General features: G+C 33.8%; 1 protein-coding gene across 3 annotated transcripts; it reads left to right on the forward strand.

Annotated features, from left to right (window-relative positions):
- Positions 1-15180: 15180 nt before the first annotated feature.
- Positions 15181-232328, forward strand: TUSC3 (tumor suppressor candidate 3). 3 transcript variants are annotated; one of them, XM_081269285.1, is made up of 11 exons: positions 15181-15493; positions 86275-86444; positions 113505-113622; positions 124683-124823; positions 127104-127244; positions 141040-141129; positions 189938-190001; positions 204547-204621; positions 208248-208338; positions 223845-223907; positions 230089-232328. In XM_081269285.1, exons 1-10 carry the CDS (start codon positions 15356-15358, stop codon positions 223861-223863), a joined length of 1047 nt encoding a protein of 348 aa, XP_081125411.1. In that variant the 5' UTR covers positions 15181-15355; the 3' UTR covers positions 223864-223907; positions 230089-232328. The 3 variants fall into 3 exon arrangements, with proteins under 3 accessions (XP_081125411.1, XP_081125412.1, XP_081125410.1); XM_081269286.1 differs by lacking the exon at positions 141040-141129; XM_081269284.1 differs by lacking the exon at positions 223845-223907 and having other exon boundaries at positions 15300-15493.
- The last annotated feature ends 56030 nt before the right edge of the window (positions 232329-288358 follow it).

The raw sequence follows: 288358 nt of genomic DNA on the forward strand, positions 1-288358 counted from the left end.
TTAATTTTATAGGTGACAAGCAAAGCAGGAAGTTGATTTGCGCAACATCATGAAAAGTTATTTCCATAGCTAAAATGAGAACTCAAGTTGTGTATGTAGTGCTACAGTTTCTGTACCTCATCAAGCTGAGTTCTACCTCAGTCTGCACTATTCTATTCACAATTTCATATGTGCACATGTATAAAGTCAGATATGAACATATGTATGTATGCATACCTATTAGGGAGAAAATGACAATAATTGTAAATCTAAATGACCTTGAGAGCTTTCTCATATTTAGTATGAGATAAAACTACCACAACTAGTACCTTCAAGGGTTGACAACTGTTGGGTGATTGTAGTTTCTGGAAAAATAACAACATTCAACAATGTATACCTCCAAATGAGATGTTTTTTTATATTTCAGTAAATACTACACACTAAATAATTGCTAAACATCAACTGTATCATAAATTTCATCTTTGATTAGATATTTCACATTTTGTGCTTGTTTGACTTCCTTTCCCTGGGAAATTGACAGATTTCTACCAATATTGGCATACATAGTCATCCTCAAATAAAAGAGTAAATGATAGAATTTTAGATTTTTATTGAAATATAATTCACATGATATAAAATGTATACTTTGAAGTATGCAATCCTGTAGTTTTTGCTATATTCATAAAGATTTGCTGCTATAACCCTTATATAATTCCAAAACACTTTCAAACCTGCCCCCAAAAGAAAATCCATACCCATCAGTATTCACTCCACACTCCCTGATCCCAGCCTCTGGTGACCTCTGTTCCACTTGTGTCTATATTTACCTACTTTGTGTCCTTTGCATCTGGATTCTTTCACTTACACTAGAGTTTATACTCCTCTCTTAAAATCTCCTTCCAGCTTTATAGTTTGCTTAGTATTTATATTATTTTTACCTTTTATCTTTTAAAAGAAAGTGTCTGTCAATCACAATAAAGTGTGTTTTTAATTTGCTAGATCGGCAATTTACTATAACCTCAAATTACATTATAGTTTATTCTTATAGAAAGTGATGTTAAGAAAACAGAAGTAGAATATTAGATAGAGACTTCAAAAATAGAAAAAAAAAACGCAGAAAAGTTGCCAAGGCTTTTTTTCAAATCTGTGTTTTGTTGTCTTTAATGGGAGAAATATATATATATATATATATATATATATATATATATACATACATATATATATTTTAATCACTTGGAAATTTTCATTTAATTTATTTACTTAGTCACGGTCTTGCTATTTAGCTCAGGCTGGACTTGAACTCCTGCACTCATCCTTCTAAGTAGCCAGGACTATAGGTGTATACTACTAGATGGGCTTTGGACATTTACATCTTTTTTTAATATTTATTTTTTTAGTTGTAGTTGGACACAATACTTTTATTCCATTTATTTATTTTTATGTGGTGTTGAGGATCAAACCCAGAGCCCCACACACACCAGGCAAGCACTCCACGGCTGAGCTACAATCCCAGCCCCCATTTACATCTTAACTAATTAGACTACATAAAGAAATCACCAAATAATGTCTTACAAAACAATGCTCTACTTCCACAAAGTGTATGTTCTTCTCTTTCTTTCATAGAAGTATAAAGAGTCATAAATTAGTACACATTTGTAGGGATGATAACTAGTCTGAGCAGCAAAATAGAACTTTTGAGAAAAAACTATAGGGTTAAAGCAATTTTATGTCACTTAAAGATTTATGCAGAAGGACTTGTGGTATATACCTAAAGGAATATTAAAAGTTAGGAATGCTAACAATCCCTTATTTTTTCATAAAATTAAACATAAATTTTATGCTCAAATTTGCATATGAATGTGGATATATCTCCATTAAACATGGAATCAATCTAAATTATACTATTCTCTCTTCTCTATTTGAAAATGTTTATTAAAATAGGCCCATGACATTATAAGTCCATCCTAAAATGGAATCAATAAATGAAATCTCAGTATGCAAATAAGTCACAAAATAGCACTTGCTTATACAACAAAAACGTTATTATAACGATGTTGTGTGGTACTGATTTTGGCTCATTGATTTGGCTCACTGCTCACTCTGATATACACATCTGCTGACATAAGATTTATCACCCATCTTTTAATTAAATTGTTGAAGCATGATGTAGAAGTCATGATCGAGGGAATAATGATTGCATTTTATTCTCTTATTTGGCTAATTTTAGGATATTTTAAATATTTTTGAAGATAAAATTTTAATTGAAAGTTATTAAAGATTGTAAATATTAATACCAGAAGTATATTTTATACAATTAGCATTGTCATAGTTTTTTCTTCATTATATCTATGTAGGCTTTCAACTAGCTGTTTATACATAAATTATAGAAACCTGAAGTTTTAATGAATTAAGTGATTATTTAAGTTGTAGAAAGGTAGATATCTGCCTTTAAAGGCAAGCAGACTTCTGTTTTATTTTCACATGGGCATGAAAATTCTCCAGTTTTTCAACTGGCCTATTTGATATCAAGTGCTATTGTTGAAATATCCTCTTTCTTCAAGGAATTATGGAAATACCGAGGAAGACAAAAGAGAGAGAGAGAGAGAGAGAAGGAGGCATAATTTTTTGACAATAAGGATTTCTTATTTTGTAAATATATAGACATATTTGAGTATCTTTTAAAATCACAAAAAAACAGATTAATGCTACATTAAGATTAGATTTTCCTTCTAGTTGTACCACTTAACATTTTGACCTTGAATAAGACATTATATATACCTCCAAATGAGATAATTTATGCAAACCACTTAGTCTAGTGCTTGATACAGTTCTAACAAATTATTGGCCATTGTTACCTAATGTTATTTAAATGGTATCAATCTGTATTTCTATGACTGAAATATGGAATGAAACATTGCCACTTCTGTATTGTATTAAGCCTCTGCATTGCGCGATAACAAAATTTTTATTGTATTTACCTTGGAAAATAGATGAAACTTAGAGGTTCAACTCCTCCAAAATTGTCTTAAGCCATACAAATTTCTCCCTACCTATCAAATTCAAGCCTGTAGCCTACATTGTCTGTACTCAAATGAAATTTCCTAGAAATGCTATGGATTATTAAACAAAAGTAGAATAAGTGTTTCCTTTGTCCTAGTTCTAGGAAATCTAGAAATAAATAACTCTAAGTTCTTGTTAATATAGACTTATTGGCAGAAAGAAAGAAAGAAAGAAAGAAAGAAAGAAAGAAAGAAAGCAAGCAAGCTTGCTAACACTTTCAATGAAGGGGCAAAACTGGACAGTGGAAAACCAGAACCAGACTATATGCATGTATTTTTATTGGAAGTGATCATACGGAAGAAATGAAGGGCAGTGGAAGTGAAATATAGAAGAGATAAGTCTTAAAAGGATGAATTATCTAGTTTGTACCAACTATTGGTATATCATCCCATTGTACTGAGATACTGTATGAAAAGTTTCAAAACTGATACTTTGTGTTGGCATTGACTCCTTTTTTCTCACTGGTCCCCTTCCCCATTGGTCAAGTATAGCCTGTCACTGGAAAAGTTCCTGGAGAGGGGAAATCTCTACTCAGGACAAGTGGGGTTCTTGAATAATATGATAGGAAAGAATTTCAGCCACATGCTGGACAAAGACATAGATTTATTTAGGAAAGCAATTACAGGTTCAAGGGAGAATGCAGGCTATCCTGAAAGAGAGAGAGAGGAGGGAGAGAGAGTGGGGGGAGATAAAGGGACAGAAAGGGAGAGACAGAGAGAGAGATCTTTGCGGGTAAAGTAAGAAAGACAGTCCCCCAAAACTAAAGGCCAAATGTTTTCTCTGATGTGCAGATGTTAATTCACAATAAGGGGAGGGGTGTTAGGGAAGAATAGAAGTACTTTGGATTATACAAAGGGGAATGAAGGAAAGAGAGGGAAAATGGGAATAGGAATGAAAGATAGTAGAATGAACTGGACATTACTATCCTATGTGCATATGATTACATGACCAATGTAATTCTACATCATGCACAACAGGAAAAATGAGAAATTGTACTACATATATGTATAATATGTTAAAATACATTCTACTATCATGTTTAGAACAAATTTTTTAAAAAAGAAATATACATTCAAGGGAGAATGCCAGCCATCTTGAGGGCAAGAGATTTTTAGGATAAAGCAAGCAATACAGGTCAACTCCAAAGGGAGAGACAGCAACCCATTGTTCTACAATGTCTATATTTATAGAAGAAAGGTAACTAGGGGCTGAGCCGCAGGTGGAGTCAGGGTGGAGTTACACAAGTTCTCACCAGTTTTTCTAGCACTTGAGTATTAACATCATTTACTTTTTGCAGGAAAAGGAATGAACTCAGGCTGGGTTGCTCAGGAATGCCTCTTTTGCATTCCAACTGGCCATATGGGAATTTACTTCTCATTTTAGACTCAATATTTCTTTTTCTGTATCCTTAGATTCCTATCTCAGTCCCATGGCTTTAATTCCCTTGCATTGTTGACTGGTACTTAGTTGAGTGACTAGCTGATCTTGCCAGTAACTCAAGCCACAGGGGTAGGAAATGTGAAGTATGTTCCAACATTCCAACTTTCCAATACTCCAGTCCCTTCCTTAATATTATGTAAAAGCATTTATGGAATCTTCACCTCAATTACTGTAGATTTTTGTGGCCCAGATTCAAAGAACTATCAATTTGTACCAGACCCAGGTAGCTTTTCCAAGACATTGACCTCAAGTCATGAGTAAGGCTTCCAAGTCAATAAATACTCCATTTCCTCCTCCCCCTCCCCCTCTTCCCCCTCCCCCTCCTCCCCTCCCCTCCCCTCTCCCCCTCCCCCCTCCCCTCCCCCTCCCCTCCCCCTCCCTCTCCTCCTCCTCCTCCTCCCTTTTTCCCTAGTCATGCAGGGCCAATGCATTCTCACGTTTCACTGATTTCTGCCTAGTTACTATCCAGATTGTGAAATAAATTTCCTGTGTAAACTATTTTCTTCCAAAGGGAGGGCTATTTCCTAATCCATTTGTACAAAGTTCTGATTCAAGATACAGGACTGTAAAATAGTAATGAGAAACAAATCATTTTGTGCGACTCTGGTTTCGCCTTTTTATTGATATCTCTAGGCAAGAGGAAGCTTCTTTCCTCCAGCAAGGGGATTTTCTCTATCAACCTCAAGCATTTCAGTGACTTAAGATTTTCAAGCTTGTACACATAATGCCCAGTTTCAGGGATGAAATGCAGGTGGTTTAAATGAGAAGAAAAGAGGGGCAATGATAAAAAATGGAAATAGCAATTCAAAGATATACAATCACCAAAGGAGACTGATGCAATATGACATTTTGAGAAGTTTTGTGAAAGGCTTAGAAATATCTGACAGTGCAAAGACATTGGGAAGCATCTATCCACCAGCTCTCATATCCCAGTGGTCAGGAGATGCTCCACAGTGTGAGTTCTTCAATACTTATGGGTGTCCCTGAGGTAGGAGGTAAAAAGGATGTGAGACAGTCTTAGTTGAAGTACTGCCCCTTGCATCTTTGTAAAGCCTGGACAAAGCGGTGATCTTCAGCATGGTTTAGATAAGAAATTGGTGGGGAAGGGGACAGCAAGAGAAGATTTGAAAAAGGCACACAGAGAATTTTAAGGATGCTATACTAGATGTAGTACAGTTTACACTATATATTTTTTCTTTATCCTTTACAGCTTATATACTCTTCAAGAGTACTTTTTCCCCCAAAACATGTCAGCTCTTTGAAGACCACATGTATTTATTATTTAATAATTACATATTTTTATTTGTGCATTATAAATATATGTAATAGTAGCATTCTTTGCTATATACTTGTTCATGTATACATTATAATTTTGTCAATATTGTTTCCCCATATTTCCCCTTTTTCTTCCTTCCTCCCTCTCTCAATCCCTTATCTCTATTCAACTGGTCTCTTTTGAGTACCACATCTATTTATATTACTTATTTCTAAAATATTTTTTCAGTTGTAGATGGATACAATACTTTTGTTTTATTTGTTTATTTTTATGTGGTGGTGGGGATTGAACCCAGTGCATCACACATGCTAAGCAACTGCTCTACCACTGAGCTACAACCCCATCCCCTATATTACTTATTTTAAATTCTAAGATGATCCATCAATGTGTGGTGTTCCATGATAATAGCATGTTAAATGATTGATTAAATAATAAATTTATTTTCAGCTTCCCAAATATCTGACTTTCTAAATAACTGGCTTAAATAAAATAATAAGTATATTTACTAATAGAGGAGATAAGATAAAGTCAAAATAGTGATGAGAGTTTATTTTACATTTTATTAAGGTACATATATTTTAAATTTTAAACTAGCCTGTAATCCTAATGTTTTAATGGAATATACTTTTCTTTCCTTACATTAACTGCTATGATTACATTATATGTTTAATTTTGTATTCCTTGAAGTAGAGATATTAAAAAGGAGTTAATTAGCACTTTTAAAAAATAGTAAGCCCATGTAGTCAAATAGTATCCTTCAATAATTCTACCGTCATCAAGACATAAAAATACGGAACAAAAAACTTGGGATAATTAACAGACTTAATTCTCAGTTATCACATCTAAAGAGAAGAAGTTGTGACCTAAATAATCTTAAGACTATTTACCTTTGAGTTTAGAATTGTAGGGATTTATAACAATAGTAATTTCTTTGAGTTTAGAATTGTATGAATTTATAACAATAGTAATTTCACCTAAAAACCAGGGCTTTGCTTGAAGTGATATTAAGGCCTACATATTTTGTTCTTAGGATAGACTAAGTGGAAATGATACCCAATATTAGTATTGGGAAGGAGTTACTTAGGTTTAAAATCTTAAATAAGGTAATCTATACTTGAATATTTGTGAACCCATGTGATTTCCTTGTTCCTTCTATATTTTGCAAGTAGACAGAGGAGTAGAGTACTGATAGACTAATTTTTAAATATTCAAACGTGTCTCTCACAAGGGTATATTGTGGAGGATATATTGTGATGTATACTTAAATAGGAGAATTCAGCTGTCTTTTATTAAGTTAGAAATTAAGAAGATTGGTAAAAAAAAATTGCAACAATCAGACCATTCTGATTTTTTGATAAAAATATGCTATTTATGTCAACAAGGAATAGGCTTACTATTATTTTTAAATAGTTTATTTTTGTTTTATTTTATAATATGGCAAATAGCAACAACTATAGGCAACAAAAATTAAAGTCCTTGGATCCTCAATATTTTTCGGGAGTGTAAAGAGGTCTCCTTATATTGAGATTCGCTGCAATATATCACTAATTGTCCAGTGACAGGACTAGGCAAAGAATTCAGAAATAGAGCCAATGGTGACTGGAAGATTCTGTGAAGACTTCTTGGAGAAATAGAAACTTTAATGGGGTCTTAAGTGACAAGCGGGATTTAAGTATTGTAGAATGGAAAGGATTTCTATGCAATGAAGCTGGTGAGGGCAAAAACACAGGTACAAAACACTGAATGTAGGGGTAGGGAGACCGGATCAGTTTGGCTGCAATGGGAAATAAAGTATTAGCAAAACACATAGAAAACAAATGAATGGTGGCAAAGACAAAGGCTGGAACACAGGACTAGGGATTTAAATTTGATCATATTAGCTATTGGAAACCATTGAACATTTTCAAGGTGTTGGGGGGAGTGACATGAATATAAGTGGATTCAACTTTATAGAGAGGGAAACTAGTAGAAATCTTATCACATTAGTACATATGTAAATCGATAAGAACCAATGTTGAGGGTTTATGGTTTGAAGTATGAATGATGTGGGAGAATAGAACATGAAGGGAAACAGTACTCAGTAGGGATTTGAAGAAAGGATAAACTATTTACAATAATGCTAAATCACTATTTGGTGTTAAAGATGCTCCTGAGTCATAAATGCAAAATGATATTTGATATAACTTAAGTATTTTTTATTTTTATATTATTAGGATTTTAAATTATGTGAATATATAAACAAAGTATATGAAAGATTTAAAAATTAATTTGAATAACTGGTTAATTAGAATTCCTTATATTTTTAACCATGCCAGGTTTACTGTAATTTGCACATGGAAACACATTATCGAACTCTCATTTATTATGAATAAAGTATAGTTCTTGTTGATTTAAAATAGTCACTTCATATATAATTAACCCCTTTCAATGTGAAGCTTGAATGCTTCTGAAACTTACTTTATTCTCAGTTGGAAAAGCACTATATGCAAGAACTAAACCACTACTGAAAAACAGTTTCTAAGACTTTGGAATAAATAAATTCCTTGCTTAAAATAATGTGGTTGGTTGGTTGGCTTGTTGCACTCCAACATTGTGCACACATTCTCCTTTTCTGTCCTACACACACACACACACACACACACACACACACACACACACACATCCATTAAAAAATGAACAAATTATTTTTTGGAATACAGCCAATGTAGATTAAGCCCATTAACTAATAAATTGGTACCCTTAAAATTAGAGCTTCCTGGTCAGTCCTGGTTTTAGTACAAAGAAATATATTTAACATATTTCTTCATAACCAATCTAGCCCCTGAAACAGATGATGATGAAATCTTGCAGGAAACCAAAAGGATTTGTCATAATATTCTACCAATAAAACTTAATGACTGGTTATAATTTCAATTAAATATTTCATTTTGTTAATATGAAAAAAACCTCATCCACAGCTCAGCATTTGTGGTGTTAAGGAAAAAACCTATTCATCATTTCTTTTCTTGAAAATGACAAGGTTAAAATGAACATTTATTCGGTGAAATAAAATTATTGGCATGTAAGTTATTACCTTATTTGATGAATGTAGGAAATAAATTGAGAAGAAAGCCATGAACTTGGAGATTCAGCATATGGTTTACTCATTAATTTTAAAAGTTCAATTCAAACTTTTATATATCATTCAAAAGAAAGGGATAATTGAAAGGAAGTCAGAATATGTTGAATTGGTCATTTGTACACAAACAAATTACAGCATTTTAAATCCAGGAGAACCACAAATCAAAATACGCTGTTAAGTATTCTGTAGCAAACTCACATCTATCCGAGCCCAGACAATTTGTTTGGCATAATAAGGATAGCAAAATTATCTCTGTTGCTCACCTGGCTTCATAGTTTCCTTTCCAATGTTTCCCTGGCTCTGTAGAACCCTTTTTCAATTATTTCCAGAATCTTAGAGATACTCTCTAAATACTCCTGTGACCCTCTTGGATTCTTTTCTCTTTTTAAAAAATTGCTACAGATGGCTTAAATTAAAGAGCTTCAGTCATTTGTCCATATTCCTACCCTCTCTCTGTATAATTTCATTAAGATAAAGTGAATCTTCCTAGTGAGTCTTGGAAAGCTCTGAATGCACAAAAAAGTAGCCACCATTGGACTTTGACCTCAGAATATCTGATATACCAGAATTTAAGAAAATAATTCCTTCCCTTTTTTCCCCTTATTATTCTTCCCTCCTTCGAGTTACTAACCAATTTACAGTTCTTTGGAATTATATTTCTTGGCCCTTATGTATACTCTACAGGCCTCTTTAGATACATGGAACAGGCTTGAACAAATAAGTGAGATACTATTTGAGATAACCAAATGCTCAACATAACTATACTGCATGCTGGGGGTTGTTTCTTAAAACATGTCAACCACAAATACTGGTTAAAATCCAATTGCACAGGTGCTTGCTCTTTGTATGATCATCTCAGTTAGAAAATACTTTATTGGACTATTCCTTAATACAATGTTTTAAAGATAAATTTATATTGGCCTTGGCAGAAATCCTAAGGCAGAAATCAAACTATATAAAAAAAATCAAAGCATTTTATAAATGTTACTATTATATAAAAATGAGAATATTTTAATTTAATAGTATGGAACGTGGCATTAGGTTGAAAATAATTTAATTGCTGTTTATTGTATGAACATATTACTTTGAAATTTCAGTTACACAGTTTAAAAATAATTGAATGAATTCATTATAATATACAAAATCACTTTTATGTTAGAATATTTGTAGAAAAAATGTATGGAAACTTAATCAACTGTTTGAAAACTACTATTATTACTAACCTATTATTATGTTTAGGGAAATGAAAAAAGGCAGGTAAGTTTAAATATGAATGATTGATATTTCCAATTGTTGGTTTTTAAGCTATATTTTTTTGGAGTTAAGAGGTTTTTCCTTTAAAAATGCATTCGTATGTACATGTTGACATCTGTGTAATAGTTCTGGAGACAAAAAGGTTTCTTCTCTGCTATGGTGTCACAGACAGTATCAGGAACTTGGAGCTGAATTCTGCTTCCATCTTTGTTCCTGGTATTTGATTGTTTACCCATCAGTTAAAGAGACACTTTGACATCACTGTTCTGCTTGTTTCTCTAATGGGAACATGCTGAAATTTCTGTGTATGCTTTTCAGAGATGGACATTTCGTTTTTGCCCCTTCTCTTGTATTCACCCAGTATCTCACATAATGGAGGAATTATTGTCTGGAATTCAGTCAAATATTTACTGAGTACCTACTACCATAATGGAAATTAATACATAGCATTTACCAGGTTTTAGATGCTGTTCTAAATACTTTGCATGTATAGACTGATTCCGTCTTCATGGTACATTATTATCGTCATTTTACAAGAAAATAAATGATACAGAGATGGGAAGAAACCTGTCTAAAGTCATACAACTAGAAAGAGTTAGAACATGGACTTTAGCAAACATTCTACTGTGATTGGCACGGGGAGAACAAAGATGAACACAACACAGTCCCTGTTCTCAAAGTATTTACTATTCAGCAAGAGGGAAACTAACATACTTTTAATGTAACTGTAAATCTAGTAATAATAACACTAGCAAATACTTATGAATTTTATATCTGTTCTGAACCCTGTAATCATCCTATTTTTGGTATTGTTTCACTCTCACAAGAATCTTATGATTTTCTTTTTTTAGGAAATAAAGATAATTTTGCACCATGTGAGAAAGAACAAACCACTCTTTGATTGTCAGTTTGAAGCTGGTCTGGCTCTGAAAACAGTCCCCTGAAAACCAGAACACTGAAGAGTTCTTTTGGATATCAAATATCTCACAGAATGTTACTTTCATGGTGACTGTGACAGAGCAAGATAAAATTGAGTACTCTCCACCATCTTGTCAGAGCATAGATAAAAACACCAACACTGACCAAACAACAAAAATGACCCATCATCCACCTTTCTTGGATAATGTAATGTGACTGCTCCCCTTTGATCAATTGTAGCTTTAGATCTACTTTGTTCTTTCCATTTTCTAGACAAGAATCAGTAATATACCCTACATAAAATCTTTCATTTCTGCCAGATTCGAATCAAACAAAATCACACTCCTTGAATCCTCTTGAAAGCATACAAAGAAAGTCTATATGAAGCCCCATCTAACATCCTCTTTTGGGACTTCTCACAGTTCCTGTAGGGTTGCCTTCCTTGCTGCAATGAACCAATAAATCCAAATCCAACTTGGTTTGATCCCAAGTGTGTTCCTATGGTCTTTTGCTTGAGGGTATTAACAGAAATGAAGGTATTTCAGCAAGGATGTGCTGTTGGAGCAAGACCCTAGACATAGTTTACAATGTGTGTATTGGAGGCCCCTGGAGAGCTTCTCATGTTCAGGTATTCCAGTTGACTCTGGCATATGTTCTCATGGGACTTTTCTGGCTTTAGGATCAGAATTTTATTGTTTCTCATTGAGATTGTTCTCTGGCCTTGAAGTTCAACTTCTATGGTCTACTGTCTAGTGTTTTGTCTACATAAGGAAACACCATAAGGAGAAAATGGATATAGACCTGCATTGTCTATTTTTGAGACAATGCCAGGGAAGGAGGAGTTAAGAAAATATCATTAGATTGGTGTTCTTCAGATAAAAGTTGCCAGGGTCACCATTTTAGAATCTTAAAAGGACTTTTCTCTTAGTTTTATGAGAAATGACTTATTTAATTTCATTTCTCCAGAGTCCAGGTTTTTTTTTATCATATCTCTGATCACTATAAATTAGCTTTTGCCCAAATTCCAGATACACATAATTACACCATTATCAACCTTATGGACCCCTTGAGTTCCCATGTGGTCCTCTTAATCTAAAATTGCACCTTTTAAACCAAACACTTGTTTCTTCTCTGTTTTCTGAATATAAGCAATACTTAGGCTCTGACTGGTAAAATTTCCCAGAGCAATTCAGAATTGTAGTGACAACTGGGGGAACTCTGACATCAGCAAAACATAAAGTATTTACAGAGTGTGCATAAAATATCCCTGTCTCATGGCATTTGATACTAAAGTAACGTGTTAGGCTAGAAACAAAATGAATATAAATGGTATGATGTCAAGCAGTGAAAGGCCAGTACTATAAAAAGTTTGGGTGTGTGTAAAGAGAAAGGTGTTTATTTTTTAGATACGGTCATTTGAGGGTCTATAGAGAGATATAATTTTAAGAGAGGTAGACCTTGGCCTGAATAAAGTGATGAAGTACACCAGATGAACATCTATCTAGGTGAAAAGGGTTACAACAAAGAGAAAAGCAGTGCAAAACATAGAATAGAGTGTGCATGACAATTTTTTTTAGGGAAAACAAAACAGCTGGTCTGGCTGGAATACTTTGAAAAAGCAGAAGAAAGAAGATGAATTTGGAAAGGTAGCTGGGAACAAGGTAATGTGAGATTCTGAGGGCATGGCAGATTTTGTTATTTCTAGTGTAGACAGAGAAGATACTTTGCACTGATTTATGTATTGAAGGAGTCACCCTGGTTGCTCTACTAACAATAGAAATCAGGAAGACAGCATTAAGGACTCTTGGATTATGCTGGTCGAGGATGTAGTTAAGATTGTAAGAAACGGAGGATCAACAAATAAAGCTGTCTGGTGTGGTTCTAAAGAATGCTAGAGTTACAAAATGGGAAAAGGAAGGTAAATTCCTAAGACATTGTAGAGGTAGGGTAAATTGGAAAGTGAATGTGGATGGCAGCAAGATTAGAGGGAATAAATAAAAGGAACGCAGATGTGAGGCTCTGAAAATCCACAATTGGGACAGTGGTACCAATAATTACACAAAGGGATTCAAAACAAGTTTGGGAAAAGGGGAGATAATGGATTTTATGTTCACTATATTTAGAAGTAGGGGTAGAATTGATAAAATCTTAAGTTCATTCAAATACCAAAAGTTGAGGCTAGTTTCACAGGTCTCAAGGAAAAAACAAGGGGCTATACTTTGGGAGTGTTTTAGCAAAATAGGCAGGAGGCAATAGCCAGGAGTTGTTTCTATACCAGAACTCTAATGTAAGCATATTCTGAGTTGCCTTGAAAACATTTCTTGTAACCAATTAGGGAAACAACTACTATAAACGAAACCTCAGCCAATCACAAGCACCCAACTAGATGACTGGATACAATCACCCACCCCCAAAACATATCTACCTAGGGGGAATGCCTAGCTGTGGATAATCAGGCAGTTTCCTCACTTTGCTATTATAATAAGCCTTGCAAGTTGTCTGCTAATATTGCTGGAGCTGAGCTCTCTGAACCTCTTCTGGTTTTGCGTGCTGCCAGATTTATGAATTGTTCTTTGTTCAAATAAACTGTTCAGTTTAACTTTTTCTTTTAACAGAGTGATAGCTAATACAAGCAAAATGTTCACATTATAATGGGAAATGAAAAGCCTGGGAAATAGGAAAGAGGGATTTATTTGTAAACGCCTTTTAAAAATGTGATGTAGCATAAACATGACTGTAGAGCTAGACTGCCAAAGTTCAAATTTCTGCATCAACCTTTTCTAGCTGTACTACATAACCTTGGATAAGATCATCTGGGCCTTAGTTTTTGCATTTGAAAATTATTATACTAGAACTTCCCTGATAAAAGTGTTGTGGTGCAAAAATTCTTCATCTGGAGGCCTTGAAATTTCATAACATCTGTAAACATTGTAATGGAAAAAATTATGATCCTATTTCTATTAACCATTCACAAAATTTGATTCCTTCCTTTACAAAAACCCAATATAGTGTTAGTATCTATGACTTTGTTTCCTATAGAAAGTATAGATATTTTCATATTGCAATACAGTGGTTGCGGACATCATGAAATATTGTGATCACTGTTACTTCAAAATTACCAAATTTATTGCAACTGGCTGTTAGATCGCATGTGATGACTGAACTTATCTATATCCTCATAACATTTAGTTGGCAAAATCTCCTGTAATTTTATGCCTCTTGGTCAAACACAATCATTTTGGGTTGCCTGAATGTTTATAGAGTCACACATCTATATTGCTGTCCAATATCCACAAAATACAAATATTTGTTCATCAATATGAGGAAGGAAGAGAATAGTTTTAATTTGATATTTCCATTGTGATGGATTCTTTGGAAATGTTATATATTTAATTTCATACATTTAAAATATTATTTTCAGATTAGGTCCATAGGGTTAATCCCATTATCAGACATGTTCATGGTACAAGAAATCTTGAGGTAGAAGGATAAAATGAGTACTCATGACAACACCTGGCCCTTATCAAAAGTTCAATAAAATGTCTGCTACTATTGTTCTTAAAATTTTAGAGAACAGAAATTGAGTTAAGTTCTATTCATTCTTGCATTCAAATCAGCTAGAACACTGCTGTGTCCATTGGCAGTCAATAAACACTGAATGAATGAAGCCAAGTCTATGTTGACTTCTCGGGATCTTCAGTTGGGGTTGAAAAACAGGTGTCAAGTTGTGGGGCCACTTCTTATGCATCCAGAAAACTCCAGAGTATGTTAGAGCGCTTGAGAGTTTAGACAGAGACACATATGTGTCCCTAAACTTATCCCAATAAGAATATGAATACCAGTAGCTTAGAGGGGCCAGATCCTTAATTCTTCAAAGCTCTCCATCACCCAAGAAGGCAACCAGGTAAAGTATTGGACTGAGAGGTCCCTTGCTTATTTCTGGGACCTAGTTTCAAAAGGACAGTTTCTGATTGAGCAAGATAGACAACAGCCTCTCTTCCCTATGTGGGGCTCAGGGTACAGTCGTGGTGAGAACTCCGCGCCGCGCGCACCGAGCCCCCTCTTCCTCGCCACGCCCACTTCCTGCCCCATCCAGCGCCTTTCCAGGTCTCTCTCCCGGTGAACCGGATGCGCTGTCAGTCTCCTCCTCCGTGTGTCCTCGGCCTCCACCCAGCTCCTTCCCTGAGCCGTTGCCACCCCGAGGCCCCAGCCAGGAGGCTCCTGGCGGCTGGCCTGGCAGGTGTGGGGCGCAGTAGGAGCTGGGCGCTCACGGTTACCGCGCGTGGAGGAGACACTGCCCTGCGGCGATGGGTGCCCGGGCCTCTCCTTCACGCCGGAGACAGGCGGGGCGGCGGCTGCGGTACCTGCCCACCGGGAGCTTTCCCTTTCTCCTCCTGCTGCTGCTTCTCTGCATCCAGCTCGGGGGAGGACAGAAGAAAAAAGAGGTAGAATGAATCCTGTTGGCTTTCTCGAGTGGGCCTGGGCGGGCTGGGGCGGGACACGTTGCCAGGAAGCCCCGCATCGTTGCTAGGCAGCAGGGCCGCGGGGCGTGGGCGGTGGCGGCCGCGTGGGTGGAGGCCTAGGGGCGGGTGCTTTGCGGTCCGCAACCTTTTAGCCCAGTACTGTCCCCTGAAGGGGAAAGGACGCGTCCGCTTGGCTGCCCTGGGCTGCTCCTGGGAATGTCACTTAGGACCACTGAGAGTCCCTCTGTGTGCAGGCCGAGCTTTGGGCGCTGGTGTCGCTGAAAGGGGTGTGGTGGATGAGAAAATACCCTTGAGAAGTATTTATAAAGCTCCAGGAACTATTTAACTCTTTATTTTTCTCCTTTTCTGGATTAAACAGAATATTGAGAGTGTTTTAAGTTTTTCTCTATTCTGAATTATACCTTCTAAAATTGTGTAATTGTGAAATAACCTCACATTATTTACGTTATGCACATTTTTGGGTGAAGTTCAGATCACCGGATTTTAATCTTAGTCTTTAATTTTGGCCAGAGTGAGATTTGAAACGACTGTGTTTAAAGTAATTGCAGAGTTATTTGTGAATTCGGTTATGCATCATTACTATGGATGATTGATCTAGAAGTTTCAGAAGAAAAATTCAGTGTTTCTAATTGTGGATCATTTTGGTTAATATACTGTTTATATAATCCAAGATGGTTTTTCTTTGGTGGAATTACACAACTACACATGTCTCATAATTTGAATCAAGGTATTGCCAGAAATTTCTTAATAGCTGGATAGAGAGTGAAAAAATAGATAACTTTCGAAGTAATCGTTTTGTCTTTTCTCATTAATCATTGCAGAAAAAACTGTGGTCAATATTAACTGTTTTTTTTTTTTCTTTTTTCCTTTTGGGTCCTGGGGATTAAACTCAGTGGCACTTAACCACTGAGCCACATCCTCAGCCCTATTTTGTATTTTATTTAGGGACAGAGGCTCACACTGAGTTGCTTAGGGCTGCTTTTGCTGAGGCTGGCTTTGAACTTGAGATCCTCCTGCTTCAGCCTCCTGAGCCACTGGAAATACAAGCGTGCACCACCATACCTGGCAATATTAATGACTGTTAGTTTTTTGTTTTTAATTTTAGCATGAAATTAGGCCATACAAAATTCCTTGTGGAGTTTTGACAACAACATTTAGAGAATCACTAGTTTTGTTACAGTTGTATTTAGAAATATAAATTGAAGATATATTTTTAATACTTGGTATTTATATGCTATATTTCGAGAGTTTTAGGTTTTATAGTTGTTGATGAGAAAAGTAGAAGATTGAGTAGTAGACTTTTTTTCTTTTTCTTTTTTTGTGAGTTACCAGAGCAGAGAGCAATAAAATATGATGAGGAATTCCATGGAAATTCTATGTTTTATCTCCTGGGAATGTCACTTAGGACTACTCTTTAAACTGCAGAGGGAAAAAATGCAAAAAGGGTACAGGTTCATGGCATCTTAGTGTCTCCATTTGTAATATTACTTGAATATGTAAAGATGATACCAGTGTAATTAACTAAATCTAAAAGTCAGTAGTATATTTCCATTAAGATATATTTTATAGAAGGTATTTTTAAAATGAAAAACTGGGGAGAACAATGCTGAAGATTGAAAATGAGCATCTTCCAAAATTATTCTTTTTCTCATAAAAAGGAGAAGCTAATACTGATATATGGTGGTGTTACAGTAACCATGTATTTTTCTTTATGGAAAAAAAGGCATATTAAAAACATTTGAAGTTTTGATACTTAGGTCTCTGAAGTATTATAGGCCAGTTCTGTATATGGTACTCTGTTAGCAAACTGTGATATCTTCCATTATTGGAATAAAAACATTATACATTGGAAATAATGAGAAATGATTGTTCATTAGTATGATGCTTTTTCAGGGGTATCTCTTTTTTTTTTCTGTGTGTGGTTTCTTTCTTTGCTGACATTAGAATCTGATGCCCAGAGTAAGATTTGCCATTGAACCAGAAAGTATAGCAGCTGAAATGTAGTTTACTGCAATGAATATGACTACCATTATATATCAGAATAGTTGACATGGCATGAAGAGCTTTTCTTTCTTGGGAATCCAGATTGAACTCTAAAATTGAGTCTGGAGTCAAGAATGTGTATTATTTGCTTTTAAGGAAGTAATAATTGTGGTGGTAATATTTACAACATGTTTTCTTGAGTCAGACAAATGATATAGTTATAACTCAGTCCTTGATTGTATGACACCAGGCAAACCATTTAATGTTGCTGAATTCTGGTTCCTTTTTTTTAAAAAATACAGATATAATACCTATATCTTGGGATCATTGTTGGGATTAAATAAGTTTATGTAGTAACTAGTGTGATGACTAGAACATAACTGATGATCAATAAGTGGTAAGTAGCTATTATGTGTTTCTTATTTAAATAAACATGCTAGTATGGTGAAATTCTAAAATGTAAGATTTTTAAAAAATTATTTTTAAGCTTTATGATGATAATAAATTATATGGCTTCTAAAATAGATTATCTATTACTTATGATGAAACACTGAAAATTCTAGACTTTTATGTTGAGAATTTTGCACATAGAGATTTTGCATCAGAATTAGTGGTACTCCATGCATTTGTGTATATGTATGTGCATGTACACGTATATGTATTATGTATATGTTTATATACACGTTTCTTCATGATGATATTTTTATTCCTTAAAAATAATTAGTTTTGTTATGTATTCTGTTTAAGAATATATGTAGGAATAGTTAAGTGGATAGACAAAGAAAAGTGAGGATTCTTAAGCCACATCTCTTAATTATATTAAATACAGTCATTAAAAAGTAATGTTTAATTCTCAAATTAAAATGATGTGATGTGAGTGTGGAAGACTTTGGCCTTTTAGTAGTTTTCATTTGTATATTAATGCATTTTGCTTTTCTTTTGATAGTTTTTCTATTTCATAGATTATTATATCAGTTAATCAGCTTCCTTTGGAATTGTTGTAATTTATAATGACCTCTTCTGATTATGTAAACAGAGCTCAAATTGTATAATGAATTACAGTAGAAGTATTGATTTGTTAGTCATCAAAAACAGCCGTTATAATAATTTATTATATTTGCAAGGAATGTAATTAGTTAATAGGCTAGGATATGTAGGTATAATGAATATGCAATATGAAAAATTGATTTACTCATAAATGCTTTCTGGGAGATTAGTAAAATATTTGCTTAAAATTGTTCAGCTGCCTTTGACATAATTCTGTATGCAATTAATGTTTTTAAACATGTTTTACACTGGATGAATGATATCTAATTTCTAGTGTCCCAACTGTGAAATAGAAATTTTACTTAGAAAATGATAACAAGGGAGAAGATGGAGGTAAGCAATAGAAGTTTCCTTTAAGCAAAGAACTTAAGTGGAAGAAGTATGCAAACAGTACAACTTTTAGAAATGCATAACAATTTTACATTGATCTGCATACATATAAAAGACAGATGATGCTGATGTCAGGCAGTTGTTTCATTTAGGTTAGATTATGTGTGTGATAATCTTTGAAGAATGATTGAAAATGACAGTCTTACTCAGAATAGCCAAATGTGCCTGTCCAAGAGCTCCAGTTTCTTGGATGATGGCAGAAGGTATGGTATTCCTGTATCACGGCATTCCATGAGGAATGTGTCACAGAATTCCATGACTTTTAGGTACATGAATATATTACAACACTAAAGTTGCCAGAGTATCAACATATGCATTGGTTCCTTGAGCTTTAATTGGTTCAGGGCAGTGTAAGAGGGCCAGGTGATCCTCAGGTATGTAGTAGTTGAATTACAGGAGAGCAACCTTGACTGTAGGGAACCCACATATTTTAAAATGCACACGCTTTTTAATTTTTTTCTTTTTTTGGTACCAGTGATTGAACCCAGGGGCGCTTTACCCCTGCATCACATCCCCACCCCTTTTTATTTTTTCTTTTGAGAGAAGGTCTTGCTAAGTTGCTTAGTGCCTTGCTAAATTGCAGAGGCTGGCTTTGAACTTGTGATCCTCTGAACTTGCCTCTGCCTCCTTAGCCACTAGGATTACAGATGTGCACTACCGAGCCCACTTTTTTTTTTTTTTTTAAATAGAGAACTCTGTCTTGACTAAGACAGTTATATATAATTTTGACATGATGGCTTTATGCTACACAACATCCTTAAAAAGATAATCCAAAACCAAGTTAAGTCTGTAGCTCCACTCACAAGTTGTGTAGAAACCCACGAATAATTATCTCTTTGAGAAATTTCATCAAAAGGGAACATTTTTAGGGTATTTTCTTAGAGGTAAATATACCACTGGCAAGTATGTAACAAAGCAGACAATATTAACACTTAACCTTTTGTTACATTTACTTTTTCATTCTTTCTCTTTTGCCCTAAATATTTAGTAATTTGAATGCCAGTGCAGTCTGTTATGCCCGTGACTGATGTTGGTTTCTTCACTGTATTAGACTATCGTGATTAGCTTATCTGCATAAGAATTCCTCTTGGAGCATCATGGTAATTCTACCAAAATAGAAAATTTATCTTTGGTTAAGTGTAGGAGTAATGTGTTCCCTGCTAGAAAATGGGTAGATGAAAAAAATGACTATTTGTTGCATAACAGTAGTGTGTGTGTGTGTGTGTGTGTGTGTGTGTGTGTGTGTGTAAGTGTGTAACAAATGGATAATACTTCTGCTGATCTCTATGTAGTTTTTATTTCTGTTGTTAGGACAAGATTTCTGCAGTTCCTCAAATTGAGCATATCTATTGAGCGTATCATCCTTTCCTCTCTCCATCTGGTCCGTCTGATTTCTCATTGCTATTAACAGTGTTGTTTTATGGTAAACAAACTTTTAATGTTGAAGAGCTTCATTTTTTTTAATCTAACCACCTGCCAGTATAATGCATCTTTGCAGTTTTTTTTAACATTTATTTAGTTGTAGATGGATACAATACCTTTATTTATTTATTTATCTATCTATCTATTTATTTATTTATTTAATGTGGTGCTGAGGCTTAAACTCAGTGCCTCACATGTGCTAGGTGAGCACTCTACCACTGAGCCACAACCTCAGCTCTCTTTGTAGTTCTTAAATTGTATTTTGCAGATAGTATGTAGAGTCTGTGATTACATGATTTCTTGTGGAATTATACATGGATTTAAGGAGAGAATTTTAAAAATTGGGTTCCTGTTATTATACATAAATATGTAAACATTCAAGTATTTAGGCTGAATATTAAAGCTTCAACATTGTTATCTAGAAGAATAGATAATACTTTTTTCATAGTAATTAGTTTCTCTCTGCCTATCTATATTTCTCTTTAACTCTGGAAAAAAAAAGATCATGAGCTAGCTTATTGAGTGTTTTGGAATCTGTAACTTAATAAACATTTTAGTACAGATAGCATCCTGAAGAAATTCATGAGCTGAAGACAGTTTTGAATAAAAGTAAGTCCTTATTGACATATTTATTAAAGTTTTTGTTGATCATCAAAAATACCTATTGAGTTTTATACTTGAAGATGTCAGAAATTTTCTTTTTCCTTCATGTTACCTTGAGAAATCAAGTAACTGTGATGGAAAGGGGCAGTTCAGTATGTTAAATAAATGTGGTATTGATTGTATTTAATGCAAATATTTTATAAGTATATCTTTTAGAGATGGTTTATTTAGATGTTAATATTATGTGACTTACGTTTTGGAAATATTTTGATATTTTTGGCTCTGCTTACAGACACAGAAAGCTATTGGCAAGTTAGTTCACATAAGTGGTAAAACTTATTTTTTGTAATTATTTATAAATTGTGTAATCTGTTTAAATTTTAAATAGAGTGTAATACCTTAGTATAAATTCCTGAATTTGGTAAATTGGGAGTTGAAAATAAGTCTTAAATTGTATCAGGAAAAGATAAAGAAAGTAGCAATACAGTAGACAGGATGCTAGGCCTTTCACTTAATTAGATTATTGAAATGCATTGCATGTTTGTGCCCTTCCAAAATTTATAATTTGAATTCCTAACCCTAATGTGATGGTATTAGAGGTATTGTGATGGTATTGGAGAGCCTTTGGGAAGTGATTAGATCCTGTGGGTAGAATTCTTATAAAAGGCACCTGATCGTTCTTGTTTTTCCGCTTTGTGAAGATATAGTGACAAGTCAGCATTCTGAAGAGGGCCCTTATCAGAACCTGACCATGCTGGCACCCTGATGTTGAACTTTCAGACTCTAGAAAGGTGGAAATAAATCTGTTTTTTAAGCTCCCCAGTCTAAGGTAATTTGTTGTAGCAGCCTAAATTGACTAAGACAGTTATATATAATTTTCACATGATGATCGTGGCAGATAGTCTTGTTTGCCTGACTTTTGGTTTGGTTTAGCTGGGACTATTGCAAGCTCCAAGTAGTAATTTTTATTAGTCAAAGATCATCATGATTTTTCCAGCATCTTTCAAATTGTTGTTTTAAAAGTGAGCAGATGATACAATTTTGGGCAAGTTTCTTTGTTCTTAAAGGATGCAAGAAGGTAAATTTTCTCTTTCTGTCTTTGAGTATGTGTATGACAGTGGGATGCTTGAGTTGCTGATCTCAACTTGTAATTATGATGGTACAAGCTTGAAGCAAAACCTGTGGAGGAAAATGATAAGAATGTGAGGTCTTGATTATGTAACTTAGCTAACCTTGTTATTGTTCTAACTCTGGACTCTTGTGTTCTGAAGTTAATAAGTGTTTTAGTCAGCTTTTCTCGCTGCTGTGACTGAAAGCACCCAACCAGAGGGGAGGAAAAGTTTATTAGAGGGCTCACAGTTTCAAGATCTTAGTCCATAGAAGGCTGGTTCTATTCCTTGGGGCTCTAGGTAAGGCAGAATATCAAGGTGGAAGAGTGGCTGAGAGAACCAGCTCACATGATGATCAGGAAGCACAGAGAGAGGTCTCCACTTGTCAGATACAACTGTATACCCCAAAGCCACACCCCCAATTCCCACCTCCTCCAGCCACCCGGACCACTTCAGTTACCACTCAGTTATCAGGGGATTAATTCACTGATTGGGTTAAGACTCTTACAACCCAATTATTTCTCCTCTAAACCTTCTTGCATTGTCTCACATGTGAGCTTTTTGGGGACACCACATTTAAACTATAACAATAACCTTCCTTATTGTTTAGGAAATTTCAAATTGGATTTATAGTTGTATCATAAAGCATTCTGCTAAAGAAGAAATTACTGAAGTTTTTTTTTTTTTTTTTTTTTGTATCAGTGATTAAGCCTAGGTGCTTTACCTCACCCTTTTTATTTTAAGACAGGGTCTCACTCAGCTGCTTAGGGCCTTGCTAAATTATTGAGGCTGGCTTTGAACTTGTGATCCTCAGCCTCCCAAGCTGCTGGGATTACAGGTGTGTACTACTGTACCCAGACAAATAGAGGGTTTTGACCCTGTTTTTACAATTTGTACACTTACCGTTTTACTCCAAAGTTCTCCTTCTACTCTATGTTTTAATAACTAGCTTCATAACCCTATTTATGAATTAGTAGAGGATTATTTAAATATTAGTAGATGATTATGCAAGTGTGCATAACCCTTTCTGATCCTTGAATCTCAGTTTCTGATCCTTGAATCTCATTTGTGCAGAAGTGAATTTTTCCATGTGTTTCTTCTATTGATAGAATTTTGTTTCATTGTATGTTTGAAATTCTATTTAAATATTGTATGAACCAAAAGCTTTTAATAAAAATACTGTAAGCTTAATATGTGTCTTAAAAGCTGCCAGCCCAAGAAAAGAGTGGAAGAGTAATATATGCCTCAGATATATTTTCTGTATATGATTCATTTTACATGTGAATGCTTTTAAAAATATTTTGTGTGTATAATAGATGAGCAGGTGGTTTCATTTTAAAGGCACACTAAATAAAATACAGGGAAATACCTTTATTTTGAAAAAAGAAATCATATTTTAGTAACATTCTTTTGATTAACATTTGAGTTAATATTAGGCAAAACTAAAACGGATTTCTTAAGAAGGTATGCTGATTGGGCCATGTTTTTTTAAGAGCTGGAGTTTTCAAGGGGAATAAAGGGACTTTTCATCCTGATGAAGCAGGAGTGATTGTGCTCTGTCTTGCCATTGTTTCCAATACATTTTTTTTTTTTTTGGAGTCTTTATGGGAAGGAAGGGTGGCTGAATCAACGTTTAGCACTGTCATAATGGCATTCTAATTCAACTTTGCTTCCAACTGACAGCCACAGGAGTTGCATGCTTTCATCCTGGAGCACAGTGCACATCAAAATAGTAACTATAGAATTTTTTTAATACTACATTATACAATGTAGTGAATGGGAAATGTCAGATTTTGGGCTAAATAAGGAAGCTGGGACTAGAAATAAGGTTTGCTGACACCAGAGTTTTTGTTTCTATATTTCTATGATCTGTTTTAAGAGAATTTATGCTGTCATGGTATTTCCTCCTTTAACATTTTCATATTATTTTATAACTGTCATTATTCCTTCTTTTATCTTTACATAGTTTATCATTTATGGAATTCCTGTTCTAGGGAACTTGTTTAAATGTTTTTTTTAATTCCAATTTAATTTGTTTCAAATGGATCTGTATATGAGTTGGATATCACATAGGATGCCTTGTGATGATTCAAAATATGTATACATTGTGTAATGTTTGAATCAGATTAGATATTTCCCTGAACATTTTTTATTTATAGTAAAAGCATTCAACATTCTTCTAGCTTTTTAAAATACACAATACATTGTTGTCATCTACAGTCACCTTACTGTGCAGTAGCACACCAGTACTCCTAGCTAATGTAACTTAGTGTACCCATTGATCAACCATTCCCCATGCTCCCTTCTGCCTCCTTTCCCCAGCCGCTAGCCACCAGAATCAATGTTTTAAAATTATATTCTGCATATGAATGAGATCATGTAGTACTTATCTTTCTGTGTCTGACTTAATAGTTCCATCCTCATTGTCAAAAATGACAGGATTTCATTCTTTTTTTTATGGCTGGATAGTATTGCATTGTGTATATGTACTTCATTTTCAGTATTCATTTAGCAGTTGATAAACACTTGTGTTGTTTCCATTTCTTATCTACTGTGAATACCCGTGCAATAAACAAGAGAGTACAGAAGTCTCTTTGACATATTGATTGAACTTCCTTTGTGTATATAAACCCAGTAGTAGGATTGATGGATCACATGGTTTTTGAGGAACATCTCTTCAGTTTTCCATAATGGCTATATTAATTTATATTCCCACAAATGTATACAAGATTTCCCTTTTTGCCACATACTCATCATCACTTGTTATCTTTTTGAGAATGATCATTCTTATTAGGATGAGGTGATATTTCGTTGTGTTTTTTAAAAAATTTTTTTTTAATGATTAGTGACACTGAGCAACTTTTCATATACTTGTTGCCAGGTTGTATGTGTCCTGAGAGATGGCTATGTAGTTCTGTTGCTCATTTTTAAATTGGGTTACTTTTATACTGTTGAAATTTGGAGTGCTTTATATATTCTGAATATTAACCCCTTGTGAAATGTATAGTTTGCAACTATTTTCTCTCATTCTCTAGGTTGTCTCTTTGTTCTGGTGGTTATTTCCTTTGCTTTTTAAATGCATTTTAGTTTTGTGTTATCTCATTTGTCTCTTTATGGTTTTGTCTCCTGTACTTTTGGGATCTTACTGAAAACATCCTTGCCCATTCCAGTGTTTGAAAGTGTTTTCTTCTAACAGTTTCAGGTCTTACATTTAACTCTATCCATTTTTGAATTGATTTTTGTACCGTGTTAGAGATAGGTTTCTAGTTTCATTCTTGTACATTTTATTTTGAACCCACAGAGTGACTAAAGATGTGGCAGACAAGTCTTTTAAAACTGCTGAAACTTAACCACTGTAAGAGTATAATTTATAAAATTAGACCATTTGTTTCTTTGTGAAGTTATTTAAATAAATGAAGTTAGACTCAGGTAACCTTAGATCACACCTAACATCTAAAGGATTTAATCTATACGGTTAATAATGTATGAGGGGTAAGGTTCTGTTCTGACTTTCTTGCCCAAACTGTTATAATTCTATCACAGATAAAACACTCTCACACATCTATTTGCCAAATGCAGATATCTGGACACATTTCTCTGAACCTCAAACTTTTTTTAAATCGCCTCTGTCCCACCTCAGCCAAAGATATCTGCTGGGACTTCTCAGGAGAATTCAATCTTTGAGGAGTGCAGTTTAAATACCAGTGGCCTTGTAGGATACAATCTAAGATTCTTTGCATGTTCCTTAGTGCTTTTTCCTGAATGAGCATTGGTCTACCTTTCTGTTCTGTACCTCACCACTCTTAAATGCTTCCTACCAGTATTAATTTAGGTGAGTGACCCTTCTTCTCCGTTTTGGATGAAGTGCTTTTTGATGCTTGCCTAGGTGAATCTCTGTTTTGTTATAACCTCATGTGCAGTGTTGTCTGTTGTCATTCTATTTATTAGATATACCCTTTGAGGAGAAATTGTTTTTCCCCCATAGCATATTCAATCATAATGCCTTATGTTTGGTAAATGATTAGTAAAGTTGTTTTGGTCAAATTATTTTATCTAAGCCTCAATTTCCTTATCTGTGAAGTGGAGATAGTCTGATGGATCCTACTATAGAGTTGTGAGTCATAAATGAGATGATAGTGTAAGTAGTAAAATCTGGTGCATAGTGAGTGCTTAATGCATGTTAGCTTTGGTGCTGAGATTGGTGAATGAATTCTGGGTGTGTAGTATGGATTTTTGTCATACTGTTGATTTAATCATTGTGTTTTTTGTTTTCATTTTTGTTTTTATGGGTACCAGCGATTGAACTGAGGGGGCACTTGGCCACTGAGCCACATCCCCATCCCTACTTTGTATTTTATTTACTCACAGGGTCTCACTGAGTTTCTTAGGGCCTTGCTTTTGCTGAGGCAGGCTTTGAATTTACAATCCTCCTGTCTCAGCCTACTGAGCCACTGGGATTATAGGTGTGTGCAATGGCACCCAACCTAATTATTGTTTACTTGGGCATCCAGGTCAGACCTGTGATACTTTATATAACTTGCTTTGGTGTTTCTCCCTTTCTCTGTTAGGTTCGTTCGTTCGTTCTTTCCTTTCTTTTCTTTTTTTTCTTTCTTTTTCTTTCTTTTCTTTCTTTCCTTTCTTTCCTTTCTTTCCTTTCTTTCCTTCCTTCCTTCCTTTCCTTCCTTTCCTTCCTTTCCTTCCTTTCCTTCCTTTCCTTTCCTTCCTTTCCTTTCCTTCCTTTCCTTTCCTTCCTTTCCTTTCCTTCCCTTCCCTTCCTTCCCTTCCCTTCCTTCCCTTCCCTTCCTTCCCTTCCCTTCCTTCCCTTCCCTTCCCTTCCCTTCCCTTCCCTTCCCTTCCCTTCCCTCCCCTTCCCTTCCCTCCCCTTCCCTTCCCTCCCCTTCCCTTCCTCCCCTTCCCTTCCTCCCCTTCCCTTCCTCCCTTCCCTTCCTTCCTCCCTTCCCTTCCTTCCTCCCTTCCCTTCCTTCCTCCCTTCCCTTCCTTCCTCCCTTCCCTTCCTTCCTCCCTTCCCTTCCTTCCTCCCTTCCCTTCCTTCCCCCCTTCCCTTCCTTCCCCCCTTCCCTTCCTTCCCCCCTTCCCTTCCTTCCCCCCTTCCCTTCCTTCCTTCCTTCCCCCCTTCCCTCCCTCCCTCCCTCCCTCCCTCCCTCCCTCCCTCCCTTCCTTCCTTCCTTCCTTCCTTCCTTCCTTCCTTCCTTCCTTCCTTCCTTTTTCTTGGCACTGGGGATTGAACCCAGGGTGCTTAACCACTGAGTCACATTCCTAGCCCCCCTCCCTGCTTTAATTTTGAGAGAGGATCTCATTAAATTGCTTAGGGCCTTGCTAAATTGCTGAGACTGGCCTTAAACTTGTGATACTCCTACTTTAACCTCCCAGGTCTCTGAGATTACAGGTTTGCCCCCACCATGCTGGCTTTGTTTGGCATTGTTATGGATGGAATTAAAGTGAGAAAAGCAGATAATGTGAAGTCTAGCCCTATTGCTTATCTTTGCAAATTATTAGTTTAGATTATAGTTTCTTTTTTTAGAAAAGAAAAAGAAAACCTGGTTGTTTTGAAGATGATCATGATGGAGATTGTGCATCTTTAATTATTTTAATTACTGATGTTTGGAGCTGTTAGTGCATGCATTATAACCTAAACTATTTTGATTGTTTCTTAGATTCTTGACATCCTTCACTTTTTAATACAGTTTTAAAATATTATTGTGAGACAATGTAATTTGACTCATAAAATAATGAAGTATTATTAAGTTATTGGAGGGACTACTCAAATTTGGAGTTCTAGAGAAGAGATTTGAAATATACACATTAGTTGTGATTTTGACAATTTTCAGTAGGATTTTTCCCTTGGTTAGGTGACTGTAAGTATTTCTTAAAAGAGAAATTGTTGGTCTGGGGTTGTGGCTCAGTGGTAGAGTGCTTGCCTAGCATGTGTGAGGTATTGGGTTCAATTCTCAGCACCATAAATGAATAAATAAATAAATATCCATCAACAGCTAATAAAAATATTTTTAAAAAGAAATGTTGTTAGGCAATATTAACAGTAACCTCCATTCTTTTGTATCTTCCAAGGTCTCAAACCAGTTTCCTAATGATAGAACAGTTTCATGAATCAGATAGACCTTTTAATATTTGTATTATTTCCTAGCTGTATGAAATATTACTTCTGTTTAAATGATCTTGTAGAAATAGACAACATTTGATCATTTACTCTAAGCAAGTGTTTGTATAGAAGTATTAGTTTTAGCTAAATTTGTTATAGATTGACCCTTTTAGTTGTGGGCCCTTTTATGAGATGTATGACAATATGAATTCATAATAGTTTATAGTTTCATGATAAAAATATACCAGTAATGTATGATTTTTGAATGTAGGTTATCAAAACTATTAACAAGTAGAGAATATAATTCATTTTAAGTAAACTTTCAGGCCTTAGATAAAAAGTGGAAATACAGCAACATTGATACCAATTATACAGGAGTCTGGCTTCATGGATTTTTGAGATTAAAAACTTCTCAGTATTGTTTTATAAATGGGATATCACTGTACAAATACTGCATGAGGGTAAGTACAGCAGTGATTTACTGACTACTATTATCTCATGGTTTTCTTCTGAGATGTTATCATTTGTGGATTGTACATAAAATGCCCTGTTCTAAAATAATCTTATCTCTTAGAAGATGTGGTATAACTAAATAAAACAGCTTTGCAGTATTTCTTTCTATGACTCTCATATTCCCCTCTTAAGCTGAATAATCTATGAACATTAAGAAATAGGACATGAGTACATGGGTGGTTTGTGAGTATGTTAATTTAAAACAAACATATAATAAATTGCAACAAATGGCTTAAAGTTACACCCAGGTCTTGTCTTATAGTTTCTCTATAAGTCTGGGTATAGCATAGTTAAGTTCTCTGTTCAGGGTGTTAGGAGGCTGAAATTCAGTGTTGTTTGGTTCTAATTCTATTCTAGATCTCCAGGTCTTTTTTTTTTTTTTTTCTCATTCAAGTTATTGACAGAAGTCGGTTCCTTATTTGTTGGACTAAGTTTCATGTTTTCTTGCTGTCTGTGCTCTCTGTTCTTTGCAGCCAGCCTCAGATTTTCTCTCTCTTTATATGCAATTCACAATATGGCTTTTCACTTTTTTTCTGGGCCATTAGGATGACTCTTCTGATACTACCTTTTAGGATGCTCATCTGATTAGGTCAGGCCCACCCAGGACAATCTCCCTTTTAAATAACTGATCATTGACTGAACTTTGTATCTGGAAATATTTACTGTAAAGATCAACAAAATTTCAGAAATGATATTCCATTGCATCTCAGATTTTGTCTGTATTCTAGGGGAGAAAATTATGTAAGAATATGGGTCATTAGGGATTATTTTAGAACTCTTTCTACCAAAAGTGAACAAATTAGCTCTTTTAAATATTTATGTACTTTTAAATGGTGGCATAAATATGGGTATTAGTGTATAGCATGGGAGTATTTAATATGAGACATTTATTAATGACTGTAAAATAAACATATTAAAAAATATGTGCATCAATCAGGGTTCAGTCAAAGACACACAAGGCCACAAAGAGTTGAATATATGTATCTATCTATCTGGATTTGTTCCAATGTCTTTACCTTTCACAAAAGTGGGAACTGGTTCAGGAGTCTCTTCAAGGCTCTTGTGTGCATGTTGGTGCTGGAGCTTGTGGTCCTTGACCAGGTAACTGGGAAGGGCACATAACTGTAAGGTGGGGAAGAATAACAAGCTGGAACCTATGAGGATGGACCAAATTATCCTTAGAATTATTTCAAAGCTCAGAGTACTGAGAAAATAGTTTTTCACAAAAATAGTTGTAAATGATAGTTATTAATTTAAACAGCTCATTTATCTTGCCGTCTCAGCATACCCATTAAACTAATCCAAAAGTTTGAAAGAATGATAGACATTTTTTCCCCCGTAGGAGAGTGAAAAATTAAAACTCACAATTAAGATGAACACTGTTTCAGTGTGTAAAGCAATTATTTGGTGGAATATGATTTTAAAGTGTATTTTCTTACATTAAAAACTTTATCCTCATTATAGGATAAACAGTTATATTTCTAGGAGATATTTATTTGAAGCTTTACAAGTAGAAATAAGTGTATTTATTTTGAATATCAGGTGTAGTTTTTTTATTTCTATGACATTTTATATATCTATGTAAGCCTAATAAAATAAATGCTGTTTTCAAATTGAGCTTATTAATAATATTATAGACAATATTAGATACCTAAGATGGACTACTCATTGCTTTTGAGTTAACAATCAGCTAAAATAAAAAATAAATGATCTCATATCTTATTTGACGTATTTGTATACATGTCTTACCTTCACTGAGCTGCCAACACACTGATATTATTAAAAAAATTATGGTATTTTTTCTCATTACTAAGCCTGAATAGTATAGAATTGAAAGCTAATACTTGGATAGAATTAACAGTTTATATGTATGCTCTACCGTTTTGAAAGTTACATATATCTTTTTAATAATCAGGTTTCTTTGTGCATATCAGTGACTATTTGTAATATTTGTTAGCAGCTTTGAGAGAACTACTTCTCATGTTGTTTTCCTGCTGTGCTTTCATACTTTAACCAGATTGAATTATATATTTTTTTTCTAAAGTGTTTTGCTGGTTTACCAGAGATATGTAACATTATCAGTTTTCTCTTCTTTAAGTGTAAGCTGGATGGCATTTCCTCATGTCCCATGTTTAAATAGGGTCACCTGACAAAGATCTGTGTCATCTCTAATGTGACCTGTGGAGATTCCTGGGTGCTTGGACTGGATTGTCCATTATCACCCTGTTTTAAAGCTCCTCCATTTGGAGTTACAAGTGTCTCTTTGAGGTTCTGAGATAGTGTGCCACTGAGACATAGAAGATATAAGGCAAGGAGAGAGGCTCTTGTTCTTCACAAATAATTGAGACAGACTCATGGCCAGATATAAGTTTTTTCCCCCAGTATTGTTCAGGAAGGCCAGGATGACCATTGTATTAGTTTCCTATTGTTGCTGTAACAAATGAAAAATTTTGTGACTTAAAACCACAAGATTAATTATATTAGTGGTCTGAAAGTACAGTGTTGTCTCACTGGGCTAGCATCTAGGTGTCTGTAGGGCTAGCTGCCTCAGGAAGCACTTAAGGGAAAAATCTGTTTTCTTACTAAGAGAGATGGTTTACTGAAAATTAAATATTAAAACAATCGGATCTTTTTCTGTATTTTAAAACATTTAATTTAGAGTAGTACATTTTCCTTACATTTGCATTTGTGAATGTATTGTATAAGGAAATTGTGTCCATCATGTATTAAAGAATTATTCTCTCAGCCTTCAGTCTAATGTAGAGATGTGCATTTGTAGCATCTTTTCTGGACTGTGGTATTAGAACATGGTATTGCTTGAACTGTGGAATCAGAATATGGTATTGTTTACATATTTAGAGTAATGGCCTCATACAATATACTTTTTGCAATGTTCAGACTACAGCAAGAAATTCAGTACCTATTCTTTAATAGTATTCTACTCTTTCTGAGGTCCAGCAGTTTTATTGTCAGTATATTTTCCCCAAAACATTTAAAATGTTTCTGGAGTTCAGAAGTAAATTTCAATGACTAGTGTTTGGGGTAACACAGCTTTTAGCATCATCTTATTTATTCCTCATGGCTTTTTTTTTTCTTTTTTGGAATAGGTGGTATTGTTACTATTTTAAGATGAGGGAGCCTAACTCAGTTCAAAGATTTTTATCCCAAGGTAACATAGTTGATAAGGGAAAGAGCAGGGTCTCAAACAGATGTAAGTTGTTGATCATCTACCTCTAAAGTCACTACTTTTTTCTTGATATATGTACTTCAGAGTGGGCTTGTATACCTTGCTTCACAGAAGATGTGTACTCTTAGCATGAATCATATTTTAACCTTTTAATTGATGTTGTATATGTTGAATATATTCTTGGCTAAGAAAATGTTGCAGCAAACTGGGAATCTGCAACAAAGGTTTTAGTCAGATAGTCTTTAAATTATCAGCTTTGGATCTTCATTAAGCCACCATATTTTTCTGGGTCTCAGTAAAACTAGAGATGAACCACATGTCTTTGATTTCCCATATGTTACCATTTCTTTTAATGAAAGAACTGAAATATACTTCAGGGAAGTAGAGAAAGTTTTATTTTAAATACTTTAAAATTTATTTTATTTTCAAGGGAGCACTGAAATTGATATTATTTTTCAGTTAAATACGTATGTCTCCTAGCAGTGTTTCTTTACTTAGCTACCAAGTATTAATCATTCTCTCAGTGCTCTCATAGTACTCTGAGTCATGGTCTTTGTCAAATGTTATTAGTTTAAGGTTCTTTATGTTGTTTATCTTCTAATCTTCTAAATAACCTGGCCCATTATCATGCTCAGAGTTTGTTCCTTGCTTAAGTATTTGTTTAGTATTTAAAGCACTAGCAATTATTTCTCCAAACAAGATTCACCTTTAATTAAATAGTACTTGGGAGGAGTCCAGTTTATGAAATAAACTTTAAGTGATGTGTAATATTTCAAAATAGTGAAAAAGGATTTGGAGTTCTTTCTTTAAAATTAAACCAAACTTATGAAAAAAAATTAAATGTGATAGATTCTGGTGTGATTTTTGTTAATAAATTATATGATAATTTAAATTATCATAAATTATATGATAGTATAGGACATTTTCAGTTAATGTTTAACTTTTTTTAGCATGATTCTAGAGGTCCTTTCTGTGGAAATATTTTTGGTTTTAGTAATTTTCTCAGGTGCTGCTTTGAATTCTTTGACATTCATGTCATTCTTTATTGAAGTATGTAATATGGTTATTTTTGTTGACTTTCTTTTTTCACGTTATAATTTTTTTTTCTTTTTTGAACCTGGGGGGTTTGAACCCAGCCCTTTCTGCATGTGAGACAGGTGCTTTACCTGGGAGCTACATCTCAGCTCACACCTTATAATTTTGACAGGTCTTGTCTTTACTTTGCATATAATTTGAGCAATTCTCTTGTATCAGTATGTAAAAATCAACTTGATGAAATTCTTTGCATTTATAATGTTGTAGTCAAGTATGGGAGTGACCAAAATAGTAGTATGGTATGACGAACTGGGATAGAAGCTGCAGGGGAAATTTGGATGAATGTCTGTGATTGGTCCATTTGAACTAATAATACAATTATCTTTTTATTGTCTATATAGCTTTGTGTGTGTATGTGTGTGTGAATGTATTGAATTAACTGTGGCATATGCAAGACTAAAAACCACTGTATGTTGAGATGAACGATTTATTTATGTTGCTGGTAATGAAGGACACGTTAATGTTTGATATCTATGTTTTTATCCTCTGTAGACCTCCCTTTTCCTTCTTTTTTTTCATCATAAGAAGCTGCTCCTTTATGGCCACATATTATTAGGCCAGGCTCAGATCTTTGTCAACTCTCTTGTGTCTTGCACAGGATTGGCATAAGATTGGGCTAGTGGCTAGAGCACTCCCTGGAGCTTTTCTAAATGGAATTGGCAGGAAGATTGCCTTGCTGGTTGGTTTATGAAGTTGGAAGAATGTGCTTTTTTAGATTATCACTTTTGGCACAGAAAACACTCATGTTTAGTAGTTAAGCTGAAACAAAGAGGGGATATTTATTCAATAAATATTTAAGTACTAACTGTGCCAGTTTCTATGCCACTAATATAGAAATAAAGCATACAAAAAATTTGTTGCCGTCACTGAGCTTTTATAACTAGAGGGAGTATTGACACCATCAAATTCTTGGGTTTAGTCCTTCCTAAAACCAGATTTTTCTCTATTTTTTTGTCATATGATGTTATCAAGTCTTTTTTTCTAAACTGAATTAAATTAGGCTTACGTCATTGTTAATTCCAGGATTTTTGAAAAATATAAAAGAATACTTTATTTTTTTCCTATTTGTATTAAGAATGTAACCTAGAATTTATGTGAATTCTGACTGATGAATTTGGGTAAAATCCTAATATTTTCACATTTCTTTCAGTTTTTGGTATGTGGATATTATCCTATTTTTTTTCTCTCATTTTCATTTCAAGCTTTACCACATTGTTTTCTTTTTTAGTCATTCAGGAAAATATATTTGTTTAGTAAGCTTTTAAGTGAATGTACATTATCTAATACTTTTTTATTGATTGGTAAAATATAGCAATCTTAATTGAAAATTTATCTGTATTCAAGTAGAATAGAGAAAAAAAGATTTATAAATAATAAATTTTGGGTTGTATATACAAAGCATTGCTTTTAATGTTTGTTCAGAAAGAGACTACAGATTTCAAAAAGTTACTCATATTATCACTACTTATGTGTTGTTTATAGCTTTTCCATAACATTGTAAATTCTTGGTTACTTCTTAGTATAGTTGAAATGATGTGTACATCATGTCTTCTCTGAATAGTAATTTTTTTCACAGAACACCTTAGCACATATTTTAGTCTTTTTCTGGTGTTAAAACAATATTTTATAACGTGTTCTATGTGTGCTCATATAAAAACATATGTAATTGAATGTTGACTGATTTTCTTAATTATACTTGATGGAAATTTGTTGAAAGATTGTATTATTATTTAGTTTGAGTATGCTGCAATTATATTTATAGCATCTGAAATTGTGTATATTCAAATAGGAACCTATGTTTCCCCCCATCCCCTTTGTTTATCTAAAGAGCTTAGGAGAGGAAATTTGGAAATGATTTTTAAAATCATGTAATTGTTTGGATGTAATTAAAGCAGACACTAATATTATATATTATTTTTATTTCTTAATTAAGTTGAACTAGTGATAATTACCATTTATTACATGCCTATAATGTAACGTATTCTAAGTATTTTGTATGTACCCTATTATTTAATCACAACCTTAGTATGATTTTAATTTATAAATGAGGTTAAGAGATGAAAATGTTTTATAAATTAGGATAATTTGCTCTGAATCATACAACTAGCAACTCTGCCAATATTCACGTATGGATTTGATTTCAAAGTTGTTCTGAATCAACTCCTTTTCTTTCTTTGCTTCTCATACTGAAGGGAGAAGAGAGTGAATGTGTACCTTTCGGGATCTTGAGGTGTAGCACGAAAGCCATCTGATTGTTTAGAATATCATTATGATATTATATTTTATATTGAAACTGTTTTGCAAACATTGCTTTGTATTTCACTGTCAGTTTAGTCCTTTTTTTTTTTTTTGGTACTGGGGATTGAATTCAGGGGCACTCGATCACTGAGGTACATCCCAGCCCTGTTTTGTATTTTATTTAGAGACAAGGTCTCACTGAGTTGCTTAGTGCCTCACTTTTGCTGAGGCTGGTTTGAACTGGAGATCCTTCTGTCTCACCCTCCTAAGCTGCTGGGATTACAGGCATGCACCATTGCATCCAGCTACTACTAGTTAAAAAAAAAAAAAAAACTTTTAAAATAATATTCTCAGTTGAATATAAGGATGGCATCAGGATGGTGTACTACATTTTTCTTGGCATACTATCAAGTCATACTCTAGGGACAATTCCGCAAAGCCATATGGTCATATCTGGTCATATCTACCTCTGGAGTAATTACCAGCTTCAACCATAAAGGAGTTGTGTATGTCAGTTAACGTCTCCTAAACAAGTGTGATGGGATCTGCTAGGTTGGCTTGCTGTACTTCCAATACATTCTGCTGCTCAGGAGCCCAGTGGATTTAGGTAGTGTGTTTGTTATTCAGGGCACAGCAGACGTCTGAAACAGAGCCTGACATTGAATCAGTGGGTTTGTATCATAGCTGAGAAAACCCGGAGTTTAGGGACCCTAAGATATTAAAGGAGCTGCTTTAAATCTCTCCAATTTTTGCCTTGCAGAAGATATAGCTTTATTATTCTGGTCTAGGAAACAAATTCTGTCCTCTGCCTCAGAGGGAAACTATGCTTCCATGCCATTTATTGCTCAGATGTTCTTGAGAGAGATTTTGGAAGAAAAGCTGCTGAGACATGCAGAAAGGTCATGGAGTATTATTTTCCCAGGACATGTTATCATGAAACTTCCCTGATTGTTCCAAAATGTAAGGGGGGAAAAGCACTTATATTCATATTAGCAGAAGGTAGAGAATGAAGAAGGTGGGTAAGCCATTTCTTTTTATAGGTAACTTTAGGTGCATCCTTGCCATTTTGAGGTCATCATTTGTTCCTGGAAATTATTTCAGACGTTTTTGTTTGAAATTTTATCTATCTTATGTGAACTTAGGGCAATTTAAGAGACATTAACAATTGATGTGTATTCAATTGTTAACCTGCTTAAGTCACCTGTTAGTTTTTTGTCCATTAATGTACAATAAATCCCTCCTCCTCCCTCTTTTACTGCCCAGAGATTTGACCTATTACATTGTTCATTACTGTCTCAAAGTGTGCAATTATAGATATAAATAAATGAGTAATAGAAAAATTGAATAGTTTGTAGTATTGTTAGGAGGCATCATTCTTTAGTGCTCGACTTTTTATCTTTGTTTTATTGTCATCCTGCTCTCAATTATTCATTCATCAGACTCTCTGTCTTGCATAGGCTCTTTCCTATAAATGAAATGTTATTTTTTACTGTAAGACATTAGGTTATGGTGGGTCTGGATAATATATATGATATAGTAAAGCATTCACCCACTTTTAACTCCATCAGAGTGATTTTTTAAAATTGGTAATTCTGGTTACACTGCCTCACCAAGCTTATTTTTAGGGTTTTGACCCATGGCTCTTTCTATAAGAGTTAGTTCTCATTTTGTAGCTGGCATTGTCTTATTCCATTTGAGAATTTGAGTCAGTTTATACTATATTAGAAAAATAGATCAAACATTTTAGGTTACATTTACACTTTGTGTCCAAATGGGTTTTTATATGGGTGCAAATCACTTGGAAAACATTTAGAAAAATTAGCCAATTAGAACCTAATAAACATGTTCAGCTTTATGCTTTCAATTATAAGGAATGTCTCCTGATGTTAGACTGCTCTCTTTTTATTATATTTTAAGGTTATTTTGAAGGAGAAATATATATACTAACTTTGGGATGGTTATTTTCCTGCAGAGTTTTCACTTTTATTTAATTTTTTTCTTGAAGTCATTGTTTGGAAAATTTTTAAATTTTATTGTAAGGTTACTCATCAAAAACTAATTTTTAAAATACAATGCACTGTAATTTAAAGGGAACATTTAGTGGGACATATTCAGTTAAATAAATTTCTGTGTATATATGGCATGTAAATATTTTTATATTTGGAATTAACAGGAATTTTGTGAAATGCAAGGGGCTGGCGTCGTAGCTCAGTAGTAGTGTGCTCGCCTAGCAAGCACGAGGCCCTGGGTTCGATCCTCAGCACCACATAAAAACAAATAAAGGTATTTTGTCCAACTACAACTAAAAAATAAATATTAAAAAAATTTTGTGAAGTGAAAAAGTACATTTCATGTCTTCTATTATGTTTTTTGAGGTTAGGGATTAAACACAGGGTCTCATGCATACAGGCAAGTGCTCTACTGCTGAACTACATCCCCAGCCATGTGTTCTCATCTTAAGAATTTGTGGTTTTAGGAAAGACTAAGTCTGCCTTATAAAGTTACCAATGTTGTATTGAAAGATTTCTAAACTGGAATTATTTGAATTTATTTTGCAGTGATTATCCAAATTTGTTATTTTTCAAGTCAAATGGAATATTTTCACAGCAGCTAGTTTAAATATTAAAGAAGCTAAATATCTAATCTGTGTGTTTATATAGTTTCATTGTAAGAGAATAATTCATTTTTTATTTCAAACATTCTTTTGAGGTGTATAGTAGTTCCCGCTTAGTTTTGTTATCATTTTCCATGGTTTCAGTTACTTCTGGTCAATCATACTCCAAAACCAGTAAGTGCAATATTTCAGAAATAAATAATTCATGTTTTAAGTTAAAAATTTGAATGATGGGTCTCACTAAATTTTATATTTTGAGACGGGGTCTCACTACCTTTAAATAATTCATAAGTTTTATGCATTCTGCTGGGCACCATGATGAAATCTTGCAACATCCCACTTCTTCCCTTCTACAATGTGAATTATCCATCATATCCATGGTGAATATGTCATTGAGCAATTAGTCATGTAATAACCCTCTTGGTTTCAGGTAAGAGAGAGAGAGAGGGACAGGGACAGGAACAGGGAGGGAGGGAAGAAGGAAGGGGGGAGAGTGAGAGGGAAGGAGGGAAGAACAGACCTCTGGGGGTCTTAAAACCTAACCCCAGTAGATTAGGGAGGATTACTGTTATTTCTTTTCTAAATATATAGTGCATATCATTTTTTGGTAGTATTATATGTTTAGACTTTTAAGAGATACATTTATGTCCAATATTGAAATTAATTTTGAATTGAAAGGGTTATAAAAGTGAATCAGACACTTATAATTTATATAACATAAATAAATTTTATAAATGTGTATTAATAGCACATTGATATAATAGCAATTGAATAAGATACTGATTTCAGATTTTGAGACTGATGTTAGTTTTTTAAAAAAATATAAATGATGCCAGATATGGCTGTGTACGCCTCCAAACTACTCAGAAGGCTGAGGCAGAAGGATTGCAAGTTTGAGAACAGCCTCAGCAACTTAGTGAGATCTGTCTCAATATAGAAAGTAAAAACATGTGGGGATGTAGCTCAGTTGTGAAGCACCCCTGGTTCAACCCCAGTACCATAATTAATTAATTAATTAAAATATGATTAACTGGTTTATTTGAACCTCTTATCACTAAAGTTTCCATTTAACTTTTTCTAAATATTTTTTTCTAAATAAATTAAAGCAACAAACCAGAAGTTTTGAATGATTTCTGAAGAATTCTTTCTCACTTAGATGTTGGAGTCTGTCTTATAAATTTCTTAGCTGATGGTCTATCTTGCTTAGCTAGCTAATTAGGCATCTAATGCTTTTTATGTAGGTATGAAATTTGGGCAAAGTTAAATACGTTGTTTTTTGTGAGGAATGAGACAAACCTGTTTTAATAAATTCTTTTTTTGTTCCAATACCTTTTTATTTTGAGATGGGGTCTCACTACATTGCTCATGCTGACCCTGAACTCCTGGTTTTAAGTTATCCTCTTGCCTCAGCCTCCTGAATAGCTGGGATTGCACCATACTATTTGGGAGTTAATGCTTTTTTACTTCTTGTTTGGAAATGGATTGAGGATGCTTTAATGCTGTAATGAAGAACATTTTGACTACTTTAAATATGAGCAACTGCATCTTAAGTTTCTGAAAATGTGTGTTAACATTGTAAATGACAATTAAAGAGACAAAAAATTAAAAATGCTATAAATAACATATAGCTGGATGACTATATAATTGATAAGCAAAACTGAAGCACATTTGGGAAGGAAGGGAGATGCTAGTAATAATTACTCCATAGCAATAAGAATAAACTAGAAATATTCGAAGCAAATCTAATACAGTGTAAAGACAAAAGTTAATAATATATTTTGTTGTGGATATATTTTAAAAGCACACTTGTGTTTTACACAGAACATCCTAGCATTAAAAATTCAAATCATACTTTGTTTTAATATAGTCATGTCAGGGCAGTTTCATTCTTTTTAGAATTTTTGAGGTAGAAAGCACTTTTAAATTAAAGTTTGTGCTTTTTATTTGGTTATTGTCTTATTCCATTTTCTGCTGTTACAACAGAATACCACAGACTGGAGCAATGTGTAAATGATATTAGTTTATTTAGATCACGGTTCTGGAGTATGGGAAATCCAAAGAGCATGGTGCCAGCTTTTGATGAGAGCCTTTCTACTGTGACACTACATCTTAGAAGGACAGGCAAGTATATGTAAAACAGAGTCATATGGAACTCATTGTTTTTATCAGGAACCCACTCCCGTTATAACTAATCTACTTCCACAGTAATTACATTAATTCATTTATGAGGACAGAGCCCTCATGGTCTAATAACTTTTTAATATTACCAGCTCTTTTTTTGGTACTGAGGATTGAACACAGGGATTCTCAAACACTAAGCCACATCCCTAGCCCCTTTTTTTATATTTTGTTTTGAGACAGGGTCTTGATAAATTGCTTAGGACCTCTTTAAGGCTTTGAACTCTCCATCCTCCTGAGCTGCTGGGATTATAGGTATGCATCACCATGCCTGGCTAGCATTACCATCTCTTAATACTTTTTTAATGACAACTAAATTACAACATGAGTTTTAGAGATAACATTCAAACCATAACATTTATGTTTTATAATTTTCTGTTTATCTGTATTCTGTATTTGATGAGTCATTGCTATTATACTTTAATTTTTCAAGAAACTTTTGTTTTTCAAGAACAGTTTCCTTTAGTTCTTTGAATATAATAGCTAATTTGAAGTTTTTCTGTTGCTTATATTTTTTCCTTTAACCTATATCTGCTTAAGATTTTTCAATTTGTGTACTTATTTTAGTTATTTTTATGCATGCTGTTTTGAAAACTGGACATTTTAGATCAGAAATTTTTGTAACTGTAGATTCTTATTAATCCCCTTTCCCTCTGGAATACTGTTTATTTTACTTTTTATGTTTATTTGGATTACGCATAGTTCTGGATGAATTTTTGTGGAGTTTGGCTGCAGTATATAACTTCTGATTTTAATGGTCAGCTTCCCACACCCACTTGTTTTTATTTTTAAGCCTTGCTTCCTAGAAGTTGCCAATGACTGGTCAGAAGTGTGTACCCTAGAGGCAGTAAGTTTTCCATCTTTTGCCAGTTTCTTGGTGTGTGGTTTGAGGAATGCTTTGAAAGTTCAGGGACTTTTAGCCAAGCTTACCAACTGTCAATTATCTTTTCCAGCGGTTACTGAGCAGGTTCATTCTGTGGCCTTCCAGACTAGTAGGCATAAATGCAGTCTTAGAAGGATTCCTTTTGGCTATGTTTTTCCCTAAATGTTTTTTGTTATATTTATGACTGATATGCTGTTGTTTTCACTGTTATGAGTATCTAATTGTTGCTGTAATTGCTTAATACTTTAATCTTTGTTTTTTTGGGGATAATTGCAGAAGCAGTACTATGGATGCTTTTCCTGGAGATCCTCTCTTGTTTTTTTCCTGGAGCTGAGGAGGAGAAAATGGTAACCCTTTCATCCAGCAGGAGGAGTTAGAACAGGATGGTAGCCCATGGTCTTCTTAGCTTGCCCCTCTTGGGAAAAACTAGATCTAGTAGATGGATATGACATAGGTGGATATATATACTCAATATAAGGAAGAATTTTGAAATGTCATTGTTTTGAAATGGAGTTGGCTGCTTAAGTGAGAGAGCAAGCTAAGTTTTACCAGAAGTATTCATCTTTGCTGATCAACCTGCATGATGAGGAACGTAAAATTTTTCCCCTCAACACAGATGAGAGAGAGAGAGGGGGTGGGGTGGGGAGGGAGGGAGGGAGGGGGAGGGAGGGAGATAGAGATACACACACTTCCTGCCAAGGAAATAAGTATACAAATGAATGTATGACTATTATTATAGTAAGTGCTCTGAAGAAAAAGCATTCCCTAATAACAACCTATTCTTTCTCTTCAGAATACTTACTATAAACAATAATATTTAATAATAATAATAGTAATAATAATAATAATAGAGAAAACATAGGAGTTTACATTTCAGTGGAGACCTGAAGTTAAAAGTAAAAAATCTTCCAGTTAGCAAAAGATCTGTCTAGAGGAGAAACATTTTAGTCGCATAGTGAGCTAAGGGGAGAGCACTTATAATGATATTGGAGTTGTAGACAGAGATCAGAACAAAGAAGTACTTCCTGGGTCATGTTAAAAGGTAGGCACCAAGACTAGATGATAAAGTATTTAAATCAAAGGGGTGACATGATCTCTTTTAATGTTTCAAATTATCACCCTTGGAATAATTTGGAGAAAGAATTGGTGAAAACAAGAGCAATGCTGGAGCAAACTTCTAGGAGGCAGCTTTAATAGTTTAGGTAATAGAGATTAATGGTTGATTAGGCAGTTAATAGCAACCAGGGAAGTCAAATCAAAACTACCCTAACATTTTAGCTCCAGTTAGAATGGCAATCATGAAGAATACAAAGAACAGTAATTGCTAGCAAGGATGTGTGTGTATGTGGGGGAGTACATTTATACATTTCTGTTGGGAATGCAAGTTAGTGCAGCCACTTTGAAAAGCAATATGGAGATTTCTCAAAAGCCTAGTAGTGGAACCACCATATGACCCAACTGTCCCACTGTTTGTCCAAAAGACTTAAAATCAGCATACTATAGTGATACATGCATACCAACGTTTATAGCAGTGCAGTTCATAATAGGCAAGTAGTGGAACCAGCCTATGTGTCCCATCAGATGAATTGATAAAGAAAATGTGGTAAATATATGCAATGGAGTTTTTTTTCCTTTTTTTAAAAAAATTAATTCTAATTAGGTATATATGACAGCAGAAAGCATTTTGACTCATTGTACACAATTGCGGCACAACTTTTCATTTCTCTAGTGGTATGTGATATAGCATTGCACCATGTATGCAGTAATACACATACCTAGGGTAATAATGTCCATCTCATTCCACCATATTTCCTGCTGCTAGGTCCTCTCCCCTCCCTTCCTCTTTACCTAATCATAGTTTCTCCATTTTCAACGCCCCCCCCCCCCCCAAATATTGGATCAGTATCTACTTATCAAAGAGAACATTCGGCCTTTGGTTTTTTTTGAGATTGGCTTACTTCGCTTAGCGTGATTTTCTCCAACTCCATCCGTATACCTGCAAATGCCATAATTTTATTCTTTTTTATTGCTGAGTGATATTCTATTGTGTATATATACCAGTTTCTTTATCAGTTCAGCTATTGAAGGGCATCTAGGTTGGTTCCACAGTTTAGCTATTGTGAACTGAGCTGCTGTAAAAATTGATGTGGCTGCGTTACCCTAGTATGCTGATTTTAAGTCCTTTGGTTATAGAAGCAGGAGTGGGATAGCTGGGTCAAATGGTGGTTCTATTCCTAGTTTTCCAGGGAATCTCCATACTGCTTTCCAGATTGTTTGCACCAATTTACAGTCCCACCAGCATTGTATGAGTGTGCCTTTCCCCCCATATCCTTGCCAACGCTTATGCTTATTGTTGTTTGTTTTCTTGATAACTGCTTTTCTGACTGGTGTAAGATGAAATCTCAGAGTAGTTTTGATTTGCATTTCTCTAATTACTAGAGATGTTGAACATTTTTTCCTGTATTTGCTGGTCAGTTGTATATCTTCTTCTGAGAACTATCTGTTCAGCTCCTTAGCCCATTTATTGATTGGGTTGTTTGTTTTTTTTGTTAAGTTTTTTTGAGTTTGTTATATATCCTGGAGATTAGTGCTCTCTCTGCTGTGCGTGTGGCAAAAGTTTGCTCCCAAAATGTAGACTCTTTTTTCACCTATTGATAGTTTTTTTTTTTTTTTTTTTTTTTTTTTTTTTTTTTTTTTTTTTTTGCTGAGAAGAAGCTTTTTAGCTTCCCATTTATTGTTTTCTTGATTTTATTTCTTGTGCTTTAGGGATCTTGTTAAGAAAATCAGGGCCTAATCTGGTGTGATGAAGATTTGGACCTAGTTTTTTGCAGTGTAGGTTTAACTTGGACATAATGAAGAATGAAATTTTGTCATTTGCTAGTAAATTGTTGTAACTGGAGAACATCATGCCATATGAAGTAGACCAGAAAGTCAGGGTCAAATGTTTTATATCATATACAGAAGCTAGAGGGGGCTGGGGAAGGAATATATTTTAAAAAGGGAGGGGGGAATTCTCACCAAAATAGAAGACCAATAGAGTAGAGATAGGGAGGAAGGAGGCATAAAGAAGTAATAGGAAATGAAATCTACCAAAATGTGTTATGTGAGTATATAACACAATGAATCTACACACACACACACACACACACACACGTGTGTGTATCACATATATAGTTATAATGCACTAATTAAAATAACAAGGTTTAAGAGGGTAAAGGAGGATAGAGAAAGGGAAGGTATTAGGGAATGAGACTGATTAAATTATATGCATATATGAAGATGCCATAATGAATAATACACTATTATGTATAATTATAATGTACTAATAAAAATTTTAAAAAGTTGGAGATGGAAAGAAGTGGAGAAAAGTAGAATTCATTCAACATGATGATGTGGGAAATGAGGAAGGGAGGTACTGATAAATGTTTCTTAAATTTCTGACTTGGTACAGGAAAAAGTTTTGAAAAAAAATCAGAATTTATTTTGAATCTGGTAGTTTTTATTTTCATGTCTTTATTATATAATCACATGTCGTTTAATGATAGATGATCTGAGATAAGTATCAGATGACTTGGTCATGGTCTGAACATCATAGAATTTACTTATTGAAACCTACAGGTATAGCCATTTATACATTTAAAGTGTATGGGTTGTGTGTGAATGTTTGTATAGAGTGGGGGATACTGGTGTGGAGAGAGAGAATAATCTGCTGCTCTTGGAGTGGTAATGATCAAGCACAAGAGGAAATGATGCAATAAGGAGATGTAATAAACACAGGATATTTGATGCTGCTGCCATGTAACAGGGCATACTGTTTTATAGTAAACTTTAAAAAAAAAACAGAAATAAAAAACTTGAAAGTAGTGATAATAATTTTTCAGCTCCATTATGGGGATCACCATTGTATGAGATCTGTTTTTGACCAAAATATCCTTATGCAGCACAGTTTACACAACCATCAGTTTAATATTATAGTTGTGGTGATAACTAGGAGTACAGAATCCTAGGATTAATCACAAGCTATTCACTGGGTAGGTAGAGTCTTTATGGTAAAAGCCTCACGTGTACTGCAACTAAGGGACTTTAGAAAGCAGTGGCCTTGGATTTTATAACTCAGGCCAATGTGATTGTGTGTCAAAGCAATAAAGGAAAAATCCTTTTTCTAGGGGGGACTACAGCGAGCTTAGATTGTTCTGACCAGTTCTTCTCTATCTGCAGGACCTCACACTCCTGAACTGTTGTAGTTATTCTTGGAACTATAATTGAGAAAGAGGGGAGATCTGGGTCATCTGGGGACACTTGGAGAATTGTCCTGTAGTTCTCATATACTGTAGGATAGATCTCTTTCCTGGCTTCAGGTAATTTCCTTACAGGATATGATCATCCAGATCTCTAGATTTTCAGTTTTCTCTCTGCATAATTATTTCATCTCTAGCACTTTGCCCTGTGATTCTAGCTGTGTTGGTTACCTTGCCTCTACATGTGTTCACCTCTTCTATCCCTCATCCTTGAATGTTTATCAAGGCAGTGGAGTGGAGTAGTCATAGGGCTCACCTTACTTGTTTCTTGTCTCTTAAACACGTGTGCCTTTTATTTCCTGATGGCCAGTGTCCTGAAAATTATTTCTTTATGTTTGTTTGTTTCTGTTAGGTGGGTAAATCCAGTCCCTGTTGCTGCTCTGTCTTTGCCCAAAATGGAAGATATATATATATTTTTAAGCAGTATGATATTGACAAGAAAAATTCTTGAGGGATAAATGTAGTGATCAGGTTACCCTTATATTTCTATGAAGTTGTCTCAAAAATTAAGTAAAGTTTTTTAGTATATGTGTGGAAGCCAAAATGGACTTAACCATTTTTTTTCCTAGTCTTAGAAAATGCACTTCATCTCTCTTTGTTGTTGAAATTAAAATGAAGGTTTTTGTAAATCCAGTGTATACTATAAGGAGTTAATGGTTTTAATGGATGACAAATTTGACCAATTGAATAATAAAGGTCCCATGAATATCTTTAACATACTCTAAAATTAAGGTTATGCATAAAATAGCTCCATGATGAGAGCTAGCATTTCCCAGGTGTAGTTTGAAAATTTTCTAACTTTTACCTAATATTTGTTTTCTCAAAATGTTTAGAAGAAATATAGAAAACTAAGTACTCTTTCCTACTTTAAAGTCACATATTCTAATTGAATACATTATTTGTAATAATGAAATGAAATATCTAAATTGGATGTCTTTTTAAAAGGTTGATTTTATTTGTATAATCTCCCACAGAAAGAATGAAATGTTTTAGTTGCGTTTTGATAAAAAATATTTGGAACTTGAATTAATACATTGTATACTAGTACTAATGATAATTATAGGTCATTGTAACCTTAATTTTTCACACTGTTATTATGCTTTTGCCATCATTTATCAATTGTAGTCTTATTTCCCCCATAAAATCCCAAATTTAACTGGATTACAAATAGGTGTTCAAAGTATGATACTTGGTTTAAGTATTTGGAGATTTTACATTGCTTAAGTGAGTGGATATAGTGTTTTTAGAGGATTGACTGTAGTTTTAGTTATAATTCTTTTTACCCTTTCCCTGATTGTTTCAGAAATGAAATGTTCTGATTCTACTCAATTATCATGTCAAGTATGAGAAGGTCTTTAGTAATTTAATTGTAAACTGGTCTGTGGGTTGTGATAGAGACTACATGATAAGTAATAGGATTCACAGTCCAAAGTAAAGCTTGGTCAGTAGCGGCAGTTTAAAGAAAATAATTAGTGTGGAAGGCCAGGAGAAATTGGGTGAGTTCAGAAGAAATAGTAAGACTTCTGAGAATATCATAAACTAGTGCATTGTAGGTTAGAGATATCAGAGATAAGCAAAATATGCAAATGAGAGAGTACTTGGACAAGATCAGGACTGGAACAGTGGGAAGGGGCTAACTTTAATAATAGAGATTTGCTACAAATTTTTATGGAGGTAATTTAAATCTCTTATAGATCAACCCAAGAAATGTCTACAGCCCTTGGCCCTTTGAGCCAAAGGGCTCTGAACCAGTATCATTTGGCTTATTATATAAATTTTGGAAACTGCTGCTTTGAAGGTAAATTTTGTATTCTTCTTAGGCCAATTGGGTGCTTGTTTATGAAGTATTACTTTCTAGTTTCAGTTTGTCTCTTATACTTAGGTAATTTATTGAGTAATGAATGCTTCTTTTTCTCCTTTGTTCTCCTTTAGTCCCTTTGGAATGGTGAACTTTGTGTTAAATAAATTTTTTTGAAAATCATTTTTACATGGTCAGATCTATAGCATTTTATTAACCTAACCTCCCAGAATATTGGTTGCATAAGCCTAGAACATAGGATATGTGTAATATGCTAAATATACATCAAAATCAGATTTATGCTGTTTAGAAAAACTTTCATGAATTTGGTTTTAGAAAATGACCATATATGTAACATTGGAATTAAGGACATGTACTAAAAGCATATGGCCGAGTCTTAGCATCTTGAGCTCTAACTAGTTCATACTTTGTCATTTGTCAAAAATAAATATAGCCTAGATTTTTAAGTCAATTGGAATTCTAAATTGGTAATTAGGGATAAAAAAACTACAGTTAATACTATGCATTGTTTTTATGTATTAACATGTAGTCTGTGTTTATCTCTCAGCATTTATATATTTGTATGTATTTGCACATACTTTCCGTGGTCTGGCATTGATACTTTCAAGGTATCTTGAAACTAACTTTTCACATAAGTTGTTTTTTTCTAGCTTCAATATAAATAACATCAGATTACCTGTAAATTTCAAGAGCTTCTGGTTAAATAAATCTGACTGAAAGTAGAATTTGGAGGGTATTATGTAATTGGTATTTTATGTGATTATCTAGAACTTCATCTCTTCCTCATCTTCCTACTCCAATCAAATGTTTATTAATTGATATGTTAAAAGTCTTTTCTCTAGGATTTTATTTTTCTGTACATGCTTTGGTTTCACAGTAATATCTTATTTAAAAATACTTCATTTTGGGGGGAGCATATTTAGATTCATAGCCAAATCAGGGGAAGGTACAGATATTTTACCTATATCTCCTGTCCCAAACATTTATATCCTCTTCATTATCAAAATCCCTACCAGAGGGTACATTTGTTATAATTGATGAACCTAGAATGACATAATAATCACATAAAGTCTAGTTGGCTTTAGTGTTCACTCATGGTGGTGTACTTCTATAAGTTTGGACAAATGTCTAATGTGTCCATCATTTACATAGAATAGTTTGTCCATCATTTATATAGAATAGTTTCACTGCCCTCAAAATCCTGTTTTCTTCATATTCATCTCTCCCTCTCTCCCTATCCTGGAAACCATTTGTCTTTTTACTGTCTTCATAGTTTTGCCTTTTCTAGAATGTTGAATAGTTGGACTTGTACAATATATAAGCTTTTCAGATTGACTTCTTTTACTTAGTAATATGCACTTAAATTTCCTCCATGTTTTTTCTTGGTTTGAATAGATCATTTCTTAGCACTGAAAGATACTGCATTGTCTAGAAATATCATAATTTATCCAGTCACCTGTTGAAGGGCATTTTGCTTGATTGTGAGGTTTGGCAATGAAGCTTCTAAAATAAATTTGTACAGTTTAAAAAAAATTTATTATTTTTTGATTGTGTGTGTGTGTGTGTGTGTGTGTGTGTGTGTGTTTGTAGACACAAGTTTTCACCTTCCTTGGATTTATACCAAGGAAAGAGATTGCCAAATCTTGCCTTTAAGAGTATGTTAATTTATAAGTAACTGTCCGATTGTCTTTCAAAGTGACTGTGCCATTTTATATTTCTGTCAGCAGTAAATGAGTGTTCTTGTTGCTCCTAATCCTACTTAGCAGTTGATATTATGAGTGTGCTAGATTTGCCCATCTGGTACATGTGTAGTGCTATTCCATTATTTTCATTTGCATTTCTCTGTTGATACATGGTGTATATCACCTTTTTATTTACTTAATTGTCATTCATATATCTCCTTTAATATTTATTTTTCAGTTGTAGGTTAACCCAGTATCTTTATTTCATTTTTATGTGGTGCTGAAGATTGAACCCCATGCCTCACGTGTGCTAGGCTAGCACTCTACCACTGAGCCACACCCCAGCCCCTGATGTATCTTCTTGATGGGAGCTTTGATAAGATCTTTGGCCCTTTAAATAAAAAATCAAGTTGTTTGCTTTCTTGTTAATGAATTTTATGGAGTTTTTTTTTTTTATATCGTGGATAACAATCCTTCATCAGATACATCCCAGTTGCTTGCTTGTCTTCCCATTTCTGTGACATTAATGATGTCCAGCTTATCAATCATTTCTTTTATGAATCCTGTCTTTGGTGTATGTAAAAAGTCATCACCATGCACAAGGTCATCTGGATTTCTTCTTCTGTTATCTTCTTTTAGGAGTTTTATATTTTACATTTAGATCTGTCACACATTTTGAATCATATTTGTGAAGCATATAAGGTTGTATCTAGATTCATTTTACTTGCATGGAAAAGTTCAAGTGTTCCTGTATCAATATGAAAAGAATGTATTTGCCCCACTGTATTTCCTTTGCTCTTTTGCCACAGATCATTTGACTATGTTTATGTTAATCTATTTCTTGACTCTGTATTCTGTTCCATTGAATCTGTTCTTTTGCTAATACCATGCTGTCTTGATTGTTGTAACTATGGTAAATCTTGAGGTTGAAGGTTGGGTAGTGTTCCCCAATTTTGTTTTTTACCTTGAAAGTTATACTGGCTGTTCTGGATCTTTTATCTCTCCAAATAAACTTTAGAATAAGTTTGTCCAGATCCATAAAATAATTTGCTGCGATTTGGTTTGATATTACATTGAATCAGTAGATCAAATTGTGAAGAACTGCCATCTTGACAGTGTTATATCTTACTGTTCATGAATATGAAGTAACTCTCCCTTTATTTAGTTCCTTCTTTCATCAGAGTTTTATAGTTGGCTTCATACAAATTTTGTGAATATATTGTTAGATATTTTTCTAAATATCTCATTTTTTGATTTTGCTCATGTAAGTATTGTGTTTTTTAATTTCAAATTCCACTTGTTCATTGTGATATTTGGGAAAACATTTGAGGTTTGTCCTTTACCCTGTGTCCTTCCTTTTACTATTATGACTTATTAGTTTGAGGAGTTTTAATTGCTCTTATTGATTCATTTAGATTTTCTATATAAATGATCCATGTGATCTGAGAGCAAAGACAGTTTTATTTACTTTTTCCAGCATACTTTTAATTTCTTTTTCTTATTGCATTAGCTTGGGCTTGAGAGTGAATGGTCAGAGGGGACATCTTTGCTTTTTATTTAGTGGGAAAGTATTTATTTCCTCATCATTAGATATGATGCTAGCTTTTGGTTTTGTTTGTTTTTTGATGTTCTTTATCAAAAGTTGTAAAAGGTCCCCCATTTTCCTAGTTTCCTGAGAGTTTTCTGTTTATCATAAATAGGTTTTGAATTTTGTCAAATGCTTTTACTGCATCTATTGATATGATTATTTGCTTTTTAATCTGAGCCAGTTTTTATGATGGGTTACATTAATTACATTAATTGATTTTCAAATGTTGAATCAGGTTTCCATACCTGGAATAAATATCACTTGGTTGTGTTGTGTTATTCTTTTTTTACATTGTTGAGTTGGGGTTTCTAACATTTTGTTGAGGATATTTGAATCATGTTTATTAGAGATAATATAGTCTGTAGTGTTCTTGTAATGTATGTTATGACTTGGATATGAGGTATCCCCCCCAAAGCTCCTGTATTAATGTGGAAATGTTTGTAGGTGAAATAATGAGGTTATAAGAGCTGTACTAATTAGTCTATCCTAGTTTGAGTGAATTGAGTGTTAACTATGGGCAGGTGGGGCATGGCCGGAGGAGATGGTCACTGAGGCTATGTCCTAGAAGTGTGCATCTGTCCTGCGGCCCCTTCCCCTGCTCTTTTTCTCAATATCACTCTTTCCTGTTTCTGCCATGAGCTGATAGATTTCCTCTGCTGGGTTCCTCTCTCAAGAAGTGCTGCTACCTGATGCCTTAGCCATCTATGGACTTAGACCTCTAAAACTGTGAGCTCCAAATAATTTTCCCTCCTCTATGTTGTTCTTACTAGGTATTTTGATCACAGCAATGCCAAAGCTGACTAAAACAATGTCTTCATCTGGTTTTGGTATTAGGGCAGTGTTGGTGGCATCAAGTGAGTTTTGAAGTGTTCCCTTTGTCCTTTGAAAGAAAATACAGAATTGGTATAATTCCTTCCATAAATGTTGGTAGAATTCCTCTCTGAGCCTATTTGGGCCCAATGCTTTCTCTTTTGGAAGTCTATTAATTATTGATTTAATTTCTATCATCAATGTAGGCCTTTTTAGATTGAGGATATTTGCCTATCTGTTCATAAGAAATATTAGTCTGCAGTTTTCTTGTACTCTCTACTACGGTTTAGATATGAGGCGTCTCCCCCAAATCTCTCTTTGGGTGTGTTTTTGCAGATTGTGTTTTCCAAGGGGTTGGTCCATTTTGATGTAGTTTATTAAATTTGCAACCATACAGTTATTTTTAGTACTACTTTTAATCCTTTTACTGTCCTTGGAATTTTTAGTGTTATCATCTTTTTTTTTTAATTTCAGTTCCACTTTTTCCTTCTTTGATAATCTCCCTTTCTTTGTATAGAGTGAGTTTAGAACTTATATTACTTTCTTTCTCTCTAAAGAACTTCTTTTAGCATTTCTTGGAAGACAGATTTATTGGCAACGGATTTTCCTAACTTCTTTGGCAGGTAAAGTCTTTATTTCTCCTTCTCCTTTGAAGCATGTATTTTCGGGCATGCAATTCTGGAGGTTTTTTTCTTCTTTCAGCACTTTGTTTCACTCCCTTGCCATCTTTTTTTGTATGGTGAGAAATCAGATATAGTTCTATCATATCTTTGTTCCTCTAATAGGTAAATAGGAAGGAAGGCAGAAAGGTTGGCAGACAGGGGAGGGAGGAGAATGTGAGAGATAGTGAGGGCAGGTTGTTATTCAGTACTTTATCTTTGATTTTTCTATAGTTTGAAAATAATATTCCTGGCGATTTTTTTATTGTTGTTTTTTAATGGCACTTATCCCTTGGTGTTTTTAGAGCTTTTAAGTGTATTGTTTTTTCTCTGACATTAATTTAGGGAAATTCTCAGTTATTCTGGTTTCAGAGATTTCTTCTACTTTCCCTCCTCTTAATCTTTGCCTTTTGGTTTTCTGATTAATATATGTTAATTTTTTGTAATTGTCAATAGTACTTGTATTTTCTGTTCTGTTTTTTAATTTATTTTAGTCTTTGTTCTCTTTGCCCTTCATTTTAGAGGTTTCTTTTGATAGCTCCACAGGTTAGAGATTTTTTCCTCAGCTGTGTTCTCTCCACTGATAAACCCATCAAAAGCATTTTTCCTTTTTGTTACAGTGCTTTTGATCTCTATCATTTGGTTTTGGTTCTTAGGATGTCCGTCTCTCTTTTTACATTGCATATCTGTTCTTGCATGCTGTCTACTTTATCCATTGGCGCCCTTGGCATATTTATTGTAGTTGTTTTAAATGCCTAGTCTCAGTTCCAACATCCCCTGTTATGTGTTTCTTATGCTTGTTTTAGCTCCTTAAACTGTGTTTTTCTTCTTTTAATTATGTCTTTTAATTTTTTTTCTTTTGAAATCCAGAAATCATGTACCAGGTTAAAGGAACTTTAGTAAATAGGCTTTAAATAATGTGGTGGCAATGCATTCTGTCCTCCTTTAATTAGGTTTCAGTCTTTTCAGTGAGCCTGTGTTCCTGGACTATGGACTGTTTAAGTAAGTGTTCTTCAGGTTTTTCTTCTCCTTTTAAAGGTGGGGCAGAATATGTAAAGTTGAGGTACAATTGGGAATTTTCTTTTTCTCCTGGATCAGTTAGCCTCTGATAAAACCCCTATATGTTAAACTCTGGATAACTAGTTTGTTCTGAGAATAGGTCTTGTGTCAGAACATAGTGCTCTGACATATTTCAAAATGGCTCCTTTTCTTTTCCTTTGCTATTTATGGTGAAAAACTGGTGAGTTCCTACAGACAGAACTCAAAAATGTGTGAGTCTGCCCCCATGACTGAGGCCTCATAAAGTTTTGAACTCTGGGTTGTGCAGTTTGGATCTCTAGCAGTTTGTTAATTACAGCTCAGGTTTTCCTGTCCCTGCAGTGGTTCCCACTGCAATTTCTACTGTTGAGACTGCACTAATGAGCTGACTCCCTTTGCTCACTTGTTGTTCCAGTCTTGAAGGCAGTGACTTTTTGTATGGATCCAAGAAGTGTTGATTTTTTAGTCTGTTTACTTATCTTTAGGATGTAATGGCTACTTAGAATTTTCTCATGTGTGGAACTGGAAACTAGAAATATGCTATGCCTTTTTATTGAAATTTTTCATTTGCTTAAGTGACCTTTTAAATTTGTTTCAATCGAGACATACAGTATTTTGTTACAAGATTTTCCTACTTTGGAATTAATCGAAACCAATATGTTATGTTTTGTTCCATTGCACATTGGACCATAAGAATGGATGTTAAAGTACATTTCATCAGGTTAAATTTCTATGCTTTAGATTGGTTGGTAGTGGGTTTTTCAAAGTCAGTTCATTTACAATAAGATGCCTTTTTTGACACACATACATATATATATATATATATATATATATATATATATATTTGAAAATTTTACTGTGGTTGTATGATTTAGAAAAACTTCTTGATGGGATAGTCTTTTACATCTTAAATATTAATATCTTCTTAAAGATTTATAGTTTGGTATGGTAGAATAAAATTTATATAATTTATAAAATTTATATGATTTTATATAAATGTTACAGTGCTTTTGTTTCAAGATTATTTTGTAAAGCATTTGTGTGACCTCACTTGTTGTCTTAATACATTTTTTTATTAAATTGTCATTAATTCATGAGAGACCATCAAATTGACAGTAGGGAGAAAAATGATCTTTTTAATGAAAGAAAAAGTAAATATTATTGGTGGGAATAAGATTAATTAAGAAAGATGTTGATTCAGCAAATATCACCAAAGATATAGCCAGGAAGAGATTATGCATACTTTTGCAGTCACACTGAGTGCTTTGAATTGCTTGTGTGCTATTTTATTGTCATTTCACTTGTCAAACTTTGCAAAGAGAGAAATTAAGTATTAGTTTCTTTCTCTTAAGTAAATTGCTTATATTAACTTTAAAGTACCTTCACATAATTGCTTTATTTTGATCTTTGATTCCAAATCCTCAGGCTTCATGTGCCTTATTTGCAAAATAATGATAATTGTGTTATTATTTTATAATAAAAATATTATCATTGTTATAAAAAAGTAAGATGTTGAATTATTGAATTAGAATAAAATCAGAAATGCATTTATTGAAGGATAGATGGGTTAGAATAGGATGTTGGTAGGCTTAGGAAATATGAAAAGAATGTTAATTCACTGGAAAGATGAAAGATGAGTAGTGATTCTTACAGTTTATTGTATAAATTTCTTTGGTAAAAGCTTAGCATTATTGTGACCAATAAATTTGTTAGAGCTATAAAATGTTTTATTATTTTTTGTTTTTTCTTTATGGATTACAGGTTAACATAAACTGGATGAGAGATGGGGAGGTGGGATAAACATATATAATAAACATTGTAGGAGGTGATTCAATATAGTGACTCTAAGGGTATGAGGTATGAGAAGATGTTATTTTGCCATGTAGTTCAGAACTGAAATCACTCTCTTTCTGTACCCTCTGAACAAATAGTTCAGTTCAGTTACCCACTATGAACTTTTTTGGTGTTATTATCACTATTGATCATGCTTATAAAGAAAATGATCATGGTAGATGGGTTTAATGGAATATTAGTGTCAATAGAAATAACTGTTCTGAATTACTTAATAATTATACATGTTGAAAGATAATGAATACATGTTGAGAGGTACTGTATTGAAATGCTTTTTGTTTAATAGTTTAATAGAAAGAATTCCCCCCCCCCCAAGGACATTGAATTCAGGCTCACTGGATTTAAAAGAAGTAATTCAAAGTGCAAATCCATAACACTATAGAACTTTAAGCTATGAGTTTATTTTATAAAAAGTGGATTTATTCTCACAGTATCCATGGTTTTCAAGCCCAACTAGGTCTGTTAACTAAATGCTTCTTAAGAGATGAGATCTGAACTTCCAAAGGATGACCGTTATTTTAATTAGCAGTGTTTATATTCATTTGTTATGAGGCTGTCTATATTTGTTTTTGGCAGTATATAAAATTCATTCCTTGTTCCCCCTCAACAGAAATGTTTCCCAAAACTATTCTGTGACCAGTGCACCTGAGGAGGGATGAAAGGACAAAGGTTTATGGTTTGTGAGGATCTCAGGAGAGATCCTAACCCAGTGAAAATGAGAGTAGTGTCGAAATTACCACCTAGAGTCAGATACTGGCAGCGGAAACATAGTAAGACTGAGGTCCCATTCTATGGAGAATTTTTTGTTTGTGTAAAAAAATAAGTTACAGGCCATATAACTGTTGAGGAGTAGGTCCTGGGTTAATATCATAATTATTTAGATTTATAGTTGATATTTTAGATTATTATCCATTTATAAAACCTATGGTCTCTGGCAATAGAGGATTTTTTTTTAATATTAGATGCAAGCTAAATCTTAGACTTATGAATAAAGTAGAGAAATGTACAGTGGTATATTGAAGTGGTATAAATATGAATGCTGAATCTAAAAGAGAGACACAGAAAGAGTGAAAGCAAGCAATTGATTAATAAGAGATTTCCTGAGTTTCTAAGGAATGATGGGATTTCAGATCTTGAGAATGATGATTTTTCTAGCTTTGAGAATAAAGACATAGTATAATAAATGTTTTATATTTCTGCTATTTGTATAGTTATACCAGTCACTAAAATAGAATTTCTAATAGAATTACTTTATCTTTCCAAGTGTATCATATAGAAAGTGAAATAATTGCTTCTACTACATGTGTGTACATAATGCTGGAATACCTTTATTATATTGCTATATGCATGGAGCCATTTTTCCCTCTGAAATATTTGTTTTTTTTCATGTGTGTGAATATTACTCAGATGTAATATATTAATTGCTACATATTTATTGCATTTTACAACTTGTTTTGTGCCAGTTCTTATGGATATATTTGCATTGTCTATACTGTATAAAAACTTATTCATGAAATTGATAGTTTTTTTTAATATCATAGTTTTTCAGTTTCCACAATTAGCTACAATGGAGAACCAGCATTCACTTTTACATTACAATTTGTAAAGTATATAGGATTTCATTTACTAGTAAGTTTATCGTGTTTTATTTCCTGCTGTTCATTTGGAATTATTTATATTTGTGGCATACACAATAAATGATTATAATATGGTTTGTCTGGGTTATACCTACATTAAATGAGTTTTAATATACATGATGAAAAATATAGGTTTTATTTCCACATAATTTATCAAGTGGACTATAGTTTTTACATCTTACTTATAAACAGTATTTTGAGCTTATTTACAGATGATTTCTCCTGGCGATAGAAAAAAGAAACTCAGTGGTTTGAGATACGTAGTATAGTGTTAGCAGTTGGACAGGTACAAGTAACTATCTTTGTGACCTTGTGCAAATAGCCTAATCTTTATAAAGGTGCTTGTGATAGTTGCTGTTTTACTGGATTATTGTGAAGATTATTTTTTTATATGTGAACATATATATATTATGTGTGTATCCTTATCATTTATTATTTACTATATTTGTTTTATTTGAATAAAAACAGGCACTAGAAATTGCCCATGGAAAAATAGGATTAGCATAAATTAAAAAGACAAAAATAAAAATAAGGGTAAATGAAACTTTAAAATTATTAGAGTGGGAGACTATCCTATGATGTCATGGTAGAGAAGTGCTTTTTTAAAAAAAATTTATTAAGTACTGGGGATTGCATGCAGGAGCACTCAACCATTGAGCGACATCCCCAGTCCTTTTTATATTTTATTTAGAGACAGGGTCTTGCTAGTTGCTGAGGCTAGCTTTGAACTTGCAACCCCCTTGCCTCAGCCTCCCCAGGCACGGGGATTAATGGCGTGCACCACCATGCCCAATAAGAAGGGCCTTTAAAATAAAACCCAAAGAGATTATGAATTGTAGAGGAACATATTTAACTTGACTGTATTAAATAACAAAATTTGTGGGGTAGAGTATATCGTAAATGGATTTATATATCAAGTCATAGAAGATAGATGCCATACATGTAAATAATTAATATTATTAATACATTACTAATTTATTACCAAGATAGAACAATTACAAAAAAAAAATAAGACAATCCCACTGAAAAATAAGTAGTCTGAAAAGGAAGTGTATAGTAGTAACCTGATTGGTTAGTAAACATTAATATGTGTAATATCATTGATCATCATGGATATGAAAATTACAGGGTTGAGATAACCATTGTTACTTGTCTGTCTTGCAAAAAATTTAAAAATTATGAAAGTGCTAGAATTGATAACTGTGAGAAAATGGGGACATCTACATTGCTAGTAAGAGTATAAATTAGTATATAGTTAGCCCTCTGTTTTTGTAGGTTCCATGTCTTTAGATTCAACTAGTTGTACTAGCAAACAAGCAAAAAAATTGTTTAGGTACTGAGAATGCACAGACTCTTTTCTCCTGTTGTATTCCCTAAACATTACAGTATAATGGCTATTTATGTAGCATTTACATTGTATTAGGTATTATAAGTAATCAAAAGATGATTTATTAAAGTACATGGGGAAGTATACAGAAGTTATAAGCAAATATTATACCATTCTACATAAGGATCATGTGAGCATTTATGGATTTAGTATTTATGGATCCTCCAAAGTTACTAAGGGACCAGTAATTAGTCTGGAAAAGCAATTTGGCTAGATCTTATAATTGGTTATTACATTTTTATATGCCATAGGCATATGTCATAGTCTGGTAAATAAACCTCTGTGAACTTCTTTACAGAATAATTTTTAAATGCATAAAATAGAATATGTAGATAACCCTACTGAAATGTAGTTATCAAAATATAAAACAATATAGTAATTTTTATTAATTAGTAATACAAATCTAATAACTGAGCTATAAACATTGTGATTTCAAAAGAGTGATGAGTATAAACCATATTTTGAACCATCAGCAACAAATGGGATAGAGTAGGAAAATATCTATGATTTCTATTGGTTATGAACTGGCAGGTACTGCTAATTCTCCTCTGTTTTTGTGCTTCTACTTAAAACTGAAATGCTAACTTTTAGTTAGAAATTTGTGAAAATGAAGCCTTTCTTATCCCTTCCATTGTTCATGAATTCCTAAATTATAATCATGGAAAATGTGGAGTCCCAGTTTAAGAACCTTGTAGAATGTCTCACTCATGAACAGTACCAATCATTATAACTTTGTTTTTTTTTTAATTATTGTTATAAACAAACAAAAACGGAAAAACCTGTGACCATTATTAAGAGAAATGAAAAGATTTAATGTGATATATAAATATGATGAAGTGCTCTACAGCACTGGGAATAACTGAATTATACTTATGTGTCAACATGAATAGGTTTCTTTTTTTTTGGTACCGGGAATTGAACCTCGGGCACAACTACTGAGCCACATCCCCAGCCCTTTTATTTTATTTTATTTTATTTTGGAACAGAGTCTCACTGAGTTGCTTAGGGCCTGGATCAGTTGATAAAGACTGGCTTTGAACTCAAAATCCTCCTGCCTCGGCCTCCCACGCTGTTAGGATTACAGTGTGTGCCACTGCGTCTGGCTTCAACATGCATAGGTTTCTGAAACAGAAATTTTAAATTAAAAGTTTCAGTATGATATTTTAGAAGTTTGTTATATAAAGTAAAACGTCAAATTAAAAACAAATCTTATTATGTTTTTATATATAAAGATAGATTTGAAAACAATAGTATTTGTTCCTAACTGGGAGATAGGAAAATAAGATGGGATAAAGAAGATCAAAGGTAATTGTACTATTTTAATTCTCCATGTTTAAACAAATCATAACAAAACAAAAAAGCCAGGCATATTGCAAATAAAGAAACCTGAGTGGTGGATGCTTGGGGGTTTTTTTTTTTTTTTTTGTAGTTTTTAATTAAAACAGCTCAAAGTTTCTAAAATAATGATTATAATCTGAAAATTTTTATACTAAGAAATACATATTGCAATGAAAAAGAAGTAGCATCAAGATATGTTAGAAAATTCCAAGAAATTATAAAGATTTCTGTCACATTGCTTCATGTATGGGTTGCTCAAGTACATAATTACAGAATTGATATTTTTAAATTAATGTTAAGTTTTATTTGCTTTTTACCTTTTAAAATTTGGAATATAAAAGAAAGCCTTGAATAGTCTTTGATTATGGTAGCTGAATGTGGTTAGATACTCCCAACAACTTAATAGCTCTAAATATATCAATTTTTGGAATCTTTATCATCAAAAACAACAAACAAACAAAAAAGCCAAAACAAAAACAACAAAAAAACAAAGCTCAAAACTTTTATCTTACTACATGCAGGAAAACTGTTATATTTGTTGGACTTATATTGGTTTCTTGTATCTCTTCTTTCTAATGGTTCACTAAATTAGATTTGAAATATCTGGAATTGCTTTCTTCAGTTTCTTAGAAAAGAGATACATGAAATTCTTGTTATTGAAGAACTTATGATTTATACTCCAGGTCATTTTTTTTTTAAATAAACTAAAATGTTAGTCCATAAATATGAATGTAGTAGTAACTGTGCAAGTTAGAGTACAAAGAAACATCCTCACTTTTTCAAATAGCATTTTGATCCCAGTAAGAATTAGATTGAACTGAAGTGAGCATAGCTTCCAAAACAGTGCAGTCAGTCAATATATTGGAAGATGAGTATAGGAGCAGCACAAAGACATACAGTTCCTGATGCCAGTTCCTTGATGAATCAAAATTTCTTGACTTTTCACTACTATCTTTTGGATATTTCTTGCACTGTCCCTCTCTAATTGACAATTCTGCGACTATATTGTTCATAGGTGATATAGGTAAAACTTTTTCAATAACATAAACGTTTATAAAGTAGAAATATACATAGCTCTATAATCTTCTATGGAAATAAACCATTATCAATTATCAATGTATCCTTTCAAATTTTAGCTTATATATAAAAATGTTAGTGAATAAGCACATATGTGTATTTTTAAAATACGAATTGGTATGTTAGTGTCCTTAAAAATAGTTTTTAGCTGATAAATAACATTTATTGAATTACTTAAATTTTGGATACCCTGTTAAATAAGAGGTATTGTTAAATAAATATATTAATATTTTATGTACTGTATTATGTTCTAACCAAACTCTTATTTTGTAGGCACAAATATTATTTCCTAATATTTGCAGTTATAAACAGTGCTGCAGTGAATATCCTTTTACATAAACATTTGCATATTGCTTTATTTCTTTAGATTTCATAGATATAATACTAAAGGATGCACATCTTTAAATTTTATATGTCTTAATGTGCATTATTTTTATGTGTATTGATTTCATCAGTGTATGTACATATTGTTTTTTTTTATTTTTTTATTTTATTTTATTTTTTTTTATTGGTTGTTCACAACATTACAAAGCTCTTGACAAATCATATTTCGTACATTAGAATCAAGTGGGTTATGAACTCCCATTTTTACCCCAAATACAGATTGCAGAATCACATCGGTTACACATCACATTTTTACATACTGCCATATTAGTGACTGTTGTATTCTGCTACCTTTCCTATCCTCTACTATCCCCCCTCCCCTCCCCTCCCATCTTCTCTCTCTACCCCATCTACTGTAATTCATTTCCCTCCATGTTCGTTATCCCATTCCCCTCATAACCTCTTATATGTAATTTTGTATAACAATGAGGGTCTCCCTCCATTTCCATGTGATTTCCCTTTTTTTCTCCCTTTCCCTCCCACCTCATGTCTCTGTTTAATGTTAATCTTTTCTTCCTGCTCTTCCTCCCTGTTCTGTTCTTAGTTGCTCTCATTATATCAAAGAAGACATTTGGTATTTGTTTTTTAGGGATTGGCTAGCTTCACTAAGCATAATCTGCTCTAGTGCCATCCATTTCCCTGCAAATTCCATGATTTTGTCATTTTTTAGTGCTGTGTAATACTCCATGGTGTATAAATGCCACATTTTTTTTTATCCATTCATCTATTGAAGGGCATCTCGGTTGATTCCACAGTCTAGCGATTGTGAATTGTGCTGCTATGAACATCGATGTGGCAGTATCCCTGAAGTGTGCTCTTTTAAGGTTTTCAGGAAATAGTCCGAGAAGGGCAATAGCTGTGTCAAATGGTGGTTCCATTCCCATCTTTCCCAGGAATCTCCATACTGCTTTCCAAATTGGCCGCACCTGTTTGCAGTCCCACCAGCAGTGTACAAGAGTACCCTTTTCCCCACATCCTCACCAGCACTCATTGTTGTTTGACTTCATCATGGCTGCCAATCTTACTGTGGTGAGTTGGTATCTTAGGGTGGTTTTGATTTGCATTTCCTTGACTGCTAGAGATGGTGAGCATTTTTTCATGTACTTGTTGATTGATTGTATGTCCTCCTCTGTGAAGTGTTTGTTCATGTCCTTGGCCCATTTGTTGATTGGGTTATTTGTTTTCTTATTGTCTAATTTTTTGAGTTCTTTGTATACTCTGGATATTAGGGCTCTATCTGAAGTGTGAGGAGTAAAAATTTGTTCCCATGATGTAGGCTCCCTATTTACCTCTCTTATTGTTTCTCTTGCTGAGAAAAAACTTTTCAGTTTAAGAAAGTCCCATTTGTTGATTCTTGTTATTAACTCTTGTGCTATGGGTGTCCTATTAAGGAATTTTGAGCCCGTCCCCACAATCTGTAAACGGAGCCAACTTTTTCTTCTATCAGACGGAGAGTCTCTGATTTGATATCTAGCTCCTTGATCCACTTTGAGTTGACTTTTGTGCATGGCGAGAGGAGGGGATTCAGTTTCATTTTGTTGCATATGGATTTCCAGTTTTCCCAGCACCATTTGTTGAAGATGCTATCCTTCCTCCATTGCATGCTTTTAGCTCCTTTATCAAATATAAGATAGTTGTAGCTTTGTGGATTAGTCTCTGTGTCCTCTATTCTGTACCATTGGTCCACCCGCCTGTTCTGGTACCAGTACCATGCTGTTTTTATTACTATTGCTCTGTAATATAGTTTGAAATCTGGTATCGCTATACCACCTGATTCACACTTCCTGCTTAGAATTGTTTTTGCTATTCTGGGTCTTTTATTTTTCCATATGAATTTCACGATTGCTTTATCTATTTCTACAAGAAATGCCATTGGGATTTTGATTGGCATTGCATTAAACCTATAGAGAACTTTTGGTAATATCGCCATTTTGATGATGTTAGTTCTGCCTATCCATGAACAAGGTATATTTTTCCATCTTCTAAGATCCTCTTCTATTTCTTTCTTTAGGGTTCTGTAGTTTTCATTGTATAGGTCTTTCACCTCTTTTGTTCGGTTGATTCCCAAGTATTTTATTTTTTTTGAGGATATTGTGAATGGAGTGTTTTTCCTCATTTCCGTTTCAGAAGTTTTGTCGCTGATATACAGAAATGCCTTTGATTTATGTGTGTTGATTTTATATCCTGCCACTTTGCTGAATTCATTTATTAGTTCTAGTAGTTTCTTTGTGGACCCTTTTGGAACTTCTAGGTATAGAATCATGTCATCTGCAAATAGTGATAATTTAAGTTCTTCTTTTCCTATTTTTATGCCTTTAATTTCTTTCGTCTGTCTAATTGCTCTGGCCAGTGTTTTGAGAACTATATTGAATAGAAGGGGTGATGGGGGCATCCCTGTCTTGTTCCGGATTTTAGAGGGAATGCCTTCAATTTTTCTCCATTCAGAATGATGCTAGCCTGAGGCTTAGCATAGATAGCTTTTACAATGTCTAGGTAAGTTCCTGTTATCCCTAGTTTTTCTAATGTTTTGAACATAAAGGGATGCTGTACTTTGTCAAATGGTTTTTCTGCGTCTATCGAGATGATCATATGGTTCTTATCTTTAAGTCTATTGATGTGGTGAATAACATTTATTGATTTCCGTATATTGAAGCATCCTTGCATCCCAGGGATGAATCCTACTTGATCATGGTGCACAATTTTTTTGATGTGCCTTTGTATCCGATTCGCCAGAATTTTATTGAGGATTTTTGCATCTAGGTTCATTAGAGATATTGGTCTGTAGTTTTCTTTCTTTGAGGTGTCTTTGTCTGGTTTCGGAATCAGGGTGATGTTGGCCTCATAGAATGAATTTGGCAGAGCTCCCTCTTTTTCTATTTCCTGAAATAACTTGAAAAGTATTGGTATTAATTCTTCTTTAAAGGTTTTGTAGAACTCCGCTGTATACCCATCCGGTCCTGGGCTTTTCTTGGTTGGAAGTCTTTTGATTGCTTCTTATATTTCATCTATTGATATTGATCTGTTTAAGTTGTGAGTTTCCTCCTGACTCAGTCTGGGCAAATCATATGACTTAAGGAATTTATCAGTGTCTTCACTGTCTTCTATTTTATTGGAATATAGGTTTTCAAAATAATTTCTAATTGTTTTCTGTATTTCTGAAGCGTCTGTTGTAATATTGCCTTTTTCATCCCGTATGTTAGTAATTTGAGTTGTCTCTCTTCTTCTCTTCGTTACTATGGCTAGGGGTCTGTCGATCTTATTTATTTTTTCAAAGAACCAACTTTTTGTTTTGTTAATTTTTTCAATAGTTTCTTTTGTTTCAATTTCATTGATTTCTGCTCTGATTTTAATTAATTCTTGCCTTCTGCTACATTTGCTATTGTTTTGCTGTTCCTTTTCTAGAGCTTTGAGATGAAGTGTGAGCTCATTTATTTGTTGGTTTTTCCTTTTTTTGAGGAATGACCTCCAGGCGATGAATTTCCCTCTTAAAACTGCTTTCATTGTGTCCCATAGATTCCAATATGTTGTGTCTGTATTTTCATTTATCTCTAAGAATTTTTTGATTTCCTCCTTTATGTCTTCTGTAACCCATTGATCATTCAGTAACGTATTGTTCATTGTCCATGTGATGTAGGATTTTCCTTCCTTCTTTTATCATTGATTTCCAGTTTCATTCCATTATGATCTGATAAAGTACGTGGTATTATCTCAACCCCTTTATATTTACCGAGGGTTGCCCTATGGCATAATATATGATCTATTTTTGAGAAGGTTCCGTGTGCTGCTGAGAAAAAAGTATATCCACTTGATGATGGTTGATATATTCTATATATGTCAGTTAAGTCTAGGTTATTGATTGTGATATTGGGGTCAATAGTTTCTTTATTCAACTTTTGTTTGGAGGATCTGTCCAATGGTGAGAGAGGTGTGTTGAAGTCACCCATGATTATTGTGTTGTGGTCTATTTGATTCTTGAACTTGAGGAGAGTTTGTTTTATGAACGTCGCAGCGCCATTATTTGGTGCATAAATATTGATAATTGCTATGTCTTGTTGGTGAATGGTTCCTTTTAACAGTATATAATGTCCTTCCTTATCCCTTTTAATTAACTTAGTCTTGAAGTCGATTTTGTTCGATATGAGAATGGCCACCCCTGCTTGCTTACGAGGACCGTGTGCATGGTATATTTTTTCCCAACCTTTTACCTTGAGCCTGTGTATGTCTTTTCCAATCAGATGTGTCTCCTGGAGGCAGCATATTGTTGGATTTGTTTTTTTAATCCATGTTACCAGCCTATGTTGCTTTATTGGAGAGTTTAAGCCATTAACGTTTAGAGTTACTATTGATATATGGTTTGTACTTCCTGCCATGTTTGATTATTTATCTCTTTTTTTTTTCTAATTTAGTTTGTTTCTCCATGATTAGCTTTCCCCCCGTCCTCTTTCTTTACCGAGGCACTTCCTACTGATGATTTTGGTTATTGTTTTTCATTTCTTCCTCGTGTAGAGTTTTGCTCAAGACGCTTTGCAATGCTGGTTTTCTGGCTACGAATTCTTTTAGCTTTTGTTTATCATGAAAGATTTTTATTTCGTTGTCGTATCTGAAGCTTAATTTTGCTGGATACAGAATTCTTGGTTGGCATCCATTGTCTTTCAGTGTTTGAAATACGTTGTTCTAGGATCTTCTCGCTTTCAGCGTCTGTGATGAAAAATCCGTTGTTAACCTTATTGGTTTACCCCTAAATGTAATCTGCCTCTTTTCTCTTGTAGCTTTTAATATTTTCTCTTTGTTCTGTATATTGGATAGCTTCATAACAATGTGTGTTGGCGTTGGTCTACTGTGATTTTGTGTGCTCGGTGTCCTGTATGCATCTACAATTTGTATATCTGTTTCCTTTTTTATTTCTGGAAAGTTTTCTGTAATTATTTCATTCAGCAAGTTACTCATTCCCTTGGCATGAATCTCTGTGCCTTCCTCTACCCCGATGACTCGTAAGTTTGGTTTTTTTAAGTTATCCCAAATCTCTTGGATGTTTTTCTCGTGATTTTTTACCAGCCTATCTGAGTTGGCTAGACTCTTTTCAAGATGATATATTTTGTCTTCATTATCTGACGTTCTGGCTTCTACTTGCTCCACTCTGTTAGTGATACTCTCGATTGAGTTTTTAATTTGGTTTATCGTTTCCTTCATTTCTACAATTATTGTTTGATTTTTTTATAATCTCTATCTCCTGATAAAGATGCTTAACTTCTTCTTTTATCTGTTTATGTAATTCATTTTCAATGTGATCTTTAAGGTTCCTTTCCATCTGTCTAAGGTGTTTCTTGAGTTCTTTATATGGCCATTTTTCTGATGACTCTAGGTCCTCTTGAATATTTAGGCTGTCTTTCATTGTTTGTACTCCTTTTCTTCCTTGCTTTTTTATGCTCATGATACTTCTTGTTCTGTTTGACTGCTGAGTTACTGTTTACTCTTATAAGTTTATTTGATGCTTGGGAGGAGAGGTATTAGAAGGGAAGGGAAGAAGTCACTAAAGAGAGTGAGTGTAGGCAGGTAGAATTCAAGAAAGGGGGAATAAGAAAATTGAAAAGAAATGAAAAGACAAAAGAAAAAAAAGTGAAAAGAAAGAAAGAAAAAATGAAAAAATAAAAATTTAAATCAAACAAAAAATTATAGTGATAATAAAAAAATGGAAATTGAAGTTTAAAAAATAATAGTAATAATAATAGAATAAAAAGAATTAAAAAATTGAAACCATTAATAAGAAAGTTAAAGAACAACAACAACATCAACTACAAAAAGTGAGAATAAAATAAAAAAAATACTAATAATAATCATTAAAAAAAATAATAATAAATGAAGTCATAGAGCTCGATTAACTTCTCTTCCAGTAGGTGGAGCTATGCCCACTGGGCCAGGCTTCTCCTTTTGATAGGTGTGAACCAGTCACTGTGCCTCAGATCTTCTTCCCAGACTGTGCGGGTCTCCAGTCCTGAGTGCCTAGGTCCTTCTCTTGTGGTTCCTCAATCCAGGCCCCACTCACCTGTGACGCTTACCACATTACTGGCTACACGCCGGGTCTGCTGCTCCTGGGAGCCCTGTTTTCATGGATGCCTGGGCACACCCTTTCTGTTTGCCTCTCTCGGACCCTAAGTTTGTAGGGCTTGGGGCTGAGGACCCCCAGCGAATTTGTTTGCCCTCAGGTAGCACCTCCCCTGGTTGCTGGTGCAAGGGACCTCTGTTTTCAGCCCTGGTGGGAGCGATAGCCGGGGGTTCTGCGCTGCTAGTCCCACGTCACTCCTGATTCCCTGGGTCTGGCTATGGTGCTCAGTTGGCTTTTACCTCTGTGAGATCAGGTGGGCCGACTAGTTATTTCAGCGGGATCGTTAGTGCTGAGTCACGAGAAGCAGGCGAACCGGGGCTTAAATGCAGCAGATTTGTGCTCAGTGTGTGTTTTCTGAGGGGCCCAAAGTGTACGCCCTAGCTCCACGTCAGCTCAGCATTGCCTAGTGATCCTGAGCAAACAGGCTTTAGATAATTTACAGCTCCCTATGCCCTCGCAGTTGAAGAGGTCAGAGACTTGATCTCTCCGTGCCTGCCGCCATGTTATACCTGCTCAGTGATATTCATGTTACCCTTACAGTTTCCTGGCATAAGCAAGATCTTGGGGTTATACAAACTGCTGCTTCTGTTTCCAGTCCAGTTTTCTAGAACTGAAACCCTGCTGCCGTCGCCTCCACCTCTGGGCCGCGCTCTTGGGTGCCGCGCTTGTCCGCGACCTTAGCAGCGCCGCCGCGGCCTCCGCTGCTCTTGGCCCGGTGCCTAGCTCTCGGGGCCCAAGCGGCTGCCGCCGCAGCTCTCCAGCCCCCTCCTCCGGAGCACGGGTCCCCTTGCAGGGGGATGCCGAACGACCCCAGAGCAGGCTCTGCCCCAAGGTGCAGCAGGGAACAGGCGACCGAGGCACTTGAGGCCGTGGTCCAGCCTTCGGAGGACAGGGCTCGGCACGCAGCCCAGTTCCAGTCTCTAGATGCGGCAGCTGGACCGTGTAGACAGGGCCATCAAGACAGCATGCAGAAAGCAAATGGCGGCTCCCGCGGAGTAGATTTTCGGCCCCGAAACCACAGCCCAGCCAACAATTCCAATCCACTAACTCTCCCTTGCCAGGTCGAGTCCCGCCACAGGCGCCTTGCTCTCAGAGCCTGAGCTCGTCACCGACTCAGGACTTCTCAGAAGCCCCTACTACTTCTGCCGGCTTGACGTGTCCACCCGTATGTACATATTGTGTCCCATGATATGTTTTTAAACATTTTCACTGGTATTTAGGATAGAGCATATTTATTTATTAAATAATGTATGATTTTATAATATTTTACCTACTGAATATTACCACTAAATATTGTATTGTATGTAAAGACTACTTCCAAGTTTTAATGATCTGCTTTCATCCTGGCTCTTGTCTCTGATCACAATACCAAGTGTTTTGCCACAAGGGATTAGGGGAGGTTGTCCGATCCAAAGAAATATGTATTGTTAGTAAATTGTTGAATTACTTAGTTAGTTCAGGAACTATCTGGTCATTAGAGATTCAGTGAAGAACAAAGTCATAGTTCTGAGCTTTCAGGAATTTATAATTTAGTGATAGAAACTACTAAATATCTTAAAATAGTCAACTTTTTAAAAAACTACTGTTATAGAATAACTATTAATGCCCTAGTTTCCATCTCCATCTCTAAATATTTTATAAATTGCTATAAATTTGGAAACTAATGTATCATATCCAAAGTGACCATATAACTTACTCAAACTGGAATATTTTTGAGAGAGTAAGAGGAGGTGCTATTATTAATAGCTAGGTAGGGATTCCAAGTGCAGTTTGTAGTTTGGGGCTTCCAAGACAAACCAAGATTGTCTATAATATTAATTACTAGAGTTGGTGGTTTTATATTTTAATGTATTTGTATTCAAGAAGCATTATACTTACTTAACATTTAGTATTCTACTCCAGAGCTTATTTTGTGAGTTCTTTATTTTGATTCACCTCTTCATGGAATTCCATCCATAGTTTTTCCTTTCCTGAATACATTTATTTCTTGGTTAGATATTAACCTCAAGTAGTTTTTCTCTCCATAATGGTCCAATGTGTACAGAATTTATTAACTTTTGCCTTACATTAGTTTTGTACTTGTTATGAATAATACATTTCAAGATGAAATGGTTATTTATGCTGAAGTGATATATGGAATGGTAGTCAGGTATTTGAGTCTGTCCTGGGCCATGTGATTAGAATATTGTCTCTAATATGATATATTCCACACTAAGTACCATATAAGACATTCCTTTGGACATTTTACTGCTTTTGGGAGCAGTACAGATGGCAATTAGTAGGTAGTTTGATACTTTTTGGTTGTATACCTTTTGTACAAAATATCCAAAGCAAATCTTTTGATCTACTGAAAAAATTAGACTTGCTCCCTTGCCATTTTGAAATAATTTTGGTAGATAAAAGTCTATTCAAGTTGATGAAAAAAGCATTGGGAAACTTTTTAAGTATGTTTAAAGCTTTGCTTTTGCCTTGTTTCGTGTTGGATTCTATTTAATTTTCTTGCTCTTAATAACTTAACCATTATAGACTTTATCGACTATGTGACAAGAATAAGCTCACTGAAAAAGTATCTCTCAGTTTCTGAATTTATGAATCATTATTATTTTTGTTTTTCCATATTCTTGTAGTAAAGCTGTTTTTAGCTGTAGCATGTATGTTGCCATTTACAATGCAGAGTTGCATACTTTGACTTTTGGAGCAGCACAGGTCATTTTATGATACAATATATTATTATAATATGTTACATTCTGTGGTCATTTACACTAGTGATGGTCATCATGTCTGGATCTGGCTTCCCAAGAGAGTAAGACCAGATGGCTGTATACAGCTGCAAGTAAAATTTCTTCATTGCTCTTAACAGCTGCTGTGGTTTTTTGTATTTGGTACCTGCTTTTTAAATGGGATATTTATTTATACAATGATGACTGTTCAACAGAAGGGTTAAGAAAAAAAGTGACAGAAGCTAAAGCTGTAGTAGAATAAAAATAAGCTTCTCATTTATCCCATTTTATGACTATCCCTGATAGAAATGACTTCATATTCTGAACCTTCAGAGAAAATATGGTCTTCAACAATGATGCTGTCTTTTTACAGGAGGGTATTGTACTTCAGCATTTTGAGAGAGAAGAATAGTCACAGGACAACCCACATATTTTTTTAAAGACCTTTTTACTTTGTAGTAAAAATAAAATAAAATAGCTCCCAATACTTAGGAGCCTATTTCAACTATGACTTTATGAGCTATCTTTACTATGCATATATATGTGTGTGTGTATATATATATATAGTGTAGTTGTAATTAGTATAAACATATTACCTTCTGTATTTCCACTTCCTGATAGAATTTTTACTAGCCACAGACCACATGTGTCATCATAGTCTCTAATATTTCACTGTACTAATATAATCTCTTCTATATATATATATATATATATATATATATATATATATTTTTTTTTTTTGGGGGGGGGGGCGGTACCAGGAATTGAACCCCTGGGTGCTTAACCATTGAGCCACATCCCACCCTTTTTAGAGATAGGGTTTCATTAAGTTACTTAGAGTCTCACTAAATTGCTGAGGCTGGCCTTGAACTTGTGATTCTCCTGTGTCAGCCTCTTGAGATGATGGGATTATAGGTATGGTTCACTGTGCCTGGCCTAATGTAGCCTTTATTTCCTATTATTTGTATTTTTTGACATTTCTCTCTTAACTATATTTAGATTTTTTTCTCTTGAATTATATTTTTTGGGTATGTTAAGAAAGGTATGTTTAGTAAATCAACAATTATCAATTTAATGTATTTGTATCATTTTTGTGTGGGGACTTGCATTTTGGGTATGAAAGGTATACTTAAATTCATGTAATTCTATATATTCATTAGTCTAATCTTGTTATTACCACTAGTGTAAAATACAAAACATTAATGAAATTCATTTGGAAAAATAAGAGGCCCAGAATAGCCAAAGTAAATCCTAATGAGAGAAGTGGAGGAGGAGGCATCATAATCTCAGACCTTAAGTTATCCTACAGAGCTTCAGTAACAAAAACAGCAAGGCCTTGGCTCAAAAAAAAGACATGAAGACCAATGGACTAGAATAGAAAACAGAGACAAACCCACATAAATTCATATGTGTCATACTAGTGAAAGGTGCCATACGTTGGAGAAAAGATAACCTTTTTTAACAAATGGTGTTGGGAAACTGGAAGCCATATGTAGAAGAATGAAATTTTATCTCTGTTGCTCACCCTGAATAAAACTCTACTGTCATGTATGACTAAAAAGAGAAAATTTAAAAAAAATTAAAAACAGTCAATTCAAAGTGGATCAAAGACCACTTAATTAGGCCAGATACCCTGCAGTTACTATAAGAAATGTAGAGCTAACATTCCAACATGTCAGCACAGGAACCACTTCTTTAATAACACTCCTAAAGTACAATAAAAAAATCAAGACTCAATAAATGGGATGGCATCAAATTAAAAAGCTTCTTCATAGCAGAAGAAACAATTGAGCTTAAAGAGAGAGTTTACAGAATGGAAGAAAATCTTTGCCACCTGCACCTTGGGCTTTCATATTCAGGTTATACAAAGAACTCAGAAAACACTAAAAAAACCAAATAACCCAGTCAATAAATGGGCAAGGGAACTAAACAGACACTTCTTAAAAAAAGAAATAGTCAATGGATACTAGCAATTAGAGGAATGGAAATGAAGACTACAGTGAGATTTCATCTCATCCCAGTCTGAAAATTACCAGGAATATAAATAATTATAAATGTTGGCAAGGATGTTGGGAAAAAGGGTAACTCATACACTGTTGGTGGGACTTCAAACTTGTGCAACCTCTCTGGAAAGCAGTATGGAGATTCCTCAGAAAACTTGCAATGGAACCACCATTTGACCCAGTAATCCCACTCCTCAGTGTATATCCACAGAATTTAAAATCAGCATACTACAGTGATGCAGCCATATCATGGTCTATAGCAGTTCAATTCACAATAGACAAGCTTTGGAGTCAGCCTAGCTGACCTTCAACTGATGAATGGATAAAGAAAATGTGGTTTATATACACAGTGGAGTATTATTCAGCCATAAAGAAGAATGACCTTATGACATTTCCCAGTAAATGTATGGATCTGGAGACTATCATGCTAAATGAAATAAGCCAATCCAAAAAAGACAAAAAGGTTGAATATTTTCTCTGATATGTAGAAGATAACCCACAATGGGGGTGGGGGGAAGAATAAAAGTTTAGTAGGAGGGGATAAAGGGTAATGAAGGAAAGGGAGGAAGGATAGAAAAAGGAAAGACAGTTGAATGAATCTGACATAACTTTCCTAAATACATATATTAATATACCAGAGTGAATCTTATCATTGTGTCTATCCACAAGAAATCAATTAAAAAAACTATGGGTAAATGGCAGAAAGATTATTACAGGAAAGGGAGCAGGATACAGGGAGAGGGGAGGGGAAGGGGAGGAAAGGTACTGGGTTTGAATTAGAACAAGGTATATTCCATGTTTGTACAATTATGTCAAAATGAATTCTGTCATGTGTAACTTAAAAGAACCAATAAAAATTTGGTCAGTTATATTGATAAATGCAATATGTATGCAAATTTGGAAACAATGTTTTTTAAAGACAGAGACCATGACAAATTGAAGTAGAAATCCATTTAAAAATTATATTTGATTAGAATATTAAGTTCCTTTTTTCTAGATTATAGCTTAAAACTTTTAGAAGTTACCTATTTTTTGGCATATATATAGAAAAGTTTGAGGGCTTGTTAGGAGCTACCTATGTTCAGGATTCTTTGAAGTTTACAATGATAGCCAACATGTGGATCTTCCCCAAGGGAAGATTTCTGAAGGGAGTTCAGGTTGATAAAGCTACAATTGAGCATATTACTAGAAATATCCTTACTGGGTATCTAGAAAAATTTTGTTCAATTGAATATTATCAATTATCAATTGAAAGTTTTTCTAAAAAGAAAAAAAATCACTGTCTGAATACATATTTTTTCAAATAATTTTTTCTTTTCTCATTTAGATCCCAATTTAGTTATCGTCTTTGTTATGTTTGACTTGAAAACTTATATGTATTAAAGACTATGCTGTCATATAAACTTGTGGATACTACTGTGCCCTAGCCAAACTCCTTTTTTTACCTATTTAGACAGACAGAAGATCTTTAGGATTTTTAGAATAATCTGTGAGGTGGAATTGGTCTGGCATTTTCCAGGATTTTTTAAAATTTTGAAATATTACCCTCTTTTACATATTACGTTAAAGAACTTCCCATATGATTTATTTAATGTATTTTGAATTTCTTTTTACTTTTGAATGTATTGATGGTTGTGATTTTTAAGCAATTTTTTTTGTATTTGTTGATGGGCAGAATGCCTTTATTTTATTTATTATGTGGTGCTAAGAATCAAACTCAGTGCTTGTGAACATGGTAAGCAAGAGTTCTGCCTCTGAGCCACACCCCAGCCACCATAGTTGTGATTTTGATGGAGTGTAGATTGCATTTCCTATAGGGATACCATGGTTTGCTCTTTGCAACTTTGGTGTGTCTTATTATTAAAAGATACCTAGGTTTAACATGGTGCAGTCAGTGAAACTTAGTGTAAAAATATGAGGATTACTGAGATCTTTTCCTATTTAAACTTCACTTTGAAATGAGCCATTTTATTTCACGTTATTTGATGTACAATTTATTGTATGTTTGGTGTGAATGGATTTCATTACTAAAGAACAAATTGAGAAACAGATGGAGTGATGTCATATGTTGGAGACTTAAGCTGAAATGCTCTAAGGGTCTATTTTCATTAAAAGTTTTAAGAAAAATATATAAGAGATTCGAAAGAGGAGTGGGCATCTGGTATGGCTTAAATATTAGGTGTACTCCAAAAGGTCATGTGTGAGACAGTGCAAGAAGGTTTAGAGTTGGAGTGATTGGGTTATGACAGGCTTAACCTAATCAGTGCATTAATCCTGGATAGAGATTTAAATGGATGCTAACTGTAGGCAGCTGTGGGGTCTGGCTGTAGGACGTGGGTCATTGAAGTTGTGCCTTTGGGGGTATATATTTTGCCCTTGGTGAGTAGAGTCTCTCTCTCTGCTTTTTGGTGCTGTGTTCCCTTTTGCTTTCCTCGGCCACACACTTCTGCCATGTTGTCCTGCCTCATATCAGACCTTGTTTATGGACTGAGACCACTGAAACCATGAGCTACCAAATGAACTTTTCCTTCTCTAATTGTTCTTTTCAGGTCTTTTTGGTCATAGACATGAAAAAGATGACTAAAATAGCATCTGTAGTTAATATGACTGATTCTATTAACTTTGCTTGTATATGGGACCTGCTAGTTTTTCCTCCTTATGAGGTAACAAGCATGGGGTTTCTTCTTCTTCCTTAAAGATTCTAAGTTACATACTTCTTTATTCATTTCTGATATGATAGCTTTATATCACTTGTTTGCCTGTTTTTCCTCTTGTGCCAGTAGTGGACAAAGCCAATTTTTTACACACTCTTCATTGCCAGATCAGAGTGGATTTCAAAATTTTACTTTGAATTAAAAGTGGCTATTATCAATCAATTATCATTCACAGAAATAACATTTTTACCATCCTTTCCTGAGTTAGTGCTAATCCATTTACTTAAGAGCAAGGCTATAGCTATCACCCAGTTAATATAAGCAGTATATCTTCTTTTAGTGCTAGAACTTATTTGCAGTAATACCTTGAGAGTAGCAACTATCTTACGATCACTCATTTTCCAAAAATTTAGCACAGTGCTTCTTGTTACATAACAGGTATTTCACAATTTTGTTAATAAATTCAGTACAATGTTTGAATTGTAGTTAATAGTTAGATAATATTTCATAATTCTGAGACTGAAGTATTAGTACGATATTTAAAAAAAAAAAACTTCCCACTGTAAATGTTCCCTTAACACTTTCCTTATTAAGTGTTGCTAACAAAGTTTGATCTGAAGAGAAAGGGACGAAAATTTGGTTGTTTTATCATTTCTAAGATGCTATGTTAAGAGTTCTCTATATATTAACTCATTAGTACTAACCAGTATCTTTGTGAGAAATTATTTGGATTTTAAATAGTTGAGAAAAAGATTCAGAAAGATAATTTGGTTAAGTCACATTGTATATAAATGTAATCATTATTTTGGACTTGCCATCAAATCTTTTGTCCTTTTTTTTTTTTAATTAGTGCATGTGACATTTATGCTGTTTTTTAACATCCATCTCATGGATGGTTCTATGTTCCCTTAACTACACAAGCTTTCCTTCGGCATGATTTTTTCTTCACTTGTTTCATTCTTCACTTGGAATAGGGGGGTGAAATTCATCATTATTCTCTCCAGTATGCCACAAGGGACACCCCAAAGAGAATTTTATATTACACCTTTAGGACCTACTTTAAAGATAAACTCATTCCTCTGAGTTGTTTTGCTCTAATGTATACATGTTTTAAAATTTGTTTGTTTTTCTGCTATTGGTTTTTACATGGAGTCCCAGATAAGAATTGTGAAGGGTAAAGAGAAGATTATTTTTCCACCCCATAAGACTTTGAAAATCCGCAGATTACATAGTAAGAAAATTATGTTTTCTGGGGGAACTAATCATTTACTGTTTATTCTCTCACAACACATTTTCATTAAGATTTGTATGTTTTTTTTTATTGGTTGTTCAAAACATTACATAACTCATGACATATCATCTTTCATACATTTGATTCAAGTGGGTTATGAACTCCCACTTTTACCCCAAATACAAGTTGCAGAATCACATCGGTTACACATCCACATTTTTCCATAATGCCATATTAGTGACTGTTGTATTCTGCTACCTTTCCTATCCCCTACTATCCCCCTTCCCCTTCCCTCCCATCTTCCCTCTCTACCCCATCAGCTGTTGTTCAATTCTCTCCCCTTTTTTCCCCCTTCCCCTCACCATCTCTTATATGTAATTATGTGTAACAATGAGGGTCTCCTTCCATTTCCATACAGTTTCCCTTCTCTCTCCCTTTCCCTCCCACCACTCGTCTCTGTTTAATGTTAGTCTTTTCCTCATGCTCTTCCTCCCTGCTCTGTTCTTAGTTGCTCTCCTTATATCAAAGAAGACATTTGACATTTGTTTTTTAAGGATTGGCTAGCTTCACTTAGCATAATCTGCTCTAATGCATCCATTTCCCTGCAAATTCCATGATTTTGTCGTTTTTTTAGTGCTGCATAATACTCCATTGTGTATAAATGCCACATTTTTTTTTATCCATTCATCTATTGAAGGGCATCTAGGTTGATTCCAGAGTCTAGCTATTGTGAATTGTGCTGCTATGATCATTGATGTGGCAGTATCCCTATAGTGTGCTCTTTTAAAGTCCTCAGGGAATAGTCAGAGAAGGGCAATAGCTGGGTCAAATGGTGGTTCCATTCCCAGCTTTCCCATGAATCTCCATACTGCTTTCCATATTGGCTGCACCAATTTGCAGTCCCACCAGCAATGTGCAAGTGTACCTTTTTCCCCACATCCCCGCCTGCACTTATTGTTGTTTGACTTCATAGTGGCTGCCAATCTTACTGGAGTGAGATGGTATCTTAGGGTGGTTTTGATTTGCATTTCTCTTACTGCTAGAGATGGTGAGCATTTTTTCATGTACTTATTGATTGATTGTATGTCCTCCTCTGTGAAGTGTTTGTTCATGTCCTTGGCCCATTTGTTGATTGGGTTATTTGTTATCTTATTGTTTAATTTTTTGAGTTCTTTGTATATTCTGGATATTAGGGCTCTATCTGAAGTGTGAGGAGTAAAAATTTGTTCCTAGGATGTAGGTTCCCTATTTACCTCTCTTATTGTTTCTCTTGCTGAGAAAAAACTTTTTAGTTTAACCGGATGGGTATACAGCGGATTTTTACAAAACCTTCAAAGAAGAATTAATACCAATACTTTTCAAGCTATTTCAAGAAATAGAAAAAGAAGGAGCTCTTCCAAACTCATTCTATGAGGCCAACATCACCCTGATCCCGAAACCAGACAAAGACACTGCAAAGAAAGAAAACTACAGACCGATATCTCTAATGAACATAGATGCAAAAATTCTCAATAAAATCCTGGCGAATCAAATACAAAAGCATATCAAAAAAATTGTGCACCATGATCAATAGGATTCATCCCTGTGATGCAAGGCTGGTTCAATATACAGAAATCAATAAATGTTATTCACCACGTCAATAGACTTAAAGATAAGAACCATATGATCGTCTCGATAGATGCAGAAAAAGCATTCGACAAAGTACAGCATCCCTTTACGTTCAAAACACTAGAAAAACTAGGGATAACAGGAATTTACCTCAACATTGTAAAAGCTATATTTGCTAAGCCTCAGGCTAGCATCATTCTAAATAGAGAAAAACTGAAGGCATTCCCTCTAAAATCTGGAACAAGACAGGGATGCCCTCTCTCACCACTTCTATTCAATTTAGTCCTTGAAGTACTAGTCAGAGCAATTAGACAGACAAAAGAAATTAAAGGCATAAAAATAGGAAAAGAAGAACTTAGAATTTATCTGAATTTTGTTTTTGTTTTTTAAATTCCCAACAGTCTTCCATTGTATGGTATACAATATTTTGTCTACCCATTCAACAGATGTTTAGGTTTTTATCAGATTTTGTTAAAATCATGCTTTTACAAATTTGTAAATTGCTTGGGTCATGGGAAAATAATTTGTGAATTAATATGTGGTATGTAACAGTTTATACATGAAACAAGTTCCTTGGATTAGAATTGCCACTTTCAGGTTGGTCCTCATGTGCATTGAAAATATAGAATTGTCATTGTCTATCAGTAACAATATGTTGACATTAGTGAAGTAGTAAGGGAAAAATTTTAATTTGACTTAGGTAGGTTTTACTTGTCCCTTTGTTTAAAAAGGACATTTATGTAGTTAACATAGTTGTACTCCTACTATTTCATTGTATATTTCTAGTATGAACCATTTGAGACAATTCAAAAGTGTTTAGTCAAAGATACATCAGACTAATGGACTGCAGCTTTAAAACAGGGAAAAGATCTTGAGGCAAGATGTATAGACACTGATTATTATTCTCTTTCTGGGTAGAAAGTGAAATAAAAATAGATAATCTATAGTATAGGAATAAATGAATACTCCAAAAATGTACAGGTCTTATTCTTTTTCAGTTTTTTACTAGTGACTAATTTATATTTCAGAAGTTTATAAATAGTGATATATTTTTATATAGTATTTACTCCTAGAAATTTTCATATTATATATATTTAGAATATCAATTTTACTTAATAAATAAAAAATCTCGTGTCTTAAAACTGCCAACCTCAATTAAAGAAATGTTTTACCCTCCTCTATGTTTATATTGTTGTTGTAGGTAGGATTTAGAAATACTCCTGGAACTTGTACTTCTAAGATTTCATTCTTTCTCTTTCTTTTGTTGGTTGTGCTGGGAATCAAACCCAGGACCTTGCTGCATGCTAAGCACACACTATATTACTGAGCTACATTCCCAGACCCTAGTTTCTAAGAAAATTTAAGGAGAGTGGAACTCCTAATTTAGTCACACACTACTTTGATATCCATTATGTCCTATGGACTTAAAATCTAGAGCTACAAAGAAGACAAAAGGTGACTCTTGCAGCTATACAGTTAAATTATGACACAGTGTGATAGGTGGCCCAATGGAGATTTCTGTAGAGGAGGGAATGACAGCCTGTCTGTAAGGCATTTTATGAAAGGATCTTTGAATGTATGATATTTCAGTTTGAGTCATTTAGGCCAACAATATATTTACATTGGGAATAGTATTAGTAGAGAAGTGAGGTGGACATTTTCTTTGTGTAGGTAGTACTAAGCTCGGTCAGTAAAAATGATGCCATTTTTTTATTTTGAGATCCATTAAAGCTATAGCTTCTCAACTCTAACTTTATGATAGTTATTCAAGGGACTGATTAAGAAAAATTCTGATTTCAACTCCCAATCCATTACACACTACGAGAAGTGGTATAGGTGGAGGATGAGGGAACAGAGGTTAGGACCAGGTGGTGATCTTGATTTTTATATGTCAGGTAGCTTTTATTGTATCAGCTGGCAGCTACTAAAAGTTTTCAAACAAGGCAGGCTCTAATTGTTCTCTTGGTCTTCAGGCTGTCTGGTATCTTTTTTCTTCGTTTTTGTGTTCTGTTTCCTCAACCTTTTATACCTTTTAGGGAAGTTGGGGCTTTAAAATCAGTGTACCTTCTAAAGAGGTGTATCTCTTAAAATTTGAGAACTTAATCACTATTAAATTTTGAGAAATATAAAATCATTGAGGGTAGGGACTAAGCCGTATTTACTCTTGGACTTAGGTTCTCATTCTATGACTGGTACACAGTAATTATTATTTTTTAAGTTAGGTAATGCTGATTACTTCTCATGTAAATACACACACTCTTGGAACTGTGCTTCCATTATTTCAGAGCATGCATTAAGAATCATTCTGATGATTTCCCAAAAAGTCTATCAAGATCTGTTGAAGTAAGAATTTTGCCTGATGGATTTCTTTTTTTCTAATCTTCATACTATTTGGGAAACTTCAAAGTAATTCTATAGTTTTAAATTTTTCTATTTTAAAGCAACACTAAACTGTAATATTCAATCTGAATTTGTAGCACAGAAGTTTTCATCTCAACACAGAAAAACCAGTAGTCAAGTTTTTGCATATTAAAAAGTTAATGCAAATAATGTGGTTTTATATTGCATGCCTTCCTTTTACATTATGAAATAATTTTAGACTCAGAAAAGTGTTACAGAGCACCTAGCTGCCTTTTATTGAACTTTTCCCAAGCTTAACAATATGCATAGTAGTTAAAAATAAGTATTGTGTATATGTACTAATATGTAACACTAAATCTCACCATTTTATAAAATATAATGCATCAATAAAATTTTTGGAGAAAATAAAGTAAAAAAATAATAATCAACATTAGTTCATTATTAACTAACATTTAGTCCACATTTCAGTTTTACTAGTTTTCCACTAATATAATTCTCCTGTTCAAGGACCCAAGCGAGGGTACCACATTGCAATAGTTGCCATGTAATCTTAGTCTTCTCTAATCTATGACAGTTCCTCAGTGTTTACTTTCTCCTTTTCCAGGAATTTGGCTCCTTCAAAGAAGATTCATCAGTTATTTTATATAATGTCACTGCATTTGGGTTTCTTTAATATTTTCTTGTGATTAGATTGAAGTTATACATTTTGGGAAAGAACTCTACCCAGGTAATCTGTTCTTACTATGTGGAGAGTGCATGAGGTTGATAGGTCTTACTACTGGTATTGTTAAGACTGATTATTTGGATAAGGTAGTGTTTACTGGGTTTCTCCACCATTACAGTACTACTTAAAACTTCATTATTAATGAACGTCTTGGGGAAAATAGTTGGGAACTATGTAAGTATTCATTTTCTCCTCAAAATTTTACCTAAACTTAAAATCTTTTGGTAGGTATTATTGTGGAGTTATGATGATATTCTGCTTTCTTTGTTGCTTCTACATTGACTGTTTGTAATTCTTCTGTAAGAGTTATCCCTTATTCCCAGTTTTGTACTCATGTAGTTATTTATCAATGTAGGTTAGACTTGTGGATACTTATTTTATTCTATGGTTTAGAATTTAATGCTCTTTGTCATTTCTCTTGTTCTCAAAATTTTTCTGCTTTAGTTATTGGGATTTCCCCCCCTGTCTGAGGACTTTCTTTCTTTTAATTTATTTGCTTGTTTGTTTGTTTATTTATTTCTTACATACATGACAATAGTGGAATGCATTACAATCGTAATTATTCATTCACAACACCATTTTTTGTAACTCTGTATGTAAAGTATGTTCACTCCTAATTATGCCATTATACATGAGTTCTATTATTATTATTATTATTATTATTATTATTATTATTGCATTACAATTCTTAGTACACCTTATTCCTTCTCTTGGACTATACCCAAGGACCTAAAAAGAGCATACTATAGGGACACAGCCACATCAATGTTTATAGCAGCACAATTCACAATAGCTAAACTCTGGAGCCAACCTAGATGTCCTTCAGTGGATGAATGGATTAAAAAATATGTCATTTATACACAATGGAATATTAGTTAGCAATAAAAAAGAATAAGATCATGGCATTTTCAAGGAAATGGGTAGCTTTAGAGAAGATTATGCTAAGTGAAGTTAGCCTGTCCCCAAAAAACAAATGCCGAATTTCTTCTCTGATATAAAGGGGGTGACTCAAAATGGGGTTGGGAGGGAGACCAAGGGAGGAAGATTACCTTAATGGGATTTTTTAATACTGGTTTTTAGGCCCTTTGACTTGCCTTTTTTGAACACTTATTTAGTTTCTGTTACCATAAGAAACTACCATAAATTCTAATCTTCTGTCAATTTTCTCTGCTTCAGCCTTTTAATCAACCATGTCTTCAGAGAAAACCCAAGTTCCTTTTTAAAAATTTGCTCTTTTTAGTTATATATGACAGTAGAGTATATCTTGACATATTTATACAAATATGGAGTACATCTTTCATTCTAATTAGGATCCCAGTCTTGTGGTTGTACATGATGTGGAGATTTACTGTGGTGCACTCATATATATATGAAACTTATGTCAGATTCATTCCACTGGCTTTCCTATTCCTTTCCCCCTCCATTCCCTTTATTCCATTTTGTCTAATCCACTTGGTTCCTTTTAATGAAGAATGGTGTTTAGAAACCAAGGTCTTAATGTTAGGTGTGCTGTCTGTGTGCCAGTGTTCCTCAGCTCTGTCAGCAAAATGAGCTAGGAAATAGATGTATACAAATTTGTTTACCCATGCAAGTTGATACTTATTTCTGTATTTGTTTGTAAAATATAGATATTCATATTTCTATTTTAAAAGCCACAATTGATATAGATTCTTCCAACACCTATCCAAAAAGCAGGATTTATCTTCACCTGCTTTATTTGTAAATTCTTTTCTGATAGTGATAAATCTGGCACTCCTTATCTGGCATTTACTTATTTGTTCAACTCTGTACTCTTGGAATGATAGATATGTAAATCCATACCCCTGCAAGGAACAAAATAGCTTTAAGTATGTTTTTGTGTACAGTTCTTTTAATTAATTATTTTTTTTTAGTTGTGGATGGACACAATACCTTTATTTTATTTATTTTTTAAGTTGTGCTGAGGATAGGCAAGTGCTCTGCCACTGAGCTACAATACCAGCCTCTGTACAATACAGTCAGAATCATTTGTGAAGGCTTATATTTCATCTTGGTAAACCCCACTCCAGTTCTGGTTAATCTTTTTTTTTTTTTTTAAAGATCCTATGTACAATAAAATTTATTTTCGTCTTGTATATTTCCGAGTTTGAACAATTGCATAGTCATGGTTATACCTCCAAATTCATGAGACAGAATACTTCATTTCCTGAGATGCTATGTTTTGGAAGATACTTAAAATTCACAGGAAATTTTTATGTGAATTTCTGTTATATTCTCATCTGGTGTATATATAGTGAGATTAAGAGAAAAACTTGTTTGAATAGGCAACGAGAATAATAAGAGAGTTTTGGAATGAGATTTTACTTCCTAATGTACAATTATTTGATATTCATTGTGGTGCTAGAACATAGATTTTTTTTATGTTTTAAAGAACTGAAATTTTTCTTTTTAAACAGAAGTAATTCAAATCATATAATTATATGTATTTTAAATCTATTTATTTATTTTGACTATTTTTCCTGGCTATTCTAATAGGTATATATTGATATCTCATTGTAGTTATAATTTGCCATATATATTTTTATATTTATAAATATTGCTTATATGTATAAACATTACACACACACACACACACACACACACACACACACACACAAAGTTTTCTCATGTATTTTACTCTGTATTTTTCCTTGTTTCACCAATAAGCAAAAAGAAGAAGATTTAGAAGAGAAAAAATTTTATCCTGTTATTGTTTTCTTTCTGGTTAATCTGGAAATGTTTTCATGTATTTTTATCATTTCTCTTGAACAAGTTGATTTTAATTATATTTGTAAGCAATTAATGATAAAAGACATGGGTTAATGGAGACTACATGAAGAAATTTGGAAAATGTTCAGTTTTGCCAGAAAATACTGCTAATTAAAACATTGAGATACCATTTTCACTTATTTAGATTGAGGTGTATACATGCATGTACGCAAGAAAGAAAAAAATGGGAATGAATAAGGGGCATTGTAACATATTAATACATTACAGATAGCATTGGAATCTCACACTAATAATGTTTTTTGGCAGCACTGAGTATTCAAAAATGTTAATATTGGATGTGTTGGACAGTGCATGATGATGGACCTTTTTTTCCAGAGAGAGAATTTTTTTAATATTTATTTTTCAGTTTTCGGTGGACACAACATGTTTATTTTGATGTGGTGCTGAGGATCGAACCCAGTGCCCTGCGAATGCCAGGCGAGCACTTTACCGCTTGAGCTACATCCCCAGCCCAGATGGACATTTTTAAAAAATATATATTTTCTAGATTATCTGTAATAGGAAAACAATATAATTGGACTTCTTTTCAAGACATAATTCTTTTCAAGACATTCTTTTATTTTCAAGACATAATTGTGTAAAAGTTACATTTTACACAGATTTTTGATATTAAACATGATTACGTACCCTAAAGTTAGAGCACAGTGCTTGCAATCTTTTCTTAAAAACAAATTCAGTGTTGTCTTAGAAGCCAATTATGAAAGTCAAAATTATTTACTTACCTCTACCACTCAAGGTTAGTTGTTTTTGAAAAATTTTGTGTATATTTCCATATTATTATTAAGCATACATAGCAGAACAACCTATACTTAGTGTTTGACTTAGTTTTTTTTTTAAGGTTATGTTTTAAAATTATGTGTTCTAAAGAAATCCTCTTCAATACTGTTGGGAGACAGTTCTCCATGGATCTCTCCTGTTTCTGCAGATTCTCTTGAGTACAAGCATTTACATGTTTTTTGTTGGACTATTGTTTTGCAAACCCTTGATAGATGGAGATAATGTCTTTCTTAGCTAGAGGGTGGATTTGCTTCCTGCCCAGGAAAATGGAGATAATTTTTTCCTTCAAGGTGGTCTGGCATGTTTACTAGCAGTCCTTTTAAAAGATTTGGGTTTCCTAATTATTAAGCTCTTCCGCTAGGACATAAAATCATTACTGTTGCATCTTTCACCCAGGCTGCTCCACACCATCCCTTGGAATGTAATTGACAACATGAAGCTCATGTTGACTATTGTGCCATAAGAGATAGCTCTAATTCAGGATATTGTTTCTTCTAGCCCCCATGAAATTATGGTTGGCTTCTTTGATAACTTGTGAGTAAAATCTTTGAGCCAGTATAGTTATTTTATGTTTTGATAGACACATATTGGTGAAATTATGTATTTTTTAAACATATTATTGTAGGAATTCAGAGTGGTATGTGTAGATTATTGTAGGAATTCGGAATGGTGTGAGTGTGTTAGATTATTATGGGAGTTCAGAGTGATGTGTGTGTGAGTATGTTTAATGAGAAAACTATACTAAAATAGTTTAGGAACTAGATTATTTCTTAACATCAGTTCCCTCTCCCTCTATTAATGGATGACCCTGCTCAATTTCTAGTCTGGAGAGTCTGTCTTTGCATCAGTGGTCACAATTCCTATATATTTAAAATATGAAATTTGGGCTGGGGATGGGGCTCAGTAGTTAAGTGTTCCAGGGTTTACTCCCTGGTACCAAAAAAAAAAAAAAAAAAAAAAAACAAAACTAAAATATGAAGTTACCTAATGATATTGGCTTGCTGAATTATAGTAAAGAACAGTGATATAATACTTATATTTTTAATAGCAAATCCTAGTAAATATATACCTGTTTTCTGTAAATTATCCTTAATATGGAAATTACCCTTGCATGTTTCCTCAGATATAAAACTAAGAACAGTTAGTAAAAATTCTTTTATGTAGTTCTCATTTTGGGGTATATTAATGAGAAAGAACAATGTCTTCTAAAATAACCTTTATTTTACTTTATTAAGAGGATTGTTTTACTTTGAAAATATAGTATGTTCACAGGCAGAATTAATGCTCATTGACAGTTAAATATCACTAAATCTAAGTAGTTTGTTTTGACTTTAGGATCAATTTCTCTTCTTGCCTTTAAAAAACTATGTCATTTAAAAAACTTAATAATCACCCTAGTAATTAGCCATAATTTTTCTTTTTCATGCAGTTAGTATGCCATTGTATGCTTATCTGAATGTTCCATTTCTACAAAATTACTAATTTGAGTACTCTGCTCTTTGGCCAGATTATTTTTCCTCCTCTTTGCCCTCCTATTCCTTTTGATTTGTCTTTTTCCTTTGCTTGGGTGGGTACATAGCACTAAGATGTCTGTCTTTTCTTTTCTTTCCTTATATTCATGCCCAATTTCTAAATGATTCATGAGGGAACCATTCTCACTGAGAGGGGAAGAGAAAGAGATTGCGTTTTTCCTGAATTCTGTAGTAGAGCATGCTTAAACAGTGCAATTTAAGCATTTCTCCTGATCACTAGTATTTGCATGGTTTTGTAAGGGCAGAGAATTTTTCTTATACAGATACAATACTGTAGAATTCTTTCTTAGACTTTTTCAGGTAAAATGAATGATCAAAAGACAAGAGCCTTCTCTATAGAAGCTAGAGTGCTACCTCCTCCCTTTGACCCCATCTGAACAGGATGTGATTAGTACCCCAACCTACAGAATTATATTACTCCCAGCCTCTCTGCCAGGACCATGTTATTCAGTATTCTGACTTTTATCACAGTAGATTAATTTTTCTTGTTTTTGACCATATATAATCAGTACTGTATTTTGTGCAGTTTTAGCTTTGTGTTTATTGAGATTTTTCCTATGCAATTGTATGCAAATATTTTGAAGAGAAATTTATAGTCAAATGGAGGCTTCCCTTTTAGACTTTGCTCGTAAGGGTGGTAAAGAGACCACAACTGTTATTAATTTATTTTTTTGTGGTGTTTGGCTGGATTACAGGAGTTATTATTTTTATCTTCCTAGGCTGCTCTTTTCCTTGTCTTTGGGTAGAGATAGCAGAGCAAGCTTTACTTGAGGATTTTGTGTGTGTGTGTGTGTGTGTGTGTGTGTGTGTGTTTTGGTCTGTATCCATTCACATTTTAGTATTGTTGACTTCTCTAACATCTGGTCTGGGAAATATGAGACCAAAAGAACCTAAGGAACTCCTCATTCTTCAGGCCAAGCTGCCTTCTCTCTACATTCCACAATCTTCTTATGTTTGTTTTATACATAATTAACAGGATTTTTAGCTCTGTTTAGTAGGGAATTAGGAAAATGTATATCTATGGCATCTTTATGGAAGCAGAAATTGAATTGTTTTACTTTTAGTATCTTTTTTAAATAGGCTTTTGAATTCATTAGGAAAAGTAAAATGAAATATTTTATGCAATCTGGTCAGTTAACAATATATTCACCAAGAGAAGGACTCTGAACAGAAAGTAATTTATGATAAAAGATATTCTCAGTGTAATCTGTTTATATTCTAAACTGAAGAATTGTAACCCTGTGTAAATTTAAATTCCTGTGTTTAATTACAGAATCTTTTGGCTGAAAAAGTAGAACAGCTGATGGAATGGAGTTCTAGGCGTTCAATCTTCCGAATGAATGGTGATAAATTCCGAAAATTTATAAAGGCACCACCTCGAAACTATTCTATGATTGTTATGTTCACTGCTCTACAGCCTCAGCGGCAGTGTTCTGTTTGCAGGTAATTTACACATTTAAAATTCTTAAAACTACTAACTCAGGTTTAGAATTGTATTTTATGAGTAATACGTATAAGAGAATTAAAGAATTGTTCATCATTGTGAAATGTAGCAGTGTGCATTCTAGTATATTCTAGAAAATGATTTTGATAGGCTAATATTTCTTTATTATGAGCATATAAAATATTTATTGCATAGTTATGTATACAGTCACTAAAATTGATACGTTATCTTTAATTCCTGCATGTTGTCTTGTAGATTGACTCATTATATCTGTGGTCAATGAAGTAGCTCCCTTAAATATACTCTATTTTAACAATTTTATAGAGAATACTCTTTTTTTTTTTTCCTGAGGGAAATCCATTTACTTTTTGATGTCTCTGGTGATCAGCATTTTTTCCCTAGACTGTAGAAATATATAAATTGAAATTAATGAAATACTTTTTCAGTATGTATACACTGAAGAAAATTTGGGGCAAGTATAAATATGATATATATGCAACAAATACTTTCTCAATTAAACTTGTTTTGAGATAATTGTAGGATCACATGTACTAGTAAGAAATAATACAGAGATATTCTATATATCTTTTCTAGTTTTCTCCAATGATAGCTTCTTATAAATCTGTGGTGTACCATCACAAGCAGGTATTAGCATTGATAAGTCAAGTATAGAACACTTATAACATCATAAGAATAACTTTCTTGCTCTTTATAGCCAAACGCACTTCCTCCTGTTCCATTCTCTCCTTTGAATTTCACCCTAACAATCATCCATTTTCCATTTCTTTAATTTTATTTCAAGAATGTTATGAAAATGGAATCATATATTGTTTGACCTTTTGGATTTAACTTTTTTACTTGTATAATTACCTCAAAATTTCTCCAAATTGTGGCATTTATCAACATTGGTTCGTTTAAGTATTCAGTAGTAGTTAATGGTGTGAATATTCTTTAGTTCATTTAACTATCCATCTGTTGAAGGACATCTGGGTTTTTTGCACTTTTGGGCTTCAGACTATGTATATAAGGTATACATGAAATGTAAATGAGTTTCATAGTTAGGCTTTAGTCCTGTCCCTATATATCTCAATATATATTCATGCAAACATTTCAAAACCTGAAACCTAGTACACTACCAAAGCAACTTTGGATACTATGTCCTAAGCATTTTGGGTAAAAAATACACAAACTATAAAACCACTATGAAAATTCACTTCATAGCTAATGGTGTTGAGTCTTTTCCTATGTTTATTAATCTTTTTGAACATGTTTTTTGTGTGCTTATTTGTCATTTGTGAATCCTCTTTGTTGAAATATCTGTTCATGTGTTTTGTCTATTTCTAATTGTATTCCTACCCCTATCTTTGGTCTGCTGAGTTTGAGTTCTTTATATATTTAGTTACTATTCCTTTGTCAGAAATGTGGTTTTCAAATATTTTCCCCCATGCTGTTACTCCTGTTTTTATTTTCAGCACAAGGTTTTATTTGTTTTTTGTTTTTGTTTTTGTAGGTATTAATTTTGATGAAGTTCAGTTTATCAGATTATATTCTTGCTTTAGTTACCAAATTGCAGAAGTCTTTGCCTTGTCCTAGGTACCAGATATTTTCTCCTATGTTTTTTCCTAAAACCCTTATAGTTTTTTATTTTAAATTTTGATGCAATCTTTGGGAGGAAGCATTTAGTCTTTTATCATTAAGTTACTGCTGCAGACATTTTTTTCTGGATGGTCTTTATCAAGTAAATTCTTCTTTATACCTATTTTGCTGAGAATTTTTATCAAAAATTGATGTTTTATTTTCTTATCATTCTTTTTGATGTCAGTTAATATAACTTTGTTCATTAGCATTGTTGGGGTAGTAGATTATGTTGATTGACTTTCAAATGTTGAACCAGGTTTTTATACAGAAGTTTGTGGAATATTATTCTTTTATGCATTGCTGGATTCTGTTTGCTAGTATTTTGTTGAAGACTTTTGTATCTTAGGTTAGAATAAAGATGGATCTGTAATTTTCACTTTTTTATGTTGTTATTTAGTTTTGGTATCAGGATAATTCTGACCTCATAAAGTGAACTGAGGAATGTTCCCTTCTCTTTACTTTTTGGAAGATATTATGTGAAATTAGTGTTATTTTCTTCGATTGCTTGATAGAATCCTCCAGAGAAATAATTTGGGCCCAAATATATATTTTTAAAAAGCTTTTGAACTACATATTCCTTCTTATTAATGTTTAAGGACAGTGTAGGTTGCCTTTCTTCGTGGCTGAACACTTTTTCTTTTTAGGAACAAACACTTTTTAAATTTTTCTTCTTCAGGAACAAACTCGTTTTTATGTTGTGCCACGACTCTCTACACTGTATGTTTACTGTAGACCTTTAAATCATTTTGGGGCTTTTAAGTCATTTTGAACTCCAGTGGAGACTAAAGTTATTAGTAACTGGTAATTGAAAATAGTCAGTTTTACACAAACTAACTTGCAGAAGGGAAATTTCAGTGTTCTGAAATTTTCAAGAAGGACATTATAACAAGCTAATATTGTATATTATAGCATGACTAGAAGTCAATAGATAAGATAGTGAAGAAAACTATTTTGAAAAACAGAACTTCAGATGATACTAAGTATCAAATTTGAGGAACAGTGCCAAAATGGTATATATAGCACTGTTGTTAGAATTGGACTAGCACATATAGATAGGGCTTATATGCCTTAGGGATGCTGTAAGGTTCCTACTCAGACAAAAATACCACTGTAATAGGTATTTTGTTATAACAGTTTAGTTTTCATTAAAAAAAGGTGTTTGTGTGTCTGTGTTTGTATTTTGGAAAAATCATTTATTTGCTTCAAAAATTAAATGTTAATGTGGAAAAAATAAATTTAACCAAGGTTTAAAAAATAAATATATTGTTTTCCTGTTGTTAATACTATTATGAAGAAATATTTGATTATATTTTCGTTACTGTAATCTAGAAAGATTTTATTATTCAAATACTTATTTCACAGTGACATATAATTGTATGTACTGTGAAAACATAGTCCATAACATAGTGTTAAATTGTACATGTTTTGGGTATTATTTTACTAGATTATTCTGTTGCTAAATTTGTTTTTCAATATAGACCCTGAATTTTTTAATAATAGCTAGCTTATAAAACCTTTATTTCATTTCCATTTACTATAGCCTTTATAGTAATATACATTTAAATGTTAAATGTTTTAGAATTAGAAGATAAAAAGATATTATTTAAAAAAATTAATTAATGGATCAAGGAAGGACCTGGGTTATTAGCAAAGAAAGCACAGGTGAAGATTTAGAGGCAGATAAAAAGCATGCAGCAGATTTATGGGCCCCATACCCATGCTTTCTGATTATATGGGGGTAGGCCAAGGAATTATTATTTTAAAACGTATAATCTTGACAAACCTAGTGTATGTAGCATTATGGAGAATGGGAAAGAAGCAGGTTCATGACTCATAGCTTTTATTTATTGTATTTCATTGACAAGCAATGGGAATGGAAAAGCTTATGTAATGGGATTCAATGTAACATTGAAAATCTTTATTGAAACTAGGATACATAAATTCTTAATGACAAATCTGCAAAATTAAATTGTTTTCTTCCTCTGTACTGAGCAATTTAGGAGCAAGAACCACTCTGCTTGGAAATCATTATGTTTGCTTTATGGTGTGAAGTAAATTAGGAAAATGATCAGTATATATTTGAAATCGTGATTCTAGTTTCAAAGTTGTATTGGGGTTAAAAGGAAGCTGGAAAAAATAGAGCAACTACTTGTGTTACAATTAAGTTAGATTTTCAACAGGGTAGTGAAGAGGTTTTCTGTAGTATTAAAGTAGGGTTGAAAATTAGAAAGTTCATATAAATGGTTTATGTAATAAATGAGAAATTGCTAAAGTATGATGGATGGTATAGAGAAGCATGAATTACTATGAGATTTTGGTAATGTCTACATTGTAAATTTGTATGTTGAAATTACTATGATGATATCGGAAATGGAGAAGAATAAAATTGAGCTATCTAGAGTATGGCTTTGGAGTACGTTAGATTAAGCTAATAAATTTATTTTATAGGGTGATATAAATTATAAAGGAGAATATTAAGTAATCATTATTGAGCAATGGTCTTGAGTTCTAGGTGGGACCCATATGATACTGGGCAGAGTGATTCAAAGAGACCTTGAGGTAACATCTGAGATGAAAAACTAAAAAGGTGCTTTAGGAAAAATTCTTCAAGAAAATTATTTAAATTATGTGTCTGAATTATTAATTAAACATTAATAATTTTTAATTATTAAACAACCATCCTCCCAACAACCATCTTCCTCCCACCACATGAACTAAGTTTTTTCTGGGTCCTTCTGTGTCAGTGGAGTTTGGACTATTTCTATAATACTGTTGTAATCTTTTATAATTATATAGAGTGTTTGAAAAGTTCATAGCTATAATTTCAAAATATATGCTTTCCTTTGTGAGACTTTTCTGATTTTTTCTTTTCTTTGAGAAATTTGCTTCTGTTCTCAAATTACACTTAAGATTCTGCAGTTGCTTTTCTTTGTTGAAAGGCTGGTGAATGCCTTGCCTTCCGTTTAAGTTCTTTTAGCAAATCATTCTGCTCTTCCTTCACACAGTCAGTTTATTCACAAATTTCAGAATTCAATTCTCACTCTCTCAGTGCTAAAATCAAACTCCTTGGCCAAATAAAGTTGTTAATTATGACTACTCAGTACAATTCTCACCTCCCTTAAGTGTTAACTCCAAACTTCCTTTATCAAATTATACTGTAGGGAATATTCCCAATAATTGCTAAATCTTTTAAATTAAATTATTTTCCCATTAAGTAACTCATCTCCTCCAGAGTTTCTTACAGATAGGCTCTTTTAAGAATATTAATATTAATTAAGAAAAAAAAATCAGATGAGGGAAAATCAAAAGCTGTTTGTAGAATCAAGCAAAGAACATGCAAAACCAAAATTTTGGTGATGAATTCTAGAAATTATTATATTTTCAGACTCCAAATAAATGAAAAAAATAGTAAATTACAAAGATATTTTAAAAGAATTGTGAAGAATGTATTACATTGACATATTAGATGTTAACTGGATAACACTCCCCACCCAGTTGAATAAAGTTTTTTCTATTTGTAAACTTTTGGGGGACTTACGTTAAGTCAGAAACATACACACACAGAATCTCTCTCTCATGTAACTTGTTACTCTGAAAGATAGATCCATTTTATAGATGAAAACATTATAATTGAGGGGTTATGTAATTTATGTGAAGTCACAAGCTTACACTTGTCAGTATTGGGATTTGTGATTCTAAGGCTATTAGATATTAATACTTTCCTTACATACATATATATTCATCATCATCTGTGAACCGTAATTTATATCTTGGTCTCTGTTCTCCACTTATCAGTCTTAGATCAGGGCTCCATCAGCCAGCATTTCTTAAACTCCTAAGATTCATGAAAGCTTTTGTTCAAGGAAGTATCTCTTAAATGGGACTAAGACATTGAATGTAACTTAAAAAACCATGTGGAAAAGAGCTCATTAACCTTTGGTTTCATTACAGTGAGGTCACATCTCTTATAGTATTAGATTCTAAAATTAACAGATAAGGTAAAAATCATGTATGGATAAAATTATCCTTTCTGTTACTTGTAGCACATATAAGTACATTATTTTATAAGTGGAAACATTGCTTATTGCTTGCTTAATCCTTAGAAAAAGGAATAATGATCATTACATTTTTTCTCATTTACTTGGCTACCTGAGTAAGCTTTTTCATTTCTTTTTCAAAGACTAGAAAATACCTGTGTCATTCTCATTTTTTTCCCCCTGTTTGATACGTGAGAATTGTTTCAGGCTTCAGTGAAACATATAATATATAATACTTTATATAATGAAGCTAAGGTTATTGCTGAATCTCTATTTTTTATATTAAAGGCATATAATTTGTTTTGTTTTAATGTTCTTCTTAGGTGTTTCTTTTTTTAGATTGTATCATCCTCTTTGGCTGTTTTCAGGGAACTTCCCTGATATTGTAGCATTCCTGAATTATTTTCTGTTTTCTGAATTCTTTCAATTTAAAGTCTAACTTTAATCTTTCTACCTACCTCTGTAATTTCAAACCTACAGAAAATTGAAAGAGTAATATATAGTAGACATTTTATTTTATTCTTTTCAATCAAGGTTTACTAATTATTAACATTCTACCACTTTTGATTTTGTTCTCTTCATACCTATGTCAAATATCAGCAAAGTTACCCATGAGTTGCAGACATCATGGAATATTGCCCTAAAGAACTTTTAGTAATACATTTTAAGAACTGTAGCCATTCTTACACAATCAGAATACTGTTAAAACTTTAAGCAAATTATCATTAATTCAGTGGTGTAATTTGTTGTATACCCTTATTTAAAATTTGGATTTGTCTCCAAATATCTTTTATAGCATCCTCCCTCCAGTTTGGGACTTTATGAAGGCTTATCTATTACCTTTGGTTGCTGTGCTTCTTTAGTTTCTTTTAATCTTCAACATTTTGTGCATTTAAAAAGATGTGTTTTTGCTTTAATGACATTGAATGCTTCTTTAAAAATATTATTTTAGACATTAAGTGTTCCAAGTTCTAGATTTGTTTGATTGTTTTCTCAACATTAGTTTCAGGTATTTATTTTGGGGAAAAATTACTATGGGAGTCACTGGTATATTTCATATTCTTTCATGTCAGGAGGCATATAATTTAGGTTGTTCAGATACCAGTGTTGAGATTGATCACTTGAATTATGTGATGGTCACCAGATCTCTTTGTTGTAAAAGTGTATTTTTCCTTGTTATAAATATTTGGGAGAGGCAGGTTGGCTGGGAGGGACAGTTCTTATCATGTGAATATCCTGTTTCCTAGTAGATTTTTTAAAATTAGTAATTGTAACATCCATCAATAATTCTTGCTTGAATTTGATATTTGTGAAATGGGGATTGTTAAGTTGTCATTCCTTCTATGTTAATTAGTTGCCATGCATCTGTAAAGGAGAGCTTTTTGTAACTCAGCTTCTCTTTTGAGTATCCCAATTCAAGGATTCTTCTTTGTTCACCAATCCATTACTATGATTATTATTCTTATGTTCAAATTGTCCTAAATTTGGCCAGTGGGCATCGACACCTGTATCATGGCATTTTTGTACAAGAAAATCTAAGTAATTTATACTTTCTTTACAATGAAACTATGATCAATACCTTTTGTCAAGTAGTTGTGATTCCTCTTGGTTAGGAGGCATTATTTAAAGAAAGTAAGTTATGTGCTAGGTATGCTCATTACTGGTGGGGTAGTGTCATTGTGGTCAGGCTACCATAGTATCCCCAGAAGAACGTCAAAGGCCCAGTATCATGCAATTGCTAGAAGTGGTTAGGTACAATGATGTTACCATTATGGCCTCTTTCTTCACAAAGTAAACACATCTAGGAAGCATTGTAACTTCTGTTTGAAGTTAGGATAATGGAGCCAGCTGGCAGTGGTGGTAATCGGGGCATTGTAGGTTCAATCAGCAGCTTCATAGCACTTGGTCTTATCAAATAACTGGTTCTTACTCTGAGCATCTTTGTTAGTGATCCATTAGTGATCATTGGGCAGGTGCATGCAATGGTTTTCCAGAAACAGAGATGTTTTCAAGGAGAGGCAAAAGATTATATGCATAGGTCATTTGCATTAGTTAATAATAAAGTAGGATAGTTTTTCAAAGTCACCCTTGGTTAGGACTGAGATCTGTTTGGAGTTCTGCCCACTATACAGAACAGCTATATCACTTTGGATATTGCGTAAGTATTTCTAAATCTGAACAGCCTTAGTAGCCCTTCAAATGCTAGTGTATTTCAAATTAGAGTCATTAGTAAACCAGGAGTACACATTTTGGGGAACCTCTGAATTAGGCCCCACTGGGCTTTGTTTTAAGTGGCAGAGTTGGGGTTCCCCCAAGGTATAGCTGCTGCTATTCTATATAAAACTGAAAGGCTTCTGTGGCCAGGTCAACTGTAATTTTTTTTCTTTTTGTTTTGGCACTGAGGATTGAACCGAGGAACACTTAACCACTGAGCCACAGCCTTTTTTATGTTTTATTTTTAGACAAGGTCTTGCTATGTTGCTGAGGCTAGCCTTGAATTTGCAATCCTCCTTCCTGCCTCAGCCCCGACTCGGTGAGATTACAGGCATGTACCACCACTCTTGGCTAATTGTATTCTTAACCTTACCATTTCTACAAGCAAATTCTGTTTGATCCTTCACACTTAATGAGCTGACCTGTCCCAAAATTGGGATATTAGGCATTTCTATTTGGGGTTTATGCCAGGTGGATAGAAAATTCAGAAATCAAATGGGCACTGGTAGGTACAAGACAACTTATGTTGCCATAAGCTTGAGTCAGAAGATCTTTAGTTACAGAGACCTGTGGTTTAAAGAGGTTGTTGGTTTTGTGTGGCCCCAAAGACATTCCCAGTGCAACCTATTGGATTAGGACCCTGATTTATGGGTTATTAAAATAAGTGATCATGAACAATATTCAAATGAAATGTATACTCTTTTTTCAGTAGTTAAAAGAATACAGTCAGGGGTTGGGCATCCTTTTGGTGATCAAGTCTGAAGTAAGCAGTTTTTCTTTAACTTCGGAAGAAATTAAATGTTCTTTGCTGACATAATCCCAAGAATTTTTATTTGGCATGGTCATGAAATTGGTGCCAATTTAATTCTCTTAATGTGATTATGATTCTTTTTTTGCCCTAAGAGCCAAAGCGTGCTTACAGTTTTTCACTGAAAGCTAATAATTTTGTTATGCTATGTTTCACAGTTGACAATGCTTGGTCACCTTTTGCAGGTATACAGTAGGCTCTTTCAATGTGTAGATAAAGGTTTCCATTTATTTCCAGGAAATTTAATTATATTACAGCTTAAAATATCAGTTCTGTTTCATTATTTTTTTTTCCACCTCAGGGATTCAAATTCTCTGTTTAATCTTTTTTTTTATTATTATTATTTTTTTTGGTGTGGGGGGGTCCCATCTTTTATACTTAGCATGGACTTTTAAACTTTCATTTTGTTTTTTGACTCTTACCTGCTTCTAATTCCTATTCTTAATGTACTTTATTTTTTTTTAGTCTATTCTTTGGGGCCTTATAATATAGCTTTAATTTCTTCATCATACAGTTTTCTTTTTGCCCCTTTTCATTGGTATCTTGAATCTGATTAACATTTTTTGTCTATTTCAAGTTTTTGAATTTGAATTTCTGATTAGAGTTTTTTTTATGTCTTCAAATGCTTTTGTAATGGCATTTACTTCAGATTATTTATGTTTCAGTTTTCTTTCTGGTTTCTAAAATTTTTTAGAGGGGGAATGTTTTATCAACTGAAGAATTTTGATCCTCCCCACCTGTGATATAGTTTTTTTTATAGATACTGTTGATTTTGTGCTGCTCCTTAAAAATATCTTAGACTAAAATAACACTTTATATTTAAGGAGTGATGGGGGCTTACTGATTTCATAATTCAAATGCCCATTTTGTTTATAAGTGAAATAGTTCGAATGTAGCAAGACTTTTTTTTCCCTTCTAGTAATTTTTCCTGTTAGATGTCCACTTTGTTTGCAGTGATATGTTCTGAGATAAATTTTGTTTTTCATAGGTCCCTTAATTTCCAAGACTTTGTTTTCTGTTTTGTCTATCACTAATCCTTCAGTGCATGCGTGCCTCTTATTAAGCTGCCTCTTGTCCCCCCCCACCTCTCTCTCTCTCTCTCTCTCTCTCTCTCTCTCTCTCTCTCTCTCTCTATATATATATATATATATATATATATATATATATATATATATCTCCATACTCTTTCTTCTGTTACCTTTTAAAATTTACATTGAATAATTATACATATTTATAGAGTATAATGCAATACTTGATATGTGCATTGTGTAATGATTAAATCAGGGTAAAGCATTTCCATGTGCTTACAGATTTATCATTACTTATGTTGAGAACCTTTGGATCGATCTATTTTAGGTCTTTATAAAATATAATTATTGTAAATTCTAGTCACCCTACAGTGTTGTAGAACCTTGTAACTTATCCCTCCTGTGTAACTTTTATTTTGTTATCTGCTATTCAGCCTGCCTCTAAGTCCCCTCTTCTCAGTCTTCCTTAACTCTGGTACACACTATTCTGCACTCTACTTTTGTGAAATCAAACTTTTAGCTTCCACATGAGTGAGAACATAACAATATTTGTCTTTCTTTGCCTGTCTCATTTCATTTGACATAATGTCCTCCTATTCAATTCATGTTGCTGCAAATGACAGGATTTCATTCTCTTATAAAAGCTACAAATATTACACTGTGTATGTATTTTACATTTTCTTTATTCATTCGTGTACCAGTGGATACTATACTTACTGTTGATTTTGTACTTACTGTGAATATTGCTTTAATAAACATGGGAATATAGGTACCTCTTTTATACACTGCTTTTATTTTTTATTGAATATATACTCAGTAGTGGATTTTGTGAGTGTTCTATTTTTAAATTTTTGAGGAATCTCCATACTATTTTCCATCATGTCATATTAATTTATATTCCCATCAGCATCATATAAGAGCACCCCCTTTTCTGCGTTCTCATCAGCATTTACTATTTTTTATCTTTTTTAATTATAGCCATTTCTAATTGGAGTGAGGTGATGTCTCACTGTGGTTTGTATTTGCATTTCCCTGATGATAAGTGATGTAGAAAATTTTTTCATTTACATGGTCATTAGTATATCTTATTTGAAAAAATCTTTTCAAATCATTTTTTCATTTGTAAAATCTGATTATTTGAATTTTTGCTGTTGATTTTTTGAATTCTTTATATATTCTGAGTATTAATAACTTGTTACATAAATATCAGCATATATAAATATTGGCATATATCTTTCTTCCAACTTGTAGATCGTTCACTCTATTTTCTTTGTTCTGCAGAAGCTTCTTAGTTTGACATAATGCCATTTATCTATATTTGCTTTTGTTGCCTTTGCTTTGGAGGCTTATCCAAAATAATCATTGGTGATAGTAGTGTTTTGATGTGTTTCCCTTAGGTTTTCTTCTAGTATTTTCATGTTTATATTTGGATGCATTTAGAGTTGTTTTGTGTATGATGAGAAATATAGGGATCTAGTTTCATTCCTCTGCTTTTGGACACAATTCTTACAGCACTTTCTAGGGTATGTTTTTGGCACTTTTGATGTAGAGTTGACTGTAGGTGCATAGATTTGTTTTTCTGGCTTCTGTGTTCTTTTGATCTGTGGGCCAGTTTTTATGGCAATGCCATGCTGTTTAGTTACTGTAGCTTTGTAGTATATTTTGAGGTCAGATAGTGTGATGCCTCTAGATTTGTTCTTTTTGCTCAGGATTGCTTTGGCCGTTTGGGGTCTTGTGTGGTACCATATGAATTTTAGGATTGCTTTTTCTATTTCTGTGAAGAATGCCATTGGTATTTTTATGGGATTTCACTGAATCTATAGATTACTTTAGGTAGTTTAGAAATTTTAACACTATCAATTCTTTCAACCCATGAACATGAGATATCTTTTCTTTTTGTTTTCAATTTTTTATCAGTATTTTTAAGTTTTCATTGTAGAAATCTTCTACTTTCTTGGTTAAATTTATTCCTAGACATTTTATTTTTTTTTGAGCTATTGTGTTTGTGTTTATTTACAAGATCCTTCCTTTACATTGCTAATAGCCACTGTTATTTATCCATCCAGTATTAAACCTTTTTTCCGTATTTTCCAATTTAGACAAGTTTTTTTCCTCATCATCTCGTCTCTTTCACCTCACACCACATTCCACCTCTGTTAGGCTCCTTCTTTTCCTTTTGGTTTTTCTATCATCTCTCCATCTTATTTCCTGTTCTGGGGTTGGTTTCTAAAGTTGCAGGTGTGAATTTGTGAATTTCCAAACTCTTGTGTACCTTTATATTCTGTATGATTCTCTTTATCCTCATTACATTATCAGCATGAATACTTTTGTTCGTTCTTGTCGAAAAGTAAGTGGTTTGTAGAAGTTGTTGGTTGTCACTATCCTACAGGAACTCAGTAATTTTCTAGGCATAGTATTAATCTTAGTAGGTAAATTTGGAATCTAACCACAAGTAAGGTAGTTCTTTTAGTAAAAATTATTATACTGATGATGATGAAGAAGATAATGTATTTATGCTAGAACACATGAAGTTTAGGGTTTTCTACTTCCCGTGGGCTTAGTAGAATTTTATTAAGTGAAGTGAAAAAGAATGCTTTCATATTGGCATATAAATCTCATTGAAGAATTTTTTATTCTACAAAATAGTGTTTTATTTCTCTAAAAATGCTGCATTTATGAAAGTTATGACAGAAATGATATAGTTACTTTGAGAAGTATCATCTTGATAGCTACTCAAACATTTAAAATAAAGATAGGTGCGGCAGCCACATCAATGTTTATAGCAGCACAATTCATAATAGCTAAGCTATATAGCAAACCTAGGTGCCCTTCAACATATGAATGGATATAGAAAATGTGGTGTAAACACATGGCGTGTTTGTCATAAAGAAGAATGAATGACTTTATAACATTTGCCAGTAAACAGATGGGTATAGAGACTATCTGAAATAAGCCAGGCCCCCAAAACCATAAGTTCAGTATTTTCTCTCATATATGGAAGCTCACCCACAGCAAGGTGAGGGGTATAAGAATAGAAGTTCAATGAAGCAGACAAAGGGAAATGAAGGGAAGGCCAGGATGGAATGAGATGGGAAAAGGAAAGAGGGATGGGACAGGGAATACAGTGGAATGAATCTGACATAAATTTCCTATGTTAATTTATGAATATACTACTGTGAATCTCACCATTGTGTATATCAACAAAAATTAACTTAAAAATAACTATGGGGCTGGGGATGTGGCTCAAGCGGTAGCGCGCTCGCCTGGCATGCGTGCGGCCCGGGTTCGATCCTCAGCACCACATACCAACAAAGATGTTGTGTCCGCCGAGAACTAGAAAATAAATATTAAAAATTCTCTCTCTCTCTCTCTCTCTCTCTCTCTCTCTCTCTCTCTCCTCTCTCACTCTCTCTAAAAAAAAAAAAACTTAAAAAAAAATAACTATGGATAAATGGCAGAAAGATAAATAGAGGAAAGGGAGCAGGGTGGGGATAGGGTAGGGAAAGGAGAGATACTGGGGTCTGATTAGAACAAGATATATTCCATGCTTGTATAATTGTCAAACTGGATTCTGTTGTCATGTATAACTAAAAAGAATCAATAAAATGTCTTAAGTTTTTTACATTTTTATCCCTAAAGCTAGAAATGATATGTACTAAATTCATGTTAATAAATTATACTTAATATTCATGTTATTTTGAGGCTTTTGTTCTCTCTTTTCAGTTTCACAATGTTAGTCCTTTAACATATTAAGTAAGATTGAATATTTTTTATGATTTCAGACCTTAGTTCTGAAATATTTTCTCTTAGATACACAGACTTTTGCTCCCACAGGGATAACTTTACAAAATATAATACTTTTTCAAGTAAAATTTCTTCAGATATATTCTTTGTCTGTGGTAGATTGGTATTTTTGTGAACAAAATACAATGAAGAAATTACTTGCTCGTTTTATGTCAGAAGATATTTGTTCAGAAAAGAGTTAACATAGCAAGCCTGAAATTTCTGTCTTTAGATAAGCCAGCTCTTAAGGTTTGCATTCGGATTATATATTGGAACTTGAAAATTATAAACTATAGCCACTGTTTCTTAACTGATAGTGGAAGCTCTCTCTTCCTAAACTGTTGTTTAAACAATGAAGTTAATGCTGAACACCTGTTTTCCTTATGGGAGTCTGGAATTTTATTATGTACTCGCAGAATGTGTCTGTATGACCAGCCTTCTTGGGCACTGAATCTTTAATGAGCCCCCTAGATAGAATGTGTTTTACATATGTCATAACTCTTTGCTAAATGAATTAAGTAAGTCCTGTGTGACTTGGCAGGGAGTCACTCTGGGAAGCTTTCATCTAGTTCCCCTTAGACTTTGCTTTAGGCAACTTTTTTTCTTCGATGATTTTGCTTTATATCATTTTGCTGTAGTAAATCTTAACCATGAATATGACTATATGCTGATTTTGTGAGTTCACCCACCAAGCATGTGGATGTTATTGGGGATCCTTAACGTAAATTTAATAATTCTGAAATGTTTCTTAATGCTCTTGTCAAGAAGTTAAATATTTAATATTCATTTTAGTTCTATTTTAATTTTAATGTGTAAGATCTATTGAATAAAGTGGTTTTTACCTTCCACTTAGGCATCTTAAAAGGTATTAGGGGAAAAGAAATCAAACTATTTCGTATAATCAGAGATTAGGCACTATTGCAGTGATATAGTTTTTTATCAATGTTGAGATTTATTTTTTGCACCAGTAGTTAGTTACTGAGCAGTCACTATGTATGTAAAGATATTATTATGGTTACTAGGGAGATAATGGAACAAAATGATCTGGCTGCAGCTTTCGTTAATCTCAGAATCTAGTTGAAGTTTTGAACACTATTCACGTTACATAGTTATTAACTTATAATAATCTAACTTATAAACACCATTAAGGAAAAAACATGGAGATTTATGAGAAGTCCCTTGTCATATCTCTTAACTTAAATGTATTATGATCTAACCAGAGGATCGCAGAAATGACTTTCTCCCAAATTACCAAGTGAAGTACAACTCCAAATAGAACACCTTGGAATGTAGCCTTTCAATCACCATTTAAAAGCCCCCTGTTCCTACTGATGGGGAGAATCAGAAATCCCCTGTGTTTCTCCTTTGCTAGCAAATCTGTAAAACCTCTTTTTCCTTTTTCTAAAAATTAATAAAAAATGTATTACGATCTAGAGGATGTCTAGAAATTGATGAGACATATTAATCTGTTGCCATGCACTGAAAATTGCTGTGTGACTTATGTTCTGTATGTGTTATGGATGTGTTATATGTGCTCTGTAGCAATAGTAAGTTAGTTTAGGAGAAGGGATAAAGAGCACATTAAAAAATTCTGTACTGAGAATAAGTCACTTTATTGGGGAAATTGAAAACTTTGAGGTCTGGTGCAGAGAGTGAGGGAGAAAGTTTTAACTGGCTACAAAATTTTAAAATTCCAAATATATAGTAAATGGATTTTAAGGTAGATGATGAATACACCAAGATTTGCATAATCTTTGTCATTTTCTAAAGAATTTGATTTGTCTCATGCTTTGTTATTCTTGGGACTCCTCTTAATTATTAGTATTATATGCTAAAAAGAGAAAAATAAACAAATTTATATAACTTATTCAAGTTTATACATTATGAAGTGCAAAGCCTACTTACTATACAAGTCCATATTTTCAGAATTCAAATGCTAGTTCTCTGTCCTTACTGTTTGACTTAGTGTTAATAATGGATTTGTATTATATTGCTTACAAGTCATGATATTGTTATGGTGGTAAGTTTTCAGTTTGTTTAATTTTATGCTAAATTGTTGTAATATTGCACATTATTTTTCATTTGAACATAGACTGATATATTTAACTGAAGAATAAAACCTACAATCTAATCAGATGAATTACATTATGAAAAGAAAACTTCCCATTTTTTTCCTCCAGCATTCTTTTATACCAGCTATCCTCTCTTCTGTATGCTTAAATAGTATTTTGAAAGCTGGCTAAAATATATATTACTGAAACCCCATTCTTAGATCTAATATAATATATGTGTTCAAGGATTTGCATTAAAAATAATTTCACATTATTTCTGGTTTATGTGGACTGGAAACAACACTGCAAATCAAATGTATAATCTCTATCTATAGCAACAGGTATAGTCAACGTTGTCTTTCTGAGTTTGAGTCTTTTTTACACCTCTAATTATTGGCCACGAGACATAGAAAAACTGCTATACATTCCTCAGAGGAAATGAGGATAAAACTAGTACCTGTATCATAAAGCCTTAGCAAAAGCAACCCCCTGCAGCAACGACACAAAGTGATACAAGAAAACTTTTGAAAGTCATAGAAATGCTTATTTATTTCCTCGACTGTGGTGATGGTAACACAAGTATACATATATATGAACTCACCAAATTGCATAGACTATGGATATTAATTAGGTGCAGTATTTTTTTTTGGCGGAGGGAATAGTACTGGGGACTGAACTCAGGGGCACTCGACCACTGAACCACATTTCCAGCCCTGTTTTGTATTTTATTTAGAGATAGGGTCTCACTGAGTTGCTTTGCACCTCGATTTTGCTGAGGCTGGCTTTGAATTCGCTGTCCTCCTGTCTCAGCCTCCCAAGCCAGTGGGATTACAGGGGTGTGCCAACATGCCCGGCTAGGTGCAGTATTTTTTGAAGACAGTTATACCTCAGTATAACTGAGGAAGAGAAAGTAAGAATATTCCTTCAGTGTTTGGCATTAAGACATTCCTATGGGTACTCTAGTATTCAGAATCTAGGTAGAGCAATAGTACTGGATAAAAAAAAAAGTTGCTCGTAATATATATGTTATATAGTAAACAAGATCAGTTTACTATATAACATATATAATACATATAATCAAATGGTTAATTGGTACACCAGTAGTCCCAGAATTGTTTTAAAATAATATGTGAATCCCTGTACCTTTTAATTAGTTTTTCTATGAACCTCTAACTGCTCTAAAAAATAAAACATCTAATTTGAGGTGATGGAAGTCTTAATTAATTTGATTTAGTTATTCTATATTGTATTAAAAATCATAGCATTGCTTTGTACCCCGTAAATAAACACACTATAATTTACCAACATATATGATACAGTGGTCTACCAAAAACAAAATACATTTGATGAGGAAAGCATAAAAAAGAATGAAGATTAAATTAAATATGTATAAAACATAAACGGATTCCTGGCATATACTACAATGAATATTGCTGATGATTTTGATACTTTCAGTCAGGTAGGCAGCATATGATCTCCATCTCTTGGGACACGGTTTCTATAATTTTTTGTCTGCTTTTTTGATTCATTTCAGTGAAGTTGTTTAAAGTCTGCCTATATTCTGTTCTTTAGCACATGAATCTAAAGCATAGATTTGTTGAGTAATTCTAGAGGATTTAAGGTGTAAGTTAATGCTTTCCTAAATTTTACTTTTTAGGTTTTACAATAAATGCATTAATTCATTTATTCAATAGATACATTATAAATACCATGAGTGTGTCTACATACATTATCATAATAAGATTTATTACATTGTTTTGAACTCATTTTTTTGTATTCATTATTTAATATTTTAAAGTGTTTGAATAAAGTATTGAAGTATATTGAAGCAAGTGTCTGTGTCTACTCCATTCCCACATGAATTAATTCATGTTGATTCAGCCATTATTAATCTTTATTATTAGTTATGCAAATATTTATCAAATACATAATATAATTCTTCTATCTATAGTATGCATATATAATAGGTTATATACACTTGTTGAATGAGTTGGGTAAATCACTTTTTATCTGTTTAGATCTGATAATGGAAAAAAATGGATACACAAGAAACAAAGTTGTAATAGACACAACTCTTTATTTACTAACCAACCAGTAAATTATGTGGTCAGTTGCAAAATGGCAGTGAGCTGTTGATTCCTCAGCTCTGTAGTGGCATTGGGTTTGTTTAATATATTCGAATATATTCAACTGCTTACCCTAAGTATGTATAGCACAGAGTATTGCATAGGATGCTGTTAATCCCCCATTTCTGTCTTTTCCCCCCTACTCAAGAGCACCAGAACCTTAAATATTAGGTAAGTCTTCTCACTTCAGATCTATGTATGTCACTATCAATAGAAATTATTAATTCGGAGTTTTATGAAGTCTTACTTTTGTATAACTAACCTATATTTATGTCTGTATATAATTTGTAAATCTATAACTAAAAAGGCTTATTGTTCTAGGAGTTTAATATGAATCTGTTCCCTGATATTCCTAGTTTTATTAATATTATTTTTGATAGTTTGATCAATATTAAAAAGAGAAACCATACTTACCATACTTTTTAAAACATTCCTTCAAGAGCTTTAAAGATAAAAATTACATTCATCATGAGAAATATTAAATGTATACTACTATAGATGAGTTAATAATCCTTTCTAGTTTTACATAACCTTTTAAAAAGAATTATAATAGAAAAATTATAGCATTTGAGTTCACTGATGTTTTGTCTTGTTCCCATAATAAAAAATGGAGAAGATTCAATATAACAAATTTAACTTAACAGTACCCAGCAGTTACTGCTTAAGCACTCCTTGATCCTTGTGATGCAGCATGACTGCCCTCTTCAGGCTGTATGCAAATATATTAGAAAACCCTAAATTCATCGGATTTGGCCATGAATGTTCCTGTGAGCATTAGCATGAAATATTTTTCAGTTAGCCGTGTTGGAAATGTAGTTATTTTGACTTAAGTGTGTGGAATGCTTGTAGTTTTTCACTTTTCAATTTAAAATGACAATGAGGTCTGAAGTGTGCTAAAAAGCACTAGTAATGTCTTACTTTGTATTATTAGTTTTGTCTGACATAAACATAGAATCCATATGCGAGAATTCACTGAATTAAGATTCTTAAGCCATCTCTTGTTAAGTTTCCTCTATCCCCCATTAAACATTAAGAAATTGGAAGGGGGTGTATAAGGGATAATGGGGTAAGGATGAATAGAGGATAGGGTCTTCACTGGGGCACATATTTTCTACTAAATCTTTTGTACTCTGAACATATGTCATTAATATTAAATTACATTTCTCAGGCTCATCAAATCATTTTTAATGACCCAGATTTGCTTGCTGCTCTTATTGCTAATAAATTACACACATTGGAAGAAAGTCCCCATTTACTTTGTTGGTATTAAATTTTCACTAAGTATTTTATTTTAGTTAGAAAGAATGTTTTTTTACTTTGCTTCCTATAAAATTCTTTATTTATTATGGTAGAGATATTCCTAGAAGATTTTACTGGATGTTTTGGCCTTCTAGATACCAAAGGAGAGTATGTACAAAATAGATCACATGTTTATATATTATTTTAATAACCTATGTTTTCCCCACTAGGCCATTATAATAATATTTAGTTGAATTCCAAACATTTATTTACTTCTCCCTCAATATATTACATGCATGGTTGCAAGGAAGAGTGTTTTTAAAAATAGTAATTTGTATAATTCACTTCTTTCAAAAACAATATGAAATTGTTCACTATTTATGGAATTAAAGTCTTGGTCTTATTTTAACATTTACAGTCTTACTTTCTAACATGAAGTTTATCCTGTTATTTGAACACATTAAGAAACATTTCAGAGGGCTGGGGCTGTGGCTCAGTGGTAGAGCACTTGTCTCACATGTGTGAGGCCTTGAGTTGGATCCTCAGCACCATGTAAATAAAATAAAAAGATATTGTGTCCACCTACAACTAAAAAAAATTAAAAAGAAAAGAAACATTTCAGAGTGAGTAATTTTTATTAATACTGTTTCTGTTACTTAATACTATCTATACTACTCATTCCCTGTTCTTTCCTTCTTATTATACTTTTACACTTTTAAAAAAACTTATTATTTTTCAGATTTTTTCACATTAACGCTTAGCTACATTATACTATTATCCCATCTTCCTTTTTATGATAAATAGCACCTACAAATCTTCATTCTTTTTTGCATATATATGTCTTATTTATATATTACAGTATATGTCTTTTCCTTCCTTGAACACCCTTCATAAAGGTAGAGGCTTTGACTAGGGAATTATTCTTTCCCGGCAAGAACCTAAATAGAGTAACATAAATCTAACTTGGGCTTTTAGTCAGACTTCTTATATTTGAGAGTTTTTAATGTTTTAAATTTACTTTTAAGGTATTTATGATACAGTGGTCAGGAAAGTACATTATTTACCATCACTATCAGCAAAACTTCATTGATGTCTGTTTTATACAAGGTGCTAGCCATTGGACAGTCACTATGTACAATACAGATCTGTGCATAAAATAAATAGTAGTATGCAGTAACCGTGAGAATTTTTGTTTCAATCATCAGCAAGTAGGTAGAGATAATTTGAAGTGACTTTTGAGGAAGAGACAGTTTTTGAGTGAGCCTTGAAGGAAGACAGCACATTCTAAGCAAAATTTTTAATACATGGGTTAAGAATGGACCTGGTGTGTTCATGAAACAGACTTCTTGAGTGTGGTATGTACAGATAGATTATCCAAAGTTGTGTCTGGAGTATAGAAGATCTTCACTTCTGCCAAATGTCTTCTATATTATATAGGTAGTAGGAAAGTTTTTCAGGATTTAGGAATAGAGAAACATCTACAATTTGGTTATTGAGCACTTAAATCTGAAAAAAATGGAATCATACAAAATATAGAGTTTGAAGGCAAAATTCATCTTCTTTGCTCATTACTCTACCATGTTTCTTTTTTTTTTTTTTAATTAGGAGTACACATGAGTGGCTGGGGCTATAGCTCAGTGGTAGAGTGCTTGCCTCACACATGTGAGGCACTGGGTTCGATTCTCAGTACCACATAAAAATAAATAAGAAAAGATATTGTGTAAATAAAAAAGATTCTGATATTATTTTAAAAAGGTACATATGAGGCTGGGGTTATGGCTCAGTAGTAGAGTGCTCAACTAGCCTACATGAGTCAATGGGCTTGATCCTCAAAACCACATAAAAATAAAATAAAGACACTAAAAAAATAGGTATATATGATTATCTAATTCTTGGTGTTTATTTGCATGCAGACTCTTACAAGAATGTAAGCTCCTTGAGATCGATCAGGGACTTTGCATTTATTATTCACTCCAGCATTATTACCAGGCAAATCACTTGTGCTAATATGGATTTGTGGATTAATAAATGCATGAATGTATACTTACTAGATTTTTGTAGGTCTATCCTAGGTTATCCCTGTCTCAGGTTATAACATAAGATGTTATACACAGATGTTGAAAAATCTAAACTAGGGTTATTTTCATCCTGGTAATTTGTTGAAATTAAAATATTTTTATTTTGTTGTATATTATTACAAGGATACAGTTTTTGCTGATTTTCTATTTTCCTAGGTTTTATTTTAAAAGTTAAAATGTTTTTAATGAAATACCCTAATAAAGCAATTTTGTTTATATACCGTTTTCTTAATTAAAATGCTATCCTAGTAGTATTGTTTAATAGTAGTATTGGTATCTCTTAAGGTTTATTAGTATGTCAGATGTTGTCCATGCTAATTCACTGTGTGAAATTATATATTTTTCCTTTAATAACCAGTGATGAATTCTTATCAGTAATATTGTATTTCATTGGACAAAATAAAAACAAACTAGGACTTATGTTGGTTTTGATTCAGTTTTTATTGTAGGATTGTAAGAGGAACAATAGCACTTAGAGAGGGCCTAAGCTATTCATTCTGCATGTATTCCACTAAGAAACAGCATATTTTCATTCATATGTCAGCTTCATTGTACCAGCATCTTAAGTTCTTTCCCTCTTTGGACCTTTATGCTTGCTATTCTTGATGTCTGAAATGTTCACTTTCCAGCTGTTTTCAGTTTTGACTCTTTCTCATTCTTAGGATTTCACCTTTAGTGGCATCATCTAAACAGCCTTTTAAGACTACACCATCAGTTTCTCTGTCATACTGCTTATTTTTTTGTCAGCATATATCTTACCTTTTAATTATCTTTATTTATTCATTTAGATATTTATTATGTGTCTTCCTTCTAAAACATCAACTCTGTAAGAGCAGAGACCTTGGAGACTAGCTTATACCTTTCTTTTTTCATGCTTAGTAAATATTTTTTCAGGGAATTAGCAGTGATTTAAATCTTATTAAACTATCAATATTTTCAAAATTTGTGACCATTTTCATAGAAAATATTACAAAATCTATCCTTTGTATATTTCTATGTACTAAGCAAAATGCAGTCTTACAGTATTGTTTACAGTGATCAGTTTTTGTACTATGCTTTGAGAAAATGGTGTCCTTAAAATATTTACTTTATGCTAAGTAATCTCAGATTATAGCACTGCTCATATTCAGTTTTCTTAAAATCATCTTTAATCATCAGCTATACTGCATGCTCCTTTTTAATTAATAAAAGAAGAAAAGAAAAAGGAACTAAAATGAAGAACTGCAGTCTTTGACCGTTGCAACTCACCTGTTTGTAAGATCTGCAGAGATGATTACTGTTGTTTTTTTGTGTTTTCTTTTTGTTTTTCTCCTCATGTCTCTAAATCTTGTTCCTTTTTTTGATACCAGGGGTGTTTAACCACTGAGCCATCTCCTTAGCACTTTTTATATTTTATTTTGAGACAGGATCTAAGTTGCTTAGGGCCTCTCTAAGTTGCTGAGGCTGGCTTTGAACTCGTGATCCTCCTGCCTTAGCCTCCTGAGCCACTGGGATTATAGTCTAAATCTTATTCTTAAAGCAATATTTAATATAGTGAACTTATGTTTACATTTCTTGCTGTGATAGGTTAAGATTTAAATCCTCTCACCTCTTCTGATTTTTATTACATTTTATTTCTGCTTTTGATTAACATTGTAACAATAAATAGCATTCTTGTTATGTCTTGTCCATTAACTGTAGCTGACACTTCTTGGTTTTCTGATTTTGACATAAAGATCAGTAAGCACAACCTTCCCGATCATTTCTTCTCTTTTTCTTTTACCTGCCAAATTTTGTCAGCAATACTTCTATATTGTCATAGTTAATACATTTTCATTCTAGAGTTTAAGCATAATATATCTGTTCCCTGTCTATAGAGAGAATTAACAAATGTGAAAAATATAAACAGCACTTACATTATGTATTTCCGCATAATAGCATTCCTTCAAAAATAGGAAGTTATGTTTATGTCCTACTTTTCTGTAGGACAGTTGTGTATGACACCTGCCCCAAACAAAAGACAGCATTCAGAATAACTAATTGTTTTCTTCGATTGATGGAAATTATGCTCCATTTTAATTTGCCTCTTTTCTTGACCTTGCCTCTTAATGTTCATTGTTTGCTTCTTTTCTTTTTGTGGTAGCAAATATGTCTTCCTTAATATAGTAAATATTACAGCAATTTCTGATTTTAATTATTGTCTAGCATCTATTCTCTTCATCTACATGTACAGTTAAATTCCTATTCTAATTTGTAGTGACAACTTCATAGCTTCAGAATTAGATTACAGCTTTTTTACACATCTTCTACCTTTCCTATCTCACCACATTCTTACTTGCTTTTTCATCCCCTCTGATAATATTTCTCTCATTGTCTCATGTTTTCTCACTTTTTCATTATGCTGTCTTTTCTCTTGATTATGTCTTAATGTAATTTCCTAAAGAAATGTGCAGGAGGTAAACTTTAGATCCCTTACATTTCAACATGTTTATTTCAAATTTGATTGTCTCATTGTAGAATTTTAAATGGAAAATATTCCCTCAGAACTCTGAAGGACTTGTTTTATCTGTCAGAGTCTAATATTGTAAGTGACCAAACATCCAATTTTACTGTTTGCCAGTTATGAACTTTTTTTCTGTGAAAACCTTTAAAATCTTCTGTTAATCCAGTGTTTTGAAATAGCACAATGTTTTTTGATGTTGGTCTTTTTTTCATTCCTCTTATTCAAAACCTGGGAAATCATTCTAATTTGAAGGTGTAGTCTCTTTTAATTATATCTAAAATCTTCATCTGTTTCTTTTTTCCTCCCAAAGAATGTCTTAAAAAGCTTTTTTGTTGATTGGTAAAAATGCTTGTATATTTTGTGATGTACAAGAGGGTATTTTGTTATATTTTTTCGTATAGTTTATGATACTTAGATTGCCTATCTTCTCAAACATGTATCATTCTTTCATGATAAAATTCAAAATTCTTTCCTCTAGCTATTTAGGACTATGTGATACATTACTATTAGCTATAATCATAATGCAAAATAGAAAACCAACATTCATATCTCTTATTTAGCTATAAATGAAAATTATTAAGCAGTTTCTCCATAAACCCCAGTCTCACCTTCTGCCCTCTGATAATAATTATTCTGCTAACAGTTTATGTCAGTTTACCTTTTTTATATTCTTCATATGAGTGAAATCATATTTGGTCCTTGTTTCTGTGTGCTTGCCTAATGCTCAACATTACTAACCTCCAGTTGTATTCATACGTAAATGACAGGACTGTGTCCTTTTGATGACTGACTAGTCTCCATTGTGTGTATCTACTGTATTTTCTTTACTCATTAATGAATGGTTGATTTTATATCCTGGCTATTTTGAATAGTGCTATAATACATATGGGAGAGCAGGTATCTATTTGACATTTCATTGCTTTTGAATACAAATTCATGAATGGGATAGCTGCATCACACAATAGTTGTGTTTCTTTTCTTTCTTTCTTTTTTTTTTTTTTGTTTTAAGGCATCACCACACCATTTTTCATAGTGGCTTTACTAATTTATATTTCTACCAACAATGTCTAAGGGTACCTTTTTCCCTATGTCCTCGAGAGAACTTGTTTTATCTTTTTGATTATAGCCATATCTTGGGTGAGATATCTCAGAATGTGGTTTGGATTTTATTCCTATATCTCTACTGATGTGGAGGACTTTTGTCTGCATCTTTTGAGATACTCTACTCAATTTATTTGCCCATTTTTAAGTTGGACTATTTGATTTTTTTATTGCTGTTGAGTTCCTTATATAGTCTAGATATTAATGCTTTTTTTTTACATTTTTTTTATTGGTTGTTCACAACATTACAAAGCTCTTGACATATTATATTTCATACATTAGATTGAAGTGGGTTATGAACTCCCAATTTTACCCCAAATGCAGATTGCAGAATCACGTCAGTTACACATCCACAATTTTACATAATGCACTAGATATTAATGCTTTGTCAGATAGTTTCCAGATATTTTTTCCCATTCTGTAGGTTGTGTCTTCACTGTGTCGATTATTTCCTGTACTGCCTAGAAGCTTTTTAGTTCTGCATAACCTCATTTATCTATTTTTGTTTTTGTTGTTGTTATTTATGCATTTAGACTTGTTTTGAGGTGGTTTATTGGATTATAGTTCCAGGTTACTTTCTTCCCTCTTCCACTTACATTCTACCTCTGTCTTTTTTGTTCTATGAATTTTTAAAAACTATCTTCTAATGTTCATATTTAATTTGAGCTATCTTTTACTTTGTTTCTTATATTCCTTTATTTCTTTTCTTCTTTCATTTTTTTTACATCTTTTTTTCTTTTTGGGGTGAATACTGTTGGTTGGACAAATATGTGTACCATGTACCCTGAGCATCCTGCACATTTTTCCTGGGTAGGCCACGAAAGGCCTGGCTGCTCTTTTGCCTGTGCAGTTTCTCAGGGTTTTGTGTATAGCAATAAGCTTTAAGGAGTTAGATGTCTCAGACAACTAAAGCACAGAGCACAGGCTTGTTAACAGTCCTCCCAAACTCAGTGTTTCTCTCCTGTAACACAGGCGACTGTAAGTGTAGGCATCCATGATGGGCCTTTGTGTTACTCTATGAGATTGGGGGCAGTGAGAACTAATGCAAACAAAAATGAAGTAATAAACTCTTTTTTCTTTTCCTCTCTCTCTCTCTCTCTCTCTCTCTCTCTCTCTCTCTCTCTCTCTCATCTGTCTCCGACTCAACAGTATTATTTCACAAGAATTTATATTTGTCTTTTACTTTTTCTAAGTCTATTAGCATTTTCTTTTTAGTGTTTTGACCTATGAAATCTGCTTTTGTTTGGAGAATTTGTTTTAAAATTATGTGAGGTTTTCCTCTCATATCTGATGATTTTTTTTTTATAGTCTGGCCATTAAACAATAGAAAGGCTGACACTGGGATTGGGGAGGGCAAAAGTTTGTGTGTACTATTTATACAAATAGTAGAAGTTTAATTATAAGACCCTTATTTTCAGATCTTTTTTTTAATCTCTAGACTCTGCTGCTTATGAATCTAGTATTTTTCCTCATTTCTTACTGTCCTGTAGTTGCCTCTTAGATTGTAGCTTTCTCTATCAAATCTGTTCCACTAGTTGTTTTCCAAATATTTCTTTAAATTTCTTATCTGCTGCTAGTTTCAGTCTGTTTGGGACTTTACTTTTGTATTTCTTACATTTTGGGGGAAGAGGACGAGAGAAACACTTGAGAATAGTTAACTATATAGAAGAAGCATTCTTTTTTTTTTTTTTAAACTTCTTGCTTCTGGTTTCTATTATGTTCTTTCTGCAATGCCATTTCTCTGTTTCTCCTCCCCCTAGATCTAGTAGGAAATATCATCATCTGGAAAATTGGTAAATGTTCAATAAAAATGGGTTCAATACAGGAATAAATATTCTCTTAGAAAAAGGTTTGTGGCAGCTGGTTTAGGTACTCAGAGAAATTGGTGCTTAATTTTAGGTTTATTAAAAGCATTTTTACATAAATACATAAAGGTGAAGTTATCTGTATTTATAGGTTTAAAACTTTACATTTTCTTAGGATTTTTGTTGTTCTGTTAAACTCAATTAAAAATATTTTTAAAAATTGCTCTGTGCCTTTTACTGAAAATTATTGAAAAATTTCATATATATCTATAGCAAATGCCACAGAATGTTTTTATTCCCTTGAACAAATGTTGGTAAATTTTAAAGGAGCATGTCAAACTTTTGGCCTCGCAGTTTTTGTTACAACTATTCACCTTTACCTTACAGTGTAGCCTTAAGAAATATTTAAATCAGTCAGTATGACTGCACTGCAATATAACTATTTATGGGCAGCAAAATTTGAGTTGTATGCAATTTCATATCATAAAATATTTTCTTTTTTCTATTTACTTATTTATTTTTACAAACATTATCTTGTAGACCATACTTGTATTATTAGCTTGCAGTTCATACAGAATTTGCCAGTTCTTGCCCTAGATTACTTGTCCTATTAGAGACTTTTTTATTTGAATATTGATATGTTTTCTATTTGCTCCAATACCTTTTTAGGCAAGCTAATGAAGAATACCAAATATTGGCTAACTCCTGGCGTTATTCATCTGCTTTTTGTAACAAACTGTTTTTCAGTATGGTGGACTATGATGAAGGAACAGATGTTTTTCAACAGGTAAAAAAAAGTTGTATTTCATTTTGGTACTACATAGTATAGTTGGTTATAGTTGATACATTTTTGCTTGCCAGATAAAACTATATTTCATTAAGTTAATAAATATAATAAGTAGTTAAAATAAAATACATGATTTGGTTAAAGTTATAGTTAATATTATCTCTATCATTTTAGTTTCAGCCATTGTGAGTAAACACATTTTAAAGTTTGTATTGTAGAGCAAATGTGTTTTTATCAGCATACAGTGGCAATTTACATGCAATAATATTATTTTTCTATTTAATTATATGTGGTCTAGGTAATATTTTGCACAAATTTATGATATTTTGTATAAAACCTAATAGAAGTTTTACTTAACCTAATTTCTCCATTGTGGTAAATATAAATATTTTTAATATAAGTTATTGTTTATTTAAAAGTGTTTTCTCTCTGTTATGGACTGAATTTTATCCCACTCCAAATTCATATGGTAAAGCCATAAATCACAACATGACTATATTTGGAGGTAAGGTGATTAAGGAGGTAATTGAGGTTAAAGGAAATCATTAGGGTAAGTTGCTAATCCAATAGAACTGATGTTCTCATAACAGAGGAGGATACATCAGGAGTGCATGTTCACAGAAAAAAGGCCACGTCATAGCAATAAGGTTGCTTTCTAGCAAAGCTAGCAAAGGAAGTTTCATCAGAAACCAAACCTAGTCAGCACATTGATTTTGTACTTCCAGTCTCCATAAATGTAAGAAAACAAACTTCTATTTTTTTTAAGCCTCTTAATCTGTTGTGGCAGCAAAGTAGAAGAATGTAACTTCCTTTACAGTCTTCTCTATAAACAAAATATTGGATTTGGTATACAGATGCTAGTTGCCATTGATATTGTCAAGTTGTGTTGTTGTCCTTGCTAATGCTGAGTGCTTCTGATTATGGCTTTTGTTCAGGCAGCTTAAGCACTAAGACCTTTTACTCACCCAGGGACATCACTTGCAGGTTGCTCACAACTAAAACACTCAGGGGTCACTCCAGGGGAACTGGGCTAATTGGGTTGCTCGAAATACCACACAAGAGACAGAAATACATTTATCTTTGGGGGTTCTGTGACAACTCCTCTGACCTTAAGGGTCCCTGGGCACAGAGAGAGAGAAGAGACTATGTGCTGACCCCTTTTATAGAGGAGAAGCTATTTAAATGAGGCAAGGGGTCAGGTTTCAAGGGGCTGAGTCTAGCTTCATGATGTCTGCTGTCAGCAGGTTGACTGACATATAGGCAGGCCACACCCAAGGGCAGTGTAAGAGAAGGGGACACACAAAAGGTGATTCCATGGAACATTCTATCTGAAACAGGGCAAGGAGTAATATTGCAAAGGAACAGGTGAGCGTAGCTTGACCCATGGGGCTGTAAGAAGGCACACCCATGCAGGAGACATAGTGGCTGGAACCCTAGAAGATCCAGGCTATCTAGCAGCATGACCACACCACTCAGCTGGGGAGATGGACCCAGTCACATGCTAGTCAGCCTCCCACATCAGATATATTCTTTTCATTTGGCTTCACAGTGACCAATGAGAGAGAGATTATGTCTTCATTTCACAGATGAGGAAATTAATGTATAAAGAGATAGTTACTTTTTCAAAGTTAGAATGTGAGTGTAATGTGTACCTAGAATTTGAATTCATCTGCTAGCACTCAGGTCTCTAGCTCTTAATCAGCTATTTTTCTGCAGTTAATAATTTGTATCCAATCTGACTACTAGAGCCAAGGCTTCCAGTCCAAATGTCTACTCGTTTTAGGCTATTCTTGTCCCTTTTTTTCCAGAGGAATTTTATGACTGCTTTTTCTATTTATATGAAGAATGTCATTGGAATTTTGATTGGAATTGCATTAAATTGGTATAGAGCTTTTGGTAGTATGGTTATTTTGACAATATTAATTCTGCCTATCCAAGAACAAGGGAGATTTTTCTCTCTTCTAAGGTCTTTTTAAATTTCTTTCTTTAGTGTTCTATAGTTTTCATCGTAGGGGTCTCTCACCTCTTTCATTAAGTTGATTCTCAAGTGTTTTATTTGATATTTTGAGGCTACTGTAAATGGGTTAGTTTTACTAGTTTCTCTTTCAGAGGATTTGTCACTGATGTACAGAAATATTTTTGATTTATAGGTGTTGATTTTATATCCTGCTACTTTGCCAAATGCACTTATTAGTTCTAGAAGTTTTCTGGTGGAATTTTTTGGATCCTCTAGATATTGAATCCTGTCATTGGCAAATAGTGATAGTTTGAGTTCTTCTTTTCCTATCCACATCTCTTTAATTTCTATTGTCTGTCTAATTGCTCTGGCTAGAGTTTTCAAGAATTATGTTAAATGGAAGAGGTGAAAGAGGGCATCCCTGTCTTGTTCCAGTTTTTAGAGGGAATGCTTTCAATTTTTCTTCGTTTAGAGTGATATTGCCCTTGGACATAGCATAGATAGCTTTTACAATGTTGCGATATGTTCTTATTATCCCTAGCTTTTCTAGTGTTTTGAACATGAAGGGGTGTTGTATTTTGTTGTGCTTTTTCTGTATCTATTGAGATGATCATATGATTCTTTTATGTCTATTGATACAATGAATTACATTTATTGAGTTCCTTATGTTGAACCATCCTTGCACCCTTGGGATGAATGCCACTTGATCGTAGTGCACCATCTTTTATATGTTTTTTTAATTTGATTTCCTAGAATTTTATTGAGAATTTTTGCTTCTGTGTTCATTAGATATATTGGTCTGAAGTTTTCTTTCTTTGATATGTTCTCTTTCTGGTTTTGGGGTCAGGGTGATATTGGCCTCATAGAATGAATTTGGAAGTATTCCCTCATTTTCTGTTTCATGAAATAATTTGAGAAGTATTGGTATTAATTCTTTGAATGTCTTGTAGAACTAATCTGTGTATTCATCCTGTCCTATGCTTTTCTTGGTTGGTAGGCTTCTGATGACATCTTCTATTTTATTGCTTGAAATTGATCTGTTTAACTTGTGAATATCATCCTCTAGAGATTTTTCAATGCCTTTGATAGTTTCTATTTTATTGGAGTACAAATTTTCAAAATAATTTCTAATTATCTTCTGTATTTCCGTAGTGTCCATCGTGATATTTCCTTTTTCATCCTGGATGTTAGTAATTTAAATTTTCTCTCTCCTTCTCTTTGTTAGTATAGCTAAGGGTTTATCAATTTTATTTATTTTTTGAAAGAACCAACTTTTTAAAATTTTTTAATTGTTTCTTTTGTTTCAATTTCATTGATTTAAGCTCTGATTTTAATTATGTCCTGTCTTCTACTGCTTTTGGCCTTGGTTTATTCTTTGTTTTCTTGGGCTTTGAGATTTAATGTTAGGTCATTTATTTGTTGACTTTTTCTTCTTTTAAGGAACAAACTCCATGCAATGAGTTTTCCTGTTAGTACTGCCTTAGTAGTTTCCCAGAGATTTTGATATGTTGTGTCAGTGTTCTTATTTACCTCTAAGAATTTTTTAATCTCCTCCTTGATGTCTTTTGCAACCCCTTGTTCATTCAGTAGCATATTATTTAGTGTCCAGGTGTTGGAGTAGCTTCTGTTTTTTATATTATCATTGATTTCTAATTTCATTCCATTATGATCTGAGGGAATACAGGGTAGTATCTCTATACTTTTTTGTATTTGCTAAGAGTTGCTTTGTGACATAATATATGGTCTGTTTTAGAGACGGATCCATGTGCTGCTGAAAAGAAAGTGTATTCATTTGTTGATGGATGAAATATTCTATTCTATATGTCTGTTAAGTTATTGATTGTATTACTGAGTTCTGTAGTTTTTTTTAGCTTTTGTTTAGAAGATCTATCCAGTGGTGAAAGAGGTGAGTTAAAGTCACCCAGAATTATTGTGTTGTGGCCTGTTTGACTCTTGAACTTGACAAGAGTTTGTTTGATGAACGTAGATGCTCCATTGTTTGGGATATATATATATATATATATATATATATATATATATATATATATATATATAAAATTGTTGCATCTTGTTATGTGTGGTTCCTTTAAGCCATATGAAATGTTCTTATTTATCCCTTTTGATTAACTTTGGCTTGAAGCCTACTTTATTTGATATGAGGATAAAAACCCCTGCTTGTTTCTGCAGTCCATGTGAGTGGTATATTTTTTTCCAATCTTTCTCCTTCAGTCTGTGGATGTCTTTTCCAATGAGATAAGTCTCTTGCAGGCAGCATATTATTGGGTCTTTGTTTTTTTTCCATCTAATCTGCCAGTCTGTCTCTCTTGATTGGTAAATTTATGCCATTAACATTCAGGATTATTATTGAGACATGATTTGTATTCCTGGTTGTATTTGTTTATTTTTGGTATTTAACTTGATATTTCCTTTAGCATAATACCTCCCTTTGCTGATTTTTATAGTTTTTTGTTTACTGCTCATGGAATATTTTGCCGAGGATGTTCTGTACTACAGTCTTTCTAGTTGTAAATCCTTTTAACTTTTGTTTATCATGGAAAGTTTTTATTTTGTCATCAAATCTAAAGCTTAATTTTGCTGGATATAAGATTCTTGATTGGCATCCATTTTCTTTCAGATCTTGGTATATGTTGTTCCAGGACCTTCTAGCTTTCAGTGTCTGGGTTGAAAAATCTGCAGATATCCTAATTGTTTTCCCCCTATATGTAATCTGATTCCTTCCTCTTGTGGTTTTAAATTCTCTCCTTATTCTGTATGCTAGGCATTTAAATTATAATGTGCCTTGGTGTGGATTTGTTGTGATTTTGTACATTTTGAGTCCTGTGAGCCTCTTGTATTTGATTTTCCAATTCATTCTTCATGTTTGACAAATTTTCTGATATTATTTTGTTGAATAGATTGTTCATTTTTTTGGTTTGGTTTATGCCTCCTTCTATCCCACTAACTCTTAAGTTTTTTTTTTTTTATGTTATCCCATATATCTTGAGTGCTGTACTTATGGTTTCTTACCATCTTTACTGTTTATCTTACCATCTTTTTTGCTGGGACAGATTGAAAAGTCATTTTTGGAACCCTTTTTTTCCACTTAGAACCCACCCCCCTTTTATCAGTGCCACACCCACAGACATTTCAGGGTGTCAAGTGACTGCCAACTGTCACTCCAGTCAAGCCACACCCCTCCTCACCCCCTCCACACAGTACCCACCTTCTAGCTAAAAAGGAGCACTTCAGGCTTATGCTCACCCCCACATACTTTCTTAGGCTGGGTCAGGGATGGGCCAAAGCCCCACCCCCCAGTGCACCTGTGCCCTGGTGTGGACAAGTACCATAGTCAGCTGCCTAGTACTACTGAGCTGGCGCAAGGATTCCTAAATTTGGAGGGGCTTGGACAAAGGCATTGAGGGGATGAGGAGGTGAGGGCAAAGCCAGTTTCAGTTGAGCAGGTGCCAGTGCTCAACAGTGGAGAGGCTACCTCACTTCTAGGGGCCCCTTTATCATGCACATGGTCAACATTCTTTTTAAGATATATTATATATTTGGTCTTCATTGTCCGAGGTCCTGTCTTCCAAGTGACCTAATATGTTGGTGATGTTTTCGAAATATTGAGTTTCTAATTTGGTTTATTGTTTCTTTCATGTTAAGGATTTCTTTTTTTTTTTTAAAAAAAACCTCTATCTCCTTATTGAAGTAATCTTTTGCTTCCTGTATTTATGTAGCTCTTTATCAAAATGATCTTTTGCCTCCTGTATTTGCTCTCTTATATCACCCTATAATTCACAGGACATTTTAATTATGTACATGAGGAACTCCTTTTTTGTCATTTCTTCTGCTGTGTTGGCCATGGATTCTAGTAATGTAATATCTTGGTTTGTTTGGGGCACTTTCTTCCCTTGTTTCTTCATGTAGTTTGTATGTCTTCCCTTCTAGCACTGAGGTTCCAAGGCATTAACAGTTTTCACCCTATAGGCTTATAGCGTCCCTGCAGGGTTCCAATACCTCTCCTTTAAGGGGGAGAACAATATTAACATCCCAATACAAACAATAAACCAAATATCCTTAAACCAAATAGCTGCTATTACGACATATATGGTTTTGTCACAATTTACAGAAATGGTGAGTTCAGTTATTATCTATAATATAAACAGTAGGTTTGCAAAAAAGTCCACAGTTTCTGATTATATACAAAGAACCAGGGGTGAGGTGTAGCATGAGATGTTGAGTAGGTAGGAGGTAAGGATATAGAGTTATTATATATTAGGAAGCATGAAAGAGGAATCCAAACAAGTTGGTTAGTAGCAGGAGAAGAGAGAGAAAGTGATTTGGGGTTGACAAGTAAGTGGGAAGACAATAGAGTACAACAAACATTAAGTATTACGAAAAATAAAATATATATGAGATAAAAGAATATACAATACAACTGTAATATACTATTCAGACATCCCAGTCCTTAGTAGCCTAATTCATGAAAAGTACTTGGTTTTACAGATTTGGGGAATGTGAGGGTGGGAGGAGAGACAGAGAAAAAAATAGAGAAAAAAAATCTGGACGGAATATAAAAGATTGTTTTTGTTGCAAGCCAGTGTCTTTCTTGCTTCTCTTCTCATCCAATAGGTTGGGTTGTCTATTGTTTGCTGGTATCTCCATCCTCAGGATGGTGAAGATTATTAGGGTGGGAGGGTTTTTCTTTCTTGCAGGGTAGAACTCCTGTAGGTGGGGTTTAGCTGACACCTTTGGGGTCCTCTTATGTGATGTGGGCACCTGGTCTTATCTCCTTATATTGCCTGTAGACCTCACAATTCCTTGTCTCTAATTTGGTCTCTAAATTGTATCTCACTCACCCCCTCCCTTTCTACTTCCCAATTAGGAAACTCACTCTCCTGAGGTCTATGGGCTGTGCTCTGGGAGCTGCACATCTGTCACCGAGAGCTGTTTTGTATTGTGTAGTTCTGGACCAGGTTTTGCAGCTATGAACGGCCATGTAGCTGTAAGCACTGTGCTGGGTTAGCAGCTGCAGGAGACAGTGGGGAGTTGTGGATTATAGGTACCTTGATTTTGTTTCTAAGCCCCAGCGGGTGTCTTGTGCTGGGAGTTATCCCAACTAAAGATGGTGACAAAGGTGTCCCAAGATGGAGGCAGCTGCTTTTGGTGATGGGGTGTTGGGTCTGGTGGGCCTGGTGGTGGTGTTGGGCAGCATGTTCAGAGATGCTGCTCTGTGGCTTACAGTGTTGTGGCTGGCAGCTGACTGCAGACTCTGTGTAATATTCTCAGGTGCAGGCTACTGCATGTGGGGGACTCCCGCAGTGGTTGCAGTATCCCAAGATGGAGGCAACCTGGGCAAGCCCACGTTAGTAGATGGGGGTCCACACAGGCATGGTGGCCAGAGGTCCAATACATGGGCAGCTGTCGAGAGTCCTCTAATATCTTGGAGAGGAACAGTCTTCCCACTACTTGAATCCCAGGTCACGGAGCAACACAGAATGCAGCCTCCCTCTGGCCCATCATCTTTGATCCTCCCAGAATTCTTAATAGAGTTCTGCATTGTCTTTTCCAAAACTTAGCCCCTGGCAGAGCAATAAGGGTTTTCATTTTAAATGTGGAAATCCACAAAAGTTTTAGAAGTTAATGATTTTTATGAGGAATTTTATTCTGCAAAAGTGGGGAAAATATGTACTTTCTTCTACTTGAGAACTACTAAGGGAAAATATAATGCTTATATTTTCTTTCCCAGTGAGTCATGTTTTGTTTTGTTGTTCCTTTAAATCAGTGTTTTAAAGTACTGTCAGCAATAATTTGGTATCTCAAGATAAAACTAATAAGTACAGAAATTTTTAATTCCTAGCTTACTGGGGAGACCTTCTCAGAGTTACTTCAACTACGTGTAATTTACATGGGAATGGCTGAGGCTAAGTATTGGATGACAGGCCAGTGGATTAATGAATATAGTGTGTTAGAAGCAGCTATTAAACAGATATATGTTGTGCTTTGTTTAGTGTGCCCTTGAAGAATTTCTTTTAATTACATGACTAAAAAATCTAAAATGTTAACCTCTAGTATGGATTTTTCTGATTGTTATAAGAGAAGGAGTATGAGGGACTTCCTCCCTTTTAATATTATACTTAGATGTTGACTGTAGCTCTCTCTTGTGTATTCACTGAAAAAAAAATGCAAGTGAACAACTAACTTCTAGAGTGGGAGAAATACAGGAAAGAAAGGAACCAGTAACTCCATGCTTTTTTCAGTTTAAGCAAAGTTACTAAATGTCCATATGTGCAAAGTTCACTGCAGGAAAATGGACTAAGATATACTCTAGATGTAGAGTAGACACGTATATTTGTGTATATGTGTGTATGACACTTCTCATATATATGTGATGTGTCTGTTATATGATGTTATCTTTTATAATCTGTCTCATATTTGCAGTATATTGTAGAGACTTTTATAATTTACTGATACAATGAACTAGCTTAAAATTTTTATAAAAAGTTATTTTGAAAAAAAAATGTGGGAAATTTACAATTTTTATCCAAAGGAGATAGTTCAAAAAGCATCATCATAGCGTGGCATTGAACTATGCATGCCTGCAATCCCTGTGGTTTAGAAGGCTGAGGCAGAAGGATCGAAAGTTGAAAGTCAGCCTCAGCAACTTCGTGCGGCCCTAAGCAACTCCTCAGTGAGACCCAGTCTCTAAATAAAAATATAAAATACAGCTTGGAATGTGGGTCAGTGGTCGAGTGTCCCTGTGCTCAATCTGATACCGAGAGAGAGAGAGAGAGAGAGAGAGAGAGAGAGAGAGAGAGAGAGAGAGAGAGAGAGAGAGAGAGAACCTGAGTCTGCATCAAAGTGAACCTCTTTATAGCTAGCTGTGTGACCTTTGTAAATTGTGTGATCCTTTCTTTAAGCCCCTCTCTTCTAATCTTTAAGAGGTAAAATAATAGTGCCTTTCTCTTAGGACTTTTGTGAAGATTAAAATTAAATGCTAATATATGTAGATGTTTAATTCTCTGCCTGGTGTATAAATGTGTATTCAATCATAATGGTGTGGCAGTCTTCCTTCTCCCCAAAATACATTATTGTTATTATTATTTTGCAGAAGTTAATTAAATCTAAATTCTGTAGAATAAATGAAAAATTGTATGGTACAGGAATGAAGAGCAAGAAGAGAAACCATTCCAAGAAAAAAAAAAAAAACTAAACTGTGTATCCATTTGGAAAAAATAATTCCTTAAATGTTTTCTTATTCTGGGCTGGGGATGTGGCTCAAGTGGTAGCGCGCTCGCCTGGCATGCGTGCGGCCCAGGTTCAATCCTCAGCACCACATACCAACAAAGATGTTGTGTCCGCCGAGAACTAAAAAATAAATAAATATTTAAAAAAAAAATTCTCTCTCTCTCTCTCTCTCCTCTCTCACTCTCTCTTTAAAAAAAAAAAGTTTTCTTATTCTGTGCTACAGTAACAGAATATTATGAGACTAGATAGTTTATAATGAACAGAAATGTATATAAATGTTTTATGTAAAGGTGCCAGAATCTCTCAAGGGCCTTCTTATTATGTTATCACATGGTGAAAGACAGATAAGACAAGAGGAGTCAGCTTTTCCTTTTATAATACCTCTAATCTGACTCAGAAAGGTAGAGTTTCGTGACCTAGTCATCTCTCAAAGATCCCACCTCTTACTATAATAGTAGCATTTTTTTTTTTTGGTACTGGGGAATTAATTAAACCCAGGGTCTTTTTACTACTTAGCTACATCCCCAGTACTTTTGATATTTTATTTTGACACAGGGTCTTGCTAAATTGCTGAGATTGGCATCAAATTTGCAATCATCCTCCTCAGTTCTCTGGAGTTTCTGGAATTACAGGTGTGTGCCACATACCTGGCCCAAATATTATTATTTACTGGTAGGAATTTTAAAGTACTAATGCAGATAACATGGAGGCAAATAATGAAAATTTGATTGAATTTGTAATACTAAAAATGAGAAATATTTGGAATAGATTTCTGTCAAGTATTCAACTCTTTTGTAGTGAGCTGAATAAAGCTGTATAAATTCGAAGTTATTGTAAATATGACAGCTACAGTCAGAGTTCATTTATAGGGCACAAGCTGTTTTAGTCCTGACTGTAAACTTGGTTGCTCTTGGTAGCTATACTTTTACTGTATCTTTACCTTGATGTCAATTCTTAATTTAATGTCTAATGGGTGTAAATTGATTTGATTTTGATTTCATTCCGATTATTAGGAAATGATGAACTATATTTAACTGTTGGCCTTCCATTTTAAGAGTTTTTAAAAATAATTGCTGGGCAACAGAATGTTAATCTGTGTATACTTTTGTAGTTTGCTCCTCAATATAAATTAATCTAATACATATTTTTAGACTTAATATCATTAAAAAGTATTATAATTACTATAGGATAGTGTTCTGCTTAGTATACTTTTCAAATAGAAATTACCCATGGAAAACATTCCAGTGATATAACCATTTTAGACATTTGAATTAATAGACATGTTGAATGGAAAAAAGACTATATTGTGGGTTTCTTTTGTAATCTCTAGTAATTTTAATTATTCAGACAAAAGATGTCAATTTCTATTGCTTATTAATCATTACTACAAAAAAAGATTTTCAATTTTATAGGAAATTAAATCTACTTATAATGTGTTTGAAATTAATTTCATGTTATGTATATTTTTGCCAAATTTCAATAGTTGGTTAAGAAGCAAAATAATCCCTATATGTTGTAAAATCACTATTTCTGTCACTTCAGTATCTTTTTCTTTACCTTAATTACAAAATTCTAGAAAGATGAAGAATGAAATAACTTTAAAAATGTAGAGGATGCAGTTGAGGATATTAATAATGTATATTAAATGTGAGAGTTCAGAGAAGTTAGTCAAATTCACCATTTTTTTCATTCAGCAGTGCATTGGGATGCATAAAAGCAAAAACTAAGCTCTCAAAAGCCATTTGGATTTTTAAATAAAGTCTGTTTCCAAAATTCAGGCAAAAAGAGTATAAAATGTTAGATCTACAATAGATAATGTTGGGATGATATTTAGTGGTTTTTTTATCATGTTTTACAGCTCAACATGAACTCTGCTCCTACATTTATGCATTTTCCTCCAAAAGGCAGACCCAAGAGAGCTGATACTTTTGACCTTCAAAGAATTGGATTTGCAGCTGAACAGCTAGCAAAGTGGATTGCTGACAGAACAGATGTTCATGTATGCTTTTATTCCCCACATTGTAATAATAGACTGATGAGCTTGTTTTATTAGAGTATTTTAATAAGTCTATAGGATTTTAAAATTTGCATATGGATATTTGTTCTAGCATAGAGAAAACTATGTTTGATATCTAATGAATGATAAGCTGAACTTTGATTAGGTGAATTCAGATGGTTTTTAGAACAATGGTTGGTTGATATTTTAAAAACCGTTAAAAAGTTCATGAGTTAGACCCAAACTAATTGGGGGGGGGAGGGCGGTGAAAATGCATTGACAGTGGTTTAATAATATTAGCAATTAAAGAAATTTAATTAAAAACCAAGTGATAAAATTTTTTATCTTTTATGCAAATAGGAATAAAATTTAGAACCATATGGAAAAAATACCTACTTATGTGTTCTGCTGTTACAACTGTAAATTGATGTAACTATTTTAACAGTATATGTTATAAATCGGTCTTTTGTAATTTAACTTAATTCTACTTCTAGGAATTTAACTTAAGGATGTAATTAGGGATGATTCAGATTCTTAGTCTTAGAAAATTTTTAAAAGCTTTCATTTTAATGGAAAAAATGGAAATAAATCAAATGTCTATAAAATAAGAGACTCAATAAATGTGCTATGGCGTAGCCAAAAAACGATTTGCAAGAATATTTCTTATAGGATCAAACTCATGGTCTGCCAAGTGAGAAAATAGTTTTGAAAGTATTTATAGTATGATCTAGAATTTTTTAAGAGCATAAATGTAAATATAGGTTGAAATAGACTGATTATTGTGGAAGGAGATGATGTTAATGATAACATCTAGGACTTAAAGCTATTTTTTCCCTAATAATTTCATTATTTTCTGCATTGAACAAATATAACCAGTTACTTTAAAAGTGTATTCATACTCAAAGTAATACAGAAGCATTCATTTTTACCAGTAGGTCTGTATACATTTAATCTAAAGAGAGTTGTCTCTCATATGGACCAATTGGACAAATTGTATTTACAGTGTATAATAATTTTATTTGAGCTGCTACCGTCCATATTAGAATTATTGGATCCTATTATGTAGTTCCAATTAGAATGTTATACCCTTTATAACATTTTCCCATCTTTCAAGATCTATTCTAGAATAAGTCATTTCATTTAGTTGTTATCTTTCTTATCTTGCTTTAATCTGGAATATTTCTATAGCCTGCTGGCTGTAGAAATATTTTGACCTTCAAAGAATTGGATTTGCAGCTGAACAGCTAGCAAAGATAATTTTTAAAAAAATGACCCACATAGTATGGTGGCTAATGTTTAGTCATATAGAATTCTGCTTATGCTTTCTTAGCCACTATACTATGTAGGTCATGTTTTTTTTTTTTAAATTATCTCCTGTATTTGTCCTATGAATCATGAGGGGATATTATTTTCATGCCATAATCACTCCAACGTCAGGTACTAAGCAATTGGAGACCTCCTGCAGCCCAAAGCCTTTGGAAGTTATCCAAATCATATCACTTCTGGTATCTTTTTCATGTGGTGTGTGATGCCTCTTGTTTCTTGAACTTGAGAGTACAATCAATTTGTTTTTATCTTAAACTTTTCCACCTGCATCTGACTAATCATATCACAAAAGAATACAAAACATATTATTTCCCCCTGTGGTTTGTAATTTATTGCTATTCTTAATTAATTTGGTTCTAAGTTATATCAGAGTTCACTAGTGGGAGTCCTTCATAGTGAATCCTGTGTTCTGTGACATGCCTCATCATTTTAAATACTTTCTTGTTTTCTGACCTAACAGTTAATTCCAGACTCTTCTTGTATCTACCTATTTACTCAACCTAACATCAAAAGCCATCTCTCCAAAGATCCTTGGTTCTTTTTAGGAAGGAAAAGTTACTATAATCAAGTACTTTACAAATCATGAGTTCCTATCAGTTGTATCTATTTCTATTAAATAGCCTTTACACTTTAAAAGACAACATCAAGAGTGAGTAGACAGCCCACAGAATAGGGGAAATATTTTGAAAATCATTTTTCTGATTTATATTTAGTAATATGTAATAAGGTTCTAAAAAGCAATAAGGAAAAGACAAAACCTATTTAAAAGTGAGCCCAGGATCTGAATAAACATTTCCACATGGAGATTGTACAAAAGGACAATAAGCCTATGGAAAGATGCTGAACTTTGTCATTCCTTAGGGAAACCAATCAAAAATCCAATGAGAAGGGCTAGTAACTGGGAAAAAAAATGATTATTTCTCTTTCACTTTTAAAATTTTCATTTCATTTTTGCAGATTCGTGTTTTCAGACCACCGAACTACTCTGGTACCATTGCTTTGGCCCTGTTAGTGTCACTTGTTGGTGGTTTGCTCTATTTAAGAAGGAACAACTTGGAGTTCATCTATAATAAAACTGGTTGGGCCATGGTATCTTTGGTATGTTATCACACTGTCTCTTTTTCACCTATTTCTTTGTATAATAGTTAAGTTTTATAATATTAGCAAAATGAGCCAGATTATTAATACAATGGATTCAAATATGAATGAGAAGAATTCATTTTTTATGACTGTGATGATATAGTATAAGTTCATTGTCAGTTTAATCTATACTATCTTCCTTCTACTTTTCACTATTAAAATGTAATGTTCCTAAGCACTTGGCACATTTCAAGCACTAAATAACACATATTCAACATATTTAGAAAACCAGTAAGAATTGATAATGTTAGCTTGAAGTAATTTGCAAACTGAAGCAATTTGCAAATGTATTCATTTTTTTCCAACTACTATTTCTACTGTTTGCCTGATGTTTCTTAGGTAGTGGGGTTAATAGATAAAACACAGACTCTGCCTATAATGAATTCATTGTGAGGATACAAACAAATCAATAGACAAATACAGCATAAGGTTATTCGTGCTCTAATGGAGGGTAAACAGGTAGAACTATAGGAATACAGAGAAAGAGTACTTTCTCTAGAGCAAAGGGTATCCCTGAGTGTGAGAGGAGCTAAATTTTAAAAAGTAAATGAAATTCTGAAATTCTTAAGGTCAAGTAATCAATGATGTGGATTATGGACTATTCAGAGAACTATATTTCTGTGTGGCTAGAGCAATGATGACAAAGCAAAAAAAGGAGTAAGAGATGATGCTGGGGGAAAAAAGAAGACAGTTCTTGATCACAATGCTAAGACATATGGGTTTTATCCCACAGGCAATGGGAATCCATTAAAATACTCCTGAGACAGATATCATGATTAAGTTTGTTAGAGTGATCACTGTAGTACATTTCATTTAAAGCAGTGGATTGATTTGGCAGATGGAATACTAGTTAAGATAATATTGGAAGAACCATAGGAACATGCTCCTTTCTGAGTTTCTACAGAAGTACTTTTCTTTCTGATTCTTATGATCATTGCTAAATTTCTTTAAATAATTAGCTAATAAAATAAAACATAAATATTATATTAGTAAAATAGGTTCATATACTGATAGGTCTGGTGCTTACTAGTTATATTAATTAAGACGTTGGTGTTGAAACATAAATATCACAAAATTCATATTATACATATGGGCTTAACCTATTCCTGGAAAATAAGTAAAACGATTTCCTGATGTAGAGGGGATTATTATTATTATTATTATTATTATTATTATTATTATTATTATTTTTAATGTAACTATTTTGAAAGACATGAGAGCAAAGCAAAAAATAGTAACATTAATAAATTGATGTGTGTGTGTGTGTGTGTGTGTGTGTGTGTTTTACATTAAGTGGTATAGTATCAAATTTAAATTAGTTGGGGTGAGTTTAAGATACATACATATTATAATCTCCAGGTGACCAACTGAAAATTAGCAAAGAGATATAGCTAGCAGGTAATAGAAGGATTAAAATATAAAACAAACACTTACCTATAATTACAGAAGAAAAGAGGAAAAACACAGGAATAAAAAACAAATGAAGCAAGCTGGGTGTAGTGAACATGTCTGTAATCCCAGCTACTTTATTCCATTTACTGGGAAGGCTGAGGAAGGAGGATCACAAATTTGAGTCCAACCTAGGCAAATTAGAAAGACTTGCCTCAAAAAAATTAAAAAGATTGTGGCTGGGGAGGTAGCTTAGTGGTAGAGCGTTTGCCTAGCATGTTTAAGGCCCTGGGTTCAGTCCCTAATACTACAAGAAACAAACTCCTCATGAAACAATATAAATTAAAAAATGGGAGAAAACTATAATCATATCAATGTGTTTATGTGCATTGTGTACACAAACATAATACTCTAATAAAATGCAGTTTTCCCACTGGATAAAAGTCAGTGACAAACTGGGTGCAAGAGAAATACTTTAAAGGCAAAGGTACTAAAACAAAAGAATAAAAAACTACAATACCCCAAACAGGCCTAAATAAATGAAGAGATACCCTATATTCAAGATCACAAAATTTTATATTGTCATGTTATATTTCCTTCAGATATATCTATGGTTTTTGATTCCTGGCTAGAACTCCTAAGATGGTGATTAGGCACAAACATTAATGGGAGCAGTTTCTGGCACTGCTTTGGCTTCTGTATGAATAGGGATATAGCACTTGGGAAGTTGCAGCCAAGCAGCTCAGATGCCTTCCCCATGCCCAATGCTGTTTGGTACAGTGGCAGAGTTTGTGGATGCATCCTTGTTGCCACCCTTGTGCCACTTTTTTTATGCTGGTATATATTTGAGGCAGAAAGTTATAAACTCTACCTGAGTAGCCACTATCACAACTTCTCAAAGCCCACCTGAATCCAGCACAGACATGTCTAGCATTCAGATTACATGGAAATGGTGGTGTCATTGCTGCTGCTACTCCTGATTGTGCTCTGCTATCTTGATGATATCTCTGGGGAAAAAAAAAAAACTGGAGTAATTCACTCTGCATGGCATCACTAAGTTGGACAAGATTATCTCCTTTATCTTGAAAGAGAACTAATCAAATTTCTAAGGTTTCTTGAGGCCTTTGCAGAGGAACAACTGAAGGTGCATATATATTTCCTCCATTGAAGTTGTAGTCGATACTTATTCAAAATTAATAGTTATTGGTACGAATCAGCTTTCAGGTACTCCAACTGTCTTTGGTCCCTTTGTCATAGGGCTATAAAAAGTGGCTAGGAAACTATGTCTCAGCATTTTTAGAGTTTCTTTACTGGATTTTTTATGTGATCCAACAGCAAGTTTGGCTGGGGATTAGGAGCTTAAGAGAAAGACAGACCAGTGGTTTCATCTCAAACCCAAAAGTTTCTGTAACAATCTGTAAGCACTTCCCAAGCATTGCTGGTGAGTGCCCCTTGGAATCTATTTCCCATGAACATTTGATGAAATGTCCTATGAGACCCTTAGGCTCTTGGAAAAACGCAGAAGTCGTCTCATGAGTGCCCTGAGAGACCTTCAGGCTTTTTTATTCTTCTAGAACAGCCATTTTGTTTAATTGCCCAATCTCTGCACTATGTCAATTTGCTGAGCTTTCAGATGTCAAGGCGGTAATTTAAAACAAGTAGCAGAAATGAAAGTAACAATCAATATTTATTTACTTACTAGGTCAGTTTATAAGCAAGAGACCAAGAAGAACTGATTAATTTTTCCCCCCGGAATAGTACTGGGCAAGTATCAAATGATACTCATTGCAGAGAGGGAAATCCTTTTACTATGAAGGAGTCCACTAAAGGTATCTGCCTTTATTAGACCCGATGAGGTAAAGGAATTCTGAGTCAACAGGGTTCTCAAAAAGGTGTCAATGTATCACCTAAGGCTCCTGGATAGTCTAGGAATACACACACACACACACACACACACACACACACACACACACACACACATATATATGCATGACTGGCCTAGGAAGGGGAGCATTAGTATCTGACTACAATTAGAAAATGAATGTACTGGCTGGGCACCAAGTCTGGTATGAAAAGGGCAGCCTTCTCTGCCCCACCATCATGAGGCCTTTTGGTTGCCTATTACAACGCTTGAAAGATGAACACTTAGGCTTGTGTCTTGTATATAGACTTATCACATTTTAACCAAGAAAAAGTTAATGTGGCCATAAGGCAAATAGGATTTCAAACAGATATAAATAGTTACAATGTAAGGATTAAGAATAGAGTCTGCCATTTTGGCTTTAAGGACACAAACATAACCTGAAAGAAAAGATATCCTATGTAAATTGCCAACAGAAAGACAGGAGGGGTGGCAGCATTTACTTTAGACAAAATAGACTTTAAGTCAAAAACAAGACAAAGAAAATTATTGTATAATAACAGAAGAGTCAGTTTATCAGATGTGTTTAATAATAGCATAAATATATGCACTCACAACATTGGAATACATTGTATATATAAAGCAAATATTAATAGAGTCAAAAGGAAAAATCGACAGTAATACATAGGGAACTTCAGTGCCTCTTTTTTTGGGTACTGGGGATTGAACCCAGGACCTTGTGCATGTGAGGCAACCACTCTACCAACTGAGCTATATCCCCATCCCCAGTGCCTCTTTTTTAACAGTGAATAAATCATCCAGTAAACCAATGAGGACACAGATGACTTGAGCAGCACCTTAAAACTAACAAGAATATATAGAAATTCCATTGCAACAGCAACAGAATACACATTCTTCTCAAGTACACATGATACATTCTTTAGGATAGATTATATGTTGGGAAATAAAACAAGTATTAACAAATTTAATAAGATTGAAATAATCTCAAGTATGTTTTCTGACTACTACATACTCAAGTATGTTTCTGACTGTGAAACTATAAATTATCAAGACACAAATTAGAAAATTTACAAGTATATGGAAATTAACACACAAGCAAGAAGATTAAAGAAGAAATCAAATGGAAATAAATAAAAATATAAACATAGCATGTTAAAATTTGTGACATTTAGTGAAATAATTCAAGAGAGAAGCTTATAGAAATAAATAACTTATGTGAAGAAAATAATAGATCTCACATAAACAGGTGACTTTTTACTCTAAGGATGAAAAAAAGAACAAACTAAGCCCAAAGTTAGCAGAGGAAGGGGGGGGGGAGAACAGTAAGATATATAAAACAAAGACAATAATAATAGAAGGATCAATGAAACAAAGAGTTGTTTTTTTAAAAATATAAAATAAACAAATCTTTACTAGCCTAACTATGAAGAAAGAAGATTCAGAAGGAAAAATGAAAGAAGAGACGTTATAATTTATACCACAGTAGTACAGATAATCATAAGAAAATACTCTAAACAATTATATGACAACAAATTGGATGGCTTAGGTAAAAGGTAAATTCCTAGAAACATGCAACCTATCAAGACTTATTAAGGAAGAAATACAAAATCTCAGCACACCAGTAATGAATAAGGAGATTGTACCAGTAATCAAAAGCCTCCAAGAAAATGAAACCTAAGATCAAATGGCTTCATTGGTGAATTCTACCAAACATTTGAAGAAAAATCAATACCTGTCTTCCCAATATTTTCCAAAAATTGAAAATAAGATGTTTTCAAGGTCATTTTATAAGGCTAACATTACCCTGAAACCAAAGACTCTATAAGAATACTACATGCCAATATCCCTGATGAATATGAATGCAAAAATCTTCTACAAACTAATAGCAAACCAAATACACCAGTACATTAAAAGGATTGTACATTGGGCTGGGGCTGTAGTTCAGTGGTTGAGTGCTTGCCTAGTACATCTGAGGCCCTGGGTTTGATCCTCAGCATCACATAAAAATAAATAAATAAAGACATTTAAAAAAAAAAAGAGGATCATACACCATGATCAATTGGGATTTGTTACTGAATGCAATGATGGCTCAACATGTGAACCTGAACACATTACATGTGGAAAATAAAAGGAACACCAATCAACCTGAAATTTTTTTAACATACTATCAGCAATTGATAGATTCCAAGACCCCCCCAAAAAAATCTTTTTGAACTTAAACATGTTATATGCCATAGGTGACATGAAAACATGATTTAAATGCTATATTCAGTAAGTAAATGTTGTGTGTTGTTTAAGCATATACAGTGCATTCAAAAACTTTGATCATGAAATTCATTATGAAGGATGAGTTCACAGATTTCAAAAACCAATATAATGTTTTGTGACACTAGTGTAGTGAATTTAGAATTAATATAATATATAATTGAAAAAAACATACTTGGAAACTATCAGTGCACTAGGATTTGAATGTATAATAAATGAAATGTAAACCAAGGTCCAGAGAGAAGAAATGAGTTGATCCTTATTGTAGCTAACAGCATAGTATTTCTGCCTAGTGGACAAAAAAGAGTCTGGGTCCCCATTAAATTCCTTATAGTATCTAGATAATAAAACAAACCTCCTCATACAACTAGTGGTTTCCCAGCCCATTCTCTGAGATTTTTTTGGCGAAGATACAAGTTTCCTATAGTTTTAGAAAAATACGTACCATGCGGGATTCCCTTCACTGAGAGGCTTCTAGGCTGCCACCACCTTGATATATGGCTAGGTAGACATTGAGAAAGAACTCTTGACTTCTCCCACTGAATTCTGATTGCTGAAGACATTTCTTTTTTTTTTTAAATTGTAAAATTATTATACTTCTTATTAAAAGTGAAAATAAGTTAAAATATAAAATGAGATTAAAGAAGCAAGTATTAGAATAATTACTCAAATAGGAAGAGGGTGCTTAAAAAAAAGCTGGCTCTATGAAAACATCAATGAAATGGATATACTTAGTAAGACTGATCAAGGTGAAAACACAGAACAAATAAGATGGGTAAAATAGTACCTAACTCTAAAACAGTTCGTTAAAATTTAATACTATATATCACTATACACACACATGTAGAGAAGGAAAAGGTTTTTATTGAAAACAAAATTATTTTATGAATATATATATATATATGTATATATATATAATAAAGATAATAACCCTTAATAAATTTTATCAGCATCTGCAAGTTATCCTTGAAAAAGTCGCTTGTCCAGTACTTGTTAGGTCATTTTAAAAGAAATATTCATGAAGGGATTATCTAACCATGAAAGCCTTTTTAGAGACTAGTTAAAATGAAAATTCGAACATTTTTAAAAAATAATTTTTACTATAATTATTCAATCATGAATTCCACACATTAATGGGTTTCACTGTGACATTTCTTTATATGAATATATTGCTCTCTTACTCCTCCCTTCTCTTCCTCCTAAATCTGGTGTCCTTTCCCTTCCCTAATAGTCTTCTATGTTGTTCTAGATATCTTATTTTTTTAATGCTTTCCACATATGAGAGAAAACATGGGTCACTTGTCTTTATTTATCTGACTCATTTTGCTGAACCTATAAAATGATGATTTCCTGTTCTTTCCATTTTCTTGCAGATGGCATGATTTCATTCTTCATTATAAGCCCCAACTTCTTTTCCTCATAAAAGTTTTCTTTGGAATATGGTTCTACTTTAGGTCTGAGCATTCCCATTTTCCTCTTGAAAACTAAGTACATAATGAAGAACAAAATAAAACCTCTGAAAATCCATTTCCAAATGGCTGGAAGAGAGAAAAAACCTTCAGACTCCAAGTCACCCATAATTTTGGCATTGACATAGGAGAATAGCTGAGACAGTGTAAGGTGCCCTCCTTTTAATGACCTTTTATCATAATGAACAGGAAGTTCTGAAGTATGGGTGACAGATCTCAAAAACTATAAGGAAATATATATTCCCAGAAAATGAAGATGCTCTTCTAAGAAGTAATAGCTATGATTTCAAACTTCTATTTGGACAGATTCACTAGGAAATCATAAAATGAAGAGAAGCAATGGCCTCAATAACAGAATTTAAAATTATCCATATTATGGACAGAAATTTGTAGAAATTTTTTTAGCATTTGAATGTGGTTGCCTGAATCTTTTGCTTCTAACAGTGACAATTACTGTGAAGTTCCTCAACACTCCATGCTACTGCTAATCTTAATTGAACTCATTGGTGATTATAAATAATATTTATTGAACAGTTATCCTCAGTGTATCCTTTAGTTAGCCTTTCTATCAAATTATATACCTTATCTTACGAAGCCTTTCTTGATAACTGAAAGAATCATAAAACATTTCCTTCTTTTTTTCTTACAAATGTAGTCTATAGAATGAGTACAGTACAATAATGATAACATTTTTACAGAACATTTTTATAAAATTGAATATGTTAACCACGTTTTTTAAAACAGTACAAATAATTCACTTGTGAATAGTAGAAATTGAGTAGTATATGAATTCCCTGACAAGCTTTTCTGCTGTTACTCTGGTCGTTTATACCACTTGTTAGTTAAGTGATGAAATGTCATTAAATTACTCAAAATTTAATAATATTATATTTTAAAGATAAGGAATATAAAATAATTGCATAAAATCTATGTAGAATATTAAATCTTGTTTTATAAAATTATGTCCTTTGATATCTATAGGGAATGGGTTTACAGATTCCACATGAGTATCAAAATCTATAGATGCTTAAGTCCCGTATATAAGAAATAGTTTTTGTATATAACCTATACACATGCTCTTGTGTATGTTAAAATCATCTTTAGATTACTCAAATACCTAGTACAGGGTAAATAGTTGTAATGTTATATCTTTAAGAATAAGTGACAAGGAAAAAATTCTGTGTGTGTTTTTAGTCAAAATTTCTTTATTTTGAAGTGTTTTTGATCTATAGTTGAATTTGCAGATGTGGAACACAGATATTGAAGGCCAATTGCATTTAATTTTCCACATGTGTGAACAGTTTACTGAACATTTGATTAATTAGGATAACTTCAAATTAACTCATGATCTTATTTATATTTTATGCTTTGCAAGAAAACAAAAACTTTTGATTTTCAAGTTTATATCAATTTCATAGTGGAAATCCAAAACATATAAACCCAAAGTGTTAAAAGCATGTTATGATTTTTTTCTTTTTTCTTTTTCTTAAAGATACAATAAGAAACATTTTCCCCAAATTAAATCTCTCCTCAAGTTCTGTTTTCTAGGATAGTTAAAAGCACAGTTACTGTAGTGGAAATGGGCATGAAGCACATTGTCCCTCTTTGGTCAGTGTAGGAACTGAGGAGCTCATTTTGAAAAACAAGGAAAATAGATACATAGAGGGAAACACCTCAGGCCACTGGTGTTCTTAATTTAGGGTTACGGAAACCTGCATTTGAGAATGATACCAAGTTATGTTGTGTTCAGTTTAAGGTTTATTGAATACTTACCTATTATAAATACTAGAAATTAACTATTCTCTTGCTACATTGAGGTTAAGATTTCTGTCAATTTTTTTGTGTAATTCTAATGTTTAGATTGTGCATGGCATGAAGAAAGTGCTCAGTAAATATTTTATGTGAAAGTTAAATGGATAAATACATTTCCTTAGGTTTAAGGAAAATTTAATATATGGTTGTTACTTTCATTGGTATTTATACCATTGTTTTTTATGTCTTAGACTAGTACATGTTTTTATTTTTCTCCTTAGAAATACTAACTTATGTTATTTACATTTTAAAAAATATATTTCTAGTTGTAGATGGACACAATACATTTATTTTATTTATTTATTATTTATGTGGTGCTGAGAATTGAACCCAGTTCATCCCGTGTGCTAGCACTGAGTCACAATCACAGCCTATGTTATTTACATTTTGATTAGTTTTAAAATAGCAATTATGGGTTTCAGTGCATTAACCTTTATTTATTCATGTTTGTTTATTGACTAATTAACTAGAATTTGAAAGCCTACTCCGTGTACTCAGAACTACGAAGAACAACATGTAGATACAAAGATAGAACAAGGTGAAAAACACTAGGACATGAGCCCTGGGGATCTGTTCTCAGGGACTTCCATAGTGAGGAAGACAAATCAGACAAGTGCATCAATATGCACAAATGCTATGAAATAGCATATAATAACATGCATATATATATATACACATATATATATATGCTATTGTATATATAGTATACATATGATATATACGTCAATTATTGTTTTTCTAAAATGGACCTATTTTTATAATTCTCAAGGAAAATAAAAATCTAGAAAACAAAATACTTTCCAAAGAGATAGCCTTTAAAAGTGTTCTTTGAAATGACCAAGTGTACCCTTGACTACAGCATATAATCTGAGTGCTGTTTTTAACATTTCTATTTAGTCATTTGGTCTGAAGCCAGTGTTCCAAAAGAACAATTATATGAAACTTTAAACCCTGAATTGTCTGATTCTATGAAGAAGCAGAAAAATAAACATAATTGTTGACAAAAACTTCACAAGTCTTGAGATTTAGGAATTTGCTGAGGGATAATAGCTAAAAATCGTAACTGAAAAGCTTCTGAAAAGCAGATTATTTTGTAATTTTGTGAAGCAAAAATTAAATTTAGGCTCACAGGATCTGACTTGAAAACTCTTAAAGGCTGGATTCAGTCAGACAGACTGAGTCTTATCAGAGCCATAATTTAATCATGACTTAGTACATTACCATGTTGGATTAAATGGTCATATCACCAATGAAGTTGATAGTATCAAGGAAGTTGAGCATCTTTAATAAATGAAGCTAACACAAACAGAAAGAGAATGTCTGCCTAGTGCACTATTAATTAAATTAATTAAATTCATTGCTAACACCTTCACATAAAGAGGCTAATATTTCTAAACATTTAAAAAATAATGCCAGTGTTATTTAAATTTTTTTATAATGAAAAAAGAGGATATGCCTCTCAACTTATTTTTAAAACGTTTTAAAATCTGATGGGGACATTTTAAAAACAAATGATAGGTCGATCTTTCTCATGAATTTAGGGATGTAATTATTTTAAACAAAGTACTAGCATTTAGTGATTAAAAATAGTAATATGTTATCAAATGTTTTTCAGTAATATAAAATAGTTTCATATGTGAGAAATTATCAGTATAATTCTCTACACTAACAACTATAGAGAAACAATATCTTGGTCATCTTGATATATGCATATAAGCATTTAATCAATTCACTGCCCAATGTGAATAAAAGAAAAGGATGGAACCTAAAGTCAATATCATAATTGATAACTTGAAGCTCCAGAGATAAAGAATGAGATGGCTTGTATGGAATATTGTATTAAGGCCCAGAGTGATGCATGAAGACAAAAATAAAATATATATGTATTCTACAAAGAGTAAAAATAAAAATGCCCTATTGGCAGAAGATTTTGTTGTGGACAAGGAAGAATTATTAGACCTAATAAGTAAATTAACCAAGGTTGAGATAATCAATGTATATCGAATCAAATGTATTTGTATGTACCTGCAAAAAAATAAATAGAAATTAAAAAGAAATCATCTGTTGCCATAGTATTGAAACAGTCATGTATCAATCTAATTAAAAGTATGTGACACCTGTACACTGAAAACTACCAATTATTATTTTAAGAAATTCTTTAAAATATTTATACTAATGGTGGGTATAACATGTTCTTAGATAGTTGTCTCAATATTTTAAATATATCCATTTTTACCTTGAAAAAAATATCTGCCAATTTCATTTGTGAAAATTGGCAGATATTCTAAATTTTTAATGACATGCCAAATATAAAGAGTAGAATAAATTAAGATCATATCAAAAGGAGGAACAATGCTAGATGGTTTATACTTACAGATAATCAAAATTTATTATGGTCTTCTATAATTATGATTTTGTAGTATTCGTTTCACAAAAAATCATTTAGAACAGAATTGATAAGCCATACACAGGGTCATATTTATATGGTCACTTGATTTATGACAAAAGTGGCTTTTCCATAGACTGGATAAGTATGTTGTTTTTAATAAGTATTGATGTACCAACTGGATATCCAATATGGGGGAAAAGTGAATTTCAATTTCTGTCTCCCTTCATATATAAGAAATCAATTCAAGCTGCATCATGAATGTAAATGTTAAATATAAGCAGTAACATTTTTGGAAGAAAGCATAGGTACCTATCTTTATGACAGGCAAGGAACTTAGAATGTAAAAGAATTAGCTACTATAATAGAATAAATACTTGATAAATGGAACTTCAATATGATTAAGAACTTTTGGGTTGAGGGTATTTCTCAGTGTTAGACTGCTTGCCAAGCAAACATGAGCCATAGGTTTCATCCCCCATACACCCCACCCAAATGAGAGCTTTTTGTTAAAATACATTATTTTGAAATGAAAAGAATGGAAAGTCACAGTTTTGATAAAGATTATTTGCTTTGTATATATTGAACAAAGAATTGCATCCAGAAATATAAATAACTTTAACAAAAAATAACAGCTAGGCAAGTAACCAAATATTAAGAGGTCTTTTGATGGGAAGTTCATAGAACTCTGCAGATTTCAGTCAAAATTTGAAAAAGTATTCAACTGCATTATCAGCATAAAAGTGCAAAATAAAACTGCAGCTTGACCCTACCACACCTCAGTCACATTAAACATGAATTGTTTGTGAAGATTTTTATCCACCAAAACTCCTATTTGGAAGATATAATTTAGGCTCCTGAGAAATGTTTCATTGTATCTACTAAAAGTGAGTAAACATACTCTATAATGTTGCATTTTCAAGAAAATGTTAGTAATGTTTAGAAAGAGACACAAGAGGGCTCCTGTCTTTCTGACAGTGTACCATTTCTTGAATTCAGCTGATTAAAAAAGTGTGCTAATTTCTAAAAATATATTTATCTGTTTACCCTTACGGGTCAGGCCCTTTATTATATAAATATTTTAGTCAAATAAAAATATGAAATTCTATTAAAATTAATTGCAAAAATTAAAATTTCCATTATTAATGAAAGTAATGAAATGGTGATATTCATTTGTTAAATCAAAAAAGGAAGCATTATTTACACTTATTTATTTAAAGAGTATCTAAATGTGGGCTATTTTACATTGCAGAAGTTTATGTTTATTCAGTTTATGTTTATGTTCATTTATGTTTATGTTTTGTCTTATGAGAAAAGTGCTACAGTTATATGATTAATTGTAAGTAGTGTAAATGCATCTGTTAATACTTAAATGATTCAGCAGAGTATTTTATATTTAAGCCTGCTTTTATTAAACTGGTTCCTGGAATCTTGAATAAATCATGTATTAAAGTGCATATTAAGGAGCATACCATAATAGCATTTATGTCTAATTTTAACATCACAGTCTTTTTAGAGAATTTAAGCATCTCAAGTACTAGAAAAACTGGTGATATCTGTTTCCTTATTTGATGTATTAAGTCACGAGACCCAATGTGGATCTAAAAACTACCATAAATGTAGGTAATTATGAGTATAGATAATATTTTGAGATATTAGCTATAACTTATAATTTGGGTCTCTTATAATCTGAAATATATTTCTCTCATTGGCAAAACTACAAGCCCTAATAAAATTATTGTGATCTGCTACTTACTTTCATAGTTGAAGGAAATTACATATGTTAGTTATAAGATAAAGTGAATATTTGTTTTTATCCCATTGAAGAGCAAAGGTGTTCAGGGTCATGAATTTAAAGATTTTATGTGGTTTAAACAAATCACCCTTACACATGTGTTGTAGTGATCTGTGACTTCTGGCTTATATATTCTCCCCCCCACCCTCTCTTTTAATGCCTAGGATCTTTGAGATTAGTTTTTCAAATATACTTTTTTTTTTGTCTCATAGGCCCAGCCGGCATAAAAATGATCTCTCAGCTATCCCTGGCCGTATTTTTTCATGATTTCTTCCATCTCTAAACATCTGCTGAAGTTACTGTTATACAGTGTGCTTCAAGCAGTTAAATACTTATGGGGATATAAGTGCTTTAACCTAAAAATGTAGGCTTTTGGTGATATAAACTAATAAAGGAATGAGTTTTAGAAAATCTAGATCATTATAGGTCCTTATCAGGTCTCACTGAAACATTAAAAATCTCATCTGTGCTTTTGACTAGCTCAGGTTGGCACTTACCAGATTGTCTGTCACCATGCCAGATACTTTACATATGTTATCCAATTTAACCATTAGTGTATCTCTTTAGTAGAGTTGGTATCTCAGTTCTATGGACATGGAGTCTGACAGAAAAATAAGTAATTTACCCAAAGTTCCATGGTTATATGTTTAGTAAATTTGAAAACTTTTAAAGTGGATGACCATTATTTAAAAAAAAAATACATCATTTTAGTATTCTCTGATTTATATATTGAAACATCATAACCTTTTTTTCAGTGTATAGTCTTTGCTATGACATCTGGCCAAATGTGGAATCATATTCGTGGACCTCCATATGCTCATAAGAACCCACACAATGGACAAGTGGTAAGCGTGTTTTCTAACCATTGGTATTCTAAACTTAATTTCTACTTAATGATAGGAATCAGAAATTAGGTTTAGCATTTATAATAGAGGATTCTATTCATAACTATATATTTTGTTTATTCTCACCACCCCGTCACGTTTACATGTGCGTGTGCATACACATGACCACACACATGCTCACACACTCATGCACTATATAACTTTTTTTTAGGGTGAAGACTGCTCTCATGTTGATTTTTAAGATCAATATATCTATCACATCAATATATATGATGCATATTCTACTTTTTTAACTTCATAAATTGCTATGGTGATAACATGTAATGCCACAAAAGAAAATGCAAACACCTTGTAGCCAGTGTACCATCAATGGTAAATTTAACCTACTTCAGAAGAGGTTAATTAAACCATCATTAAGATTCCTAGCTGTCATTATGATAGAATGTTAAGAATCCTTTGCCAGAAAATGAAAAGTGGAATTGATATGTTTTTAAATTACTGGCAGATTTCACATTAGTCACTCACTGCTACTGGATTCACTTGATATGTTTATTGCCTTCCCTTTTCTTTTGATGGGTAGGAAATACTGTAATAGATCAGCATAGCCTAGTACTTTCCATGAAGCTTAGTATTAGGATGGTGAAGATTCAAAATACTTTTAAAATACACATTTTTCTCTAACTTAAAAAAAAAAAACTTATTTTATCTGTTCTCTTACTTTGTTCTTTTCTCTTGCTGCTGGAGTTTTTGGAAATGAGTGCTTACATTACATTTCATATATAAATGTTTCAGTAGATATCCCTTGATGGGAGATAGCTTAATCAGGTTTTAGGAACTAATTGCATATTACCAGAATAGCAGTCATTTATACTGTATAATAAGCAATTTGGTCTTAACCTTTTTGCAACATTTTCAGATTTCTCCTGTAGATGGTAAAGTTACAGTCAGCATTAGACTATATGGATGATCATCTGCCATAATTTAATCACACATGACTTTTATATTGTTGATGGTTTTGAAATGTCATTATATAAAGAGAAGAATGATTTCAAAATGCCGTCAACATTCAAAATCAAGTTATTACAAAGAAAATTGGATAGTTATGGAGCAACAAATCATTCCCTTATCTTTAAATCTTCACCATAAATGAAGAGTAATAGCTAGTAAAATAGCTTCTTTAAATTCTTTATTAAAGTGTTAACAAGATAAATAAATATATTTGAAAATTAGATTTATACATGAGGAAAATGGTTTTTACAGAAAATTTTAATTTTATTATTATGCTTCTCTGTGTACCTTCAGAGTACCTTTTCTCAAGAGCCGTGCCAATCTTTCAAAATGGTAACATAAAAATGTGTCCTTGTACTAAATTTTGCAAACTTATTCATAGGAAACTATTATACCCCAAAAGCAGCAATAGGATTCTAATTTTTTTTCAGATTTGCTAAATGATTGATGTCAACTATATTTTTTTTAACATTGCTTATTATAGATAGTTGTGATTATGTATTTTTTTTTTATTGGTTGTTCTGTAACCGATGTGATTCTGCAATCTGTATTTGGGGTAAAATTGGGAGTTCATCACCAACTTGAATCTAATGTCAAGAGCTTTGTAATGTTTTGTCAACTATATTTTGATTTATGTTCAATGGATTGAGAAGTTTATGCTAAAACTATTAATGAAGAATTATGTCCTTTACTACTGAACTTTTTAAATGCTTTAGATTTTCACTATCAGATTCTCTATAGTTTCATGAAATATTTTCTCACTTTCTCTGAAGACATAGTTTCTAAAAACAATTCTGAGTAGGGATGAGTTATTTTGTGTCATGTTTTTCCTGTATTTGTGAGGTTTTTTTTTTCCAATTATAGCAAGAACATTTAACATTAGATCTACTCTCTTTAAATTTTAAGTGTACAATACAACATTTTAACAATAAGCAAGATTTCCTGGATTTATCTTGTGAGAGTTTTTCCTTTTTGAGTATTAATATTTCCCCATTTCACAAGTACTAGGTGCTTAGCCATCACCATTGTACTCTCTACTTCTGAGTTTTGACTGTTAGATACCCTAAAAAAGTGGAACCCTGCATTTTTTTGTCCTTTGGTATCTAGGCTATTTCACTTAGCATTTTGTCTTCAGGTTTCATCCATGTCACATATGATAAGATTTCCTTCTTTTTAATTCCCGAAAAACATACAATTATATGTATATGCCACATTTTTATTTATTAACCTGTTAGTGGATATTTAGTTTGTCCCATTTCTTGGTTATTGTGAATAATACTGCAGTGAGTATAAGAGTGCAGATTTCTCTTTGAAATTCTAATTTAATATTTGGGACAAATACGTAGAAGTGGGATTCTTGGATCATATAGCATTTCTGCTTTTACTTTTTTGAGACATTTCTATACTGTTTCCCATTAGATGTACCATTTTACTCTTCCACTAACAGTGTATTATGCTTTTCTTTTATCCACAACCTTGCCAACGCATATGTATATGTTAATTTCATAATAGCCTTCCAAATGTATATGCGACGATATCTCAGATATCTCATTGTGACTTTCATTAGCATTTACTTGGTGATTAGTAATGTGGAACAAACAGTTTTTTATGTATATATGGGCCATTTGTATGCATTTGTTGGAAAAGTATCCAGGTTCTATGTTCCTATTTTAAATGTAGTTGTTTGTTTTTTTTGCTGTTGAGTTTTAGGAATTCCATATATATTTTGGATAGCAGCCCATTATTTGATGTGTGATTTGCAAATATTTCCTTTCATTCTGTAGATCACCTTTTCTCTTTATTCTTTGTTTCCTTTGTCATGGAGTTTGACGTGGTCCTACTTATCTATTTTTTACTTTTGTAAAGTTCATATCCAAAAAGATTATTGCCAGGATCAGTGTTGTGAAACTTTTCTTCTTTCTTATCACAGTTTCAGGTATTATATTTAAGTCTATCATAGATTTTGAATATAGTTTTATATGTCATGTAAAATAAAGGTTCAGTATTTATTTGTTTTTGGTATTGGAAATTGAACCCTGGGCACTTAACCACTGAGCCACATCTGCAGCCACCCCCATCCCCCTAGCAACTACGAGATGCTAAGCAACTCAGTGAGACCCTATCTCTAAATAAAATACCAAGTAGGGCTGAGGATGTTGCTCAGTGGTCAAGTGCCCCTGAGCTTAATCCCAGGTACCCCCGCCCCCCAAAAAAACAACAACAACAAAACAGCAGGATAGATAGATTCCAGTGTGTTCAGACATTGGAACATATATAATAATAACTGCTATTTTCACAAAACTATAAGGATGAATCTCTATAATGCCAAATGAGAAAAGCCAGAAACAAAAATGTATCTATTGTCAAATTTCATTTATTTAAGCTCAGAAACCAAACAAAATAATCTGTGTTTCAGAGTCAAAAAAAAAGGTGCTTACTTTTGAGCTGGTTGGTTAAGTAATTACAGTGTGACATCAATGGTTTTCTAGATAACTTATTGTTTGATCTAGGTGATAGGTACATACATGAGATCAGTTAAAATTCATCCAACTTTATATTCTTAAAATATGAACTTTTTTCTGTCATATTTTCCTATTATTTTTTCTAAAACAAAAGCTTTAAATAGAAGCTTTAAAAAATGTTTGATCTTAGTGAACCTAATTCAGCTCTTTCAAATAATATTTTTATAGATGTTTAATAATAAAACCTACTCAATTGATGGTTTACAATGGTTAAGAGAGATTGTGTTCTAATTTTTTTTTTCTTTATTGGGCATTTAGTAAATCCCCAAATCCAATATTATTCACTTGGAAATGTATAGTACATATTCAGAGATAAAGGAACCTATGTTTAACTCAGTGCCTCTCACACTTATTTATGTCCTCTGTTCACTTTTTATAGGCACTAGACATATTCTTGATAGTCCTCATAATTAATGTATAAAGAACTTTGACATATATTATCTTACAAGCAAAAGTACTATGAATTTGGAGAATGGGTATTTTATAAATGAGAAAAAGTATTATTCTGTGAGAATGCAGTAGATTCAGAATTAGAATCATGAAACTTATAATGTGATTAAGAATTACTCAAGATTAAATTGATGATATCAAATTATTTCAAAATATAAATTTAAAATTAAATTTATTAAATATATTACTAAATATATATAAATTTAAACATATTAAATATATTATTAACAGAAGTGATTAATGTTTGAATCTTTATGCTTATGTCCATTTTAAATTTTGATTGAAGTTCAAAAAAAACTAAAAATTCTAAACAACTTGTGAATCCAGTAATACCTTCTGTTTTCTTTATGGATACTAGTTAAATATGGTGAGAGAGGGCTGGAGGTATAGCTCTGTGGTAGAGCACGAGGTAGCATGTGAGAGGCCCTAGGTTTGATCTTCAGCACAGCTAGAAAACAAAAACAAAAAACATCCATGTCGTAATACCTGTACAACTTAACTAACATGATCCTTTAAAAACACATAGGTGGGGACTACTTAGACCCTTGAGGTGGCTTAAAGATAGGTCAGGAATAAGTTCTTAAATCTGTCATCATGTTCTAGGCTCTTTTTTCCCCCTAATTATCTGATTCTTCCAAGTTTTTCTCTCTGATATATTTTTATTGTTTCTATTTCAACCTTTGTTTTTTAAATATTATTTTCTGATCATAGAAGGAATATGTACTTATTACCATGGAAATTTAGAAAATTCTAAAAAAAGCACCAGTATAGAACTATAGTTTCTTGTAAGGGAAAGAATATGTTAATGTGGTTAAGTAAACTACCTGTTCATAGATAATAGGTTAAAGAGAATGTTACTGGTGCCTTCCCTGATAAAACCAGACTGTGCCAGACTTGCTGTCAGGCTAGGACAGCCAGAAGCTTAATCCTGGGGAAAGACAGAGTTAGTAGAGTAAGACAGAAGCTATAGGTAGTGAGGATGAGTGGCCCGGGGTGGAGCAGCAAAGAAGGGGTGGGCTGTATGAGTGCTTTTTTAACAGTTTAAAATATTTCTGTCTTCATTTATGTGTTCCTTCCAAATAAATACAAAGATAGTGATTCAAGTGAATGTGGTTTATATTGAAGGTAAAAGAAATATGGGAGAGGAAGGAGAAACTGAGTCTCAGAAGAGAGGGGGGCCAAAAGTGTGTGTTACCCATTCAGTTAGTATTGTGAGTCACTGAAACTTACTTCTTCTAGGAATGCTCTTGAAGCCAGTGTAGAACATACACTAGCTTTCCCACTCAAGTAGTGATAGAACTGAGGTTTTTATCTACCAGCTCTCATCAATCATTTTTGAGTGCTAGTTGTCTGGTGAAGGCATTACTTTCCTGGCACTGGTGAACTTCAGCTGTCAAAAAAAGTCAACCAAGTAAAGAAATGATGAAGGTCCTGGGGTTAAAGTCAGGCTGGAGTACATGGAGGTACAAAGGGAAAGGAGAAAACAGGCAGTGTAGTCAGAGACAATGTTTACTGCAGCTTTCAATAATGTGCTAGTTTGATTTTTTTTTATTTAGTATATTACAAAACAGTGGAAAATACATATAAAACCATATTTTCATACTGATATTTTTAAAGATAGCATAGTCGGAAAAAAACAGCAACAAATAATACTAAAATATTTCACCAACTATAGTTTTACTTCTTAAAGATAATGTATGTCTGGTAAACAATCATTCATAGGAGTTTAATTTCATTTTGTTGCATATGGATTTCCAGTTTTCCCAGCACCATTTGTTGAAAAGGCTATCTTTACTCCAATGCATGTTTTTGGCGCCTTTGTCTAATAAAATTGTAATTTTGTGGGTTAGTTTCTGTGTCCTCTATTCTGTACCATTGGTCTACCAGTCTGTTTTGGTGCCAGTACCATGCTGTTTTTGTTACTGTTGCTGTGTAGTATTGTTTAAGGTCTGGTATAGTGATGCCACCTGCTTCACTCTTCCTGCTAAGGATTGCTTTAGCTATTCTGGATCTCTTATTTTTTCCAGATGAATTTCATGATTGCTTTTTCTATTTCTGTGAGGAATGCCATTGGGATTTTGATCAGAATTGCATTAACTCTATATAGTGCTTTTGGTAGTATAGTATGGTCATTTTGATAATATTAATTCTGCCTATCCAAGAGCAAGATAGATCTTTCCATCTTCTAATGTCGTCTTTGATTTCTTTCTTCAGGGCTCTGTAGTTTTCATTGTATAGACCTTTCACCTCTTTTGTTAAGTTGATTCCCAAGTATTTTATTTTATTTTTTAAGCTATTGGAAATGAGGTAGTTTTCCTCATTTCCCTTTCTAAGGATTCATCACTGATACACAGAAATGCCTTTGATTTATGAGTGTAATGGGCCAAGGACATGAACAGACACTTCAAAGAAGAGGATATACAGTCAATTAACAAATATATGAAAAAATGTTCATCATCTTTTGCAATTAGAGAAATGCAAATTAAAATTACTCTAAGATATCATCTCACTACAGTCAGAATGGCAGATATTATGAAGACAAATAACAATAAGTGTTGGTGAGGATGTGGGGAAAAGGCACACTCATAATTTCTGGTGGGACTGCAATTTGGTGCAGCCAATATGGAAAGCAGTATGGACATTCCTTGGAAAACTTGGAATGGAAACACCATTTGGCCCAGCTATTCCTCTCCTCAGTCTATGCCCAAAGGAACAGCTAAAACAATTCTTAGCAGAAAGAGTGAAGCATACTACAGGGACACAGCCACATCAATGTTTATAGCAGCACAATTCACAATAGCTAAACTGTGGAACCAACCTAGATGCCCCTCAATAGATGAATGGATTAAAAATGTGGCATATATACCCAAAGGATTATTATTAAGCAATAAAAGAGAATAAAATCATGGCATTTGCAGGTAAATGGATGGTGCTGGAAAAAATAATGCCAAGTGAAGTTAGCCAATCTCAAAAAAAAACAAATGCCGAATATTTTCTCTGATATAAGGTGACTGATCCATAATGGGGTAGGGAGGGGGAGCATGGGAGAATTGATGAACTCTAGATAGGGCAGAGGGGTGGGAGGGGAAGGGAGGGGGTAAGGGGTTAGCAATGATGGTGGAATGTGATAGACATCATTATCCAAAGTACATGTATGAAGACATGAATTGGTGTGAACATACTTTATATACCAACAGAGATATGAAAAAATGTGCTCTATATGTGTAATAAGAATTGTAATGCATTCCACTGTCATGTATTTAAAAAAGAAAATCAATTAAATATTTTTAAAAAAACATTTATAGTGTTAAAATGCATACATATTTAAGATCTATATCAGAAATAATTTATCCTTATTACACATTTTAACAATTCTTTATATAGACAGATCATTTGTTCCCTTACTGAAGGTTTGTTATTGATGCTTTGTGAGTAGCATCTGTATTTTGAATTTTTTCAGAAGTACTATCCTTTGCAGTTCTCTGAGCTTTAACTTTATGATCAACTTTTCAACAATGCATCCTTGAGAAATAATGATCAGAATAGCACAGAGTTTGTAGTCACATCTGTGGGTGGAATATATATTTTCTGTAAATATGTATATATACAGGAACACATGTATGTATATTATATATATTTTATATAATCAATATAGACCTGTGTCATCTCTGAACTCCTTATTCTGTCTTTCATAAAGATAGAATAATGTTTCCCTTGTTGTTTAATAATAATTTTTAAAATAATTTTCTAACTGGATTGAGCTTTTTATACCAGACAAATATACTAAAACACTGTGGATTATGTTTTGGGGTCTTCATTTAGTTATTAGTTTTATAAAAATTAAATGTATTTTAAAGTTTGGTGACTCTTCACATTATCACATATCGATTATTAAATAAAACCTGACTAGAAAAAACTGAAAATATTAAGTTTCACTTCATTGAACTTAAATGTAAATGAATAAAAGAATGTAAAGAAAATTAATAGTGCATGCAGTATGATGCTGTGCTGATTTGCAAGTTTATTTGTTTGTTGCTATTAAGATGCTATGTAATGGCACAAGCCAAGTACTAATGGTCCACTTAACAGCATGAAAGTCATCACAAAACTAGTCATTACTATGTAGCTGAAGGTAACTATACAACTGTATAGTTACATGAAACATAAAAACATTTTCCGCTGTTAAAAAGATCATCTTAAAGAAAAATGCACTCAATGCAATGAAGCTTATACGTACATTATAACTTCCACTGTAAACAAATTTATTTTTCTTTTTGGTTTTGTTTTCTAAAATTTGTAGTTTAGATGCTGGCTGAGGATTGCTAGGGGTTTACCATACATAACCCAAAAATTTTCACTGCATTGGAGTTAATTTATGATTAAGACTGAGTGTTGTGTTCTATATACAAAGGCAGAAGCATTTATTGTGAAATGTCATGCTGCTCATTTAATCTAGAATTCATCATTAGTAAGCACCAAAGTCTTACACTTTTTCCAGTGTGCTACACTTTCATGCCTCAGGAATTTTGCACATCCTAGATCTCAGGGATGTATTAAGGGTACTATAATTCCATGTCTAGTTTTAAATTGAAAATGTATAGACTTAAACTGGATATTATTGTTATATTCTGAATGGAAATATTTATAAAGGCTCTTAAGTAGTTTTAACATTTTTGCCACCCACAAAAAGAATGTTATTTACATTATCCTGGTTTTTTAATGAAAAACTGACAAGATGATAGTAATTGACACACTAATGATATGCAGAAAACTTAGAATTTGGAATGGGGATTCTGTCCTCTCTTTTATTCATTCCTTATTTTTTCGTACAAAAAAATTGTGGAGAGCCTATTAAACATTAGGTACTATATTTTTCCTAGTATTAAAGCTATATCATGAAGCTCACACACTAGTGGGAAGACGGAATGATATGGATGGGCACAAAGTCGCAGTCTTTCGAATCTCGCTTATTATATCATGTAGTATGAGAAACTGGAATTGTTTTAGAATTCTACTTCAACACCATGGTTACTTGATGTGACCCTGCATTTGATCTCTTGGAAAGTTTACCATATCATATATTCCCTTTTATTTTTTCTATTTTTCCCTGCCTAATTGGGTTTGATGAAATTCCTTGCCTTAATATCTAGCATCTGTTGCTGGGCTGTATGCCTGCCTTCCACCTGGTTTTGAATTTCTTTGTCACCATTAATTTTAAGGACTCTTGATCCTAAACTCTGGTTTTATCTTGATTGCCAACTTATGTTGCTACCACAAACTGTTTCCTTTCAACTGTTGCTACATATGACCTGATTAATAAATTAAAAAGAAGGCCATGTGGTTTATATCCTTACCTCGTCATAAAGAAGTTCACACATGAGAGAGATTAAATAAATAATAGTTGAATAGGTGAGTATTTGCAAACAAGAAGACAAGTTATATTTCAGCCTTTTAGGAATTTTAATTATACATAAGAATTTCCCTTTTAAGATTTGTTTGTACTTTTTAGTTAAAACCTCAGAATCTCATACACACAGGCGTTTTCGAACTTCAAAATGAGAATGCATTTTAATATGCCAAATTTCATCTAATGCAGTTAAATATTCTCTGAAAATCTAGAAGAAATGTGAGTTCAGAAGAGAAAGTATAAGAAAAACAACAAAAAAAAATGAATGATTAGCCCTCCCACAGAGAAGGGATAAGTTCCTTATTAACCTTTTAATGTCATTTAATTTTTTTTTCAATCAGAAAATTATTTAATAATTGGAAAGAGAAATGTGCTAAATAGAATCCTGTGGTCTTTAAGAACAAGGATATTTTTAAGCCTATCAATAAAATCAACTATATTGAAGATAATTCATAAAAAGCATATATATGGAGTTTTGAAAAAAACACTTTTAAGTTATATCTCTGAAATTTCAGTAACTCAGACTATTTCTTACTCTATATATGTTTATCAAGCATTTTGATTCTATAGAGTGAATTTCATATAAACTTAGATAAATAAATATTCAAAACTATTTTCATATTTATATTACCTACATTACCCTTGTCTAGGTAAAAAAGAGAAACTTTTGTGTAAAATTTAAGTATCAGGTTACATTAAAATATTTTTTAGTGTTTTTATATGGCTAAGGAGTCTTTTCACTTTTTCCCCCATAAAATCATATGTTACATATAATTATCAAAACAGAGAGTCAATATATAATGTCCCTCTTCTATTTAAAAAAGTCATAAAAATAGTATGATTTGATTATGTTGTAGACAAAATTAAGCTTTAGTTCAAAAAGAAGCCCTAAAATTTTAGAATAATTATTAATACTAACGGGATGGACGAAGTAATAGATATACATTGGGGAAATGTCTCATTCTTGCAAGATTCATACTGAATATTTAAAAGTTTAGCAATAGATTTCTCTTAACTTTTGTTTCTCATTCATTTCATCCCTCCAAGTATTATAAACTGTTAGTGTCATTTTTAGTTATTTGATAAAGTAGTATAAAGCATAAAGTAGAATTGGATACAGGTAAAAGACTGAATGAAGCATATTTTAATTTTGGTTTCTAATGAACAAATAACACATTTTTGCTTAGTATAAATATTATAATCTTGGAATGAGAATCCTCCTCTCTTTGTACGTTTTAAGTCCCGTTCCTCTGTCATTGTTCAATTGTCTTCGTCTTGACATAGTTATTCTTTAGCTCCTTGGCTAAATATAAAGTTCTGTTCTGAGTGGCCATGGTATGGGCCAAGGATGTAGCTTATTGGTGGAACACTTACACAGAAGGTGTGAGACCCTACTTTTATCTTTAGCAATTAGGGTGGGGCTAAATGTCCATGGTAGTTGTTTGTCATAGTTATTTAATCTTATCTTCTTTTTGCATAATCATATCTACTAATAAAATGAAAACATTTTGACCACAGAAGTAGAATGCTTACTCATCTTATAATCCTCTTCATGAGAATTCATTGTGGAATAAGTGAAGATTCCAAAGAATGTTCAACCAAGATAACTAGGACTAGTGGATTATGTGCACTTTATTTTTTACTTAGGTATGTAATATTGTCTGTTTTGCCCTACATGTTTATAACATGATTGAGGTTTTCTTTTGCTTCCTTTGTTTGGGGAGTAATTTGAGAAAATAAGTTCTTTAAATTTATTTTGTTTTACTAACTAGACATTGATTACATAGAATATAGAGTTTATTTACAAAATTATTTCTGTCTCTATAACAGTATTTATGTTTAGTCTGCTTAAAAATTTACCCAATTCAGGTTGTAATTGTTTATTTTTTACATATGCTAAATCTCTCTGTTTAAAAAGTTTATCCAAAAGTAACTTCATTTAGACTTACTTGAAAATATATTTATTTAAGATACTTTTGATACTGTGTGTCAAAATAATTAATATATATCAAATCATATTAAAAGTTTTAAATTTGCTTGCCTTTACTATAACTTATAACCTTTGATCTCTGAAAGTATAACTTAAAAACAACCTTGAAATTTGTAATATTCAAAGTAAGCCTCATTCCCCAAATGAATTTTATAATAGATGTACTAGCAGAGCTGCTATGTTAATGTGCAAAAATGTTTTAATTCTCTACCCAAAAGCAATTACTGTGAAAAGCAATATTTTATTTCTTCCCAAAATAAAATTATTGTATTCTACATCAAGTCTTGCAAGAATCTTTCAAAAGTTATGAATGTTGGGTAACATTATAGTCTTTTTTCACCAAGAGATGGAAAACAATCATATTTAAAATAAAGAAAAATTATGAAATATGTAGTAACTATATATTATGTCTGAGTTTGATATGCAATTTATATAGTTGGTAAATTTTTCAGTTATGATTTCAAGTTCAAATTATAATCTGTAAATCTTTAGGAATGCTTCTGTCATCCTATAAGATTTTATCTTATCTATGCTCTCTCAAGAATGATGCATATCAATTCAGTTGGATAGGCAGTCTAATTCCTACAATTCCATCTCACATGTTCAAAATTACATTTGACAAAATATGTTACATACTTTATAACAAATTTAATAGTAACTACAAATAGATCAGATTGTACCTACTGTGCCATACCACTTTCTTTTATTCTTTAAAATTGTCCACTAAATTTTCCTTTCATACAGCCTATCTCTAGCCTCACTAAGGCAATGCCACTAAGGAAGAAGAAATGCCTGCATTATTATCAAGTAATTTCTGTGGCACCTAAATTGGGTGAAACTGTTATATCTCAGTAATATTTGTTGTTGGGCAACTTTAGTATGTGACACTATATTTATTTATGATACTTTTTCTATGTTGTACCCTCACTAATTATTATGTGCAAATTAAATGCTTTTCATACCTTTGCACTGCATCTTCACTATGTTCTTATATTGCTTATAGTTTAAATTTTGGTAACTAGAAACCATTATTGTTCTACAGTTTGCTTATTGTTTAATGATTTAAGTTTTTAAAACATGGATCCTCTTCAAAATATTTAAATAACTATGTATTTATTAAAATATTTTGTATATATAATGAGTAATAATTTAACTTAGTAACTCCTGAATGAGTTGTTGTTTATATTTGATTACTTATTATGAAGTTATACTAAAGGCATTTTCATTTCAGAGTAATGAGTGCTACTTGGTCCAGGAAGAAGCTTAAATGCACAATGAAACTTACTTCCTTATTTATTTATGACTGGATTTATCAATCAATTTTAGATCCCAGTAGCACATGACATTTTCCATCTTACATAAGACTTTGGAAGATGAGCCAATTGTGTAAGAGTTAGAAGCCATTGGAATGCTTTGTGGCTTTTTTAGAAAAATTAATGAAGTTTACAAAGAGCATAGACTTCCACCTTCCACTAGGCAGTAACTAAACACTGAAAAATCAAGTTCAGTGTTTTAGAAAGCACTTAGAGGTAAAACAGATTCTTAAAGTGTTTTTTTTTTTTTTTTGAACATGTGGTTATCCTTTTAACAAATCCTATATAAACAAGAATTATAAAAGCAGCAACTAAAACCTATGTATAATATCCTGCTAACTCATTTTTGTAAGCAGGATTTGAGTCAGAATAAAGGGCATTTTATTTTATTTTATTTATATATTTTTTAAATTTTCTGAATCTTTTTTTTACTTTATTTATTTATTTATTCGTTTATTTATTTATTTGTTTGTTTTTTATGTGGTGCTGAGGATCGAACCCAGGGTCCCGCACGTGCGAGGCAAGTGCTCTACTGCTGAGCCATAACCCCAACTCCAATAAAGGGCATTTTAATATTGCAATCTGTTTATAGTATACACTTGAAAATAATTCATTGTTAGTTGTAGAACTTGCATACCTTGTCCTTTGCATGTTCCATAGATTGAAAATAAAGGTGGAGACAGCAGGATTTCAGTCATAGCAGAAGTTTAGAGGATGAAATTATGAGTCTAAATACTCTTCAACTCCACATGACCTTGAATCTAATAAACTGACAGTGAATTTCAGAATGTGTTCCCACTTGATTTCATTTCCTTCTGTTCACTTTATGTTATCTCTCTTTGCCTTTCATGTTGTGTTGAGTGTATCTTCTGGGCTTAATTCTTGGATTCAAGAAGTTCATAATTGAGTCAAGGATGCAGATGAATGCCTGGTTATTTCTTATAGAATTTGCCATGAGCCATAATCATACATACAAGTGAAGGGCTATGTGAGCACAAAATGAATAGGAGTGAAATGCCCTGTCTCTTAGGCTTGGTTGGTAAAATAAAATTTTCTCAGTGGACAAGTGGAAAGCAGATTCAAGATATGACAAAGAGCAAAGTCCACAGAGAGTAATTGGATGTGATTAGTGCCTGAGAATGATGAGAAATGAAGCTAGAAAGATAACTTGGTGCTAGATTATGAAGGACCTTGGCAAAGGTGATAATTTGCTCTTAATCATATGAACTTTAGGAAATCATGAAATAATTTAAAGTAAGAGTAGAGTGGGTTGGAGATACCTAAGAGAATATGTTCCTAAAAGAGACAAGTATCTTTTACAGTATTTGTCTAAAGTTTTGTGAGGATACCCCTTTTCTGGAACTTTAGCTGCAGAGATTAGGGTCAGTGGCAGTCCACCTCCCTTTATCTATATCCATTTGTGTTTCTGTGTTGCTGGCTTCTTTAATAATATTATCCAATCCAAGATGTATGAAAAGAAAAGCCAAGGAGCTCCTAATGTTATTGCTGGGTCCTGAGGTCACGACCTGTATGTGTTTTTTCTGTCTACATGTCAGAATCTTCCAGGGGTTTAGACAGTATTTAACCAGATGAAGGGGGAAGTAGAACTAGAAATCTTAAAATGACTTGTACAAATTTTTATGGAAGGAGAATGTTAAAACAATGTAATACATAGATGTTATATATACATTTAAATAAATGTGTATATACCTATAATAATCCAGATACCAACCATTTTATTTCCCCCCAGTTTCCTAAGACCTTCTTCTATTTACAACTCCTCTTATTCAAAGGAAGTCACTGTTGTGATTTCTGTCACAATAATTTGCTGTGCTTGAACTTTCCATTAAATTTAATTCTATCAAAAGAATTACATACCATATTTCTGAACATTGTAATTAACATCATGTTTTAGAAATTAAAGATTATTTTTAAATATTTATGCTACAGTTTGTTTCCCCTAAAGTTCATATATTGCAAATTTAATCCCCCATGCAACATTGTTGAAAAGTTGGAACTTAAAGAGGTGATTTGGTCAAGAGGGTTCTGACCTGATGCATCGATTGATTAATGTAGGTTCATTGTTGTGAGAGTGAATTTGTTATAAAAATAAATTTGGCCTTCTTTTTCTCTTTCTTGCACTTCTACATTCCTTCATGGGATGATATAGCATAAAGGCCCTCACTAGATGTCAGCCTATTGAACTTGGATTTCCCAGTCTCCAAACTATAAGAAATAAATCTCTGTTCTTTTAAAATTACCCAGTTTTGTGTATTCTTTTATGCCCAAAATGGACTATGATGCTTTGTGAGTATACATATTTTTAGTATTAAAATTTAAGTCAAGGGCTGGGGCTGTAGCTCAGTGGTAGAGTGCTTGACTCACATGTGTGAGGGGCTGGGTTCGCTCCTCAGCACCACACATAAATGAGTAAAAAAATAAAATAAAATGAAAGTCCATTGACAACTAAAAAAAAAAATTTTTTTTAAATTAAATCAGCTGGCCACAGTGTTGCACACCTGTAATCACAGAGGCTCAGGAGGCTGAGGCAGGAGGAGTACAAGTTAAAAGCCAGTTTCACCAATGGCGAGGAGCTAATCAACTCAGTGGAGACCCTGTCTCTAAATAAAATGCAAAATACAGCTGAGGATGTAGCTCAGTGGTTGAGTGTAAATCTCTTGTAACCCCCTTCACCCATGAAAAAAAAAATTTCAAGACATAGGATAATATATTAAAAGTGGTGTTTTAGGAAGAGAGTTAGTTTTATAGCAGGTATAATAGGTGTTTGGGGGCAGGAGAAAGTTGATTCTGGAAAGCAGCAGGTACTGGAGATGTTTAACTCCCCAAGATACCAACAGAAAACTTTGTTAATAAAGCAAAGCTAAATTGTATTAGAACTCACTAAGAATTTTTTTTTTTCCTTCAGTGGCTCAAAAGTAAGAAGTAGAAGTAGGAACTTTAGATATCTGTGAGAACTGGGACTGAATTGTTTAAGGTGGGCTTTTCAAGGCAGGCAACTGATATGGATTAGGGACATTTTATGGTAGAATAGTTTAGGTTTGCTGAACTGTAAAGTGAGGATTTTAAAGTAAGCAGTTTATCTAGGTATGTGGACTATTGTCTATGATAAATTGATGTGTACAAATTTCCTGAAGCATACAGTGAGGTTATTTCTTTGGTTTATAGTCTTATCTTTGCCAGGCAAAGATTTCCTTGAACAAACCACTAAGTCATGTTGACACAGATGGTCTCAGTTCTCAGAGATAAGTTAAGAGGTTGTTGATGAATTTCAGGTTATTAAGGCTGCAAACAAGATAATGGCATTGTGATGAGAAATGGAAGAGCCATTATATAAGGAATGAACAGAGTGTTCATGGAGTAAAAATAAAGAGATTTGCTTTTCAAGGGCAGATGGGGCTTATTTTTGTATCTTTTACTTTAGCATTTATCTTCAAGATTTTTCATAGATCTTAATAGATGGAAAAGACTCTGTAAGTACAAAGAAAGAAGCCTCTACTTGTAAGAAAGCCTTTTGCAGCATCCACATTAAACAATTGTTGTTGAGCCTCCTACACAATTTAAGTGACAGGAAACTTGCTTTCTCATGAGACACCACTTTTAGCTTTAGGAAGCTTTAGTTTTGGGGAAAATATTTCTTACATTAAGGTGAAAACTTGCCTTGAAATCCTTTATAATTCTTTCTTCCCCTTTTCTGGAAATTTGTAGGATAAATGCCTTCTAAGTTTCTCATTTCAGCTAAGCAAATGTTTTAGTTTAGTTTATCATGCTGGACTCTAGTTTTCTATGTGTCTGTTTCTATTTTCTTAAGTTGTTATGTTGATTTCTAAAGCTTCTCCATCCTGAGTTTCTTTTATCCATTTTACTCTTTGGTTTGTCAATGCCACTCTTAATAACTGCAGAGTTCCAGATGAATTATATTTCTAGATGTGTTCTGATCAGGGAGGAAAGGAAATAACCATCTTTCTTTCTGGGTATTAGAACTTATATTAACAAAGCTAACTTCCTTTAGCTGTTCTAATAGCTACATCAGACTGTAAACTCATGGTTCATGTGGTTTCAGCATTACTAGGTAGATCAGAGATGGTAGCAACAGAGGTCCAGAGAGATCAGTTGAAACTGTTCAGGTGGGTGATGCTGAGAAGTGTATCTTCCCTGTTTACTAATAGAGAATAGAACAGTTGCTGTTTTCTTTCTGTCTGTACTCTCTAAAAGTGAATGTTATAAGAAAGTGTTTGAAGAAAATCACCATTAAACAGGGACAAGGGGGGGAGGAGGGAAAGAGAGAGAGAAGGGAAATTGCATGGTAAAGGAAGGAGACCCTCATTGTTATACAAAATTACATATAAGAGGAAGTGAGGGGAAAGGGGGAAAAAACAAGAGAGAGAAAGAATTACAGTAGATGGGGTAGAGAGAGAAGATGGGAGGGGAGGATAGAGGAGGGGAGGGGGGATAGTAGAGGATAGGAAGGGCAGCAGAATACAATAGACACTAGTATGGCAGTATGTAAAAAAGTGGATGTGGAACCGTCGTGAATCTGCAATATGTATAGGGGGTAAAAATGGGAGTTCATAATCTGCTTGAATCAAGTGTATGAAACATGATATGTCAAGAGCTTTGTAATGTTTTGAACAACTAATAATAATTTTTTTTTTAAAAAAGAAAGTGTTTGTAATGATTTTGTGTGAGTAAAAATTAGACTGCTACAAGTTACAAGGGAAAAAAAGAATTGCATTCCTGAAGTAATTTCCAACAGTGAGTTAGCAGTTTCAGTAAAGATACTACAAAGTATTGTCAGCAGAATTCCACATGCATATAGATTTGTGCTATATTATTAAAAGAATCCTTTGTCCTTTGGTAAGGGTGAGGTACTCCACCTTTTAACTCCACTCGTCTTTCTCTTCTTGAAATAGAAAATAAGTGTAAAGAGGCAGTATTGAAACTGTCTTATTATTATTTATTTTTGACCCTAGTAGAGGGAAAACTGCTGCAATTCTTGCATGTTGATTCCCCAAATGATTACAGAATCTCATTTTAGTTGCATCACTTGCTATTATTAGAGAAGAAAGTGTCTTCTGAACTCTTTAGAATTCAAGGTTGTTGCAGAAGAAATAACAGGGCACAGTAGTACAAACATTAAAGAGATATGTGACTTGAACCTAATTAGATATAGAACAGAATATTGTGGACATAAAATTAAAACAACAGTATTCCACCAATCCTGTGCTTCTCCTTTTCTGAACTATTCTGCATGGGATTTTCTTTTTTCAAAATTAATGTACTATGTACTACAATTGAGTTGGAAAATTTGAAGTTTTAGTCTTGTTCTTAACATGTGTATTTTATATTTTTAAGCCATGCTGAAAATGGCACTTTGGGCAACCTCATATTCATTTGTTTATTCTTTTATTCCTTCCACAGAAGTTTAAAGAGTACCTGCTGTGTGCCACAAATTTTTCTAGTCAAGCTGCTAAACATTCTCAGCTAGGCACTGCCAATTAGGTGATGAACAAAATAGATAAAGTTCTAATCCTCTAAACATTTTAATTTTGGCTAGGGGATACAGACAGTAGAAAAGCAAATGTGGCAGATGGTAGTAAGTACTTTGTGAAGAAAGCAGAGTGATAGGAAATTTGGGAAAGTATTCTTGTTGTTTTGTTTTGTTTTTAAATAGTGTTCCGAGAAGGCCTATCTTAAAAGGAGTCAGTTAAGCTGAGATTTGAAGGAAATGAGAGTGTGATTTGTATTGGTATCTTGAAGAAAAGGATTCACTAAGTGCAAAGGTCCTGAGGTAAACATATTCTTAACTATGTTTTTGGACTTACAAGGAAGGTAATACAGTTGTAGTGAAGAGAGTAAAGGAGAGAGTGATACATGAGGTTAAGGTGATAGTAAGGTGCCATGGTTTGGGCAGGAGTGTGGGTTGGCATATATACTATAGACTGGGGCCTTGTGAACTCTGATAAATTTGGTGATGGTATGTGGATCACATTCAGACAGTTCTATTTTTTAGATATTATGAAAATAGCTTTTCTGCTGTAATCTATGCTCTTAGTCTTATTTCATCTAAGTCTTATTTCATATCAGGTCAATCTGTATTCCTCTTCCTGCTTGTAAACCTTGAGAAATTTCTGTCCTGTGACATAAAAGAGGTTATATTTCATTCATCCACTTTCTACTTATTATTGTCTTAAATATAAGCACTTTGGATTCTGGTTTCCAGTTAAATATTTAAAGATACTCATACTGTAGATGGTTGAATCTCTTAAATTTTAGTAAGTCCTCAGAAATAGTTATCTTTTGCACCTAATTGTTCCAGAGTGTAATCTAGAGACAGGAGCATTTTTCCTGTTGTTTTAGTCCTATATAGTATAATATTGTATAGTGCTTTCCTGAATTTTCATTGAATAAAAATGATTATTAAGGTGTATATTATATATATGGTATATATCGATGGATGGATGTTTATATATCTGTTGCTTATTTTCATTTCATAGCCTAGTAGTAGTATTCTTTGTATTTATTGTAATCAGTAATCCAGTTAAAGAAGCAAAAGGAAAAAATGTCATTTCTCATAAGTAACATTCCATTTTAAGGTGTTTTCCCTAGGAAATGAAACAAAACTTTCTCATAATATGCAATCTAACAAGAACATCCAATTACATATTAAAATATTGGTTCTAGGCCAGTTGCTGTAGCACATATCTGTAATCCTAACAGCTCAGGAGGCTGACTCAGGAGGATCACAGGCTCAAAGCCAGACTTAGCAACTTAGCAAAGCTATAAGCAACCTAGTGAGACCCTGTCTTAAAATTAAAAAAAAAAAAAAAAAGAAGAAGAAGAGCTGGGGATTCGCTTAGTGGTTAAGTGCTCCTGGGTTCAATCCCTGGTACTAAAATAAATATTTTAAAAAATAAAATACTGGTTCTAAGTAAGCTAATTAGGAAAGTACTCTTCAACCTTTATGACTGTGCTTTTATCATTCAAAGATATTGGTGTCATAATGTTCATGCTTAAATGAGTTTTGAAATGTCAATATAAAAAGTACCATTCTGAAATTATGTTTTCAAGAGTGGAAAAAAAGTAACAGTATTATCAATGTTTTTAGAAGATAGCCAGTTTCATTATGATCATACAGAAATGTGGATTGTGATGTAATGTAAATACAATGATAAATATTGTGTAACTGGAAAGTAAAATCATAAGTACGCCTTCTATATGGATGAAACATGAACTACATTGAACTCCCAATTGTGCAAGAACAAGATATAATAATGAATATCTTCTTAACAGATTTCCATTTTTACAACAGTTTCAACATTTTAGGAAGTAAATTCCTTCTCAATAAATGTGTACTGAGTTATCAATGTTATTCTTTTTTGTACATTTTATGCTTTTAAATTTGGGAAATCACCTTGTAGGGAAATATACAAAATTAATTCAGCCATTCAGAATAGATGAAAACAATAATAACGGGAAGAGTATTGGTTTTGCTTATCTTATTGTATGAAGTATAAATCACTTATTGTCAAAAGAGTGTGTGTTGTGTATTGTAGGCTCCATATTTTTTCGTAAATACTGGCTTCATTTTTTTTGAGTTACTATGTCACTTATAGCTTAATACCATTGTTCAGTAGTATATTGAAAGTTTATCAAACTAACCTAATTTTGTATCACATGGCATTTTTAAGATTTGCCTTCTTTCATAAAGTAATTTAATTAGATAACAGGTTAATGTGAACACATATGTGTCTGAAAAATGTTATTCCAAGTGATTTTCAATGAGCTTTAAAATGTATATTTAAAAAATCTGGGACCCTGTAATCTCACATACTCAAAAAGGCTAACAACATAGGATCTTAAGTTTCAGGCCAATCTGGGTAACTTGGGGAAACTCCTTTAAAAATGAATGAATGAAATAAAACAGGATAGAAATATAACTCAACTGTAAGTCACTTGTCTGGTAGGTTTGAAGCCCTGGGTTCAATTTCCAACACCACAAGGAAAAATAAAATCTGATATTAGGTTAAGGTTGTTAGACTTCTGTTTTCTCTCTTGATCTTTTGTGATAAATATTGTAATGATAATTTCTTCCTATTGTCTGTCTTTTCAGTGATTCAATACAGTATAAGAATTGATAAGGGACCTATACTTTGTTATATTTCAATAAGTAATTTATGATGCTCTATTATATCAAGCATCACTAAATAATGGAACAGTGAGTCATTTTTCTAGACATAGCTATAGAGGAAGTGACATATAAACAGAAAACAACCATGCAATTCAGTAACAGTTGCAAGTATAAAGTTGAATATATTTCTGTGGGAGCAAATATGGAACAATAGCTTACTGCCTGGATCAATCTGCAGGAAACAAAAAGGAAATGGAAAATCACAGATCTTTAAATTTAAGTATGAATTTAGAAAGTGGATAACAGAATATATTAATTTCCTAGAACTGTCACATCAGAGTACCTTAAAACAACAGAAATTTGTTTTCACAGTTCAGAAGACTAGAAGTGTATAATCAAGATATTGGCGGTGTTGGTTCTTTCTGTAGTTTCTGAGGAAGAAACCATCCCATGCATCTCTCCTACTTTCTGATTATTGCTTACAGTTCTTGGCATTTCCTAGCTTGTTGATGCATCAATCCAATGTCTGCCTCCATGTTCACAAAACAGCTCTGTGTTTCTCTGAGTGTCCCTTCAAGTCTGATGACTGAAAGATTAATTTGGATACTGAAGCAGCAGATGATGGAATCATGAACAAAAAGTGTTGTAGTGATGCTTCAGCAGCAATTATGGAACTCCATAGATAGTTAAATGATCAAAGTTAAGAAAATATTGCAATGATTTGGGGATACAAGTAGATAATGTTTGCTGTAATTAAAAATTTTTGTGGGGAGGAAAAGCATAGCACTGATTTTTTAGGTAGAGAATTTGGATGAACAGTCAATCTAAACTTATTTAGTTATATTTTCTCTCTAGCATTATCCAAAATATTTTAGAGATCATAATCATAGATCCTATTTCAGGAATGTTTTGAAACATTTATAATCATGAAACTTATAAAAATGAAACAAATAATTCAAATCAGCATGTAAGTAAGTATGCACCTAGTGATTCTGACTTATAAATATAACAGAGTTTCAAATTAGGAAAAAATCTATATGGAGTGTAGTGCTATAAACAGCTTAATTGAGAAGAGGTACTTAATTTAAATTTGATAAGTCATTTGAATTGGTTATAAAAGGAGTAGAAAGTACTCTACTTGATAGGTGATCATTAAGATTGGAATACATAAATAAAAATGTGTACTACTCAGGAAAGATAGTGTGACTAGAAAAAGAGAGGGCAGCCAAATACAGGTTGCATTATGTTTAAGAAGGGATAAGGCAGACAACATAGTCTAACTTGGGAGGTCAGGTAGCAAATTTGTACTCATTGAATAGCTAAATGAGCCGGTGGTGGTGGTGGTAGGGTGTTTTTTTAGTATATTGGCTCAACAGCAATATATAAATCTGTAATTTTATTAGAAAATAAAAAGATTGGAAGAAAGCTAAAAATCTCAAAGTATGAGATGCTAACAAATATTGCTAGAGAAGAAGGATTTTATGTGTTGGCTTTTTCACATATTTCCTCTTTCTGCTTTGACTTATTAAACCGGATCTAGTTAATCCGTCTTCTTGGATGTATTTTACATCTTCTCCAATTGTTGTTCTTCCTCACTCTTTACTTTCCCCATCAGAATTTAGCTCCTGACAAAATTCTTGTGTGAGCCATCTAAATATATCTTCTACAAAATTATAACCTAGCTGAGAATGTGAATGGTGATGATGACAAACTCCCTATAATATTAAAAGCTTCATGTTATCTTTTTCAGTCTTTACCCTTTTATGAAATACTCACTATTATTCCCCACTTAGAAGTGAAGGAACTCTTTTTCAGAGAGCTTAAATAGCTTAAACAACCTAGATCTGCCTAATTGCAGAGCCCAGACTCAGAGTCACTTTATCTTTTTTTTCTTCTTTTTTATTAGTTGTTCAAGACAATACAATGATATTGACATATCATACATTTGATTCAAATAGGGTATGAATTCTCATTTTTCCACGTGTACAGATTGCAGGATCACATTGGTTATACATCCATGTATATACATACAGCAATCCTAGTGTCAGTTGTATTCTGCTGTCCTCCCTATCCTCCCCTTCCATCACCTCTCTCTACCCATTCTACTATGAGACTTATCTATCTCTCTTTTTTCTCCTCCCCTTCCCCCTCACACCATTGTATATGTATTTTGTGAAACCATGAGGGTCTCCTTCCATCTTTGGTGCAATTCCCCTTCTCCCTCCCATTCCCTCCCGCCTCTTTTCCTTGTTTTGTGGTAATTTTCTTCTCATGCTCTTCCCTACTCTATTTTGAGTCACCTCCCTTATAGCAGAGAAGACATTTGGCATTTGTTTTTTAGGGATTGGCTAACTTCACTTAGCATAATCTGCTCTAGTGCCATCCATTTCCCTGAAAATGCCATGATTTTGTTATTTTTTAGTGCTGAGTAATATTCCATTGTGTATAAATGCCACATTTTTTAATCCATTTATCTGATCTGTTGAAGGGCACCTAGGCTGGTTCCACAATCTAGCTATTGTGAATTGTGCTGCTATGAACGTTGATGTAGCTGTGTCCCTGTAGTATGCTCTTTTTTAAGTCTTTTGGGTATAGTCCGAGAAGGGGAATACCTGGGTCAAATGGTGGTTCCATTCCCAGCTTTCCAAGGAATCTCCATATGGCCCTCCAAATTGGCTGCACCAATTTGCAGTCCCACCAGCAATGTACAAGTGTACATTTTTCCCCTCATCCTCACCAGCACTTGTTATTGTTTGACTTCATAATGGCTGCCATTCTTACTGGAGTGAGATGGTATTTGACAAAGGTGCTAAAAGCATGCAATGGAGAAAGGATAGCATCTTCAACAAATGGTGCTGGGAGAACTGGAAATCCATATGCAACAAAATGAAATTGAATCCCTTTCCCTCACCATGCACAAAAGTTAACTCAAAATGGATCAGCGAGCTAGGAATCAAACCAGAGACTCGGCATCTAATAGAAGAAAAAGTTGGCCCTAATCTCCATCTTGTGGGGTTGGGCTCCAAATTCCTTAATACACGTATAGCACAAGAGTTAAAATCAAGAATCAACAAATGGGACATATTCAAACTAAAAAGTTTTTTTCTCAGTAAGAGAAATAATAAGTGAGGTAAATAGGGAGCCTACATCCTGGGAACAAATTTTTACCCCTCACACTTCAGATAGAGCACTAATCTCCAGAGTATATAAAGAACTCAAAAAGTTAAACAACAACAACAACAAAAAAAAAAAAACAACCCAATCAACAAATGGTCCAAGGATCTAAACAGACACTTCACAGAGGAGGATATATAATCAATCAACAAGTACACAGAAAAAATGCTCACCATCTCTAGCAATCAGAGAAATGCAAATTAAAACCATAGTCACTTTATCTTAATCATCTTATGATGATGTCTTACAAGAAGGCTCCTTCCCCTCTCCACTTTTCTTAATTTTTTACTGCATTGTTACCACTTAGCTCTTGCTTTTACTTTAAATAATATATATTTACTTAAACAAGATTATAAACTTATTGAAGGCAGAATTATGATTTTTTTTTCAGTTTTGTTATCCAGTGTTGATCTTTGACCTAGAAAAAAATAAAAAGTTAAAAGTTGATATGAGCACTGACCTAAAAAGAGTCCTTTTTACATATTGAGTGATGAGCCTGCTTGCTGGACAAGTTGGAAGAAAGGTTTAAAATAAGCAGATTCCTTGAATGGTACCGAAATGCCTGTGTCAGGGAAAAAAACATTGCTGAAAATTGATAAATCATTTTTTAACCTCTCAACTGTATTTTTTCAGTTACGTTTTTCAGCTTGACTACATAACTCCGTAAGTACTTAATAAAATGTAGATTCCAGGAAATGAGATCCATAGAACTTCAAGTAGATTCCCAGGTTACTTGCTTATCCTCACATAATTTCTATAAATACATTAAAGCAGGGAATATACAAATGCCGAATTTAGTTAATTTTCATGAAGTGTGACCAGCACCAGATCAAGTAATGGAATATTATCTCCATTTAGAAGCCACTTCATACTCCTGTATCACCCAGTTTTCCATCCAAGCTATCCCACAAGAGTTTCCTGTCCCTAAAAATTTCTTCTCCAAATCCAGGCTTGCTCCTGGTAATGAAATAACAAACATTATTTCCCAAACCATTACCACCGTTTTTATTCTCCTCCCCTTTTTAGCATTTTCCCTCACTCCAAGCATTTTCCTTGGTTAAAAAAAAAAAAAGAAAGAAAGAAAAATTTTTTCTTCAGAAAAATTCCTGTAGGTTTCTCCTCAGCATTAAACTCATTTGAGACTAAAGTTATAGTTGAAGAGCCCTTTCCTTTCTTTGGTAGGATTCAGAATTACTCCATTCGTTCTTAGAAGATTCTGGGGTTTTTTTGTCAAATGTTATTAGAAAGATTGAAAAGGATGAACATAATTTTAAAAAGTTATGTACCACTGATAATTTATTTTACTGCTTCTAAACCAAAAGAACAAATATTTTGAAATATATCCAATCAAAACGAAAGAGGTTACTAGGTATTAGTGAGAAAAACAAAGGAACATAGACATTTTTAAGTTCTATTAAGCATCAAGTAAGACTCTTAGTTTTAGAATTAATGATAGTTTAGCATCAGCATTAGATAAGTTTACCATTGAACTGTTCAGGTATGCTTTACTAAGCACGTTAAGTGTATGAACATGTTTGTTGGAATTATAATCAGTTTGCTCAAGAAAATATCCGTTAGAGAACAGAACTAACTTTATTGTTTATGTCAGTAAGGATAATTCTAATTGTGAATGTATTGAATATTGCATATTGAATCAAATTTTCATTTGAGATTTTTAATAGAGCATTATAATTATGCATGATGGCAAGTTTTATTATGATATTCATATATGCCTATAACATAAGTTCCTCAGACTTTCCCTCTTTCCCTTCCCCTGATTTCCTTCCTCTATTCTGTTGGTCTCCTATTTATTTTTTGATTTGGTGCACTATACTTGTACATCAAAATGGGATTCATTGCGATATATTCTTATATGATTAGCATGATTAGGGCAGTTTCATTCTACAGTTTCTCTTCTTTTTCCTCCCTTCCTCCCTCTCCCAGATCCCCATCCTGTATTCTACTGTTTTCCATTCTGTTCTTGTAACATCTGCTTTTTTTTTAAATTTCTTATTTCTCTCTAGTTTTCCCATGAGAGAAAATATATAGCCTTTGGCTTTCTGAGTCTGGCACTTAATTTAGCATAATGTTTCATCCTTGATGTAATTTCAGTCTTCTTAATGGCTAAATAGAACTCCATTGTGTATATATACCACATTTGCTTTATCCATTCATCTATTGAGGGATACCTCCTCTGGTTCTATAACTTGATTATTGTAGATTATGCTGCTGTGAACATCATGGTGCTGATAACACTGTAATATATTGGTTTCACTTATTTTGGATAAATACTGAGGAGTGAAATAATTGGCTCATATGCTGATTACATTCCTAGTCTTTTGAGAATTGTTTTTGGCAATTTTACTACTTGAGAATATAAATGTATACATTCCTCTTCCCCACAGTTTGATATAATCAGCTTTTTACTCTAGTATTAGAAACCAAAATGGAATCATAAACAAGAAACCTTTTTGAATAATATTACTGTTATCAAAGAAAAATACTTAAGAACTAAATAGATGACATACTAATTCTAGTTGTGTTGGATGATTTATAATTGTTCAGCCCTTTTTTCATCTTTTCAACAGAAAAACATTAAATTGATTTATAATTTCTTTCCATGATATAATTTTATATTTTTAAGATTAAAATAATACATATTTATACTCAGAAAGTGGGATTAATCTATTTATAATAGATCAACTATTAATCTATTATAAATATTTACAGTATTCAAATTAATCATGAAATAACTTACTCAAAAAATACAATGAAGGGGTCTTAAAGGACTTTTAAAGGTTATCTGTTTCTTCTATTATTCCTGCTTATTTTGATTTTCATTTCTTATCTTTTTTCTTACATCTCTTACTTTCCTATCTCATCTCTTTTAAAGGATTTACTCCTATCTATAGGACACTAAGATTTCTTTTTCCAGAATCTCCATCTTCTTTCTGTTCAACCATATCTTCTTCATCCATCTGGAATCCTATTAAGCCCTAGCCTTTATTCACTGCCACTTGTAAAATATTGTAGAAAGTCAGAAATAGAGTTTTGATTGGATGTATTTGAAAATATTTGTTCCTAAGCATTAGCATATTTCTACCTTAATCTTTACACCTTGTATTACAAATGAATTTAGAAGACCTTATTTTCTGTATGAATTACTGTAATTGTTGTCTATACCAACAAGCTTTGCCCATTTGCTCTTTCCATTTTGTTAAATTAATGGGCATTTTAAAATTTGATTTGTCCATAGCATTTGCAAGCAATTCTTACTTTGATGGAATATTATAAACTCCTTAATGACAACAGTAAATATTTTTGCATTTCCTTACAAGAGCACTTTGGGCTGAAGATCTAACTCAGGGTAGAATGCCCTAAGTTTAAGCTGCAGCACTGCAAAAAGAAGAACAAAAACAACAACAACAACAAATGGTGGGTAGGGAATGGAAATAGGAACATATCAATCCCCATAAAATCCACATATTCTTTTTAATAACTGTTTCTAAAAATTCAGATAATACTATCTGTATAAAAAAGGCTCCCTGTCATTATTCTTCCTCTAGTTCGTCAATTTGTTCCACAGATAATTATGGCAAAAAAATTGCTTACTGACCTTATATGCAAACAGAGATATGATAAATTTTGATATAAAAGTGTATTAAGAATTGTAATGCAAAAAAAAAAAATAAGAGAGCTCATGTATAATGGCATGATTTGGCGTGAACATACTCTATATACAGAGTTATGAAAAATTGTGCTGTAAATGGATAATTATGAATGTAATGCACTCCACTATTGTCATGTATGTAAGAAAAAAATTGCTTACTGAAATGAAAATCATTTAATGAGTCAGCATGAATCTAAGGAGTAAACTGTGGTTTTATCCACCAATATTTATAACTAGTTAAATCTTTACTTTTTTCTCTAGGATTTATATAATTTTCTGAGATTAATTTCTTCATATTATTCTGAGAAAATTTAATATAAATTTCATTTGATAAATTAAAAAATAAAAAGGAATTATAAGTAGATTTGAATTATATGAAAAGATTTTTATTTTCTCTAAATATATAAATTTTTACAATCATTTCATATTTTACTTTAGGTTTTAAATTTCGTTTATATTTAAATTGTTTTGAAATATATTGAGATAAGTATTTTAAATCTGTTTTTTTTTTAAGTAGCAGAAATATTTTTCTCATTCTATAAATTTTTCCCTATTTCTGAAACGGTCATCAGTTCTGGACTTAAGATTCATATAAATAACACTGGACATTACAAATCCATATATGATTAATACATAGATTATTATAGAAAGTAGATATTAAGATAGTTTAGCAGCAGTATGTATTATCTTCAGCATATTTTTTTTACTAGACTAGGTAAAATTTCAGTGACCTTCAAGTCAAGGGGAATTTTGTTTAATTGGTAAGAAGAAAGATCATTGGTTGATATGGGTGAGGAAAGAAAATGAAATAGCCTTAAGAACCTATATAAAGGTCAAAATAGGGATAGGAAATTTGGGAGACATGAAGATACAGTTTTTACTAAAACATGTAATTGTGTTAATAGAAATAATGTGAGAGAAATTGTTTTTAATCTTGCATACCAATTATGTCTGCCTCCTATCACTTGCCAGTTAGATCAGATAAACAGTTTTATTTTCCATTGTCTATTAATTTCCTTGTTCCATCATACCTGTTTGAAGTTCTTTTCTAATATCCTTTACTTATATCACTATAATTCTACATTGAAATAACGATTTTAGTTAGCAGTCTCTGGAGTCTTTTCTTTGCCTTTCACATTTTTCTAAAAATTATTTGAGTATATAGCTAAATTGATAGCCAAATTTATACTCTTTGATAAAGACTGTGCAACTTAGTTTAGCTACTTTTATTAATTTATGATTATTTAATCCTATAGCAGCTCTCAATGAGCAAGATAACTATATTATCTCCATTTATAACCGTGGCAACTCAAGCATAGGTTCAGATGTGAGTCTTCTAAATTTTAAAATGTTAAAGCACACTATTTAAAATATAATGAGGATTCCATTTTGCTTCCTATAATTAGGTAGCTGTGTATGTTTTCTTTTATTTAAAGGTGTTATGTTTTATATTGTTTTCTCATTTTATGAAGCACAGTCTTTCTTTTAAATATATATTTGTTGGTTGAATGATAGATTCAGAAGTATTGACAGGGCTTTAAATGACCTCTATGCAGTTTCAAACTTTCTAAGGTTTGTGAGTGATAGACTTATGAAAGTAGTGATTTTGAGAGGTTGGAAAGTAAAGATCAGAGAACCCATAATCTAAGCATGAGCATTTAGGCAGTCAGTTGTGTCAAAGTAGTAAAAAAGTGGCAGATATAAATCTGGAAGTACACACTGGCTTCATGGTTGGTTGTAGGCAGAGATGTCCAATTTGAAACTCAGGTCATTAGAAGAATGGTTATATTGTTGACAGCAGTGTCAAAGATAAACTAGTTTATATGGAGAATATTTACATTTATTTCTGAAGTTTTGACTATAGAGAAGATGTGAAAGTTGACTTGGCTGGAAAGGGTTCTGTCACATATAAAAGCTGTCAATTCTTTTCTTCTTAACTTTTTTATTATGGAAAATTTTAAACGTACACAAAGCAACACAAAATAGTACCATGAGATCCTACATATTTGCTTCCAATCTTCAACAGATGTTAAGTTATCCACTATCTTACTTTTGTTTTGTTTTGTTTTTTGTTACCAGTATCAGGTACCAGTGATTAAAAGCAGGGAACTCAGGGCTGCTTAACCACTGAGTCACATCCCTGGCCCTTTTTTTTTTTTTTTTTTTGAGACAGTCTCACTAAGTGGCTTAGAACCTGGCTAAATTACTGAGGCTGGTGATCCTTCTGTTTCAGCCTTCTGAGTCACTAGAATTACAGGAATGTGCTACCACACCCATTAACTATCTTCCCATAAATACTCTTAACTACTCCAGTCCTTCCCTCCAGGTAATTGTGAAGCAAATCTCAGACATTATATAGTTCATCACTAATATTTTTTATTTGTTCTTCTTAGTTATACATGACAAGTAGACTGTATTTTAAAGCATTACACATACAGGGAGTGTAATCTAATTAGCATCCCATTCTTGTGGTTGTACACGATGTTTTGATTCACTGTGGCATATTCATACATGAACATAGGAAAGTTACGTGCAATTCATTCTACTGTCTTTCTTGTTCCTATCCCTCCTCTCTTCTCTTTTCATCACCAGTATTTCAGTACTTGTGACTCTTAAACACAACCACAATACTGTTATTACACACAATAATTATTAATAGTTCTTTGGTATCACTGAGTCCAAATCTCCCTTATTCTTTTTTTTTCCGTCTAGTTTTTGTTTGTATTTTTGTATCAATCAAGTTCCAAATAAAGTGCTGTGTCTGAAGTCCCAAAGACTACTCAATGGTTTTATGATTCATTAGGAGGACTCATAGGGCTTAGCATCTGATCATCCACATGGCTTGGTTTATGACAAAGACAGGACATAAAGCAAAAGCTCAGCAAAGAGGAAAGGCACACGGAATGAAGTCCAATGGAAGTCCAAAGATACAATGCGATAAAGTCCAGACACAAGCTTCTGAGAGTTTTCTCTCCAGTGGTGTCATGCAGGACTCAATTCTTGTAACGTCAAATTGTGAGGAGTGTGAAGTGTTGTCTCCTGAGAAAGCTCATTGGGAACATGGTGCCCAGGGTTTTTTATTGGAGGCTGGTCCTGTAGGCATCCTCTGCCTAGTAGGTACCAGAGTTCTGGACTATGGAAAGGAAAGCAGGCATTTGCCATAAACCATTTTGTGGAACAGTTTAGGCACAGTGAGCCTCTTCATCCCTGAGGGAATGATGGTAGCATTCCTGAAATCCAGGTTTCTAGATGCAGCCAAGAACCAACCTTTTAAGAAGGGCTTTTCGAGGATAGCAGTCCCACGTCTGTTTTCTTCACAGGTGAATACATTGTGACTGTTGGTATATCTTTAATCTCTCTTTTTAAATGTTTTTATTAGTACATTATAGTTATACATAACATTGGAGTTTACTTTGACATAACCATACATGCATAGAATATAATTTGCTTCACTTTAGTCCCCAGTACATCCCCTTCCTTTTCTTTCTTCTTCCCCTTGTTCCCCTTCCTCAACTCTACTACTTTCCACCTATACGTCTTCCAAAGAAAAAAAATATAGAGAGACTAGAACTTCATGGACAATTTTTTTTTTTTAGAGAGAGAGAGAGAGAGAGAATGAGAGAATTTTAATATGTATTTTTTAGTTTTGGGCGGACACAACATCTTTGTTTGTATGTGGTGCTGAAGGTCGAACCCAATCTGCACGCATGCCAGGCGAGCGCGCTACCGCTTGAGCCACATCCCCAGCACGTCCCTTTTATAATTACTGTACAATTTAGCATTTTAGTAGTCTCTACAACTTTAATGAACTTATATGTCTAACTAAATATATATATTTTTAGTTCATGTATCCTAAACTGAATTTATAAATATTCTACATTTATGTTACTATAAATATTATAATATATATTTACTATATGTTTGGACTTAATAACTAAATGTCAGGGATTTTTATGAGTCTAATACATACATATAACATAATTTGCTCCATTTCATTCTCCAATAACTAAATTCTTACTGCACATTTTAGCAGTTATAAAATTGTCTCCTTTCCCATAAAAATACACCAGGAACAAGAAATCCACTTGTTCTTCCTTCAAATATATGTCTTCCTTCAAAATATATGCAGGGTCACAACTACCATCAACCTGCTTTAAGCCACCAGCATCTTTTGTCTATATTGCTGCAGTAACCTTTCTCTATTCTCCTTCTTCCTTGCTCCATAAATCATGTTACTCTTCTGCTCAAAACATATGTTATATGTATGTATAATCTAAGTCCTCAAACAATGTATTGACCCTCTTATCCTTTTGTGAGCATGTTTCTGTCTTAAGACCTTTGTATTGGCCATTACTCCATCTGCCTCTTTAGTGCTTTCACAGTATGGCTAACAACCTTAATTGATTGAAGTCTGCTCAAATGCCAGATACATTCTCTGTGGTGTTTTTGCTGACTCTTCTCTCATTTAAATTGCATCCTCTTCCCCACTCAGAACATCCACAATCCCCCTACTTTGATTTACCTTTTTTTTTTGTATAGAATTTTGAACTGATACAGTATATAATTCATATTGCATTATACACACACATGTGTGCAACTTTTATGTATTAATTGTTGTTTGTCTCTCTTCTTCCAACCCAGCATACAAATACAAACATACACTATGTCTAACCTCATGAAGCCAGTCATATTGTTTTGTTCAGTATTTTATCTCAAGTGCCTGGAGATACAGCTATCACATGTTACACAATCAATAAATATTTGTGGAATAATAAATATAGCAACATTAATAGCTAACACTTCCTGAGGGGTTCCTTAATGTCACACTTTTCTAAAAACTTTATTATAACAACATAGCAACTTTGTGAAGAAGATACTTTTTATCCTCATTTTACAAATGAGGCAACTAAGCTATAGGTCAGCTGTGTAATACACCCAGTTTTACACAACTAGAATTCAAACCTAGCAGCCTAGTTTAAAATCACAGTTCCTTACTATTGGAGTATGGGACTTCTATCAAAGATGATTCTCATGCTTAGTGCTATAAATTTTGTAGTAGAACCTGAAGTTGTGTAACATATTGTTATATATGTTATATATAGAAAGTTTCTCATAAAGCTGGATTCACAGTGATACTATACTGATTGAATATAAAGATGAATGTTGGTAATTTGTAAATTTTCAAATAGTAAGTTTTACACAATAGAAATTTGCATAAAAAAATGAAGTTCTCATTTGACAGATCAGCAGGCTTAACCAGTAGTATCCATTAGTGGTTAAACCAAATCCAACACACTTCAAAGTCAAGGAACTGTCAACTAAGTTGTACTGTTCTAATATCTGAATCATTATCAGTGCCATTTTCATTTCTTAGGAAGGTTTCATTTATCATATTTCACAAGAAATTTTGTGCTATATTTCACAAGCAATGTCAAGATAAAGGCTGTGATGTCAAAGATTTAGAGGCAGTGACTTCCCAGATTTGTTCATCAGACTGCAGTGGTCCTGGTCATATAAAGGAAATGAACGGGACTGGACTTCTAAGTTGGCATACGTGAACTTGAGGGAAAGTATCATTCTTGAGACCATAAAAGAAAAGTTTCATGAGTGTGAACTAAAGCTATGTGTAGTAGTAGAATATAAGACTTTCTGTAGCAAATAGGCATGATAACAGGGCTCAGACTCAGCAGTATTTTGCTTGTATTGCACTCAGTGAAACGTCTAACAAATACTGTAAAAAGTTTATTATTAAAGAATAAACAGCTGGCCACCCCAAATTCATTATCCATGAATATGCTTAAACATAGAGAGAGAGGAGGAGGGAGAGAGAAAAAGAGAATCATGAAAACATTAGCATGAATACTAGAGTATTGTGGACATCCATATTCATAGGTACATTAAAAAAAACAAAAAAAGAGAAAATATGGTAGGTCATCCATCTAAGAGAACATGATCATTTTTAAAAAACATTTGATAGCCATCTTTTTTATTCCTTAATATTCCAATGAGTGTCAAAATATGATCTGTAGCAGAAAATTAATCACAGAGACGTTAAATAGCTTTTCTGGAGTGAGGGAAATCATTCTATTTACTGGTAACTCTAGATGAGAGTTCCTTAGGCTTATCACAAATAAAAAATATTTGGTAGCATGAAATGAGTAACTTTATTTTTAACATAGAATGATGCAAATTTAAACTACATAAATTTCCTTGCATTTTAGATTTATATTTATAATAATCTTATGAAAATATTAATCTTCCCTGATAGTTACTCTTTTTCCAGGATAAAAACTTTTAAAAAGCACACATTTTTATTATATTTTTCATATATACCTTATGTGACAGATCTACAAAAGCATTTGAGCTATAGGTTTACATTATAGACTATCTCTTGTATTAAAAGCTATTCAATTGGATTTTCAAATGCTGAAGAATATAACAAATAATTTTCCACTTTGGACTTTTTATTAAATTAGTTACAAAAGAAAATTCTGTGAAAGTAATTACAATATGCATTTCAAATTTTGCTACTGAATAAAATGAATCCCAATGTCTAGAAATATATTAGCAACAAAATATTAATTACTGAAATTACTTAGAAGGTTAATCATAGGACAACCTTTTACACTTCTACTTTATACTCAAGGGAAGCTTTCTTAGTCTTGTTATGTTGTCATATTTTTGTTCTTTGAACATTTATTTTGAAAGCACAGAGAACAAGGTGTTCTAATTGCTTATATAATCAGCTTTGTTCATTAGCTAAAAAGTGCTTCTCTCTATAGAGTTTATTCCCAACCGCTGTCTCATCTAGTGTCTGGGGCCTAAGGTTGTTTGTGTTATCCTAGGAGTTTTCCAACCATGCCATCTATGTCTTTACAGGCCGACTTTTAAGGAAGGGCAGTTAATTATGAACTATTTCAACATATTCTGCTTAGAGTATCTTCAGTATTGGTTGATTTTCTTCTCTTTTCTTTTTTCTTCCACTTAAAATACATAGATTACCAGTCTTACTGATACTGTAATTAGGGAAAGCTCATAAGGATAGAGGCTTCTACACTTTACCATCTAAACATACAACTTAGAGAAGAGTCTGAATGACACCAAGCATTCCCTTCATAGTCTTGGGCTGCAATTACAGAAAAATTGAATTTCTCGAAGTCCCTGGTTAGGAGCTACTAGCCCTCTATTGGTTCTTCCATTTCCAGTTGGTTCAGTTTCTATAATTTTTACCATGTCTTTTATAATGTCCTAGAGATTCTCAAAAAACTAGATAGGATAAATAAAATACTTAAGTTCTGATTTACTGATTCACCCTGATGTTATTTGTAGGTTACAAGCCTAGTTTACTTCATGTAGGTTTTTTTTTTTCCCCATGTTGTTAGGGGTCAATTTACTGTCAGCACTCTTAAATTAAATCTAAATTACTGCAGTTCCACTAGGAATCCTTTTATTGTTTAAACACACACAAACAAAAAAAATACTAGGAAATTGTTTCACCTGAATATATGCCTTTCTTAAAGGATTTGATAAGATTACAACATTGCCTCTTCCTGCACAGCTTTCTGCTAAATGTAGTTACATAGATATGGCCTGCAACTCATCCACAGTGCAAAGTTCTAGTCCTATCACAGACCATACTGTATTAGAATATTCATATATCGAATCTGAGAATCTGTTTTATAAACAAGTATATCAGGGAAGTTTCATGCATAAATAATTTTCAGAATTCTTTTGAGATCTACCAACATAGTTTTAGTGATCAACCTTTTTAACCCTCAGTAGGATAACAAAATTTAAAGAAAACTTCTTGGAGCATAGCTGGGGATTTAACATGCCTCAACAGGTCATGTGATAAGTACAGCTTGAAAAGGGCTATCTTAGACAGCTTTTTTGTTACTGTAACAAAATATCTGACAAGAACAACTTAGGAAAAGATTTATTTTGGCCTACAATTTCAATTCATAATCACTTGGTCCAATCATTTGGGCTTGTGGTAAAGCAGAACATAATAGCAGGGAGGGTGTGGAAGAACAAAGCTGCTGACCTCAGGGCAGCCAGGGAGAAGAGGGAGAGGGAAAGAGGGAGGGAGAGAGGGAAGGAAGAGAGAGAAGAGAGTGTACCTGACTGACTAGAGCTCTCATGAAACTGTCAATTTTCAACATCTTACCTCTGTATATCACTGCATTGAGGAAGTCTTTAGAGGAATGTACATCGTAACAAGGGCTAAAAGATGTCTCCAAAATTTCAAGTAACAAGAAAGCAGTGGCCTACTGCTACCAGATAACAAAATCAAAATATATTGGCCAATAAAGAAGCTTATCTCTGTTTTATGACAAACTGTTTTATTTTGTGTCGATTATCATCATCATCATCATCATCATCATCATTATTTTAATTAAACCAATTATTAAATGAAGTGCTAAGAAATTTCTAGTAGAACACATGTATAGCTTTTGGGGAAATCAAACATAGATGGGTTCTTTGTCAACTGGATATAGGTAATAATCTGTTTATCTCTCTTTCTTCAAGCAAAATCCAGAAGGACTTACCCTAGCTATTTTATTATCTGTATTACAGCTGCCATTTGCTGTAACATTCTACTTATAATTAATCCTGCCTCAGAGAAGTTGATGTAGCTTGATGAATACAAAGTCCCAAAGGACAGAATAAGAAACTTGCAAATATCAAAAAATAGAGGAATCTTTTATTGGAATGTAAGTGAGGGATTTTGGCTTATTTTGTACAGTGACAGTGGTGAACCAGGATGCTTGATTTCACTACAGCTTTAACAGAAGCCTACCTACTGTCTCGTAGGTGGGCTTTCCTAATTCCCTTTCCTAATTCCCTTTCTCCTTTCTTCTCACTTCCTTCTCTCATACTGTTTTCATCATTTTTTGTATTTTTTACTAAAGACTCAATTAGTTGGTTCTACCTTAAGCAAGATTATATTATGATACAATGAGAAGTTCCTAGGGTGTCTTTAGAGTATTTTATTAAGGCACAAACAAATTAAGATAGTCTGTATTATACTAATAATTTCTAAAGTATACTTTCCTGAATACTAGTATTCTAAGAAAGAAATTGAAAAGGAAATAAGAAAGATTATTTCATTTTAGTATTTTGGGTACCTTGGCACCGAAAAGAGACTCAGGACTAGAATGCTGTGACTACATTTCTACTAGATGATATATGAAAATTTTATCATATTTACTTAGAATTAACCTGTGATTTGCCCCCAAATTCATATGTTGAAGATTAATGCCCAACATGATTTTGTTGGAGATAGGGTCTTTAGGAAATGGAATTAAATAAATCATATGGAAAAGGCTTTTGTTGGAAAGGATTGGTGACTTTATAAGCAGAGCATCCTCCTACCCGCACTCCTGTGTTTACAAAGAAAACGCCACTGAGCACATATTGAGAAGGTGACTATCTATCTTCAGCCCAATGGGAGCCCTCACCAGACTCCAGTCCTGGGGAAACCTTGACCTTGGACTTTTCAGTCTCCAGAACTGTGAGGAAGAAAATTACTATCCTCACTTCCTTTTTTTCTTCCTCTCCTTCCTTCCTTCCTTCCTTCCTTCCTTCCTTCTTTCCCATCTTTTCTTTCTCCTTTTTTTTCTTTCTTCTCTCCTTCTACCATTGAACCCGGAAACTACATCCCCATTGCTTTCCGTTTTTTTAATTTGAGATACCTTCTTGCCACTTAGCCGAGAGATTTACTAAGTTGTTGAGGCTGGCCTCAAACTTGCAATCCTCTGACCTCAGCCGCTTTAGTTACTGGCATTACAGGTGTGCCACCATGCCCAGCTAAATTTACACTCTTTAAGACACACAGTACTGGTATCTTGTTTGGGCTATCCAAGCAGATTAAGATACTTGATAAACACAGTTGATTCTGTAGTACTCAGAAAAGTAGTACTTTCATTTTGTGTAGTCCTTTGAGCAAGGAAGCTAGGGTGTTTTTACTGGAAAATCTTAAACATCAAAGATGAATTTCAAAGACCTTTAAGTTTATTTGAAAGCAGTAAGGCAAGGAACCCTTGAAATTCTTTTCTTTTTTTTCACTTGCTATTGGAATAATTTCTATATTTGCAAAGATACAAAATCATATATTACATAACTGAGATATTATTACTTAGAGGATTTTCTTAGGTTTCAAGAATATACTACCCTCATATTGGCAGGTAGTGAAACAGTGACTAAAACACGCTGAAGGGATAAACGCTAGTATTTTTTATGATGTTTTCAAGGAGGGGTAAAAGAAATGAAAAGAAAGAATTTACAAATTATTTTATACTGATTGAATAAAACTACATGAAAAGATTGGACACAAAGAATTCATGTAGATAGTGTGAAAGATAATCAAAGTAGTGTTTCTGATAAAAGCTATTGGTTCTTTTTATAGTCATATTTTAACATTAAAGAAGATACCAAGTGTGTTTTGTGGATTTGACCTTGAAATGAAACAAACTGTCATTTGAGTAATACCCAAGAATATTAAATTTTAGTTTCTTTCATGTGCATTTTCTTGATGTTACAAACAGTTCTTTTTTAAATAATTACATTTTTTTTAAATGACCAGAATTAAAAAATTACATCCCCTGGGTTTGGTTTAAGTATATTTTTTATTCTTTGTTGTTAAGTAACTTGTGCCAAAGCAAATAGATGCCAAAGTGTATTTTATCAATGAATTAGGGAGAAATAGCAGTTAATTTGAGCTCTACATATGTACTTTGTCTTCAGAAGAGCTGTTTTCTGAGATATATATCTAAATAGATAGATAGATTGATTGATTTTGTATTAACTAATGGATATTGATTTTACCATCTATGAGTTCTATGATTAAGATAGAATAAATTTTTTAAACTCATATGATAGTCTCCAGATCCATCCATTTACTGGTAGAATGTCATAAAGTCATTCTTCTTTGTGGCTGAGTAATACTGCATTGTGTATGTATACTAATAAAATTGACTCCATAGCTTAACTATTGTGAATTGTGCTGCTATAAACATTGATGTGGCTGTGTCATTGTAGTATGCTGATTTTAAATACTTTGAATATATACTGAGGAGTGGGATAACTGAGTCAAATGGTAGTTCCATTCCTAATTTTTTGAGGAAACTCCATACTGCTTTCTAGAAACGATAACCTTTTTAACAAATGGTGCTAGGAAAACTGGAAATCCATATATAGTAGAATGAAATTTAACCCCTCTCACTATGCACAAAACTTAACTCAATTAGATGAGTGACCTAGGTATTATGCCAGAAACCCTGCACCTCATTCAGCCTTTTCCCCTTTCCTCATTTCTCCCCCTATTCCCCTTCTTCTGTGTTGTTTATTTATTTATTTATTTATTTTTTAATTAGTGCTTTATAGATATATATATAAAGGTGGAATTCACTGTGGTATATTCATATATGTTTGTAGCATAAATTTTTCAATTTAATTTCATTTTTCAGTCCCTCCAGCAATTTTTGAGTGTACCTTTCCCCCCACATCCTCATCAACTTTTTGTTACTTGTATTCTTGATAATTTTCATACTATCTGGAGTGAGGTGAAATCCCATTGTATTTTTAATTTGCATTTCTCTAATTGCTTAAGATGTTGATTATTTTTCATATATTTGTTTAGGTATTTCTTCTTTTGAGAAGTGTTTGTTTAGTTCCTTTGCCCATTTTTTCTTCAATTTAATTTTTGCTATTAAGTTTTCTGCATTCTTTAAATATCCTGGAAATTAACACTTATCTGAGGTGTAGCAAAGATTTTTTTTCCCTTTCAGTAGACTGTTTCTTCATGCTCTTGATTGTTTTTTGAGCTGTGAAGAAGCTTTTTAATTTGATGCCATCCCATTTATGAATTTTATTTCACTTCTTGCACTTTAGGAGTCTTGTTGAGGAAGTTGGTTTCTAAGCTGACTTGTTCAAGTGTTGGGCCTACATTTTTTTCTAGTAGGTGCAGGGTTTCTGGTATAATACGTAGGTCATTGATCCAATTTGAGTTGAGTTTTGTGCATAGTGAGAGTGGTTAAATTTCATTCTTCTATATATGGATTTCCAGCTTTCCTAGCACCATTTGTTAAAAAGATTATCTTTTCACCAATGTTATATTTTGTGTCTTTGATAGTATGATAGAACTGTATTTATGTGGGGTTATCTCTGTATCTTCATTCAGTACGATTGATCTACATGCTATTTTGGTGTCAATACTATGCCATTTATGTTACTATAGCTTTGTAGTATAGTTGAAGGTCTGGTATTGTAATGCCTCCTGCTTCACTCTTCTTGCTAAGGATTACTTTGGCTATTTTGGGTATCTAATTTTTCCAAATGAGTTTCGTGATTGCTTTTCTATTTCTATGAGGAATCATGTTGGGATTTTAATTGGAATTGCATTGAATCTGTATAGCACCTTGGATAGTATGGCCATTGACAATATTTAGTATGTCTATCCCCGAGCATGGGAGAACTTTCCATCTTCTAAGGTCTTCAATTTCTTTCTTTAGTGTTCTATAGTTTTAATTACATTTATGACTGCTTACTGTGTTTTAGGCCAATGCAAAGGTTTTGAGTTTGTTATATGATTCACTTTTCATATGTTTTTTATTTCTATCAAGCAGCTTAACAGTTTGAATCCTAGAATAATTTTTTGAAGGTTTCACTTATTGCAGACATAAGACAAGAATACCACTTAAGGTATTTTTAAATGGCCTATTAGTGCATTATAGTTACACATAATACTTGGGTTCTTTTTGACATAATCTATATGCATGCAATATAATTTGTTCCATTTCAGCCCCAGTGTTTGCTTTTTCACTTTCCTCATTCTTACCCCTATTCCCCTTCTTCTGTGTTCTTGTCTTCTTTTTAATTAGTGTTTTATAGATATAAATAAAGGTGAAATTCACTGTGGTATATTCATATATGTGTAGCATATTTTTTTCAGTTTAATTTCATAGTTTCTCCTTTCTCTGTCCCTCCTTCTTCCCTCTCTACCCTGTCCCTATACTAAACTGATCCCCCTTCTATATTCATGGGTCCCTCGCCCTGTCTTTTCTACCCCCCCTTATTTTGCTCTAGCTTGCATGTATGAGAGAAAATATTCATCCCTTCACTTTCCTAGACTGGCTTATTTCTGCTATAACTTCATTCTTTTTTATGGCTGAGTAAAACTCCATTGTGTGTGTGTGTGTGTGTGTGTGTGTGTATGTATGTGTGTGTATAGATGTGTATATGTATGTGTATATATATATATATATATATATACACACACACATACATACACACATACACACACATATATATACACACATATATCCCTATATGTATATATGTGTATGTGTATATATGTATCACATTTTCTTTATCCATTCATCTGTTTTGGAGTACATAGGCTTGTTCCATAACTTGGCTATTATGAATTTCATTGCTATAAATGTATATGTGCCTGTATCCCTATAGGATAGAAATTGGATAGGTATGTCTTATTGTAGTTCCATTGCTAGTCTTTTGAGAATTCTCTGTACTGCTTTCCAAAGCATTATGCTAATTCAAAGTTCCAACAACAGTGTATGAGTGTATCTTTTTTCTTATTATCCTTGCCTGCATTTACTAGTATTTGTATTCTTTATAATAGACATTCTGACTGGAGTGAGATGAAATCTCAATATAGTTTTTGATTTGCACTCTTCCGGTTGCTAGAGATGTTGACAATTTTTTAATGTATTTGTTGGCTATTTGCATTTGTTCTTTTCAGAAATGTCTTTTACCCATTTATTGATTGGGTTATTTGGGGTTTTGGTGTAATTTTTTTTTTGAGTTCTTTATATACCTGGATATTAATCCGCTGTCAGAGAAGTAGCTGGCAAAGATTTTCTCCCATTCTGTGGGCTCTGTCTTCATGCTTTTGTTTTCTTTCCTGTAAAGAAGCTTTTTAATATGGTGTCATCCCTCTTATTGATTTCTTCATTTTAGTTCTTGAGTATTAGGGGGTCTTAGTAAAGAATTGGGGCTTGCCACAACTTGTTCACCGTCTATTCGTCTAGCAGTTGCAAAGTTTGTGGTCTAATTCCTAGGTTTTGATCCACTTTGAGTTGACTTTTATGCAGGGTGAAAGACAGGAATCTAGTTTCATTCTTACACATATGAATATCCAGTCTCCCTAGTACCATTTGGTTAAAAGGCTGGGGTTTTTTTCCAACATGTTTTTGACACCTTTGTCAAATATGGGATAACTATCTGTTATCTACGTGGGCTTATTTTTGTGTCTTCTATTCTATTGGTCTTCATGTCTGTTTTGATGGCAGTACCATGCTGTTTGTGTTACATAGCTCTGTAGTATAATTTGTGGTCCTATATTATAATGACTTCAGCATAACTCTTCTTGCTCACAATTGCTTTGGGTATTTTAGGTCTTTTGTTCTTCCAAATGAATTTTAGAACTTTTTTTCTGCTTCTGTGAATAGTGTAATTGATATTTTGATGGTTATTTCACTGATTCTTTATAATGCTTTTGGTAATATGGCTATATTTATGATATTCTGCCTGTCCAAAACCATGGGAAGTTATTTCCATCTTCTAAGGCTTTCTTCAGTTTCTTTCTTCAATAGTTTTCATTGTTAGAGGTCTTTCTCCTACTTGGTAGGATTTATTCCCCAGTTTGATTTTTTTCTTTCTTTTTTCATAAATTTTTGAGGTTATTGGGAACAGGACAGTTTTCTTCATTTCTCAGTAGATTCATTATTGATGTCTAGGAAAGCTATTACATATGAGATCTTGTATCCTGCTCCTTTACTGAAATTGTTTCTGGTGTAGAAATCTGTCAAAGTGTTTTGGGATCACCTAGGTATACAATGATGTCATCAGCAAGCAAATATAATTTGACTTCTTCTTTTCCTTTTTGTTTCCCTATAATTTCCTTCTCTTGCTTGATTGCTCTGGCTAGAGTTTCAAGAACCATGTTGAAATAGGAATGGTGAGAATGGACATTCTTTTCTTACTCCTGATTTTTGAGGAAATGTTTTCATTTTTTCTCTGTTTAGTATGATGCTGTCCTTGGATTTGTCATATGTATAGCCTTTATAATGTTGGTAAGTTCCTTCTATCTCTAATTTTTCCAGCATTTTAAATATGAATGGGTCCTGTATTTTGTTGAAGGCTTTTTCTATAGCCATTGAGAAAATCATAGGGTTTTTGTCATTCATTATATCTATGTAGTGAATACATTTTTGATTTGTACATGTTGAACCAACCTTGCATCTCTGAGATGAAACCCAATTGATCATGGTATATAGTTTTCTTAATGTATTTTTGAATGCAGTTTACCAATATTTTATAGAGGATTTTTGCATCCCTACTCATCAAGGATACCAGCCTGTGATTTTCATTCCTTGATATTTTCTGGTTTTTAGTATCAGGTATTTTGATTAAAATCCACTTATCAAACCACTATGCTATTCTGTTTCCTTCATTTAATCAGTATCCCTGTCTGATTAGAGATTAGAAACTCTAATTCAAATTATTGAACTGACCAAGTAAATAACTAGTTTCTCAAATTGAATGGTTGTTATCAACACTAAAACCCAAAACTGGTAAATTCATTTCATTACAGTTGCTCCCTATTCTGACAACAAACTATTTAATCACAATGGCATTATTATTTTCACAACAATAAGTGTTTAAGGTAAATTAATGAATATTTACTAAAAGCACAATTTTCAGATATTATCAGAAAAGCAAAACATGTTGACAGATAACATCTTCCCAAGAATTTAGGAATGAATTAAGTGGAGTGAAATTCCTTTCATCTATTGATATATGGTATAGTTAGTTTAATTTTTTTTCATCTTGATTCATTCTTAGCACTGCTACTACGAGGTATGAGGTATTAGAAACACTATATTAAACAAAATATACTGTTTTTATTTTCAAATATGTTACTTGAAGTTGAGAAAATATTATTATCTATACATATACTTTCATGTCATGCTGTGTAAAACTTTATTTAATTTTCATTGTAAGTAAAATTAGGCTTTTAAGTTAGCAGTCTTATAAAATGATTTAGGAGCCATTTTTAAATTTTATTTTGGCTCATGTATGTTGTGAAATATTCAATAGGCTGGACAAGTAAAGAACATTGTTATACATGTTCTGTTAGAATATTTGTCTCTATGAAAAAATTTATGTCTATCAAATGTCAAAGACTGCTGACATTTTCTTAACTATTTATTTGATCTGCAATTGCCATTGAAAATACAAATTAAATATATTTTCTTGAGTAAGTCACTAATAGCCACTGATATTTCCTCATTCATAAGATTTAGTAAAAGACAGGAAAAGAATGTAAATGAATGTTTTGCTTTAACTATAAAGGAATTCATTCCTCAATATTCCTTTTTCAAATAACTTTGAAGGAACATGAATTTGTTAAATACAAATTTTTTAAACTATTTTAAAATTATAGAGCTTAGTTTAATCCTATGTGAATTAGACGATTGCTTTAGGTGTCCTCATAAACGACAATGATGCATGGTAAGGAAGACATCTAAAATGCTTATTTGTCTTTACTGCTCTTATGGTTGCTTTCATGACTTTTAGTATTCACAGTGTCTTTGCTGCATTTTACTGTACAACAGTAGTTTGAGTGTGTAAGCTCCTTGAAAACATAGTTGTTGTTATTTTTCTTTTCTCTAAGTGCTGGATGCCCATTGCCTAAATTGGTGCCTGATACATACTAATTACTCAGTAAAGATTATCAAATGAATTCTGGTTTATTAAATCCGAGAGTCTTGGGATATCTGGTCTTCATGAGATTTTGAAGACTAAAAAAGATGAATGAGTCCTTTGGGTATAGACCAAGGAGTGGGATAGCTGGGTCAAATGGTGGTTCCCAAATGACTTAAAAACAGCATACTACAGGGACACAGCCACACACACAATTCACAATAGCTAAACTGTGGAGCCAACCTAGATGCCCATCAGTAGATGAATGGATAAAGGAAACGTGGTATACATACACAATGGAATATTATTCAGCATTAAAAGAGAATAAAATCATGGCATTTGCAAGTAAATGTATGAAGCTGGAGAATATAATACTAAGTGAAATTAGCCAATCCCAAAACATCAAATGCTGAATGGTTTCTCTGATTTAAGGATGCTGATCTATAATATGGTGGGAGGCCAGTGGGGGGGGGGGAGATTAAATGAACTCTAGATAGGGTAAAGGGGAAAAGGGAAGGGAGGGGCATAGGGGTAGGAAAGATGGTGGAATGCAATGGTCATCATTACCCTAAGTACATGTAAGAAGACAAGAAAGATGTGACTCTACTGTGCATACGGAGATATGAAAAATTGTGCTCTATATGTGTAATATGGATTGTAATGCATTCTGTTGTCATTTATAATAAATTAAAAACATTTTTAAAAGAATAAAAAACCTCAAATCAAAAAAAGATGAACGAAAGTCAAGTATTAGTACTTGTTTATGAATATCATCTTTTAAAAATTTCAACTTAGTACACAATTCATCTGTGACAATGTATTTCCAAATGTATTTGAGCTTGCTTATCCAATGTTTAGAAAATGGAGTTTATTTAAGTGTTACATGCTTAATTACTTTTGATTATTTACTATAGGGAGTGCCAGGTACTATACTAATAACATGATAAGACATCTTATTTAATTTTTAGTACTTTGAGAAATATTCTCTTATCTTTTTAAAGATGAGATAATTAAAAAATAAAATCAATCAAAAAATAAAAAAGATGAGATAATTGAGGTTAAATTATTTGTGCTAGGTGACACATGTAGTAAATGGCAAATTGAGGATTCTCCAAAGCTGCTCCTTGCTACAGTCTTATACATAAAAGAAATAAGCTACAAGAGTAATAGATGAGTTTTGGTGAAATAACAAATCCTTAGTGAGATAAGCCTCTGAGGACCAAGTATGATTTTTTTTTAACCTAGCTAATCTTTTCAATTGGAAAAAAAGTTTGTAAGTTCTGCTTTATTGTGCATTACATGATAAAGTGGTATTCTCACATGTGAAAAAAAGCATTCAAGGGTTTTGAGCAAAGTAATTATAGAATTTGCTTTCTTTTAAACTGCTAATTTGGAAGACAAAATATAGGGTAGAAACAGAATAACAAAGAAGGCTTTGCAATAGTTGAAGCAAGAGATGATGATAGTTTGGGCTTTATTCCATAGGCTTCTTTGACACTTTTTCCTAGAAATGGCAAGAAGTGTTGAATTTGGAATGAATTGTGAAAGTGGGGGCAACACTATTTTCTGAATGATTGGATTATGGGGAGGGAGGAAAGAAGAAAGGGAAAAGATGGGAGACAAGGATAATTCCAAGGTTTTGACCTAAACAACTGGAAAAATCATATTGATGTTTCCTGAAATAGCAGAGAGAACCCGTTCTGGGATAGATATGAAGACAGACCAAAGTTTATGTGGCCATTTTATTGTTTAGACTTCAAGGTAAAGACCATGAAACTAACAAATAAAAATGGGTGTATGTCACCCTGGATATAAATGTGAAAATCATCCATATAGACTTGATAAATTACAGCCATGAGATTGGGTGAGAATATGAGGGAAGAGTGATTATAGAGAAAAGCCTTAAGTGGAATTCTGAGACTCCAGAGAATTAGGAAGGGAATAGCCACAGGGACTGAGGAAGAGGAGCCAGTGAAGTGGGAGAAGCAAGAGCGGTATCCATTGAAGACATGTGAAGATATGAACAAAAAGGAGGAAGTAGTCAGATGTGACCAACTTTTCAGATAGAGTATGTCAAATAAAATTGAGAAATGGCTATAGAATTAGGCAATGGGGAAATCCATTGATAACCTTGACAAAAGCATGATCAGAGAATATCTTCTTTCTTAAAACAAGAAAGTGTGAAACAATTCACTTAAAAAAGTCTCAGTTCTTCTCTAAATTTTTAATTCTAAGATAAGTGAAGTATCTTGCAGTTTTAATAAAAATGTAAGCATATTATCCTGTACTATTAAATCTAGATATTTTAATTATATAAATAATTTTAACTCCTTTATTTGTCAACATTTTATTATCTGAATGCCAGGAAAGCTTTAATATTATTCTTCTTCATGTTTGTTGTGTTCTTGGTTTTCAAAGGGCTAAAAGGGTATGACCTGTGTAGACAGACCCAGGTTTCAGGCCAAACTTCACTAATTATTAGTTGTACCATTGTTTGCAAGGAGTTGTATTTCTTCTAATCTATTTCCTTGTTGAAACAGGTAATAACTATTTTAAAACATAGTAGATACGATGAGAACATATGTGAAGTGTCTAATGAAATATTTAGCAAATAATAAAATAATATAGTAAATATGAGCAGAGATTATGAGTCACAGAGACCTAAGTTCCACCCCAGAGCTTACATATACTATATGTGAAAATCAGGGGAACCTTCTTGACTCTCTTAAACCTTTGTTAACTTATCTCTAAAATTGATGTGATCAAATTACCTACCCTATATGGTAACTAGAATTAAATTAGATATTTCATGAAAAGTTCTTAGACAAAATGAGTGCTCCATAAATGGTAGCTGCTATTATTATTTATACTTATGGGTCTATTCATTATCCTTGCTATTATAGTTATTCCAAGAATAAAACCTTAGTCTTAGTTCTTAAACTCTGAGCTTCTAATCATACTTGATATCAAGTATAATTTATAGTGTTTGTATTTCTTTTGTTGCATGTTTGTTTTTCTTAATAATTTTATTGTTGTCTTCCATTAGTAATATTAAAAATCTTACATGGTTAGTTAGCAGCTAGTTTGTCTTTTTTAAGTTACATTGGTCATCACTTGGAAAATCTAAATGGATAGAGTCAGAAGAAGAAATATGTATGATAGGATTCTTTAGAAGTTACATGAGTGAATCAGAAATGGCTCTAAGCCATTTTGCCTAAAACTGTGCTTAAAAATATCTGAACACATCTACAAAGGAGGAAACTGATTTATTGTTGGAAAAATTAAAAATGAAAACGAAGGATGGTATCAATCAATAAACAAACAATAGATTTTACATAAAAATAATTAGATAGCTTTGATGACAAAACTCAGACTTTTTCCTTCGAAAGACCACAGGAATCATCTCAGTTCTTGATTTAATTGATGAAAGAATACAAAATTTATGAGTGATTTGTTGTCTTGTCCAGGGTTAAGTGCTGGAAGAATAATTTTCTGACTCCAGTTTAAATACTCTTCTCATTAAAACACAGTTAGTTCCAGTCAGTTATTGTTATAAATAAAATGAAGGAAAATATTGAGTAAAAGAAATGTTGAAATGACACAGTGAGGCAGTGCAAGTGATGTAAAACTTGAGGATATTGATTTATGTTGTAAGGTGTTCTATTTTTCTCCAGTAATGTTTTATAAGTTAAAAACCTAGAAAAGGACTTTTGTTTTAAAATAATTTTGTTTAAAACTATAATTAAAGCAACTAATTATCATTGGAAAAATTTAATGGCAGAAATATTTGGGGAATTAGTTTAAAAGCAAAAAATTCTAAATTGAGATTTGTGTGTGTCAGATTTTCTGTAATTAAGTGGTATTAAATACATATATGTAAAATTCTTCCTAAGTGTAGAACTAAATTATGTATTTTGAAATAGGAAAAATTCAGTTTCAATAATTTTACTTTGAAAAAATGAAATGCTATCTTGAAATATGTGCATTTTATGAAGCTAACTCCTTATTGTGAAACCTTTAGTAAACTGGAAAAGAGTAATTTGACAATTTTTGAAACTTATTTGAATGATGAAAAATCAGCAATTTTATTTACTATAACTTGTAATCTTATGTCATCAAGTAAATTTGTGTCTGTGTTTGTGATAAATCTTTTAACAACTTTACATTTATATATAAGTTTACTCTTTGTTAAATTTCTGTCTAAGGTTTTTAGTAATATCATCAACCAACATTTTCATCTATTTCAAGTTAACTAAGAATTATTTTTATTCAAAAGAATTATAAACAAGGACTTCATTAGTGGGTGTTTATATTGTTTATCTTCATGACATGAAACTCTAAAGTAATTATGTCTTTTTCCCAGATTGTTAATTTTGTTTCTTTTTCTTGTTTCATAGAGCTACATTCATGGGAGCAGCCAGGCTCAATTCGTGGCGGAGTCACACATTATTCTGGTACTGAGTATCCTTTAATACAACTGATGAATTGAAAAGGGCAAAACAAAGCTGCATACTGTCAAGTTGATTTTATTTCTGGCAGTAAATATCAAGACTTTTAAAAGATATTAAATTTTAAACTTTATGATTAGCTTTCTAATTCCTTTGCTAATTTCCTATTACAGTGTAATTTTATTGTTATGCTGAATCATTAACAAACTAATTTTCTTTTTTCTTCTTCTTTTTTCAACTGACTTGAATCAAAAGTATTGCTTTTATTCTGCCTTGACTACTACTGGCTAGATATTTAGTTTGTTTATGTGGTTTTCACTGCAGGATCCCTGTGACATAAATAGCATAAAAAATAAGCAGTTATCTTCTATGTTCTGTATGCATTAAGTGAAATAGCACACATAAAACATTTAGTACTCATAAAACACTATTTTGTTTAATTTCCTTTTTTTCTTTCATCTTTTTCATTCATAATTTTACTAGGTTGCAGATAGTATGCATAAATACATATTTGTTGTTTTTTTTTTCTTTAGCACCTAACAAGGTATAGATGACCAGAAGAATATTCCATATATTTGTAAGAAATGTAGCCTGAACTATCGATCACAGTGTTACTTTTTTAAAAATTTTTTTAGTTGTTGATGGACTTTTATTTATTTGTTTATATGCAGTGCTGAGAAATGAACCCAGTGCCTCACACATGCTAGGCAAGTGCTCTACCACTGAGCCACAACCCTAGCCCAATCGCAGTATTACTGAAGTATTTGAAATGTTTAAGTTTTTCCAGAGGAGGATTTATTGAACCCTTCTAATCATGTACTTTACAGGATAATGAAAAAATACTGTTTTAAGACTGAACTTTAGAAATGAAGTTTGAGGAGATTCTAAATGTCCAGTTTATCCTCTGGAAGCTAAATGTTGTGTTTCTGAAATTCATCTAGAAAACATTATCATCTTTTTCCTCTGTGTAATTTCTCAAAATTTTAATTTTTCCCATCTTAATTTCCATACTTGGATGCACACAGAGAATTAGGTATATCTACAGCTGATGCCTTGTTTGAATTACCTGTGCACATAGGATATCAAAATTGAGAAACTTCCATGATGAAACTAAAAAGAACAAACCTAAAATTCATATGAAAGCAAAGGAGACAATGAATAGCCAGCCAAAACAATCCTGATCAAAAGGACTGAGGCTAGAGGCATCATAATACCTGATTTCAAACAGTACTTAAAACAGAAGTTTATTCCAATGGAATAGGGAGCATAGAAATAAACCTCATATGGCTATAGGTATATTATTCTTAACAGAGGTACCAAAAACATACACTGGCAAAAAGTCAGCTGTATATAGGGAATTGAAACTAGATCCCTCTCACAAAAACAACTCCAAATGGATCAAACACCTAAAATGTAAGTCCCAGAACTTTGAAACTGCTCAAAGAAAACAGGAAAAATCCTTAAAGACATAAGCAAGACAACAGCTTTCTGAATATGACTTTAATAGCTAACTGAGTGTAGTGGCTAATGCCTCTAATCCCAGCAACTCAGGAGGCTGAAGCAGGAGGATCACAAATTTAGGATCAGCCTCAGGAAATTAGCAAGACCATAAGGAACACCAAAAAAAGTAATAATCCTATCAATAATTGAGCAAATGAACTGAACAGACACTCTCAAAAGAAAAAAGTACAAATGACCTTTAAATATATGGAAAAAATACTTGATTTCTTTAGCTATCAGGAAAATACAAAACTATTTTGAGATTCTTGCTATCATCAAGAATATACAAAATAATAAGACTGGTGAGAATAAAGGGGAAAAGAAACCCCTGTGCATGGTGTGAATGTAAATTAGTATAGTCACTATGTAAATCAACATGGTGGTTCCAAAAATAACTAGAACTACCATATTATCTAGCTATTCTACTACTGGGTATCTGCCCAAAAGAATTAAAGTCAGAATACTCTATAGAGATAACTGTATAATTCAAAATAGCCAAGTCATGGACTCACCCTAGGTGCCTGTCAGAATATGCACAATAGAGTAATATTCAGAACGAAATGGCATGTGTTCCCTCATTTGGAATCTAAGGGAAAGAAAAAGTCAACATGAAATAACAGGGAGAAGAGAAGGGCATTAGGAGGATCACAGTTAGGGGAGTAGATATGATATTTGCATATACTAATATTTGTATTATATTTCATAGTATATTTGCATATACTAATGAAATCCATTGTTCTGTGTAATTAAAAGGCATTGATTTAAGAGAAAAAAAAAGAGAGAGAGAATTGTTCCACGGTAGAGGAGGCTAAAGACACATGACAACTTAATGGAATATGTTATTCTGGACTAGATTCTATAATAGAAATTTAAAATAAAAATAAAGTCACAGGGGCTAGGGCTGTGGCTCAGCAGTAGAGCGCTCGCTTAGCACATGCCAGGCACTGGGTTAAATCCTCAGCACCACATAAATATAAATTTTAAAAAAGGTATATTTTAAAAAAGCTTTAAAATATAAAGTCGCAGAGGATACTATTGGATAAACTGACAAAAATCGAATGTGTATGAAATATTAGTAAAAGGTTTTATGCCAGTGTTAAATTTACTGAACATGATAAATAAGTACATAAAGTAATTTTCCCAATATACATTGGAGTGTTCTCTAAAAAAAGAGAAAAAAACTGTGATGATGAGTATTTTTTTGCTTTAGTTTTCCCGTAGATTGGAATTGGAAATATCTACATTTGAATATACATTTCTCATATTTTGTAATCTTGTTTAAACAGTACTGTATTTCTAGACTCCAACTTTAATATGGTAAAAGTTAGTGTTTTTTTGTGTATAAGAGGAGCCTTAAGTGAGAAAATGAAATATATATGAACATGTCAGTTTTCCTCTTTATTAAATAATAAAGGCATAGCCTTATTTAGCCTTTATTTTTTTTAAAAGTTTGTCTATGAAAATACATTTGTGCTAAAACAAATGGTAAGAAATACCGAGTATTTGTTGCAGGTAAATTGATTTATGTTAAAACAAATGGTAAGAAACACCAAGTATTTGTTGAGGTTAAATTGTTTTAAACTCTTATTTATGTTTTTTATTGTTTCATTTTTTCATGTTCCCTAATTTGTTTCAGTCCATGGACTATACTTTATCCAAAGTAGCAAGTCTATTAAAACATATCAGGAATACCTAGCAATGAAAAGCTGTGTTGAGACTACTATTCCATTGTGTGGCAGGAATTCGCCAAAGTTTCATTTCACAGATCATTGACATCAAGCTGAGATTTAGGATGCAAAGACATTTCACAAGCAGTATGAAGTGTTCAATGTATATATTTAGCAGGAATACAGAAAAGAATTAAAAGTCCCAGTTTTCTATATGCCAGCGGTAATTATTTGCTTTATTTCTCCTGTGTATTTTTATTTTAGAGATATAATAGATATATAAAGAGAAAGAAAAAATTCTTTTAAAACCATGGACTTATTAATATTATCAATAAATGTTTAAAAAACGCCATTTTATGGTAATTTCTTATTTTAATTTCACTTGAGAAAGTCTACAGGTATTTTTTAACTTAGCACGTTTTAAAAATTTTACATGTATATTTTATCTGTTAGTGCAAAAAAAGTAAATACCAGATGGTTAGTTTGTATTTATCTGTACAGAATGTTTCTGCCTTTTGGTTTCCTCCTTCTAATTTGGTAAGTCAGATCATTAGATGCAGTTGCTATATACAAAGTTTTGTTGTAAAAACCTAAGGGAAAAGAGATGAAGTTTTTTGGTGTCATTGGTTAGAAATTCATATTTAATCTCAGTAAGATTTTTCTTTTTTATCAGTAGTGTTTTTTTCTTATTGTGTTGTTTTTATCCTTTTTAAATAATAATTCTAAGTATTGTATAAAAGAAAATTATGACAAAAGAATAATGAAGTATTGCAGGAGGCAGCTATAGAAGAGCAGCTTGCTGCCTAGAGAAGTTTGACTAACTTTTCAGCTCTGTTTTGAAGTGCAAAAAGGAGACTCACAGAGGAGTGCAATCAGTGCAGAAGTACATATTGAAATTTAGGTGCCTTATTTATTCATTCATTCATTCATTCATTTATGGTACTGGGGATTGAACCCAAGGGTGCTGAAACCACTGAGTCACTTCCCCAGCTCTTTTTAGTGTTTTCTTTAGAGAAAGGGTCTCACTGAGTTGCATAGTGGCTTTGAACTCGAGATCCTTCTGTCTCAGCCTCCTGAGCTGCTGGGATCACGGGTGTGCACAACCAAGCCCAGCCCCTTATTAATTCTATAGAATGTATTGTAAGATTGTAACCAGAGTGCCCTGTTAAACTTTGATGTGGAAAGGTAAATAGTGTCACATCTTTTTTCCGTTCAAGCAGTCAATCACGAAGGTTCGTTCTAGTAATAAATTGAGGAGACAGAGTTCAAAAAAGAGAGCAGAGAAATTGGGAGGTACTAACAATTGACTGTAGAGGAGAAACTTAAATAATGATGAGTGACTCAATTACTCATTGAAAGGAAGAAACATCGAAACTTGATGGTATGTGTTACAAGTGAGGTTCATGAATAGGAATAACATGACTCAGGAATTCAGAAATGTATTGGATGATAGCTTTACATTAACAATCTTAAGAAATACAGGAGGAAAATAAGGCATGAAGAGAAATAAGCCTAACAAATTCTTAAGTTTAATAGGCTTCATATTTGATGGATGAAAAGGGTTTACTTTGTTTAGAGTGCTTAATATCATAACGTCAATCAGTTGCGTAGTGAAGAACTTAAATTTTTCAACCCATTTTTTGTACTCATATTTTCCCAGTAGGTCAAAATTTTTGTGGTGAACAGGCCAGTGGTAGTCTTTCAAGATTACAGTGTAAGTATATTTATTAGGCATTTCTAAAAGATTGTTTCCCTAAAGATATAGTGGATATGTTTGTATTTGTTTAGTTAGTCTGTCATATTACTGTGCAAAGTACCATACCTTTTTGCATTACAAAATGAACAGTTTTTTTTTTTGTAGAGCATAAGTATGTAAATATAAATACCTACATGTGAGCACCTGCTAGCCACTGAGGTATAAAAGTTGCCAAAATTTATTGACAATGTCCCTGATGTGTGTGTAAACGAAGAGATAGTTTTACAACAAATAATGATGCAAATTATTTATTTCAATTTATGTTCTTAAAAAAGCTTTCAAATGTCCCAGATGTGATAAATCTCAGGGTTAAGATAATGGGTCTCAACTAGAATTATTAAATTACAGTCATATGATTTTTGAAACTATAATTTCTTGAATTAATATGTATATGAAATACATTAGCATATAACATTATCTATACAATATTTTATATAATTTCACAAAGTAGGAATTTTGAGCTATAGTGATCACATGGGAAAGCAGGATATGCTTTAGGTTGTAGAATCTTCTCAATACAAAACTTCATATATGACTTTTAATGAGATAACTTGTTTTTTTACTAAATGTACTTACAAGCATGGCACAGTAGAATAAACAAAATTGCAAGTAGTGATTTGTTTTTATTATAGAGCAACTTGTTTTCACAATTAGAGGAATATTTTCAGAAATGCATTATTTTATTATCTTAAGTATCTGCAGTTGTTTCTATCAGTGGATAAGAAGGGTAGTGGTGGGTAGGAGAAAATTGTCATTTAAAACTTTATTTAATTGTATATCCTCCTCTGAGAAGTGTCTGTTCAGGTCCTTGGCCCATTTGTTGATTGGGTTATTTGTTATCTTATTGTCTAATTTTTTGAGTTCTTTGTATACTCTGGATATTAGGGCTCTATCTGAAGTGTGAGGCGTAAAAATTAGTTCCCAGGATGTAGGCTCCCTATTTACCTCTCTTATTGTTTCTTTTGCTAAAAAAAAAACTTTTAAGTTTAATTAAGTCCCATTTGTTGATTCTAGTTGTTAACTCTTGTGCTATGGGTGTCCTATTAAGGATCAACAAGTACATGAAAAAATGCTCTCCATCTCTAGCAGTCAGAGAAATGCAAATCAAAACCACCCTAAGATACCATCTCACTCCAGTAAGATTGGCAGCCACTATGAAGTCAAACAACAACAAGTGCTGGCGAGGATGTGGAGAAAAGGGTACACTTGTACATTGCTGGTGGGACTGCAAATTGGTGCGGCCAATTTGGAAAGCAGTTTGGAGATTCCTGGGAAAGCTGGGAATGGTACCACCATTTGACCCGGCTATTGCCCTTCTCGGACTATTCCCTGAAGACCTTAAAAGAGCATGCTACAGGGACACTGCCACATCGATGTTCATAGCAGCACAATTCACAATAGCTAGACTGTGGAACCAACCCAGATGCCCTTCAATAGATGAATGGATAAAAAAAATGTGGCATCTATACACAATGGAGTACTATGCAGCAATAAAAAATGACAAAATCATAGAATTTTCAGGGAAATGGATGGCATTAGAGCAGATTATGCTTAGTGAAGCTAGCCAAACCCTAAAAAACAGATACCAAATGTCTTCTTTGATATAATGAGAGCAAGTATGAACAGAGCAGGGAGGAAGAGCAGGAAGAAAAGAGTAACATTAAACAGAGACTTGAGATGGGAGGGAAAGGGAGAGAAAAGGGAAATTGCATGGAAATGAAGGGAGACACTCATTGCTAAACAAAATTACATATAAGAGGTTGTGAGGGGAATGGGAAAATAAACAAAGAGAGAAATGAATTACAGTAGATGGGGTAGAGAGAGAAGATGGGAGGGGAGGGGAGGGGGGATAGTAGGGGATAGGAAAGGTAGCAGAATACAACAATTACTATTAGTGCATTATGTAAAATTGTGGATGTGTAACTGACGTGATTCTGCAATCTGCATTTGGGGTAAAATTGGGAGTTCATAACCCACTTCAATCTAATGTATGAAATATAATATGTCAAGAGCTTTGTAATGTTGTGAACAACCAATAAAAAAAAATGTAAAAAAAAATAAATAAAAAATAAAACTTTATTTAAAATTCCAAATTATAGTGAATGTTCATTGGTCATAGTTTTTCCCACTGAATTAAGATATGGTTTATGTCTGCCAGTGTGTGTAATGCATATGAGTTCTAGGATCAACTTTGTTGTTAACTGTATAAGCTTTGACCTGATAATACTGTACTTTAATTCTTCACATTCTTAATGTTATGGAATCACAAGAAGATCACATGAAATAAGTATCAGTTGGAAATAAGAGTATTGATACAAAAAACAAAAGTTTTACTCACAATAATTTTTAAATATTTTAATATTTACTGTTGCAAAAATCACATTGCATTTCCTATAAGATATATATTTGTTTTCCATTTATTATGAAAGAATTTCATTCTGCATTTGTTTCCAATTTGTGCTAAAGAGCATTTCTTTATTTTAATGAGTATATCTAAGGAGAAGTATACTATAGAAGAAAATTAATGATGAATGCAAGTTAAAGATAATTTTAGATTCTTAAGTATTTTATAATGTGCTAACATTTTTTTCAACATATGTTCTCATTTATCTTTAAATTGACAAAATCTCAATTTTCTTCCTAAAAGCAACAGTAAATTTACCATAATATGCAATTGAGAATGAATTATAATGAAATGTAGATATATTTGTTACTAGTTCTATAGGATGTATAATGCTTCTGTGGGTTGTATGTAATTCACACAATACCAGTTTATTTTATGTAGATATCAGTATTTTGACTTTTAAGCAGTAGGACAATGATCAACAGGATCAGCAAAGGAAATGTGGAGTCTACATACTAGTTTAAAGTCTATATTGTCATAATATTAGTAGAAATGTGCAAACCAGGTCATAAACTGGATCATTGGGGGGTGGGGGGGTTGGAAGGTTGAAGTCCTTTCTCATATTCTCTTTTAATGTTAGGACACTTTAGTTAGGTAAAGTTAGATAGCTATACCCATCAGTCTAATGGCAGAAAAGAATCTGTTACTCCTCAGTTTTCAGATATGAAGCGACTTTCATTAGTCATTCAGCCTCTCACCCATCCTATAAAAAATTCTACCTACATATTAACCCTGACAGATGATGGTTATTTAGCTGTTTTTATCTAAAAATACACATTTTTATTTTTTATTAATTAATTATTTTATTTTATTAATGCAGTATTTTTCCAAAATAAGTATTGTATGCCAGTTTGGCCAAAAATATTTTAGTTGATACAGTAGAACTAAGCTAAATTAGATTCTCTACTCTCAACAGCCTTAAGTTAAAAAGATATCTGTAAATAAAAGAGAATGAGGTTTAGCAAGTTTAAGGCCACTGTATTTTAATTTATATATATTAATTACAGCCAGTAGGTTTAAAATAGGCTGGCTGTTCTTTTCTCATTATGGGCTAGAAAACTTACTTTTGCAAGAAACTTCAGGAAGAAACAGTGCCTGTTTGCTGATCCTACAGCTAACAGCATATTTCACTTCTGGGTTGTACACAGCCTGTAACTCCTGTAGTTTAAAATTCCTACTTCAGGACTGGGGTTATAGCTCAGGTAGCACTTGCTTCACATGGATGAGGCACTGGGTTTAATAAGCCTCAGCACCTCATAAAGGTGAATAAGTGAAATAAGGGATTTTGTCCACCTACAACTAAAAAAAATATTTTTTAAAATTCCAGCTTCAGAGTTGTACACACAAAGATTTTCTAAATTCTTGCATTTTTTTCAAGGAAGAATAAAGCTAAACTTCTGCATATACAATAGCAGATAGTTTTTGTGGCACCAGCATAGATTCTCTGTAGCAGGGGTTTGCACACTAGGACCACATCTAGTCTACTATTCTTGTACATAAAGTTTCATTGGAACACAGTCACATTCTGTGCATTGTCTGTGACCACTTTTGCAATGAACACCAGATACGAGTAAGAGCAACAGACAGCATACAGCTTGCAGTGGTTGAAAATATTTACTTTCTGTCTCTTATAAAAAGTTTGCAAACTCCTGCTCTGTAGAATGTGGTCAATAAAGAAAAGTGAGGTCCATGACTTTATCACTCCAAGAACAGTTCCTGTTAACTTTTTGATATCTTTCTTTCTTCCCACTGTGATTTTTTTGCATTTGTTTTGAAAGAGATGAAGCTATATTTTATATGCTTTTCATTTTCATTTGGCATGGTGATAATTGTCTTACTTCATGATTAAGAACTTTCTATCAGCTTCATTTTATATGACTACTTAGTCTACCACCTATAAGTACCATACACTATAGTTGAAATTTGTGTTTTTAATATTTCACTAGTATAAATGACCCTTAAGTAAACATTTTCATATTGTAAATTTTAAAGGCAGGTTGAGGTGCACCAAATGTGAAAACAAAGACTTTTTGAGGCAAAGTGCAGATGGCTACCCTGAAAACACATATACTAATGTCCAGAATACAGTCTTCAAAATGGTACCTGAGGGGTCTGGTTTTTATAAATAAAAAGAGAACACATTGGTTGAGATAGTTGCATTAAGTGGCAGGAATAGAACAGATTGTTGATTGGACATGGCTCACTTGTTGCGCATTTCAGGGAAAGAACTGCATAGCAGGAAAGGCTTTTACTGGGGTATTTATTATCTTTATAACATTGGGGAGTTGGCAGAAACCTGCTTTGCTAGGTCAGAGTGACCTAGGTGACTGCAGTCTCACGCCTGATGCTTGATGTATTCCCTGGGTCACAAAATTCTTTTGGTATTTTATAGTTTGCTTTGTTTACTTAGAATGGCTTTATATGAGTGGAGTTCCTAGGCATATTCTTGGAATATGCATCTATTCCTGACACATAGTGAATTATCATTGAGATCTGCTGAGTTTTTTTGACATGCTGCAACCTCTAATATTTAAGACTTGACAATTCCTTTCCCTTCCTGCCTTATTTATTTAGTATAATAGGGATTTTGCTTATATATACACTTATATAATTTAAAAATACTGTATCATTACTGCATGTGCTTCCAACACAAATAGTACATTATGAGAGTTTGATTTAAAAGCAACATGTAAAGAAATGATATAAAGGTAAACCATAATCTAGACAGACGTGTTTGAGAAAACAGTTTTGTGAATAATTTGCAAACATATTTGGAAAATCTATAAAATGAAAATGATCTTGGAGTAGTAAAAGAGGTTTTTAATGTTCTATACTTTATGAAAAAAAAAGATTTTTATGTTTAGCATAAAAATGTTTTATGCTTTAAATCAAGCTAGCTACTTTTACTCCTTTAACCCACTCTCATCATCATTTTCATCTAACCTGATTCATTTGTTGTCATTTATTTTATCCTTTTTTTTTTGATTTGCACCTTTTGCTCTCTGTAACTTTGAAAAGGTTATGTAGACTTCTCTGGAATTGAATTTCCTTTTGTATAAACTGGTAATAATATATACATCAAAGCGTGTTGGGTAAGATGGTAAGCAAAACAATATTTCTGCTCTGTAGGGGCTAAAATTGTTGTGGTAGGAGAATAACAATAAAGTAAAGAAGAAAAGATGCAGTCTGAAAGTTTTTGTTTTCAAAACAATGTTATAATAATAAGTAAAAGGAATTAGGGCAAAGAAGGCTTCTCTGATAAGATCATTTGAGCAGAGAACTGATAGAGGTAAGGGAGGGAGTTAGAAGGACATCTGGGAGAAAACCATTTCAAGCAGTGGAAATTATAAGTTCAAAGATCCTAAGGGAGAGGAATGTCAGTCTTGTTAGAATACTAGTAAAGATCAGAGTAAGACCAAAAAAGGACAGAAGAGTGTGGGCAGTGATTTGAGGTACAAATCATGTATGAACTCAAGGTTATTTTGAGGTCTTTAGATTTTACTCAAAGTGAGATAAAAAGCTATTAGAGTAAGAATAACATTATCTGACTTAACTTAAAGGTACATGAAAAGGCCATAGATGTTTTTAAGACATAAGGTTAGCAATTAATTTCATAAGCAAGAAACAACTAAATTCATAAAGAAAAATGTTACTGAATTTGGCTATGTTAAAATTAGTCTTCTGCTTGATAAAATCATTAAAAAGAAAAGCCATAATGCAGTAGAATCTGCATGTAGCACTTCGGTCAATTTGTGTTCAGAAAAAGTGAAAGACATTCTACAAATTAATGAGAAAATAAGATTTGCTAAAGTTGGCAAAAGAAAACAAACAAGCATGTACAAATGATTGAACACAAAAATAAGAATGAGCATATCAAAAGATGCTCAGACTCAAGTGGGGAATATTAATGCAGCTCCCCACTTACCTGTTTGATAAAATGAATAGTACAAAGGTAGTGTGTTCATTGAATATAAGAAAAATGGAAATTCTTACATTGCCAATTTTTTAAAAAATATGATTATGCCTAACAAATTTGAAAATACATAAACCTGACCTCAAAAATTCTGTGTCCAGGTGCACACCCTTCACAAAAAATAATGTGCATTAGGAGAACTATAAAAAAATATATCTTTGTAAGAATATTTGTAATAGCAAATATTGGGAACAAATTGAATGTCATCAATAAGAGAAAGCAATAAAATATATTGCACTCTTATGAAAAAATGTTTAAATTTTTATGAAATTAAAAAGTATTTTAAATAAGAAGCCATTGCTCACAATTCAGAGGAAGAATAGTAAAAATGGAATGAAGATATATCCAGTTACTATCCATTAAAATATACTTTTGAGTAATATAATTTTCACTGAGATAGTGTCTGTATGTTTATGTGTATAAAAATTTAACCTTGAGGATATCTTAATATATGGTTTTTGCTTTTAAAATTGTCAAACATTTAATTTTGTAAATTTTATTTTCCCTAGTAATAGAAATAATGCCACTCCCCCCCCCCCAATTTTATTAATGGAATTGGGGAAAGTACCTAGAGTCATTAAATGAATATGTCTTATTTTTATTGCCATTTATGTTTTAAATATTTACCAAGATGTTTGTTATGGCTAAGATGTTCTAGAATTCTAGATGAATTATCAGTAGATCAAATATTTATAATGTGTGTATTCAAATTTATATAAGAATATAAAAGAGAAAAAGAAGATTAAAGGCGAATTGTAATAGGATCCACATTGGTCCCATCTTTCTGCACCAAACATCTGCATTAAGCAGTAGACATTCTCTACATATGAACATTTTTAGTGATACAGATCTTTAGTTCTTTTTTTCTGTCATTATTTACAATGTGCTATGATTAGGAAAATTTATACAGGTAGATCCTCCAAAACACTATAAAATAATGAGTCCTTAAGGTCTACAGACTTGTACTGGTACTACAAAACAGTCGTTCCCTCATTGCTATACAAAATTACATATAAGAGGATGTGAGGGGAAAGGAAAAAAACAAAACAAAACAAGGGAGAGAAATGAATTACAGTAGATGGGTAGAGAGAGAAAATGGGAGGGGAGGGGAGGGGAGGGGGATAGTAAAGGATAGGAAAGGTAGCAGAATACAACAGTCACTAGTATGGCAATATGTAAAAACGTGGATGTGTAACCGATGTAATACTGCAATCTCTATACGAGGTAAAAAATGGGAGTTCATAACCCACTTGAATCAAATGTATGAAATATGATATGTCAAGAGCTATGTAATGTTTTGAACAACCAATAAGAAAAAAACAGTCATTCTCTCAACCATATCCTTTGCAACATGATTGAAATTCAGTAATATCTAAATTTCAGTGGTTTAAAAACTGTATCATAGTCTCTTAAGGTTTAGTGGTAGCATTTGAGGGGTGTGGGGTGGGGGACAGGGCAGAACTTCATAGGGCTGGTCAGGTGTTTTTCTCTGGTATACCTAAGCTTCCAAACAAGTTTTGCTTGTTGTTTTTTTTGTTTTGTTTTGTTTTGTTTTGTTTTTCCCTAGAAAGGGTTCCAATACTATAAATAGAATAGTTTGAAAACCTTCTGTATAGAGAGCTCTTTGTAAGCAAAAATGCGTAACTTGTGGAGTCAGGTATTTATTATGCAGAATTTGGTTAATACAGTCATGAAAACAGAGTCAAATGCAAATAATTTATTAATAATCAAATTCAATAATGTGGTTATAAAAACTGACTCAGTATAGAAACATTTACCTGTAGAACTTTCTCTGACCTCTATTTAATTGTATAGATATAACCCAGTGATATCCTTCCAGGTTTTGCTATTGGGAAAGAGGCATCCTGCCTCTATTACTGTGTGTCTTAGATACTTATTGATACTATTTGTATACATATAGCTAGAAATAAGAAAAAAAATCAAAGCAAATGGAGGAATTTCTGGGCTAGAATTACTTTATTTTTTCCTTCATTTTTTTAACCATTTAGTCTTTGAGCAGAATACATAATAAATACATTTCCAGAATCGGTGGGTTCTAAATCTTAACAGTAGACAATGTCAAAAATGTTGTAATAACATGAAGAAGGATGTTCTTAGTTGAAATGCTCCCATGATTTTCTTAATACCTGACATCTTTCAACATGGCATGAATAAACCCATGATTTGAAAGTAGACAAAAAGTAAAGAAGATATTTTGTGTTCTCAGTCTCAGTTTTAAAATGGCAATTAACTGACTAGCTATAGGACCTGCTAAATTTGTTAAATTGTTTTATTATAATGTGCTTTTTTGATTTTGTAAGTTTTTTTTTACTGAATCCTCAAATTTTCTAAGTGAAATGATATCTGACTTAAGTATTTATCTAACTAAACAAAATCTATGAAACAACACATTTAAAATTCAAGCATAAAAAAGCAATTTAACACAGAGACACACACTGTGAAAAGAAAAAAATCCAACTTTAATACATTCTCATTTTCTAGGAATTCAATGAATTTTGTCACTGTCTACAAGTGGTTTGGTTTAGATGTGAGGTGTCCCCCAAAAGCTCAAGTGAGAGACAATGCAAAGAGGAGAAATGATTGGGTTATAACAGTCTTAATCCAATCAGTGAATTAATTACCTGGTAGGGATTAACTGAATAGTAGGGTGTGGATGGAGGAACTGGGAATTGGGGCATTCTTTGGGATATGTATTTGTATCTGGCAAATGGAGAACTCTGTCTGCCTCCTGGTCACCACAGTGTGAGCTGCTTTCCTCTACCACCCTATCCTGCCATGTTGGGCCCTAAGGAATGGAGTCTGCCTTCTGTGGACTAAGACCTCTGCAACCATGAACCCTCAAATAAATTTTTCCTACTCTATAGTTGTTCTGGTTAGAACCTTTAGTCAGAGCTGTGAAAAAAAGCTGACTAGAACAGAAAGTAACAATTTTATGTATAACAACATGAAATGTTAAAACTGGTTTTGAAATTTCTTAAAGTGTTATGAAAGTTCTGAATTTAAAGAGTATTTAGAATTAAACTCTCAAAATCTAGCAGATTAAAGAACTCTAGTGATAAGTATTAAAACTTAAGACATAAATAAATAATGGTCATTTTATGTAATGTAAATATGAGTTGCATTTACCTGTGTTTGCATTTTGTAATTTAACCATTCTGGAACACTGTATTCAGTTCCAGAAAAATTTATAGATTTTATTGGAATATATTTCTACTGTCTCCTTGACAACTACTACAGATGCTGCTATCACCATGGGAATGGTTCTTCTAAATGAAGCAGCAACTTCCAAAGGAGATGTTGGAAAAAGACGGAGTAAGTCTCTATTGGTACTTTTTAAATTTTGTTTTTAGCTTGAAGATTTTTTTAAAGCAAATGGGAAGTATAGAAAAATTTCTTTATAAACATAAACTTCTAAAGAAGTAGTATAATTTGAAGAAGGTTAAGATTTTTCTGTTTCTTGGATGTTTGTGTGAATATACTTGAAAATGTTATTTCTTCCAAAATGGGATTTGGGTGATACTCTATAGAATTATATATCAAAAAGAGATGCCATCACCCTTGTCAGGGATTCCTTGATCCATTTCTGCTGAACCATTGTCTTTGTAATAACATCCAGACTACAGAGATAGAAAAAGAATTTCTGAGTAGCATCTTCAGAGATTTTATTGGCACATAATATGTTCCTTATGTCGGGATAATCAAGGAGCATTAGAAACCTGACTTGGATTGAGGGGTGCTTCTTCATAGGTTTTATACTTAAATATCATTCTTTCCTTCCAATTTCTTTCAGACCTTCTTTTATCAACCTTTTTAAAAGGAGGTCATCTTCTGATACTATCTTTTTCTGGGGCTTTGCTTTTCCATTGATATACCAAGATATACAGCTCTATCAAGTTCCAGCTTTATGATTATAAATAAATTAACTGTTTTATCCTTTGATGAAATGATTCTTCTCAGAGGGTTTTAGAAAAACAAATAGTTTTATAAGGTAACAAGTTTTGGTAGGTAAAAAATAATAATACATAGGAAATATATTTTTCCTGGAAAAACATATATTAGCAAAGAAAAGAGGCCTTAGAGTCAATGTTTTCTCCCATAAGCCTTTTTATAATTAAGTCCATACATGATTTTATGATTATACATCCACAAAACTATAATTAAATTTTTGCCAATACATTTTGTATTTCTGAACACTTTTTAAGACCCAGAGTTTCTGTTTAAAAGCATAGGTATCTGAAAAATACTAATAATTTTTTAAGATATTTAAAATAAAAATCTAGGTATTTTTTGAGATTTTTAACACATATAAATGTATATAAAGGAATCAGCGATTTTTTTAATACTTGAAAGTGTTAAGTATTGAAATGTTTGGATGTGTAATGTACAGTCAAAATTCACCTCTGTTTTCCCTTGATACATTCTACACACTGTTGTAAAGAAACTACAGGAGAAATGAGGGAATTACTTTGCTTCTTTAAACATTGTTGAGGATAGTAAAATGATGTATCTTTTGAATAAACAAGGTCGTGTTCTTGGGATTGATCAATCACGCTTATGAGGACATACTCTTAATGTGATGATATATTTATCTTATGTCCTGTCATATCAAGGTAAGTAATAGTAATAAGAAATATATAAAGTTTTTAATCTCACAATATGCATGATACAGTAGAGTTTATAAAACCACTACTTCCAAATTCCCTCTTGATAGATGTTTCTATCATGACTCCTCCCAATTACCTCCAAGTTTTGTATTCTTGTGTGCACATGGATACATGTGTGTAAGTGAGAGTGCATTGTGCACGTGAATGAATTGGAAAGTATATTTTTAAATTACTGCTTTTGGATTCAGATGTGATTTCTTACTTTGATATTGCATAACTGCTATGATTATTAATATTGCCCAGTTCAAAATGCTTCCATGTCATCATGGCATTTTCTTCTTACAGGTGTGTTTTCTCATGATCTGTCATGGTTCATTTATTATTCTGCACTATGCTCAGTTCTTCTGACTTCCCCATGCACAAACATTTGAGTCGCATTATTTTGTTCCACTGCTTAATATTAAGTAAATAAACTGTTTTACTTGATCACATATTTTGAGCCTCATCACTCATTTGAGCACAACCGAGGAGGCTAGCTAACAACAGTGAGGGCATAACAAAGAATGCTTTATCCCTCTTCTGAAAAAATTAAAAAGGGGACATAAAGGAAAAGAAGTGTTTGGTAAAATATCTTAATTTGGAAAAGTATAAAGTAAAGCATTATGTAATTAATTCTAAGATTAGTAATATTGATGTAAGTGGTTTTTCATATGTTATGTCTTAGGGTCTGGTGTCTGTCTTACTTGGCTATTGTATGATTTTTTGAAAGCACGTTTTTCATTTGTGGTATTTGGGAACCTTTTTTTTTACTTTATTTTCTGCTAATATTCATTTCAAGTTCAATTACATCAGTGTTGTCTAAAATGAGAGGTCACTGAGGCTACAATTGGATACAATTAAATGCTTATGTTTTATAATTTGTACTCTAAACTTAGATATTCATGCAGAGTTGAATGAAAACTGGCAGAGTAGACTATATTTTGGCAATGCTGTACCTTATCTACTCACTGATTTCCAGGATTGAGATTAATCCTGGAAATAAATGCCAGGAAAAAATTTAAAAATCATATTTCATTGTTATAGAAGCATATATGTCCATTTAATTTTCCTTTCTTCTTCTTCCTTGGTGTTTTTAATCTCTTTTCTCCTGTCTTCCTTTCTTTGACAGTTATTTCGGATATTTTATAAAACCAGATTTTAGAATTCCCTGAAACTAATGAAAGGATATAAGTATTGTAAAAATGTTTTTTTTAAATATGTCTAGATACTTCTTATTGAGTATTAAAAAACACATTAATTTCTGAATTTATAGAAATTCTATAATTCTAATTTTAAGAAAAAACAATTTCTCATTGTGTAAAACAGATTTAGATAGAATTTAATTTACTTATATTTGTTTTGTTTCATTCGAAACATACCTACATTTAATTGGCTTAGACTTTTTAGCATTTAAATTTGATAAGCATGTTTAGATATATTTTACTAGTAACAATGAATCTTCTTTAATTAAATATCAAAAATGTACATGCAAAAGAAACATAATAGATTTTATCAATCATTTACTTTTGAGTAAAATCTTCCCAACCATAATAGAAAGGAAATGAAAAAAAAAAGAAAGTATTGTCAGCTTTTCTGGTACAGAGTAATATAGAAAACATGGACCACAGCATGTAGTACCATAACATATGCCTTTTGTTTCTCTGTAAAACATACTGAAATACCCAGACATTATTACCTGCTTTGGGAAGGAGGGTGGTTCTCCCTTTTGCTCTGAGACCTTATTTTCTTACTCTCCCAACTTTTATTTCTAGCTTTATATAGGCTAAAATGAACTATTTTTTAGTAACATGCTTTTATACTGAGGCAAAAATCTAACCAGTAACTTAAAATTATATTTCTTTGTGAATACTGCATGGCATCTGAGAAGAATAAAATTTAGCATTTCTAATAATGCAAATGTTCCTGCTGTTACAACCAATACTTCAAAATGCAGGGGCTGATAATCTTGTGTGTGGTTTGTTATATTTTGTTTTGTTTTGATCCCTTTGGGGCATTTTAGTACTTGTAGGAACTCTGTTAAAAGAAGAAAACCACCAGAAGACTTAGATAAGTCTATTTTGTTGTTTTCATACCCCAAATAGTAGATTTTCATTGAGAAGAATGTGGAAAATAATGAATACATTGTATTGTGGATTATCTGGTTTGTTGCACCTGTGTGTGCCATGAACTATTAAATGTAAGTATTCTGTAAATTGGATGCATTTTAAAAATATGAACATTTGGGTAGTCATTGCATGTGTTTAGACTCTAATGGCATTTTCTCTCTTTTTCTAGTAATTTGCCTAGTGGGATTAGGCCTGGTGGTCTTCTTCTTCAGTTTTCTACTTTCAATATTTCGTTCCAAGTACCACGGCTATCCTTATAGGTAATATCTTTATATTATCATGAATGGTTTTATATTTAACTCAGAATAAACAGAATTTCAGTGTTGGTATATAATTAAGGATTAGTATAAGGTAGCTAATTAATTTGCTGTGTGGTCTTAAATTCAATTAAGCAAATTTTTGAGCACCTACCATGTGTTCAGCATAGTAGACTATACAAAGGAGATATAAGGCATATTCCTGTTCCTAAGGTACAGTTTCACTTTAGGGATATATCACTGTATATTTATATGCACATATAGTGAAATGAGTTTTAAGCTCTATGGATTTCATCAAAATTTCTTCTTTCTTTGGTTTGCGTATTTATCATGATTTTGACTTCATTTGCAAGATTATTTTTTCATGTAATCTCCCAGTGTCAAATAAACATTCATCATCTTTTGAATTCAGCAAATTTATAACTTTTCCAAATAAGAAAAGCCAACTTGAAAGAGAAAAAATAAATGATAAACTAATCTCTGGTCACTAGAATTCGTCATAATGAATATCTTCTAAGGTTTTCACCAACATGTTGTCCAAATTGGAAGATGATGAAAATTCAATCTGAGATCATATTACTATCACCAAATCACACTGACTAAAGCACACTGCAGTAAATGTGTCAGATTACACCTACTGAGTTTATGAATTAGGCATGTTTGTCTTTTGGGCATATTCCTGCCTTAGCTTTTTTTTTTTTTTTAAGAAATAACCTTTACTTTCTCTAGAGAATTCTTCTTATAGATTAACCTATGTTTCTCTCTTATAAAGAAATAAAAGCCATATACTTCCTTCCTCAGAGACTTTAAAGACCCTATCTGCTGAGGTGATAGAACCAGTAAAATGTGGTTAGAAAAAAAAAGCTCATTATACCTTAATATACCTTCCTCACATGAACAGTGGACATTTTTTTAAAAAATTTATTAGTGCATTATAGTTATGCATAATATTGGAATGTAACATAATTAGCCAAAGCATAGAATTTAATTTGCTCCAATTCAGTCTCAAGGATTTCACAATTCCTGTCCCTTCTCCCTCCCTCTGATGCCTTTCTTCAGTGAGTCCTTCTTCTATTTATTTATAGTTTTATTTTTTAATTTAGTGTTTTATAGACATAAAGTGAAATTAACTGTGGTATATTTATAAATACAGTGTGATTTTGTCACATTCATTCTACATTTCCTCCCCCTTTCATGTCCCTCCCTCCTTTCTCCTAATTAGTCTCTCTTCTACTTCATTGACTTTCCATGTATCTTTATATCTGACCGCCGCCTCCCCGCTTTTTCATCTCCTTTATTTTGCTGTAGCTTCTTCATATGAGAGAAAACATTTGACCGTTGACTTTCTGGGTCTGACTTATTTCACTTAGCATGATATTCTCTAGTTCCATTCATTTACCAGCAAATGCCATAGTTTCATTCTTCTGTATGGCTGAGTAAAACTCCTTTGTGTATTTATACATTTATTTATCTATTTGTCTGCTGACATGTGTCCAAGCTGTTTCCATAACTTGGCTATTGTGAATTATGCTGCTATGAACATTGGTATGGCAATATGCCTATAGCATGCTGATTTTAGATCTTTTAGACATATACCAAGGAGTAGGATAGCTGGGTCAAATGATGCTTCTATTTCTAGTTATTTGAGGAATCTCCATATTGCTTTCCAGAGTGGTACTGATTTGCAGTCCCACCAATAATGTATGAGTGTACCTTTTTCCCTACATCCTTGCCAACATTATTGTTTTCTTGATAATTGCCATTCTGACCGGAGTGAGATGAAATTTCAGTATAATTTTGATTTGCATTTTGCTGATTGCTAGAGATATTGAATGTTTTCCATATATTTGTTGTTCATTTATATTTCTTTTTTTGAGAAGCATTAGTTACTTTGCCCATTTACTATGTCTTTTTTTTTTTTGACTGTTCATGTTTTGGTTTTGGTGTTTTTTTCAGTTCTTTATATCTTCTTGATATTAATCCTCTGAGGAGCAGATAACAAGCATCTTTTATTCTGTAGATCCTAAGTGTTTACTGTACAGAAGCTTTTTAATGTGATGTCATCCCAATTATTGATTCTTGGTTTTATTTCTCATACTTTTGAAGTCTTGTTAAGGAAGTCAGTGACTGTGCCAATGTGTTGAAGTTTCTGGCCTACATTTTCTTCTAGCAGTTGCAGGGTTTCTACTCTAATTCCTAAATCTTTGATCTACTTTGAGGTGACTTTTGTGCAGTGTGAGAGAGAGGAGTCAAATTTCCTTCTACATTTGTTTTCTTGTATTGTTCCTGTTTTTAGAGGAAATGCTTTCAGTTATTCTACATTCATTATGATGTTGGCCTTGGCTTTGTTGTATATTGCCTTTAGAATACCAAAGTAAGTTTCTTGTATCCCTAGTTGCTCTAGTGTCTTAAACATGAATGGATGCTGGACTTTGACAAATGCTTTTTCTGCATCTATAATCATGTGATTTCTAGCCTTAACTCTATGTGGTGAATTTCATTTATTGATTTGCATATGTTGAATCAACCTTGTTTCCCTGGGATAAAACCCACTTGATCATGGTATACTGTCTTAATGTGTTTTTGAATGGTTTGCCATTATTTTATCAAGGATTTTTGCATCTTTGTACATTAGGGATATTGGTCTGAGTTTTCTTTCTTCCCTTGAATTGTCTTTGTCTGGTTTTGGTATCAGAGTGAGGCTGGCCTCATAGAAGGAATTTTAATGTTTGTACATGCATGATGATAATGGTGTTTAGCTTTATATTTAGTATTATCTGGAAGACAAATAATCCCATAAAAGGGATATCTAATTATGGAATTATATAATCCAAGTGTAAGTCTTCAGTGCTACCTGTTTTCTCACATGGACAAAGGTATAGTTCTAATTCTCTTCTTCCCACATCCATTAAAAATAAATGTATTGTGGGAATAGAGGCAACGTGGGTATCAAATCTGAGTTGTGGGATCATCTACTTTAAACTTTGTCGATGATATAAACTTTTTAAAACATTATTTCTGGGGGCAACAACAGACAAAGTGTCCAGTTTCTTTCATTTTATCTGTCATGTTAGCCAGCCAGCCAGTTTTTTCTCTGAAAATGTGAAAGTATTAAATTAATCAAATCCAGGACAACTAGTACTTTAAGAAAGATGAAGTTACTTTTCCCCCCATTCCTCCTACCTTGGGATTGGGAATTCTGGTGCTGTATGAATTTTCTTAGTTTGACGTATACTAGTTCTATAACAGAATCTGTAAATAAAGAGAAATACTCTGTATTTTTAAATCTTTTATCTAGAATACCAAGAGCATTTAAATATCAATTCATTTTGATCTATAGCACTTAAAATATGTCAAAGGTAAAGATTGTATCTCTATATTCATTAAAATATAAACTACAGCAACATCTGCTGTGAGATCTTAAACCACATTAGTTGACAGGAAGAAAAGTAAATAGCAAATTCTAGCTTTCCTTGTATTTCAGATCACATTATCATACCAGAATATCATTTACTATGTAGATTATTTTGACATAGCAATATGAGTAGGAAAAGTAGAGAAAAAAATCGAGATTTACCAGTTCCTTATATTGTTATTTTTGATGGCAGTATTTTTTGGAATTATATGAATAGTTTTCAAGTTTGTGCTTTCTTTCAAGTCATGACAGTCATTTACTACAATAGCTCTCTACTACTCTGGGTTGTTTTTACTTTTTTTTTTTTTTTTGCTTGTTTTTTTATTAACCAGGTTAAACATGTAAACCACCTGAGAAGCTTTTCCAAATTCATATTGTAGGCTTACCCAGATACACATAGTAAGCATATGTAAAATAGGATATACCTATTGATTTAATTATAACTTTCTTACGTGTAACCGGTCCCATGCTCTTGCCAAGATTCTACCATCCTAACGAGATAGGAAGCCAGCTGAAGGCAAGCCTAAGACTTGAAATGTATATCAGATCCTCTTAAAAAAAAAAAAGGAAAGGAAATCATGGCCACTAATGGCTTATGAATATGAAATTTTACATAGTTTGATGTAAATCCGTAAATAAATGAGGAGCTACCAAGTAAAGAATCACAAGAGAGACTCAGTGTGCCAAACTGAGGTGTGGTGTAGAGAAGTGAAAGGGAGACTTCTGGGTGCTGCAGTGGCCCTGCAGTGTTGTCTTTGATGTGCTGTTGTGTGGGTTTACCAGGTTGGTTTAAATATTCTAAATAGCATTTGGCTGATCTGTGGGGCAATTTTAGATTTAAATGGCATACAGGCAATTAAGCCATTTTAGAAAATGGGAGGTTGATGATAAAGGCATGGAAAGAAGTAAAGACAACTAAAAGCCTACTTGCCACACAACTAGATATCAGAGAAAAAGGGGTTTAGAAAACAGGTCATAAGGATAAATTTGCTGCCCCTATTTTATGCTGCAGAGGTCACGGAATTACTTGGAGGTACAAACCTCTAATTTTTCTACCACGGTAATTGAGTAATTTCTTTTCAACTCTCCCACCCTTGCTACCATGAATAATTTGTGAACTTTTTCTGAGAAGGGCCTGATTTCTTAAGTTTGTTACTCCCCAGTATGTGGCATGAAAGTTAAAGAGAACTTTCATTATTCCTCCTGATCGTAGGCCCTGGTCCTCCTTCTGAACTCCTTAAAGGTATCTCCATCACCACAATTGCTTTCCATATTCATTAGTGTTATCTGTATATGTCAGGTGTCTGACTTTGTTGGTGCCATTCAAAGCTGAATGTAAATTAGGCATCTATTTCCATTGAAGGGAAGTCAAATAAAATGACAGATGCCTACAAAAGCATTAAGTGAACAGAGCAGTATTCAATTCAGCTAATTTGTGTATGTAATATAGCTTTTGAAGATACATCGTTCACTTTCCTTAGAGGTAGTTCTCAAAACTGACTTTACAAATACATGTAATGACCTCCATGAAATGGCAAAAATAATTGAATTTTTAAATGACATGAGTTAGCATCTATATGAAGATTGGTCAGAAGACAAACTGTTTTGAAATGTGATTTGTACAGTATTCCAGCTAGCATCCAGTGTAGTTCAAATTATAAAAGTTCAAGAATAATTTGTGATGTCCTGTGCAGCAAATTAATAAATTTACTCAATGTTGGATCAAACAGTTACTGTGTTCCAGGTATTAGGGATATGACCATTAATAGGATAACCAAAATCTCTGCCCTCACCGAGCTTACATTCAAGTGGGGTGGGTGATGAGACAGAAAAAACAAGTGAAAAGTATATTTCACTAATGATAATAAGGAGAAATGGAATAGAGATGTGGTTTAAATCTGGATGATATTCCAAGAAGGTCATCATTGAGAAGGGACATTTTATTAATGACATAAAGGAAATGACTAGAATAAGCCTTATAGATACCTGGAAGAAGAATGTTCTAGGCACAGAGAACAGCAGGTTTAAGGACTCTTACAAAGGCATGAGACCCTGAGAAACAGACAATTGTCTGGAGTATAGAGCAAGCAAGGGGTAGAGTATGGGAAGTGAGGCTGCTGAGGTCAGAGGTGAGGCCAGGCTGTAGATCATACGGGTTTTCATAGGACTTTCTAAGAACTTTTTTCTGAATGATAGGGAGTCATTGGAGGATTTTAGAGAGCATTGACATATATCTGTCTTATTTCTGTGCATTATGAAATTTCAGGATGCTTTATAAACATCCTGTATCTGACTGCTAATAGACCAATCCTCAGAATTGTTGTACAGATTGAGAAATTTTTTTTTGATCCATTACTGGTAGGATTGAAAAAGTGCTTTATGCATTTTAAGATCTTGAAGACATTTTTCTTCCACTTATTTTGATTTTTAAAAGAATCTCTGAAAACAATGTTATTTTTCACCTTATGAAAGAAGCACTATTTTGATAAGGCAGCAAATTCAATTTATTACACTTTAAAAGTAAAGTTCCTTTGAAAAAAAATAAATAAAATTTTAAAGGGACAAATATGCATTTGGGGCGGCATTTTATCATATTTATATAATTATTTAATGTTTGTTTCTTCCATTATACAAAAGCTCTCTATGGAAAAGAGCAAGTTTTGTCTTATTTGCTACTTTTCACTAGATTCTGGGACAAAGCTTATCACAATGTGTAGTATTTAACAAATAAGTGCAATTTAATTTGTAATTATAGTATAGAACAAGTATTTTGGTGATAAAAATCTACTTCATGAATTGAAAAATGTATACAGACTGAAATCAAAACATGACCTAGAGTCTAATGAGGTTGAAGGGATGGCCTTTAATTTCTTTTGAATTGTTTTCCTCAGGCTTGCATGAAAATATTATGTACATGCACTTGTTTTGTCCATATGCTTTCTTGAAGAGCAAAATTCTGTTATGTTGAGGGAAAAAGTAAGAAGACTGATATGACAGATATTAAAACCTTAGGGGTTGTTTAGAACTTTTTCCTTACATAGACCAGGCAGATTATCTGAAGTGATATGAAAAAGATTAGCTATTGTGTGTAAAAACTTGAACTTTACATTTTATATTCTTACAGTAAGAAATGTATCTGTACGGGCTGGGGCTCAGTGGTAGAGCACCTGCCTTACAAATGTGAGGCACTGGGTTCAATCCTCAGCACCACATAAAAATAAAGATATTATGTCCATCTACAACTAAAAATATATATTTAAAAGTGTAGCTATAGATATAATATGGATTATCAGAACATTTTTCTTATGGTTCTTGTTACAAGTTTTTAGTTTTTGTTTTAATATGTAATAGCTAATACTGTTACATGTACTATCTAGGTTTTGTTTTTTTATTTTTTTAATGACAGTGGAATACATTACAGTTCTTATTACACATATACAACACAATTTTTTACATCTCTGGTTGTATATAAAGTATGTTCACACAAATTCATGTCTTCATACATGTACTTTGGATAATGATGTCTATTACGTTCCACCAACCTTGCTAACCCCCTGTCCCCTCCGTTTCCCTCCCACTCCTCTGACCTATCTAGAGTTCATCTATTCCTCCCATGCTCCCTCTCCCTACCCCACTACGAATCGGCCTCTTTATATCAGAGAAAACATTCGGCATTTTGGGGGGAGGATTGGCTAACTTCACTTAGCCTTGGAGAAGATAATGCTATCTATTTACCTGCAAATGCCATGATTTTAAACTTTTTTCCTGAGTAAAATTCCATTGTGTATATATGCCACTTGTTTTATCCATTCTTCTACTGAAGGGCATCTAGGTTGGCTCCACAGTTTAGCTATTGTGAATTGTGCTGCTATAAACATTGATGTGGCTGTGTCCCTGTCGTATGCTGTCTTTAAGTCCTTTGGCTATAGACCAAGGAGAGGGATAGCTCCGTCAAATGGTGGTTCCATTCCCAATTTTCCAAGAAGTCTCCATACTGCTTTCCAGATTGTCTGCACCAATTTGCAGTCCCACCAGCAGTGTGTGAGTGTATCTTTTTTCTCACATCCTCGACAACACTTATTGTTTGTCTTCATAATAGCTGCCATTCTGACTGGAGATGATATCTTAAGAGAAATGCAAATCAAAACTACTCTAATTGCTAGAGATGATGAACATTTTTTCATATATTTGTTGATTGATTGTACATCCTCTTCTGTGAAGTATCGGTTCAGGTCCTTGGCCTATTTGTTGATTGGGTTATTTGTTTTTGTGTGTGTGTGTGTGCTTAGCTTTATATACTCTAGAGATTAGTGCTCTGATGAGTGAGGGGTAAAAATTTGCTCCCAGGATGTAGACTTTGTCTTCATCTCACAAGATTGTTTCTTTTGGCACAAAAACAGACTGATAGACCAATGGTACAGAACAGAGGACACCGAGACTAACTGTCAAAATTACATTTATATTAGACAAAGGTGCCAAAAACATGCATTGGAGAAAAGATAGCCTCTTCAACAAATGGTGCTGGAAAAACTGGAAGTCAGTATGCAACAGAATGAAATTAAATCCTTATCTCTCAGAGTGCACACAGAACTCAACTCAAAGTAGATCAAGGACCTAGGAATTAAATCAGAGACTGTCTAGTAAAAGAAAAAGTAGGCCCTAATATGACTCCTTTAGTGAAAGAATTAAAAATCAAGAATAAATGGGATGGATTCAAACTAATAAGTTTCTTCTCAGCGGATTCTGTTTTTTGACTGGTAAATCTTTCAATGACAATATCCTTTAATGGAATTTTCTAAATTTCACAGTGTGATCAGAGGAATCCTTATTATCCTTACATTGTATTTGTCTGGTAGTCATACCGGCATCAATTGTAGAATTTTTCTCCCAAGAAGATTGTAATTACACATTAATTTCAGTTAGGATGATTTATCCAAATAGACTTTGGAATCAGGAATACTCTTCAAATCTCTCATCAGTGATGCCATGTTGAAATATCTTCTGTTACTAGTGCTAATTAGCAAGAATTTGGAATTTTGCAAGGGTAGTCTATAAAAAAGTAGTTTATATCCTTTATTACTCACACATAAATCCCTTATTATATGATTGAGCAATTGAAATTGACCAAATGAAAGTTTACCTGTGCAGTCTTCATTCCAAGTTCTCTAAACTGTAGTGGTCCCTAGGTAATCCAGACCTTATGTTTTCGCACAAAACATTCTGTCTGGAATAGGTTTTCCTTTCCCCTCAAAGCAAACACCTTTTCAGAACTAACTCCAGGTGCTTCTTCTGAAAAGCCTTTTTTAAACTCCAGTAGGGAATTCTCTCCACACCTGACACCTCAATACCCTTACAGTACTTTGGTATGTATCTTATGTGTACTACTTAGAACTCAATTTTCATATTGTCTGTTCTTCATTGAGTTCCTTTGGGTTTAGGAATTTAATGATTTGCCTTGCACAGAAAAATTATAAATATTTGGCTAAAAGATTTGAAAGACTGAGGGATAAGGGAAGTTGTCCTAGTTCTAGCTCTGATTAACAGGATATTGGCCAAATTTTCTACTTTGCCTTAAAAACTAATAGCTTTAAATTAAATACCGATAACAAATTCTGCAATAGAATTTTCAAATTGAATCCATAGAATTTTGATTTTAACATTACCTGATACTAAGATCATTTTTTTTAAGACTTGAACCAAAGCAACTATTGAAAAGTATGTTTATAAAGAGATGTTTCCAAATGTCCTTGCCTACTTTGTGTTAAACTAGTTGTTTTCAGTATTTTGGACATAATCTACCCTCAAAATGATACACAAATAGCATTAATAGTTACATGGAGATAGATACATTAAAGTTGCCTTAGTAATAAAGTTTCAGACATCTGTGATTGCATCCTCTCAACTTCATGCTTTGGTAATTCACTTCCCTGGCGTTTAATTTTCCACATAATATGAGGTGATAAGGTTGGATAAATCAGATTTCTTCCCTGGTTCATGTGGTAGTCAGCTTTATGTCGCTGTGACCAGTATACCTGGCAAGACCAACTCAGAGAAGGAAGAGTTTATTTTCACTCATGGTTTTACAGATTCAGTTTGTGGTCAGCCAACTCCATTTCTTTGGGCCTAAGGTGAGGCAGGATATCATGGTAGAGGAGAGCTGTTTAGTTCATGGCAACCAGGAAGTAGAGAAGGAGTGATGAACAAGGTACCGGGGACAAAATATGAACCCCAAAGGCACACCCCCACCCCCACAGTTACACTCCATGTGCCTACAGTTACCACCCAGTTAATCCATTTAAGTGAATTAATTAATCCACTGATCTAATTAATGCAAGAATATTCAGATATAAAATTATATTATCTATCTCACCCATGTGACTCAGGTAGGCAGTGCCTCCCGAAAGCTTAACATTTGGTCATTTTCAAGGAAATTTTTAAAACATTAAAATTATGTCTAACAATCATAATCTTCAAATGTGGCTCTTAATCAGTTGAATAGTTTCTGTGCATAAAGAATTATGTGCTAAGTTATTTCATATTTACTGTCCAGTTTCAAATTTTGAATTAATAAAATGCTTTATAGACATGTTATGCTTACTATAAATAATTTTGATCTGTTTGGAGAAAGTAATTATGCCCATGAAACTAAGTATCAAAAGCTAATGGCAGTCTGTGTATGGAACTAATCTAGAGGTGGCAAAAATCACTGTGGGTTTGAATGAAAAGGGCTGACTCCAGAACATGGCTCAAATTAGATTAAAATTCCAGCCTTTAGACAAAATAGAGAAGAGTGGCTAACAATATTTCTTAAGCAGAACATTGTAAGATACCAACAGAAATGTGTGACTGGTATCTTGTGAGGTTATGAGTCATTGCTGTGGCTTGATAAACAGTATGGATTGCTCAATGTATTTTTAGCCATAAATGCACTAATTAGTCAAAAGGATACAAAAAGAAATATATAACACATGAAAATATTCTTATCACTTTGGGTGAATTTTAGGATAATTTTGCAATTCAAATTCTAAATATTTCCAGAATTAGTTGTTTTTCCAGGTAAGTTTTGAGTCTTCTTCATAGTGATCTGGAATTTAGAACAGGAAAGGACCATGGAAATATTACCCTCAAACTCATATTACAGATGAGCCTGAGAGCATTTATCTTATTTGAGGTAGAAGTAGAACTTCTGATGATCAGCTCAGTTCTCTTTCTCCTGTGCCATATTTTTTTTGTACTTCATCTAATTCTTATACACCTGTAAATAAAAAGTTGTTTAATACTCATTCTTTTCTGAGCCATATAGGATATTAATTCCATTCATTACAATATAGAGAAACATTATAATCAAAGAAAAATCAATTTTCTACTTAATTATTTCTCTAGCTGAAAAATTTCTGTGAGGTCTGATACACAGTGACCTCAATAATCTGGTAGCCAATGAATCTTGACAATTTGATATTGAAGACCATGGTAATAGCTTCCTAATCTGTTCTCTTGACTCCTTTGTGAGCTTGAGTAATTCAAGAGGAAGAAGCAACTTTACTTAAGTTAGAATTTATCTTATTTTTCCTTCATGATAAATTTTACAGATACATTAAATGGAACAATAGGAGATAGGCAGAAGAACTGAGTCACTCACAGCATTAGCTGGTTAATAAAAATTGTTTTTATGTCCTTCAATTTACTAAATCAAAGCCACTATAATTTATATGGTGAAAGATGTGATTCCTTTAATTTTTCTTTAATGTTTTATAATATTCTCCTTCAAATTTCTTCAGGTCTTTACTGAGATTTCAACTGTTTTCCTATCCAATTGAAATTATTCCTCTAGCTTAATTGTCACTTCCCATATTAAAGCCTTCATGTAGTTATCTTCAGCTTTTATGAGAATTACATATGATTCTGGCAAATTGCTCATCATGTGTCCATAAATCCTTAATAGTATATATAGATAGCCCTCCTTATGTTTCATACTCATTTTTTTTGCTTTGTCAGGCCATGTAGGATATAAATTCCATTCATTACATTATAAAGGAGCATTATGAACAAAGAAAAATATCTATTTTCCACTTACAAAACTTACTTGCTTTTGTTAACTATATGTATGCTAATGTTACCTTTATAATGATGTATAAGATGTGTGGATCTACTTTATTCTGTTGAAATTTTGCTTTCAAGTTTTTCCCTTGAGAATTTTTATCAATTCTTAAATTATTATGTTAATATGTAAATTTTAAAAGTAGTATTAAAAAGGATTACAGAGATGTATATACCAGAATTCTGGACAAATCCTGAGCTAAATTCTAAAAACCTGGCAGAACAAGTTAAAATATATATGTATCTGTACAATTAATTAATTGGAGAAAGCAAAAACGATGGTAAAAGCAAGAGTGAAAAAGAAAAATAATTCTGAGACAAGTAGATAGGCGAGATGATAAAGGAAGAGACCTTTTCCGTTGACTTTTCCTGTGAAAGTAGCTCATTCAACTGTGAACATAGCACCACATAGTTAAGGGACAGTCCGTATTCCCAGAAGCATTCATCTATACTTTTAAAAAAGCAAATAAGCCTTCATATTAGGTAAAGGCAGGTTGTGAATGAAATGCAAGAAGCCATTATGTAAAAGGAATGTCCTAGAGTTATTTCTGAAAAGGCACTGGTAGATGTCTATTTTCAAAGAGCACCAAGCCTTATAATCTTTAACCATAGACCTTGGGATCCAAGAACTAAACCAATTCAGGCATTCTATGTCAGAAATACAGTGTGCTATGTTTATAGCAGGAAAGAAAGCTTTTATTGGCTAAAACCAAATACTTGACTTTCTCAATTTTAACACGTATACCTAATTAAATAAGAGGTGAACTGCAAAGATAGTTACATATTGTCCTTCACAGTAGCTCTTAGAAAAACCTCTCATTTCTACACACTTTACAAAAATGATTTGCTGTATGCTTAAAATGATGGAGGTTGTCCAACATCTTCCAAGTACAAGGAAGAGGATGTAATGGACAGTATGGGGCAGTTTCAGAGATTTAGAAAGTAACAGGTTAATGTGAGTATCTTTATAGACAGGCATTTTGGAGGAAATAAATGTACTTTGGGGAAAGTGGTAAGGTGACTTACTCACATTGGGTCAAGTGAAAGAAGCATAAAATTATCTCTCAGAAGGGCTGGGTGGTAGCTCTGTGATAGAGTACATGAAAGCTTGAGATTCTTTTATCCCTAGCATTCCCCACACACACAAAAAAAATGCTTTGTAATAGTTCATTCAGTATAGATTGGTTGGAAAGCTTATGAGTGAAAATGAAATTGGGAATAATTTCAGTGGAAATTATATTGATATTTCTTAGCACTTTCAGATGGGCTGGGATGAACTATTCTTGGTTTTTATGACTGGACAAATGATTCCAGTATATACTACTCGACTGGTGGTGTAATCCAAGCTGAAAATGTCAACCTAATGCTACATGATTCTACTTCAGAATAAAACAGTACCTGGACCCAAAAAAAAAAAAAAAAAAGTCTATGCTTGGGATAAGACCCTTGAGGTACCTATTAGTAAAAATGTACATTAAAAATTGCTTGTAGCTATGGATTATTAGGCTTTAAGCCTAATATCAGATTACTTTCTTGAGTATTATGTCATTGTTCTCTGCTATTTATATCCTTCGGAATATTCCTTCTGAATTGCAATAAATTACAGCTTTTGTACCAGTCTGATAGATTTATATGGATAATTATCATTATACATAGCACCATGTCCATGATCATCTTTAAACCCATTTTTTTTTCATTCTTACAATTTTGAATTCTATTTAATTTGAAACCCATAATTACTTCTACCTGGAGTGATCCTTTTCTGATTTTCATTATTTTAATCTTATTTTTATAAATTCTTGAACATTTATGCCCCCATCATATTTTCTCAGTATTTCACACTACAGAATTTGTTTCATCTTGATATATATGTACACGGCTAAAGGCATAAAAAGCTATTTTAAATATATATATTTACATCCTATTTCTGTAAATCTTCCCTAAGTTTTAGTATTAATGGTGTATTCTATAGCAGCATTATGTTTTATACCATTACTAAAATCTCCCAGATTCATTTGTTTCAATAAACAAACTTTCCTTGCTTGTGTGTCTCCTTGAACAAATTGTGTGAGTTTTCTAACCTTACGTTTTCTTGTTTGTAAATTGAAGATGACTTCACTACCTCATTCTGTGTACCTGAGAGAATGCATATAGATCACTGTTGCTTGCTACATAGTATTAATTAATGTTTGATGTTAATTATCATTAATTTTGATATAATTATTTCAGATTTATTTAATCTACTTTTTTCTAAACAGGGCTTTAAAAAAAACACTAAACATTAAGTAGCTTTGTTTCATATTTGCATAATTCAGTTGAGTGAAGCAGTTTTTCCCTGAACCTTTTGATGAACTTAATTGGACTCCAGAGGCCCTTGATATTACCAATGAAATATAAGGTTTCTTATGAATTTTATCTAATTACCATCTGAGTTATATTGAGAAATTTTGCATGTTGAATAAAAATTGTCATTAGTTCTTGCCCTATTTTCTAAGAGCAAAGTGCTAATAAGGATACCTGATAGCCTTTACTTACTAGTAATTACCTTCTCTGTATTTCCCCCTGGCACTCTTACAAATTTTCTTCAGAAGACTTCTATGACACATATCTCTACTAACTGTCCTTTTGATGCCTAATCACCTCAAGATTATTTAACTGTTTTACATAGTGTGGTATAAGGCAGGAATAATAATAATTGAGTTCAAGTTTGTTTAATTTGGTATATTAGTAGCTAAAAGCTCTGGTTCTTCAGTTAGACAAATCTGAGTGTGCATCTTGGATCTTAACTTTAGGACTTCTGAGTTTTGTTTTTCCTCCATTCTAAAATAGTGTTTTTCTGGTGTTAGAGACAGTTTCACTTGTTAGAGTAGTCTGTTATTTCTCTCTCTTTTGCAATATATTTAACTTTCTTGAGCCTCTTTCTTCATCTGTAAACTTCATATAATATTTACCTCAGAATTTTAAGGGGATAAATTTATAGCCACTGAAATACAATGGGTTCTCAATACAAATTAATTATGTCATCCACATCTCTCCCTGTACCAGCCATTTTAGCACTAATTATTCATAGCACTTTACCAATTTACATTTTTTATTGTTTTCATACACAACTGCTTCATGTGTTTAATTTCTTTCTAGAACACTGTAAGGCCTTTGGGAAAGATTCCTTGACAAATAAACCTTTTTTATATCTACAAAATGCTATGCACATAGTAGGTGCTCATCCTATACTTGTTAATTCATTGTTTACTTAAAGATGTTAATTCTTATCAACTTCCAGTAAGTGCAAAGTATCTATTAAATAGAGTGAAGAGTGCTGGTTTGCCAAATTGCATGACTTCAGGACATGCAATCCATATTGAATGGCACCCTCTAGAGTTTTGAGGTGGTCCACACAACTAAAGGCATGTGTGGAAAGATAGTTATTCCAGAAACCTGATTGAGCTATCTTACAAGTAAAAAAGCAGTTTAATTAAACGTACAGTAGACACAGTCTCTCCTCTTATCTTATCATGAACTATAAGTATCTTTATACCTTTGGTTATTTTGCAAGGTAATTGATAATAGAAATGAAAGGCATTCTTAAAAATTCCGGGTAAAATACAATAGTGAAGGAACAAGCATAGCAAGGCCAAAAATTCTCAGGATGTACAGTGTATAGCAGTGTAACATTTATCTGTACATGTTGTATGTACCTTTCATCTATAGAGAAATAAAATAGAAAAATATAGAAATAAACGTGGTGATCAGACCACAACACAATGTATGTCATTGACAAGAATTTTGCCATATTGCCTTTCTCATGCCGAGTCCATAAAAGGTCCAAAGATGTAGATGTGGTTTAGAAAAAGTGGGAGTGCTCTAAAGGCACCATCTTGTATCTTATCTAGATAAAGAATACAGTGCTAAATCTTGTGATAATATTGTACAAATGGAAATTGAATCTTAAGGATTATTTTTTCCATATTGTTGTATTTCATTGTGGTGTATTGGAAAGTGATCTGGACTTTGAGTGAGAAGATCTGATTTGGACCATGGCACTTAAAAACTATAATCCCAGGCAAGTCTTTTAATCTTCTCTGAGCCTCAGTTTTCCTCATCTTTTAAATAAAGACCATATTTTATCTCATAAGTAAGACAAGTTATAGTAAATTACTGTTTTACAAATGTAAGATAATTGTGAGACTCCTATAATTACAGTCTTATGCTGTTACACTTTGTTGCTACAGGGATAAATCTTCAGTATAAATTTCTACCAGTAGACTTTGACCCCTGGAATTAACCATTTTTGTAAATATCCAAACATATCCCCTCCACCTCAAAATGTACTTCTCTTTGTTATCAATTTGGAGAAGAAATTAAAACCTAGATCAATGAAAATGTGCTTAATTCTGCATAGGTAAAATAGTCAAATCCCTTTTCCCCTTAACAATATAAATAATATATACAAGTCCTCCACACAGTTAACTTAATTACTCTTTTGTAAAACCAACATTTGATCATTTCAGATATAGATAATAGGAAGTTCTACATTAACTTTCGTAGAAAGTTGAAACCAGTTTGATTCGACACCGCATATCCTAATTCCAGCGTAAGAAACAGTCTGAGTTAACATGTACACAGAGGTGCTCTAGGGGACTGTTTCTGTTGGGGAAATTTAGCTCATTTTCTCTGGCAGAAACAGCAACATTCTGCATCCCACTGGAAGCAGGGAAGGAATAGAAAGTTCCTGTCATGCAAATATGTTGTTTTTCATCTATCCCTTGCCCCACATGCTAGCTTTATTGTCCCCCACCCCACCCAAACCTAGTGTCCATGTTTCTTGCCATTCTTGACTATTAATAGTCATGTAATCACAACTCCAGTGTGCCTCTCTTCAGGCTGCATGGAGAACTGGCCTTAGCAATAGGCTTGATGGCTATTACCCCGTATTACTTGTAGAAAGGTTTCCGTTGTCAAAAATCTCTTTTCTTGCTAATAAAGGTCTGAATTTCTGTAGGCCTTTTCAAAAGACCGTTTATTTGAGACTTGAAGACTTTTCTGGGTTCAGGAATCTTCTATTATAGAGAAAAGAGCCCCAGGACTTTTGACTAAAGAGATCTGCCTAACAGCTCTAATGTACTGCTCCCTAGCATTCCCATTTAACACTTATAAATGTGAAGATTAAAAAAAAATTACAAGTTGAGTTGCACTAATCATTGGCCAATGAAACAGGAGTGAAAATTCAACCAGTGACCTGTGAAGAAATGAGGCCTTTCTTTCTGCACCCCCCTTTTTGAATACAAAATCTGAACAGCTGTTCCTTTCACCACCTAAGTGATTTCTGGACAGAGTGCCTTTATGTAACCACTAGATCTCCCTGATTCCTTCCCCCAGTTTGAGACAGAAGGTAAGAGCAGTGCACAAGAAAATTCTGGGTAGCTGAAAATTCAACTGTTTCCCAATTGGACAGAATGCATTCCTTCAGGAACATTGTGTACATGTTGGTTTTTCAAGACACCAGGAACAGAGTAATTAATTCAAGGAAAAAGAAAAAAAAAGCAAACCACACATTCCCAGTTCAGATATTTCACCAGAAGGGAAGAGGACATGTTTTTATTATATCCTCCAATGACCACCCAGTGACCCAAGAAAAGCCAGAGTTCTCTTCATGCGACCTTTCTAACAATTTAGGTGAACAGCCTCCCCCATCCCCTTTGAAACTTTTTACCCTGGATTTTCTAAATGACACTCTTATCCCTTCCTTTTTTCTTTTAGGTTGCTTTTCAGTCCCAAATGTGTGTCAAATCTTGATCTTTCACTTGAGATCTAGATGTGAATACTACATTAACAGCTCACCTTGTGTCCAAAATCAATGTCATGTCTGCCTCCAAAACTGTTGTATTGCCACTTCTTATTTTTCCTAAGACATTCTCCGTCATATGGGATACAGACCTTGGAATCATTTTGTACTGATCCCATACCCTTGTCCTGTATTATGTCATTTGATTTGGTTTTCATCACTTTTCTATTCCCACTGATGCCATCTTAATTTACAGTTTACAGCCAGCTTCCTAATATATATCTTGATATTTAGTCATTATCCTTGGTATTATCCTAGTATAATTCCAGAGTTATCATTTTAAGATATGTACCAACTATGTAGCAACTTTCTTCAAACCCATTGGTAGCTGATGAGGAAGAATGGTGGCTGGGGGCGGGGGGGGGGGGAGGAAATCAATGTATTACAGATAAGCAAAATGGGAAGAAAGTAAAATGAATCAATAATCCCCACACCCAGGTTATTAAATAACAGTTTAGCTTGCATATGCTTTAAATCTAGGGAAGGATTCTGTTACACACATCTTGTAAATCACATGTCTTTCATGTATCATGAGCATATTTCAGTGACACTAACCATTTCCAAAGTATGATTTTACTAGCTGTACAATAATATTGGATGATAAAACATGACTTTTAATTTGGGCTCATCTACACTTATAGTACAGTACAGCTTTCAGTGTAACCTATGGTTTAGTTCAAGAATCAGCAACTAATTCTTGCTTTGGTTTGCCCCACATTACTAATAATGGATTTTAGTTTAAATCATTGGCAAAATATTCTATGATAGGTAAAATTATATGAAATTTAAATTTCAGTGTCTTAATAAATTTTATTTGAAGCACATCCAGATTCACGTAGAATTCATGGCTGCTTTTATTCTACACCAGTTAATTTGAGTAGTTTTAAAAGGATCAATAGTCCAGAAAATTTAAAATATTTTCTTTCTGGACTTTTACAGAAAGTATACCAACTCCTTGTAACTCCTTGTTTAGCCATACAAAACATAGCACTTAATGAATTTTTGTGCTGTGATACCTTTGTGTATTCAGCTTCTTTAGTCTAGACTATCCCATCATTTTACTTATTCCAATGTCAGCTTTGTTTCATTTGTTTTTAAATTCTGTAGCCCTATGACTCAACAACACATTAACTAATTTGAGCAGGTTTATCCACTTTAGATAAAAACATAAGAACTATGTCTTTCAGTCCTTCCATTTTCTGCATACCTTCTGTGTATAATACTCAACATTATTGATAAGCATTTAACAAAGAACTATTGATTATTTAAATTTTATCCAGACTGTAAAGTCAATTTCATCAAGTTTCCTAGAAAAACTTATTTTGAATTTCAAATAATTTGAATTTCAAATAACAAACTTGGTAATGAGTTAATGGAAGTGTAACTGATGTGATTCTGCAATCTGTATACGGGGTAAAAATGGGAGTTCATAACCCACTTGAATCAAAGTGTGAAATATGATATATCAAGAACTATGTAATGTTTTGAACAACCAACAATAAAAAAAAATAGAACATCATTCCTCAGCAAGTCAAGGCAGCATTTTTATCTAAATCCTGGATATTTGAGGGAGTCATGAGGAGAGCGCCATTCTTAAAGAGAATTGTTTAAGATCATCATCTCATTATCTTTTTGTATACAGGTATTCGACTGCAGCCCTCACATACTTTAAGAAAGTTATGCAGACCGGAAAGGGGATAGTTGAAAACCTTCATGCTGAGGGAAGGGAGCATGTGAGAATTTGTGCTAGTTCTGCCCTGCTATCAAAGCTCAGTGTGTACAGTTTACTACCCATGCTTCTATTTTATATTGCTACCCCAGTTAAAGTTGCCCATGCATGTTTTCACTCCAGTATAAGGTGGCCACAGTCATTAATGATTATAGATATGCAGACTTATATACTTTTTAGTATTTGTGACTTTTTTTAAAGCACAGTGTAAAAGCACTTATACATTTTTGTGATAAACATTAAGAAAAATATCCAAGCACTGTTGGGAGTATAAATCAATAAAAACTATTATGCTTTTGGATTATACATCAAAATTATTAGACAAGTAAATGTGAAAAGAGAAAAAAATTCAGCTAGATAGAAATGAGAGATTAATCCCTTGAGTGATGATATCAGTATAAAACATTCATATTGAGCATTATCTTTGACATTTAATATTTATATATTGAAAATAAAAACATGAAATCCTGAATGATCGATTACCTTAAAAAGTATGAACTCTTATTCATTAACATTTTAACAAAATTGACACTTTTGTGCTCATGTCTTTACATGTATTTATTCAATATATTGGAAAGATTTTTATACCTCATTTTTTATGAAAAGAAACCTACTTAATAGATTTATCCTTTGTTGTAGGACAATAAATAGAATGAACAGTTGGAGATTGAACATACTTGTCATTTCATGATAAGATATAAACCAGCAATTATTGCAGCAAGTTTTAGAAGTAATCACTGAGCATTTCAGTTTGGAAGAACTAGAATGAGAAAATAGCATAATAAGGATTTTAGTCTATTTTCATATAAAATGTAGTCATAAAGATCCTTTTACTCTGTAAATATATCAGCATCTAAATATCACATAACTTTGACCTTTTTAGCTCTAAAAATTCAGGCATTATAAAATTATAAAGGGTCATATTATTTTTGCTTTTATGCACATATATATATATATATATATATATATATATATATATTTTAAAGAGAGAGTGAGAGAGGAGAGAGAGAGAATTTTTTTAATATTTATTTATTTAGTTCTCGGCGGACACAACATCTTTGTTGGTATGTGGTGCTGAGGATCAAACCCGGGCGCACGCATGCCAGGCGAGCGCGCCACCGCCCGAGCCACATCCCCAGCCCCGCACATATATTTTTAACAATAATCAAAGGTTAACTTTATTGGTGTACATTTTGAAACTTTCAGATTTTTTTTTAAGAGCTAATCAAAAACCCCACAGGTCCTCCATTTCTAGTTCCAGTTTTTCCAACTCTATGGTTTAAAATACTTTATGGTTTCTTTTTTCATTAGCCATCATTCTTCCATTAACTTTATCTTCAGGGTGAGCTTATAATTGAGGAAAGGAAATGCCAACAAGTTTATCTGTAAGTGACATACCTATCTTTTTTGCCATCGGTATTGTGAAAGGTGGCATGAATTAAACAGCTACCAAAGTTTGGTGTTCTAATGCGGTTTATTGCTGGCATTCTTCATGGAGAGGGTTACCCCTTCAGCACTTTAGTTATAACTTATCTTGAAAAATAAAAGAAGTATCCTGATAATCAGCATGATTTGATAATTTCTTAAATACAGGTATACTAATTATTCTTCTTGTGTTATATAACTTTATAAATAACACTACAATGTAAATAATTATGTAATTACTAATATTGATGTAACTTTAAAAATAATGTATAAATATATTTTATGCCTTATAATAAAGTGCATATTTTAAAATATGTTTAGTTTTAGCACAATACAAGAATCATAAAATACTAGCACTGGAAAGAACTTTGGAAATCATTCAAAACAAGCATACCCTTCACTAATGAGGAAACCGAGGTTCAGAAAGACAATACAATATGCCTAGGATATAATGAATTTAAACAGTTTGAACAGTTTTCCACAGTATGGTTTTCAGCTGCAGTAATCACTAGTTTCTTTTGTGCTTCAATATTTAGTTAACAATTATTTGTGTCTTATTCATTTGTGAAAACTCAAAAATGTACCACATCTTGGCAGACAGGTACAAATATAAAATTTAAACTTAGTAAATTATTTAAGATATCTTACAAAGTTAAATTCTTGTTTACAAAATAAAACTTTGCTTAGGGATATTAAAAGAATATTTCCATTTTCCTTTTAGTTCTATATGTACTAGCATCTGTTTGTAATATTGTTTTATCAAAATCTATTGACAATTTTAATTACTTGTACGTTGTTTTTGACTGTCCAATATAATGAAATTGCAAACCACAGTAACAAAAGACCAAATGTTTAAATAACTATGGTTTATGTAAGGAATTATAAATAAGAAAAACAATATTTTCTTTAGGACATTCAAATATTTCAATCCATTTCCTTTATTCCCCTACATTATCATTCTAAATGTTTAACTATTGTTCTAGCCAGCCCAATGATGAGAGATGCTTTTATAAACACAATTCAAATCATCACATCTTTTCTCACCTCTGACCCTATTCTCACTATAAGCCTGACCCCATTACAGAAACTAGTTTCAAAAAAATAGCCCTATTAGCAAAGTTACAATTAGATGGATTTATAAAATCATGACATTTGTTGCTTTTACATGTACTAATTTAGAATGGATTAAAAAGCATATCATGTTTTTCTTATGTTCAGTACATAATAATTTTCTTTCTTTTTCAGCTTTTTAATTAAATGAAGCCAAGTGGGAGTTGCATAAAGTGAATGTTTACCACGAAGATAAACTGTTCCTGACATTAAAATATTTGTACTTCTTGAGTTCATTTCTTTGTCAATTGTGATAAGCTAGCTTATTCTTGTATACTTTTTTAAAACTGTGGGTTTTCCTAGTAAATTTAATTTATAGAAATAGATGGTAGCATTTAGTAATCTACAAGAGAAACAGTGTTTTTCAAGCATATTCAGTGTATGCCACAGGATTGAAATAAGTGACAATGTAACTATAAACTGTTTTAGAACTGTTCACTCATTTGTAAGGGAAACCACAATGTTAGTTAAGGAAACCTATGGAATGTATGTTAAAGAATTATTAGTGTTGTACAGGGATAAAGCATATGCATGAAAACATGTCATGTATGGAAAATTATACTACTGCAGTTTCAGTTATAAAGGACGTGCCCTGTTGCAAATAGTGTTTTGTTCTTATTAATCATAACTAGTTCAAAGTGTATAGGATGAATGATACCAGCAATTTGGATAACTAGCCTAGGAAAAAGAGTTTCTTCATGGATTCTCAATCTAAAGCAAATATGCACTAAATCAACATGTCTCGAAGCCATCATACAATGGAAGCAAAATAAAACTATAAATTAATATTTATTCATCTTTACAAGGATCATCCAGGAATCCAAATTTATAAGAGCAAACCTAACCCAATATGGCCATTTTCCTTTTGTTTTATGGAAGCAACTTTCATCAAAGCCCCATGCCCTAAATCCTTATGAAAGGTTAGTTTTCCTGGGATGAGTGAATAACACAATGAAGCTTTTTTGAAAACCAAACACAGGAATGTAATATGTGTTTGTATCCTGGTTTAGTTTTTAAAGTACATTCACATACATTATGATATCTGTTCTTCACAATAACCTTGAAATTTAGACAGGAAATGCAAATTTTGTCAGAGTTATAGGAATAATGGAAGCAGAAAGCCAAAAATAAAACGTTGAACTCATAATTAGGATTTCCAAATTCTCAAACCTCTACTTCTTACTCTGTAGTGCAACTCAAAGATAGATATAGGGAAATAATTATTTATTCAGTAAGTCAAAACTTATTATCTAATTTTCATTAAGAGCTGAATAATTAACCACAGAGCATTTTGTCTATTGGAAGTTCTAGCTATATACTCTCAGACAGGAATTGGGTATGTTTCACTGAGTTTACTTCTTTTGTACCTGTGAATTTCAGTGAAGAATGGGGGATATAAAAATCTACTGATGCATGTTCATCGAGCCATATCCCAGGGCAATATGTGTGCTAGCAGGGTGAAAGGTGTCTTTTCAAAACATAATATTTAGTGAAAATAATTCAGAACTATATTAACCTCATCATATATTCCCCAAGTTTATTATTAAAAACACTAATTTCCCTAGTTCCTAATCACGGATTCATAATAATAAATTCATGGAAATTATGGAAATGGCACTTATGGAAAAGTATATATGAGAATAATTATTTGTTTCAAGCTTATCCCTAGGTAGTAACTGACTTGTAATTCTTAACTGCTTATAATTTTAAGCCACTTAATATTTTTACGGTCCTAAAAGTTCACTTGGGACTTAAGACAGAGTTTGAGACCAAATTTTTTACTTTAGTTGGTCCCCTTAAATCTCAAAATTATCTTCTAGTTAGTATGCATTTGATTAAATGATGATATTGACAAAGCACATTAATTTCTCTACAAAGCTTTTTTTGTTTTAAATCATGACCAATCAGATCATTCTCAGACAGACCCTATGACCAAGGTAAGAAATACTTCCTAATCCCATATAAGTTTTCCACCTTCTATTTTATAATTGCCTATGAATATTAGAAGTAATTTCATCAATAAAAAATTCTTTCTAAAGTGCATAGTTTAGCTTCACTATAGATAATTGTTGCATTGGTGATATTACTCTAGAGGGAAATAAACTGTCTCAACAAATCATTTCTAGTAAGTGCTATAAGCAAAACTGCCAAGAGTGACTCAATATATAGTGTGCTTACAGAATGCTGTTGTGCAAAATCACATACCTAATATGTTCATTACCTTTGCTGGACAATTAGAATTTATGTGTATCTGGTACGTTACATCCTGCAGTATCACTTTACAGGCAGATTCATTGTATTAAACTCATAAAATTGATTATATATTTATCCAACTCCAGTTAGAATTTAAAAAAAAAACACACTTTTCTGCCTGAATAAAAAAAATCCTAATACAAAATTTCATCCAAAGGAGTTTCATTTAATAACATATGATGAATAACTTGTTGCATTTTGTTTGGCATACGGTTCTTTGCATTAGATATTTGCATGAGTAAGCCCAATAGTGTTTCACACTTACCATAATTTTCTTTTACGTATAAAGAATATTCCTTGTCAATTACAATTCAGTGGGCATGGCAATTTGGGGAAATTAGATCTTGCTTTAACCACACAGCTTGACAAGTGTTCCTTTTCTATTACGAGAACCTTCCTAAGGGTACTTAAAGAGAATAGTTATTCTTAATAAGGCATGATGTTATTTTTTTAAAAAATAATTATATTTTAGTTGTAGGTGGACACACAATATCCTTTTTTTTTAACGTGGTGCTGAGGCTCGAACCCAGTGCCTCACGCGTGCTAGGCGAGCACTCCATCACTGAGCCACAACCCCAGCCCGTGACATTATTTTTATATCAGTGACATTAACATATGGTGTTTTAGGAAAGTCTATAATGGGCAAACACATCATCTAAAGAATTAGGGACAAAATATTTGAAAGGATTTTAGGAGCCTTAATGTACTGCAGAGTTCACACAGCTTATAAAGTTTTAAATATTGAAACATGGTTAATTTTCATACACCAGGAAAATTTGTACTGCATCAGACTAATCATGTAACTAGTGATTTTTTCTGATAGTAGGGAAAATGGTGTGTTATTTCTAGTCATACTTAAAAATGGTATAAGTATGCCTCCAAAAGTTACAAATTTCTCATAATTCATAAAGATCTGTTATTAGTTTTTCCATATTCCTTACATATATTTATATATTGAGAATACACACGTTTATATCATGTGTATAAACATTTATATGACGAGAATATAAGTAGTTACATAGTGTTTTTAAAAAGCATGGGAGGAATAGATGAATTCTAGATGGGGCAGAGGGGTGGGAGGCAAAGGGAGGGGGCAGGAGATTAGCAAAGATGGTGGAATTTGATAGACATCATTATCCAAAGTACATGTCTGAAGACACGAATTGGTGTCAACACACTTTATATACAACCAGAGATATGGAAAATTGTGCTGTATATAAGTGTAAGAAGAATTGTAATGCATTACACTGTCATTTAAAAAAATTTTTAAAGCATTTCACATTCAGAGTGTAATAGGAAAATCATGTCACAATCACTTAGATGTGAGTATATTTCCATTAAAAATTAAGCATATCAGTAAAAATTACATCGTCAGGAAGGGACACACTCCTCCATGGAAACACTGGCCAAAAAAAACTATCAATTTTATTACAAGTCTGTAAAACAGAGGTTTATAGCATCCACGCAAATGTTTAAATCAAGTTCTAGGGTAACTGAGAGCCAGTAGTTTATCTTAATGGGTTTTATCTTACCCTACCTCCTTTTTCCTCCCCAGTCAGTCACTTCTTTCAACATGGTGTCCAGCATTTCTGGTGTAGGTTTCTATTTCTGGAGGAAGCAGAATTGGTCTTGTTCCCAAGACATAGATGATACAAGGGCAAATTACTAGACTAACAAATGAGTCTGCGGCTAGACTAAGAAACAAGTCTGCAGGAAAAAAAAGGGGGGGGCTGTAGTGAGAAAGATTTCTTAAAAGTATTGAAAGGTAAATGAATAAACCACTGTTGCTTGGGGCAAAAGATTGTGTTGGGACAAACAATAGACAGTTGAAAGGCTGGGAAGAAAAGCTACAGAATGAAATACTTTGGAGAATAATCTCTCTCAATGTTCCCACATATGCCAGGGACTCTAGAGCACCATATAGATTGCCAGGGCAGGGTATTTTGCTAAGGCAAAACCCTGAGGAGATGCTGAACTTTGACCTCTTGCTGCTCTGACAACTCACTCAAGTAGGAGGTGAAGTCTAAATCAGCATTGCTGGGTACATATTGAAGGAATGCACTAGACAGTCATTCTGCAAAGATTGGGAGAATATCTTTCATTTTTTTTGTTTGCACACATTTTAAGGAAAGCGCTGTCAAATGTGAAACCACTAGACAACTACTAAGCTAATGAAGTAGAAACTCCACTGGACAGACATAAAAAATCATTTTTACAAAAGTAGTTTTTAAAAGTCAGCGGGCTGGGGCTGTAGCTCAGTGGTAAAGTGCTTGCCTCGCTTGCGTGAGGCACTGGGTTCAATCCTCAGCACCACATAAAAATAAAGATATTCTGTATTCATCTACAACTAAATATATATTTCTTAAATAAAATTTTAAAAATGTAAAAGTCACTAAGCAAACAGTTCCAGTCCACAACATGCAACAGTGACAAAACTTGAGAGCAGATTCCAATTCACAGGTGCCATAATATTAATAATATCCAGTTTATTAAAAACAATGCATAAGATATATACACAAAGTGACAAAGTATAGCTCATTCGTAAATAAAAAATTAACAGAAACCCTGTGAGGTATTATATTGAACTTATTAGACAAGGTCTTTAGTATTAAAGTTATAGGAAACTATGAACTACGAGCTAAAGAAAATAGGGAGAATGTCGGATCAAATTAAAATATACCAATAAAATTATAAAAAGGTGTCAAGTAGAAATTCTAATGTTGATGATTACAATAATTAGTAGCTTATTAACAACCAAAATAGTAGAATTAACAATAATAAAAATTCAGTATAAAATAGAAAAAGTTACTATAAAAGGTTCAGCAGCAGAACAGATGGAGAAAAGAACAAACTTGAAACTAGGTGAATTGAAGTGATACTGTTCACTTCTCTAATTATATTAGACTGTAAGTAAGAGATGGGTCCATCAGACCATCAAACATACCAATATACATATTGCATGAGTTCCAGAAGGAGAAAAAAGAATATTTGAAGAAATCTGAAAAATATACCAAATATGAAGAAAGACACAAATTCTATTAGCGAGCTCAAGAAATTCTCACTAATAGAAATTCAAGGAGATCCAGAGTTGAAGCACATTTTAAGTCAAACTATACAAAGAATTTTGAAAGCAGGAAAAGTAATTCAATATGCAAAGATTGTTTAATAAGATTAACATCCAATTGCTTATTACAGACAATCAAGGAAGAAGGCATTTTAAAGCACTGAAAGAAATTGTCAACAGAATTCTTTTTCTGGCAAAGTAGCCTTCAAAGGGAATGATAAATTAATACTTCCCTGATAAGGAGTCTGTTGTTTATAGGTCTGTGCTATGAAACACAAAGGGAGTACTTCAATCTACAGTGGAACACACTAAAAGCCTCGGGAAAAAAAAATAATGGACATTGGTAAAGAAATAATTAAAGATGAAACATTTTAAAAACATGTATAATATAATTATAAATCTATGTTAAAAGATAATATGTTCCTGTAATTTGTGACAACAAAAGAATGTATGTGATTGTATAGGAAACTAAGTTGACATAATTTATGTATTCATGCAGAAGAGGAAATAAGGGAATTAAATTGTATGTTAAAGAAAATAACTAAGAGCAGTAATTGAATAATTGAGGAACACCAAAGATGTTTAACATATAGAAGATGATTTGCAGAATAGCAGAAGTCTTCCTATCAGTAATCACTCTGAATGTAATTGCATTTAAAGCCTCAATAAAAAGCAAAGATTGGCACAACGGATTTTTAAAATAGGACCAACCTTCATGCTGATTGTAAGAGACTCCCTTTAGATCCAGGCACGAATAGGTTGAAAGTGAATGGACAGAAAAAGATATTCCATGTAAATAACCACCAAAGGAAGATAAGCGAATAGAAGCCAATAAGTTCAAGCAACATACATAACATTCCTCTAAAAAGAGCAGAATATGTATTTTTCAAAGTTCACATGAAATATTCTTCAATATAGACCAAAGTTGAGACAATTCTCCAGTTTAAAAAAATTGAAATCATACAAATTATCTTCTCCAAACCACAAGAGAATGAAACTTCAAATAAAAGCTGGAAAACTATGGATTAGCCAAAATATGTTGATCATAGAAGATATAAGGAAAATTAGTAAATACTTTGAGACAAGTGTAAACAAAAATGTTACATATGAAAACTTTTGAGATCTAATGCAAACAATGTTCAAAGAGTGATTTGTAACTGCAAATGTTCAGATTAAAGACAGTTTCAGATTAGCATCCTAAATTTTTCTAATTTTTATGAATATACACTAAACTGAGACCAAAACGAGCAGATGGGTAGAAATAATCAAAAGTAGAATAGAGCATTTATGCAGAACCTGCATCCAACATTCAGAATGAAAGGTGTAAAGATCTCCATCCAAAAATCTGGATAAGGATGCACAGTTGTACTGCTTCTGTTCAACATTGTGCTGCATGTTTTAGACACGTTAGGGAGGAAAATATGAATTGGAAAGGAAGACAAAATTACATCTATTCACAGATCACATGATCTTTATTTACATAAATCCTAAAGAGTCTTTTAAACTATTAAAAATAAGGCACAAATTTGCAGAATGCAAAATTAACATGTAAAAATTGTGTTTTATAATGTTTTATAATCTGAAAATGGATGTTAATAAGTCAGTTCCTTTAATAGTAGAATCTAAATAAAGTAATTTGAGATTAACAGAGGAACAAAAAAATTATGAAAGAAATAAGACCTAAACAAATGAAAAGACATCCTGTATTCATACATTGAGATGTTAAGAGGATAATCTCCTCTAAGTGGTCTATATATTCAATTACCTATTAAAATCCAATGGTTCTTTAAAGGGGGAAGGAGAACTAGTTCTAAGGTTCATATGAAGAACATGCATCCCTAAATAAGCAGTACAATATTGAAAAAGAGCATAGTTGGAAGACTCAGATTTGTGACTTCAAAACTTATTTTTTTTATTGATTGTTCAAAACATTATCAAAACTTATTATAATCCTTCATTCATAGGAATATTGGTACTGACAAAATACCAAACATAGTGACAAACTTACAGATTAATGGAATAAAATTGAGGATCCAAAAAACACCTATAATCTCATCTACTGCTTTCCAACAAGGGCACATTCAATGGGGATATACTGTCTTCAACAAGTGGTACTGGTACAACTGAATTTTCACTTGGAAGGAATGAAGTGGGTCCCTTCCTCTTGTCATATATGTGCTAACCTATAAAACTCTTAGAAGGAATGGTAGCTGTCAATCTTTATGACCTTGGATCTGACAGTGGTTTCGTAGATGTTACACCAGAAGAACAAGCAACAAAATGGATATATTGGACTTGTTGAAATTTAAAAAACAAATGTGCAAATGATACTACATTGAAAGTGAAAAGACAACTTGGAGAAATAGAGAATATTTGCAAGTCACTTGTCTGATGAGGACCTAGTACCTAGAATATATAAAAAAAATTGTAACTTACAAGTCATTCATGAAAAGACAGAATTCCAATTTAAAAATGTAGTGTGAGTCAAATTATGTCTCCCAAACAAAAATATGGTAAATCCTAACACCAGTACTTCAGAATGTGACCTTGTTTGAAGAGTTGATGCAGGTGTAATCAGTTACAATGAGGTTCATCATGACTAAAAAAGTAGATTTACAGGTGTATGTAGTGTCCATAATGGTGAAAAATCCATGTAATTATTTTAAACAAAAGATGCATTGCTCCTGAATTTGGTTTTCTATTTTCCTGTGCTTTTGTATAGATTAGTGTGAGATAAAAATGGGCAGAAAACAATACAATCAAGTTTGATAAAGGGGAATTAAATGATGAGGATAAGACTAATAGTTTTTCTATTCTTAAATTTCAAATGAATAGTTTCTATATGATGAATCCCTTTTTGCTGATCACTATGGAAAAGGAGAGTAAGCCAGAAGAATGTTTTAACTGGTGATTGATTTTATATCTTCAGCTGATTATGAACAAAATTCAAGCTACTGTTAAAGCCTTAAAAACAAACCAAAAAAAAAAAAAAAAGGATTCTCAGTATGTCCGTTTCATCAGTAATCATGTAACTATACTTTTGTTCTGATCCCTCATGTAACTACACTTTTGTTCTGTGATCTCTAAAAGGCATTTCTACCTTTGATGTATATTTTAGTTTCCTTTATGAAAGGGTAAGTATACTAGGGGAAAAAAATAAAAGTGGGCACATGGCTTACCATTTCTTTGGGAGAGGGGACTGTTGCTTGATACCTCTGGAATACTATTTTTGAACCATTTTTGCAGTACTTAGTATATCAATGTACTATTTTTAAATTTCAGTGCTATGGTATTTAAAATGCATGATTTAAATTTCTCTTCATGAACACTTATTCATATATGTAAGTTTTGATACAGCTAGCTTTAAAATCTTCATCTTATTGTGGAGTTTTTAACACCTGGCATTACTTTGCTATATGTTCAAATCAAGTAACTTTTTGTTGGGGGGGGGAGGATTTACTGTAATATTTTTGCTTCATCTGTAATTGACAATAAGCTATATTCTCACTTAAAACAAGTACTTTTATCATCAACCATCCTACATTCTACAATTACAAAATACAATATCCAAAAGGGCTTTAAAGTGGGTAATTTTAGATATCTTCCAAAAATTCGTGTGTGTGTGTGTGTGTGTGTGTGTGTGAGAGAGAGAGAGAGAGAGAGAGAGAGAGAGAGAGAGAGAGAGAGAGAGAAAACAGGAAAAACAAATTTTAGTTCACCGTCACTTACCTTCTGTGTTGCTTTTTCTGCCTTTATTTCAATAAAGTGGTGTTACTATGCTAATGCAGGCAAGTATGCAACCCAGAATACACTTTACATGTTTCTTTGTATATCCCGCCACCCCACCACCACCACCAAATGAGTTCTCACAAGGTTCTTTTCCAGCTAGAGTTTTCTTTTGAAGAGTAGAAGACGTAAAGAGAGGGGAATTTTTCCCGACTTAATTTTATACTGTGGAATAGGTTAACTAAAGGACAAGTCAACTGCTGCTTAAAGTCTCCATCTTCTAAGATATCGAGAATAACACTCCAAAGGAAATACACCAATGCTCCAGAAAATTCAAGGTACAGTGATTACCTTTACCCCTTTGGGGGGAGGAGTGGGGTAGAGGTTGAATTGGGAGGTGTTTCCAAGCTATTCCCAAAAACGAAGAAGGAAAAAAAGCATAGTTTGCCTCAGTGGTTTTTCTGTACTACACATTTCCCTAACTTCAGTCATTGTTACTCATAAAGGGAGACTTTTGCCATATATTGGTGCTATTGCACAAAAATTACTAGGTAAAAGGCACCTCCTTATATGCTGCTTAAACATAAAACCTGAACAAACATGTTATTCATGTTTGTATTATGCTAGATGTTATCAGGTAAAAGAGAAAATAGTCCCTGTGTTCAAGCAGATATAAAGTATACAAAAAATAGTATTTCCTCTAGTTTTGTAAACTTTTTGCAGGTGAATCATCATTTGATCCCTACAAATATGATATTCCAAGTGTTCAAGTGTAACTATACTTTATAGATGTCTAAAGCTCAGAAAAGTAATACGAAATGCCTAAAACTTAAGATTGTGATAATTCCTGAATCATTTTAAAGTTTTATCTTAGAATATCACATAAACTCATTCAAAAGTATAAATTCATGAAAGTTCTTAACTAAGACCATTAATGAATATTTTCTTAGTCTCTTGGCTGACATAGGAGAATTTCAGTTTAGATGGACCAGATTAAATATACATGAAGAATCTATGCCTGTACCTTTGAAAAAATTTCCTAAAAAACATCTTTTTACTCTCCTTGCCAACCCCACCCCCACCTCTCTGAGTGTGCCTTCCCATTAGACAGAGGCTTTGCTATGAGGCAGTTAAACTGGCTACCACCACCTATGCTTTCATCTAATTAGAAACCATTTAAGTTAATTGCTTGAAAAGAAGAGGAAGAGTAAAAGTGTGCCATATTCCTAGCATTCGATGAAATTGTATCAGAAACTAATCTTGTTTTTAATTCCATACTTTGAAAAAGATAATTCAACTTTTTTTAAAAAGGTAGAAAAGTCATGTTTTAACGGTCTGAATTTAACAATCCAAATCACTAGAGAGAAATCAACATCCACTTCAGATTAAGACTCTTACTGAACTTGGCAGAAAGGAACTTCCTAAGGCTGATGAAGGGCAACCATAGAAATCCTACATCAAATGTCATACTAAATAGGGTGAGCCTTAATGCTTTCCTGAAAAGATCAGAAACAAGAATGATCTTATTTATAGTCAACAGTATACTGAGGTTCTAGCCAGTGCAGTTTGAGAATTAAAGGTGTCTCATATGAAAAGACTGAAGTAAAACTATTTCTATTCACAGATAATAGAGTTCTGATATAATCAACAAAAAAATTACTATGACTAGGTAAGTTTAGCAAGTTTGCAGGATATTAATACACAAAAATCAACTGTACTCCTGTTTATTAGCAATTTAAAAAAAAGTTGAGATAAAAAGAACATTTATACTACTAATGGAAACAGTTGAAATACTTAGGAATAAGTGTGATGAAAGAAGTTCTATATACAAAATAACCAACTTAAAAAGGATAAGGGATTAATTGATTTTGTAACAATATAAAATGGGGCTGGGTGCAGTAATGCATCCCTATAACCTTGGCTGGGCAACTGTCTCAGAATTTTTAAAAAAAAAATGAAAAGGGTTTGCAGTAAGGCTCAGTAGTGAAGCACCCCTGGGTTCAATGCCCCATACCAACACAAAAAACCACCACCTACAGAAACTGCAGTAGTCAAAACTGACATGTGTTTAAGGATAGACATATAGAGCAATAGAACAGAGTGGATGATTGGGCCCATCAGTACAGGCAACAGATTTTGTACAAAAGTGTAAAGGCACTGAGGTGGATTGAAGATCCTCTCAGTAAATGTTGCTGGAACAAATGGACATTCATAAAAATTAACTTGGAGCCACAACTCACATCATGTGAAAAATTTAACTTAAAAATGAATAACATAAATGTGAAATTTTTACAAACCTCTTAGAAGAAAACCAAAAAAGTCTAATTTTGAGTCAGCAATGATTTCTTAAATATAACACTAAAAGATATTAGCCTTAAAAAACAAATTGATAAGTTCTTTATAAAAATTTAAAATATCTATTCTCAAAAGGATGCAGTTAAAAAAAACCTCTGGCTGGGAGGAAATCTTTGAAGCATATATTTTATGAAAGGACGAGTATCAAAAATACATACATCTGAAAACTTGATAGAAATAAAACCAACTCAATTTAAAAATAAAGATTTGAATAGATGCTTTGCCAAAGGAGACATTATAATAATGATTACATGAAAAGATATCACCAGGGAAATTCCCAAGATAGGATTACATACTTGTTGAAATGGCTAAAATAAGAAAGACTGCCTTTACCCAATTATTGGTGACAATATGGGGGAATTGATGTACTCATTCTCTTCTGGTGGGCATGGTATTAAGTCACTTAAGTTTGACATAGGACTGGAAGGGCAGGAGCATATGGCAGACCTAGGTATTTACACACAAGACATGAAAGTGTATGTGTATATAAACAAACATTACTACTAGTTTTATCTATAATAGCAAAAACTGCAAACAATTTCAATCTCATCACCAGGTAAATGGATAAAGAAATTGTGGATTTGCTATACATTGAAATGCTACTAAATTCTCTATACATTGAAATACTACTAAGCATATATGCAAAACATGGACGTTTGTGGTGATAACCACAAAAGAATGCGGTACGTTTATATAGACTGCTAGGAAATGTAAGGTCATCTATAATAACAGGTCACAGGATGTTCAAGGAGTAGCAGAGAGGCAGACTTTACAAAGGGAACAAAGAAACTGGGGGGGTAATGAAATATACCAAGTTATGCCAAAACATCAAGTTGAAATCTTAAATACGTGCAGTTCATTTTATGTCAGTGAGGCATTTATAAAGCTTTACAAAATGAAATTCACTTCTAATGGGACAAAAGACTAAATGTAAAGTTAAATAATAGGCAAAATTTCAACAAGAAAACATAAAATCGAAGTATGGATAGCAACATATCTGATACTCTGTATATTTTATTTGGCACATTAAGTGACAACTTATAAATAAAAGAAGAAACTACCAAAAATAAAAATCTCAGTGGGAGATTTTAATACCTCTACCAACTTTGACAGGCTAACTGGACAAAAAAACAAAACAAAACAAAAAAACATTTCTTTTTCTCAAATAAGAACTTATTTTGAAACCATCCACAAAACAATACTATATATGAAATTACAAACAAAAGCTGCAATACCCTAAAGCAAAAGATGCATGAAATAATTATTTAAAATTGATACTTTCACATCCTCATCCCACAAACTACTTCATAAATTCAATGAAAGTTACAAAAAAAAGATTACAATTAGGATTTATACAAATATTTTTGGAATTATGGTAATTTTAGAATACAAAGTTAAATGTACTCTTTAAATGTTTACTTTTAAAAAAAAAAGATGAAATAGCTAATGCAGTTGAAGAAATTGATATAGAGGATGCATAAGGAAGACAGGAAGAATATAAGCAGAGAGACCTAACTCAAAAAATAATTGAAGATTTTTTTGAGGATAAAACAGAAGTAGCATGAATTTTGAAGATAACAGATTGTGGATTGTAAAAATAACCATTTTGCAAAAAGTATAAATGATAATAGCACCACAAAATTTTAGATTTAAGAATATGAAATAGTTTATTCATATTAATTCAAGTGACAAGGAAATAAGTCATTTTTTCTTACATTTTCAAGTTGTCTTCATGATGGTTTTCTCCTGAAAGTTAATATCATACATAGCTATTACTAAGTATCGGTATGCACAGGGGTGTGTTACAGGTACTTAAAGTACCCTACAATCAATTGAAGAACCTGGAATACCTTAAAGACATAATTTATATGGTGTCTGGCTGGTTTTCATTTTTGAAAAGCCTTTGCTGTCATTCTCAAACAAAACTCATTACCATTCATTGACCATAGTGAATATGTAAAGAAGTTTCATTGTCAAAAATAGACTATTATTGCTTATAACTGATCCTAAACAGAATCATGTATGTCTCTTATAATAGAAATTTTAGAATAAATGGAAGTAGCTTATTTCTGGATCAGAAGATTGAACAGTTGAGAAGTCCATTATTTCTAAAGTAATTACAACTGGATTATTTTTTATGTAACCTGCCACAGTCTGGCTGGGCATAATCAGGAGCCACTTGTCAAAAGAAACTAACTTTATTTTTAGAACTACACATGCCAAACAAAACAGCTCCTCAGGAAAAACCCTCAGAGCCCAACTGCCACCACCAGCTTCCCACAAGCCTCTCCCAAAACCAAAACCCTCTCCACCTCCCACAATCCTCCTGCTCTTGAGGCAGATTGGCTGGGTCGCATGGGTGGAGCCAAAAAAAGTCCCCCAATGAATAGCTCTGTAGTCTGAAAGGGCAGGGAAACAGCCCAGTGAGCATCACCGCAGAGGAGCCAATGAGCTAGAAGTTTCTGGGGCCGCTGTGAGCCAATCATCAGCTGGCAGTCTGAAAGGGCGGGAAACAGCCCAATGAGCATCACCACAGAGGAGCCAATCAGCTAGAAGTTGCTGGGGCCGCTGTGAGCCAATCATCAGCTGGCAGTCTGAAAGTTTGCTGGGGCCCCTTGGCTGTGGCTCTCAACATCTCCCCCTCTCTGTTTAAACAACAAGCATGTGGCTTAGGGACCAACCATGCCTGCCCTAGGTTGTCCAATAGTACATATGGTTCTTACGCGTTATCGGATGAGCTAACCTCAAGGTGTCAGCTTCCTGTCTTAGGTTGGTACCATTGCAATTGGATCTTACCCATCACTGACTGTCGGTCCAGTATATAGCCACACCTGTGGATAGGTCTTTGTACCAGCGGGGGGTGAGGTTCTTTGCCTCACCTCTGTTGGCCCCCAAATTTTAGCTGAACGACCATGAAAAGCAGAAGGGAGGAAGATTCACCAAGCCAATTGATGGCTCCTTTTGGAAAAATTGTACCACCAATGACATCATTAGCAAAAATACCCCAACACTACCACAAGTCGCTGCACCAACAGATAGTTCACAATGCATTCAAGTGATACATAGTCCAGGCAAGTTCTGCAAGCAGTACAGTGATGGCTATTACAGAAGCTGTAGATTGGTTTTATCTTTGTCTTCACCGTCACTGGGATGAAGATGGGAATTCTGGCAATAATGGCTAAAGAAAAAGTTATGTAACATTCCAGAAGGCACTAAAAGAAAACAATTTTCTTAACGATTTACATTATCTTGAAGAGAATTATTAAATATAATTAAAAGAAAAAGTGAAAGTAAACAAACAGATCTGTTAACCTCCTTTTTTGTTCACATATTAAAACAATCCTCAACAGTTGTTTACCCAATTAAAATTAAACCATTTAAATCACGTGAATAAAAAAAAAATATTTGGATACATTTTTTCATGAGTGCTCATCATATATGATATATGGACATTCAAACATAGCACAAAACACAAGTGTGCACACATAATACATACAACACATAACATAATAGTAAAGGCCTTATAACTTTTTACAGGTGAAATCTCCATTGCAATGTTTAAAAACTCTATAGTCAAAAAATAGAACTAATCAGCAAAACATTAACCTAGGTCTGTATGAGCTCAAAAAACAAAATAGAACTTCATGATGTGGGAAAGGGCAATAATAAAATAGATATGGAAAGAAAGCATCCTGGTTCTGTCAAAGATGTAAGGATAGCTAAACTGGAGTTTTGGATATCAGCTGTTATGGATTTGAGCCAAATCATCTTCTTTTTGGTCTGTAGAAATCGCTTTAGTTAATCTCTCTGGAATCCAAATCAGCTGCTGTTCTCCCTGTGGAGAGAACATAATCAAATCCATGTTAGATTATTCAATTTGATGAGTAGTTAAGAATTTCTTTAATTTTATACAACAAAAGATCAGTACACTTGTAAAAATAGAAAAGAAGTAGTGCAGATGTTAAATAATTGTCACAGTAGTGGAATTAGTGTGAGTTGTTTTCTTTGACAATAGATTTATTTTAAGATGCTCAAGGTCATAGTGCTAGTTAATGTTATAATATACGATTACTTTAATCCTACTCCAAATAGCAGTTTTTAGAGGGCTGCACTTGGGGCCATGGTATCTTAAAAATCAATACTTAAATTGTTCTGCCTCACATAGATTTGGGATTGAAAAAGTAAAGTATCAAAAGAATAGATGCCAAGAGCCACAAACGGCAGTGCCCTGTGGCGAGAACCCAGTGGCACCACAATGCGGAAAGCATGCTTTTCTGCAGACAGTCCACAGACCTCTCTTATGATCTGGGAAGGACAGCACACCAAAGGGCTGTCATCTGTATGTCAAGTGCGCCTCAGAGAGGCAAGTAGAATAAATTAAGGGCTACAGTGGTGGTAGATGTAATATATCTAGAAAGAAAAACAAGTATGAAGAATCAGAAAGGAAGAGACTCACATTCGTTGTCGTAATGGAATCAAACATACTATGGAAACTCTTTGAATCTAGTCATGTTATAAGTTCCTGATCTGTAAAGTAGTGATTCCTGTTTAAAAGTGATACAGTAGACTCAGTGGATAACTCTCTGTAAAAGGAACCTAAATTATGGGCTTCCAAATTAGTATATGGCAGAAATGCAGTATAAAAATTAAAAATATCTTTGGAGTAAGAAAAAAAGTAAGTATCCTGACACAGTTTAGGATCATTCTCTTCTAAATAAAAGAATGTGTTATGTGTAAATATATAAATACAAGCACTTATTCAAATATTTAAAAGGACACCCAATGTTTTTGAGCTCTTGTGATTTTATCTCACCGAATATCACCAGCCAGTTTCTAGGTGTATAGGCAGATGAGACTGCTACAAACAATTGATCAAACAGCTCTTCACATTTATTTCCCTGCACTTCAAATTATATTGTGGCTACCACACACCTTTTGCAATCTGGCCTTAAGTTGTCTTTCCGGTTTTACAACTCAACATCATTACTCTTATCCAGTCAGCTCACTGAAAATATCCCAGCCAACCAAACTGTTTGATAACCTTGAATAGACCATGCTTGCTCACTTTTTGGCCCTTTATTTCTAATTGAAAGACCACTTCTTAGTTCAACTCCTACTATTCCCAAATATGATTAAAAGACAGTTCAAACACTACTTTCTGTGGGGTTTTCCTGTCCCTCAAATTTTCACTGTTTAGTACATATCTCCATATCCTTCTATAGTTGCAATACTTTCTATTCTTATAGTATTAGGTCTCATATATTTAACATGTAGTAAACCAAACACCTAATAGACTGATTACATAGTAAATAATAAATATTGGTTAAATATAGTTGAAGACAAAATAACAGAAAAAAATGATCTATTTTATCAATAGCTATGCAAGGTCATAGTCATCTGCTGCCTGAATTTTTGTGGTTAACTTCCTGTTCTAAACAGCTCACAATACCATTTCCATTCTTCAGTCTATCACTCATTAATCCATTCTACTCTTTGCAGAAAAAATTATTTTTAAGTAGAGTATGTTACTCCCTGGTTTAAAGCATTCATCCCAATGCATTCAAAATTAGACTCCTTTTCCATAGTCTATATGGAAAGTCTGATATGGTACCTTCCTCTACCTCCAGAATTTGTCTTACCATTGTTGTATACCCAGTAGATGTCATTACACCTGGTATCTAGTAGATACTCAATGAATATTAATCAGTAAATTAGTTAATAGTTCTAGAATTTAGGTACCTTGGTTTTTTTCAGCATCTTTTGGCTTTCCAGTGTTAGAATAAAAAAAGGTGAAAAATTGACACTAAAATATAATTATGTAAATTTTTGTTTGGGAATCTTTTTTTAAATCAAATGCAAAATTTTGCACACAACTTTTTAAAATTCTAATCATTTTTACTATAAACTTCAATCATTCCTCTACCACAAATATGACTCAAGCAGATGAGGTTAGTTAAAAAAATATGCTTATGGAATCTTCCTTTCATGATATATTTAATGGTAAGATAAAAGTATTTTCAAATAACAGAACACTGATCGATAAATATGTGGTTTCTCTTCCATAGAGAATACAAAATGGTATATTTCAATTTTTCTTCTAATTAGAAAATATAAGCTGTAATTATTAAAGAGAATATGAAATATCTAGGGAAAATTATTATGTTAAACCTGAATTTGCAACTGGATGTGGTAGTGCATGCCTTAATATCTGTGGCTTAGAAGGCCTAGGCAGGAGGATTGAAGTTCAAGGCCAGCCTCAGTAATTTAGCAAGGACCTGAGCAACACAGAGAGGACCTGTCTCAAAATACAAATTACAAAGGGTGGTGGTGTGGTTGAGTTATAGAGCAACCCTGTGTTTAATTGCCAGTTCCAAGAAAAAGAAAAAAGCTGAATTTGCTAAAAATTTATCTTTAATCTAAACACTACATAAATGGTTTTCTTCATCCTTCTACCTCACACCAAATTAGCAATATCTTATGCCTTTCAGAAAAATAATGTGGTGATGACAACATGTGATCAATAGGAGATCTGACACTCTCTCCACCTCAGTAAACCAAATAAACATCTGTTAATGGATCAGCTCCCTCTGAGACTACGTCAGAAATGAGTTGAGAAACTCCTGTGCACTAGGCAACTGAGAAAATATTCATATCACATGGTTACGAGAAACTGAGGCAGAGCCCCCTGGGTGCACACATGCACCACCAGGCACTGTGACAAGGAATTAGGGAAGGATCTCTTAACAACCAGTTTCTCCAGAGAGAAGAGTTTGGACCAGACATCTACTACACTAACAAAAATTCAACAGTTTAGCTCTTAATTCAACTCTGAGACCAGGCAATTATAGGCATAGGCCTTTCTAGACCACAACAGGGTAAGTGGTAGTTTTAGATAGGTGTACAAGCGCTGTCAGGGTAACAGGGACTAACAAAAAGTTCCAATTTCTCCCCGCAAGGGACTTGCAAGCATATTCTGCCAACAATCGCTACTGACAGTTGAACCTCTAACCTGCATCAGGGAGATGACAGGAACAATAACTGTAGATCACTGACAGTCTGAGCAAGACCTTAGCACTTCTCAATCCTTCCCTGGCTTGTGCCAGCAAGAACCCCGTGTCTAGCAATTCTTCCTGAGAGGAGTTTTCTTATTTATCAACAGTATACTTACTATAGCCTGAGCAGGAGTCTAGCACTTCCTGAATCTTCTCTGCTGACCTGCCCCAGTGATAAGTTGTGGTCCATCTATTCTTCCTGGAAGGAGCTTGTCCATGCACAAGTGCCACAACTTCTATGCCTCTCCCTGGAGGCACTGCCCCTTTAACCACCCAGCTGATGGGGATCTACATTTCTGACTTCCTACACCATAGAAACAAAAAGGTGGGCAATAAAATGGGCCGACTTGCAGTGCCTACCTCTACAGAATTTGAGGGCACATTCTGAATGTGACTGCAGGCATTTGCTGTAGGTCACCTCCCTGAGGAGAATGGGGAGTAAACATCCACTCTCGGCTTTACTGTGGGGATTAAAGAAACTTAAATGCATTTAACATCCCAACCATTACAGCTACATCTAAAAGATCAAGCTTCTACCTTACCTGTCTAATGGTACTGACAGGGTGTGGTACATTCTAATCTGGTGGGCCATCAAGAACAGAGGCAGGCAGTTTCAATAAACACAAAGATCCAGATCCAAGAGGCATGTTAGACTCTCTGGTTGGCTAGATTGCCATCTCTGTATGAGCCAAGTCTAACAAGGCTAGAAGAGGCAGTTGTCTTAATACACAGAAACCATCACAGAGAGTTAAGGAAGAGAAATATATTACAATTAAAAGAACAAGATAAATTCCCAGAAACTGATTCCAGTGAAGTGAAAATATTTGACTTGACCAAGAGGAAATTCAAAATATTTGTCATAATGATGCTCACTGAGCTCTGGAAAGCAAAGCAAAATTAAAGTTTCAACGAGTATTTTTAAAGCACTAAACAGAAATTATAGATTTTAAGACTATAATTGAAGTGAAAATTCAATGTAATTTATACACAACCATGCATAAAAAAAAATATTCTAGAAGAGCAGATATTGAAAGAGACAAAAAAACATTTACAAAAATTAATGGCAGAAAAGTTTCCAAACTTGGTAGAGGTTATAGAATTCCTAGCCCAGGTAGCTTAAAATACATCAAATAAAATTAGAGACTTCCCGAGAAAAAAAAAAATCATACTCAAAATGTTCAAAAATCAAAGTCAAATAGAAATTTGAAAGCAAGAACAAGACAATGTGTTACATACAAAGGAGCCTCCATAAGACTCAGTGGGTTTTTTGTTTGTTTTAACAAAAACTGCAGTCCATTAGGGAGTGGGCTGATACAGTGAAAGTTCTGTAAAAACAAAAACAGACTATCCTGATAACAATCCTATACCAGTAATCTTATTTTTCAAAAATGGATAGAAGGCAGACTCTCAGACAAACAAAAACTCAAGATGTTTATCACCTCTAAAGGGAGTTCTCTCATCTATGGAAAGACACCAATTAGTAACAGTGAATATACTTCCATGTACTTTTATGTTAACAGTAAGTACATTATCACATTCAAAACACTAATACTTGGGGCTGGAGTAGTGGCTTCGTGGTAGAGTGCTCACCTAGAATATGCAAGGCCCTGGGTTCGATCCTCAGCACCACATAAATGTAAAATAAATATATTGTGTCCACCTAAAACCTAAAAATAAATATTTTTTTAAAAAACCCAAAACACTAATACTGTATTGGAAGTGGCAGTTATCTCTGATAACTATAAAACTATTAAAAGTAAAAGCTACAATAATTTGTTAGGGGATACAATTTTTTAAAATTACTAATATAAAATTGTATATATATATATATGACATCAAAAACAAAACATGGGAGTAAAAGTGTAGAGTTTCTTATTTAATTAAATTGATTATCAACTTAAAACAGTCTGTAATGTTTTACATAAGCAAGCTTAGAGTGACCAAAAAGCAAATGCCTATAATGGATATGCAAAAGATAAAAAGATTTGGAATGTAGCACCCATAGAAAAACATTAAACCACAAAGGAAGAAAGCAAGGGAGGGAGAAAAGAACAAAGGATTTTCAAAAGAACCTGAAGACAGTTAAGAAAATGGCACCAGTAAGTTAATAATTACTTTGAATATAAATGGATTTAACTCTCCAATCAAAAGGCATAGTGTCAAGGGATAAAACAATTTCTTAAGACCCAACTAGACACTGCTTATAAAAGGTAAAAGATATTCCATGCTAATGAAAACCAAAGAAAGGTATAACTATAATTTTATGAGACAAATAGACTTTAGGTTGAAACTGTAAGAAAAAAATCATGTTGGGGCAAAGGGACAAATCAACAAGAATTTACATACAATTATAAATATGTATGAGCCCAAAATCAGAGCACATAAATACATAAAGCAAATATTAAAGATCTGAAGCAAAACATATACTGCAATGCTAGTTATAGTAAGGGATTTCAGTACTCAACTTTCAATAATAGATCAATCATCCAGATGAAAAGTCAATATGGAAACATTGGACTTGAATACATGTAAACCAAAGGACCTAACATATACAGAAAGTGCCATCCAATGGCGGAGAATACAGATTCTTCTCTAGTGCCCATGGAGCATTCTTGAAGGTAGAGCATACAAAGGCCACAAAAGTCACCTTAACAAATTAAAGATTAAAGTCATATGGGGGAGCTTTTCTAACTGCTCTGATGAACTATTAGAGTTCAATGACATGAGGAATCAAGAAAAATTGAGTGGAAATTAAACAATAGCTCTCAAATACCAATTGTGTGAAGAAATAGGAAAATTTAAAAATACCTTGAGACAAAAATGGAAACAATATACAAAAGTTTGGGAATGCAGCAAAATCTTTTCTAAGAGGTGACTTATAGCATTAACTGCCTACATCCAAAAGAAAGATCTTAACAACTGTCAGTCATTGTAATCCAAAAGTTAATGTAGGAAGGAAATAAACAGCAGGGAAATAAATATAATAGACTAGAAAAATAGTAGAAATAAGAATTCTGTTATAGAAAACCTAGACTAAGAAAGAAAACTCAAATGAAAGAGGAGATATTACAACTGAATGTAAAAGAACAAAAGTTATAAGTATACTAGAAGATATTATATACTAATGACTTGGATAACCTAGAAGAAATTAATAAATTCTTATAACCTACTGAGTTTGAATCATTAAAGAAATTGGAAATATTGACAAAAATAATGACTAAGGAGATTAATGGGAGACTACTTAGTAGTGTTTCAAAGTCTAGCATTAGATGGGCTCACTACTGAATTCTACCAAGCACTTAATGGAGAAACAGTACCATTTCTTCTCAAATTCTGGGAAAAAGCTGAAGAGAAAGGAACACTTCCAAACTCATAAGGCTAGCATCACCCAAATATCAAAACTAGGCAAGGAGTATTTTTAAAAAGAATTACAGGTCAATATTTTTGGTGAACAAATGTAAAAGTTGCCAAGAAAATGCTAGCAAGACAAATTTACCAGTACAGTAGGAATTATTCACTATAATAAAATGGGATTTATTCCTGGGATATAATGATGGTTCAAAATACACAAATCAATAAGTATAATTTACCATATTAACAGAATGAAGGGAAATGCATTTGTTCATCTCAAAGGAAAGACAAGGAATCCCACTCTTGCCTCTTAAATTCAATGTAGTACTAGAAGTTTTAGCCAGATGAATTATGCAAGAAACACAAAAGGCATCCAAAACAGGAAATGAAGTGTAAATCTCTCTCCTTTTGGGGGATAACCTGATTTTACATATTAAAAAACCTAGTCTCCACCAAAACAAAACAAAACAAAACAAAACAAAACAAAAAAAAACCTCTTAACAACTGATAAATGAATTCAGTGAGATAGCAGGATACAAAATCAACACAGAAAATGTTTTGCATTTCTAAAGAACAACAAGGAACTATCTAAAAAAGAAATTAAGAAAACAATCCCACTTACAATAGCATCAAAAAATACTTAGGAGTAAACTTAAGAAGATGAAAAAATTATATACTGAAAACTATAAAACTCTGAAGAAATTGAAGATGACAAATAAATGGAAGGATACCCTATGTTCGTGGATTAGAAAAATATTGTTAAAATGTCCATACTAGCCAAAAGTATTATGCAGGGTCAGTGCAATCCCTGTCAAATTTCCACAGGCATTTTTCATAGAGATAGGAAAAACAATTGTAGAATTTGTCTGGAACCACAGAAATCTTGAATAGCCAAAACAATTATGAATAAAAGAACAAAGCTGGGGACACCACACTACCCAATTTCAAAATATATTACAAAGTTATCATCAAAACAAATTTGTTCTGACATAAAAGTAGATAGAGTGACAAAAGTAAAAGGATAGAGAACCAAAATAATCCCACACAAATGTGATCAATTGATTTTTAACAAAAGGTACCAAGAATACACAATTGGGAAAAGGACAGTCTCTTTAATAAATGATACTGGGGAAATAGTCTATCCATATGCAGGGTAACGGAAGTGCCCCTTTAATCTCACCCCTTATACAAGATTCCACTCAAAGTAGTTAAAGACTTAAGCATAAAAGCAGAAACTGTGAAAGTACTAGAAGAAAACAAGGGAAAAAACTCCATGACATTGATTTGGGCAGCAGGGATTTCTTGGCTAGGACTTCAAAAGCACAGGCAATTAAAGCAACAATAGTCAAATAACAGTTTGTGGGCAAAGGGTAGGGGTGGGGGATCAGTGCAGAGGAAAGAGGCAAACCACAATTTGGGAGAAATGTTTGCAAATCATATTAGAAAAGGGTTATTATCCATAATATGTAAGGAACTCAATGTACTAAAAGAGAAAATAACCCTTTTAAAAGTTGGGCAAGGTTTCTCAAAGAAATAAAGACATATCAAAAGGCCAAGAAATAAAATGTGCATATCACTAATCAGAGAAATGCAAATTAAAACCAGTATGAGATACTACTTCATACCTATTAGAATGACTCATCATAAATATGAAAGATGTGTTGGCAAGGATGTGGAGAAAATAAAGTCCTTGTCTATAATTTCCTGGGAATATAAATAAGCATAGTTAGTTTCTTTTAAAAAAAATATGAACATTCATTAAAAAAATGATTACTAACAATCCACTAAAATTTAGAAATCCTACTTCTGGATATATATCATCAAAAGAAAATGAAATTAGTATCTTGAGAAATCAGAACTTCCATATTCTTTGCAGCATTATAGTAACGGAAACAAGGAAGAAGCTCATTGATGAATTAATGGATAAAAATCTGGTATTCACATACAATGCAATACTATTCAGTCTTTAAAAGGAAATTCTGTCATCTGCCACAACATGGATGGATATAGAGGGTATTATGCTAGATGAAATAAGCCAGGCAAAGAAAGACATACTACATGATCTCTTACATGTGGAATCTGGGGGGAAAAAAAAAAATCACAGTAGTAGACAGTATGGTGGTTACCAGAAACTAAGGCACAGGAGATGATAATGCAGGGGAAAAGGAGAGATGATGGCCAAAATTAAGAATTTTAAGTGAGGAAGAACAACTTCTGGTTTTCTACTAGCACAGAATAGGGACTATAGCTAATAATAATTCATTTTTTTTAATTTGCTGAAAGAATGGATTTTAAATGTTCTCTTCATGAATAAATGAGTACACAAGGCAATGTCTACATTAATTAGATTTGATATTTGATCATTTTACAACGTATACATGTGTAAAAATATTCACATTGTATCCCATAAATATATGTAATTATTAATCTGTCGATAAAAAGTGAATTTTAAATGACAAAAGAATATTGTGGTATTACTCCATTAAGAATTCCCAATGCTATTAGCTCAAATATTTAAGTGTACCATATGAAATTCAATTTCAATAGAAATTGACTTAATTCTTTGCACATTATTGAGATGCTTTAAAAATTATACGTATTAAATAATTTCAATAGTTACACTGGCCACCAAAGCTAATACATTTTGTATATAACAGAATGAGTACATTTAAAACATTTTTAAAATAAACTTTGAATCAGTATTATACTCCACTTCAAGGTGGTCAACTGAGCACACATGTTTTCTTTAAACCCTCACATGAGCACTGCAGCTCCATTACATGCAAGCTAGGCCCTGATAGAGGTGGAAAACAAATGAAAATTTGCTCAGGTTATGAGATACCATCTCAATGAAGCAGTCCATTATTACGCATTAATAAGAAAATTTTTACGAATTGGAAACATTCATCTTAAAAGCTATATAAGGAGAAATATACCTTTAGAGGTGAAGTATCTTAATATATCTTTAAAATAATATGGAAGCTTAAAATAGCAGAGAGAAATGTTTCTCCTAGGGATTCGCAACCATAATAGTTTCTTACCATTGGAAGCAGGAAAAAAAAATTACAGGATGTGTTTCTAATTCCCTTAGTCTTCACACACACACACACACACACACACACACACACACACACACACACACAGGTGTACCTGAAACCTAGTATACACCAGATAAACTATGGTCGAATAAAATGGGATCTGAAAGTTGAAAAGGAATCGTGAAGCTTCTTGGCTATTTTATTTGCTATTCTGCTATGCTTTTTATATTTTTTAAAATGCATCCATCCACCACATCTCAAAATACAGAACTTTGGCATTCAAAAAAATTTTAAACACTTATAAATTTATTTTCATTTAATCCTTCTGAATTGATTTATACTTCTATTGCTAAAGTTAGGGTACTAATTAGTCTATTTCAAAAAAAAATCTTAGAAATTAAATATTGCATTTTTAGTGTTAAATTGAGATATTTTTTCAGCGCGATTTCAAATATAATTCTTAAAACCAAGCTATTTTTATAATCAGCATCATACACACTAATTATAGAACAATGACAGTATCAATGCACCAGTGAATAATGAATTAAAATCAATCTTTTATGATGAAGTGAGGCATAGAATATGAAATGAAACAATAAAATATAAATGGAATATGAAATGGGAAAATCAAAATGATGATTATTTGGTCAGTGTGAAGTGGTAAGCAGATATTTATCATCAATTGCATTTTCTGGAGTGTTTGGGTCAGTCTTATTAAAAAGAAAGAAAAAGGTCCAGAAAATATATTACTTGAAGGATTTTATGATGTTCCTTAAAGTCTTCAAAGAGTATTGAAGCTAGTACCAGTAATTACTATATATTTCCTCACTACAACCTATTATTTCTTACTCCCGTTGTGTTTCCAAAAAAACTAGAATTTGATGCTTTTACCTCTTAAGAGTCGTTTTGCATATTGAATCATAACTCAGAACAACAACAACCTTGGTCACAATGTTGGACTGCTTATTCCCATTTAATACACTCTTCCCAGTTCATACTACAAATAACAATCATGCTTATTTCAAAAATCTAGAAGAAAGGCTTTTGGAAGTTTTCACCATAAAGAAAGATAAATCAAGAGATGAATAAGCTTAACCTGACTTAAACATTATGTAATGTTTGCATATATCAAACATTATTTGGTACAGCTAATATGTACAATTTTTACCTTTTATGTATCTGCTAAAAATATATTTTTAAAAAATTAACAGAATAAAAAATAATCAGTTCACATAATCCTTCTCATTCTTCAAAGAATTATTATAAGTCAGTCAGGCTGAACTTTAGTCATAAGCGCTAGTTGTTAGGGAATGTCATTCTTTACAATTTGGAAAGATGGAGTTATAGTCATAATAGATATATTACTGCTCCCAAGTGTTCCTTTTCTTTCTTAAACAGTTTTAAAAATGATTCAGAAGGAGCATGTAACTTTCAGGAGATAGTTTCCAAACTTCCTGAACTCTGGCCTTCCCCCTCTGCCCTCTCTTTTGCTTACCTCCATGGGAGAATCAGGCTTTTAACAGAGCATGGCTCTGAGGACCTCTGAAACCCAGCTAAGAATGTGTGGGAGAACATTCTGAGTTGAAAGCCATTTTTAGGACTTGGTTACTAACACTTCTCAATCCTGATAAGTTTGACATTAGAATACAGGGATTCTTCCAAATGTGTGGTGGGTGGGGGTGGAGCAAGTACTTAGGAGTTAAGTTGTAAAGCTGGCAAATCAAAGGAAGTCAGGTCTTCATCTAGACTGCCTATCTGGGAACTGATCAGAATGTCAAGGGCGAGTACCATCAGGTGAAAGGTTTATTTCTCCTAAAGGTCTGTCTTTTAATCAGCCTCTTTACTTCAAACAGTGTTTCAAGAATGCTGTGGGCTCTGAGGAAACCTGACTTAATGCCAGTGATGTCACCGTCATTGTTTTAGAGTAAATAGGCACATTGGAAAGCCACTCCTCTAGAAATGAGGGTGAGGGGCTCTAGAGAAGTTATTGTTGGTGTTTCCACAATCCTCAGCCATTTGGGGATAAAAGAAAAGTCTCACTTGCAGGTTTTAGATTATCAGGAAAATTAAGCAAATGGCTTTGACTAACAATGCCTCCCCTTTCCTCCATTGCCAAGAATTCCTACCCTCAGGCTAAGCTTCACGTATGCTCCTTTAAAAGCTCCTGCCATTTTCAAGGAAACAGAATTGATGGCATCTTTCAAGCATGTCCAGAACTATGTAAAAGTAGCATCATCCACATTTTCCCAGAGTATTAGGTGAGAACCTTTTGCTTTTTTTGTCACTCATAACCTGCCAGGATGGATTCTATGGAGCAGCTCACATCACTACTGATACAGGAGGTAAGTTGGTGTGATGCATCCCAGGAATCGATCGTTTGCAGCCTGCAGCATGATATAAAATGACCCCGACAGACCCTCCAAGTCACCACACAAGCAAGGGCAGCCAAGCCTCATGTCTTGGCACAAAGATGACAATAAAATAACAGCATTTCATGTTGTCTAAACCTGGCCACTTTGGTAACATTGTCATTGCATCATAGGTTCATTTGATTTATTAACCAGTCTTAAGAGACAACTCCCAAGTTTGACAGAGGATCTCATACAAATGCTTAATTAAAGCCATTAACACAATGAAGCCATGAATTGTGAATTAAAAATATTCTGAACATTTAAATTATCCTAACAAAAATTACAATAACCTTTGACTGTATGTGTCAATTATATTTGCATGTGTAGGTATATATAATCAAAATGAAAGATATATATATATAGAGAGAGAGAGTCAAAATGCAATTTTAAATTTATCACAATGAGCAAAATGTTATTTATTCAACAAAAATATATAAACCCTTTACCATGATTCTAGCACTATGAAATGCATTAGGGCTACAATAAGGATGAAAGAAGACCACAGTTCCTGTTCTGAGCAAGGAAAAAGAAAAGCTGTTCATTGTCAGCCAATCTCCAGAAGGTTGAGGTAATGGGGAAAAGGCCTTGTGATACCAGAAGGGTGGTAGCAGTAGGCCAAGCAAAGCACACAAATGACAGAACTTCTGGCAGAAGCCCAAACCTGAGGGGAAGCAAGGTATGCTCAAGAATGTAAAATTACTTCACCATGGCCAAGTATCGTGGTTGTAAAGAGAAGGGGGCCAGAGATATGACTGGAGACATCTTGGATAGTTACTGTAGTCAAAGATCCTAAGAGTTGACATTGAGCCCTTCAGCAAGCACCCGGAGGTTTTTCCAGCAGGAACTGACCTGGGTAGATCTGCATTTTCAAGACAGCACTCTGACCACCCTATGGAGAATGGATTGGACTGAGGCAGGAGTGGAGGAAGTTGTAATAATCTGGCCAAAAAGTGATGAATTCAAACTGGGACAATGAAAGTGGAGATGAGATGAAAAGAACTTTATCTTAGGAGAAAAATTCACAACCTTCCTCTAACAACATTTTAGGAGAATTAACAGCTAAATAACTTCTGCCAATTTGTCCTATTCTTTGCCTGTTTGCTACTATAAATGCTAATGTAATTTTTTATAAAAAGCTGCATCAAAAAACAAAAATAACATGCAAACAATAATCAGCACCTTCTCATCCCACTGAGTGTGGTTATACATGCATGCACACACACATCCTATCATCTATGCACAAAAACAATAGTAGAAAATGCTTCGAGTTGTCTTTAGAATGTTAATATATATATATACATAGTCCTGCCCACCTAAATGTGTGGCATGGATTTAGTTCTAAACTAATTAACAGATCATCTAAATCCATTTCCTAATGGGGAGATAGGACCAGGCGGGCAACTATTGTAAGCAATACTTTTCCATCATTGGCCAGCTCTTATAAAATTTTTCTTTCTTATATTAAACCCAATACCTTTCACAATGTGATTAATGCTGAAATGCAAAAAATCATTCCCTTTTGCATCTTACACATAGAAAAAACAACTGAATATAAAAAATAAAAAGCTCATTTAAGCTCTTGCCTTTCCCATTAAAAAAAAAAATACTAGTTTGACCTCTTCATGAGGTCAGGGGTCTTCTGTTAACAATGACTTTTTCTCTTTGTGACAGGACAGGTATCTGCCTTGCTATCACTCTAGCTTGTAAGCTCTGCTTCACACAACAGATTGTGTGGCCAACCTTCATCCCTTCCTTGCTTTGCCAGTGTGAAAATTCACCTGTTAAGGAAGGAATTAAACACTGGCTCCAATACAGTCCTCTTGCTTTCCAGGACACAAAAGGCTACAATGTGCAGGCAAGCATTGTGGTTCACAGGCTGGGTGTCTATACAAACAAGGAGATAACAAAAATACATATTTGTTACATGCTATGCAGGGAATTAAAATAGGCTGTTAGGGAAGAGATTTCCCTATATATGTATTTTATATATATTTTATATATTTTATATATATATATAAATGTACTGATGTTGAGATATGAGGGCTAGTTTTCATCTTACCTGTACTGACAGCTAAATTGAATGTGGAACAACATGCACAACCATGATGAGAAGTTTCATCTGAAATTCATAATCACGGACCTCCAAAGGACTCAACACCGCTAGCTCTCACACTACATTTCTCTAGTCCATTTCATACCTGTCGTTTCTTTAGAACACCACTATCTTATTTTGTCACCATCTGCTGAGGACCTTGCTTCCTATTTCACTGAGAAGTAGAGGCAATGAAAAATATCTTTGGCTCTTAACACCAAATCTACCCATTTTGCTGCCTTGTCCCCTGTTGCCAGAGAGGATGAACTTGGCATCCCCTTCCACTTCTGTGCTAAATCCCTCGCCCTCTGACTTGGTCCAGTGTAGGACTTCTACTTTACCCTCTCACATCTCCCATCTTTCCTAACTCCCTTGGTGGATCCAATCAGTGTTATTCCATTCTGCTGGAATATAGAAACCGAGTCCCTTCCCATACAGCAACACCCACCTACAAGGACTAGATGGCTTCACACAATGCAACCTCAGTAGTTTTATGACTTTGGCTGCTTCCTCCCCTTTTGTTATACTCCAGCAAAATTGGGTTCTTTGCTGGTCCTTGAATATGGCATAGCACATTTCCACATCAGGGCCTTTGTACTTCTGATTCCATCTTCCCTAGGCCTAGCTTCCTCCAGATATCTGCATCACCTCCGCCCCCTTACTTATTGTGTTCTTAGTTCACATGTTAACTTGTGAAATAGCCCCCACATCCTACTCAACAGCCCCATTACTCTTACTCTTTAGACATCTTGTTTTTCTCCATAGCATTTGTCATCATTTTAAACATGATTTGTTTCATTTTTTTTATATGACATATAGCCGATGTCCCCATACTTCACCAGAATATAAATGCCAAGAGGGCAGGAATTTTGTTTTTATTAACTCAGTTTATTTTTTTAACTTTATATTCAGAATGTAGAACAAAATCCTGGCACACACATAGAGGCACTTATTAAATGTTGAGTGGACTGAACTTATCAAAAATGAACAATTCTTGCAAAAATCATGGGAAGGAACATTCCAGGCAGAAGGAATGGCCAATAAAATGTCCCTGTAAAGGGAAAAAATTCACATGCTTGAGGAAAACAAAGCTAGTATGGCTGGAGCAGAGGGGAAAAGGGGAACTCAATCCAGGATGCTTCCTCCTAAAGACAAAAGGATCTGCCAGCTGCCTTTCCCACTCCCTGCATATTGCTTGAGCTATGCCAATGTTTCCTCCTTCCACTAGCTGGGGACTCAGGCTATTACTGAATGAACTGTACATCTCAATTGTAGCACCTTCACTTCATAATGGCCCTTACTGAATCTCAGCAGGACCTCAAATGACCATAACCCTTGAGAATCACTTTCTCCTTGGTCCTTGTTCTTCTCATATTCCACTTTTCTGAGAATCCAGTCATTTTTTTAGAGTAAATATTTACACAAAAATATAGTCAGTCTACAAACACCCCCCCCCAATAAACTGTTTAGTAAAGGAGACCATTGGGGTCTTCATTTCCCCCTCTAACTGGAAAGTCAGATTATATTTTTATCATATAAAAACAATGATTCCTCCAAAAGAGAAGGATAAGTCTAACATGTAATTTGAATGCACCAGAACTTATTATCAAGTACTGTAAATGATTTGAGATTATTATCCTACTTGCACACTAACCAGGAAACCTGCCACAGCTTCATGGATAAAGGTAGAAGACATTGGATTACTCTTAGCCCACAGTTTATTACTTTAAGTGACTTAAAGCAATAGAAATAATCAGAATAACTGCCTTTCCTTCTGGTTTCCCCAGTGTCAATTCTCAGCAACAAAAAGAGGGCCAAATGACACCCGCACGTGAATAGGTTGCATTACAGTACAGGAACCTCAAGCTTTGAGAGCCCCAAGATTTTACAATGGGAAAAGCTTAGTTGCTTTTTGCTGAAGAGAAGAACATTGCCTTTATTATTCTAGACAGTATGTTCTTTGCTCCAGATTAACAAATTATATCTTTCATACCCATTTTCTATATAAAGGAAAGTCCAAGCCCTGCTCAGAAGATGTGCAGTAATAGAATCCTGTGAAGAGAACAGCACTTTTCACTTCTATACTTTTCTGGCCTCTGATGAATCTTCCACAAGTATGCCACTCCAATAACCACTCTGCTTAATGTGGCTGACACAGGGTGGGACACATTCTTTCCATTCATCTTATGTAGCCTTTAATTGAGTCCATTACCCAAAAAAACTCCACACAGCAGTCGTGACTTCAATCATAGCCCTTGAAATCCCAGTCCTAACCAGCTAAACAAATCCCATAACCATCAGTTTCTGCATTGACCTTTTCACTTGGCCCAAGGCATTAATCCAAGTACAGAAGGGTATATTAGCATTTGCAGACTCTTTGTTGGCCTGTGAGCAGAAAATATAAGGCAATTCTGATATCCAAAAAAAAAAAAAAACTGCCCAGTGAACTGAAACTGATCTGATTATCTTCCAAGTTGGCACCATTGATCACTTCAGCTAACATTAGGGGCCAATTTTATACCAACATTTTTATTTGGAAGACTCCCAAAGTATAGATAATTGTCTGCAGATTACAGGTAAGTATTGTATCCATTACCCCTCCAAGAAACTCTTTTGAAAACTAAGTATAGCCTCATTTGGGAGAGATCTCTGAGATCTGAGAGCTCTCTGAAGACCAACCTAAAGACATGAGTCACTACATTTTCAAGTAGAAGGTAAGAGATGCTTAGCATGTTTCCTGGAGAGATATGGTGCCTATGGAAAGAAGCTATTGCTTATATTTGTTGGTATATCCCAAGTAGTACCTAAATCAGTTTTTGTGCAAAGACTCCCAGAGCTTCCAATGTGACCTCCCATTTGGCTGCTAAGTTCTAGAACTTCCAGTTCAGTTTGAAAAATGTATTTCATCCTTGTTTTAAAGGGGTTGCATGAAGTCCGTCAGTCCAATATGCCCTTTCTTTTCATGTCACCAGCTGAGTGGCATTTGTCTGCCCCACAGCATGATTTAGTGTCAGATGACCACACTGGGACAACAATACAATCTTAAAACATATCCAGAGTGGGTAAGTACCACAAACAGCTCTGAAAGGGGATCTGAAAATTCAGTATAGTCAATCTTCCAGCAACAGGTTAAGACAACATCTCAAACAACATGAGCTCCCTTACCCTAAGACAAACACATCAGTCTCTAGCAGAAGTCATTAATTGGGCTTGTGTTTATGGTCTCTGTATCAGAAATACTTGGTCCTTTTCTGTGTACTCAATATATGTTGGCGGATATGTTACCATGCCTGGTATAATGATGGATTCTGACAGCAAGAACAACAATTTGGGTAGTGTAGGCCCAGTCAGATGCCCAATTCCTATTGGTCTCATCAGAGAATGGGGTCTCATTGTGTATTTTACACTAGTGACTCAGATGTTTTGATAATCAGCTGCAAATTATCTTTCCAGTTCTTAGTTCCGAAGAGGGCTATCTTTAATCTGTCGGTCTGTATTGTTCTAAATGATATACTAAACATCCAGTCCATTGAAAACAGTGTAAGAGTCAGTGAAAAATGTAACAAAGTTCACCAAAGTTGGTACCTTCCAGAGTTAGGAGAATGGCCACGATGGGAGTGAACCACACCCATTTTCTGTAGAGCCACACCACTGAGATTAAACATCCCCAGAAGCCTAGTTGATACTATTTGGATTAGCTCAGCCAAATCTTTAGTTAACCAGGCCTAAGCACTGGGCATTCAGTCTTCACTTAAGGAGCAACTTGTTCTCAGGTGGCTTAAAGGGGAGATAAAATTTGTACCTAAGGCTTGGCTACCTTTAGTAAAGTTGCTGCCATGATGCTGAGGCTTTTTGGGCTCTTCTTATTCTATTAGTCATCGATTCCGAGTTGATCCCCACCCAAATGGGAATACGAAAACAAAGTCACAAGGTTCCTTTTGTAGACAAGTAGCTGCTTTGTGAAGAGGTTATACTTGATAGACTTGTCAGGGAGATGACAAGACCAAAACCAAAGGGGAGTCTCTGGATGGAGTCAAGTTCTCTTTGCTAGAATTCAAAATAGAAAAAAACATTGGTCACTTGAAGTTATTAATATCATGGAACCCCAAAATAGAGAGCATGTGTTTGCTGGAGAGCTTCCAATGGAGACTGTGATTTAGGCCCTATTTAAAATATGTTTTGTGCCAAGTACTGAGGCAGGAGGATTGCAAGTTCAAAGCCAGCCTCAGCAATTTAGCAAGATCCTATGCAACTTAGTGAGACCCTGTGGCCAAGTGCCCCTAGGATCAATCCCTGGTACTAAAGAAGAAAAACAAACAAAAGTAAGTGGTTTGTGGATTAGCTGCAAAAGGACCAAGTAGAAATTCTAAAGGTACATTCTGTCTCCAATTCCTGAAGGGACCAATGAGGTTTTAGGCCTCATTTTGGTTCTGGGGTTTTGAAAAGAGCATTTTTTCTTCAAGTGCCAGAGTGATTGAACTTTGTGAATTCACCCACATAGTTCTTGAAACTGTACTTAGTAAGCTAGTCCTCTGCCATTTTTCAGGGTCCATAATTTACTCTGGAGGAAATGTGTGCTAATACAACAGTGAGGGCATTGAGGATGAGTATTCTGACTTGATAACATTATGCATATAGTGAAAAGTTTGGAAATTAGAGGATGAATACAATTTTGATAATCCCCAAGGACTCACTAATGGCAAAGGGCAGGAAAGTTTAGGTAAACGCTGGGGGAGAACTACCACCACACTTTGAAGCCCTTAGCATGGGAGCAAGAACCGATTGAAAATCCTTCCTTGCAGTAGTAATGGTAAAACAGGAGTTGGCAGTAAGACCACACACCAAGTGCTATCAATCTGTGTAATGGATTCAATTACTCTTACAATGTCTGCCACTGCTGAGGCCATGGGAACAGCAACTGAACTCAATTGGTAATTGAATTCACTATGAACCTCTAGGTCCTGTTAGTTTTTAAACCAGCTGTAGAAGACTGTTGTATTGAGTGATTGCATCTCTTACTACCTTTCCTACCTTCAAATCCTTCATCAAAGTGGTGATTTTTCCTTCCTCCAAGATATTGCACTATTTCTGTTAGGTCACCTAGGGGAGGACAGGGATGAAAGATGGGAGGAATTTCCAAGTCCTACTAATGGTTCTCCACTAGTGGCTCTTCCCAGTCAACAATGACCTGCCCCTAGCATTATGGGACACTGTCACACAACACATCCATATCTACTGTACATTCAGACTTAGAAGCGCCACCAGCAGAACATGGAACAGAACTGCAAGGTCATATTAGCTTCCTTTCCCACTGTGAATCTCTTCCAAAGTCTGATTAGTGAAATCTGAGTACACCTTTCATTGGCCAGCAGAGAATAATGTCGGAGGTGCCCATATCCAAAAATCTAAAAGTTTTGAGTTCCTCCTCTTTTCAGTGTTTTCCCAAACATAGTGTGGTGGGTGGATATCTCCTTCAATTTTTTGTGGGAACCCACAAAAAGAGGCCCTTTAACTCTGCCTATAATTTTCTTCATTGTTAAACTTTTGGAGGGTAGAGAAAGAGTGAAGGATCAGAGGCACAGAGAAAGCAGGAGGTGAGAGAGCAGCCCCCTGCTGTTAGTTAAAGAAGACATCACATTTACCTTCAGTACGAGCAGAGCCACCGCAGCTGCTTTGGTTGAACTTGAGGCATTTTGTTCCACCCTGTTGCTCACATTAGTGACGTCCTCTTGCTTCTACCACGGAACCCCTTGACTCAGCACCACAACCAAACCGCTTTCCAGCCAGGACTATGCCTGCACCCCTAGCCAAGGCATGCTTGGCTGGCACAGGGGCAGCTTTTCTAACAGTTCACTTTAATGTGAGACACCTGCAGCCCTATTGCCTGCTGATGTCTCTAAAGCTCTTGCCTGTTTCGACATAAAGGTTAGGGACGTTTGCCATAGAGATGGGGCTGACTGTGGAATTGATGTACATTTTGTTGGGTTACTTTCTCATTCTCCAACTGGTCCCTTTTATCAGCACTATAAATCAAATGACAGCAATAAAAGAATTCAAGTCAGTGTCTCATCCATGTTTTCCCTACGAGTAAAACTGTCTCGGAGTAATCTCCCTAAAAGGGAATATACTCACTGATGGCCACCAGGACCCACAGCAAAAGACAAAACAAAACAAAAGCTAAAAATCAAAAAACAAGTACCATTGTCTTCAAACAGCCAGCATGATCGACTACAGGAGGGCGAGGCAGAGCTTCCCCACAGCTGCTGATTGTCTTCCTTATCATGCTGTACCCATGATTTCTAAGGGAACCAAACAAGGTTCCAATACTCAGCCTAGTTCTGCTAACAGTGGTCCCAGATTTCCTTCCTTTCATACTCAGTGTAGACCTTTCCCTTTACAATTGTTGACAGAAAAGTGTGAAAACCTTTGCTAGCCCAGAACTCTGCTCAGTACTAGTTGCTACAATGCAGTGCATCTGAGCTGACCATCAGATTCTCAAGGAAGTTCCTCTGCCCAGAGGACAGTTAACAACTTACCATTTATTACTTAATTTTTTTTTTGTACCAGGGATTGAACCCATTTAGTACATATTTTGATATTTTTGAGTCTGCTTCCTGGTACTGTCAGCCTACATCCACCTCCTCAGTTTCTTCTCATCAATATACAATGGTGAGAGACCATTTATTGTCCCATTAATCCTACAATCTGAACAACATGTTCACTACCAATTCCCATGGACTTCCCTCAAACCCTGTTTATTAATCCACAACAATCTTCTAGAAAGACATGTCTTTGTCACCATCATCCTCTCATTGCCAAAATTGGCAAGGACTGTGAAGGGTCTGAAATCTTTCTGTCCTGGGCAGCTAACAAATTGTCCTGTTCATTGATGTTGACAGATGGCATGAGACTCTAGGTTAGAGACAAATGACATTTTTTTTTTTTTTACTTCAAACAGTAGCAGAAGCCAGAGTATCTGCATATTTGGTGGCACTTTCCTGAGTTCAACATCCCACAGGACAACACAAAGAAGGCCAGGTGACACCTGTGTGTATAGCAGGTTGCAAAGAAAGAAAGAACCTGGAGTTTGAAAACGCAAATTTGGGGGGACATCCTCCCCTGTCTTCCAAGGCTGTAAGCAGACTTGCCCTTTATTATAAAGGGAAATGGTCCCATTTTTCCAAGGTTGCTTCTTGAATAGATAGACCAGGATAAAGGGCAATCAGAACCTTGATCAGAGACATATGGAAACACAAGGGACTCATGGCAAATTAGCTTCTCATAGTTTCCCCTGACAACACTAGTTGGAAAGCCATAGATAATGCTTTCTCCTGGGATGAGCCTACATCACAGCAATGCTGGTTTTATGACTCCTTTTCCCCCACTATATGACCTGCCAACTTGCTAACCTGAACTACAGATGTAAAAGCTTGACAGATACTTTCTCAATAGTTTCTGCAAACTTAGAAATACACAGCACAGCTGTAATAAAATCATTCTTTTCTAAACACAAGACACATGTAAAGTGTTGTTCTAAATCTAATGCAGTTTTCATTGCCTCCCATTTGTTTCAATCCTAAGATTCTAAGATGCTGGATCTAAAAACTCCACACAATGTGGCTAGAGACTGCTCTAGTCATATATCTTTGAGCTCTTCTTACCTGTCTGGTACTGTTTTAGCCACTGAGGACAAAACGGTAAAATCCAGAAAAATTCTTACCCTCATAGGTTAATATATTCTATGGGAGGAGGGAGAGATTGAAATAAACAAGTACATACAGGACTATGTGTGATAAATAAAAATAAAGCAAATTTAGGAAGATAGGGGTGCTAAATGGGGCCATGGTGCTACTTTAAAAAGTGGCTACAGAAGCCATCCATGATAGGGAGGTTTTTTAAAATTTTCTTCTCTATTTTGTATTTTATTTAGAGACAGGGTCTCACTGAGTTGCTTAGCAGCCTTGCTTTTGCTGAGGTTGGCTTTGAACTCGCAATCCTCCTGCCTCAGCCTCCCAAGCCACTGGAATTACAGGCATGCACCACCATGCCCGGCTCATGTTAAGGAGATATTTGAAGGCAGGTCTAAGGTACCTGAGGTTGAGCAATGTCACTGGTTGAGCCAGGCAAAGAGAGAACAGCAAGTGAAAGGCCACAGACTCATATCTTCCTTGGTGTTTTTGAGCCAAAGTATACTATTGTATTTGGAGCAGAATGAGGACTTGGTCAATTTGTAAGAAATACAATCAGGGAGGTAGCCAGAGGTGAAACAGAGACAAATTTTGGAGGTCCCTCTAAGCCAATATAATAACTTTCAGGTTTTATTCTGTGTGAAATATCAGAAGTAGGTTTTGGGCAGAGACATATCATCCATCTAATATGTTTAAATAGTAATTCTGGCTGTTATGAGATGATGGGCCAGGGGCATGTGGTGAGGATGAAGGAACAGAAGAGAGAACAGGAAGCAGGTGAGAGTGGCTTACATGGAGGAGACAGACTGGGTGTAAAGGTGGACCATTTGCTGATGCTTTAGGTACGAGGGAAAGAAATCATGGATGACTGGAAGGTCATATTTTTTCTGAGTAACTACATAAGTAACTATAGGAGTTGTCCTATACTTGTTCTGATCTCAGGGTGATTGCCAGAATAGGTGGGTTGGGATGAGGAACCATTTTTGAGGAGTCTAGTTGATATTTAAGAAGGGCAGTGGGTATGTGAGTATGAAGATCAAAGGAGCTTTCCAGGCCAGAGACAGAAATTTTGGAGCTGTCCATTTTTTTTTAAGAGAGAGTGAGAGGAGAGAGAGAGAGAGAGAGAGAGAGAGAGAGAGAGAGAGAGAGAGAGAATTTCAATATTTATTTTTTAGTTTTTGGCTTACACTACATCTTTGTTTGTATATGGTGCTGAGAATCGAACCCAGGCCGCACGCATGCCAGGCGAGCGCGCTACCCCTTGAGCCACATCTCCAGCCCCTGGAGCTGTCCATTTACATATGTATTGAAAGCTGTGAAAATTGAAGAGATTGCCTAGGAGAATGGTGGAAATGCAAATATTTGCAATGAGAGCTCTGAACCTTCAGCACTGCAGACGCAGAGTGAAGATCTACGTAAAGCAAAAGAACCAAAAGACAATGGCATTCTGGAAGCGAGGTGAAAAAAGTTTTGAAAAGGAGAAAATCATCGTCAAAATCAAATGCTGCTGAAAGATTCAATACAGTGAGGACCACGTGCTGCTCATTACATTTGGCCACGTGAAAAATCTTGGTCAACCCGCCCAGAGTAAGTGCAGCAAGGGGCTTATGCAGAAACTTGACTGGAGTTAGTTCAAGAAAATGCAAGAGTGTTGGAAAGCAGTGGACTGAGACAATTCCTTTGAAAATGTTCTTCATTAAAAACGCAAAGAAATGTGGTACTAATTAGAAAAATTGCAGGGAGTTGAAGACAATTCGTGTAAAGAGGTAGAATTTCTAGAGCCATGTCCTGAGTGAGAGAGAATGATATCCAGGGATCTGTGGAGCTGGTAGCCTAGAAGAACAGAGAGGAAGAGCCATTCCATGGGGACAGATAGTGACAATGAGACAAACACCATTATTGGTGGGAACTTGTGGTAAAGCTCTTTTAAGGCAATGCCCTGAATGAACTAGAAAGCAAGGTTTATTAGGACAGAATGAGAAGGGAGGCCAGGTGTTAGAGGTTAGAGTCAAAGGGAGAAGATAGAACACAATCATAGAGGGGAATGGAAGGATAGAAGTGGGAAAGGTTACCATGGTTGCCAGTTGAGAATTTCAAAAAGTAGCCTTGAGAGTAGGTTATGAATTTGAACTGATGTCAATCTGAGTGCCATTGTATATGTTTCCTCAGGCAACTTTAGCTGATAGGTTGCAGGAATAGAGCAGGTTGAGAATTGTTTTAGGGTTTTGAGTTGGTCTTTTATTTTATTGTTTTGAACTGGGGATTTAACCCAGGAGCGTTCTAACACTGAGCTACATCTCCAGCCATTTTCTAAATTTTGCTTTGATACAGGTCTTGCTAATTTGCCCAGGCTGGTCTTAAACTTGTGATTCTCTGACTTCAGCCTCACTAGTTGCTGGTATCATTGGTGTGTGCCACTGTGAACCTGCATTGCTTGGTCCTTTTTAAAGGTCAGGGAATCTTAAGATGTTAAGGGTAAGGAAGGCCAGAGGGAGAATGTTAAGGGGAAGGAAGGCCAGGGGGAGCCCTGTAGGACCTGGGGCTGAGTTCAGGGAACTGAGTTTAGAGAACATGCCCATACACTGCAGGCTTCAATTTATGAAGTTTCTTTTGAGCTATGCAATAAATACTCCCCACTCTCTGGCCCCACTGGAATGGTCCTGAGCCTTCCAGACTTCATTCAGATTCTCCAGGAGTGAGAGCTCACCCTGCTGCCTTCTCCTGGGTCACAGGAAATATTTTATATTGCAAGCCTGTGCTAAGCACTCTGCATACTTCATCAGCTTTAATTCTTGTAAAAGCCTTGTGATATATTTATTGCAAATTCATTTAATAGAAAAACAAAAACCAGTGGGATTGAAAAGGGGGGAAACACTCACTCAATGCCAGACATGTTACAGCATCTGGATTCAAATCCAGGTATCTCCAAATTCAAAGTCTGTGGACTTATTAAACACTTCAGTCTTTCCCACATACCAATATGAATAACAAGTCAGGCCAAGCCTTATTTTGTGGAAATATCTTAATATTTCTCAGTGGTCTAATACATAACCAGTGTGATTTTGATACAGATTGAGGGTTGATCTGTCCTGATAGTGAAGAGTAGCATTTATATGATGCAGAAAAGATATAGTTGGCCTCTGCTCTGCCAGGAAAACTTACCCTACTTAAAAAAAAAAAAAGACTTCCACTCCTACATCAGGCTTTGATGGTATTTATTTATTTATTTATTTTTAGTGCCAAGTTTGAACCCAGGGGGTCCTTAATCATTGAGCCACGTCCCAAAGCCCTTTTTAATATTTTGTTTTGAGACAAAGCCTCGCTAATTTACTGAGACTGGATTTGAACTCATGATCCTCCTGCCTCAGCCTCCCAAGCTGCTGGGATTACTGGCGTGCACCATCAACCGGGATTTGATGACTTTTAAAAATCCAGTGCTTAGCTGATGAGCAGGGTCTGTCACTCAAGTGTTCACAATCTAACCTGAAGGGCCCCAGGATGGATGGAGAACACCAGATGAGGGAAGTTTGTAGCATCAGAGACACACTTGCCAAATTCATGTGTGAAATGCACAATTCTGCAAGCATTTATTTAAAATAAGTGTTTCTATATTTCCAAATTTTGTTCCCTGTATGAGGGAAATTTAAAAAAAATCTTAAATAAATATAAACGTATTGAAGACTGTGACTAGAAATATCCTCTTGAGTCTAGCTGGTGAGATTCTGAAAGCATGGAATGTGTCTCATGCATTTCATGTAAATAATGTCTAGCAGACTGGTTGTCCTCGTTAACGCACCATGGCTAGGATGTGCTCTGAGCTCATTTTCTGAATTAAGATGCAGAAAACACCATGGCAAAGTTGCCTACCAATGAAGATGGCAGAAAATATAACTATATCCCCAAAAGACTAATATAATTGTAACTACAGTTATTCCCCACAGTTTACAAGACAGTCACCAACTCCCAGGTTACCACAAAGAGACATTTAGTGAAGAGATTGAATCAGTCTCGCTGCCTCTTAAACACTTTAGTGAGTCTAATGCCTGCTGTGTTTCTCAGATTTTGACAGATAAATGTTGTTGTCCTGTTTAGGCCTCTAAAACCTGCAAGCATATTGCGAGGTTGGTGGTACAGGATGAAGGGGCAGCAGGAGGGACAGTTGGAAGAAGGGTGCAACCATGCACATGGTTGCTGGGAGCATGTTTATTGAAGAAGTCCTGTTTCTGGGATGGACCAGTTTCACAAATTAGATTAAAATCATTGTGCTCTTGTTGCTATTTTCCATAAATCATTTTAATTAATATTCATGACAAAATAAATAAGATGATCTGTCCATTTGGGTACCTTGTATTTTTCAGTAAATATGACGTTTTGCTGTAGAAGACAGGGTACGTTGGAAATGACATGGCAGATAATTTGACTAAAAAGCCCAGAGATGGGCTGGGGTTGTAGCTCAGTGGTAGAGTGCTCATTGATGCTAGGAGGGGTTTCATGTCACAGAATCTCTTGTAGCAGAAGAATATAAATGGGCATGAGCACCACTCTTAATAGGCTGGATAAATAAGGGCCATGAAGAAGACTAAGGTAAGGATTTTGCAATGGACTGGAGGACTCAGGAGTCCTGTAGAAGGATACTGCCAGATGAAATTAGATCTGCTTTTAGTCTCTCAGCTCTTTCTATCTGGCCCCTAAGTCTCACCTCAGATCAATGTTCTCTTTGGAGAAGAATCTTGAGAATATTTGCAAGAGAGAGCACATTAGAGACCAAAGACTACAGCTCTGCTAAATGTCCATGGACTCTTGCACCTTCCATACCTTTTAGAAGACACCACCAAGTGGCATGGGAGATTCCTGAGACCTCAGTCAAGAGACAGAACATTCATTAAACACACGTTTTAATCCACATTGGAGAGTGAACAGGTACACAGGAGACACCAGATAAAATTCCACTTTGAGGGCATGAAAAACCGCAGATAATCACCAGGTCGTCAACACCTCCCTTTTTTCTTATCAAAATTCATGGGATTAGCTAGGCACAGTAGCAATGCTGGAGGCTGAGGAGAAGGATCTCAAATTCAAGGCCAGCCTCCGTAACTAGCCCCCAGAAAATTTGTGACACCCTCTTTCAAAATTAGAAAGGAATGGAGATGAGACTCAGTAGTAAAACACCCCTCAGTTCAATCCCCAGTAAGCCAATCCCCCAAAATCCAGAGGTCGAATGTTCTCTCTGATATATAGATTGCTAACCCAGAACAAAGGGAAAGGGAAGGAAGAATAGAAATTTAGTGGATTAAACAAAGGGGAATGAAGGAAAGGGGGGAGGTGACAGGAATAGGAATGACAGTGGAATGAATCTGACTTAACTTTTCTATGTACGTATATGAATGAATACACCACAGTGAATCTCAGCATGGTGTACATCCACAAGATTGAGATCCTAATTAAAATACAATATATTTCATGCTTCTATAAATACATCAAAATCAATTCTGCTGTCATGTATAACTAAAGAAAACAAATAGATTTTTTTTAAAGTAGGTTAGCAAGAAAGTAGAAAACAAAATTCCCTGTACCAAAATAAGACAAAAACAAATGAATAACTTCGTGGGATTAATAAATGGCTGGGATCTTGAGGGGGAGGAAGATGGCGGCGAAGGGAGTGAATCACCCCAGTGCTCCGCGTCACTGTGTGGGAGAAAGACGAGGAGAAACAGCTGAAGGCTATTTTGTTGGGAATTTCCAGTGAAATTGAGGTGCTCCAGAATCTAGTGGACGGATTTCCATCGCGCGAGGTTCGGCTGCGGGGGCTCGGTCGCGGGCGATTTCTCCGCACGGAGGGTCGCATTGCCTGATCTGCGGACCGCCCCGCAGCTGGAGTCTGTGGCGCGCGCTGGGAAGGGGCGAGGTGCCGGAGCGAGGGTGCAGCGATGCGGATTCTGGGGGCTCCTGCCAGTGGTGCAATGGCCGTGCTTAGTGCTGAGTTCCGGCTTTGAGACAGAGGAGAGAAGCGGTCCAGTTCGACTCTCAACACCGGTCGGACCACGGAGGAGGACAGCAGCCGCCATCTTGGAGAGCTGATTTAATCATCCCTGTTTTCTACTGATCTCAGCTCATTCAGCTATGGAACAGTTGATTTCAGGCTGGTATTTGCCTGCGTCTCACAGACAGATCGCTCAGGCTCGGGGCTGGAGAACCTGTGGAGAATACTCCTTGGGGCTCGCTCCTGGCAAGGCGTGCGCCGGGCTCTGAGCGGCCGGATTCTGGTTCCCCGGGCTGCTTTGGCCCAGGGCTGGGGAACCCGCGGGGGTCGCTCCTTGGAGCCTGCTCCTAGCGGAGCGTGGCCGGGATCGGAAAGGCCAGGTTCTGGCTCCCGAAGCTGCTTTAGCCCAGGGCTGGGGAACCTGCGGTGACTGCTTCTCGGTCCGGGTCCTGCTGGGTGCTGTGGGGGCCAGGGGGTCAGAGTGGAGCTGCTGCCTGTGCCCAGAGCAGGCCAAGTGACCCGCCGGCGTGGTATCACGACACCCCAACTGCAGCTGGGGCCGAAGAGAGTAGCCGCCCACGCCTGGAACAGGACCAGCGACCCGACAGCGCGGTAGCCAAGTCACCCCATTTGGAGTAGGGGCTGTGCAGAGCCGCCGTCTGAGCCTGCAAGGTAGGCAGACCTGCAACCCACTGGCAGAACAGGCCCGGTAGCCTGCCAGCATGGTGGACAAGTAGCACCGAGGCAGTCACGTCACACTGGTTGGAGTGGGGGTGGAGCAGAGCCGCCACCCATGTCCGGAAAAGGCCCAGCGACCCGTTGGAGAGGCAGTCAGGTACCCCCACTGGGAGTGGGAGCTGAGCAGAACTGCCGCCCAAGATCACAAGGTAGGCAGACCTGCAACCCACCGGCGGAATAGGCCTAGAGGCCTGCCAGCGTGGTAGACACGTCACACCAATTGGCAATTGGAGTAGGGGCCGAGCAGAGCCGCTGCCCACATCAGGATCAGGACCAACGACCCGAGGGCGTGGTAGTTACGTCACCACAATTGGAGTGGGGGCAGAGCAGAGCTGCCACCCGTGCCCGCAGGGTGGGTAGACCTGCGACTGACCAGCGTGGTAGACAGATCACCCTAATTAGAGGAGGAGCACAGCCACTACCCGCCCTGCAAGGGAGATTTCCCAACTATACAAGAGCAATATAAATAAACAGGGGGAAAATTTCAAAAACACAACAGTTTCACCAAGCAGAAAGAAACGCGAACAGTATGAAAAGACAAGGAAAGAAAGGACCACAAGCAATGCAGGTAAACTCAACTCTAGAAGAGGTAATAGCTGCAACAGATGGAATGTCTGATAAAGAATTCAGGATATACATGCTTCAGATGATCTGGAGTCTCAAGGAAGACATGAGACAGCAAAATCAGACAATGAAAGATCACTTTGACAAGGAACTACATAAACAAATCCAAGAAGTAAAAGATCAATTTCACAGGGAGATAGAGGTAATAAAAAACAAACAAATAGAAATCCTAGAAATGCAGGAAGCAATAAACCAACTTAAAAACTCAATTGAGAATACTACCAGCAGAGTAGATCACTTAGAAGATAGAACATCAGACAATGAAGACAAAGTATTTCAACTTGAAAAGAACATAGACAGCTCAGCAAGTCTGCTAAGAAACCATGAGCAGAACATCCAAGAAATATGGGATAACATTAAAAGACCAAACTTAAGAGTCATTGGGATACAGGAAGGCACAGAGCTCCAAACCAAAGGAATAAACAATCTATTCAATGAAATAATATGAGAAAACTTCCCAGACTTGAAGAATGAGACAGAATCCCAAATCCTAGAAGCCTACAGGACGCCGAATGTGCAAAATCATAAGAGATCCACACCTAGACACATTATAATGAAGATGCCCAACATACAGAATAAGGAGAGAATTTTAAAAGATACAAGAGAAAGGAAGCAGATTACATTTAGGGGTAAACCAATCAGGATAACAGCTGATCTCTCAACACAGACTCTGAAAGCTAGAAGATCCTGGAATAACATATTTCAAACACTGAAAGAAAATGGGTTCCAACCAAGAATCGTGTATCAGGAGAAATTAAGCTTCAGGATGGAAGATGAAATTAAAACCTTCCACGATAAACAAAAGTTAAAAGAATTTGCAGCTAGAAAACCATCTCTTCAAAAAATCCTTGGCAAAACATTACAAGAAGAGGAAATGGAAAATAACATTGAAAACCAACAGTGGGAGGTAGGACAGTAAAGGGGGGAAAGCAATCAAAGAGGAAAACAAATCAGGTTTAGTAACATTAATAAACAAATATGGCTGGAAGAACAAACCATATCTCAATAATAACCCTAAATGTTAATGGCTTAAACTCACCAATTAAGAGACACAGGCTAGCTGAATGGATCACAAAACAAGACCCAACAATATGCTGCCTACAGGAGACGCATTTGATAGGAAAGGATATACATAGACTGAAGGTGAAAGGTTGGGAAAAATCATACCACTCATATGGACTGCGGAAACAAGCAGGAGTGTCCATACTCATATCTAATAAAATAGATTTCAAGCCAAAGTTAATCAAAAGGGATAAAGAGGGACACTACATACTGCTCAAGGGAACCATACACCAACAAGACATAACAATCATAAATATATATGCCCCAAACAATGGTGCAGCTATGTTCATCAAGCAAACTCTTCTCAAGTTCAAGAGTCTAATAGACCACCATACAATAATCATGGGAGACTTCAACACACCTCTCTCACCACTGGACAGATCTTCCAAACAAAAGTTAAATAAGGAAACTATAGAACTCAATAACACAATTAACAACCTAGACTTAATTGACATATATAGAATATACCACCCAACATTAAGTAGTTACACTTTTTTCTCAGAGCACATGGATCCTTCTCAAAAATAGATCATATATTATGTCACAGGGCAACTCTTAGACAATATAAAGGAGTAGAGATAATACCATGCATCTTATCAGATCATAATGGAATGAAACTGAAAATCAACGATAAAAGAAGGAAGGAAAAATCATGCATCACTTGGAGAATGAACAATAGGTTACTGAATGATCAATGGGTTATAGAAGACATCAAGGAGGAAATTAAAAACTTCTTAGAGTTAAATGAAAACACAGACACAACATATCGGAATCTATGGGACACATTGAAAGCAGTTCTAAGAGGAAAATTCATTGCTTGGAGTTCATTCCTTAAAAAAAGAAAAAAACAACAAATAAATGATCTCATACTTCATCTCAAAATCCTAGAAAAAGAAGAGCAAAACAACAGCAAAAGAAGTAGAAGGCAAGAAATAATTAAAATCAGAGCTGAAATTAATGAAATCGAAACAAAAGAAACAATTGAAAAAATTGACAAAACTAAAAGTTGGTTCTTTGAAAAAATAAATAAAATCGACAGACCCTTAGCCATGCTAACGAAGAGAAGAAGAGAGAGAACTCAAATTACTAGCATACAGGATGAAAAAGGCAATATCACAACAGACACTTCAGAAATACAGAAGATAATCAGAAATTATTTTGAATCCTTATACTCCAATAAAATAGAAGATAGTGAAGGCATAGATAAATTTCTTAAGTCATATGATCTGCCCAGATTGAGTCAGGAGGATATAGACAACCTAAACAGACCAATAACAATAGAGGAAATAGAAGAAACCATCAAAAGACTACCAACTAAGAAAAGCCCAGGACCGGATGGGTATACAGCAGAGTTTTACAAAACCTTTAAAGAGGAACTAACACCAATACTTTTCAAGCTATTTCAGGAAATAGAAAAAGAGGGAGAACTTCCAAATACATTCTACGAGGCCAACATCACCCTGATGCCTAAACCAGACAAAGACACTTCAAAGAAAGAATACTACAGACCAATATCTCTAATGAACCTAGATGCAAAAATCCTCAATAAAATTCTGGCGAATTGCATTCAAAAACATATCAAAAAAATTATACACCATGATCAAGTAGGATTCATCCCTGGGATGCAAGGCTGGTTCAATATACGGAAATCAATAAATGTTATTCTCCACATCAATAGACTTAAAAATAAGAACCATATGATCATCTTGATAGATGCAGAAAAAGCATTCGACAAAGTACAGCATCCCTTTATGTTCAAAACTCTAGAAAAATTAGGGATAACAGGATCATACCTCAACATTGTAAAAGCAATCTATGATAAGCCACAGGCCAGCATCATTCTGAAAAGAGAAAAATTGAAGGCATTCCCTCTAAGATCTGGTACAAGACAGGGATGCCCTCTCTCACCACTTCTGTTCAACATAGTCCTCGAAACACTGGCCAGAGCAATTAGACAGACGAAAGAAATTAAAGGCATAAAAATAGGAAAAGAAGAACTTAAATTATCACTATTTGCAGATGACATGATTCTATAACTAGCAGACCCAAAAGGGTCTACAAAGAAACTATTAGAGCAAAGTGGCAGGATATAAAATCAACACGCATAAATCAAATGCATTCCTGTATATCAGTGACAAATCCTCTGAAACGGAAATGAGGACAACTACTCCATTCACAATATCCCCCCAAAAAATAAAATACTTGGGAATCAACCTAACAAAAGAGGTGAAAGACTTATACAATGAAAACTATAGAACCCTAAAGAGAGATATAGAAGAAGACCTCAGAAGATGGAAAAATATACCCTGTTCATGGATAGGCAGAACTAACATCATCAAAATGGCGATATTACCAAAAGTTCTCTATAAGTTCAATGCAATGCCAATCAAAATCCCAACAGCATTTCTTGTAAAAATAGAAAAAACAATCATGAAATTCATATGGAATAATAAAAGACCCAGAATAGCAAAAACAATGCTAAGCAGGAAGTGTGAATCAGGCGGTATAGCGATACCAGACTTCAAACTATACTACAGAGCAATAGTAAAAAAAACAGCATGGTACTGGTACCAAAACAGGTGGGTGGACCGATGGTACAGAATAGAGGACACAGTAACCAATCCAAAAAACTACAACTATCTTATATTTTATAAAGGGGCTAAAAGAATGCAATGGAGGAAGGATAGCATCTTCAACAAATGGTGCTGGGAAAACTGGAAATCCATTTGCATCAAAATGAAAGTGAATCCCTTTCTCTCGCCATGCACAAAAGTCAACTCAAAATGGATCAAGGAGCTTGATATTAAATCAGAGACACGGTGTCTGATAGAAGAAAAAGTTGGCTATGATCTACATACTGTGGGGTCGGGCTCCAAATTCCTCAATAGGACACCCACAGCACAAGAGTTAACAACTAGAATCAACAATTGGGACTTACTCAAACTAAAAAGTTTTTTCTCAGCAAAAGAAACAATAAGAGAGATAAACAGGGAGCCTACATCCTGGGAACAAATCTTTACTCCACACACTTCAGATAGAGCCCTAATATCCAGAATATACAAAGAACTCAAAAAAATTAGACAATAAGATAACAAATAACCCAATCAACAAATGGGCCAAGGACCTGAACAGACACTTCTCAGAGGAGGACATACAATCAATCAATAAGTACATGAAAAAATGCTCACCATCGCTAGCAGTCAGAGAAATGCAAATCAAAACCACCCTAAGATACCATCTCACTCCAGTAAGATTGGCAGCCATTATGAAGTCCAACAACAACAAGTGCTGGAGAGGATGCAGGGAAAAGGGTACACTTGTTCATTGTTGGTGGGACTTCAAATTGGTGCAGCCAATTTCGAAAGCAGTATGGAGATTTCTTGGAAAGCTGGGAATGGAACCACCATTTGACCCAGCTATTCCCCTTCTCGGGGTCTATTCCCTAAAGACCTAATAAGAGCATGCTACAGGGACACTGCTACATCGATGTTCATAGCAGCACAATTCATGATAGCAAGATTGTGGAACCAACCTAGTGCCCATCAATAGATGAATGGATAAAAAAATGTGGCATTTATACACAATGGAGTATTACTCTGCATTAAAAAATGACAAAATCATAGAATTTGGAGGGAAATGGATGGCATTAGAGCAGATTATGCTAAGTGAAGCTAGCCAATCCTTAAAAAACAAATGCCAAATGACTTCTTTGATATAAGGGGAGTAACCAAGGACAGGGTAGGGACGAAGAGCTTGAGAAGAAGATTAACATTAAACAGGGAGGAGAGGTGGGAGGGAAAGGGAGTGAGAAGGGAAATCGCATGGAAATGGAAAGTGATCCTCAGGGTTATACAAAATTACATATAAGAGGAAATGAGGGGTAAGAGAAGAATAATACAAGTGGAAGAAATGATTTACAGTAGAGGGGGTAGAGAGAGAAATGGGGAGGGGAGGGGAGGGGAGGGGAGGGGGGATAGTAGAGAATAGGATAGACAGCAGAATACATCAGACACTAGAATTGCAATATGTAAATCAATGGAAGTGTAACTGATGTGATACAGCAATCTGTATACGGGGTAAAAATGGGAGTTCATAACCCACTTGAATCAAACTGTGAAATATGATATATTGAGAACTATGTAATGTTTTGAACGACCAACAATTAAAAAATAAAAATAAATAAATAAATAAATAAATAAATGGCTGGTTTTCTGTGGTTCTTAAGTAAATTCCACTAAGATTCAGGTACCCTTCTCAAAGATTATCTGTATATACCATAATATGGGAAGAAATGAATGTTTGCAAAATCTCTATAAAAGATTTTTTCTTCACCCAGAAATTAAGCATGTTTAACTTTCAGTATCTCTGTTAGATTATAGAGAAGAACCCAGCCCTTTGTTCTTCAAATGAAGTGAAATCTGTGTGTGTGCTTATGTACAGTCACACACACACACACACACACACACAAACATGTTCAAATTGTTAAGAGTGTTGTGAAGTGCTGGGGGGAGATGAGGCTTTCTGGTCTTTCTTCTTATCAGGGCATTAATCCCATTATAAGAGCTCCACTCTTGTGACCTCATCTAAATCTAATGACCTCCCGGAAGCTCCACCTCTAAATAGCAACATATTGGGATTTAGAGCTCAGACATGTGAATTTTGTGGAATTTGTTCACAGCATTTGACATTTAGGGCCCATGATTTCTTCTGAAAGGAAATTAATAAAAAGTATCCAGAAGATCTCTTCTTTGAAGAAGACTTCAACGCAGTTGCCAAGTTGTTAACTGTGTGTGTCACCACTCCAAAGACCACTTCGAATGCCAAGTAAACCAGTACAGCTTCTGGTAGGTGACATGATGGTCCCCTAAAAATTTCCACATTCCTAATCCCCAGAATCTGTTTCTTAAGTGGCAAGTGGGACTTTGCATATGTGATTAAATTAAGGATTTTGAGTTGGGTCCTTATAATAGAGAGGGTCTGAGTCAGAGAAGATGTGATGATGGAAACAGGTCACAGTGATGTAGAGACTTGAGTCAAAGAACTCAGGTCCTTTAGAAGCTAGAAAGAACAAAAAGATGAATTCTTCCTATAAGGTCTGGAAGAACATAACTCTGCTAACCCTGACTGTAACCCACCCAAGCTGATTTTGAACTTCTCACTTCCAAAAGGTAAGATAAATAAATTTGTGTTGTTTTAAGCCACCAATTGTGTGGTATTTGTTACAACATTACTAAGAAACCAATTCAAATTTTGATAACTGGAAGGGTGGTATTGATGTAACAAATACCTAAAATCCCAGAAATGGTTTTGGAATTAGCCAGTGAGCAGAAGCTGGAAGCATTTGAAGGATAGTGGGGCAAATCCACAGCCTCCCACTAGGCTGAGCAAACAGCACAAGCAAGGACGGGAAATTCTAAGCGTGCTTGACATGTTTGAAGGAATGGTGACATTTGCAGAGCAGGAGCCTTAAGTAGACAAATGGCAGGTCTAGAGACACCGGATGGAGGAAGGGCAGATAATGCTGCAGAGCAGGAAACATGCTGATTCTGCTGCAGCCTGGGGGACTGAAATTTGTAAAGCTCCCAGGATTAGAGGAATGATAGGATATCTTTGTAAATGGTGTTTCCTCTATTTGTAGACGCACATTGAAAATCCAGTTTTTTTTTTCACACGGGGTATGTCTATAACCGCATCTATCGAAAAAGGATAAATGACTTTTTTTTTTTTAAATCCCTGCTATTCATATAATTCACCCACGGTCAATCTGAGGAACATTAGTCAGAAAACAGAATCCTTAGGTAACTCAAATGAAGCATATCTTCTTAAAGGAAAGGCCATTTGTGTAATCAAGTACCCCGGATTTGGCTAAATGTAGCAGAAAATCACTAATTACAGTCATGCTCAGTGGTCATTCCAGCTGTAAAATTAAAAAATAATAATAATAAGTATATGCAATTATTATGTGTGCACTATGTAACCTGTGGATAATTGCTGGCTAAAACCAGTATTCACTTTATCTGTAGGTAAATCTGTGGTTCTTACAAAGAACTTATGGAAATATTGTCTTGGAGAAAGTAGAAAAATTAAATATAAGAACAAGGTCAATGCTGATGTTTGCTCTTCTCTTTTGAAAGTTTACCCCCCTTATATCATCATAATCAATACAGCAAGTGAACAATGAGGAAGGAGTCATTTTCAGATGACTCAAAATGTGCTTCATTTTTTGAAAATAGGATTTCTCTTTCAAGAAATAGACTCTTCAGCCATTCTGGATCATTTTTTCCCAGGAAAGGAAAGCCTAATAAGAAATATTATATTGCTTATATCTTAGTAAATTTAGTATTATCATCCTATTTAGACACATATAAGACAGTTTAAACAACTATAAAATGTGTTATTATTAGGATATAAAATAACCTTGTAATCTCACATACAACTGTAAAAATCTGTACCTCCTTTCAAACTTCATTATGCTTTCTAAAATTAAAACATGCCTAATTAAATATAAGAAAGCCCACAGTAAGCAAAGAGAACTAAACTTTTTACTATAACAATTTTTTTCTTATCCAAGTTGAAATAAAAATAAGCAGGACATTTCAGTCACATAAAAGATTGGATTTTTAAAATGTTTACATTAGTATAATTTTAAAGTGCCTTACATATACTAGCATTTTTGGGGGGCGGGTACCAGAGATTGAATTCAGTGGCACTCAACCACTGAGCCACATCCCCAGGATTTTTTTTTTTTTTTTGTATTTTATTTAGAGACAGGGTCTCACTGATTTGCTGAGGCAGGCTTTGAACTTGAAATCCTCCTTCCTTAGTCTCCTGAGCTGTGGGATTACAGGAGTGCACTACCGCAGCTGGCCACATACTAGCTTTTGAACATGTTTTAAAATACGAGTTCTTATCTTTTTATTTTAGAAATTAGGGTGGCTTTGTTTTCTGATCTGCACTGGAAAAGATTTAATTGCATACCAATTAAACAGGTCTTTAATACAAACTTCCTTCACCTGGTAAAACATGTTACCTATGGAGCTTAACATTTGTTCAGATTTTTAAATTTATTCTAATTACTTATACATGACAGCAGACTGTATTAATTCATTGTACACAAATGGAGCACACCTTTTCATTTCTGTGGTTGTACATGATGTAGAGCCACAACATTCTTGCAATCATGCATGTACCTAGGGTAATGATGTCCATCTCTTTCTACCATCTTTCCCATTCCCATGCCCCCTCCCTTCCCCTCTTTCCCCTTTTTCAAAAATATTTTTTTCAGTTGTAGATGGACACAATATATTTATTTTTAATTATTTATTTTTAGGTGGCGGGGCAGAAGCTCTACCACTAAGATACAACACCAGTCTCCTTCCCCCCCCTTTGCCCAATCCAAAGTTCCTCCATTCTTCCCATGCCCTGCCCCCATTGTAGATCAGGATTCACTGATCAGAGAAAACATTTGGCCTTTGGTTTGTTCACATTTGGTTACAAATTTGGCAAATAATTATTTCAAAATATTAAACATAAAAAGTACATAATCTTTTTAAAAATGTTATTTCCTGAGCAGTAGGGAATAAAATGGTTATATTTAATTGATATTTAAGTCTTCTTGATACTCCTTCGAATTTCCTTAATATCAGTTAGCGTTTCTTTATATTGGACAAAGAAAAATTAAGAGGATAAAAAAATTCCTTCCTTTATATGCCTTCCTTTAGTCACTTCTGTCCCCAGACTTAGAGTTAATCATATGGTCTAGAATTATTCTATAACTTAATACCTTTTCCTCCTCTCAGATTTGCCATTGTTGAAGTCTTCCCTGAAGATAAGAATATAGATAACAGAAGCAATTCATGTATGAGTCTTTTATATTCCTCAAGGTTTAGAGCACCAGAAATTTGGAAATGTCTTTGATGGCTTTTCCATCCCGGACAATTTCTCTGCTCAGGTGTGGGTGAGCATTAGCAGAGACCAACTTCTGTTTAAGTGACTCTCCTTCCTGAGTTCTCTCTCACTCAGATTGCTAGTTGTGCTTTCTGGGACTCTAAGCTCCTTAGTCTGCAACAAATTATATTTTTAAAGGATAAATTTTTCATAACTATGAAGAAATTATATACATATAATTCTACATAAATATATTGTTATGTATTTTATTTAATATGAATTTATATTATTTAACAGTACTCAACATTCTTTACACTAGGAAATGCAGGACTTTGCTTAAGCCTCAGGAGACAATTTTACCCTACACACTTTCTATAGTTTAGAATTCTAATAATTTTCAAACTAATATGCAAAGAATCACCTGGAGAATGCACCTTATTAAGAATGCACATTCTAATTAAATAGCTTGGGGATAAAGGCTGAGATTCTGAATTTCTTACATGCTTCCAGCTGATGATGCTGATACCACTGGACTAAGAATCACACTTTTAGTACCAAGCTTTAAACAGTAGTTCTCAAAGTATGATCCTTGGACAAAGGGCAGCAGGATATCACCTAGAAACCTGAAAAATCACTTTCTGAGATTTTATCCTAAGCCAACTAAATCAGAAATTCTGGGGGTGAGAGGCAGTGTTTTAATAGATCCTCCAGGTGACTCTCATGTACACTGTAGTTTGAACACCTCTAGCTTAGAGTATTGAATGTTAAACTATTTCTTCCACACCAATTTATCATATGTAAGATGTTGAATATTCTGGTAAAAATCACTGTGTATACTGTGAAACCAAAATATGTCTCATATTCAATCAGTAAGCTATGATGTGAAGTAATTACAAATCATTTGTAATCTTCATTTTTCCTATAGAAATATGATATGTGAATAATGACGTCATGAAAATAGATCAGGGTATTCTGGAATATTTCTATTTGTGATACAACTAGATTATATCAGATATAAAATAAAGTGTAGTGTCCAGAGAACTTAAATAGTTCTTAAAAAATTTTTCCACTGTATCACTAGAGTATAGTGATAAAACAGATAAAAATACTTAACCTCATGACCAACATATTCTAAGAAGTGTAGGAACAAAACAAAATTTAAAAATAGCATAGCAGAAGGCAAGAGTGTCAGGAAAAAATCAGAAAGGAAATAGACAGTGAATAATATTTTAAATGTAGGAGTGGGTAAAGGATATTTAGGAAGATCTCATTGAGAAAGTGACTTTTGAGCAGAGATTTGAAGGAAGGGAGGAATGAACCATATAGAGAGGGGAGTAGAAGGAACATTCTAGGCCAAACCAAAAGCCAGTGTAAGACCCAAAGGCTGGATCATGCCCTGTATGGATCAAGGGAGATCCTGCAGTGAGTGCCATGGGAGAGGAGAGAGCATTAGGAGAGGTATTGGAACTGAGGTCAGTATATTAACCTAACATTTGACAAGCATGGGTCTGGAGGGTCATAAGTTTTTGAGGGTCTTACTTTCATAAAAATAAACAAATGCCACCCCCAACTAACAACAAGCAGAGGCTATAGATTCATGGGAGTAGGCCATGGTCACTTACAGATTCAAAGGCAGGCAGGTGAGTGGGAAAGGTTTTTGTTGGAGAAAACAAAGAAGCTTTAGTGATGTTCTGTTTGGAATATGTTGGCCTGCGGAGGCCTGAGGTGGGCCATCTAGGACAGGGACACATTTGGTTCTCTAAGGCAGGTTCACAATTGGAAGCAAGGTTAAAACAACAGGGAAACTCTCAGTTTTTGTCCAAGTCCTGAACATTCTGGGCCAATTGCTGCAGAATTTGTGGTTTGACATCCCCAGCCAGATGTCTCCCTCTCCCTCTCCATCTCCCTCTCCTTCTTCCTCTTTTTTTTCCCTAGTACTGGGGATTGAACCCAGTGTCTCCCTCATGACAGGCAAAAGCTCTATCACTGAGCTACATCCTCAAACCCCTAGTCAGTTTCTGCAGGTTGCATGTCAGAGTTCTATTGTCATATTGTAACAGCTGCTCCTTTAAAATTAGGGAAATATAGTAAAAGGTGAAAGATTTATATGATTTGAAGAGATACTAGAGTGTATTAAATTTGGAAAGTTAAAAAAAAAAAGCCATTGTTCTGCTAACCTGTTCTGGAAGTTATTTCTCCATCCCAGCCTTCTGCAGGCAATCATCTCAATCTTCTCATCCTGGGAGCAGGAATTGTCCCCCTCCCCCAGTCCTGGCACCAATAGAACCCAGTTTACAACATACTTCTCTGTTCACAGGCCCACATGCCTGATATTTTATATATATAATTTTATATATTATATATATATTTTATATATATTATATATATTTTATATATAAATAAAATATACTTTTTATATAATATCTACTTTTTATATAATATATAATTTTCAATTTTGTTCTACAGGAATGATCTCTCCTATAAATTGTAACACTGTTCTGGGGGTTGGGGAAAGCAGAGTAAAAATTGCTGCCTTCCTGGTTTTCGCCAAACTATCATAAATTCATCTCTTATCCTGCCATTGTTTCTTTCTTTTGTTACATAGACTTCCTACACAGGCAGCCATCTGAATTCAGTCTTCTGGGACCTCCAGTGTCCACAGTTACAATATATGTCAGAGAAGTTGTCCTTTTACATATTCAGTTTGTCACTCTGAGGAAAATAGGACATCATCCTAGGGCGTTGAACCAAGGGATGTGATAATTTGATTCATGCATTCACATGATCACTCTGGCTGTTATTTGGAGATGAGATAGTAGGGAATCAAGGAAGGATGCATGGAGTCCTGTTCTGGGACTAATAATAATCTGGGATTATTCATAAGAATAATCCATTCAAGATGTGATCTGACTGGGATGAGGGTGCTATTGCTGGAGGTTTGAGTAGTGCTCTGATTCACAGAAAGTCAACCAACAGAGTTTCCTGACAGATTGAATGTGAAGTATAAGAGAAAAAAAGAGTCAGAGGTTGACCACAAAGAATTTGGCTTGAAAGAGTATACAAAAGATTGAAGTGTCATCAACTGAGGGGAAGGGTGTATGGGAGATCAGTGATAGGGAAGAATGTTCAGTTTCAGGTGTCACAAAAAATCAGATAAACATGTCATAGAGAGAGCTGAATAAAAATTGCTCAGGAGAGAAACCTGGATGGCAAGTAAACTTGGAATGTGCCAATATATGGTTTATATTTAAAGCTTTGAGACTGTATTGGACCCTCAACGGTGTAAGTGTAGGCACAGGGGAAAAAAAAGGCCTGAGTTGTTGAGTGACCTACAACAAGAGATCAGGGTGACAAGGCAGAGCCAGGAAGGAAGTCTTTGAGGTAGGGAGAAAGCCATGAGATTCTAGTGCTCTGGAAGCATCTACCATGTTCCAGGTTAAACTGAGAGAACTGACCATGGGGTTAGCAGTGCAGCAGGGAGAGTGGAGAGAAAGGCTGCTATGATAGAACAGAGGGGGCAAAGATTGGGGTAGTTTTGAGAAAATTTGGAAGAAAGAACTGGAGACAGCAAGCACAGTTACCTACCTATCGGAGCTTACTTAAGACTAGAGAATTGGGAGCATGTCCATTGAGATAACTGGAGAGAGAGAGATGGATTTTGCAAGAGAGATTGCTGCCAGTGAGAGGACAGAGTGTCCAGAGGGTAGTCGTGGGGGCACACTGGACACCAAGGGAAACAGGGATATTACTGCAGATGCAGGTGAGCAGGTGGATGCAGCAGCATGAACTTACAGAAGTTCTCCATGATTTAGCACACAGTTTGTTAGACAAACAGGGATGCAAGATGTGGACAGAGTGAGGCAGAGATGTGTTGGAGATTTGAGGAGAGTGGAGATGTGAAAGAATCATTTAGGAGACTAGATGTGTGGACAGGCTTGGGAAATGTGGCCTCGCTCTCTTATAGCAGTCGAGGACCCGTTGTCTGGGGAAATTACATTCGATGGGGTAGGCAGATGACCTTAGCAAACACCTTCAAATCTTCGGGATGTAATAAAAGGCTTTTTGTTTTCTTTTTCCTTGTCATATTCCAAAGTGGTTTAAGGGAAGAGGAATGTGTTCCACACACACTTTCCATCAAGGGTCTCCCACAGTATCCCTGTACTTCCCACTCCTCAGCTTCAACACTCTCCACTGACATTTCTTCACAGAGTCATCAAAAAAAAAAAAAAAAAAAAAGAAGAAGAAGAAGAAGAAGAGGAGATGGACACTTTTACAAAATTTTCAGGAGTCAGGCTGTAGGTGCCATAGATCACTTTTGCCCTCATTTCATTGACCAGATTCCGGTCCCACCAGGGGCTTTGGCCAGGTGTGAAGGAGAATAAGAAATCTAGCCAGGCTTGTGTTGGCTGAGTTGGATCTGACCTGCACTAGGGGTTTGTTTGCAGAATGAGTACAAGGGACCAGGTTGGGGGCAAGGAAGTAGACAGGGAGAACAACCAGGAGAATATCATAAAAGACCTTTGAATACCATTAAAGAAAGCAGGCAAATGAGGAGGAGGTATAGGAAGTAAAGAGGTGACAGGATCAATGGATTATTATTATTATTATTATTATTATTATTATTATTAAGCATACAGTTCTTTGATAATGTGATAAAGGTTAAAAGAACCCTGTGGGATAAATTATGTCTTCAAGTTTCCTTAAAGGCTGTCACACTTGTCTAAGGAGCAAATGCTTGCCTAAAATGGCCAAGCCAGGTCTCCAGTAACTGATTTCTGCCAGATTAAAAATAGAAAGGAAAAAAAAAAGTAACAGGTATTTGAGGAACAGAGGGTTTTATGTTCTCTTTGATGATGATCCATTAAAATATTTTGCCTATGGTTTCTCATTGACTTAATTTGCATTCCTTTTATTCTCCAAAGAAATAGGACACAGGATGCAAGACTACTTTTATTGGTTTTCTTGTCAAGGTTTTGGGGACATCCAACTTAGATGAGAAGTTTTAATTTTATTGTCAGCAGGCATTAAAGTGCATCTTAAGTTGAAATGTATTTGCTGCCATGAATATAAAGCTTATAAACAAA

This window comes from Spermophilus citellus (assembly GCF_964194105.1).
Source record: "Spermophilus citellus genome assembly, chromosome: 16".
Lineage (NCBI taxonomy): Eukaryota > Metazoa > Chordata > Mammalia > Rodentia > Sciuridae > Spermophilus > Spermophilus citellus.

What these genes read in the sequence shown, in the direction of transcription:
- TUSC3 (XM_081269285.1), top strand. Translation starts at nt 15,356, where the DNA reads ATGGGTGCCCGGGCCTCTCCTTCACGCCGGAGACAGGCGGGGCGGCGG. An exon ending in CGGCAGTGTTCTGTTTGCAG is followed by an intron (nt 86,445 to 113,504) that starts GTAATTTACACA and finishes ATACCTTTTTAG; the next exon opens with GCAAGCTAATGAAGAATACC. An exon ending in ACACATTATTCTGGTACTGA is followed by an intron (nt 190,002 to 204,546) that starts GTATCCTTTAAT and finishes CAACTACTACAG; the next exon opens with ATGCTGCTATCACCATGGGA.